Source organism: Meleagris gallopavo, chromosome 1 (assembly GCF_905368555.1).
Source record: "Meleagris gallopavo chromosome 1, MGAL_WU_HG_1.1, whole genome shotgun sequence".
Lineage (NCBI taxonomy): Eukaryota > Metazoa > Chordata > Aves > Galliformes > Phasianidae > Meleagris > Meleagris gallopavo.
Window position 1 is genome coordinate 175,994,198 of NC_139404.1, and position 243,194 is coordinate 176,237,391.

The 243,194-nt window shown below is 41.0% G+C and overlaps 2 protein-coding genes and 3 long non-coding RNA genes across 12 annotated transcripts; 2 read left to right on the forward strand and 3 right to left on the reverse strand.

Moving 5' to 3' along the window:
- Window positions 1-54,445: 54,445 nt before the first annotated feature.
- On the reverse strand, window positions 54,446-87,415 carry FGF9 (fibroblast growth factor 9). 3 transcript variants are annotated; one of them, XM_085216171.1, is made up of 4 exons: window positions 87,101-87,415; window positions 86,092-86,355; window positions 80,477-80,580; window positions 54,446-57,467 (listed from the first exon to the last, which is right to left on the reverse strand). In XM_085216171.1, exons 1-4 carry the CDS (start codon window positions 87,240-87,242, stop codon window positions 57,222-57,224), a joined length of 756 nt encoding a protein of 251 aa, XP_085072297.1. In that variant the 5' UTR covers window positions 87,243-87,415; the 3' UTR covers window positions 54,446-57,221. The 3 variants fall into 3 exon arrangements, with proteins under 3 accessions (XP_085072297.1, XP_085072296.1, XP_085072295.1); XM_085216170.1 differs by lacking the exons at window positions 86,092-86,355; window positions 87,101-87,415 and adding an exon at window positions 82,868-84,912; XM_085216169.1 differs by lacking the exons at window positions 86,092-86,355; window positions 87,101-87,415 and adding an exon at window positions 81,143-82,837.
- A 22,332-nt stretch (window positions 87,416-109,747) lies between these two features.
- Window positions 109,748-239,677, forward strand: MICU2 (mitochondrial calcium uptake 2). 3 transcript variants are annotated; one of them, XM_085216179.1, is made up of 12 exons: window positions 109,748-110,003; window positions 177,530-177,677; window positions 202,178-202,209; window positions 202,317-202,392; window positions 207,309-207,356; window positions 211,852-211,934; window positions 216,663-216,725; window positions 225,779-225,876; window positions 234,640-234,811; window positions 235,091-235,199; window positions 236,254-236,411; window positions 236,793-239,677. In XM_085216179.1, exons 1-12 carry the CDS (start codon window positions 109,764-109,766, stop codon window positions 236,895-236,897), a joined length of 1,332 nt encoding a protein of 443 aa, XP_085072305.1. In that variant the 5' UTR covers window positions 109,748-109,763; the 3' UTR covers window positions 236,898-239,677. The 3 variants fall into 3 exon arrangements, with proteins under 3 accessions (XP_085072305.1, XP_085072307.1, XP_085072306.1); XM_085216180.1 differs by lacking the exon at window positions 109,748-110,003 and adding an exon at window positions 169,781-170,787; XM_085216181.1 differs by lacking the exon at window positions 177,530-177,677 and having other exon boundaries at window positions 109,887-110,003.
- On the forward strand, window positions 127,394-155,780 carry LOC146545795 (uncharacterized). Its single transcript, XR_014881097.1, has 2 exons — window positions 127,394-145,595; window positions 145,948-155,780. It is a non-coding gene; the product is annotated as an uncharacterized LOC146545795 (long non-coding RNA).
- LOC146545796 (uncharacterized) lies at window positions 147,835-155,050 on the reverse strand. The gene is made up of 3 exons (XR_014881096.1): window positions 155,003-155,050; window positions 152,411-152,519; window positions 147,835-148,210 (listed from the first exon to the last, which is right to left on the reverse strand). It is a non-coding gene; the product is annotated as an uncharacterized LOC146545796 (long non-coding RNA).
- LOC104917606 (uncharacterized) lies at window positions 171,561-219,911 on the reverse strand. 4 transcript variants are annotated; one of them, XR_014881094.1, is made up of 4 exons: window positions 219,778-219,911; window positions 218,754-218,811; window positions 217,958-218,053; window positions 171,561-171,722 (listed from the first exon to the last, which is right to left on the reverse strand). It is a non-coding gene; the product is annotated as an uncharacterized LOC104917606 (long non-coding RNA). The 4 variants fall into 4 exon arrangements; XR_014881093.1 differs by lacking the exon at window positions 171,561-171,722 and adding an exon at window positions 184,357-184,492; XR_014881095.1 differs by lacking the exon at window positions 171,561-171,722 and adding an exon at window positions 214,869-215,006.
- Window positions 239,678-243,194: the final 3,517 nt, after the last annotated feature.

The window sequence follows — 243,194 nt, forward strand, 5'->3', positions numbered from 1 at the left end:
CATTAAATCTACTGGTTAAATGCCAGTTTAATTCTTCTATGCTGTAGGCCACAAGAAATGCGTTCAAAGGACAGCCCCTCATATACACACTACAGTATAAACATTTTAATGAAAGAGAATTTTTTGTAGGAGGAAAATAGTTTCTTTGAAAATAATGAATAAGCTCTCATTGAAATGAACCCTTTATGTATATCTTTATGTTTCTGATCTGGCAGCTTTGAAGAGCTGATATCATCAGTTTTAGATCCTGGAATCTGGCCACTATTTTCTGAAAAATGCTTTACAATGGAAAAGACCATTTGAAAGCAAGTAAAACAATACAGAGCAAAAAATGCAGGTACTTTTCAAAGCTTGCAAACTTTTTATTACTCTTCAACTTTTTCCCTAACTTCTGAAGCACTCCATCTCATTTATTCACACTGCTGCCCTGCTGCTCTGCTGCTGCATTTGAGATGCTAGAGCTACCAACGGCAGTTTAAGCACAATATTACTTTTCCATTGGAAACTTATTGTGTAATTCCCATTGCATGATGCTGTGCTGATGTTCTTGCCAGAGTGTACAATGGATTGGCCAAAGCGAGTAAACACTGCTTTCAGTTCCCCTCATTTGTAAGCACAAAGGCATACTTGTGTAAGCCCAATTGCACTGAAATCAGAAGCAAACTCTCTTGTGAGCTTCCGCAGAGGTGGGAAACTTGCTCTAATAGCACTCATCAGTTACACAGCACATCCCACAGGAGTCACCAGAGTTAAATTTAACTCTCTTTTGTGGACAGAGAAACTGAGGCAGGGGCCATAAGGATCAGCAAGCCTTAAAGTCTGACCCCTGAATTCAGCAAGAGCAAGGGTGGTGCTTTTGGATCCCTTCCTCCCCTGATCCCCACAATTTACTCACCCAGAGCTGCAGCAAGAATCAGAAGTGGAGCCTTTCTGCAAGAAGGCCCAAGTGGTGACCTACTAAATGCCTCTGAAGGGCAGCTTTGCAGACTTTCATCCCACCGCCTGTGCTGATATTCCTGGCAGGTCCTTGTGCTGCAGTGTTCCTACTCCACAGGAGCTCCCCATCATACTGCTAAAGGGCTCCCTGGCGTCCCTCATTCCAAAACTGCCCCAGAAGAAACTGAGGGCTCAAACTGTAAGAGTATTTTTAAATCATTCAAAAATGCACCAAAAGCTGAGGTGCCACAGTGTTTTAAACCATTCAAGTATTATCAGGCTTTCAGCTTATAATGAAAAAAATCAAAAACAATTTCCTTCTCCTTTTATAATCATTTCACGGTGTCCCAAAAGGACAGAATCCGTATCAAAATGTGCTCTGGATGCTCTTGCAACAAGAATTTGTCCTGAGCATCTCAAGTCCTGGAGGCACAGCTCCTTTTCTGTACATTCTGGTCAGATACATGTCAGAAGACAGAGAGAAGATTTCAATAGAAGCCTTCAAATATTCTGTGGAGCCAACAGGAGACAGCAGTTGGATAGAATGTCTGAAAACAAAATCACGAGATATCGAAGAAAGACTTCTGGAGTAATCCAAGGAGAAAACACCAACTCCAGCAACCAATGTTCTCCAGCGAACCTCGATGTTCCACACATGGACTGTCCACCTCTGCTTGAGAACTACTTTGTCACAGCGGAAGTCAAAAGTATTGGAGGGCTTCTGTATATCCCAAAATTAGCCGTATCCTATTGGAGCTTGTGCTGGTGGAGGGTCAGGCAGTGTGGAGCGCAGCTCTTATGAGCTCACTTGCTAATTATCCTGCTATCAGCATATCCCTTCCTCCCACTTGCACCAAGAGGGAGGGAGCAGCAGGCAGAGAAGGTGGCTCCATAAATTCAGTAAATCAGAATATCAGTCCCCATGAACTCTCTGGATTTACATTTATGACCAGCATCTAGCCTTGGAACCATCAGAATTAGTCTGGGCTCTGCAGTTCCCAAGTTATAAAAGTTTGTCACGTTCATGTAAAAGTTTAGCATAAGGAAAACAAGATTATACCACTCACAGGCAAACTGAATAACAACAATCCAGTGCTGAGATCTGATGAGGATGGCACTCATAGCACATTTCAATATATAGCACTACTCTCCTGCATGAGCTGTTGTGGATGGGTAACCAAGCTCAGCTCTGAGGCCCAGGACTTTGTTCTTGCCTGGGATGACCCAAAGCTTCTCATATTCCTTCTGATGTGTGTAATAGACCGGATGCGGTTGGGCCAGTCCCATGGCCACAGCCCTGGCCGAATCATAGAATCTTTTGAGTTGGGAGGGTTCTTTAAAGATCATCTAGTCCAAATCTCCAGCAATGAGCAGGGACACCTACAGCTCAGTCAGGTTGCGCAAGGTGCCATCCACCCTGACCTTGAAAGTCTCCAGGGACAGGGCCTCTACCACCTCCCTGGGCAACCTGTTCCAGTGCCTCACCACCCTTACTGAAAATAACGTCTTCCTTACACCAATCTACATCTCCTATATTTGAAACCATTTCCCTTATTCTATCATAACAGACCCTGCTAAATAGTCTGCCTCCCCTTCAGACACTGAAAGGCCACTGTCATATCTGCATGGAATATTCTACAGGCTGAACAGCTCCAGCTCTCTCAGCCTATCTTCAAAGGAGAGCTGTTCCATTTCTTGGGTCATTTTTGTGGCCCTAAAGCACAGGCACTGCCTGAAAGCTAATACTCTTACCCAGGAAATATCTGAAAGTCATTACATACGTTTCTCTTGCCTAGAAAGAGCATCAAAGCTCACATGTAGACAACAGCATTTGATCATTTGAACCCCATACACTCTCTCACTGTCCTGACTCCCTCAAAGTCCCCGTTTTTCCTCCTCCTTTCTTCTTCCTCTTCAACCTATGGAAGAATCAGCATGGAAAATGCAAACAAACAGGCAGCCTCCTTTGCTTGCAACTATATGGTGTTGTTCTCTTCTACTTCCATGGCTAATTCATGGCAGAGTGACTTTGTACTTTGTTCAGCTCATACATACAGTTTTTTGCAGGAGGGTTTGTGGCCAATGCCTGTAGCTCATTTCCTATATATGTCTTTGCATAGGGTGACTGAAGAAGATGGCCTGTAGTACATCAAGGGCTGCTGGGCACCCGCCAGTTTTTTGCTTCAGCCACATTTAAGATTGAATATTAAGAAGAACTTCTCAGAAAGCATGGTGAGGCACTGGCAAAGATTGCCCAGGGAGATGGGAAAGTCACTGTCTTTGGGGGTGTTCAAGAAATGTGGAGATGTGGTACTGAGGGACATGGTTGGGTGTGGTGTGGTGGGGATGGGTTGGTGGTTGGACTGGATGATCTTGGAGGACTTTTCCAACCTTAAAGATTCTATAATTAAAAGTTCACTTATCTGAAGATCCATTCAACATAATCAAGTAAGATCTAATTGACCTCTCAGTTTTAGTAGTGGAAATCATGACAGCAATGGATCTGCACAGAAGAAGATGATCAGTTCTGTAGTTCCTGCTGAACAATCATTTTGCTGGCCACACTCAGACTCCCTGCAAACAGGCAGACCCCAGAGGTGGCACCCGACAGCAGGCACAAGCTGGCACAGTCCTTCTCTCAGAAGTCTACTAAACACATATGGACAGCCACTCAAGCAGGTAGGGCATCTCTGAGAAACTGGAAGGATCTGCACAAAAATATGTGACATGCTGAATTGTCACAAAGCATTTTCTGTGATTTTCCAAAGTGAGAAATGAAAAAAAGTACATTATGTTTCTGGTCAGTTATTGGTTTTTATTTCCATTGTTCCATTGGCCTCACTCAAACACTTTCCTCTCCCAGATCTCAACTAAAACAGCTCAACTGTGTTTTACCTTTAATAATACTTACCTCTTTCTTCATTTCTTCTTTTTTCAGAGCAAAAGTCTGCTCTTTTTACACTTGCTATATAAGGCAAATTTCACATAGAGTTCAATTGCGTATCCTAATGTAAGCTTATTGAAGGCAGGTGCACACTTTAATATATATAGGCAAAGAGACCCCCTTCTAGACTATAAAAGAATACTGGGCATGTCCTCATGTGGAATATCTCTGGAGTTCTTTTTATCATAAACCTAAAAATATGAGCTGTTCTTTTGCCTGTACGCGTTACAAGCGAGTGTGAACAGGGAGGCACTATATTTCTACATTACACAGGGACTGTATTAAAATGGCCAAGTGAGCTGTTTTCTGGCATGTTGTCTTTATGTGACAGTAATGAGAAAAGGAAATGTTACTGCAATATTGGACATTGCTTCTCTCTAACAAGAGAGAAGCACACAAGAAAACATAACAGGGTAAAGTAGCTTCAGCTAGCCTACCTGCCATCATTTTATTTAGTCTGGAAGGAGGTGATATGGTGTGCTGTCAAACCAAAATCCTTCACTTGCAAGCTAGCAATCCAATTGGATTAATAATGCACAATAGGTACTATGGGAGGAAAACAGTTATTCTGTCTGCAATGAAGGAACATGGCCCACATGATGCTATCCTCCTAGATTGAGATTGTTACAATGTGGTGCCTGTTTTATTTTGATAGATATCTGCATAAAGTGATGATGTTAAAAGAACATAGTTTCCCTTTCTGAAAGCCAAAGAGAATAAGAGAGGTTTCATAACTCATTTATTTTATACCCATTTCATTGTCCCTGTTCACTCAAACCTACGTAAAGCCAAATCTATACAACCTGCAACTCCACCCAGGTGGCATTATGGGCTGTGACACATGCCAGGCCATCTCCTATTCACACAGACCAGTGACATATTGGAAAAGGCAGCTCTTCCTCCCTAAAGCAGTTATTTATGTTTCTCCTGTCCTTAGAAAAAAATAAAATAAAATAAAGGAGACATAAGGAAAACAGAAGGAGATGGTGGAGCTGTGTGCACAGGGTTTCCCTCAGCATGGAGTCAGGGTGCATTGCCCAGTGTGCTCAGATATGGCTGAAGTATTTGGCAAGAGATTTCCAGGGTATCTAAATACTTTTGTGAGCCTGAAAGTGCTTCTACACCAGTAACTGAAGCAGGTCCCTGGGCACGACAATTCTGTTGTCCAATGTGATAATTTCTTAGCTCAGCCTCTGCTATGAATTGAGCACACACTACCTAGATGTCCCCAAACATACCTGAAGCTGGGAGTAAATGTGAGTAAGGAACTATCCCCAAAAGGGAACAGGGAAGCAGCTCCCCAGGTGTGGGGGAGAAAAGAGCATAACCACATCTGCACTTGCCCTTCTGTGCCAGGCACAATTAGAGACAGAAGGATTTAGGAAAACATTTCCGAAGTTTCCAAACCTTTCCAAAGGCTTTGTTACTCAACATTCATACTTATTTTTTTCTAAGGATTTGTTTGGGATCTAGGGAGACTGTGCTTTTTCCCTCCACGCAACAAAATGTTGCAGCGTCTGTGATGCTTCCCCTTCTGAATTTGGGTTTGTCATATCAGCTGCCAAGATGCTTCTGCTGCTTAATTCTTAGATCATGCTAAATAGGGAATCATGCTTCTAAGTCACCTGTGAGTAAATAAAAATTGTATCTTTGATTCAGTCAATCAGTTTGCTTATGACAACATCAGCACCCTCCTGTGTTCTGGTTCAGATGGCCATTGCCTTTAACTACATTTAGGAGATTACTTTCACTCCTTCTGAAATCCAGACCTACAAGACGTTTCTCTAAAATCATGGGTTGCAACGGCAGCCCATCATAGTCACATACTTCAGAAAGCAGACTTGCCTCGAGTCTGTGCCAAGGAGCAGCAGGGCCCTGATCTGGCCTAAAATTTGCACTCAAGCACAGACATACACCCACGCAGCAATGACAGGAGATGAACTTGGGCTCTGGCCAGAGCTCAGGCCCCAGCCGACTCCTCAGTTATACATTCTGTTTCTCTGTTAGTTTCTGGATAGAGACTCCCTGCATTGCCTCTTCACCCTCTGAAGTCCGTGCTGTGAGGAGAGGAAATTTCCTTTGACTTGCAACCAAAATATACCATATTCTTTTGTGCTGATGTGTACGTGCATGCATAATCACATAAGCAAATGCTCACTGGTCACCCAACACATGCATGCACATTCAAATTATTTTCTGACTATTTTCCCCATTACATTAGATCAAAAACAATAAACTTCAGCAGCAGAAGAATTCCATTCCATCCATAAAAGGGGCTGAAAATGGAGAAAAAAATTCTCCTATGCAATCTTCTCATCTCAAAAACAAACTAGAATTGTTGCTGTACCATTTTGAAACGTTGGGTGTGCAGCTGTGATGCTCTAGCTCACATCCCCACCGCATCCCTTCTGTGCTCCAACCTTGCTTACAACTCACTAGAACAATACTAGACTTCTGATAAAGTTTTGACAATATCAGCTGCCAAAGAATGGGCTTTCTCAAAGACCTGTGTAATTCAATATTTGTTCCTCCACTGAGAGCTGCAGCATTCCTGTGTACGTAGCCAATACAGGCAGTGAACTCCACAAAATGTTATCTACTGCTTCATTACTATTACCTCCCACCAGTTTGCTGTGAATGTCTTACTCAAAGAGCTCCTTTATACCTGTGTTTATATTTTGTTTTCTTTTCTCGCATCTATTTTTTCCCTGGTAACAGAGTTGGCATGTGTAAACAATATTAGCTCCTTTGGTGCTGGAAGTGGTATCATTTCCAGATCTATCAGTGTAACTAAAGGAATAACAATGGCACAGGAATTAAAACCACTTCTTTTTAACTACCTGAGACTGACAGAATCAAGATTTAAAAACCTGTTATCATGTACATGCATAAATCACGAGCCAGAAAAGAATTCATCTTTGATGTCTCACCACTAAAACAAAAGGGAAAATATTTTGCAGGCAAGGCTTCTTTGGTGGTATCTGTGCTCCTAGCTGTGTTAGAAAATTGTGAAATCCTCAGTGAATTCTCTACTTTAAACCTTGTACTAGGAGATAAAACACATTAAAGCACAATTCTCCAAGAAATGACTGGAACATCAGCACCTTTTCACTCTGTTTATCTTCCCCCATGCATGTATTCAGAGACATCTCTTCTTCCGTTAGTGATAATGGGAGGCTTTTTCTACATTTTATTCCTTTTATCACTGCAGAGGTCGTCCTGGTAAGATAGCTCTACATCATTAACAGCATTATGAAGCCAAGCACCAGCTCCCACATAGAACAGAGAGATAGAAGCAAAATTGAAGACGATGAGATGACACAACTCAAGTATCCAAGAGTTTTGCTGAGCAGTATTTGTCCCAGGACAGAGGAGGTCCAAGACAACAGAACCAGTTTAGTTTTCTCTTCCCTCATAGCATTTACAAATCTGACAGTTAGAAACAGCATCTTTTCTCTTCACAAACTGAGAGTTTGAATTAGAAATATCTGAGATGCAGTAATACAGAGTGTCTTTAAGTACCTTTCATCAGTTTTCTGATCAAAGCTGAACACTCATAAGTTAGAACCTAGGCTGTCATCACCAAAACACCCTCTGCAGCCCTGCACAGAGCAAGGAATGCTTCCAGACATTGCCCCATTTCTGAACCATTCATGACATTCTGAAAAAATGTCATATGAAAACTTCATGGGTAGCTGACAACATCTCATTTCCACTAAAAAGAGGGCATCTGGAACACAGGCCATATGAGGAGAGGCTGAAGGAGCTGGGAATGTTCAGCCTGGAGAAGAGGAGGCTCAAGGGAGACCTCATTGCTGTCTATAACTTCCTGAAGGGAGCTGGGGGTCGGCCTCTTCTCTCGTGTCATTAGCGATAGGACCAGAGGGAATGGTTTCAAGCTACGGCAGGGGAGATTCAAGCTGGACATTAGGAAGTATTACTTTTCAGAAAGGGTGGTCAGGCACTGGAATGGACTGCCCAGGGAGGTGGTGGAGTCACCGACCCTGGGGGTGTTCAAGGAAAGACTGGATGTTGTGCTGAGGGACATGTTTAGTGGGAGCTATTGGTAATAGGTGAACGGTTGGACTGGATGATCTTTTAGGTCTTTTCCAACCTTGCTGATTCTATGACACTATGATCTTGCTCTCGCCCTCTGTTCACTGCTCTTCTTTCCCTCACTTTGCCCAAATGATTTTCTACCAAGCTGGGTGGTTAAATTACTTCACAGAAAGGCCTAATGAGCCAGCACATAATAAACAGAAAGTAGATCATATAATCCTAGAATCCTAAGAGTTGGAAGAGACCTTCAAAGGTCATGTCGTCCAACTCCCCTGCTATGAACAGGGAGATGTACAGCTTGATCATGTTGCCCAGGGCCTGATCCAGCCTTCCCTTAAGGTGTCCTTAAGGTGGATGGGGCATCCACTACATCTCCGGGCAACCTGTTCCAGTGCCTCACCACCCTCACTGTAAAAGATCTTTTCCTTATATCTAACCTAACTCTCCCCCTTTTTAGCTTGAAACCATTTCCCCTTCTTCTGTCACAACAGGTCCTGCTAAAGAGTCTGCCCCCTCTTTCCTATAGCTCCTCTTTAGATATGGAAAGGCAGCTATCAGGTCATCTAGGATTTTGGATGATCAAGAGTGATAGGGCAAGAGGTAATGGCTGCTAAGTTGCTCCAAGGGAGGTTCAGATCGGATATTAGGAATAATTTTTTTCTCTGAAAGAGTGGTGAGGTGTTGGAACAGGCTGCCTAGGGAGGTGGTGGAGTCACCATCCTTGGAAGTGTTTAAGAAATGTGAAGATGTGGCATTGAGTGATATAGGGTGAGGATGAGTTGATGGTTTGACTAGATGATCTTAGAAGTCTCTTCCTACCTTAATGACTGTGTGATTCTATGATTCTATTCTAGGAGCAGTATTCAAGAGTGGAAGAATGAGGGACCTTATCCTTTCAGCAACAGTAAGCTGTTAAAACAATCATTACATCTCAGGGAACCACAGCCTAAATTAGGTGTGAGGAACTGGGCAGTGCCTGCCTTTTTCCATTGACTCTAGGAAGACTCCAGAGCTCAGACATCTAGCCTCTAGACAGCTGCACTTAGATGAAATCAATCCCCACAGGAGCACTTTAACTGCCAAGGCTTGCTTCATTTTTATCACATTTCCATCCAGGACAAATCTTTAGATCCTTTTCAATCTGTGCTCAGAACAACTGCAGTGATAAAGAAGGGAGTAAAATGTATTTAAGTATTTATAGAGAACCTTGGAATTATAGCCTAATTGTGGAGCCTTCTCAATGCAGCACGGACATTCTCAGTAGAACACTCAGGAACCTGACAGTGAACTCACAGCTATTTTAACTTCTATTTTCACATATTTTTCCAGGAAAAAGTAAGTCCCTCCATCCAGAGTTGAACAAGATAAGAGAAACAAATCCACTGTTTTAAAGGAGGAAAAGGTTAGTGCCAGGAATGAAGGTGTGCTGACTGGCATAGTGTGTGGTAGTTGTACAACAATATTTATGCACCAAAAGTAGATGAGATAATAAGGAAAAGATGAAAATTTGCCCTTTTGACTACTCCCTTCAAAAACACTGGTCTCTGTTTACTAATCTGATTCAAGTGAGATTTCTAGGAAAGTACTGATGGAAAATAGGAGAATTAAATATAACTTCCTTTGTAAGCATAAGCACACATTTACATTAAAGACTTGGATTCCCTAAAGACAGAAGAGAGAACTGCATACCAAACCTGCACTCTTAGGGTGTCTCAACATAACTTTCCCAACTTACCGAGCATATTGTGAACTTGGATATATAAGAAGACACTCAAGGCATTTTTATGCCAATGTAACAGGACGTTTACGGAAGAGACCAAGGTATCATACATGAGAAGGAAAGCACCAAGTTTAATGTGAAGGCAATGGAGTTCAAGTGAATGGAACCAGAAAAAAAAGGCTCCGAAAATGCAACAAGCAGATCATGGAGAAATCAGTCTTTTCTCCAGTGTCCAAGCAGAGTTAGAGAGCCATTTGGGGGAGGAAGCCAGATACTATGAGATGAAGTGAATTGTCCTGGAAAGCCTTTGGTGGCATTTTCTGTGACTCTGGCACAAGGACTATTTGTAGGACACCAACTGAAAATCTCCTGCGGTTTGGAAGATAGTCCCGAGATTACACAATTCAGACTGTGTACAAAAAAATACTTGTGATTAACTGGGCCATTCTCTATTGTAAACTGATTCATTTGATGCTGGTAAACCCCTGATCCTTTTATTATCAGATATTGCTAACATCTTTTCCTTTTAAGCACATTCTGTTCACAACATGCCTTGGTAAGAGACATATTCTTTGGGTTTTTTTCAGCCATTCTTGTTAATGTGCTAAGTTCTTCCATCCATTACCTTAGAAATAGGCAGCAAGCTTTAATCTAGAAGGTGGTTTCCTGTCCCTTGATGATCTGGTTCTTTAGCAAATCCTTCTGTGTTAAGCTTTGTTTTTATTACTAACTGACAACATTAGGACTTAGAAAATTTGTACAGCTAAAGTAGGTGTGGTACTATTTATAAATCAAGGGCAAGTTATGCAGTTTTCATAAGGTGGTTTATATTGCATATTTGAAATCTGGATGTGTTTCAGGAATGTATCATAAAAACCACCTTCTATAAACTGTCTCTCAGGAAACAGTAATGATAACAGAGGCAGACAGATCTCACTTTAAAGAAGTTACCTTGTACCCTCGATTTACAAAATTTCTGGCATTTCTTAACAAGATTGAAAATCTTGCCAATTTTTTGAAGTCTTATCAACTGAGTTTTCAGATTCACTTCACTGCTAGCATTTCCAAACACTCAATAATATGAGTCTATATGTCAATATAAATCTAGCTCCATATTTTCTACAGAATTATGAAAATCTTCACTGCATATAAAGTATGGGATAAAAAGTAAAAATAATTCCAGATACAAAATGATAAAAGGACACACATTAATTAAGCTACCAGACCCAAAAGTGTGTATTATGACAAAAAAATCTGATATCCATACGATGTAGTGAACACGAACTGTAACCTAAGGATTTTGTCTCTCTTATTTCACAGAAAAATATATGCAAATCTTCATGGCTGACAATGTGGGTGTCAGAAGCCTGAAAAGAGTGAAACAAATTGGAAAAGCAGAATAAAAATATATAAAAACCTGTAAAATTGCTATGTTCCCTGACTGTAGGCAAGAATTATATTTAGACATGGTAACCATAATTCGACACTGGTCAGAAGATGAAGCACAAATTTCAATACATGTTCATTACTTTAAAGAAATTACACCTTGGAGTAAAAGCCTTTTATATTGAAAAAAAGTACAGCAATGGAAAAACAAAAGCTTTCAGACGGAGTCTATATTCTTTTGTGTTCATTCTGCTTTTATTGAATATATCTGTGTAAATAAGAAGTGTATTTCACAGCTCAGGTTCTCCATTTGCTCACTCAATCAGTGAAGTCTGCTCATAGCATCACAGCCCATTATGTGTGACAAAGCACTGGGAAAGTTTTAATTTATTTTTCCCAAAATACTTTTCTTGCTCATTTATTATTGAAGTTCTAATAAAACCTGCCTATCATCTGACATTTATCTCATTTGTTGTTGTTTTGTTGTTTCTCTTTGTGAAAGACCTTGAAGACCCAGAGGAATGGTTAGGATATCACAGATAAAACACAGATAATGAGTTTTCACAAAGGACCGTTTCTTCTAACTGCTTCTTAAGCATTTGAGCTTAATGTGCATAAATTGAAATGCACAAATAAAGTACTAAATGATTTCATTCCTTTAAGCAACTCTAAATAATTCTGTTTTTACACAGTGATGTTATAATCACACTGACTACACCAATACCTACTGAAAATAGTCTGGATTTGTTACATTAAATACAAACACTCATAAACCAGAAAAGCAGCAGTAATAAAAATAAACCTTTCCAGATTCTCTTCCAACAGTCAGGAATTACTTAATTAAAAGGAGTAGAAATACTCCTTTGAGGAACACTTTTTGTGTAATTGTTTAGAGAAGTTAAACAAGTCTGAGCTTTGAATATTGTATATTGTACAATATTCTGTATATACACACAATTATACATGCGGAGTAAAATTAATATTTTATAAAAGATAGCATGTAGTAGTAGCTTAAAGCTAATAATAAAAAGATAGAAAAATAACAAAGCAAAAAAGCTTCACTGGAACTCAATCTGATTCAAGAGATTCTGATTCCAACATGATGCACTTGATATGGAGACATGACAGTGAAATGTCCAAAAGGAGGTGGCTTCTGCCCCCATCCCACTTCCTCCTCTCAGCCTGCTTCCTCTGGGACAGATGTGAGAGTTGGTCATTCACCAGTCCTGATGCTTCAGAGCTGAATTCCAAAGTGAAGTCACAAGGCTTCCAGATGCATAATTTAATGACATTAAAATCCACTTCAGTCTCACTGTGCATTAGTGAGAATACGATAACCTTCCAACTCCTTACAGATGGGAAAAATAAGGCATGAATAGGTCATTACTATAGAGCAGTGGCCAGAACCCATGTTACCTGGAAGCTAGTCACCTGGCACAGGCTGCCCAGAGATCTATGGATGTCCCAATCCTAGAGGAGTTCAAGACCAGATTGGATGGGGCCCTGGACAGTCTCTGCTGGTGGGTGACAGCCCTGCCTATGGCAAGAATTTGGAGCACAGTGATCTTTAAGGTCCCTTCTAACCTAAGCCATTCATTGATTCTACTTTTATCCTCTGGCAACCAGGACACATTGCCATATTTCAACTAAGTTTATTATCGTAGTGAGCGCTAAAGCACCTAACACAGATAGCTAATCTTGCTGCGTTCTATTGAGCCCAGAAATGTCCAGGACAGGACCGGAGCTGGTAGAGTCTGGTTCTTGTATTGTGACCTGAAGTTAGATATGGCTTTTGCCTACAGCTGATCTTACGTGCATCTTGTATCTTTATGCAAGGAAGCATCAAAGGAAACTACAGAGCAGCTAAAGGGATGAACAAGAACAAGTCACCTAAAACCTAGAAATCCTTTCCCAAAGTTTGGCCAAAAAAAGCAGTGAAAATTTTCTTCCTAGCTTTCACATGCCAGTTTGAAATCTCTCTGGGGACCTCTGGGTGGAGGAGGCAGAAAACACAGCTGTGCGTCCCATTGGATCAGCAGTGCCACCCTAACATGCAGCTGACAGGCCTATGACCACAGTCTTCTTCCTCATCTCATGGATGCCTGGAGGACAGGTACATAGCAAGCACAACCTGCCTTGGATACTGCTTGCCTGACATGTACCCAACCTTTGGGCCCCAAGGAGTGACAGTCCCAGACTGGCTAAAATGGGGCTTGAGGACATGGACAGGGTTAGAGAAGACATGGAGTGGGAAATTTTAAAAACCTATGTATTTTCCCTTCTGGACACTGGACATCAGTTCACACTACTTTGCATGCTCTGTGTTGCTTGTCATCTGCAGATGGGATGTTCCCCCACAGCAGACTCAAAAGAGCTCTACTCAAAACAAGATCCACCCAAGGACAGAGAAAAATGTTAAAAGAGAAGATACGGCTGTTTGATATGTTGTGGATACAAAAGCTGGATAAATGCTGAGCATATCTCCTATGAAGACAAGCTGAGGAAGCTGGGCTTGTTTAGCACGGAGACGAAAAGGCTCCAGGGAGATCTCAATGCAGCATTCTAATACTTAAAGAGAGCTTATAAGCAAGATGGAAATCAATTTTTTACACAGGTAGACAGCAATAGGACAAGGAAAAATGGTTTTAAACTAAAAAAAGGGCATTTTTAGCTTTGATGTTAGGGAGAAGATTTTCACTCAGAGGGTGCTTAGACACTGGCACAGGTTGCCCAGAGAGGCCACGTTGGATAGGGCCCTGGACAACTTGATCTGGTAACTGATCTGGTTGGCAACCATACATGCAGCATGTATGGTTCATGAACTTTGAGATCCCTTCCTACCCAAGCCACTCTATGATTCAAGATAATCTGTATATTGCCCAGAATAAGACTATCCTGCTGCCTTTTCAGTGCAACTGATGGCATAGGTCTGCTCTGTGATCAGACATGAAGATGCATGTGATCATCAAAATAGTGCCTTCAGCAAAGAAAAAATCCCAAGAACTGAAAAAACTTCTTGTTATTCACTTGGGAGTGGGTAGATGGACAACCTTACAATCTGTCTTCTGCTGACGTTTTCACTGTGCTGTGATAACTGCAATGTAAAAATGCACATCAAAAAGTCCAAAAGAGTAGACAACATAGTCTTTAACTTGGAGGGAAAATAAATGATCTTGAGATCTAGAGCCTGATAGTTAAACTCAACACTATGCATAACTTGAAAACAAAATACTTGAAGGGAATAATTAAAGACAAGGTGATAAATAGAATATGAGATAAAAGGTTTACCAAAAGCATCACACTAGATTCAAAAGAGCTCTTGTTCTGAAAGATTAAATTAAAAAAAATAAATTTATATGGGAGATATAATCTTTCTTTGGAAAATTAATCAGCATATGGGATTAATGCAAGAATTGCAAGGTGCATAAGGAACTGGCTGAGGGCAACCAGCAAACAGGGAAGTACCTTGCCACAAAAATGTTGGCATGCTAATGAAATTCTCTGATAAGGAAAATTTGGAAGGCACTCTTATGAGGGAGGAGAATCTGAATAAACAGGAAGAACTGAATGACCTTAAGGAGTGAAGCAATGGAAACGATATAACATGCAATAGTATCAAATGGCATGCTCTGTACCTAAGGATTTATAAAACAGATTTATGCAATAAACTGGGAGTGCACCAGTTCAAAAGCTGAGAATGGGCTAACTGTCCATGGGATCTGTTGCAAACGTAGTGCAAAACTAAAATGTTTCTAGGGAATTTCTAATACAGTTCAACAAGTATTGGCGCTATTGTTAAAACCCTGGGAAATCATGTCTGGACTGCTTTATATAGTCACAAGGAAAGATTTGTCTCCTTTAGGTTAGGCATTTAAAGGTTAAATATTTCAGCATGAACTAGTCACCCAAGATTCCTTTAAAAATCCACAAGACCACAAACTCCAGTATATAACCGTGTCTAATACAAGTCTAATGCAATGGCTTCTGAAGATTTCTTTTTTCTTGTCTTTGATTATAAGGATGGTCAAAGCTGCACACCTCACACATGTGAAAATAGGTAAGGTGAATCTAGGTCAGGAAAAGAGGATGAACACTATATGAACACTACAAGAGGATGAATTTACTAGGAACAAAAAGATAAAATTGACAAGGAATTAATTGAGTCTGAAAATAGATGTGTCTATCACAGCAGTGAGGGTTTACAGCCATAGTGGAAAAAGATAAAACAGGTTTTAAGATGAAGACCAGTGCTGAAGAATGGCAGCAGAGAAGGACACTGGATTGAATGACTCCACTCAGTCCCATGGTCCTATCTTGCTGGTTATCCATTCTTTAATCAACTTCTTGTTTTGCCAGCTATTTAAGGATAGACATTCAGTAGTATAGACAACTTTATGACTTTCTAGTACTTGCAGTGTATTTATAGCAGACTTCATCCTAAAGTAAAACACTGTGTAAACAAAGATGTTCTAGGCTAGCCTGCTCCTATTTGTCAGTGGCTGGCAAACCACAGTGTTTGTCTGTTTGCTAAAGTCATCTTTGTTTTACCATTACCTTTCTTTGTTTTTTCGCTATTCACAAATTGGCAGAGATACTGACTGAAGAGGAGTATCAGTACTAGAACTTTGTGAAAAATACCACTTAACACACTCCAACCATGTGTATCATCCACATCAATAAATGCAAAATCTTTTCAAATAAACAATATAAATCCTTGAAAACATCTTGTAGAGAAAATGATGGAACTTAAAATAAAGCTGTCTTATCTTCTCAGTATAAAGCTTTTCCATTGCTATGAATTGTGTTAGCACACATCAAATATTCTGTTTCTGCATGAATGTTTCTTAGATAGTATGTTTCTGGATTATTTTGTTAACTTGCAACTTAGCCTGGCATTAAATCATGAAAAGTTCGGCAGCTGAGTTTTATCCTTGCCTGTAGAATAAACAAACTGTTATTGCCTCCATAAATGCCATAAGTCATTTAAACCTGCACAATATATCCATACAAATATCTACATTGTCTCTTTTTTACACATAACATAAAGAATCATCAAATTAGCGCATTCTTTCAATGTCTCATGATTGTCACAAAGAAGACACTGGAAGGTTTGCTTATGACCACACACCTCTCAGCTCTAACCACAGAACAGTCCTTTCGCTGAACACCTATAATCGAACCTTTTATTTCCTGTACCTCTTTCTTGCTAATGCAACCTGAGCTATAAAACCAAGGATAAAGCCTTTTTTCTGGGCAGGCATCAGATCCCTTATGTAGATCTCAGTCAAGTGGAAAATTCGCAGCAAACATGGCATGTATTGGCTGTGATACCTTCAATATCCTGCCTGAAGGTGTCTGTGCTCTTCATGCCTCTCTGCAATGGCTGACCCATAGAAAGTCTGTCAACCAGTTACAGCTGCTGGATAGTGGAGTTATTGACTTCTGTGGGGTATTTATTCTGTGGTATTATTTTGTTTTGGAAAAAAAAAAAAAAAAAGGAAGGAAGGAAGGAAGGAAGGAAGGAAGGAAGGAAGGAAGGAAGGAAGAAAGAAAGAAAGAAAGAAAGAAAGAAAGAAAGAAAGAAAGAAAGAAAGAAAGAAAGAAAGAAAGAGAGAGAAAAAGAGAGAGAGAAAGAGAAGAAAGAAAGAAAGAAAGAAAGAAAGAAAGAAAGAAAGAAAGAAAGAAAGAAAGAAAGAAAGAAAGAAAGAAAGAAAAGAAAAAGAAAAAGAAAGAAAGAAAGAAAGAGAAAGAGAGAGAGAGAAAGAGAGAGAGAAAGAGAGAGAGAGAAAAGAAAGAAAGAAAGAAAGAAAGAAAGAAAGAAAGAAAGAAAGAAAGAAAGAAAGAAAGAAAGAAAGAAAGAAAGAAAGAAAGAAAGAAAGAAAGAAAGAAAGAAAGAAAGAAAGAAAGAAAGGAAGGAAGGAAGAAAGGAAGGAAGAAAGGAAGGAAGGAAGAAAGGAAGAAAGGAAGGAAGAAAGGAAGGAAGAAAGGAAGGAAGAAAGAAAGAGAAAGAAAGAAAGAAAGACAAGCTTATGTAACTGCACTGTCAGGCAGTGGAACCACTGGCCAAATACAGCTGAATCTGGAAGAGCTTCAAAAACAAATTAACTTCCTGGAATTCTGTGGGGAAGTCAGTAAGGTAGAGAAGGTAAAGCCACAAGAGAAGGGCAGAAGGGCAGTGCAGGGCAGACTGAGTGCTTTGTACCATATGCTGGGAAGCAGTGGCCTCCAGGTAAGTATCCTGGGGAGGCTGGACAGTTGACACATTTTCTGACAGGCAAAATCCAGCACAAGCTTTTTCTCTTGGAAGTCAAATCCAGATTTGACCACAAAGACAAGAGAGCCAGTGGAAAGACTTGTTTGGCTAAAATTTTCCCCCTTAGGGAAAGCTCTAGCCCAGGCAGAGCAGCACCCACCCCTCCACTGTGGGCCAGTGACTGCCCATCTTATCATCGCTCCTTCCTATGGCCATGCAACTGAATCACAGCATGGTAAATAATAATATCACAACAGTTTTACCCTTTTGCTTGCTTTACAAGAAGTAAAATTTATGTCCTGCTGATGTATCCCCACAAGAATATAATCCTCATTACGCTATGAAGCTTGTAACTTCTTCCAAAATTTACTCCAAATGCCACAGCTCACACTAGTGATTCTGTTTGGAAATGGCTATCATGGCACAGAACTGAGGACCTCTGTAATGAAAATAGATTGTACCATCATAAGTCAACAAGGTCTGCATTTCAGTGTAAATCTGCACCATAAAAGTAGACAGTGAACCATTCTGTCATTCATTTCTTAAAGAATAATCACTGATTTTTCCTCTTTTGTGAAATACTGAGGTGACTGAAATTGGAAAAGAATTGGTAAGAGTCTTCAGAGAAAGGAGTACAAGATTTTTGCTTGTCCAAAACACACTGAAGCAGAACTGTTCTACAGGGAATTAACAGACACCAAGGAATATTTGAAAGAAGGATCCTTAAGTCATTCACCAGTTTAATATGATGGGCTCTTGGATGCTTACGGGCATGTTTAAATTAAGCAGAGCTCTCCAGATCTGCTGAAAAGGGAATGCTGTTGTGTCAGTTGAATTCCCATATGATCATACTCTCCAGGGAAGGAAGGAAAATTTTTATTACTGCATGCAAATATTTCTTTCTGTGGAAACTAAACTTATATGGTTTAGCAGCTTGAAATCGTTGTGAATACTTCCAGCTCCATTCCCCAGGACAGGATCAGAGCAGACTCCCGAAATTTATTACAAATAGAAGGGGGATGAGCTGCACCTTGGAGGAAAGAATCTCCCAAGAACAAGCCACAGTCAACATGTCATCCAGACAAATTAATAACCCTACTCCCAGACAGAGAATTTTTTTTTGAAAGGGAGGGAGAAGGTGTGCTATTTAGATTTATAGGGATACTTCAGAATTCAAGGCTCAGTTGTACTTCAGCCACATGAGCTTTCTGAAGGTACTGCTTCTTTCAAGCAGTTCTCTCTTTGTTCCCTTCTTGAAACTCTCATTCTCAAAATAACCTCTAGCAATACTTCCTCGAGCATGTAACACACTGAGATGGAAGTCCAGACTGCAAACAGCAAACTGCAAACAGATTAAAATCATTAACATGAAGGAAAACACAAAGCTTGTTCTATTCCTAAACAAAATGTTTATCCTTTTTATTTCCTGATTCACCTATCAAAGATAACTATATTTGTTAAAAGGACCTTCTGAGTCCAGCAACAATGAAAGTTCACAGTGTTACCAGGGAGCTCCTTGCGTGTCACAGCTTCGCACTCTGATAAATTAGTGCCTAATCCCAAAGATGGCCCATTGGTTTTCAGTATTAGGCTCTTAATCTCCTTCTCTAGCTCAGGAATCTTCTCTCCCTACACCGAGAGTCCATCTGTCATTTCTTGCCCAGAGTTACCAAACAACATTCAGGTTTTTAGTGAAGATGTCAAAGTGTCTGTCTAAACATCTTTGGGTTTTGGCCTGAAACTGATATGGGTTGAAAGTCTCCCGCTTTTCACTAAATCCTGACAGTTGGCTAACAACAAATAAAAAACAGTCCAGTGATTTACTGTTTCGATCCCACATGGTTGTGCTCTGTGTTTCTTTAAGAAAGGTGTGAGTATATGTGTAAGAGTCTTGAAATACAGTGGTTACCATGGGAATTATCTGTGTTTAGAGAGCGGAGGAGAGTAAAGTTCCATGTAAGTGGCCAGAGTAGAGTGCAAGTTAAACATGCCTCTTTGCAGGTCTAAATTATGCACTTTTCTCCCCCCCACTGAAAATATTTGTGAAAATATGCATAGATTGTCTGATGAGCTCCAAACTATTTTGCAACAAGGCCAATATTTACTCCATATTCCCTTCACCTGTAATTCCTGGAAGAATAAGGCACAAGCAGGGAAAGGAGAAGTTTTTTTCTGAACATAAGCTTTCCTGAATTGCCTGACTGCACTCTCGTCCTGGACTTTGCTTATCTGGTTCACTTCTCCTTAATGGTACTGAGTGCATTACTCTTACTGAACTAACAGATCAAAAATATAGGTACAGCTAAATGGATGTTAATTTAATTGGAAGATAATGTTAGATTTGTATAAATCAACAGGACAAATAACCCTTAGCATTTATATTGTGCTTTACATTTTCTAACTACTCTGTGGATTTGTTATTTTTTAACAAATGTGCATTGTGTTTGGACTGGAAAGGCCATACTCCGTAAATCTTTGCCCTCTCATTCTCTCTTATTTTCATTTATCAACTTAGATTTTTCCCCCTTTCCTCACCCTCGTGATAAGAGTATGATTCGCAGCCTCCACATGCATGCATGCAGTTTGGGTCCTTTATTTGCCATGTGTCCAGTTCTTAAAGCTGGCTCTAAAGCTCGTTGCAGGGTTCTTTTGCTTTTGCCTACGAAAATTCTCATGCTTACACACAGAGATCATCAACAAAAATTGAGCAGTCTGATGACTGCTTTCTCTGGTTCCACAGGGAAGGTGTTCATCTTGGATTCCAAGAAAAAAATAGTGATTTTTTAAATATCCACAGATTACCAAAATACAATCACAGTCAATTAAGGTGTATGATCAGGATCACATCTGCACAGCAGATTGGTTTAGGGAGTAAGTATACTCCCTTCTTGTAGGCAATGGGGGAAGAAGGGCAGCAATTTAGGAGGGATCTAGGTAAGACAATACTGATGAATAGATGGAGAATAGATGTGGGAGAAGTCTTTTATGATTAGAGATGTACTACCATCAACAGAGTAAGAGTGCCATAAAAGTAACTGTGCCTTTTTCCACTACAATACAGTTCCTGTATTCCAAACCCTGTGTTTCCAAACCCTGAAGAATGGCAGATTTTGGGGATCCCACTACCTCCTCAATTGCAAAGGAAGCACTGCATGAATATGAACTTCTGACTGAACTAAACTGAACTCATAATATCCAACAGAAAAAGTCTCCCAAATCCACCATCACAGAAAAATTACATTTTACGTCTATACCATGTACTCACTTCCCCAACATTTGATTTATCCCTGTTACTGCTATTCAGTTTGTTCTCTTGGCTAACCATGCTGATTCAATGAGTATGGGAGCATGTTGCTGACTCCCCAGATAATCCTAATAGTGTTACTTAGTGTGTCTCAAAGCAGGCTGGATGCTTCTCAGGGTCGATAAAGAGCCTTCCGTGTAGATCCTGCTACCTAAATATTCAATAAATATGGTAACTTCTAGAAATACTTAGCAGTAAATAGCATTTTCCATTAAGCTAGTTCTGTTTCAAAATGTAATCACTTTCATATGCATAGTATTACTGTTCTCTCCATAAGCAAATATCACATCATCTCCTTCATTCTGTTCCTGTGGCAGCATGCAATAAGCAGCAAGCAGTCCTCATACTAGTCTGTGGTTTAACCCACTGTCTGAGGACATGGGCTAAATTTGTATTGTTCTTCTCATGTATATGCACACTGTCTGAAAATATTCAAAGAGGAAAGTCCAGGAGCATAAGATTCAAAGAAAAAGGCAACATAGCAGAGTAAAAATTTCCTGGTAATCAAGCAGTCCCTTGATTGCCTTGGTCACTTTTAAGGAGACAGGTTAGAAATGCAGGAGTCTGGAGAGAGAAAACAGCCATCTTGTCACAATGGTGTCCTGCAAGTCCACGCTACTCAGTGAAAATTAGTATAGACAACTGCCCTGTTATACTCAAGAAAGTAGGTTTATAAAACTCCAAATGACAGTGTTACGGTGGGACTATTTGTGATCTGTTCCTCTTCCCCATGTGCCATCCTAACAATCCCAACCTTCCCTCCTAGATCGTGGGTCAGTTTTAGCCTCAGTTCACTCTCACACCTCCACAGCACACCCAAGTCATGATTAGCCCCCTGTGAGTGTCATGGTGATGGAACAACTCTGTCAGATGGACATGGCTGTACCATTGCTCCTGGGGAGTCTGTGGTACATAGGACAAGACACTCAGCTCAGCTCATCCAGTCCATCCAGACATGGAGTGGTGTACAGCCCAGGTGTTTTCTAGATCTTACATAGTCATTCAAGTTGGGAGGCACTCTTAAAGGTCATCTGGTCCGACTCCTTGCAATGAACAGTGACACCTACAGCTAGATCATGTTGCTCAGAGCCCCATCCAGCCTGTCCTTGAATGTCTCTAGGGATGGGGCATCCACCGCCTCTCTGGGCAATGTGTCCCAGTGCCTCAACATTTTAAAAAATGTTTTCCCTTATATTCAACCTAAATCTCCCCTCTTTTTGTTTGAACTCATTTCCCCTTGTCCTATCACAACAGATAAAGAATCTGTCTTTGATTCTTTCTTACAGCCTTTCAGAGAATGAAAGGCCCCTCTCAGATCTCCCTGGAGCCTTCTCCTCTTCAGGCTAAACAGGAAGGTGTTCCGCCCCTTGGATGATTTTTGTGGCTCTCCTCTGGACACATTTCAACAGGTCCATGTCTCTTAACATTATTTTAGCTTTATGGAAAGTATTAGATACTACAAAATAATTTGTAGATAGGGCACCTACAGTGTGTTGCACAAAACACTTGCAGTCTTGCATGATAATTCCAGATATTTTCAGGACTTTTTTGATGCTTTGCTGGATTGGTCCTCAAACACCCAGGTACTTTTTAGTTCATTCATGTACCACAATGAGATAGTTTATACTAGATTTTCAATTTACTGTAGTGCTTGGTCCATTTCAGGAGTCATTCTTCATGGCATATGTACTAAAAATCTACAAGCATTACTGTACAGTGGAACTGTGGAGGGCTGACTACCTGCAATTCAATTTGCCTCTGAAAAGAAGTAGCATGTCTCATTTGTAAATTTTAAAACAAACCGAGCAGCGTGGGAAAGGTATTAAATAGAGACGCCTTAAAAACAAGTATGGAAACTCAGTCTTTCTCATTATGTTTAGAGAGTGTGACAGCATATGGTATATAGTGGGTGGCTGTTCTAAACATAACATGTATGTGTTCGACCTAAAATGTTTTATTGGTTCTTACTTTATGAGAGCAGCAGCTAAAAATGAATGATGACTGTTCTTTCTATATCAGCAGCGTGTAAAGACCCTAGGAGAAAAAGTCTTTATATTCATAAACACATTTTAAGCAGCCATAAGACTGTTTAACATAATGCTTTTTCAAAGCACCCCAAGTTTAATGTTTCCTCTTCATGAAACCATAGCAGTATGGCATTATTAATTACTGCCATGATTTGTAGGTAATTCTAAATACGTCCGAAAGAGGAAACAATTTTCTGTTCCTTCACAGTTATGGATGGGAACAATAGCCTTTGAGAGTATAGGTCTATGGCACTACACTAAGCACCCAGGTTAGCTTAATACAAGGGAAAATGCAAGTCATGACCACGTGTATCCTAGATCTACAGGAGAAAACAGTTTTCTCCCCATCATCTCTGTGACCAAGTACCTTATAAATATGAAGGTTGTACAGAGAGAGAAATCTCACAACTGTCCCCTCCTTTCTCCGCTCTGAGAGATGCTATCACAAAAGGAACTGAGGCCAAACATGGGAGATCTTGTGGCATGCCCCACATAAGGCCAACTTGGTATTAACATGTCCTCCTGTGGTAGCAGTTCCCATTTGGAGGCCAGCTGCCAAGCACGCTGCTTCTGCCTCCCACATGAGTTTCATCCCTGTGGTCAGCTGTTTCTTGGAAGCTAAGGAGCATAATTGATATTGCAAACTGCATGCAGAATGAGCTTACACAACATTGTGAACATGCTTTTCTTGCCCTCTCCACCCATCTTTCTGTAGAGCTATGTGTTTGGTGGGAATAATAGGATTCAAGTGTCAGTTCTGTGGGTGGAGCTCAAGTGCCACTGGCAGATCACCATACTAATCCCCTTCCATGGATCAGATCATACCCAGGTGAGTGAGCTCAACCCAACAGCACAAGGGGACCGTTCCACACCCCCTGCATGTCAGCAATGCCAGCATTACTGGCTGGTGAAAGACCTCTGGGTGTAGTGGGAGGCTCAGTGGGTAGTTTGTGTACTGGGATTGGAGAGATATTGCACATGTGCCTTCTGAACCAGTCCCATGTAGCTCTCTCAGTATCTATTGAGTCTCTTTGACCTCTAGGTGTTCAGAAAGCCATGTCTGGCCTGGTGGGTGTGAGATAATTCCCTAACCACTGGCTGCAAGAGGGATGAAGCACACTGTGTGCATTTGTCCCAAAGCAGAACAGCAAATTGAAGAAGTTTTGAAACAAATTCAAAATTGCCTGTGGGCTCTATGGCTGTTTTTGTGGGGTGTTTTTTGGGTTGGGTGGGTGTTTTTTTGCTTTTAATTCTTCACTCATACAACACAACTGCATGCCTTTCCAAGAAAAGAACTACAAAGCTGCTTAGCAGCCACTGCCATGACTTCAGGAGTAATGACACCCATGGGCTGCACTAAAGGGTTCTGGGAGCAGAAGTCTACTTTGTATTTGCACAGGGTTTTCTCCCTGAAAAATGAAAAAAGTCATCCACCCAAGTTGCTGTAGTAAGCTTTTGTCAGAATTAGAGCACAAGAAGATCATTCTTGTCTATTCTTCTGTGATTTGTCCAAGTCTGGAAAAGGAGACACCACTGAGATATTATGTCCTTTAATTGTTATTGTCATAAGAACTTCCTATCTCCTTTTTCATTAAAAAAAAAAAAAGTACATCTAGCCCCATATGTGGAGTCTGTATTAAAATCATTATTGCTTTTATTGAATGTTGATCTGAGAAAGCATTCAGATAGCCTAGGATGAAATCTGTGCACCCTAATTTCACTGTTTATTATGACATAGCCTCAAACACCTGAGTATGCTCTTAAAATGCCTGAGAGATTCTTGTCCCAGAAGATTCTAATCTATATACTGTACAAATCACTGAGTGAAGATATGCAAATTACTGTGGGGGAAAAGGAAAAGAAAAACAATCACAACAAAGACAAGTGTGGGAATTTGGTTGCAATAACATTATATGATCTCTGGTAATACGCACGTCATATTATGTACTTTTCCCAGATGAATTAGATTACTTTAGATTTATATATCATCTCTCATTTATTTTACTAATGCCAAATGTGTTTACATTGGAGGTTTCTACAGAGCTACTTGGGAAACTTCACATAGCGTTGCAGTAGAAGAGACAGTTAAATCCTGAGCACACAGGACCAGCACTACCCTTGCCTATTGCAGCACTGTGAAGTCAAGTGCCATGTAGAAGGAAGTGTCAGGTGACAGAACACCTCAAAAGACTGAAACAAGAAAAATTGCCAAAGAGTAGCCACCACCTCCTTCGAAACTACTCTTCCAGCTGTATAATATTCCATGATGGTAGAAAGAACCTCGTTTATTAAACACGGAAACAGAAATTCACTATATTTGGGTCCTTGGTAGTATGATTATGAAAACTGACAGAATGTGAACTTTGATATAACTCAGAATGGTTAATATCAAAATTTCCAGTGGGGTTTTAAATTTGTTGTTTGAGACTATCTGTATTTCTGGCAAGGAGTTTGCTACAGTGCTTCTCTTTAGTGGTATTAAAGGTGTTCTCCTATATTAAAAGTTTTATATTTTGATGGGTATTAAAATTAAAGGAAAACTTTATTAAATCACTGTAAAATATAGTAAATGTAATGAAGCACATTTCAAATTAAATGGATTGGAAGGAAAATCTGTGTAACCGTTGTCAAGCAGGGTTCTCTTCAGAAGTAAAATTGCAGTTTTAATATACAATTCTTTCTGACTCTATATGAATTGTCCAGTTCTTCTGTATTAAAAGACTGAAGAAAGCATAGAAAATTTTCATGTGGAAAGCATTCACTTCCTTAAATTTAAAACACTTTTGTCTAACTAGTTCAAATACTGATTTGAAGTGCATAAAGCTGAGAGAGAACTCACTGAACATCTGCAAACAGGGAAGAAACCAATAGGTGAGATTTATTTGCATGTCTTCAATTAACCACAATAATCTTTTTCAATGGAAAAGATTATGGAGCAGCTCAGTTGCACAACTGAGTGAGGGCAGAAGCTTCTCTCGAGCCAGTAGCACCATCATGACGGATGAAGCCTGCTGTAAGTATTTGTTTTATTTTAATAGTTTTCTATAGGACCTAAACATGGTTTATTTGAAGTGGAAGTACTGATAGCAGCTAAAATGAGAGAAGTCATTTCAAAGTTTTATTGAGTGATTCTATCAGTAGCATTGAGAGAAAAAAAATTACCTTGATATTACAGATATTTAAAAGCTAGTGAAAGCAAATAATGCACCAAATCACAACTTTAATGCATTATTTCATAATGCGCTACACAGACGAATAAAATCCATTGTCATTCTTCTAGTTTCTCCAGAAGCACTTGCTGTAGGGCCACAATGGACACACTAAGTACAGCAACATGGGTGAGAATGGACACAAAACCCTTGATATGGTTGAAGAAGCAGCTCATGGAAGTGACAGTGGGTTATGCAGTAAGGGAAGCTGCCAAGCCAAGGCACATGAGGATTGGAGCATTGTAAGAACATCTTTGGATGCATATCTCTGTGCAGCAGTTCTAAGGATACCTTCCACACGGAAAGGAAATTGACAGTTGAGATGATCATGGAATCACAGAATCACAGAATGACCCGGGTTGGAAGGGACCTCAAGGATCATGAAGCTCCAATCCCCCTGTCGGAGGGAGGGCCACCAACCTCCATATCTAATACCAGACCAGGCTGCCCAGGGCTCCATCCAACCTGGCCTTGAACATCTCCAGCACCAGCACATCCAGAACGTGTCTGGGCAGCCTGTTCCAGCACCTCACCATTCTCTTGGTCATGATGTTGGGAGCCATGTCACATGCATAGATTGGACTTCCTCCTAAAAGGGGTTAGCATGGCTCCAAAAGTCATCTCCAGTTGTGAGAAACACGGGCACAGCTGCTCATAGAGGTCCCTGGATCTGAGCCAACACAGGTAACGAAGCTGCCCCAGGGATGTTTCCTCCTTGTGCTTCCTCCTTCAGCACCTGCTGTGATAGACTCTGGTCTATCACACCAGATCTTCCTATTATCTTTGCAACCCATTCACTCAAAGAGCTCTCAGACATAACTGACTGGTACTTAGAGGAGTGTTTGTGTCAGTGCTTGCCAAGCCCTCTCTTTTATTAGGTACTCAGAGTTAAGCATATGCTTAAATATTTTGCTGGATCCAGGCCCATTCTCACACACAGAAACCAGAAAAGGACAGCTAGAAATGCTCAAAGAATGATGGGACAGTGCTCTCTAGGATAACGCGTGAAATGTCATTAAATGGCATGAATTGAAAAAAAAATTAAATATTGATACCATTATCCAGTTGTTGAGTGACCAGATATCCAGCGTGCACACACTTCTGAGAAAAATTAAATTATGGGCCTAAGAGGAGCTGTTGCCTGGCAGACTGCTGAGTGTATGGGATTTATGTTGGAGTCGTTAGTTTTAAATTACACTCACAATGTAGTATCCAAATATCAGCAGCTGTGTCTTGTATCCATTATTTCTCGTCTCCCCCACATATAAACCTTCCTTACCTTTTTAATTAGAAAAGCTGTTTATTGACTATGACATGGAAACATCTTAGATGTTGTTGTCCAAAAATGCCGTAATTAAATAAGCACTAAAATATGTTCAGTGCAAAATAGGGATGACCTTTAAAACAATGTCAGGCCCACACGCTCCATGACTTTTGTGTAGGTATGTGTTACTCTAAGAAGAGAAGTTGCTGTATATTACCAGTTACGTGACATGGAAAGCTGCTATGGAAAGTATCTTTGGTTAAAGAAGTGTAGGGCAAATAACTAATTAAAAGCTAAAGTGCATAACTACGAACAAGCAACTTAGGCAGAAAACCACCAAACTGAAAGCTGATCATGGGAGATCTGTTTTTATATTCATGGTAACTTGGATAAAAATTAATCTGTTTTTTATGTTGAAAAACAACTTACAGAAGTTAACTGAGGTCAGCACATCTACTTTTCGGCTGACTCATCTATCATTTGTATGACAGCCTTCTCATGCATAACAGAGAAGCACTAGAATTGTGCAAGGAGAGAAGTGGCATCGAGAAATCCATGAAAGACTGAATTGACTTGTGTAAAAGGATGCCATTTTTCAGAAATCGTCTACAGAAAAATAATGACAAGAATTAATCCTCTCCACTCCCCATAACCTTCCAGTGAAATGGGAAGGTTGTGGCACTTCAGCCTGGTGATTCCAGCAGATATTTGCATCTTATTATTGTTTCAGTTTGGTTTGTGTTTAGAGGAGAGAGAAGGGAGAACAAGAAAAGCTTTTTATACGACAACAGGGCAAAACTGGTAAATTATTGCTAAAGTATTGTGAACTTATACCAAGAAGACCCAGTAAACTGCTTTAATGAGGATGCAAATGTAAGTGGGTAAGAGACTATATGTATAACATCTCTTGTTTGTGACAATCCTGTGTCTGTAAGAGTTTTTCAGGAGTCACTATGAGAATATCCAACTTCAAAGTCTGCACTGCTAAGCACCCCTGCCTTTGTGTATCCCTATCATCACTGAGAACCATCACACAAATGATGGTGTCTACTCTATTTGTTCTCTGTTACTTCTTTTTAAAAGCTATGGATGGATGTAAGAGGCAAGGTAACTCGTTGCCTTGGATGTTATGTGGGGCTTACGTGAAGGAGGGGACCCTGTGTTTGAAAAATCACTGGGTGTGGCAGCCGGGAAAGCCAAGGACCAGTGCTCCCCATGTAATGGTGTTCTGTAAAACACCATTTCGGAATCTACTGCAAGCAGTACAGAGCAGGCATCTACCAGAGACAGAGGATGGATGGATGGATGGATGGATGGATGGATGGATGGATGGATGGATGGAGCTTGTTCTCATGACACAGATTGGCTGTGTGGTGTCACTGGACCTCCAAAACTTACCAAGCTGGCAGTGTGCAGCCATGCCTAGAGGAGAAAGCCTACCTGCAGAAACTTGGGATGCAGAGGAAGATGACTCTGTAAATCTCTTCCTATTTTTTGAGCTCCATTAAATATACATATATATATATATACAATTTACAGAATATGTTCAGACCACTCTGAATTTTAATGGCCCTTTCCATAGCTTTGGTGTCCTCTCCCTAGAGGTAGGCTTCCAGGCAGCCCTACCCAAATGCCCTGCCAGAGGTAAGGTGCCACCACTTTTCCCCCTGCGGCAGAGCTCAAGCTGGTCAGGTGAAGCTGTGGGAAAGAGGATCAGATTGAGATCCAGCATGCCCAGGAGTTAACCAGACCCTTGAGTAAGGAAAGGAGTGACAGATAGACTTTGAGCTCAGTGCAATCCTGATGCAAGAGCTGAATACTTTACAGGATTCTCGTTCCCAAACATACCATGGGAACCACACATGGAGGGCAAGGGTTGATAGAAGGAGGGAGCAAGATGCAAATAAATAAATGTTTTTCTTTAGTAAAAATGAGAAGTCTGTGGAGAGAAGAGTGGCAGGCTTATTTCACAAGGACAGACAAGAGGATGGTGAGTGTATGTGAAGGCAGTCCCACTAAGGTGCTTTCCTAGAAGTTTGGTGAAGAGTTTAATTGAACAAATCTCTGAAAAAAAATGCTGATTTGGTAATATCACCAGTTTTCATTGAAGCCTACCTGTTCTAATTAAAGTTTATTGAGAAAGGGGCCCAGAAGCACTGTATAAAACATGGAGACAAAGAAAGGAAAAAAGCCATTGCAACATGTTGGTGTTCAAAGCATCCAGTTAGCAGAGAAAAAATTGTTTTGTGTCAATCTAGAGCAGAAGTTGGAACATAAATCTTCCTTCCCATGAGTGAGTTCAGTAACAAATATGAGATAAGAAAATAAGCAAAACAATATGTCTTAAATTTCTTTTCTGCTCTCATTCTTCCTGGGCATGTAGTTCTTTGTCATGTGTGTTTTCTCAGTCATCCCAATGATCCTGAATAATTTGACAAAGTTCTACCACTTGCATTGTCTTTGCTCAGGACTCTTCCATTTGCCTCACCTTAGTTTCTTCTCCATTGCTGAATTTTTCACCAGTTTTCCTCTGCCTATGCTAAGTGAATAAGGCCTCCTTTTACTTGCTTTGTAAAATATCCATACGCATGGATGGAACTGTATAAATAATTAATATACACCTTAATTTGAAGATTATGAAGAAGAAGGTGGCGATTGCTGCAGGAAGATTAATGTGCACTGAAATAACTCAACCAGTCTATAATTTTCTCTGGCGACCCATGAAAGAATTAACCCAAAGGAGGCCCCTTTAAGTACTTTTGCAGATAGCCCAATAAATTCCAGGTATGGCTTCACTTTTCATTCTTCATTTTCCTCTTTCTTCCAAGACATATCTGCATATCTTATATGCAAGCATATATGTATCCTTGCCTGTCCTTTAGTTTCTTCAAGTCATTTTAAGCTGTGGATTCTGCTATGTAGTGTAAATCTTTTAATGATGCAGGCAGGGTAGCTGAAGAGCAGAGGAGAGGCAATTACCCACATACCTTCTTGCAGAGTCCTCTAGTCGTGCAGCTCACAGCTCTCAAAACAAGAACTCATCGCCCCATGAAAGATGGTTACAGATTTGCTGGTTCTGAGCCTCTTATCTTCTAAACACATCCTCAATCCTTGAGCTCAGTGCCTGCTGAGAGGTAGGACAGACAGAGAAAAACAGGCAGGCATCCATCAGAAAGCTGCACAAACCTCCGCAGGATAATTTTGTCAGCCCAATTCTTTGGTCAAGTTACTGAATCTTTCACAGGGATCTATTAACAAGGAGTAGCCTGTTAGCCTGTTAGTTATAGCCAAGGTATACTGCTACTCAGATCCCAAACTCAGTACCTGTGTACCTACTACCTGATCTCACTTCAGCTTGGATCTGCCTTGTTCTTAGGGGACTTGAAACAGCTCAGCTGGGTGGGAGCTGGATATCACCATGCAGAGGTGTTTTTCCACCCAACATGATAGCTCAGTGACCTTCAGTGGCAGCAGAAGTCCAAGACTGTTTTTTTTAAAAACCTTCTATTTTCTTGGTCTTTTCCTCCACGATGCTGTAAGAATGGATGAATCTGGATGGATTGTGAGGATTGTAAAGAGGGAGGGGGACAAAGAAAGGAAACACCTGTGACTGGAGCAGCTAGAATGAATGCAGCTACAATAGGGGAAAGGTCTTTTTTCACCCATCTGTCTTTATAGCTGTGCCTTAGAGGAGAAAGTAATTTTATAATGGCTAGAGTTTTCTGATGCCAAAGGGGAACGAAGGAAAGTTACTTAAAAGCCAAGAGCAGGCTTGTACCAGACACCATGGTAGTAGCAGCCGAGTGCAGGACTGATAGTTTCCACCCATGGAAAAGCCTTCACAGAGAGCAGGACAGACGTGGCTTGGGCTCTCAGGGCTGGCAAAGGAAGCAGAGCACATATAAACCTGAGGTTTTATGACTAGAGTGGGAACTGTGTCCTGTTAGGCGCTGCAGGGTGGGAGCTTCAGGAGAGCATACACAGCTGGGCTTGATGTCTCAGTGAGACACAGCTGTGTATCATCTGATCATGACAAAATGGCAGGGGAATCTTTAAATTGTAAGTGCAATAAATCATCAGAACAAGCTGATTCAGCTCTGTGCAGAAGATATTCAACTTCCACTGATTTGAGTGGGAGCCAAGGTTACTCAGCATTTTGCTAGATCAGACCTTAAAAGCAAACTTAATGGTAGCCCCTGAAGCTCAGCTTTCTCTTTTAATTTACATCAAGTGATGATTACAATTTGTTCTCCTCTATAAATTTGCAAGTCTTTACCAAAAACACTGATATTCATGCTGGTGTAACCTACTACATTCCATTTATCAACCTATTAAAAAGAATGGGTACAGTAATTTCTTATATGGATTAGGTGTCTCGGATAATTCCCAGATACCGCTTTTCATCTTTTGCAGATTTCTGTGCTCACCTGCAAGTTCTGCCTTGATCCCTTTCTCTGCTTGGCTCCCACACATAAAAAGGGAGCCTCAAGTGCCCAAACACACATTCTTCACCAACAGTTTACATTAATGTCTCTCTGCTTATCCTGTAATTGCAGTGTATGTACTCTAATTCTTTGCATTCATGTTTGTAGAAGTGGATGTAACTCATGTGTACCTGCTTTATCTATCATAGCACCAAGAAAACAGAGACATTTTGAAATACACAATTGGAAAGTATGTGGCCAAACTGTTCATAAATAAGCTGGCTGGCCTCTTCACCCAACAGTGAAAAAGGCTGCCTCAGTCTTAAGAAATGTTGGGAGTGTGGGGCATTATGTGTGTTCAATTGCCTTACATTCCAAGATTAAACTGTGAAAATTGTTCTTACATGTAGCTTTAGGCCTTTCATTTTACAGTCAATGCTAGTGTTTGGAGTAAAAAAAAGGATGACTATCAGTTTTTTATCACACAATCAAGATGTCATAACCATGCAAAAACTACACCACGTTGTGGTTGCTATTAACATAGTGGTCTCTGTCTCTAGTCCAAAAATCTTGTCTAAATAGTAGTGCTTTGAGAACACATTAAATAAATAGATAATGGCATTAAGTAACTGCTGAGGGTGAATAAAATGGCTTTAACATGAAATTTTCATGGGCAGATAGTGATAGGACAATGGGGAATGGGTTTAAACCAGAAATGGGGAGATTCAGATTAGATGTTAGGAAAAAATTCTTTAGTCAGAGGGCAGTGAGGTACTGGCACAACTGCCCAGCAAAGCTGTGGGTGCCCCATCCCTGGAGGTGTTCAAGGCCAGGCTGGATCGGACTTTAGGCAGCCAGATCTGAAGACTGTCAACCTTGCCCATGGCAGGGGATTGGAACTGCATGATCCCACCCAAACTAATTCATTCTATGATTACGATCTATGATTCTATGAAATTAGGGGATAAGTGCTCCCTTATATGCCTGGCTATATCATGCACTGCAGGATGTCTATGAAACAGTTTAGGATGGAAAGGTTCAATCCTGCGGCATGCTATATGCTCTGGCCACTCTCCCTAAGTACAGTCTAAATTTCAACCAAATTTCAACCAAATTAAATCTGGGGAGTGTAGAGGAGGTAGGGACTGGTCCCCATGCACAGGCTCTAGCTGGAGTTGGTGGTCGGGGATCAGATCAAAAAGGAGTTAAGCTATAGCTGAAAAACAGATGGGAAGTTGGTGAGGTGGAAGGAGAGCGTAAGCAATTACTGCAGACAGCTGGCAGGGCTGCAAGGCAGCTCTGACCACCAGTGGTGGAAGGGAGCAGAGAGCCAAGGGATGGCTGGTAACGGGGTTTGCACCAGTTTGCAGGGAACAGGCATAAAAGGCTTGAGTTTTAGAGCAGAAAATGAGATTGTTGAAGCTGCTGGTGGTCTGATAATCTGCACCTCATCGTGCTGGCAGCAGGAACCTCAAAAGTCAGTGATGCCCCTCAGTAATGTGATATCCTGCTTGGGTAAGTGGAGAGGGACCCAGCAACACCAACAGCAGCCTGGCTTCTGTGGGGCTCTGGAAAAATGCCCAGTAAGGAACAGGAGCTGTAGGAGCATGATGTGTCCAACATGCAAATGAGTAATCAGCAGAGCATGCTTTAAGTAAGGGAATCAAATTTGCAGAAAGGCTATTTACCTTGTAGAAAACAAGATGCCAGGCAGAGCATCCTCCTGTGGCCTGCATACTGAACTTTACAAGTGCCACCTTCAGGGCTGACGTGAAGGACTGTGCAAGAACTTCCCACAAGGAGCTGCCTGTGGTACCAGGAGTCTGCAGGCTTTCCTGGACTTCTTGGGATGATCTTTACATCCTGATACCTGGTGTTGTTTTTGTATAAGTGGAGTTTCAGCATTCGCTTTCCTGAAGAAGACAATCTGGGATCTTGTTACAGAGGAAATCTTGAAATGTTTGAAAGGCCAAATAAAAAGCTTCAAAATCTGCTCAAAAAATCACAATATTTACTTGTGTTTGATGGCATCATGGGGCTTGTGGTGGTTTCAGACAACTTGGTATGGGTGGGAGTTGAGCATCACCCCCTTTCTGCAGTGCCCCCAGGGTCAGTGCCTGGTCACCTGTAGAGAGCAGTTCTGCAAAGCAGCTTTTGTCTTAGGCCATCCTGGGCAAGACAGCAAGCTCTGATTTTGAGTAGGTGGAAAAATGGTTTCCACTGTTTAAAAAATATTAACTTCAGCTAGCATTAACTTGTATTTCTTTCGGTTTTCTCCCTCTTTTTTTAATCAGAACTGTACATGCTGTACAGTTAGGCTGCATTCACTATCAAAGGCCCTACAGAGCAGAGAACGCTATCTGAAGACTGATGAATCCCTACGGAAGGAGACCCTGTGATGTGGCTGCCCACTGAAGCAGAGCAGATTCAATAACCATAGAGGTCCCCTCCAGCCCTGCCCACACCTTCCTCCCATGGTATAGCTTCGTACTGGGGTGTTTTATGTTTAAATAGAACTTATAAAAGCTGCTGAAAAACCTGTGAAACCACAGATGGAAATCTGATTTGTGAAGCAGACTTCAGAAAATCCACGCATCTCATCATCTGATCCACTAAATCAACTCTCCTAATTCTGGTTGTGCAGCAGGAGTGGCAGATAAGCATGAAGAGGTGTCCGATTGTGCCACAATTAGGGAGAATTGGTAGCTAGAGAGCTACCTATTGCAGCTATGGTATAATAAATGTTAACTCAAAAACTTCAGCAAAACCAAGCTGAACTCTTCAAGCTTCTGGTTTCATATGGTTAATAAAGCTGTGCACAACTGCAGGGTCCAAGCGCAGCTATCTCCATTCTAACTATATTTTTTACTGGCTGAAGCTCACCATGTAAATCTAGATGTTTGGTTACATGTTATTTTAGTATTCTGCTGTAAAAATAATTTTTTGGAAACAAATTAAACAAAACCAACTACACAAGTTTTTGCCAGCACAATTGCTGAAAGCAGTACAATTAATGCAATTATCACCAGTTGTACGGTATAAAGTAAAACATGTATTCTACATTGTAAAATCCTTTTCAGTGTTATAAAAATTAAACTTAAGCAAATTTTCTTTTGTGCCACCTTGAAGTAGAAATGTTTATTTTACATTAAAACAGCTGAACTCAACATTGGTTTTTTTTTAAACATAGCTTGATTTTTTAAAATTCTAATGGCTGTTAGTTTTCATATGCAGCATGTGGAACTTGTTAATTAAAAGCTACTTCCTTGTGTTAGGTCTTGATCATGTTCCAGAGCCTCATACCTAATGTGCTATTAAAATCACTCTTTGACAGCCCGAACCTGGGAGGTGCTGAATATCATCAACTCCCCGTGAACTTTCCAGGTCGCTTTGCACTTTGGAGGTTTTCTGTGGGTTAAGAATCAGGCCGGACTGTTGTTTCTTCCAGCTGGCCAAACATCCATACCCCAGCAATGCATACTCCCCAGAGCCTCAAGTCTGGTGCTGTGCCCACATCAAAATTAAATTCTGAGCAGCTAAGAGAAGGCATTAGCCATTCTTATCTGATGGCTCATTGCTTTTGCTCATGGGCTTCTAAAGGAAGAGAAGCAGATGCAGAACTCAGAGCTCGCAGGTTTCTCAAATAAAAATATTGCTTGTTCTGGATGCCATCTCCAAGCAATTGGAAGAAAAGAAGATTATCAAGTATAGTCAATATGGATTCACCAAGGAGAAATCATGCTCAGTCAACCTGGTAGCTTTCTATGATGTCATTACTAGCTGGGTAGATGGAAGGAGTAGTGGATGTTGTGTACTTTGACTTCAGCCAGGCGTTTGAAACCATCTCCCACAGCATACTTGTTATGAAACTCAGAGCAGAATAGATGACTGGACAGCGATGTGAATTGAGAATGAGATCTGGAGAACTGAGCAGGGAGGAACCTGATGAGGTTTAACAAGAGCAAGTGTTAAGTCTTGCATCTGGGGAGGAATAACTGCATGCATCAGTACAAGTTAGGAGATGACCTGCTGGAGAGGAGCTCTGTCAAGAAGGACCTAGATGTCCTGGTGAACAGTAGATTAGCCATGAGCCAGCAGTGTGCCCTGGTTGCCAAGAAAGCCAATGGTATTCTGGGGTGTATTAAAAAGAGCATGGCCAGCAGGTCAAGGGAGGTGATCTCCTCTTCTACTCTGTCTTGGTGAGGCCACATTTAGAATACTGCGTCCAGTTCTGGGATCCCCAGTTGGAAAGACAGAGATCTCCTAGAAGGAGTCCAACAGAGGGCCGTAAAGATGATGAAGAGTCTGGAGCATCTCCTGTATAAGGAAAGGCTGAGTAACCTGGGTCTGTTCAGCCTGAGGAAAAGGAGACTGAGGAGAGCATGAGACAAACAGCTCAGAGAATGGCATTCACAGACATTGCCAGAGCAGTTTTAGTGCACTGAACATCTAGCTGAATCTTTGCATAAAGCTCATAATGGAATTCATCCCAGTGATTCCTCCATCAAGATCAATATCTTGCTACAGAGAGCAAAGACAGTGCTTTAAGGTTTCTAATTTTGATTTAAAGCCTTCAACTGATGCAGTCTACTATATCCCCTTCATGAACCTTTCCAATGGTTAACTGTCCATGCCATTAAAATGCCCACCATCCAAAAGTGCTCTCCTAGCACCTTTCATCCTCTTGTTCTGTTACTTCTGATTTTGGGTGGTCCTGTGTGGAGCCAGAGGTTGGACTTAATGATCTTTGTGGGTCCCTTCCAACTCAGCATATACTATGACTCTGTGATAAAAATAAGAAACAGTGAAACAGAAAGTCAGGTCTGGATCTCACATCTCTCCCCACACAGGTAAATAACTTCCTCTCTAAAAAAATAAATCTTCAGTGATTAACTCTGACTTTCAGGCAGTCTCCATGCATACTGAGGACTGAATTAAAGACTGTGCAATTTGAGGAGAGAGAGCTGTTAACAAGTGTCTGAAATACACCACTTTCCTTCCTGTCTTGTCTCTGTCTCCTGGCTTCTGAGCTGCTCAGCTGGGCCTATCTGGGGACCCACAAAGCTGGAGGGCTGAGACTGACGTGCAGATGATGGGAAGGTGACTCTGCACATGCTGGTCCTCAGCAGCCATCCCTGGGACCTGGAGGGATGGTGGCCACTGGTTTCCACTTAGCATGGTGTAGAGACTCAGCAGAAATTAACATTTTGAGGCAAATCTATGGGTGAGTGCTAAAGGTCAGGATGCTGGCAAGGAAAATCTACAGTGGAGCATAAAGGATCTTTTCTGCGGAAGTGCTCTTGGATAAATATACTTAGTTGTGAGGAAATGCCAGAGTAGGCAGCGAGGGGATTGAAAGCCATCCAGCTCACCGGGGAGGAGGCAGCAGCACCCGCACAGGGCACCTCACTGTATGCCCTCCTGCATAAATGCAATGAGCAGGGCTAGGAAATGCTGACTGAAATCCCGGGACCATGGGGGACATGTTAATGGTGAGCTCCAAGCACATGCTCACTTCCTGCCAGCTGCTGAGCACGTGCCATCAGATACCAGTGCTATTTGCTTGCTACTGAACTGTGCCTCCAACCCTGCTTCCAACACCTGGTAGACCTCGCTGCCACCCAAAATATTATTTTTTTTAAAGAGAAAATAGTTACCAAGGTGTATTACACATGGCAGGTTAAGATTAATGCTATTGTTTTCACCTAATAGCCATGCACTGCTAAAGCTCTATGAACTGGCAAAGGAAAAAGTACACCTATTCATAAAGAAGCTCTTCTGTGAAAGTGTTCTTGCATAAACAGGAGTTCTTGTAAACACTGTGTACTCTCCAGATGTAAATATTCAGAAGGGGTGTTCAAAACACCTGAGATGGTTCCAGCTCAGCATTTTATTGATAGGAGATGGTGAATTTTTCGTCAGCTATGAAGTACTGCTTAATAAGAAAAAGCGTTTGTTTGCCTATCAAGACTGGCTGCTTACACCGACATACCTGCAAGGTATGATAACAGATACTTTATATACTCTTGATAACAGATACTTTAAATGCTAGCAAATACCTTGTGCAATACAGGGAGACTAGGAAGGGAGCACGTTGTCGAATGCAGGCTAAAATGTAGACCAGAGGGTTTATAGAGTTCAAATGGGTAAAACAGGTTTGATTTGGGAATTCTGGGGGTGTCAAGAAGAAATTTTTTACAGTAAGGGCAGTGTGGCACTGGCACAGGTTGTCCAGGTGGTGGATGCCACGTCCTTGGAGACGATCAAGGTCAGGCTGGATGGGGCTCTGAGCACCTGATTTACTGTAGGTGTCTCTGTTCACTGCAGTGAGTTGCACCAGATGGCCTTTAAGGGTCCACTCCAACTCGATTCTGTGATTCTATGGTTCTAATATATTGTTTTGCATTATTATGAAATTAAAGACTAGCAGCTAAGGGTTTATTTATTTACTTATTTATTTATTTTACTTCGATCTTTGCTCACATCTGAGCTGTCTGAACCCAGATTCTACATCTTCTGTGCTAAAGTGAAGGATGCATCATTTGTTCCCTAGATTTGGTGATGATGTAATGTGATGTCCCAGCTGAGGAACACACCTAGGGCAAAGGTTCAGGAACACTGCTCTGCTCTGTGGGTGTGGGTACAAGAGAGCAGTTGTCCAAGGGCTGGCATCCTCATCATGACCCTGCAGGGACTTTTAGGAGGGGACGCTGCACTGTGTTCAGCCAGGCAGTCCCAGCTGACCAAACTCAGCACTATTTTTCCTAGCTTGTCCTCAGTCTTAATTAGTGTTGCTGGAATCACACTGCCATCCTCCTTCTGTGCAAGTTGGACAGAAAGCACCTGCTGGGGTCAGGCAGTTCACTTCCCTCCTGCTTTGGGAGTATTCCTACTGTACTCTATTTATTTTTACCCCAGAATAACTCTGAACCTCCAAGAAGCAAGGCTGCTGCCCACTGCTTCATCAGACTGGAAGAGCTCAGCACCAGGCCTTTCTGTGCTGAGTTTGTCTATCCTGTATGCTCTCAGCACAAAAAATGGAACTTTTTGGAGTGAAATTAGGATGGAGATTGTGCCAAAATAATGGGATATGATGCCATCCCAGCTGTGAGCAAAGCCCTTTGAGGGACATGTGCCTTCCCACAGCACATTGCAATTCCATGACATGGTGCCAGTGGTGGGAGAAAACAGACAGTGTTACCAGCAATGAGACATAAGAGGACACAGAGGTTTGTCCTCCTCCCTGCAGTGATGTGGTGCTGTGAGGTGTCTGAGCCGACCCTTCTGAAATGGGACAGGATGGCACCTCCCACCTCCGCTATTGTGGCTGTGCCAGAGGTTACTGCTGCTTGGTATCACCACAGTATACATAGCAGCAGATCCTTGATCCCTCAATAAGGTTGTGAGAGGAGACCCATAAACCACACATCAGAGGTGCATTGAGCACAACTGAGGTCTTCTGTGCCCATCCTGTAGGGATGGGTGGCCCTGGGCCGCAAGAGGCTGATGCAAAGAGCACATATATGCGGGGGAAGGCCTAGCAGCATCTCCTGATACATGACAATTGTGTCACATTCCATTGCTAGGACAATCTGCCTTCCTCCATCTCCCTGCAGGTAGGTACCACTGGGGATATCAGCCTGGTCTCTCCTTGCTTCCTCCTCCTCAGAAAGCTGGCAGAGACTGCAGCCTCCAAGCTTTAATCCTAAATAGGACTGTTCTCCAAAGACCATCTCCTCTCATATGGGACGTGCCCCGGAGGTACCTGCCTGAAGTAAACCGAATTGCACCTCAGCCTGAAGCCTGACACAACCTAAAGCAGACAGCCTGAGCCACCTCCCTCCTATTTTTTCCCCTGGATCACATACTGGTGAATGCCAGACATCCCTCATTACACTGCTTTAAATCATAGCATGCAAGACTTTTTAGTGTATTGACTGCTGCCACAAAATCCTTTATATACTGTGGCACTGGAGGCAGTTTTTGGCTCATTCTTCACTTCTTTATGTTTAGAGCAGGGAAACAAAAGAAGAGGAGGGTGGAGTAATCTTTACACTGTCTATTTAAAGGCAGAGATGGCTGCGTGGAAACCAAAGCACACAGCAATGGGAATTACATGGCTGGAGAAAACAGCTGGATAGGTGTCTGTCTTCTGTGACAATTTTTTTCCTAATGTTTAGAGAAGTAGAAGAGGTGCAGAATTTGCACATCATGCAAACTACAAAAATTGTTGAGAATGTACTAATGAGAATTGAATTCTGGTAGTTACTTTCAGATGTCATCTGAGAAACTGAAGCGGTGAGTCCCAGAAATAGGTTGCCAGCTGTCTCTGGTCATATTCTTCGTACAAGAATGCTAACAGTTCCCCCTCCTATCCACCCAGGGACAAACCCTGCTGTCATGTAAATCCATGCGAGCCTCCAGCTTCTCCAGAACTGCACAGCTGTAAAAGGAATCTCACAGTTTTATTAAAGGCTGAGAAAAAACACTTGGCACTGCTGCCTGCTGCCAGCCACCTTTCTGGGAAGCACTGGCGGTCCAGCCCAGCTTGCAGTTTCTTGCCTCTGCAACAGGCTCCATGTGGGCACACTGTTGGGTGCTCAAGAGGTTGGGTGCCAAGAGGTTGGATGTAAGTCCCCCCATTACTTGCAGCTGTGTTATTCCCTGTGCTTCTCACTCCCTGGGTGGTGAAGCCTTTCCCTGCAGCTCCGCAGCTCTCTGCTCAGCTTCGGGGACAGTCAGGGCTGTCCTGAGGCACGCACTGTGAATCTCACACACCTACAAGTGAGAGGCGTACTTCCAAAAGCCCTCTCCTGCCCAATGATAGCATTGGCTCAGTTCTCACTGTGATAAGCCACATATTTAGTTTTTGAAGTGAATGTGCCAAACTGATTGCCTTATGAACAGCATTTGTTCTTAGGGGCTTACACATGTTGCCATAATAATTGTACCTATGGTTTGAAAACTGCCTAACTGGAATACCCTCTGATGTCTTGATTCTAGCCCTTTTTTGTGGACAAATGATACATGAATAATTTTCAATTTTACTTTATGCTTAACAGATACTGGAAAAAGTCCACCTTTCTCTCCTGGAGCTTTATCAGTTGTTTCTATTTCACACCTTATTTCTGAAGAATTTGCTCTCTCTGAATATCCACGTGCCCTCTGCTTTTCTCTGGTACTGACTCTTTGTGACTTGAGCAAGTAGCAGCCAGACTTCAGTGTCCTACACGTTGTTTCCACTGGAAGAGAATGACGCAGACAAGGATTTATGTTATTTTCTGCTGTAATCTTGTTTATTTAAAGGCCACATATAAAGCCCTGCTTTGGATGGACTCAAACCCCAGAATGGCTTCCTTGCTTATTTATCCAGTGATTGCTCTATTCCCCAAATTGCCCCACAGCATGTGTTGCCCAGGTCCCTCTGTGTCTTCCCCACTCACCCACAGCCCTTACCTGCTTCCCAACTCACTCCCTTCTAAGTTCCATTCCTTTTTCTGCCTACATATATGTAGCTGCCATCTCACAGGTTTGCCTGAGGTCAGCAGCCTGAGAGCAGCCCCTTCCACCAATACAGCACCAAGCCCTGGTGGTTCTCCTGATGTTTCAGCTGGCTCTAAGGTGAAAGCTGCTTCATTCTCATGTTAAGCTTGAATCATACCTTGTCACATCCACTAGAAGGAATGAGGCTTCTCCCAAGTTATCAATAAGAAAACCATTATCTCTACTGTACTGTTCACCTCTGTTTTGTTGATGGCTGTTGTCTGCATTTGTCAGAGCATTCCTAGAGCCCTAATGAAGTCTTCAACACTTCAGTATTTATGGCAACAGGGACAGCCCGACATGGTGGCTGCTGTGTCAGCTCTCCTGGAGTCAAGCTGACATTTTTAGAGGCAATGAAGCAGGTGTGCACTGAGCAAGCTGTGCACAACTAGCAGAAAACATTTCTTTGATAAAATCCTTTAACAAATGAGAACTGGAGGAAATGTTGCCTGGATTTTCTTTTGAAAGTGGAAATTGACTGCCTCCTAAAATTAAATTACAGAAAGCTGGGCAAAGAAAGATAGCAAACCACACACCAGACACATTGCGACTCAGCTAATATATTGCTTTCTAAATATAAAAACAACCTGCTGACAGTTCAGTGCATAAGCAAGAAGGGAATGATGTACAATACCATTCTGAGCAGAGGCTGCAGAAGTACTGATGAGTTTTAGTTTCCTTTCCATGATAATTTATGGAAGAATGCTGGGGAGACAGGGTAAGGCACATCCAAAGTGGAGCAGCAGCACAGAAGTCGCTCAGCTGAGCCCCTGTAGTAGCAGCAGCTGTCCAAACCCACAGCAACAGCCAAAGGACTTCTACTCTATTTCCCACAAGATGTCTTTCCTTGTCCTTTCATCTAACTATTTATTAACACTTACGGAAGAAATGCCTATAGGCCATGGCAGTAGCTTCTGACTTGCTTGGCCACAAAGACAGCGTAGAGCTCTCCCTAAAGTTACCCTGAATCTCATTCCTGGAGAAAAGCAGAATGTAAAATGTTCAGTTGTTCATATCCTTTCCTGTTTTGCTCTGCTCATTCAGCACTGCAGATTACAAATAACCTTCCATCTCATAAATGTCAAGTATAGGACACCACACAGACTGACAGGCTTATTATTTTATTCCAATTCCCTGGTCTGATTCAGCCAGAGAGTAAAACAGTGAGGAGAAGAAAGGAGCAGATAATTTTCTTGTTCTTAATTCTCTAACCTCAATTTTTCCTCTGGCCAACCCCACCAGAATGCCTACAGTGGGCTTCTCATTGCTTTTCAAATTGTAATAAAATCAATTCACTTGTGAACGAAGTTATTTTTAGATCTCATTTAATAAAATTAAAAATTCATCTGTCACACTTCTCTGTAGTTGAATTATCTAAAAAACAGCATTCTTGGAGACCATGATTCATAATACTGAATCTCACGTATAAAATCCAATTGATAATGTAAAAACTTACACAATTACATCTTTTTGTTTGTTTGTTTGAAATTCAAAGCAAGATTTCAGATCTATTAGACTGGATATAAGGAAGGAGTTTTTTATGATAAGGGTGGTGAGGCACTGGCACAGGCAACCAGTAAGGTGGTAGATGCCCCATCCCTGGAGATACTCAGGGTCAGGCTGACTGAGGCTCTGAGCACCTGATGGAGCTGCAAGTGTCCCTGTTCATTGCAGGAGAGTTGGACGAGGTGGCCAAATCACAAATCACAATCACAAATGGTTCTGTGGTTCTATGATCCTAGGAGACCCAGAAGATCTTTGATTAGGTATAGGTATGTCAATGCAAAATGAAGTTCCTTCTCCTTGAAGAAGAAAAAGGAACCACAACATTCTACCTTCATGCTTCTCCAGCACTCTAAACATCAGTTCTCAACAGATTTTCAATGCTGCACTCTCAGACTCTGAGAACCAGAAGCATTCTCATTAATCATCAGCTCCAGCAGCTAGTCAGGTTAGACTTGAAGGTGGGAACTGAAAGCATTAAGGGAGCTGGGAGCAGCTTTGCTCTAAAATATACAGTCTTAAAGAAGCAGGGTAATAAAATAGATCTTTACATGGTGCTGAATTTTAACATTATAAAAATCACTAGTTCACAAAACCTAAGCTAGGGAGGGTCCTTTGGCACACTTCTATGTCAACAAAGTATGAAAACACAGATTACTGTGAGGATGGTGAATGCTGAAGATGAAATCTCTTCGCACATCTGCGCTTCGGTGGCCATTTGCTCACAGAGAGATTCTGTTGTGGCAGGGTCTCTGTGAGGGCCAGCTTGGATTTGGGGAGAGAGGAAACACAGCAGCCTCCTGGATATTCATTTCTCAAAATTCCAGGAATTGTTGATACCTGACACAATTTAATGGTGCAAAAATGTTGAGAAATGATTTTGATTAATTAGATAGCTCCTGCATTTTGAGGCTGAGCATTGCATAACATGCCTGGGCTAGGAGTACTTTGGAAGACCATGCAGAGGAATTTTCAGCATCAGTTTCAACAGAGCAGAATTGACAAACCTGCAGCACAGGCTTTCTAGAACCTTTTTTAAGTAATCAACCTGAAAAGGATGAGTTTGGTTTCATGGCTACTTTCAGCAGCTGGACTCCCAGCCAGTAGGAGTGCTTTGTATTAATTTCAAACGCCTCAATCATGATTCAAACATGTTCCTATGCCAAGTGGTTTCCACTGAGTTAACAAACAGAAGTATTCATCCTTGTGCTGGAAATCTATTCGCATTCCAGAGGACTTGAGTCGATGGGCACTGGCTTGTCATTCACATACTCTGTCTAGCAAAACAACGTTCCCCGCTTACTTACACCTTACTTACACAGAGCAAAAGTGTTCTAGGAATTTGCAAGTGTGGTGTTCTTAGAAACAGTGACTTGCAGCCACTTCTTAAAGCATTAACTTTTGTGGTGTGATGGGGGTAGAGCCTCTGTGAGGAACATTTGCATTGAAAAGGTTGAACAAGTAATGGGTGAACAACTTGATGAAAATCACAGTGCTACTGTTCCTCTCGGGGATACTCCACAGTGTTGTAAGCACAGGACGCAGGAAAGACTTCCTGACTCTTATCAGGATGAGGTAGGGGAACTCTCCCCCCAGATGTCCATCTTTCTGTCAATTTAGTGGAAGGTTGTGCCTGAAAGAAGGTAAAACCTGATGGTCCCATATAGGAAATACCCTATCTATGCAATCAGTAATCTAAAAATAGGAAGGAAGCATCAAGTAGAGAAATATAAGAGAAATCAAGTTCAGTGTGGAGCTAGAAGGAATAAACTGCTCCCAGCACTGAGACATTTGTGTAAGAGACTACAGACACTTGGGTATCCTCACAGCATTTCCTATTTTGCAGCTGAAATTACATCAATAGGACACACCAGGCAGACCCACCGGTGCAACGTTCAGGTGGTTTTCAAATCAGCATCACCATCCATCCTGTGAGGGAATTGCCACCTCCCACTTTTTCCAGTTTTAAACAGCATCACTCATCAGCACAGAGAGTCATTGGCCAGGAGCTCACAGATTCTCTCAGTCTGCCATAATAAGAATGACCAAACAACTCAACATTTCATGACTCCTTGTGCATTGTGGGAGCTCCCAAAATCCCTCTTTGGATTGCTCTGCCTTGGTTTGTCTCAAATACAGAAGAAAAAAGTGTTCAAGATTTGAGGATCATGTGTGGCCTTGCACAGACTGTCAGACTGAACTCCAGTCTGACAGAAAATGGCCAACTTAAATATTGCTCCAATGTTGCATATCCAAAGTATATTTTCCACACAGGTCTCTTCTCTTGAACTGTCTAGCTCAGCTGAAGTTTTCTCCCTGAAGGCTTTGGTTGCTGTTGTTTTTCCAGCTCTAGCAAATAAAGCATCCAGTGCCTCTGAAATGGAAGCTTTCCACTTTGGAGAATTTAAAATATAAAAAAAAATCCAGTAAGAAATAATTCTGGTTCTTGCATGAAGCCCTAAGAAGTTTTTTCATGTCTGTGATCCAAATTTTCAGATAGAGTATATCGTGTTCAAATTTTATGTGCCGGTTCTAAATAACATATTGATCTTTGCATATGTTTATAATGAAATGATTTGGTAGAGCAACTTGAATAGCTTCCCTCTGATTAGGTAAAAAGAAAAAAACTCAAACCTTGTCGAATTCAGCAGCAAAACTGGTGACTGATATTCAGAGCAACAGGCACTCGCCCATAATCTATATCATAAAACCATAACTGGCTCTCTCCAGTAGGACCAAAGTGACAGGAATGTTACAGGTTGGGACAAAGGTGTATTTGCAGCCTGCATACTTTCTGCACACGTTAATAGTCCTTCATGAGTATTATGCTCACATTTTTCAGAATGTATTTATGGTATTTTATTTGCTAAAGCCTGGCTGGGTGGTCACTGCTGTCTGAGACATAAAATTATGAAAGCCCCTGGCCTAATCTGCAAAACCAAACAGTCAGAGCTCACTCAGGCTGCTCAACAAGCCGTGCCTGGCCGGGAGCAGTGCCATCCACTGAGTATCCTTCTTGTTCTGCCTTGGCTGGAACATCAGCAATCAGAGAGGAGAGAAGCCTCCTTGGGAAGGATGTGAGAAATGCTGAAAATGCACAGTACGCACAGCAGCAGAACTGTACCGTTTGCTTAATTTACCTTTTTTTTTTTTTTTTTTTTTTTTTTTTTTTTTTTTTTTTTTTTTTGTCCCAGCATGAGAGGAAGCTGAGTTTACAAAATAGCAACTACCTAACAGCAGGGAACGTGCTTACCGAGCCCTGACTCACGCTGCTGGTCTTTCCAGGGTCAGGAACTCCTCTTTTGCTTACTCACTGCTGCAGCAGTCAAAGAAAATCAAACCTGGTGCATGAAACAGGATCAGTGTCTGCCAGTGTTCTGCCTGGCAGCTGCATAATGTTTGACTTTCAGGACTGGTTCATCAGCTTTGACAGGAATTTTTGGGTGGCCAAAAGAAAGGCAAGCAAAGGGTGCCCTAAGCACAAGATGAGCCCCTTCCTGGTGCCCCAACTGTGTCCCCACCACAGGAGCTGCCACCTCATTCCTTGGGCTGGCCATGGGCTGGACATTGAGGACCAGCATGCGTGGGCCTCCAACATCTCCATGGACTGATAAGCCCCTTGGACAACAATGCTGTGAGCCCACAGCTTCCTCCCCACCAGTAGCAGTGTGCAGCAAGCAAGTTTCTGATGCTCTACAGCAGTAAAACGTCCCTTGCAGAGAAATAATGTTTTCATCTCTCTCTCTCAACCCTTTATTTCTCAGCTACATTTTCATGCAACTCAGACAGGTCAGTCCAAAAGCTGGTAGCTTAAAAACTCCAGTAAAAGCAACCCATGTGAACCGAAATGGTAAAAACTCCCCTAAATGCCACTGGTCCAGATTCCACAGTCAGTACTGATACTTTTTCAACAGCTTCTCCTCAAATATGTGTTGTCATTAGCACAAATTAAAACCAAGCCTGATAGCCTGCTAACTGCAGATTAATTAACATTCCAGATGAATGTTTTTTGTTTTCAGAAAAAGGACCAAGCTGCTGAAGGTCACTGTGCTCTGAAGGAGCTGGGAAGAACGCAGTCTGCTGCACCACACTCTGCAGAGCCCAGAGATTTAGTCTTGTGAACCAAATGCTTCTAGCAGATCTCCACATTTTGATATACAGAAATAACTGGACATGACACTGTAACACAATGCTTCAAAGCAGGGACAAGAAATAGGATTAGGGTTTAGTAACTGCATCCCATGGTATGAAAGGGTCTTGGCTCATTGGAGTCCCTGGAGATTATTTTTTATGAAGGAGATGATAGGACATCTCTGCAGTACATAGTATTGGGATGTTCAGGAGTGCTGTGCCCAGTTTTGCACAACACATGCAAGTTAAGAGGGACAGTGAAAAACCAGAGAGAGTCTAAACTGCAGAGTTACTGACATGGTGACAGCAAATGACCTACAAGGACAGGTGAGCATCTTGTACCTACCTGAAGGATAGGGATAGCGAGACTCAAGCCAAGATCGGAGCAGACAACAAAGCAGGGAAAAGCACAGGGAAGACAGGCGGCTTCTAAATATCTGTCGATGAAATACCCATTTGAGCCCTTCTACTTTACCTCACTAAGTAACGTAGCTATCCATTTGTCAAAGACAGTTTTCCAATTTGGAGATTTCAGGAGCTAGAGATCTTTCTTTTTACAGATCTCACAAGAGTTCTGGTGCTGAATGTTCAGCCTCAAAAAGATTAGGAAAAATATTCAGGCCAAAACTTCAGTCAGAAAGGGCAATCGTTCTTCCCAGTGTTTCATTATATCAATGTTGCTTTTTTTTATCTGATATTCTCTAGATTTATTTTATTTCAGTTCAGAAATCCAACATTCTCCTATATTTTCTGTTACCATACTCTCAAATATGGACTGCTTGGCTGCAGTTAGAATCAGCTTCCTCCCAGAACTACAAAACGTGTTCAGATATTGATTCATCAATTCCTGTTCCAATACGCATACAGTTTGGAGGCCAAGATGTCAATGAGCATGATCACAGCCAGACAAACACCCCTGCACGAAACATCGAGTCATGTATTCGAGGAGTAATATTACGGAACAAAGGAAAACTTCAGAGTTTTCCCACCTTCTCTCACCATTAAGCCTAATTCATTAGTTACATTGGTTATACTGCTCATAGTTTTAGCTATCTCCAAGCCAGAGTCTAGCTGTTAATCCATTTACACGAAGATGAATTAAGAGCAAGTTTTTCACACCTTCAATAAGCCCTGGTGTCCTGGGGATGTTGCAAAGAAGGGACATGGGCATCTCCTTCACATTGGACTCTCTCACATCACAGCCACCTTCCTCTTCGCCAGTTGCTCATGTCAATTTCTACACTGGTTGCTCCAAAAGTAATGCCTCCAATTTATTTCCATTGAAACCGCTACTGATACAAACAGCACAATTACATTGTTTGTTAGAGCAAATTCTCAGCTACAAAACTCTATTTTTCAATTTAGTTGCTACCATTAGCTAGGCATTTTCGTCAGCAATGAATAAGAGCCTGCGTGTCACGCTTCTAAAAATCTGCATGACAGTCTGTAAAGTGGCTTTTTTTCACATAGCTGCCACACACTTCCATGTCAGACACCATTCTGTCAGACTGCCCCTCTGCTGCCATCTGTCACACGGCAACAACATGTAACAGGATATTGGTGGGAAGGTTCGGCCTCTACTGCCATACCACCATCAACTCCCTCTGAATGTCATGGGCCAACATAATAGAACAGGAGGCATTACTTTCAGAGCAGCCCCCATAGATCTTTACAGACCTTAGCACATGCAGAAAGGGCCCTAGTCCCAGCAGGCTGCAAACCAAACTCCCCTCTTTGGACTGAATGCTTTTAGTGCCATGTGAATTGTGAAATAACCCTAGAGGACAGAGATCACTCATTAAGGATGCACAGTGAATGATCTAGAGCTGCTAAAAAGAAAAAAATATATTTCCACAATCTATATGTGTTCATACTCTGCTAGTACTCCCCAGGTAAACCCAAGACCTTTGTTGCATATCTTTTGAGATGAACCTGATTTCCTCCACTTCTCTCTTTGCCACCTCACTCCTCTTTACAGGGCTGTGGCTTCACCTGCTTGGGAACAACTTTCCCTGCAGAGTCTCAGCCTGGGAAAGCCCTTTGCTCTGGTGGAAGCTCAGCCTCACAGCTGGCAACAAGCAGCTGAAGGGAAGGTTTAATGAGCATCTGTGGCAGGTGGGCAGTAAGCACTTTTACTGGGCATTAAAGTCTCAGCGTAGTCACGTAACAGCTGAACACAGTCTCCAAGACTACATTTCTGTGAACAAATCACATTTTCCATCAAGAAAACAAGCAATGTTCTGCTGCACATTGCTTCATAGGCTGTGGAGAAGTTCACTGTTATCATCTCTGCAACTATAAGTAACAAGGCATTTAATGTACAATTTCAGCTTAGGATTATCTTGACCAATTTTTAAATTGTTATTTAAGTAATGTGAGAACAAAATTGGAAAGGTACCTATTCACATATACCCTCAAGCTTGTTGTCCATCTAGAGCACGTTTTTAACAAGTCACAACCACTACTTTTATGTACCAAATGGTATCCTGGGCTCCATCAGAGGAGGGATAGCCAGCAGGGCTAGAGAGGTGATTGTCTCTCTCTACTCTGCCCTCATGAGGCCCCCTCATCTGGAGTACTGTGTCCAGGTCTGGGACATCTCGCAGAAAGACCATTAAGAAACTTCTTCATATATATCTTAACAAAGGAAAGTTCACATTAGCTCTCCTTCAAACTCACTTGAAACAAATGGTAGCATTGTATAAACTTCTTTTCCATCACTGTTTTTAGCCTTTTTTTTTTTTTTTTCCTTCAGTGAATACAGGCTGGCTTGATTAGAAATGAGATTGCATTGGATCTGACTGCAACTGTTACAAAAAACAGATTTCCTAGACGGTATCTGCCTCAACATCCAAATATTACAAAATAGCATGAAGAAGATTAAAACAAATGGTTGGAAGAGAACGAAAAGAAAAAGAGCTAATACTGAAGAGCAGGTGACACAGCAGGTCATTCAGTACGGATTTCCATGCCCACTGAGAAAGCCAAAAGAACCACTTCCCTCTAAAGGACAATGGGATGGACTGGTACCATTTCCAGTGAGGAAAACTTTCTTACTGAAATTGAGAATGTGTATGTGACTTTCATTCTCCAGAATATACCTCAAGTCTTATGAGAAATGTGACTGACAAGTGAACTTTACAACTTTAACAAGTGTGTTGAGTCATTACCGTTAAATGAGTTGCAAATGAGAAGCCATATAATCACAGAATCACAGAATGACCAGGGTTGGAAGGTACCTCAAAGATCATGAAGCTTCAACCCCCCTGCCACAGGCAGGGCCACCAACCTCCCCATTTAGTACTAGACCAGGCTGCCCAGGGCCCCATCCAATCTGGCCTTGAACACCTCCAGGGACGGGGCATCCACAACCTCTCTAGGCATTCTGCTCCAGCACCTCACCACTGTCTCTGTGAAGATCTTTCCCCTGGTATCCAACCTAAATCTTCCCTCCTTCAACTTAAAACCATTTCCCCTTAAAAAGGGATCTGGGGGTTCTGGTAGATGAAAAACTTAACATGAGCCAGCAGCTCGGAAAGCAAATGGTATCCTGGGCTCCATCAGAAGACGGGTGGCCAACAGGGACAGGGAGATGATTGTCCCTCTCTACTCTGCTTTTGTGAGGCCCCATCTGGAGTACTGTGTCCGTGCATGGGGACCCCATTACAAGAAAGAAGTAATACAGTGAAGCTGAGAAGGAGAAAATTCAAGTTAACCAGGTCAACAGTATATCTACGCTTGATTTTTAGAAATTAACTGTTCTTAACAAATGATAAACATGGACAGATAGAACAGAGAAAGACAGAACAGAGAAAACACTTTGTGGAAGGAGAAATGGAAATGTGTCCACCACAAATGAATAAACTGATAGAATATGTGGGGGAGGCTTCTAAAGAGTCTGTTCGGAGGCAAGGGGTGAGATAGACCCAAATCATCCTGAAGAAGAAAATATGAGCATTGATTTCATCTGAAGTCAAACCAAACAATGTTTCAAGGGAGAAAATGCACTTACAATCACAGCCAGCAAGTCTTTTGCTTCCTTGGAATGAAGATGAGGCTGGACATGGATCTCAGCTCATGGCTTCTTTATGAAGAACTATGAAATTAATTACAGTCTCCACATGAAAAATACTGGTTTTATCAGAAAGAGAAAGAAAAAGAAAAAAAAAAAAGAAGCTAGCTGAGAAATGTTATGTAATATTACTGTCTTGTCTGCCAAAACATGGGAGAACTAGAAAATGAGGTTATCTGAAGAAGGTAGTCGTACATAATTTAGCTGTAACAAAGTCAATGTGTGTAGGATATTTATACCAACACAAAGGTTTCTAAAAAGCAGCAGAAATTTCATTACATAAGAGGTGTAAAATAAAGAAATAGACACTCAAGCACAGCTGTGAGAGAATATTTCAAGACATTGTTTCAGTGTTTACATCTACCCTTTCAGAAAAGGTAGGAATAATAATAGTTTTATTTAAAGCTACACTCAGGGAGACAGTTTCAATAAAATAAATGTATTACAGCATTTCAGAAATGCTCCTTTCACCTAGATTCATTGCCTCAAGTAGCACGATATACATACATATTCAGGCCCTTTGGAAATGAAATATGTACAGGACATAGCTTGCGTATCACCATAGTTTTATTGTCTGTGATTTCTCAAGAAAACAGGAATGGGAGAAATATGTTGACAGTTCAGTCTAATTGCAGAATTCTTTTGACTGTGCCATAGTTGCTACGTGTGAATATTGCATATAAAAATAACTTTCTCTGACCTAAAAATAAATAAATAAATAAGGTTGGGTTTTTTGTTTTGGTTTGTTTTGTTTTGCTATGAGATGAAAACTCTCCGCATCACTAAGCAATACACAGCTAAACTGTAATTTATACACTGCTCTCCATGATAGGACAGCTGTGAGTGTCTGTTTGAGAGACTGGCTTAATAAAGTCTGTGTGACTTGAGGACTATTTTAGAAGATCTCTCCCAGGAAAACATCAAGATATAATGCTTTATGCAATCAATAATGTTGTGGCCCTCTGTTGATAGCTACCACAGGACACGGTCATCCTATAGACTACACCATCCAGTCTGAGCATCACTGCAGCGTCTTTGTAATGCACGTAGTTGTCTGTCCTAACCAAGCATCTCACGCTGACTTTCCTGCCGCAGGGCACAGACCAGAATAGCTCTATATGTAGAAAACCAGACTTCAGAAATACTGAATGAAAAATTAAAGAATCTTTTCTATAGAATCAGGTAGGGGAAAACGTACAAAAGCTACTGAAGTTATATAATCATCGGGGAAAAAAAAAGGCAACAGAACTGTTTTATAAACTCCTTAAAAGGTCAAACTTGATTATTATTCCCATTCCAAATTTCCTGACCATTAAAAAATATTTTTTTATTTCAATTTTCAGGTCAAGCACAACACACAACAGAACCATTGAGACACCTTGCACAATAACATCTCCTTTGTTTTAATCACTAATTATTGTGGGTGTTCTTGTCCTTGATGGATAAATTTTATAAATCCTAAATTTCAAGCACAAATTAGTCATGCCCTTCTCACTTCACAATGCCAAATGTTCAGCTGCAAGGTCCTGGGGCAGGCCTCTCCCAATTCCTGACAACAGGAGTTCAGCTTATGTCCCTGGTACTGAGTCAGCGGACAGATGCAAAACTCTCTTGTAATGCTCTCTGAAGGTGAAAACTGATTCTAAGGCAGGGCAGGATTGCACTGTGAACATCCCATGGAGACCTCTAGAGCTTTAAGAGCAAAGAAAAAAGTCTGGAAAACAGAAGTCTTTTGGTTTTTGTTCTTAGATCAGTAAATGATGTGCCACAAGAAAAAATGTTGAGGAGGATGTTGGCTACTTCTTCACTGAGGTCTCTGCTTCCAAATATGGCTGCCTACACCTATCTAGCTACACAAGCAGAGGCCGAATCTCCAAGATTTCAGCAAAATTTCTAAAAAAACAGAACCTTGCACATCTGCAATAGAAGCTGCAATTTTAAGGAGCCAAATCTCCACATCTGCAAAGCAAGGACAATTTGTGATAAGCTTCACAGGTACCGTGTGTGATGTCATGAGTTAGGACAGCAGCTTGAACAAAGAGGTACCCAGTATGGGAGGCCACCCATTTATTTCTGCTTCCATAACCATGGGTAACAGAGCTGGAACTTGTATTTGCTTCTTTGCTTCATACAAGAGAGAGACTGAGAAAGCTGGGGCTGTTCAGCCTGAAGAAGAGAAGGCTCCGGGGAAAACTGAAAATGGCCTTTCAGTATTTAAGGGGGGCTGCAAGAAAGAATGGGACAGACTCTTTAGCGGGGTCTGTTGTGATAGGACAAGGGGAAAAGGGTTCAGTCTAAAAGAGGGGAGATTGAAATTGAATATAAAGAAAAAAATATTCATAATAAGGATGGTGAGGCACTGGTACAAGTTGCCCAAAGAGATGGTGGATGTCCCGTCCCTGGAGACATTCAAAGTCAGGCTGGACGGGCCTCTGAGCACCTGATTGAGCTGTAGGTGTCCCTGTTCATTGCAGGGAGTTGTACTAGGTGGCCTTTAAGAGTCCCTTCCAACTCAAACGATTCTGTGATGCTATAAGATTATGCAGAGCAGAGCATAGACTAAGCAGCAGATGGAAGTGACTCTGATACACGCAGTGAAGACATGGAAGCTCCAGGTGCATCTTCTCCTACCTCCTGCCATTTTCCATTTCCAGAGAAACCTGAGTCTGCCCTGGAAGCAGTCTGATCAATTCCCTGTGATCAGTGTGTATTAAAAATGTTTCTCTTCTTCCATGAGTACAGCAGTAGTGAGCGACTTTTTCAGAGACCGGAGAGTCCCATCTCCAGCCTTCCAATGTTACACCAGTCATTCAAATAGGTTTGTTTTTTTCCTTCCAGTTGGCAGCAGGCAGTTCAAGTTCTGCACAAATTAGTGGTAGTCTAAAACAATTTTCCTCTGATTTTTCTCTTTCTGCTCCCTGCACTGCCAAAGTTTCACCCACCCCACTTGGCTTGGGAGCTCAGCCTGACATGGTGGGCTTGTAGCCCCAAACCAGTCAATGCCATAAAGCTTCTTTGGATCTCCATTGCCTTTTTTGCCCATGCTGCTCACCCAGTAGCTGACAGATCCATTTGGGGTGAAATACTTCTTCCATTTTTTGCTCTTTCTTCCAACTTAGCAAAAAAGAAAGAAAATCCTCCTGGTCTTGGTCCTCCTGGAATTTTCTCACATCCTTTCTAGGCATAAAAAGATGATGTCTTTTTGCAATCCCATTGTTACAGATATGCACAGTTATTAAGAAAATGCTGTGAAGGCACATCAAGCAAATAATACCAATTTTCAAAATTCTATAGCAATGTATTTATACAATTTACAGAATTCTGTATGTATTTTACACACCATTACAGAATGTCAAGTAAGTAACACCAATTGCTCTGTTTTTTCCCCCTCAGATTTCTCTTCAAGTGAACTTTAATGCTAAAAAGGGATGTCAGATCGGCAGCATTAGGAAATGAAGAGTTCTGCTTGTGCACAGCTGTGGGGAAGCAGCAGCAGCACATGCGTGCCCATGTCAGCTCAGCTGCCTCCAGCCCTACACTGGGATCAAACCAGGGAGGAGTGAGGAGCTGAAGTGCATCCCTGCCCCTGGCACGGAAGTGAAGCAGCACCCAGGGGACTAAGGCTTTGTCCACCCCCGCCAGAAAACAGAAATAACTCGTTTTGCACAAGTGACTGAACAAAATCTGTTGTTCGGTTCTTGAGCCAGGCTGGATTAGGCCCAGTCAACATGCAATGAGTGGTAAATTGCCAGCTCCTGGACCATCCAGTCTCACAGTAACGCCTGTGTTAAATTACATGTTTCCATATTTACAGAAAGTCAGTATTTACACACCATTATGGGTTATTAGAGTAAATTGGATACAGTTTATTTATATGGACTGCCATAAACTTATAACATTTTTCTTGGTTTTAATCCTTTCTTTAGAAAAATACAAAAAAAAAAAAAAATTAGAACATGTTAACGAGTAGTAATGATTTGTCTACGACTAAAAATCCAAATCAATTGAACATTAAGACTCAGTCCATGGCCTAGCACCGTGGCCTTGACTCGTCAGGGTTTTAACCTTTGCAGTTCACTTTGTGGCACACACAAGATTTTCTGCCAAAACACAGAGTCACAGCCGTCCTTCTTTCAGTACCATTGGTCTTTTTGACAAGTGGTGAACCCAGCACTTCCCAGGAGCTCGCTTACTTGTTTGAGCTCTAGCAAGGCTTTGTGCTCCTGGCCCAACCATTCAGCAGCTGGATAACCTGCAGCCACATTTACATGCAGGTTTGAAAGGATTGGAAACCAACCGCTGTGCTGAAGGTTGGGCTTAGGCCCCTTAGCAATAGCAGTCCCCAGGCAAGTGCGTGTGTCTGACTGCATCTTACAAATCAACAATCTGCTTCTATGTGTCTTTATCACTCAAAACCATTACAACAGAATGCCATCGTTTAGTGAAGGTTGCTGGTATCTCCCAGTTGAGGCATGGCTCCTCCTACCCACAGAGAGCTCCCTCTCACTCAGGGCACCGAGCCATGAGCTATTCCAGAACAGATTTATGCTTCGAATACCTGTTTATATTGCACAGACAGGTGTGCATCAGAAAAAACAAATCAGGATTATATAATTGTGAATAGGGTACAGTTACAGCTACGCCAAAGCATGTTTTGGCTCAGCTCTAGTGCTGCCAAGGGCAGCCAGGGTATCACGCTCCCTGCAGACCCCACAGCAAAAGCTGTGCTCACATTAATGGCACCAGTTTTGAACCCTAAAGGATGCAACAGCTCCAAAATGCATTTGTCATGTGGACCTTATGTGACTTTCCTCTCTTTTTTTTTTAACCTTCAGAGTACTGGGGAAAAAAAATGTTTCTACAGATTAATTCCCAAATGGTAACAGCTCATCAATGTGTTTGTGTGCTTAACATACAATGCTACAGATCCTTAAATATTACACACTGTTATTTCACAGTTCATGAATATCTGAACATACTTTAAGAAAAAAGTCTAATACTTTCCCCCCATTGTCATTATTGATAGAGATTTATTAGTTTCATTTTGCAAGTTTTACTTTAAGAAGGGTGCTAATATCATGTATTATGACAGTTCACACTGAAAGCAATTTTCCATAAAAGATGTTACAATGACCCCTATGGAACTTGTATAATTTCATAGTAGATAGTCAAGTGCACAAATAAAACACATTTACAAGAGTGATCCTGTTAGCCTGGTTCTTGCCCTCTGAAACCCTTATGTGCTATTTGAGGAATCTTAAAATTAGTACAACTGTTGATATTACTTATGCTGTTTCTGGAATTCTGCTTTAGGAAAAAAAAAAAAAAAAGCGTACTTATCATTTAGCTTTGGTATGATCTGGAATAGGTTTTAACAAGTAGAATATATTCCAACCCCTATATTTTCCGCAGCTGCGAAGTTTACAATGATGTAATAAGTCACTTTATCAGAGAGGAAATATTACAGACACAGAAAAATAGTTGGAGACCCAGTTTTCTTTTTAATCCTCTGGGGGTAAGCTATGGAACAAGCAGTCAGAAGAGTGAGTACTCAGTGTCATGAGTGGTATGCATACTTTTACAATAATACGGGCACAAAAGAGATTGTCGCCTTTCGTACATGAGGGTCACTAGAATTTATTATTATTACTTTTTTATTGTTATTCTTTTTATCCATGCACCTTTATATTTACTTGCATGAATTTACCACAGGTTCATAGTGGCCTTTGCCATTTTAATGCTTACAGAGCCTAAAGCTTCCAAAATGCCTATCTGGCCTGTACATATTTCATTAAAAATAAACTCTATATAATAAATAAATATATAAAATAAATAAAATGTTGCCTTTGGAATTTCTATAAATAAATTTAACTTTTTATTTTTATTTGTTTTTACTAAGAGGTCTTTGCTTTAAACTCAGCGGGGTGAGACCCAGCGAGCGATTAACTGAAAAGTCTCTTGTCTACGTAAGACTGCACCCTCCATGCCTTTGTAAATGCAGCGTACACTTGAGCAGGCCACCAGCCAAAAATCCCGATGAATCAAAGTATGGCAGCTATGCTGATATATGACGAAGTACAACTGATCAAAAATTTAAAAGCGTGTCCATTCCCCAGCATGCATCAGGCCGTTTCTCCTCCTCCCTCTGGCTCCCCTCTCTCACTCCCATTCACGCTCTCGCTTCCTCTCGCTCTCACTCACTCTCTCTCGCTCTCCCTCTCGTACAAATCAAGCGAGTGGGCATAGGCTCTCCTCCAGGAGGACAAACCTTTAAGTGCAGAACAAAATCAGCATGTTCCATCCAAGCCTCCATCATACATTATGCATGCGACAAAGTTTGGCAACAGTGGAGCTGATGTGATGACACAGCTAATCAATAAGAACCCACCGCATGAAACCTTTATAGTGGTTACTTTTTAAGGGCTCAAGTGAAGGAAATGTCTTTGTCAACTTTGGCTTAAAATATCCTTATATAGTTCAGGTACTTTCTCAGGGTCCACTGGTCTAGGTAAAAAATGTGTAAATTTTTGATGCCGTTTAGTCCTAGTCCCTTCTCTTGGAGTCCCATCTTTATTTAACGCAACGTAGTATCGTCTTCCAGTGTCCACGTGTTTATATAGATTTGATGAATATGTGTTATACCAGTTTTCTTCAAACTGCTCTCTGAATACACACTCCTGGGTTAATTTCTCCTATGAAAAGAAAAGAAAAATTGGTAAGGAACTAGCCATAAAAAAAATCTATTTTGTAAAGAATTACGAATTTCACCGCTCAAAATCAGTACCTCCTTCTTCAATTTACAGAATGAATCCTTGCAATGAATAATCTCACTTTTAACTAAAAAAAGCAATATTGCTGAGTGTTTCATAAAGCAGTCACATGGGTAGAACACAGTGTGTGAAGCAAAAATGATTCTCCAGAAGCATTGTTGTCAAAATCAAAGCAGCGCCAATGAAAATGGAAACAAGAATTTTAATTTATGATCATCCCAAAGCAGCTCACAAAATATTACTGGGCTTGTATAAGTAATTGCTTGATCATGAGTGCAAGTGCTTGAACAGACATTATGAAAGGTTTGTAGAGTGGTGATATCATTCAAGATCTTAAAATCTCTACATCCTTTTATCACAAGGAGTACTCAGTGCATCTCATTAATTACAAAGGATAAAATTCAATACCCATCATTTGGTTTGTTATCACAGAACCACAACTCAGAAAAGCCTCAAACAAGAGCAGTAACTCTAAGTGCTGAGATGAATTTAGGTGAAGAAAGGCCTCCAGACTATATAAGTATTGTTTTTGTGTTCCATCCTATGGAAGACATCCACTAAAGGCATCAGACATTCACCATCTCCCCTATCAGGGAGTCCCACTCCTTCCAGTTCACCTTCTCATTGAGTCAGTACATATCACCTACACTCTTTTGCTCTAAATGGATGAGGTTGGCTTAAAAAACAGCTGCTTATAACCTGATTTATTTTGAATGAGTTAGGAAGTGCTCACACAGATGACTAAGAAAGAAGACTGGAAAAAAAGTATTAGCCTCTAATATGGGAAAGCTGATGGAAAGTTGGGAAGAACAAACTTGGGAATAGTCTTATCAGCTGGTACAAAACACTGTAATAATAATTTAATATTTTTACAAGAGTTTTCAATCAAATAGCACTCACATCTACCAAATTCAACTTCTACTTGAGGATCACCTTCTCTTTGTTACAAAACTTCATACAACACCGGATTCTGTAAACATGTAAATATGTAAAGCATGTGTGCATATGCCTTATAGAAATTAAAACTTTAAATAACCCTTTTACATAGATACACAGAGATGGAAAAAACAGAGATCAAGGCCCAGGTGCAGCAAAGCCTTTATGGCACATAGATCTACAACCTGAGCACAACCAAGGAGCCATATCTCAAACTCCAGTTCCTTCCAATAAACCACCATCCACAGCTTAACCCAGGAGCTTCACAACATGTACCACCACTATGTTGCAACTTGGCCTGGGGCTGAAGGTGACTTTGGAGGTCACTTCTGTGTCTCAGGACTCACAAGCTTTTTTCCTACAGCAACATGCTTCAGTCCAGAGGTTTTGCTGCTGTTTCAGGATATACCCAGAAATGCCTTCTCCTTGACAGAGCCAAGATGGCTTAGCATGCACCTTGAGACCAAAGGGTTTGACTGGGAGTGGAGTGGTCCCAGAAATCCATGAGAGGCCCTGGCACCAAAGCACTATGTTCTCAGGGTGACACTCCATCTTGCTGACTGTATGGCAAGCACCTGCTTCCCATGAGGAGTCTGCACCCCACTGGGGCTGGAGACCAGGGTCCCGTTTGGGTCCAGGGAGCTCTATATACTTCCCAGGAGTCACCCAGGAACCAACCCACATGGGAAAGCAACCAGTTAGCACCCCACCTACTACCTGGAGACAGGGCTGCAAATCCAAGGTCCTCTTCAATGCTAAAAAGGTTAGGATTTAGAGGGTTTTTTTTGTGGGCTTTTTTTTCCCTATAATTAACCTGTGATTATTCTGTTAGTCTAGAAAGGCAGCAAGCAAGCAGTTCCTGACTCTATCTGGTGGGTGTTGGGAACCTCATCACTTCTCAGGAAGGAGAAATCCCCTCCAGGGCCAGGTAGAGGGACATTAAACACTTGGAAATTCACTATGGCAGAGGCAATGGCCCTGCATAGAGTCAGTTGGCTGTAGCAGAAGAGAAGACCGCAGTCCCATTCCTCACAGCATCTCCGACCGTTCCACCACCAGATGTCCCTCCCTGCAGGCTCAGCTGAGCAGAGTGCATAAAAATGTGAGCAGGTCCGCAGAGCTGCTGCATATAATCGTTTATGTCATTTTCTTACTACGACACTTTTACTGTGTGAAGTAGAGAGACTTTGGAGTCCCCCTCCCAGGAGATCCTCCAAAGGTGCCTGGACATGGCCCTGGGCATCCCGCTCTGGTGTCCCTGCTGGAGCAGGGGTGAAGCAGGTGACCTCCAGAAGTCCCTGCCCACCTCAGGCATCCTGCTGTGCTGTGAAGTAGCTCAAACACAGCAACACCCATGCTGTTTAGAGAAGGAAAAGAAACACATACCTGTTTACATTAAATCTTTGTATATGAGCCAAATCCTGCAATCAGCTATTGATAATTTCCTCCTATGTAGTCTGACAGCTAGAAATTGCAGTAGCAATGTGTACCACCAGACATATGCAGCAGCCAAATGTTAGGCACATTGCAGTAGCCCCTTGTACAGCCTCTAAGTACTACAAAAAAATATTCAGTTTCTATAAAGATCATCTTTAAGCACAGCTGTCATTAGTGTTTTATTTTGCATGATGTTTAAAATCACTTTCTATGCTTTAATGCAAAAGCAGATGCTAAGAAATACTATATGCTGAATCTGTCAGACCATCAGGGAAAGAGAAACTAATGCAAATTGTTTTCCTGCTCTCAGAAGGCAATAGAATCACATGACAAGCACTGCAGAAGTGCTCCCTACTAAAAATAGCAACAATTTAGGAGGATATTTCAGTCCTGTCTTGAATTCATTAATTATTCACTTCATCTGCATCTTTTTTAGCATCATCATAAATTTCTATCTTTGTGTGAGCAGTACTTTCCCGTGCCCTGAAGGAGAAATTTTAAAATAGCCTCTCTTTATCTGGCAGGTTTGATCGATTATGACAGTGCTGTGGTGCGCCGAGCTGGCAGACCTTGGATAAGGTCTGCATGCTGGGTGAGCTCAATGGTTTTCAGGCTTACAAACTGAATCTTCATTTTACAAGTTCAGCCTGCTTTTATTTTTCATTCTCTCACAATACAGCTAGTTCTCTCCTACCTTTTATATAATTCTAAGAAATCCATACACAAACTGTAGGGAAATATTTCGATAAAAGCCTCACAGAGCGATCAGGACGCAAGGTCAGATCTGTAATTATACTAATAACCACACATTCAGAAAAGTTAAATAGTCACACTTTCAGTGAAGTTCAATATTTTCATTTGAAATTCTTTAAACAGTTCCCTAGAAATTCTGGTTGTAGCAAAAGACCACTGAAGCAAATCATGTTGCCCAAAGCAGCTGCGGATGCCCATCCATGGAGGTGCTCATGGCCAGCTGGGATGGGGCTCTGGGCAGCCTCAGCTGGCGGATGGCAGCCCTGCCCATGGCAGGGAATGGGGCTGAGTGGGCTTTAAGAACGTAAGCCAGTCTATAATTCTATTAAACAAATGCCACTGACTTTGAATTATAAATATATACGAGGAATGTGAGGAATAAAATCCCAGTATATCCTTCTTTCCTTCTTTCACGTTCTGGAAGATCCTTACGAGAATGGTTCATCTTGTACCAAGACAGGCAAAAACTGATAGTCAACAGCACATTCACCTGTACTACACTTCTTAGCACTAATTCACACTCACGCTTTGAGCATGTGTTTTCTTCTGCCAGCATGAACATAATGCAGGGGTAAGGCCAGTCCATTCTGCCAACACACATCTTGTTGCCTCACCAGGTTTGGATGGGAAACGTGCTGGAAGCCACCACTGCCAGCACAGGGAGGCAATCATATCTGCTGATTGCAGGTGGCTGCATTTTATAGAATGACAGAATCATTGGAGCTAGAAGGAACCCTTAAGGCCACCTAGTCCAACCCTTGCAATGAATAGGGACACCTACAGTTTGATCAGGTGCTCAGAGCCTGGCCCAGCCTGACCTTGAGTGTATCCAGGGATGGGGCATCCACCACTTCTCAGGGCAAGTGCCTCACTACTCATCATAAAAAACTTTTTTCCTTATATCCAGTTACAATCTCCCTTCTTTTAGATTGAACTCGTTTTCTCTTGTCCTATCACAACAGACTCTGCAAAGAGTCTGTCCCCTTCTTTCTTACAGCCACTTTAGATACTGAAATGTTGTTCTTGGGTCTCCCCAGAGCCTTCCCTTCTCCAAGGTGAACAGCCCCAGCTCTCAGTCTGTCTTCATAGGCTACATATTCCATTCCTTGGATCATTTTTCTAGTCCTCCTCTGGACGTGCTCTTACAGTCCCTTCCCTTCTTCTGGCTGTGACCTTTACAAAGCCCCTAAGTAGAGCTGAAAATATTTGGACCTTAGATTCAGAACTTCTAGAATCAACTGACTTCTCTATTATTTTCCAGCACCAATATTTTATTGCACTACACTGATGTCTCCAGACATCTCTGTCGAAGGCTAACACAAATACCAAACATACCCAGCTGGAGCAGTAGTGGAAAGCAACCTGCTTTCCTGCAGAAGGGGAGGCTGCCTGCCTTGAGCAAATCATCCAATTCAGGGACCAAATAAGGAGGTGACCTCAAAATCGTATAAATGATGTGTTTCACCGCATAGCACATGTTTTCAATGAAGGCTGTTCATACAGTATTCCACTATGAAGTGATCGATCTCCACTTTACTACATTCCTGCTCTCTATCTGTTTTTTTAAGCTTTTATTTAACTCAAATGTTCAAGTAATTCAAGTGTTCAAAGATGCACCTATCACAAAAGCAAATAAACCAGTGGATTTAATTCAGAAGCCTGACAACATCTGGTTAGCAGCTAAATATGGAGCAAAACAATTATATTGTTCTATTTCCAGGTAGACCCATTAAGAGTGAGAGTGTAAATTAGTATAGCAGAGAGTTACAGCAACCACAAGGAAAGCTTTGGCAACTTATTTAAAATAGATATCCCTGTGAAGCAGCTAACTGGAAATAAGTGGAAATAGGAAAAATCCTGCCCAGAGGATGGTTTCGTGATTTAAGGAATGGTTAGACATTAGTGTTGTTTCACAAATGAAAGCACAGGACAGGGTAACCCTCATCAATATTCTTTCTTTTTTCTTTTCTTTTTTTTTTTTTTAATAAACTGCAGAGCTAAAGCACAAATTTATTTTGTAATCTGATAAAAGGAAATAGCTCAGAAGGACAAAAGGAATGGCTCTTCTGATCACCAGACCTATTACCACAGCAAACAGCTTTCATGTTTAGCAAATGACTCCACACTACATACAGTTCTGCCTTAGGTAAACTACTACACTGAATCAATACAGGAACTTCACAAGAAAATGCCTATCCAGGAGTCCAAACAACCTTTAAAAAGAAGTACATAGGATGCAGTCAGCACTTCCTACATATCTGCTGTGTATTATCATTGTGTTAATCCATGCTGTGTTAATAAAATTATGTTTAAATAGATTGTCTTCTAAATAAGTTCACACAAATCCCTTTCATGCCTGTATAACATTAATAAAAACGGCCTATGTGGTGAAGAGAAGCAAGCAAAAAATTCCCTGACCTCCTCTGAAGTGGTTTTCTTTGCTCCTCTGCCTACAAACACATGCATGTTACATATGGTTGGCCCTTCCCTTGCCATAAGGCAAACAGCCTCTAGAACACACTATCTTCAGCTAATAATTAACACTCATCCAGAGTGGTCATAAATAAAGGTGCAGTTTAGCATGCTATGTTGGGAAGTCTCTGGCTGCATGGACAACATCTAGCCACAAACAGAAGCCAAATCCCAGAGTCCAGCCACTGCCACTTTCCTCCTAAGTTAGCGGAGAGCCGTGTGAGGCAAGCACTGCATACTGAATGCCTGATCCAGTGAGTGTCAGTTTTATCCCAAACCATTTCATTCAGCAGTGTTTTTCAGAACACCATTTAATAATCTCATAGAATATTAAAAGAGAGAATGAAAGCAGGCCTGTCAAAAGGACTAGTTGTCTTTTTTAGCATGTTTGCACCACTGCTTCTCCGTGAGCACTACACGGAGATGGCAGGAAACCCTGCAGGGCCAAAAGACAGACCTAGCAAATACCTAGGCCTCCGCGCTGCCATTCTCATGCACTGCATATTCCACAGCAGAAGATAAGGGAAGTGAAGCAAGTGCCATGGCAAAACCACCATTGGGCAATTGCATTTTCCCTACCTGAGGACACCCGATACTTGAATGGAGTGTTCATCAGCTTCTAATTCATTTCATACAGGTCTTATAGGCCTTTATTATGCATACACCCTCACTTAAACATAATAAATAAATAAATATTTTTTTAAAAAAAGTTTGAATGTATTGTACTGTGCAAAGCAGTTATGAGAGTGCCTGAAGATGAACGCTTTCACGCAAAAAGTTAGTAAGAGCTGGCAGAGCCCACTCTCCTTGGGAGCATTACCATAAAAAACAGCTACACTGGCACAGAAACAGCGGTATCTCCACATCCTGATGAAGGCAGCAGAAAACCAGCATTTCATGAGCAAAGTCAGCAGGCTACAGCATCAACAATGAAATACCAAGGGGACCTTCATGGTTTCTCCCTTGTGCCCCATTGCCCCTCTTTTCCTATTCCCATGTCCTCCGCAACACCCAGACCTCCCCTGGCAGGAGCAGATGGGGATCCAGCATTATGCTATCCCAGCACGCCAGGGTTGTTTACAGAGCTCTCCAACATGAGAGATGTCAATTAGGCCCCCACCCATTTCTGCCACTGTCAAATCTGCAGCTCGTGGTTTTAGTGATATCTGCTCCTTGGAGGTTTCAAGTTTGCAGCAGCTGTCACACTTCACGCATGCAATCCCCAAACACAAAGCCATTACAGGAGAACAGCCTCTTGGTGCTAGAGCTTACATCTGCCAGCATAGGCCGCCTACCAGCAGCCATCTTCTGTCCCCCAGGATTTACTCTAACCCTGCCCAGCCAAGCAAGCAGGAGGAAGGCCCACTGCCACCTCAGCACCTGGGCTCTGCTCACACTTCATAGAATCACAGAATCTCAGAATGGCTTAGGTGCACGGCAACCTTAGAGATCATCTGGTTCCAATCTCCTGTTGTGTTCAGGGTTGCTCCCCACTAGCGCCCCATCTAGCCTGGCCTTGAGCACCTTCAGGGATGAGGCACACAGCTCTCTGGAATGCGAGCGCTCAGTGGGCCACTTTTGGTAAGCAGAACTGGCACTGCGGGATGAACCACAGTGCCTCTTTGCCCCCTGAGTAAAAAATTTCTTCATCACATCTAATCTAAATCTCACCTCTTTTCATTTAAAGCCATTCCCCCTTGTCCTATCACTGTCAGACTGTGTAAAAAGTTGGTCTTCCTCCTGCTCGTAAACTCCTTTCACGTTCTGGAAGGCTGCAATGAGGTCTTCCCAGAGCCTTCTCTGCTCCAAGCTGAACAAGACCAACTCCTTCAACCTTTCTTCACAGGAGAGGTGCTCCAGTCCTCTGATCATCCTCATGCCCTCCTCTGGACTCACTCCAGCAGCTCCACACCCTTGCTGAACTGGGGGTCCCAGACCTGGATGCAGTACTTCAGACAGGACCTCACAAAGACAGAACAGAGGGGAACAATCCCCCCCCCTCCCTGCTGGCCACCACTCTTTTGATGCAGCCCAGGATACAGTTGGTCTTTTGGGCCGCAAGCGCACACTGCTGGCTCATATAAAGCTTTTCATCCACCAGGACCCCCAAGTGCTTCTCCACAGAGATGCTCTCAATGAGTTCTCCCAGTCTGTACTCATATCTGGGATTGCTTCAACCAAAGTGCAATATCTTCAGTTAGAAGTCAAGCTGACATTCCAGGGAGAGGCCATGCGCCTTGCACAGTGCCACAGTGCCATTCCCCTGAGAGCTAGGAGCTCCCTCCTCCATGCTGGCAACAACATGCATGGCATGGGGAAGAAGTAAACTTTTCAAAACCGCGTGAACAAGCAGGTGTATTCCCCTCTGTCCCTGCCAGCAGGACCAGACCCATACCATGCCAGTTACTATTCACACTTCTGACCTCTATTTTATTTTTGGTTTCCTTGGCATAATAAAGAGCTGTAGGCATCAATGTTATCTAAGCATCTAATTCATCACGCTTGGCTGAATCCTTCCAAGAATCAGAAAACAAGGTGGTATGCAATCTGATACAGGGCCTGAGCCAATTTTTAAAGAAGACAGCAGAAAAGTTACCATCAGTTTAAATGGAACTTGAATCAGGCTTGCAATGATAAAAAGGCAGCAAATATTTTGAGACACTAAAAGAGCCATTTCAGTCATGCTCAGATTTACTGAAAGCTGTAACCTGAACCATCCTCGCTTCCCGCTCCACAAATTCTCTTCTATCAAAAGACAACGTGTATATCAACCCAGGTCTGCTCTCCTGCAGCTATACACATACTCTTCAGGCTGTTCAACTGAAATGCTAGTCAAGCTTTTCACTGACTAGAGATTATAAATAAATTGTGTTTTGTTTAAATACAGCTAAGATTGAGCACAGCATCAAAGGGTATCACTGGTATTTTTTATTTTGCTTTGCAGTTTTTTAAGTACAGAACATCAGATTAAAGGAGATAGCTCTCTTTGAGCAGAAAGCGCATGACTTCTGCAGGATCAGCTAAACTCACATTCTGCAAGACCTTGCAGTACTTGATCTACACGAGTGTTTACACTCAGCAGGTACCCCCCAAACTTGAGTTACCCATAATTAGAGAAGGACTTGATCCCTCCACAGCGTCATCACAAAAGCTGCAGAACACTCAAGACTCTTCATAAAACACATTGCTATGGAGATCAAATAATTATAATAGATACGCAGTGATAAAAATTCATCCCATTCAAGTACTTTATGTTTTACTGTTTCAGCAAGATGATTTGGCCAAGGACTGACAACAAAAACCTGACTCCAGATAGCTTTATATAAAGCCAATAACAAAATCTGCTAGGTGCTAGCTCAGAGGACAGAGACATCACTGACAACAGTCATTCTGGAAAGGGATTGATCTGGATGCACTTTAAGTATCATCAAGCAAAGCATCCCAGGCTATTGCATTTTTGAAAGATCCAGTCTTTTTCACTAAACTGCCAAGTACCATCCTGGAAAACAGCAAATTTGCTAGACAGGCTTTAAAACCTGTAGTGCTCCAGTATCTGCTGCTCTGAGATTTTCACACAGTGGACAAAAAAAAAAAAAAAAAAAAAATTCCCAAAGATTTCCACATATCTTTGGTGCTGCTGTGCCCTCACTTAGATTGCCAGTGACACAGCTGACCCATCAAATTCTTAAGCAAGTCAGGTAGCTCTGCTGTCCCCCTGCTCCTCACACTCGCACAACACTGGAAGCTGTCTTTTAATGGGTCAGACTTGAGCCGTCCAATTAATTTTGGCTTTGATGAAAGAAGTTGTCAATCTGACTGGAAAAAAAAAGAAAAAACCTAGATATATAGTAGCAACTTCAACAGAAGGGGTGAGTGAAGGGGTCAGAGATGAGGTAGTTAGACTACCAGAAACAAACAGTACGTGGACCTTTCAAAGAACTTCTAAAATGCAAAAAAAATCATGAGGGTTTTTTTTTTTTTTTCCAACTTTACATATTTGTATATTCTAAAGTGACCTGAAGGATTTTCCTCAAATCTTCCCAACTAAGTTTCCTGTACTGAGTTCAGATTATGCATTAGTTGCTTTCCTAATGAAGGCATCAGCAGGCCAAATATCTGCCTAGGTATTCAAAAGCAATAAACGTTGATATGCTAAAAGACTATCTTTGTATTGCAGACTCTTACAGGAAGAAACTCTGTCTAGATTTAGGTTTTTAAAATAATGAATACAGTAGTGCTCTTATCTTGATCAGGGTCTGCTGACACAACCGTAAAATTAATAGGTGGTTTACAGGAGCAGGTCCAATCCTGCTTCCATTAAAGTTGGTGTCATGTCAACCGTAATAGAATCAAGTCAAAATTTCTCCTGAGTCACAACTGCAGTGCCTCCATAATTGTGTTGAAGCCAAAGAACGAAGCTGAGCAGATGAGAGATGCCCGGCCTGGGCCAGGCTCAGGAGCTTGCGGCATTTGCAGCAGAAGCCAAGTTATTTCCCAGCAGTGGTCATGGAGCACAAATTTAAAACCTCAGCTTCAGGTCAAAAGAAACGGCAGAAGCCTGACATCACAAAAGGAATGAAGAAGAAGCCAAAGGGCCTCAGAAAAGGGAAAAAATGGATTTACACTGTAACAAGCTTTGTTTCTTAAGCTTTCTGAATGCAACACAAATGAACTGCACTACTGAACATCACCAGATCAGCCCAAGCACATTCAAACTGCAAAGCCAATCCCAACCTAGACAAAATCCCTAATGAAGTCCCTGTGGGGCAGACTTTTTCTGCTCTGCCTTTGGAAATGATGAATGGTGAAGTGGAAAAGAGAGCTACATTCACATCCCACTGGCTCCTGAGTCAGAAACAGAGCACATCAGATCTTTATCTGATACAGCGAATAATCCCCAAGCATATCTCGGTGTGTCACTGCTGATGATGCTCTTTTAGCGTGTCATTTCAACATGCTATTCTCAGATCAACTCAGTACGCAGAAGCTTTTCACACTCCTGTACTGCTAACAAGGCTGGCTCCAAAAATGTTCAGGGCAACAGAAACTGGGGAGCTGTACAACCACAGAGAAGCAAATCAGAAGAAATTCAAGCTGAACAAGCCCAGTACTTTCTGGGTGAGTAGGATCTAGGTTTACAGTACAGTTCTGCCTCTTTAAGACTGGCTGGTATCACCAGGCCAGTACCCAAGGTTCAAGATCTTGCTTAATCAGAGCTTAGCTAAATTCATAGACACTGTCCAACAAATTCTATTTGTCACTATATAAGCACACAGGAGATATTCTAAAACTCTTCTGTTCCATGAATGTAGCAATAATCCATGTTCAGCACAGAATCATAGAGATCAAGGCAAGGAGATCACTGAGGGTTTTCTCTCTTATAAAACTAACGTCTGATCTAGCAAGCACCTGCAGTAAGTCCTCTGAGGAAAATCAAAGACCTGAGGAAAAGTGCAGTACCTATCCCACAGGGCACTGTTAGCAGCCTGTGGTGACAGGTGTTAGCATCTGTAAAAGTCTGATCTGAAAAACAGGCTGAAATCTTAGTTTAGCAAGGACCACAGTAGCTGCAGTTTCACACACAGCTTTCCCAGACTCCCTGGGTTAAGTGGATTCACCTATCAGTTTTTCCTACTCCTATTTCAAAAGACCTTTCTCCCTGCAGGATCCTTCATGCCTTGCTACCATCCTGCTGGCTGGCTTGCATTCACTCCCAACACTGGTTCATCCAAAAGTCACATACAACAGTACAGTTTTCAGCAAGGCTGCCCATGCAAACACAGAGAGGGGCTTTCTGCAAAGGTACAGGAGATGAGATTGTGGGCAAATCTAGCAAAGTAACTCAAGTTTCAGGGCTCTTCTGAAACTGCACCTTCAGTGAAGAAACTGTCCACAGTAATAGATCTGTTGCCTACCATTTAGTGTATGGAGGAAGCGGTTTCAGCTTCATCTCCCAACTCCCTGCAGAAGTTCTTCACGCTAGCTCAAAATCTCACTTTCTTCTGACCCAAAATTTCCTAGCTATCCAACCTCAGCTTCCTTATGATCCATTAAAACTGATTTTCTTGTCCTTTATTTCAAGGACTTTTTTCTCTTCTTGGCACTAAACATCAGTGTATTTACAGAGACCAACAGTGTATCCTCTCAGTTTTAATTCTGCAGGCTAAATAAATCAAGATCTTTAAACTCTGCCATTTAATAGCTTTTTCATTCCTCTGATCATCCCATTCTGCACATATGCCAGTTTCAATTCATCTTCTTTATCACAAAAGACCAGAAGTGCACTTTGCCTTTGGACCAGATCTTACCAGCTGCACTGACAGCTTCTTCCTGAGCCCAAGCCTATGAATTCACATTTTTTGCACTGTAGGTCACAGAGTCCCTTACATGAGGCAGACTTCTGTGCTGAAAATAGTGCCCAACTTTGCAACATCTGCAAATTTCAATAACACATAACTACTTTTTTATTTTATGACAAGATGTTTAATGTCCCTAATAAAAGCAGAGCGTAAAACCAGCCCAAGGACCAACTCATAAAAACTCCAGCAATATCTTCACTGCAGGCTAATACCTCTCAACACTCCTCGTTGCCGTCTTCTCTTCAGTTTTTTCATCATCTATCATACAAGTTTTCCACTGACTCCCATTTTAAATACTTTTTCTGCTGAGCCACAACCTAACACAGCCCTGCAGCTTAGAATCATAGAATGGTTTGAGTTGGAAGAGACTATTAAAGGCCATCTGGTCCAATTCCCTTGCAGTGAACAGGGACATCTACCCCTCGATCAGGTTGCTCAGAGCCTGGTCCATAGAGCAACCCTATTTCTCACTTCTAAAAGAAGGAATTCCCACATAAAGTAAAACAAGCAAGATTTCCTCACACTATCTATCCAACTTTAGTAAGCTCACCTCACAGGCCCTCCTCTCTTCTTCCATGCAACAACATCCTGCCATACCATGAGCACAGCCCAGGTCAGACCAGGAGCTCTGCAGCTTCCCAGGTCCTGTCCCAAAACACAAGCCATGCAGCCAGAGGTTCACTGACACTTGAAGCAGGCAAGCACCTGCATGCATTGCCCCCAACAGAAGCAACATCTCCCTCAATCAGGTTTGTTCCCCTCTTTGTACATCATAAGTGAACTTTGCACTACACAGTGAACTTAACAGGGATCCACCATTGCTGAACATAGCCCTTCGGCATGGCCAGGCTGACTTCCAGCTTCCCTGGTTCAATTTGCCATGCAGCAGCAGAAAGGTTCATGCCACAGTGTTCAGGGAACACTTATCTTAGTGGCCCCTTCTCTGCCCACACTTGTCCTCTCATGAAGTGAATCAAGTGACAACCCAAGGTGCCTATAAGGCACTCACTAGCCCAGACAGCGTGTTGTGCAGCCACGGGCAGATTAGCGTGCATCTGTACAGTTTATATTGTATAATATATGCTATAAATTATATATTTATTATGTATTACATTCATATTATATAGTTTGTAAAGATCATAGAATCATAGAGTTTGTAAAGATCATAGAATCATAGAATCATAGAATGGCCTGGGTTGAAAAGCACCACAATGATCATTGAGTTTCAACCGCCCTGCTATGTGCAGGATCTCCAACCACCAGACCAGGCTGCTCAGAGCCACATCCAGCCTGGCCTCGAATGCCTCCAGGGATGGGGCATCCACAACCTCCTTGGGCAACCTGTTCCAGTGCGTCACCACCCTCTGTGTGTAGAACTTCCTCCTAATAGCTAACCTAAACCTCCCCTGTCTTAAATTCCTGTACACCTTCCATTTCTATAGCTTAAATTTTTTTGCCTATCCTTTTTTGCGCCTGACTCAGCTTCACTGCAGCAATTGCTGTTCCGTCCCTGTGCTTCTCTCTAAGACTCTTTTGCTTTTGCTTTTCTGCAATCTGTCCTTCTTCCTCACAGACCTTCTGCCAAGCATTCAGAGCCTGTTAGATTCAGATCTCTCCCTGCACTTAATCCTTGCTGAGATATTGTTCTTCAGAATTTCTAACAAGTTTTGAGTTTCCTTCACATCCAGGCCCATTAGTCATAAAATCATAGAATCATAGAATCATTTGAGCTGGAAGGGATCTTTAAAGGTCCAACCCCCATGCACCGAACAGGGACACCTACAGCTCCATCAGGCTGCTCAGAGCCCCATCCATCCTGACCATGCCAGTGCCTCACCGCCCTTAGCATAAAAAATATTTTCCTTATATCCCTGCTGGCCTCACTTCTTTTGATGCAGCCCCTGATATGTTTGGTTTTCTGTGCTGACCCTAGAATCATAGAAGGCTTAGGTTGGATGGCACCTCAGAGAATACATAGTTCCAACCTCCCTGCCATGGGCAGGGTTGCCACACACCATATCAGGCTGCCCAGGATCCCACCCAACCAGGCCCTGAATGCCTCCAAAGATGGGATATCTGTAACCTCTCTGTGCAGCCTGTGCTAGCACCTCAGTGCTCTCTTAGCAAAAAATTTCTTCAAAATGCCCAACCTGAACATCACCTCTTTTATTTAAAGCCATTCCCCCTTGTCCTATCACTGTCAGACCATATAAAAAGTCAGCCTCCCTCCTGCTTGTAAACTCCCTCCAAGTACTGGAAGGCTGCAATGACGTCTTCCCAGAACCTTCTCTTCTCCAGGCTGAACAAGCCCAACTCCCTCAACATTTCTTCACAGGAGAGGTGCTCCAGTCCTCTGATCATCCTCATGCCCTCCTCTGGATCCACTCCAACAGCTCCACATCCTTGCTGTGCTAGGGGTCCCGACCTGGCGAAGTACTCCAGGTGGGATCTCACAAGGGCAGAGCAGAGGGGAATAATGCCCTCCCTCTCTCTGCTGGCCAACACTCTTTTGATGCAGCCCAAGATACCGTTGGCCTTCTGAGATACAAGAGCACACTGCTGGTTCATGTCCAGTTTTTTATTCACCAGGACTTCAAGTCTTCTTCCATAGGGCTGCTCTCAATGAGTTCTTCTCATAGTACTTGTATCTGGGATTGCCTCAACCAAAGTGCAACACATCTTGCACTGGGCCTTGTTGAACCTCATTAGATTTTCCTGTGGCTACTTTTTGAGTATGTCTTTGTCCCTCTGAACAGCATCCCTCCCTTCTATTGTGTTAACTGTACCACTCAGTTTGGTGTCATCAGGAAGCTTGCTGAGGGTACACTCAATCCCATTGTCACACCAGTCCCAAGATGGACCCCTGGGGGACAACACACATGATCAGCCTCCTCCTGAACACAGAGCTGTTTGACAACAACCCTCTGGATATGACCATCCAACCAAATTTTATCCACCTAATAGTCCAGCTTTCAAATCCACCTTTCTACAATTCAGAGATGAGGATGTGGTGGAGGACTATGTCAAAGGCCTTGCACAAGTCCAGTCAAACAATGTCAGTTGCCCTTTCTTTGTCCACAAATTCCATCACTCCATCACAGAAGAGCACCATATTGGTGCGGCATAATCTGCTCTTGGTGAAGCTATGCTGGCTGTCTCAGATCACCACACTGTCTCACATGTGCCTTAACATGATCTTCCCAGGCACAGACATGAAGCTCAACAGTCTGTAGCTCCCCAGGTCTTCCTTTCTCCTTTTCTTGAATATGAGACTTACGTTTCCCTATTTCCAGTCATATGTCCATTTCACCTGACAGTCACAATTTTTCAAACATGACGGAGAGCAGTTTGTCACAACAACCAGTTCCCTCAAAACCCTGAGATGCAAGTCATCTGGACATATAGACTTGTACACATTCAGTCTCACAAGGTGGTATCAGACTTGCTTCGATCTAACATTGGGAGACATTTTGCTCCCCCAACCCCCACTTAGATACGCAGGGACAGGAGAGGCATGAGAAGCCTGACTGGCCATGAATACTGAGGCGAATAACTCGTTAAGTACCTCAGCCTTCTCCATGTCTGAGGAAGTCAGCTCTCCCTTTTCAGTTATCAGAAGGGGTACACTCTCCTTTGCTTCTGTGTTCTGCCTGATACATCTAAAGAATCCCTTCTTATTGTTTTTCACATCTCTCGCCGAGTTTGATTCCATCTGCACTTTGGCATTCCTGACTCCAACCCTGCACATTCAGACAGCATTCCTATATTTTTCCCAGGCCACCCATCTCTGCTTCCATTGCTGACACTTTTTTCCCTCAGCCTGGCCAGCAGGTCCTTGCTCAGTCATGCTGATTTCCAGCCTCCTCTCCCTGCTTTCTTATTCAGAGGGATGAAGAGCTCTTGTGCTCTCAGAAAGGTATCCTTAAAGTGCTGCCAGCTCTGTTCTATTCCTTTGTCCCTAAGGACAGTTTCCCAGGGGAGCTCATCCAACAATTTCTTGAACAGTCTGAAGTTCACTCTCCTGAAGTTCAAGGTCCTGACTCCAATCTTTGTCAGGCTCACGTTCCTTCAGATCATGAACTTGATAGGACATGATCACTGCAGCCCATGCTGTCTCCAATATTAACCTCTTTTACGATCTCTTTCACATTGGTAAGCACCAGGTCCAGCAACACTTCACCTCTGGGAGGTCATCGTAAAAGGGCTCCACGAGTCTCCTGGACTGCTTGCAGCCTAGAATATTCATCATAAGATGCGGCAGATTGAGGGCCCCCATTAGCACCTTGTGTTTCTAACTTAGCTGTGCAGTCCCACACTTAGTTGTGGGCAGGCTCGCTATCACTCCCTACCCCCTTATCATACCCCTACCCCATAGTATCATAGCTAGTTTAAAGCCCTGTCATTGAGCCCAGACAGCTCTTGGGCCAGAACTCTTTCCCCTCCTATGACCCAGGTGGACCCTATCAGCAGCCATCAGTCCGGGTGCTGAGTAAATCACCCCATGGTTGAAAAAGCCAAAATTCCTGCAGTGGCACCAGCCATGTATTTATCAGATAGGTTTTCCTTGTCTTCTCAGTATCCCTCGCTGCCACTGAAGAGATAGAGGAAAACACCACCTGTACCCTGACTCTGTCCACTAACTGCCCAGTCCCCTGAAGTCCCTTTTGATAGCTCTCAGGCTTCTCTCAGCAACATTATCATTGCCAGCTTGAGCTATCAGTAAGGGATAATAATCAGATCTGATAATAATCTGATAAGAAGGAATAATAATAATCTGATACAGTCAGCTTTCTGGACTGAGAGTACCTTTATGAAGTTTTTAAGAACCTTTATGACCCCTTCAAATCTCAAAGCCTGCACTTTCAAACCACTTGCAAGCCTGCTTCTTGCAACTGTCAGGAAAGCATGAGTCACTGCTGCTAACCACCACTACTGGGTGGTTCATCACAGGGTGTCGCATCCTCCTGCACAATATGCTTGAGTTGAAAGCCAGAGCACTCTGCCCCCCACAGCTCCACTGTCCCAGGGGCTGCCCTCTGCCTCCCACATCTCACCATTCAGCAAAAGGCTCTTTATTTTGCACACAAGCAGAAGAGTGTTTCAGGCACTATCAGAGCCACTGTCCCTGCTGGACTTTGACCACTCTCAGCCTGGAAGTCTTCGCCTTCATCACTCTGCCCTGTTCCCAGGCTCACTCCAGGCACAGGTGCCTGCTTGCACACTGAGGGATAGATAACCTGGGTTATAAAAAGAATAAATAAATAAATTTGAAGACTATAGAACCCTTCAGATGAAAGGTGTTTAACATTAACAGGAAAGTGTCAACAACTCTGCGGGTTAATTTTATTATCTGTCCTATTCTTGGATACCTGCACCGACCATGCACTTGGTTCCAGCGCTGTTCCCAACATGCATCTGCACTGTTTTTTTCTTCACATTGTTTTCATGCACCTTGCCCTGTCATTGGAAAGCTGAGCAATTCCCTTCTTTTATTTGCATGGGAACATGAAAAGTATTTCTAGAGTGCAGCAACACCTACACCAACTCATTTCCAGTGAACTACAGAAATGCGTCCCTTTTTACACAAAAGCTTCTGTTTGCCTCTCTCTGTACTGCAGTCCTCCCCAGACTGTGAGACCCAAACAAGCACACAACGCCTGCAGGTGCAGCTGCTGGGACAATAAAGAGGCGTATCGTCACCTCCCTGCACACTTACTGGGAAAATATGTTTCCTCAAGGACAGCACCCTCTCTCCCTTCCTCCACTGTTTCCCCAGGAATTACAGAAGCAAAAGGCAGGTCCAGTGTCCCAAAAACATTGGGACAAACAACATTCCAGTTAATGTTTCACAGGACAGCAATGTATTATATATAAGCAGTGCTAAGTCTCACTGTGCCATGTGTACCTGTCAGTCTGAACTACAGAGGTGAGGAGCTTCATTCCCCAGCTCCAAATCTAGTCTCCTTCGCTCTGTCCCAGCTGTTCCGTGGGCACCTGAAGTCTGTCTCTACTCTCTACTCTCTACTTTCACATGCTCCCAGCCCTCTCCCCTTCCCCAGCAAGCCCACTGGCTTCCTTCTGCCTTCCTCTTCTTCCCAGCATAGCAGCCTTTGTAGCTGCTCCACATCTTCCCATTATCATTTTTCCTCCCAATCATCCAAGCTGCGCTGCCTCTTGCCACGTGCCAATAACACAAGGGGCAATAGGGACACCAGTTCTTGTAGAGGAGTGGGGCAGCTCTGTGACTCTGGGAAACAAATAGGGCAGGGATACCAGCAGAGAGATGGAGCATAGCTCTCTATGGAAGGAGAGCCCAGGACACAGAGCATTTAGGCTGAAGGTGTCAAAAGAAGGACAACAAAACTGGTGAAGAGTCTGGAACTCAAGTCTTATGGGGAGTGGCTGAGGGAACTGGGGTTGTTCAGTCTGGAGGAGGCTTCATGGAGACCTTATCGCTCTCTACAACTGCCTGAAAGTAGGTTGTGGCTATGTGGAGTTGGCTTTTTCTCCCACATAACAGTGATAGGACAAGAGGGAATGGCCTTGGGTCGTACCAGGGAGGATTCAGGTTGGATATTAGGAGAAGTTTCTTCTGAGAAGGAGTGGTGAGGCATTGGAATGGGCTTCCCAGGAAGGTGGTGGAGTCACCATCCCCGGAGGTGCTCAAGAAACATGGAGATGTGACAGTGAGGGATATGGTTAATGGGCATGGTGGGGATGAGCTGACGGACTAGGCAATTTTCATGGACATCTTTTCCAGCCTTACTACTGCTATAATTTTATGTCCCATGCTCCTGCCATGTTCAAGGAAACACAAGTACTGCCTGAGAGGACAGCCCAAGATGGGAACCCCGTGTACCATGTGAGTGCCAACTGTGGATACTCACAAGGCAGAGGTGTGGGGCAGTGTGAGCTTGGGGACAACACAAAGGCATGAGGGTCATGGGAGTCAGCATGAAGATCTTCACTGCATAGCACCAAGGAGCACAGCTACAAAAACATTTGTTGACACTCTTGCCAGAGGTGTTAGAGAGTCTCAGCTGGCACTCCAGGAGGGAAAAGGAGTTCACGTCTCATCTTAACACCCTTTGGATCCTATCTGGAGTTTTGATTTTTCCTCCTCCCCAGTGACAAGCACAGGAGCTGCTGTGAAATGATGAGTCATAGCTGCAGGCTGCAAGGGGAAGGCAAGGTAAAAGGAGAGCAGGAAAAGAGCCAGACAGAGCAAGAAAGGCTGCTGTCACCACTTAGTTCCAAGTCTGCGCTATGCAGCCACCTCTGGCTTCCTTGCTGAGCCACACACATATACTACCTTCAGCTTTGCCTAGCTAAATCCACAGGGTGAGAAGGAACATGGGAACAGCCACCCTGTGATATGCAGTCCTAAGAACAGCATGAGCTTTTTGAACCAGAAGATGTGAACTACCCCCTGTAAAGGTGACAAGTTGGGAAGTGCATTTGTTGAGCAGCTAATTTAGATTTAAGAGGAAAGCAGCACTTTCAGAAGGCCAAGAGGAACACGTCTGGATCAAGATATGCTAAAATTGCCTCTCCTGTTGCCTTTCAAGAAAATTGGCAGCAATTTCCCATCCTGGCTGATCTGCCTCACCATATGTCCCATCCCAAGTGGCATCACAAATACACTGGGAAAAATCCTCCTGTACCAAATATTTTACACACATACGTAGAAAGACGTGTCTTTCAGGGAGCTGATTTGATTGCATCTCATATACTTTTCATACAGAAATCTAAATATGGATCTGACACTGCCACAGACATGGGGCACCTCCTCCAGCAACACAAAGTGTGGCAGAAACACACCTGGATAGATCTTCAACACTGATGTAGAGCAGGACAGGGATTTCACAGGTTGCTGCTCAGTTATGAGTGGGAAGCAGTTTTCCCAGTTTACAAAGTATGTTCACAGTTTCACAACCATACCTGCTCCATGACAAAGCCAATGCTGTTGTTCATGGCCTTTTGTCAAAGACTCATGACAAAGACAGCCAGCTCCCAGCAGTGTGGAGACCTTGCTGGTGCTGCAGCACAGTACAGCTTTCCTGCTTCATCCAAGTGATAACTTTAAACCCCAGCCAGTCATACAGCAGACACTAATTTCAGTTAAACTGATCTCCTCTATCCTTGCCTGGATTGTAACTTGTTTCTGGTTCAAATTGTGGCACTTATTCCCACCAGAGAACTTCACTTTCAATTAATCATCCTTTTTTTTTTTTTACCAAAACCAAAAGCAAAATGCTGTCACTTAAAAATGCTCAGCCATTTCTACATGAAAACATGCTGAGGATTGCTTATCTCAGAGTTTCTACCAGAGCTGACAGTTGCTGAAATATAGGCACTAGGATTGCTAGTGTTGACAAGGCTTTAAAGCATCATCACACTGAGTAGCCATTAGAGGTTATATTTCAATGGAAGTAATGTAATTCAATTACCATCACTCTTCAGCATGTGCCATCTCTGGAGGCTGACAATAAGCCATATCATCCATCAGATTTTAACCTGAACTTTGCATTCTGGCCCTATAGATTGCCACTTCTCCATTATGAATGGATTCATATTTTTAGCCTCATTTATTAGGGAAAAGAGGTTATCCAATTACACTGTCCATCCGTCTGCCTGCCTGCCTGCCAGCCCTCCTCAGCTTTTCAACCAGTTTCAATCAAGAGGCAAAGGTCTTCAAGAAAATTAAGTCCCTATCAGTTTTGCAACTAATCAGAGGCAGAGTAAAGTAAAGAAATCATTTGAACATCCCACCTGGGAGCTCCATGCAAACCAACAATCCAGCAAGCATGGACATCTAACACTGCCTCTCTACGTGCTAGGCACACAAAAGCCCAGGGAAATTGTGTTACTGCAGGGAGAGAAGGTAAGGGAGGTCCATGCCTGGGAATGAGACACAAGTCCTTAGGAAAGTGGGGCTTTGTGAGCACTGCTCTTCATGGAACAACTGTTTTATCAATACAGTAGTAATTTACAAAGAATTTCTTATGCATATTAGCCAAAAAAAAAAAAAAATCACTCTCACAAAACACAAATTACACAAAAAAAAAAACAATGTAACATTGGCTTTCCAAGCCTATGCATTTAAGCTCTACCAATACCAGCCACATCCACAATTCTTTTTCTGAATATCTGAAACATAGAACAACTTTACTGTTTCACTGACTACGTGTATTCTTCTAAATGATTCCTCCTACTGATAGTTTTCAACCTTACTGATTCACAGTACTATTGCTCTTCTGCCTTTGTACTGCCATAGAAGTACTCCTAACTTGGCTACTTTATGCCATGGATCAGCTGCACAATTACTCAAGATTTATGAAAACTTATTCACTTTTCACAGGCTATTTGTGTGCATCTGTCATTGCATCTATTCCTTTTCTCTCTTCCCCTCCATCCTTGCAACCTTTTCCTCCTCCTCCTCCCTCATACTGCCATTTATTCTAAAGCCCTTTCTTTTTGCTATTCCCACTCACTGATTCCTGTCATCTCAGTATCTCCCCTTTTCCTCCTTCTCCACACATTCTCCATCCCTTGCCCCTCATTTGCCACTTCTTCTTCTGCCTCCCACATACACTTTCACGCTGTGCGCCTTCTGGCTTCTTCCTCTAACTTACTGTTTGCTCAGAAGATGGGCTGTAGATGCCCCATCCCTGGAGACACTCTAGCTAAGGCTGGACAGGCTCTGGACAACCTGACTGAGCAGAAGTTGTACCTGTTCATTGCAGGGAAGTTGGAATACATCATCTTTAAAGTTCCTTTCCTCTCAAATGATTCTATGATTCTGTGGTTGATTCTAAGGTTGATTCTGTGTCTCTAAGATAGTCAATTTCCATTCCTCCAAGAAAGAGATCAGTCAAACTGGACATCTTGTGACACTTCTAGTCTTGTTTCCTCTCACCACTCTATAGATCATGCATTGGGAAGCTGGACTCTCACTCCTGCTCTCATCTGCCCATCATCATTTTCTCACATCCCTCCCACTCTCACACTTGTCCCACTTTTCCCAGTCATCATTTCCAGTTATTTCCCAGTTACCCCCCTGTGATACAAGAGACTTCAGTCACATCCAAGACCATATTGTCAATTCAGCTCTTTACTGAATATTTTTCCCTGCAATGTTCATGCCCTGCCTCTGGTTGACCACTTTCCCTCTGTGCCTCTGAAGAGCCCCAGTGCACAAAGCCTCCCTTCACTTCAAACATTTGCCTTCCCTCCAGATCTCTTCCTCTAATTCTTGTCATTGTTGGAAGCTGGCACTTGTTCTAGAAGTGGTTGCCTTCTATTGTCTGAAAAGTTATCTACTCCATGTCAGACACCCACTGCCCACAATGTATCCCACTGGGAACACCAGTGCACAGCAGATGTCCAAAGGAAGGGACATACAGCACACACACACACAGCTGGGTGGCCATCCTACTCCCACTGCAGAAGCACCAAGCCTTACTCCTGCCCCAAGCCCACCACCAGCTCCTGCTGAGAGCCCACAGGAAGCACCAGCTGAACTTTCAGGACATGACCACGCAATCTTTTGCCTTCTTTTACAATTTATAACTTTTATCTACTCTTCATTTTCTCATCCACCCTTCACCTCCCCCTCGACTTGCTTTTGTCAATTCCTGGCAAGTTCTCTGCCCACACACAAAACACAGTGACTTTGTCTCATTTCAGTCTCTACAGAAAGGACACTTTTGCAAACCCTGCAGTACATCCTTCAGTCTTCAGTGGCCAGCAGTCTCCACTCTTTATACCCATATTTCCATCAGTCCACATTATCATTCATTCTTGTTTTTGTCACCAATTTCTCTCCCTTCCATGAAACTTGTTTCTTATTAGACATTAAGATTTCTCAAGCAGAAGCAGTGCTCACACAGCAACAAGGCCTTGCAGGAGCTCCCAGGTATTCTTACCACAGAACAGAGGGATTAGAACCTCCTAGGACAGGTAGGGACTTACCGAGCCGTAGAGCTCCCCTTTCTCATTCATTCCAAGGTAGAGTCCGCTGTCTACTCCTCGGATGCTGACCAGGCCCACTGCTATACTGATGAACTCCAGTATACCTAGAACATACAGGAAAAAGCACACAATGTACACGTTGTACACACTGGAAGGTTTTTTCCCAGATGTGACTGATCCCTCAGTGACAATCAGCTGGTGCCAAGGGCCTGCTTTCCCTTTTCAGAACTGGTTGAACGAAGATGAGGAACAAATGGATGCACCTTAAAATATGATGCTCGAATGGTGAAGTCCTTTAATCTCTGCTCAAAGGATGCACTGCAGACAGTATTAATGTGCCAAATTAAACAACTATTCTCACACTTTCTTGTCATTTCTGAACACAAAACTAAAGCTCAGCCCTACTGTAGACTTGTTAGCATTGTGATTTGCGCAACACATAAAGCATTCTGTGAAAAAAACTGAGTTTTGGGACAGACAGAATTACCACTATTAAAGCACCTATGAAATCTGTCTTGCCACGTAAATTTTAAAGAAAAAGAGAAAAAGAAAAAAATAAAACAACATTTGAGTCAGCATTGTGAGATGAAAATAACTTTATACATGGAGCCAGAACTCTACTTCCAGGCATCAATGAATCAGGAATACGTGGAAAGGTTTACTCACAGTGTCATCTTCAGAGGCTTGAGAAATGAGATCTGTAGCACAGTCCAGAGGCTCACCCTATTCCTCTAGATATTAGGTATTCTCACTGGTATGGTATTTTTTTACTCATCTCAGACTTGAAAATCGAAATACTCTAAACCCAAAGGATAGTGTATGAACAGTTACATCCTCTTGTACAGGCAGCAGTGAGCTCACACAGACGTTTGTGCCCCGCAGACAGGGCATTCTGCAGACAAGCTCTCCCTCCTGCAGATCTCCCAGGTTCAGCATCCATGTGCCCAGTACTGAGAGAATCAACTCAGGTACCACCTCCTCTGCGTCTGAGCTCTGGGTTTCTGGCAGCCTTTCCATCTCGGTGAGGATGCTACCAGCCAGACCTCACTCACAGCCAGAACTGTGTGGAACCAATGGGGATCATTCCCTATTCCAGACTGTTCATGAGGACCACAGAGTGACCCAGCCCCACTCAGAAGCACCACACGGCCGCACTACGCTGCGTTCCAAGCCACAAAGTAAAAGCCCAGCGCAGCATTTCCAATAGAGTTTGTGAATTCTCATGTCTAAGCCCACCACATAACTATTTTAAAAGCTCGTTGGGAATTATATTTGCATGAAACAATAAAATAACAGCATAGTATGTGTTGAGCCTCACGTGGCCAATAAAAAAGCACTTTCATGGATTTTTGGAACAATTAATTTGGCATCTCCCACAAAATAGTTGCGCACTAATCAATAGCAGGCATGAATCACATAAATTTAACAAAGCACGAGCTGAAGCCAACAGGGAGAATTTACAGCCAAGCTAATGTAAAGATGAAATGTATTCCCTGCAAGGGACTATTGATCATTGCCTTATATATTATTCAGCACTACAAACGCCACAGTCTATTGTTTTGATAACCCTGCTTTAAGGGTTCATCTTAAATTATTCTCTACTTATGCACAAATCTTAAAACACTGGGAGGAAATTTTTAGAAATTACAGAGTTTTTTGAAGCCATAAAAAGTGGCTGTTTATCTGGTGTGCTCAGTATCACAGATACAAGCGATCCATTGAAACAATCCAAACATTCCCGCTCTCTCCGGCAGTGCAATACAGCCAGACTTCTTACCAAAGCTTTTTCCCTAAAGCTTTTACCAAACGATCACATTACTCGATATGTATTACCAAGCAACTTGAACTGAAGTTAGATGTTATGTGAAGCATTATCCCATGCTGCAAGTTAGTGAGTCTGGCATCTTTCACGTCGATACGAATGTAGACTCTAATTGCTGTCCTCATTGCAAACATTTGGGCGCATGCTGCTTAGTGTGTCAAGGGAACAAAAAGCACTGTCACGTCCCATTGCAAGAGTACCAAGAGAATTTAAGGTACTTGGCAAAGAGCATCCACATATTTGGGATCAGAATAGAGATTTGCTCATCTGATGCTCATTGCATCAGAAGCCTCTTAGCAGCATTATTCAGGAGACTATCTGGGGCCAATCGTGCAGTCATAAGCAAGTTGGAGTGTTGCATGGTTTGGCCCAAACTTCCATGTTTTTTTTCACTTTATCATTTCTGTAACATACACACAGAGCGCAGCACCTGAACCAGATATTAAAATAGACATCCCTCAAAATGAGGCTGGGCCAAAGGAAAATCAGGACAGCTCCAAATTTTATAAGCTACGGCCCTATTAATAGCTGACAGTGGGGAAGAGAAGAAAAGGAGAGAGGAAATGCACCTCAGTACACGGAGTCCTGAGCGTCCTCTTGTCAGACAACAGACATTTACTATAGTGAAACCGCTCCAAGGGAAGGCTCAGCTCAGGCATGGAACAGCACACCAAGCACGTGGGGCCTGTCTTACCGCCATCCCATCACAGGTCCCCCACAAAAGGTGACATTGTGACTTCCACAGGACACGCTTCCCCCAGCTTTAAGCAATGAGCATCTTTGCAACTTCCTTGGTTCGTTCTGCCCTTTGGACATTTTGGTCATTGGCTATATATAGACTCTTTTCCTGTTGTTGGATCAAAGCAGCACAGCTTCAACTGGGCATTCTAAACAGCAGCTACAGGAGGAGGCCGGAGGGGATCTGCGGGCAGTACGTGGGGTGCTGCAGTGCGGTTGGCATCTGCGGAGGGGGGAACCGAGAGGAGAAGGGAGCGGAACTGGGGCTTTCCCCCCGCCCCCAGCTCTCAGCAGCCCCGCTCGGGCTCTCAGTGACAGAGATCTCAGCCCGGACGCACCCGCGTGTCCCAGCTGTCACCGCTCCTCCCACTCCCCCGCCCTGTTCCAATTAAGGGACCGAAGCGCAGACAGCCCCCCCCCAGGAGCCAGCGGGGCCTCGCTTCACTTCTAGGCTGTCTCAGCGTTCATCGTCCCCGCACCCTCTTATGGGAGCACTTAGGGAGAGCCGCGCAGACCCTCCCCAGGGGATGGACCGGCGGGTGGGTGAGGGCCGCTCCTCTCCCCTGTAAACCCACCCCCTTCGAACTCACCTCCGTAAACCCACTCCCCACAAACCCGCCTCCATTTCCCCAGCCCCAGAGGACTCAGCCCCCTGTACTCATCCCTGCCCTGCACCCAAAGCTCGGGGAAGGCTGCAGCCCCGATCCGCGCCCCCGCCCCCAGCTGCACCCTAAGGCGGAGATGCACCCCCCGGCCACAGCCGCGCCCGCAGCCGCTGAGCGCCTCGGTTCCCTGCGGCAGCAGCACGGCAGCACGGCACAGCAGGTACCAGGGAGCGGATTTCACCTGCTGACAGCTTTTTTTCCCCCCTTTTCCTGCACGCTCCTATTTTTTTTTAATGCTGTGCATGCAGTCCTTGTGCTGACGCACAGGGGCACGCCTCTCCGCTCTTACAGAGTTCCTGAATTTACAATGACTCCACTGTGTGGCAAATGCTCTAGACGAAAGGAGACTGCATCAAAAAAAAAAAAAAAAAAAAATCCTTTTGTCACCCAGATGAGATAATACGGCTTTGATCATCCATAACTGCATTCCGGGGGGAACTGGGCCGTGCCCTCCCGGGGAGCTTTTCCCTCCGAGATGGACATCTCCGACTGCTGCTGCCGCTGCTGCTGCGGGCATTGCGAAACGCCGGGCTGCCGGAGCCGGGCGAGTAGAGACACACAACATGGCTCGGCTTATTGTATGCCACAGGCACGCATCCAACATCGCATCACAAAAGAATTGCTCTTATCTGATGTCTCTCCAGAGGGGTGTGTGTGTGTGCGCGCGCGAGCGGGGAGGGGGATTCCCACCGCACAGAGCCCCGAGAAGAGTTTGCGCGCAGCCCCCGGGGTTCTCTTTGTCCTTATTCTTGAAGGAAAACTTCCTCCCCCCACCAGAACCCCCCGTTCACGCAGGTTTCTCTCACACGCTCCGAGGTTCCGAGTTCGCCGCTCCCCCTGGGCAGCCCCCGGACATCACCACCCCAAAACCCGAATAGCGACCGCCGCTCGGGTCACCTCCGGGCGGACACAGAGGCAGCGCCGCGGCACCGGTACGGCGCCGGTACGACACCGCCGCTCCCTTCCCCGCACGCAGAGCAGCGCGGAGCCCCAGCGCATCCCGCGGCTCCGGCTGCGCGCTGGGGGGGCACCGAGAGGGGAGAACCGAGAGTCGTAGCCTGAGGAACCACATAGATGAGGACAAATAATGTTAAAAAAAAAAAAATTCTACGTAATGCCTGGGGTGCAATAGAGCTGCCCCCGGAGCCCCCCAGCAGCGGCCGCCAAGCCATTTTTAAAGGCAGGGTTCCGCAGGCAGCAGCCGGCGGCTCCCGCCCTCCCCCCCCCCTCCCCGCTAACACCAAGGTGCCCCGCGGTGCCGCCGCGCTGCCCTCCACCTGCCGGGCCCGGCCCCGCGCTGCGCTGCGCGGTGTGCGCGCAGGGAAACCCGCGGGGGTGTGCGTGTACTGTGCGGCTGAGTCTCCGTGTGTCAGGAAAAAAAAGCACCGTGGGTGAGAAATTCCTCCATTCCCCGCGCCGCGCGGTCACTTTGCGCACTTTCTCTCCGCTCCGCTCCCCCCCAGTGCGCGGGGCGACGGAGATGGGCGCAGAGCCCCTCCGCGCCCTGCGGGGATTCCCTCCCGCAACACCGCGATCGCCTACACGGCTCACAAAGCCGTAAAACGCAGTTTAGATACCGCTCAACATCTGGCATTAAAACACGAGAGGAGGAAAGAAAAAAAAAAAAAAAAAACAGCAGGAAAAAAAAAAAAGCCTTCACCACGGGACTTTGTTTTTACGACCGAGTGCGCGCTGTCAGGTTGGGTCGCTCCCGAGTTAACTCCTTCCCGCAGCGCGGAGCGCCGCGCCTTACAGCCTGGCGCATTCCCCTCACCCCTCCGTAACACACAGCCCCGGCTCCCCCGGGCGCTCCGAGGCGCTTGGGTGCGTTCTGTCCCCGGCCCCAAGGCAGCTCAGTTCCCCCCTCCCCCCCTCTCCGGGCTCCGGGGTGCGGGCAGAGTGCGGAGCCCTCCGCCGAAGCCACAGAGAGACCGAGAGCCGCGGAGCGCTGCGGGATCGCCGCGGGAGGGGCGCACGCTTCGCCGGGAGAGCCCCGCACCGAGCGGGGGGGGCCGAGGCCCGGGCAGGTAACCGGGAGGGAACCGAAAGAGGAAAACCCTCGTGCATTTGCGTACGGGACGGCGGCCACTCCCTTCGGGAAAGTCGGTGCGTTTTAAATCGGAGCGGTTAATGATTAAAGCCCCTTTAAACTCGCGAAATCGCGGCGCTCCGGTGAGACGTCCCGAGCGAAATTTCCTCCCCGCGTGGATCGGAGCGGAGCTCGGCCCCCACCTCGGTCCGGCCCCGCATCCGCCGCACCCCGCAGCGCTCCGTTCGCCCCCGGGCAGCGCCGCGGCCCCTCTGCCCGCCGCCCACCCCCCCCCCCCCGCCCGCGGTCCCAGCGCGTTATTCCATCACATGACCCCTCAAGGGTTAAGGAGAGTACCTACCGAATCGGCTGTGGTCTTGCCTGGTGCCCTGGATAGTACCATTGGGGAAGATTTCTAAATGAAATCCAGTCCTGCAGTAGAGCTGCCTCCGCCTGAGGATCCCCTTTAAATGGTCCAAGTCCGTGACCGCGGGGCCCCTGGGCAGCCCACCTGCCTCAGCCTGGCCCAGGTGGTCACTGAGCAAAACCGGGCTGTCCGCCGGCAGCGCGGGCACGTTCCCAAAGGGCACCGCGTCCTGCACACCGAAATAGTTCCCAACTTCACCTAAGGGAGCCATCAGAAGATTCTGCTTTTAGAGAATAAGAATAAACAGTAATGATGGTGCCAAACCCAGGAGATATAAGATAGGTATATTCCACTCCTCTCCCCTCCCTAGCGCGGTTACAGAGAGAATGTTCTTTCTTCAATCCATTAAACGCATAAATAAAAGTAATATTCTGCTTTGACTGGTACAGGTTCAAGGTCAAACCAGTTAGTCTAAGAAACCACCACTTTATACTCACACACTGACATATTTATAAACATATAGATGTGTATATCTATAGAAACGCATATATCCCCAGCTCTTAGCAAGCAATAAGGTCTTCAGCCCATCCAACCGTAATAAAGAAAAAAATCCGTAGTTTCTCCATTTGGTTTAAGAATAGAATGACCATAGCAACTTAAATACCTAGGCGGTAGAGGGGTTTTTTTAAGATGCACAGGCTACGTCAGGATTTATGGATTCTGACTCCAGAAAGGCATGCGCTGTTTTTACTCTATAACAGACTGCATACATCAGCATGAATCCCGCAAAGGGGGAGGGGGGGATCTCACGGTGTTGGCTGAGATAAATCCAAAAAAAGAAAAAAAAAAAAGAAAAAAAAAAAAGAAAAAAAAGAAAAATGCGGAAAAAAAAAAAAAAAAAAACTTTTGACGTCCAATTCTATTATCCAGAATTCTCAGGAGGCTCAGCAGATGTCCACTGGTTTGGGGGTATTGCCGATCCACAAGCAAAGCAGCACCATACAAGTGCTGATGTCTCTCTTGGCTGGCTCGGAACAGGTGTTGCTCCTGCAGGGCTCCCTGGGCAATGTTGTACTCCAGCACTGAGCTGCGGCTCTTGACTGTGGATCTCCATCCAGCACGCAGAGTGGCGCAGGAAGAGGCATTGGGCTGGGTTTAAGGTAGTCCTGAGTGCTGCTGGAAGGATTCTGCGAGGTCCTAGCGCTCAGCCCTACCTGCTGCAATACAGAACCGCTTCCAGCGCCGGGCACAGCGCTTACTGCTCTGCGGCAGCGCGGGCGGGGGGGCACCGACCACAAAGAAACCACCGCGAGAATTATTTTTCTTTTCCCGTGGGCTGTGCTTCGGGACCCACTCAGCATCCCCCACGACCCCTCCCCATATTTACACCCAAGTGGGCGCAAACTCAAATTGGCACTGCCAATGGGAAGTTTGGATAAATTTTATATCTTTTTTTTTTTTTTTTTGGGGGGGGGGGGGAGGCGTGGTTCAGTGCCACTCCACATGGTTTCCCCTCCCCCCACGATCCCGAAGCCCTCCCCGCAGTGCCCCGCGCTGATTTTCGGGGATGCTCCGTGTCGCCACAAGGTGCCCCGAAGCTTCAGGCCCCCGCCGCCCGCAGCGCTCGGGGCACCCTGCGGCGCCAACAGTGTTCTCCTCCCGCATGCAGAAGTTATTTAAAACCGCCAGGAGAGAGCCACTGGAAGCGGGGTGAGGGGAGGAGGGAGAGGGGGAGAGGATTTATGTTTCTTCTGTGATGTCGATGATGGATGTTATTGTTGTTTCGCCGCGCTCCGATATAGCTGCATTAATTAGCAAAGGGACAGAAGGGTCTCTCTCCTTCTGGAAGAGCTCGAGGACCGGGCTCAGTGCAGAGGCTCTTTGGGATTAAATGCAAAACCTGAAGACAGGCTCTTTTATTTATTTATTTATCTATCTATCTATTTTATTTTATTTTTGCAAGGGAGAGAGAGGGAGGGAAAAAAAAAAAAAAAAAAAAAAAAGAAATGCAGTATCATGGGAGTGACTGTACGATGATGATGCGCACCCCAGAGGTGGCAGGGCACAGGAAGGTCCCTTGGTGGAGAATGGAAACAGAGCCCTGGGAAAGGAGAATTTCACAAAGGGAATATTTAAAAAATGCTCGACTCTGTGCATATCTCCCTGCTGGGGTGGAACAGTTCTCCCAGGCTTCCCCACCACCGAGCCAGCAGCCTCACTGCATCATCCCTTGTCACCCCAACTTAACGCTTGGGAGGAAGGAAGCGGACTCCCATTATCCATGTCTATGGGGAAGGCTGGGTCCTAAACCCCCAAGGATGTGCAGGGAGCGGAGGTTCTCCAACCCTTTCAGTCACTTGCATTGGTCCATATTTCCATCTGAAAGATGGGATTCAGAAGCTTCAGAGCAGGGTCCCATCCTGCCCATCCTGCACAAGCCTACCAGGAGCAGCAGTTCCGTGTCAGCTCGTGCAAGAGCCAAGCAGCACCCCCACCCCAAAGCAGGGACGTCTCCGGTCATGTTCCATGGCATTTGCCATATATATCAGGTTTAAGGACACTCCTCGCACACACAATGGGTGTATCAGTGTGAACAACTGCAGAATGACTTGGGAAAAACTGCAGAACTCGCCATGTCAAAAATCATTACTCTTTATCAACTTGATCACGGCAGCACCCGGAGGCCCCGCTCGGGGATCACAGTCCCATTGTGCTGGATACTGTAGACACATGTAATCAGAGAGATGGTCTATGCCCAAAGAGCTTATGATCTTAACCCATGATGAAAGACAACAGGTGTATACCACAGACACATGGGGGAAGGATAAGGGAAAAGCAGCGTTGAGAATAAAAAGCAACAGGCTTGGCCAATGGCAAGAGTTGTGCGGCAGAAGGAAGTTTTAAGGAGATTTGAAGGAGAACAATAAAGCAGCTTTATGGTTATTAATGGGAAGCTTTTTCTATGCATAATGTGTAACTTGGAAGAGAACATAAAATTGCTTGTTAGGAAATTGGGCTGCTGAGGAGTGAAGGCTTGTGCCACTGGCAGAGAAAAAGGGAGTATCTCAGAGCGGCCAAAGGGCCTGGGATCTGCAGTGCTGCTCCTTCTGGGAACAGCTGAGCTCCTTCCAGTGCCTTAAAATTTACAGTCATAGCCCCAGAGAAGAGAGGGAATTTTATTTTTTTCTCTAGACCAGGTTTCATTATTTTCTATCTTGTACTTTAGGCCAGCATACCTCATGAAAAATATCTGAAGGTAAGAAGGAGGTATTGGCATCGTTATTTTTTATTTTTTTTAGGGAACTTAAAAGAAAGCCCACATATTATTGGCTCTAGGAAGTTTAATGTTATAAAAGTGTTATCTAAGTTGAGGCTTTGATGTCTGAATTACTCATAAGTATCAAAGCCACACATGAATTATGCAGGACATCCCCAAAATTATACCCATCTGTGAGTAGGTGGTGTTCCAACCCTGCTTCACATAAAATCTATGTGTGATGTGTAATGTCAAACTTTCCCCTTACAGAAGTACGGCTTCGCTGATAGCTCAGGCTGTATTAAAAACCTACACTTTTATCCCCAAGACTCAGAGGCATCCCCAGCTCCCCTCAACTAGAGATTCACACCCACTTCCTTTATACCCTCCTGGAATTAAAGACTGCATCCGCCACAGTGACTCATCTTGAGCTTCCTCATCAGCTTTGTGCAGGATTTTAGCTCCAGCTAGTAGAGCTGGTCAGAAGGATCCTGCATTTCTTAAGTAGTTCCTGGCACATGTTCTCCTCACACACACTGTGCTGATGTGACACCTCTGGCAAGCTTCAGGCATCATGACTTCTTTTTTCTTAACTATTTCACCTGTACTCTGCGAAACCATTGAGATTAATAAGAAATCGTGACATAACAAATAGTGAATGTCATTAAAAAAAAAAAAAAATCAGACTGCCATAAGAATTTGTTTTGTTTTGTTTTCCATACAGTGCATGGCATCCTATTCTGAACCTACAATACAACCAACCTGCTTATTTCCCAGTCCTGCAGATGAAGGATTGGAAGATTTGTACAAGTAAATGAGAGGTTCTACAACTTTCCAGTGAGACAGATGGCATTTGCCAATGTTACTAAAATGCCTTGAGTCAGCAAACTGTAAAAAGCTGCCTTTGCATAAATAGAAAATAGTACAGAAATTAATGTTCATTTCAGATTTGTTTACAAACTGGAATTCTTAAGGTATTTTGGAAGCGTGGTATAAACATGAATGTGATAAGAGCATAATTCATCTTACATCACTTCAATCTGCAAAAATGGAGACATCTAGATAACTTGTTCTTTAATGCAGAGAAATGGGAGCAATTTTAGGGCACAAATCATCTGGCCTATTTGAGGCGTCCACTTTAGGATGACATGACTCATGCACTAAAGATGCTTAATTCTTTCCTGTGTATGAAGGAAGCCTATATTAGATATAGACTTCTCCATGACAGAGGTCTAGATAGGGCTGGATGGGTCCCACCTGCTGTGCCATACATGTGATTCAGCATTTCCCCAGAACGGATGGTGAGAGCATTCAACTATTAATACAGCCGCACAAATTAATCCTCCACATAAAACTCATGTCGTCTCAGCAAGGAAAATCCACTGAAACGCATGATTGCGAAACGTGAGGTTACCTGGCAGTAAATATTTGTGAAAACCTATTACCCGTGAGACTTAAGTTGATTGGATTAACTTAAAAAGTGCCTATGGATTTAGGAAAATTGATGTAGAGGAATGTCTTTGCTTTCTTACTTCAGAATTGGTAGGAAAAAAAAAAAAATAACAGGAGAAAACATGACCCTCTACCCCCCCCCAAAAAAAATCTTGTAGGAATCTATAGGCCTATTTCACAAGAGGTGCGCCCCATTCCCACATTTTCAGATGAGGGGATTATAAAACATAACACAGCTGAGATGTAATACTGCAATAAAACATGGGCACCAGAGTCAGCACACACGCACGGCTGCAGCGCGCTGTCTGAGGAGGATTTCTTACGCTGTTACGGTGCTCTGCTGTGTACAGAAATAGGTGAGCAGTCGTTAAGCACGGCAGGCTGCGACCTCTGAGACTGTCCCTGGGAGGAAGCTATCACGTTACATCTGTTAAGACAGCTGAAGTACGAAAGTAATAATGTCATTATTGGTCAAATACAGCGCAGCGCTTTGGCACAGGTATGGATAAAGCCTCTTGGAACGCTGTATGCCTTGGTGACACGTGAAGGCACGCAAGATGCTGTTAATGCGAACACCGACAGACCCGTTTCTCTGAGGCACGCCCCGTGCAGGGCGCACAGCGGGTTCCCCACGTTGCTGGGCACCCCTCCAGCCGCGATGCCGGGGCAGACGTGAGGCGCAGCCGTGCGCAGGCCGCGGTGCCCGGCAGGGATGAGGAGGGCTCAGCCCTCAGCCGCCGGCGCTTCTCCTTCGGGCGCTTCGCCTTTACAGAGAAGGTGCGGCCTCCCTACGCCGGAGCACCTCGGCAGCCCCGGGCCGGGCGCAGGCCCCGCTCCCCGCCCCAGAGCCGGCTGGGACGTGCCGCCCCTGAGCCGCCGCGGCCCTCCGCTTCGGAGCCTCCGGGCCGAGCCGTGCCCGCCCGCGGGCCTCCGCGGCACCCGGAGCGGCCGTAACGCGGTCGGCCGCGACGTATCCCGCTGCCCGGCCCGGGGCCCGCCCTCGCCCTCCCCCAGCGCACATCCATCCCCGCGAGGCCGCGGCCCCTCCTCGCCGCGCTCTCCCCGCCGCTCGCCCCGAGAGGCCGCCGCGCCGCGCTCCCTCGTTCCCCCGGGCCGGGCGGGAGACGGACTGCGGGCGGGGGGCGGCCGGACAGGGCCGGGGGCACGGCCCCGCCGCGCTTGTGCGGGGCTCTCTTGCCCTCTAGCGGGCAAAGGCAGCGGGGCGGCCCCGCGGTGCTCCCGGCGGCCTGCCGCTCTCCTCGGCCCTCCCGCCTCCGTCCCCGCCCGCGCCAGAGACCCCGGGCCAGGGGACGCCGCCGGTGACCCGTCCGTGGCGGGCTGTGCCGGTGGGTGGGGAGGGGTCCCAGAAGAGCTCCCCGCCGAGGCAAGGCGCTGAGCAGGCGGCCCCAGCGCCCAGCGCCATGCTGTGCCGCGGGAGCGTCCTGTCCCTTTCCAGATTCACGTCAGTGAAAACTTTGGCTTTTCCCACGTTATTTCAAATGTGCTTTCTCCATCTAACAAAACGTTTTCCACCATCCTCAGGAATTCTCGTGTTACAAGTATGGTTTAGAAAATGTATATCTTTTTAAGGCTGTCTGTGGCTGATGTTCCTCTTCCAGTCTATCTCTTAAACATTCCTATTTTGTCAACCAGTTTCTGTTCTCTCACCATTTTGAAATTATTACTATTATATATTGCATTTTTGATCTGACTGTTGTAATCACTGAACTGTAGGTTCAATAATAGAATATTAGAAAAATATTGCCCTTTTTCTTGTTTTTCTTTTTCTTCTCTTTTTCTTCTTAATCTTTTTCTATTTTGTTTTCATCTTTTCCTTTTTCTTTTCCTTCTTCCTTTTCCTAAAGTACATAATTTGTCTCCTCTCAGTTTTATTTGTAATTTTCCATTCTTTGGGAAGCCCTAATATCTGTAGGGTGCTTGTCTTCCCTGGTTGTGGCTCCATGAAGCTGAGCCATGACAAGAAATCCCTCCATTTGCTGGTAGCAAATGTAGTCAGGTCACTTGGAATGTAATCCCTTGGAAACCTCCACTCTGCTACAGTATTATAATCCTCTGTAATATTTTGCATGCCTGTGTCTCTTTCATTTGCTTAAACACTGTCCAATTCCTTTCTTGATAACTAACATATTTTACATGTTTTTGATTGTTGATTTCTTTAATCATCCTGCCACTATTTCACAATAACACACCAGCATAGCGTGTAACTGCACTCTGATTCAGTGATGTAAAGAGAGAGAAAATAATATAACCATTTTATTCAAATAATTACTCTAGATATGTACTAATGTTTTCCTTTTAGCTGGCCAAGACAAAAGCATCTCTGACTAGAATCCAGACTCAGTGTTACCTCAGTTTGTTTCCCCTGAATTTTTTGCTTTTGCCAAGACTAGAGACTCCTCCCTCTAGGACATGGAGTGAAAGGGATGCTCAAGCAAAGACCATATTTGTGGGGAGCAGAAGGACTGTATGATTCCTAAGCCATTCCCCATGGAGGACAGCAATGTTCTGTTTTATTTCTGTTTTATTTCTGTTTGCCCAGTCTGAAGAAGTTTATAATGAAACTGGACAAAAGTATGAGAAGGAATGCTTTACATTTTGGAGAGTGGAAGGTCATGGAAAATGCATTCCATCTTTTGGGTTCGAGGAACTGTGTTTGACATGTTTGATTCTCTAATTAAAGTAAGAACATAAGTAAGTTGTTCTAAGAGATTTGGGTACGGCTATGCCACCGCCTTCTCTGAGACAACAGCAGTGGAAACACCATTTGGGGAGTACATGTGTTCCAGGCCACTTAGCACAATCTGTTCGTCTGGTTGTCCCCTAAGAACCACAGCCTCTGGATTAGGGATGTCAGAAGGTACCTTGCTCTATACTCCCACTACTATCTGTCTACAGTCTGACAGTTCCTGAACTCACCTAACCCCACAATGATCCTGACTCTACACTTTGTCTTCTATGACAACAAATTCTGGAAATTCACTGTTCTCTGGAAAAAAAAAAAAAAAAAATTGACTTTCTTCTGTCAGTTTCAAACCAATCTCTTATTAGTTTCGTTGACCGACTCCTAATCCTTGTGTTATAGCAACAGAATAACAGTTATGCATCTATTCTCCCTATTCCCTTCCTGTTTTTGTAAACCTTACTCTTTGTCCTTTACCTTCTTTCCAAACTGACGGGTTCCAGCCTGTGGAGTTTTATATCAGGCACTCAGGAGATGTGAGGGTCTTAGCTTCCCTTGAGAAGACAATAAACACTATAAAAATTACTGAAAACTCAGGTAATAGCAAGCTTAGGTAATATAAAATGAACTTAGTGAGCAGGCTTGTATGAGGTGTTATGTGCAGCCCACAAGGCAGGCTATCACAGTCATTTCAACCAAAAGAATCCCAGGGACATGGTTTTGTTTGCTCACTGTTAGGAACTGGTCATGTGTATAGTGTGTCAAATATTTAGTGGAACCAATCAACTGCTTAACAAATACTTTCAGTGTGACCATCATCATAGATACAGAGAGTAGTGGACCTTTCATATGATGGATGTACTAGTGCACCAAAGAAGTATCCAAGTGTTGGCCATTATATAGCTCTGGTGAACACAGAACACAGTTTTAACCATATCAAAAATGTACCTCAAGTCTTGATTGACTGATCAACTGTGCTAATGCTGTGTGCAACCAAAAATATTTCTGTTTGATCCTAGTAGAAAATTCAGTGGTGGTCAAGACAATAGCATGGTGGAGTGCTGATCCTCAGCAGCAACATCACAGGCAATTTAATGACATTGGGTAGACTTTTTGTGTTTGGTAGTATTCACTGTCTTACACTGATTGCATACACTGACAAGGTGAAGGGAGAGAAGATGGATTGCATTATATAAATTGCTATCTGTGTCATCTTTTCATGTGTCATTGTGTGCCTCCAGAAGTATTTTCAGTGTCATCCCAGGTGTTGGTGAAGAGTTGGAAATACTGGTGAGTTTGAGTTGTTCTCCTCTAGACCTTCAGCATGCGCAGCTACAGTCCACGTTTGGTGTCACACGAGGAGTTAACTATCTTAACAGTGGTCTCTTCAGGTTTTTTACTGTGTGAAAAACAAACTTTAGGGAAAAGAACAGAACAGTGGTTCTAAGCTGCTGCACATCCCCAGATCTGACTCTCCCTCCCGCTCTAGCTGCCAATGTGCTGTTCTCACAAGGGTCACCTACGCAATTCTGAATGTCAGACTGTTTCTCCTCAGAGAATATACTTCCCCATGGACAAGTTGAAGAGGAAAATGTCCCTGTGTCTCTGCCTCCAGCCCTCAAAATTCAGAGTGTGATTCCACATCCTGTCCTTCATTTCTCAGAAAAAAAAATCTCTCTGCTTTCATAGCTGCCCTTGATAAAGCAAAGCTTTCCCACTCCATTTTTCAGAGATTTTGTCAATGTCTGCGAACCTGAAATCCACCATGGAGATTCCATTTCCCCCCCAGCAGCTGTTATTCCAAGAGAGCTTAGAAATTTGTCAGAGGATCTGAAAAACATAGCAGCCGTAGGAATTCACACCAGAAATAGATGCTGTCTGAACAGCTTTGCTTTCTCTAGACATTGCAGTGAAAACACTGACAGGCAATTGGGGAAGAATTCATTCAGGAGGTTCCTCTGCTTCCCCCACTTTAAACATTGCTCTAGGTTTGAGGAAGAGAACTGCAATTAACCATTCTCAGGGAGTGGATTTATAGCACAGCCACGCACTGAGAACTCACTTCTTCTGCAGATATTGACAAATTGGCTCTGACTCCTGCCCTTACTGCAGTAGCACTGCAGCCAACAGAACTATGCGTGTAAATGTTGAGACATCGGGCAGACCTCGTGTATTAGGTATTCTGCTTTTTTTAGTGGGGGCCAGGCTTCTAAGGAAACACATGGCAAAACTGAAGGAAAATTTATCTTGCCAAGCCTCCAGTTATGCTATTTGTAAAAATCTTGATATGAACAAGCAAAAGGAATTTGCTTGAACTCCCTGGAATTCATACCTCTTATTCCTGTAATCGTTGGATTGCTCCAGCTCTGTATCTGGGAACCTGGTTCTGCTGAAGGTTCAGATACAGAGCCTGTAAGCTTGCTCCCTTGCTTAGGGAACATCTTTTCTGGTTGTGTCTTCCAGCAGCCACATTTCAAACCCCATTCCTCCAAAATACTCTGGATTAGATTATTTGCTTAGGTAACTTGGCAGAGCACCATGCCATTGCTGGATATTTGATGTGAACAGAGGGTAAGCACATCTGGGTCCTTTATTTCCCCAGGTTAAAAAAGAAAAAAATCCTCTTAACAGTTCATCGCTGTAAAACCTCAGAGTCTGTGGGCCATTTTTTGGCTGCAGCTTCCATAATGATGGAAAACTGTACTCAGCTGCAGAACTGTGAGAACTGAGTCCTTCATAAATATTCTTGAATATTTCTTTCTGTAGATTTGACCATCGGTAATTTTTTCCCTCATGCAGATTTTGGTCCAGTAGTCCCCATATTTCAGTTATAATTTGAGTCATATGCTGCTTTCCTAATTTTTTGTCTAGTCATTTTAAATATTTTTGTATGGAAATTCAGACAACAACAGCAAATCTTGTAGCTATTATTATCTTTGCAATTTCCCCTGAGTGTTAGCAAAGTCTACATAATGCAGAGCCCATCCACTACTTCAAAGTTATTGCATTCCAAAGCTATTAAAATGAGAAGCTTTTATTTGGGATGTCTTTTAATTTAACAGTACGGATGAAGCTTATTTCTCAGCATTTTTGAAAGGTAAAAATAAATCTAGAAGACACACACAGATGTCATGCTTGAAAAATAGCAGCATTCTGGTAGTATGCTTGGGTAGAGTTGATCATTTATAGGGGTATTTTACATGCAGCGTCTCCGTTCTGGAAAGAGAGTCAAGCAATTTCCATGACTGAAATTATTTGAAATCTTGTGTTCTGTAAGGCCAAGGACAAATATTAAAAAACAAGGACTAAATTAAGATTGAAAAGCTAAGGTTCTCAAAATGGCTCTTCGGTGTCTCATTTTGGGCAATTAAGTTAAAAAATTCTGAAGATGCCTCACGTGAGTGCTAAGTAAGTGAATTTCAGAAAGTGCATATAGAAAACTAGACCCATTAAGATCTCCTCAGTATCTTTAATTATTTACTTACTTCACTTTGGATGAGGATTTCAGTGCCTGACTTCAAGCTATCACCGTCTTAAATTCCTGCCCTCACCCTTCTGCAGTGATAGTACGTTTCATTAATCTATGGCATTTTTGTCAGGTGAAAATCTCAAATACTTGCTTAACTTCACTCCATACCTTCTTAGCACTTCTGAAAAGTCTGCCAACCAAGTCTAAATCACTGAAGGCTTCCTATTACATAGGATACACAGCTATGATGCATGCATCAGGATATTTGGGTAGTCACTGAGGTAGTCCCACCAGGTTACAGAGAAGCAGATAAGCACTGTACCTTTTTATTCATGACACATTTTTATTCACATAATTATTATTAAGTAAACTGAGGAGGAAACCTGGTGCAGGCAACAAGACAACACCAAGACTGTATGCAATATATATTACAAGACAAAGAACATTTATTTCCTACCAAATTCTGCCTGTATTCAGTCTTCCAGCTTGATCTTGTTAGCAGCCTCTTTCAAGATTGGTCCTTAGAAAAGGAAGCTCTGAAGTAGGAAGCTCTAAAATGGCTTTTTTTTTTTTTTCTATCATTTAAGCAAACGGAGATCACAGACTTTACTGCTTTCCCTTTCAGATGCAGAGCAGCCTACTTTCCTTCTCCAATATTCATGTTATTGACAAAAAAGAAGGGAAAAACTCAGAATTCCTATCTAATGAGAGATACTTGTCCCAGTCCAATAAACATACCACCAATATAAAGGGGCAGGACAGGATTCTCCCCACATTGCAGAATGCTGATGCCTTCTGAAGACTTCTGCTTCCAGTCACTGCTCCAGTTTTGGTTCCTACCACTTCCAGTATTGCACACAGTGCTAGCTGCTGCCGCATGGCCATTCCTGCTGAGTCTGCAAAAAACTCACAATATTTTTGGTGGCAGCATAACCCATAGGACTGCAGCGTGATGCAAGCAGTTTCTCAGGTTCTTTTGGGATTTTGTTTCGACTTTTTTTGCTCTGTTTTCTTAGAATCATTGAAAAGTTCTTACTCTTCTCTGCTTCTTTACATTTTACAGAAGGTGCAGTCAACTGAATTCATTCATCTATTTCACCTTCTCAGCATGCGGCTATCTCATCAGCTCCACATTCCACAGCAGCCTTGCCTTTCATCTTACTCATTCTTTGGTGTGGCTGTTTGATGACTGGAGCAAGAACTACTTGTTTATGTATGGAGTCCTTAATCACCAAGCGTCTAGAGCAGAAATTCTAGTGTTTTGCCTTTAATAATACCCGGTGACCTTACACTGGGTATTACAGCATTTTATCTTGTTCCTACTCATCTACTAAAAGCTTATTAGTTCTTCTTGTGTAACAACCTCTTCCATTTTGCTTCTCAAATTTGTCATCCTCAAACTGTTAGATTCCTCCATGTGTGTAAAAGGGAGACTAAAATAATACAACATTTTAGGGTGAGATCATGTGTCTTCCTACCAGCTGTGGTTCCTGTGCCATAAACTCATCACAGCTGCCGCCAGCACCCAGGGCTTTGCATTTTAGCATGCACCTTCATCTTCTGAAATATCAGGAGTTTGTGTATCCTCCTCTCCTTCCTGATGTGAAATTCCCAGCAGTGCATAGCTAGAGCAGAGCCAGGTGAGTGGCTGACTTACTCTGTCCGACAGATGATATGCCACATGCACACAGTGCCAGCCCACTTTTTGTAAGGAGCTCAGTAGGAATTGGCAGACCTCTAGGTCTTTCCTCAACTAAGTCTTTCAAAATCAAGTACATTTCATAGATCTCCAGCACTCTTTTTTCTCTTTGTGTGATCAGTATTCTCGGTGTTATTCTTGGTGGCAACATACCTTCAGGGAACAAATACCATGCCATATCCCGGTTCTCTGTAATAATGTTTTTTTCATCCTCCTTAACCCTTCTGCCAGCTTTTGCATAGCCAACATTCTTTAACAGAAGATGAATCAAGGAGATTCACAACTTCAGATTCTAAATATATGAAAGTCAGCAGAGGTCACTGTGAAGTGCAGAAACTTCTTAAATATAAATTGAGTACACAAAAGCTGGCAGTACCTTTTGGAATTAAAAATCTCCACAGCACAAATGCAATTAATGTGATCATGAAGTAAAAGCTACATTAACATCTGAAAACAAAATATGATCTGTGTCACAGACCTAGGTAACTAATAGGAGAGAGGTTTGGGGAACTGAGACTCAGAGAAGATTGTCAGCAATAAGGAAAGATTGCTTGTCTGTTTGCTTGTGAACAAGCTTTGATTGAGATTCTTCTGATGTGAGAACCTTGACATGGAAGCCTTCCAAGCACAGACATCGCTCAGAATTCTGCAGAAATTCTGTGGATGTAGAATTAGCAGGATTACATCAGGTACGCAACACACATGCACATAAACAACTGCATCTGCTTCTCTAGCAGTGATTTGGAGATCTGTAGGCAGACCTGCAGGCTAAGTCATAGAAAAACCTAAAAAGATGACACTTTCCTCTTGACTGAAGTTCTGAGCTCAGGTTCTAGCCTTCATTTCAGCTTAAATGCACTCTTACATGTAGAAGATGTAAAGACAACGATATCCTCTTTATCCTATAGCTGTGACACTCTTGACCACAGAGCGTCACAAAATCATCAGACATTTTTCAGGCTGCCCATTGGCAGTTCTGCTCTTTACTCTTCAAATACACTTTGTAGGCATCTTCTCTGAAATTCACATTGGGCAAATATAAAAAAAATGGATTGTAACTTAGATTACTGGGGTTTGTTTTCTGTGGGTTTTTGTTTTTTTCAGCAAGAGTGCAGAATCTAAAGGAGAAAAAGCTGCAAATTACAGCTGACAGTTCCAATGCTCTTATAACTATTTTAATAAAAGATGTTGTGATTTTGCGTAGATAACAGTCTTGTAAAAACAGCTTAGGTGAACTGAGAAAATAATGGTAACAGCTTTGCAAAACTTTACTTGCAATTTAAAATAATTTGGGCGATGGGGAAAATGTGTCCGACTCCGAAGACTACAAAGTGTTCCAAACTACATTAAATTCACAATTGCAGAATCTCTGCTTTTGTGCAATACAGTGGCAGTAATTTCTACTTTAATAGCTGGCAAGGGAAGATTAACATCAAGTATGGAGAAACTAGGCAAAACACATTTTGCAAGTAAACATCCTGCAATTTTTCTCATTTGCCAGAACAAAATATGTAGTTTACAATATATACTTAGTTTGCATTCACAGGCTTAACACATAATATTATTACCAGTATGATAACAGGGTAGTATATTTTACAGTATCGATGTTTTAGCTCCGAGGCTCTTTGGAGAAGGCAGGCAGAGGACTTTAATGACATATTAAAGGACTCAGGAAAGAAACTAGTAGCAATCTACAGCACAAAGAGTGGCACTCTTGTCCTTTGACCCAAGACTTAATCATCTGAAACAAGCTGCGTCACTTCTGCTTGTACACAACCTAGAATTACAGCACTTTTTATTTATGCCATTTAGATAGAAAGCTTGGCATAAAAAAAAAAAAAAATCATCTTGTCACATTAAATAGTCACCAAATTCCTAAAGCCTACCTGAAATGCCATCTCAAATTGACTGTCAGCAACCCACAGCTACTTCTCAAAAGTAGTATTGCTCATCATTTGTCCTCCTCTATCCTCACCTTCTAGTGATTTTATCTAGGATGTACTTGCTTAGTTGATTACAAGTATCAACAGAGAATGGAGTAATATTTACTGCTTCATCTGTATCTAGTAGGCAATATGTAGAAGAAGGGCATTGGTTTGGTATCACATGTTGTTGACAGAGCATGTCAGCAAGTTTTTATCGCCTTTCATTTAGGAACTAGTTATTTTTTTCTGAAATCCAGGAAGTTAGTTAGGCTACTTAATTAAAATTACTTGGGTACTCTTCCATCTGTTTTTCTAAGAGTTATTTATTCAGTCTTCTGCTGTCTCTTCTATCCTCCATGAGTTTTCAAAGCCATGTAAATTTCCTGGAAACAGTTCAGAGTTTACTTAGGCTAGTTCCTGAATCACTTCAGTAGTCTCTTCAAAATATAAGTTACAATAAATTAGAGTCAGTAGATTTACAGCTGAGAAAATTAAAAAATTAAATGTAAGTTGAATATCAGCAGATAGATGAGCAGTAGCAGAATACAGACATAGACATCCTCGGATGCTAAATGTAGACCCCAAAAGATCAACAGAGCAGAAATTTTGTCTTTAAAAAAGTAATAAATGATCAACTGAAAACCATCCAAATAACGCAATAATATTTGCAGAAAATATTTTATAAATAGCTTTTGTCTTCAAGAATTATTTGCAGCTCTGTCATAAACCCTTCACAGATGATATAATACTTGGTTCTTGTTGAGGTACCTCAATCCTTTCAAGCAGTCTCCTGTTTCTGAAGAAAATAGATTGCGCAGGTGTTAAAAAATTTCAATCCCACTTAATATGTAATAATTGCTAACCTACAGTTTATTCAATATAATAATTCAATACTTATCCTTCGAACTTGCTTTCCACTTCCTCTATTCAGGTTTGATACAAGTACTTGGCTCTTTTGCATCACCCACCACCTCACTGTGCTCACATTTACTGTTTGGTCTCCATAAATGTTCAGCAAGTGCCAATGAATGTCAATTAGTGCAATTTTTTCTACCTTAAGGAATTTAATTCCACACTTTTGCTTCATATACACTTCCATGTCAGATGTCGTTCTGTCAGACTGCCACTCTGCTGCCATCTGTCACACAGCAACAAAATACAATGGAATATTGGTGGAAGGCTCAACCTCTGCTGCTATACCATCAACATCTGCTTCTGACGTCACAGGCTAACATAATAAGATAGAAGGCATTACTTTTGGGGCAGCTCTTGTACTTTTAGCCACCACAGGCAAGCAGCCTCTGTCACACCAGCCAACCTGCCTTTGTGTTACAGCAGATTTGCTATGGATCCTGACTAACGTTCTATGGGTACATCTTTTGTGTTACGCAGAGGCACAGACAGGACTCTCAGACCAGAACCAGCATCACACAGGTGCCCTGGCTGCGCTACGGACTGCTCCAACTAAATCTCTCCATTCCAGATCAGATAGATAGAAGCTATACTCAAGCCACATAAACAGGAGACCATAAACACTATGAATGGTATATGAATATGAGATCACCCCAAGCATTATGAACATGAGCCAATCTGTGTATCTCAGCATCCTGCTGCCGGTACGATTTGCCTCCTTGCACACAAGCAATTCAGCTGCTTTCCAGGCAGGATCTGGTAGCAGACTAGAAGTCCATGCTGAGTGCACTCAGGTGTTCTGACAACGGCTAACTCCTGTCTGAATGGAGCCAGGTGGGGGCCATTCTCCAAATAGCAGCTTCATGCACAGCTCCTGCAGGATTTTTATTACTATATTAATAATATAGTATTATACTATATTATTATTATATTAGATATAATATATAATATAATATATAATATAATATATAATATAATATATTAATATTATACTATTATGCCTTTGTGAGTGGCCGTGCAGACCCTTTTGAGGTAGTGGCAGATTAAGGACCCCTTTACTAGCAAATATACAAAGATTGCTCATAATATTTATACAAATAGTGTAGATGCTTTTCTACTCCATAATAGCCGAAGGCAAATATCAATGGAAACAGAACAACACTGCCAACTACACTGAACTTTGGATTAGGACTTCCACATTTTTATGAAAGGATCTCAGAACCTTTTATAGTGAAGGTCTGTGTCTAACACACACGTACCAGTGCTCCTAGCTTAGATACGATTCTATAATTTTAGCTACAATACCAAAGACAAATATTTAGAAAATAATCTTTCTTTCCCTTATACAAAAACATTTGCAATCAAACATCATAAATGGTATTCTGAGGCAAGGGAAGTAAACGCTACTTGAAGTAATGGCAATGCGTTACAGAAAACAGTAATTTAACATTTTATAATTCCTTTCTTTTTCAAAGAATTAATTATATACTTCACCATCTTCAGCAGTATTAAAGATGTTATAATTTAAGATAACTTTAATTAATAGATCATAGTGGTAGTACAAAGTGTTGCTAATATTAGCCTTAGGCAGTGGTCTGGGAAAAACAAAAAGGTATATGATGCTTCTTCAACATTTTTGGAAAACATGTATTTTTAAAATATTTTACAGGTTAAAATACTGATAATTCTCTATTTGTTTCTTTAGTAACACTGTGAAGTAATGTCTTTGCCATTCTTTTGAACTACATAACAATAATTATTTAAAATTATATCAGTCAAATTGCACTTAAAAATACGAGACTGAGTCCCTAATAAATCTTTCTGGTTTTTGAAGTAAGCCAGATAAAATTAACTTTGCTAATCTTGACTTGTTTTATTGTACCCTCTCCCTCTCTTCTTATGTACAGAATCTATACAACAGAAAGTGTTAGGCAACCTTAACTGTAGTTATTGCTACAACTCTTCCCATAAAACTTAAGATGAAATATGGGTATAATTAAACTGAAGGGAATGCTCACTCTGATTTCAGAGAATGAAAGAGAAAATAAGTGTTTCCTGAAATATAGTAATGTCTGCACAATAAAAATTTGTATTTACATGGAAAACAGTGGTAATAATATTTCAGGAAATCCAATAATTAAAGTATTATGTGCAAAAAGCATGGATAAATGTCTCTAAAAATGTGGCTATGAATATAAAGATACATGTAAAGAGTCTATATTTGATTATTGCAATTAGATGTGGGTTTATCTTTTTTAATCCATGCTAGGAACACTATCAAAGTCGTTTGAAAGGAAAGAAAAATGAAGTACAATTCACTCATCTGGAACCACAAGGAAAATACTAACCACTAAAGCACACAGTGTAATTCCATTACTTTGAGTGTTTTCAAGGGACTGTGACACTTCTGTTGCAACAGTACCGTGGAATCTTATCACTGAAAGATACAAGAGCAGCCGAACCACAGATCTCACCTAATAGTGAGCAAGTCCCTACTCTTCAGTGACTCATGTACACAATCTATTTTATGCAAAAGCAATCTTGCTTCAGACCACAAAACTACAAAATGTGCAAAGTTAGGCACATATCTTTTCACCAGCCTAAGCTGCAGTCACAGTACTTGCACTAAGATATGCACATTGCTTTATAAAGAGAATTTGTTTTGACCTACTCTGGTTTTATCCACATAAAAGCATTATTTCAGCAGTCTACATACCATTTCTTTCATGAATCAAATCTTTATCATGAAAAGGTAACTACCAACTTAGAAACTATATTTTTAACATCTTTCCGGTTTTGTCTCTAATGTCTTCACATATCAGAATACTTTTTTCAACACTTAAGAAATCACAGAATCAGAGAATCGCAAGTGTTGGAAGGGACCTCAAGAGATCATCAAGTCCAACCCCCTGCTAAAGCAAATTCCCTACAGTAGGACACAGGTAGGTGTCCAGATAGGTCTTGAATAGCTCCAAAGGAGGAGACTCCACAACCAGGGCCTGTTCCAGTGCTCCATCACCCTTACCATAAGGAAGTTCTGCATGTTAGTACGGAACTTCCTACATACAAGTTTTAGGCCCTGACTCCTTGTCCTGTCCCTACATACCACTGAGAAGAGCCTGGACTCATACATTTGCCTCTCACCTCCATTCAGATATTCATAAACATTTCTCAGATCCCCCTTCAGTCTTTTTTTTCCCAGGCTAAACAGACCCGAGTTACTCAGCCTTTCCTCATATGAGGGATGCTCCAGGCCCTTTACCATCTTTGTGGCCTTCTGCTGGGCTCCTTCTAGGACATACCTGTTTTTATAACTGGGGAGCCCAGCACTGGACACAGTAGTCTAAACGTGGCCTCACCAGGGCGGAGTAAAGGGGGAGGATCATCTCCCTCGACCTGCAGGCCGCACTCTTTTTCAACTTGTTTTTCTTCTGATTTTCAATTAGACTTAAAAAATAGTTCTGAAGTCCAAGGGAACTCGTTACATACAGCAGCATTATGAGAGGTATTTGGGGACATATCAAACTAGTGCATCTTCAGAATTTCACATAAATTTTAATTCTTTTCATTTCAAATAGACTCTATCATGATAAGCTTTTTAGTATCTTTAGTGAGTTGAAAATATTTGAAGACTCACAATATTTATATCCTAGCTCCTAAATGCAATGATGCTGTAAACTCTTTTTTATGAGCTGAATGGTATTATCTAGCCACAAAATTGCATTTGTTCTCATCCTTACTGGTACATGAATGTTGACTGTCTGGTAGTGAGGTCAATTTCCATCATACCCAAATCCTATAAAATAACTGGACTTTCTGTTAACAAACAGCATAATGTCATCCTTGGGCTTCTTCACCACAGGAGGATATTTCAGCTTCCTTGAAAATGATATCAACTTATTCTTTATTTGCTTTGGAAGGCAGTGGTTAGGCATGATTGAGTCTCTCTAGTGTACAAAGTACTACTGGAAATCCCTTAAATCTCCTCCCAGCCTTCAGAATAAACAACTTTGGTATAGAACCTTAGAGACTCCGGGTAGAGATGAAGACATCAGCTGGCCAACTTTTAAGATGGTCTAGTTTTATCAAATCACCTTCCAGTTTTCAAGGTGTGAAAGGACTATTTTATTGCTTTCAACAAAATGTATCTTCATTGTCCTTATCCCTATCTGATTTTGAGTGTTTTCCTTGTCATCAATGAGAGACAAATTGCTCTCACTTCAGTTAAAATGAAATAGAACTGATATTCTTAAGTGGACTAATGCTATTTTGAAGGCCTGGAATTGTGAGACCTTTTGTTTCAAGGCTTCTGTCTGACTTTGGGCAGAATTTAATTCATGCTCCAGTTCTTCACTCACAAAATAAAGCTGTGATATTTCCCATCTTTCAGTCTTGCCTGTTCAATTCCTCCAGGAAAGAAGTACCCCAAATATCATTAGCACAGTGCCTAGCCTACTAAAATCTTACTTTTGTTTGGCACTTGCTGTCAAACAGCACACAGTAAATAAATCAGAGCATCCCCATGCCTTTTCTCCTCCACTATAAACACCATTCACAAGTGTCTGGTCATCCCTCCACCCTGAACCCTTCTACAGACCATTTTAAGTCTCCAAAGACAGACTGGCAAGATGGGTGGCCCTCAGAATGGATGATTGAATCCATCTCTCAACTCTTATTCTATCTAAAATAGTAAGAAAGGGCTTGAATTAACAGGAGTTAATTTAAGCCGTTATAAGAGGAAATGAATGCTGACATTAAGCCTAATGGTCTTGAGGGGATTGGAGTTCTAACAGAGACTGAATCCATGCTGGAACCTGGCCTAACACTCTTAAAAGACACTGAGACATGGAGTTGGATGTTAAGGGATGCAAAGCTGCAGGTTTACTTCCTATTTGAACACTTCACTTTGTTATAAAATCACGGAAGAAAATGAAGTTTATGTCAGAAATGATTTCCTAAGTATCAGAGGAGTCCCACGGGCTTTGTTTCATGGTAGTATGTGTTGATTTTTTGATGTGATTATACATTATTCTCATTATGCCTAATAAGCAATAACTGCATTTTAGTACTGCTCTACTACAATTCAGTGGAGCATTGAATCTTACAGGAAAATTACATCCTTAAGCATTTAAGAAAATCTTTAATTAGGCTTTTCATTTGCTTTTGAAATTTTCATCAGTGCAAATATCTCTAGAAGAAAGTCTGAAGCCAACATGTAGAAAGCACTTGTTAAAAAAACAGGTAAAGCTTGCTAAACATCATGATTGCTGCTTGCGAAGGTCAAGGAAGAGAAAACTGTGCAAGGTGGGAAAGACAGCCTCTGAAATAAAATTTAAGTGCTTCAGATCATAGCAGTTGATGACATTTGTCATCTCTGTTATGTTTACCAGATTGTCAGTGTCATTTTTACCCATCTTTGCTTTCTGACACAAACCATCCTGTACTGATACTGCACCAGGTGAAATAGGACTACCTCTTCATAGCCTTTCTGACTACTTAGGCATACATTCTAGCACCCAGAATATAGGAGCCTGGTTACTGCAACATGAATGTGGGCCTTGTGAGCACAGCAGTAGCTGAGCACTCCTCTGAGACGCTACACACAGGGTGGCTAAGGACATCTCACCTCCCCACCAGCATTGCGTGCTTACAGCCATAGGGGAGTAGCTCTCCTTTCTCTCGGCAGCTGTGTCTGTTCCAGTCAAGAATGTCATCCAAGGAAAGGCAAATGACCTACTTAGTTGTTCTTACTCAAAGAAAAACTGAAGATGCCTGGCAGGGTGCTGAATTCACCCTGCTTACCTATGCTGCAGTCATACGTTCAACATAATGGGATTTGGCATTCTGAATTCAAATCCCTCAGCTATCCTTTACAATGCTTCTGGGATGTTGCCAGCATCCATGAGGTGCATATTACTGCTTGACACAGAAAGGGAAGTACTCATAATGTGTTTGTGCAAATACTCTGTCAAGTAATAAGGCTGGGACAGAAAATATTTTGTCTGGAGGGAAGTAAAAACAGGGAACAGGAATTTGCTGTAAGTTTTACTTCTCTGCAGCAGAAGTGGGATTTTTCAGTGTGTGTTTTACGCATGACAGAGGGATTTTGCTGCTATGTTTTACAGTATCTGGGGATTATAGAGGATTTTCTTGTATGAGTTACTTTCTGTGTCTCTGAGGATAAAAAAAAGATTTTGCAATGTATATTACGGTCCATGGGAACGGAAACCATTCACCCTGCATGTTGCACTCTTGGGTGATTTTGCAATGAGCAGTCATTTATATTCCCCAGAGAAGGTGTTTTTGAAGAGTTTGTGTGCTGCTAAGGATTCAGGTGGCACATTACTGAAGATGTCCCAGACATGTTGCTGAATGACATTCAATGGACAACACATACTAATGGAAGTCTGGATAAATTCTGAGAAGCCACTATTTAGATGTCTGAAATTACCACATACAAAACTGAATTCATGTCTCTGAGTTCAGATTGGTGAAGGACAAACTAAAAGTCCTTTGCTCGCACAGAGTAATCACCATTTGTCAGTAGATAGAAGGCAAAAAGGCGTTTTCATGTCTGTAATGCTGGCAATATACTTGCTGTCATATCAGAAAGAGGTGAATGGCACAGCTTACTACAGCAGACAGAATGCTTTTTTTTTTAACCAAAGTAATGGGAAACTGCCAAATGCCTTAAATTTAGAATGACCCTGAGCAGTTCTCTCTCCAGCTTTTTCCACTCTCACATTTGCCAGGTAAATACTCCAAAAACTTGAATCATAGCATTACAAACCTACAAATGATGTCTGGTTTCCCATGTGACCATATCACCAGTTCCCAGATGGCCCAATCATGGAATATGAATCATAGAATCACAGAACCTTTGGAGTTGGGAAAGACCACTAAGATCATCTAATCCAACCATTAACCCATTACCACCATGACCACTAACCATGTCCTTAAGAGCCACATTTCCAGAATCTCCACAAATGGTGACTCCACCACCTCACCCAGCAGTCTGTCCCAGTGCCTCATCACTCATTCTGAAAATAAATTTTTGATTGATAAAAATTTATCAAAATACATATGGCAACCATTTGTATTGAAAAATGTGTTTTGCTATTGGGAAAAAGGGATTAAAGCAGTATTTAGGACTAAGTAGAAAAGGACAGGCTTCTGCTGGGAAAAAAAAAAAAAAAGTAATACAAAATGTTTAGAATCACTACGGTTGGAAAAGATTTCCCAGAACATCTAGTCCAGCCATCCACCTACCACCAATATTTCCCCAGTAACTACGTCCCTCAGAGCCACATCTCCACATTCCTTCAACAGCTGCAGGGATGGTGACTCCACCACCTCCCCGGAGAGCCCTTTCCAGTGCCTGACAGTTCTTTCAGAGAAGAAATTTTTCCTAACATCCAATTGGAACCTCCCCTCAACTTCAGGCTGACCCCCATCTCGCCACACTCTCCTTTCAGGCAGTTGCAGAGAGCAGTAAGGTCACCTCCGACTCTCCTCTTCTCCTGACTGAACAATTGCAGTTCCCTCAGCCGCTCCTCGTAAGACTGACAACTCACTAATAGCAAATACCAAGCTCAATCCAGCCAAGGCTTAGAGCATTTCAGTAGAACAGAAGTGGCAGTGGACCAAAGCACATGTTGAAAAACCCAGGGTGAGGAGTTGTCTCTGACATAAGTGATGGCACGGGTCAGCTCCACCCGTCACACTCTTCAGCAGCCACATCTGCCATGACACTTTGTATAAGCAACATCTGTCATCTGTCATCTCATGAGAAACTCTACTCCACGAGGATGTTTTAGACCCACTCACGTTCCAGCTGCCATTCGCTTGGCACACGTGCAGTGCAAAGTATGCCTACACGACATTCCCAACACTCAGAAAACCCCACAGCACCGAGTCAATGCTGCAGCACCGACACAGCCCCGACTTAACCAGCTCTGCCCGCTGAGCTTCCCACAGTGTCACAGAATCATGGAATCGCCGAGGTTGGACAAGACCTCTAAGACCATTAAGTCCACCCACAGTCCAACTCCTGCCCCCACCATCCCCTTCACTGCCGGGAAACCGCCGAGCGGGCAAGTCCCAGCTCCCGTTTTCAGCGAACCGCCTCCGATGTCCTGCGCACCTCCTCCTCCGTTACCATTCCGCCCGCACCGCGGGCAGCTCCCCTCCCGCCAGACGCACCGGGGCCGCAGATCCCCGCTCGCCCCGCCGCCCCGGCCCGGCTGCCGCGCATGCGCCTCATGTCGGCGGTTTCCGGGAAGATGGCGGCGTGGAGGGCTGCGCTGGCGGCGAGCGCCCGAGCTCCGCTGAGGGGACGGCTGCTCGGGCCGCGGCCCGTCCGGAGTCAACGGCGCCCGCCCGGCTGGAGGATGGCCGCTGCCGCCGCCCTGCTTGGGGGAGGCTCGGTGGCGGCGTGCTACGGCGGCTGGGGACGGCCGGGAGCGGGCGCGTTCCTCACCGTCCTGGCTCAGGTGAGCGGCCGCTCCGAGAGGCGGCGGGGTGCCGGGCTTCGCGCATCGCGGACGCCTCGGGAGGGCGGCGGGGCTCGGGGGGGCCGTGCTGCGCGCGGGGGGCGGGGCGGGGCGGCGGCCCTGGGGGCTGCGGCTGTTGGCTCGGGCAGGGGATGCGGGCACCGGGCGGCGGGGCGGGTCGGTGGTATTTCGCTTGCAGTTCCCGGCCCCTCTTCGTTAATGAGCGCTTGGCCCTTTTTTCTGCAGTGGATTTTCGTCTAAGTGCTGCTCGGGTGCCTGGCCTCCCCGGCGGCAGCGAGCTAGGTGTGAGTTCTCGTAGTGTGTGCGAGGTGTGTGCTGTGCTGAGCTGTCCTGTGTGCTGGAAGCGGCTCCTTTCGCCGCGCCTGGCCTCGCTTCGGGCGCTGTGAGACATCTCTTCCCTTTAACAAAGAATAATTCCATCTTTTATGTTTCATCTGAAATGCATGACGTGCAGCGGGTAGGATGGCACCTGGATGGTTTGCTCAATACCTGGCGGTGAATGTTGAGATGAACCTTGCCTTGGAGTATCAGTACCATTCAGGTTGGGCTCCTGAACTATTTGCACCATTTCCAAAGTAATCACCCCAAGTTCCAGAACACAGTGATGCTTTTTTCCACTGTTGCTCTTTTTGTGTAGGTAGTGAACTTTTACTCCATCCTTTCTCCAGAGAGGAAATCTGGTTTTAGGTGGAGTGAGGGAGGTTAGTATGCACGTGTGTTGCCATTTGTCTGCTTCTGTCTGAGGAAGCATTCAGTTGTTTCTATGCTCGGAGGTTGTGTTTCAGCCACTGAGCAGGCTGAACTGCAGACAAGTGAATTGCAACTTGAAGTATTCTTAAGTCAAAAACAAGAAGCAATTTGCTTTTTGATATTGAAGTCTTAATTGTGGAGATATTCTAAGCTGTTTCTTTATAGAAAACTCATGTGTGTGTGTGTGTGTGTGTGTGTGTGCCTATTTCTGAAATAGATTGTGTTAGTCCTGAGTCCTTGAACAGCACATGTTAAAAAGTTGGTTTTCTGGATGCAGCTCCCCATGAGAAAGGCATCCACTGTTCCTCTATAAACCTTATTAGAAATCCATCTCCATACTGTATAGAACCAGAAGTATATTTAGCTCAGTGGCTGAGCAACTTTATATTATGTTTAAAAAATCCTATTGTAGAGGCCTATTTCATATATATATATATATGGAACTTTTGCTTAAGCAGATCTGTAGGTAGGTACGTACAAAATGTGTTAATGCAATGCATAATCATAGGCTCACAGCATGACTGGGATTGGAAGGGACCCTGCACTCCATGCAGTTCCAACACCTCATGCCACCCTCCAGGTGAGGCTGCCCCATCCAATCTGGTGTTGAACATCTCCAGAGATGAAGACCGTTAAGTTGAAATGATAAAGCTTTGGTGCTCTTGTGTTCTTGGTCTGACTTCCACATAATGCAGTGACAAACTTAGAAGTACACTTTCTAATGTTCTGAGGGAACTCTGAAGATCTGCAGCTTCTTGGATTGATTCATTTTTGGAGACAGAAAATTGCTGGGCTCTGCAAATGTTAAGCAGTTTATTCAATGTGAACTTTCTAGTTTTCTGATAAAAAGATTGTTGGATGTCCATTGTAGTAGCAGACATGTCTTGTATTCTGTGTTGCTACAATTAATGCAGTGACCTATTTCAATGTACTTAGTGTCACACTGTACGTGATCAGTTCCTAAGGGCAGTGAGCTGAAGGCAGAACAGGCTTGTGAAAGTGGTGAGGACAGCATGACAGAACCAAAGCAGCATGCTGCATTTGTTTGAAGCAGTTCAGATGCTGCTGGTGGCTTCTTGTTATTCATTTAGTTTATGTAGCTGAAATTTGTAGGTGTTTATATTTGCCATTAGTGTCCAACTAGTCTCCATCAAACTAGTTAGGACATTTTCAGCTTTATAAGTGATTTATGAAGTTATTTTCATTCTCTGTTTGCTGACTGAATGTTTAAAAAGGCGTAAGGTGTCTGTTGGCATGTGCCCTTACTTATGATGGGAACTCTCTACTGTACAAAAACGTTATAGCAAAAGCAATGTAATCTTATTTTTTTCCCTTCAATCTGTGTAGATAACAGGGTCTAAGTTTATCTACATTTCCTATTTATCAGTGAAGCTGGTAGAGCCTGTACTGGGGAAATCTGGATCTGTTTTTCTAGCTGAAAGGAACTATCAGTTTTTATAAGGGATCAGGTGGCAGTGATGGGAGCCTTTGTTCTGCCAGTGTGACTTCAAATGCTGATTTTACCTTAGGTGGGTAAAAAGTGTTCATGTTGCACTGCGCACTGCAGTGATGATTCCTAAGTCATTGACAGAATGGTGTGTGATTGAGCAGCTTGATCAGACATGCAATATTGTGTTATCACTTGCCACTTCAGTATCACAAATTGTATGGCCTACAGCTGTTGGAATCCTTGGGTTAAAACAGGCTGTTATCACCAGTCAGCTTTGCAGTCTCTACTACCTGAGTAGTCTTTATCATGGTCAAGCATAGAGTACAGAGCACAGAGCATGCAAGGGAATTTGGGATGGCTCACATCAGGAAACTGCCATCTATGTTGGGAACTTGCCAAGGGACTGCAGCTTTGCTCTCATGCTCACACATGCTACAAATGGCAAGGCAGCTCTGAGCAGCACCAAGCTGCCAGAGGCAGCATCTCCTGCCCCTGCTGAGGGTTTTATGGGCGTGTTTAATTTCTGGTTTGGGAAAGAACAATGCAATTTGATTCACCCTGAAGTAATTGCCATCTCTGTAGCATTTTGTGCTACAGTCTGTCACTGTTTCCAAATGAGAATGAAGTTGTTACCAGTACTTGTTTGAAATTCTAAGGTGTGCAGAGTCTTGTCTGTTTCGTGCCCATAGAAGTGATAGTGTTACAGCATCCTTTTCCTAGGACTCTAGGAGCATCAACTGGTAGTTAAATATTTGGTACTCCTTTCCAGAGCTAAAGTGGAAAGCACAACTTGACCTCCAAAGATCATTTCCAGGCTCAACCGTTCTGTGAACTTAACCAACAGCATTCTTCTGTTTTTGTTACTGGTTTCTGTTAGGTGATTGTAGCCATTGTTCCTCTTCCTTCTTTTGGTGGAGCTGTATCAGCAAGATGCTATGGTTCTTCCAGATGAGAAGAGACTCAATTCCCAGCCTGGTGGTCTTAAACAACACATTAATTGTTTTTGATCATACTGAAAATGTTAAGAGAATTCTATTCTCTGAACAATGGAATATAAACAACTTGTGCCTTTTTTAGTGGCTGATATTTATGAAATTCTCATTTTATTTAAAATGTGTTTATTGAACCAGAAAATAGATTTTATATTTGAAGGAGGGGAGGGAGAAAGGTCCCCTAATCTTTTTTTGAACTGTGTTAAGCTGTATGGAGTGTTTCACCCTTCTCTAGTTTTCTAATGTTAGTAATTGCTGGGAGAAGACATGCATGGCAGTGGTAATTCAGTGTTCTAGAGGAGCTCTTAATCTGAACAATTGTAAAATATTTCTGTTGATCAAAACTTCACCTTCAATTCATTCTTGGCCTGTCTGTGTAACCACCACAAAACTTTGTTTTGGAACTATTGCCTGACACTTTTAAAAATGTAGAATAATGTAAAGGATTCTCTGAACAGCAGTTTTGTTCTGGGATGATGCTCTTGGTTCTGACTGCAATAAAATGGGCCTCTCCACCAATCCAGGAGCTGTAGAGGGTGCCACAGTTCATAGCATAAACTATGGGGACTGCTTAAACCAAATATAGCTTGCTTTGTCAGGGTTGTGGTAGAAATCCTTTGGGCCTTGGAAGTTGACAAATGGGTTTGAAAGCTCTAAGATTCTCTCTGTGTTTCTTGGTCCCGCTTTGAGTCTGCAAACAGCTCAGTGCTGAGATGGATCCATTTCAGACAGGTTCTGGTACCTCACGTTTGGTTTTCACTTGGGTAAATTTCCCAGTCCAAATCAAGAGGTGATTTACTAACTGATGTTACCTTTTTAGCTTATTTTTGCTCGATGAGTTAATTCAGACACAGACACAAATACAGCGTGGCAGTATTGCCACTGCCCCACTCATGCTTCCAAAAGACATCGTTGCAGGCATGCCAAAGCTTTTTGTTTAAATTATTTGATGAGGTTTTGTTAGAGCAGTGGAAGGAAGAAGTACATTGCTTTCAGCTTTTCATGATTTTTATGTATCCTGTGGACCACTTTGGTGTAAGCTTCATTTACACAACTTTTAGTCCACAGTTCTTCACTCGCTGTATTTCTATTTTTTTAAAATAATTTGTATCTAGGAAGGTACAGTGTGCATAAAAGCTGCATGGAGAAGGTTGTCAGTATTAGCAAATATTATGTGTATGTGCACATTTGACTTCAATCACCAAATAGAAGAGAAAAAAAAAGAAGAAAAATAGCATATTTCCTTGAAACTGTTTGGTCGTAATTCACATGTCAGTGCTTTAAATTGAGAGACTTGCTGGCACAGCTTGCTGGAATGGGAGTTTCAGTGGGGTTTCTTTGCAGTCTGCTTTAAAAGATTGGTTTATGCAAAGGAAGAACTTTGTTGTTAAGATGAGGTATCTTGATAAATATATAACTCTGGATACAGTTGCATAAGGATTTGTAGTGATGTATGGAATTGCCAGGAGGAATCTGGTTCTAAAATAAAACCAGAGTGAATATGTACAGCCTAATCTGAGAAATAGACAAGAAGGCTCTTGTGTTTTGACATAAAATAAAAAAAAAACAAATTGTTTGCCTTTGTTTGATCAAGAATCCTAGCATAGGTTTTGTGTCCTAAGAACTAATTTGTGTTTTTGAATCTTTATTCTATTAGAAATTAAAAATGCAAGTGCAATAGCACATATGACAGCTGACTGGTACGCACAGAAAATAAAACCAAGCATGTATTAAATAAAAGTATGCAGCATAATATCTTGATAGAATATTCATGCAAAAGTTTTTGATCCATATCAAATATGCTTCTCTCTGATTTTATACAGACCTCAGTGAAGCCTCCTGCTTCAATTCAGCTGGTGGAAGCCTGACCACACAGTCAGATTGTCAGTGCTTAATAACATCTATCTAATAAAACAAGACTATGTTAAAAATGATGGAAATTACCATTACTGTAGTGACTTGGAGCCTCTTTAAGTAAAGATCACAATTACAATCCAGCCCTAAGGTTATACCTGGACATCTTCTCACTGAAGCATCAGCAAAGTTGGCAGCCTTCAGGTGGGTTCCAGGATTTCTGCCAGCACTTCTGAAGCACCCGTGTTTCTTTACAGCTGGGCCCAGGGCTGAGATGGCCTTTTGTGGATGTGCAGTGGGTGCAGTCAGTGTTCTTGTCAGCACAGGTAGCATCCCTCTACCAGCTTCATGTAGTACTTGCCGCTGTATCTTTACTTCTGTATTTACTATCATGATAAATATTGCATGCCATATTGTCTCAGATCACGATGAGACTTTAACTCATCATGAAATCTTTCTATTTTTGAAAGGAAATGAGCAGTCAGTCTGTGATTACTTATCTGGGATATCAATAGACCATGCCTAATAAGATGTTTGAACACAGTTCGTGTGTGTCTTCTCACTCTGGTGTATCGTGTGACTGTATGAAGGTTTTTTCTCTCCTGGGCACCTAGGCTTGGTTTGGTTTTGTGCCTGTGAATAACATCGTTACCTCCTATCCATCTAGAATGAATAAATTTCAGTTAATAGTGTATTCTAAAATGCATTTTAAGACAACATTGCTCTAATAATTAAGTATTAATAAGTATGACTCTCACCTAAAAGGAGAAATACTTGGAACTGTATTAACAGCTCAGCCATCCCTGTTTTTTGTTGTTTTTTTGTTTGTTTTTTCCTCTGGAAGATACTTCAGTCTTTCTGAACTGTTTCACTTGTGCAGCCAAACAGAGTAACCCTAGCTACCTCTTGTTTAATTCTGTATTTCTCTGTGTTATGGAAATACTGTATGTATCAGGTGTCTAAATCAATAACTGAGCTATTAAATATATCACAAACATCATTCTCCACATTAGCGGCATACAGGCATTGTCATGTTGTGTGCCCAAAATAGAATGTGATATAGGGAGTATGGAATCTGTAGGGCCATGATGTTATAATTAATTATAGACTTAGATATTACTTATGGATGTACATTTGTTTCACAACTTTAAATATATGGTATCCATTTCAGCCTTTTGAATGTGAGATATTTATATCCTGGAGTTTTTGGCTTTGAAATTATTTACATTTATTCCCTTCTCGGTACGCGCAGAGATTCTTTGTACAGGTGCTTTCACTGATACTGAAACAACACGTCAAATGTAATCTTAGGGGTCAAGGTTAAAATTTAACTCTCTTTCATCAGCTGCCACCAGAGAAATTTGGAGAAAGGTGCTGTAACAATAGCACTGAGGCTGTTCATGCAATGGACTTCTCCTTATTTCCTGTGCCGGGTACTTCCAGGTCACTCATTTTCATACTTTGTAATGTCGTCTGATTTTTCTGTTACTGTGGTTCCTATCATGATTCTTGACTTAACATAGTAGGCTTCATTTTGTTTGAATAATAGTCCAGAAAAGCACTTCTTAAAATAAACTATAATAGCGTAGAAAATGAACATGAATCATATACATACAGCTGGCTGTATCTCTTTCCTGTTGCTCATGACGGTTGTCAGTGCTCTGTGAGCTGGAAGACAAGAGAAGGGAATGTTGCCAGGCTGAAACACCAAGGCAGCATTTAAATTTGTTCCTTAAGGTTTGTGTCCCATTCAGCGTAGGAGAAATTTCAAGAGTGACTGTCCTGCAGTGATGAAGTCTATATAAAGCAGTTGTAGCAGATGTAGCTAATAAATACTGTCTTCTCTGCACTGATCCCTTCCTTGCTTCTTTGCCAAATCAGCTGAGAAAGTCCTTAGTCAACCTCCACAAACTGCAGACTTTCTCTAGCACAGACAAAAAATTGATATGTACTGAAGTCAGTATTTCCAGAAGACATTTTTTCTTAGTCTTACCTCTTATATATATATTTATATGATATTTTCTTTGATGAAGTCTACTGTTGGAGAAACTGCCATATTATATTAATGATATATTAAATTGTGGCGTGATGTTAAAATACGCTGAGCTGCATATAAAGCTATATACGTATATATGCTTATAAGGTAAGTTATATTTTATGCATATATTTGTAAGGATATCAATTTTGCATACGTATAATGCATATTTAAAATACTATGCAAATACAGTGTTAAAAATAAATATAGTAGTATGATAGTAATGAAGTTAAGCTCTCTTTTATTTAAGCAACTTTACTTTAAAAGTGCTAAAGATCTAAAAGTATTTAGACCATGAGTTACAGAGAAGACTCAACACAAAGAACAAAAACTGCAAAATTTAAAGCAATTGGAGTGTGTGCAGAGAAGGGCAGTAAGCTGTGAAGGGTCTGGAGCACAAATTCTATGGGGAGCTGCTGAGGGAACTGTGATTGTTCAGTGTGGAGAAGAGGAGGCTCAGGGGAGACCTTATCACTCTCTGCAACTGCCTGAAGGGAGGTTGTGGTGAGGTGGGAGTTGGCCTCACCCCTGTGCTCCTGCTGGCTGCACTACTGCTGATACAAGGCAGGATGCCATTGGCCTTCTTGGCCTCCTGGGCTCATGTTTAGCCAAGCATTGACCAGCACCCCCAGATGTGTAGAAACTTCTACTTAGTGTAAGGCATTATTATATAACCTAGATTTTTCAATAGGGAATGAGTGAGAAGAATTGATATGTGCTTTAGTTGTTCACATTAGATTGCTTTCTCATTCTTAATGCTTAGCTGTTCTTTCTGAGATCCCTCTCCACTTATGCACAGCTTTTCTGTTATTTTGCAGTATGTTGCATCCACGTTTAAATCACCCTGGGAAGTTAATAAATTAATTCATTTTAAGTGCTAATGTGCATATGGCAGAGAACATAAACATTTGTTTCAGTGCTTGAAGATAAGTGCAAGATCTGGTTTCTCTGAAATGCCTGTGTCACTAATGTAATGTAGAGGGAGACTTTAAAACAAATGAATTGCTGCAGTTACATGTGGCTGTGTTTTAGTATAAAGTTAGCAGTGGGAGAAACGTATTCTTTCATGTTCTGTGGCTGGGCCTGGGAGCTTTATAAGCACGTGAGAAACAACTGAGTAATGGAAATAGAGCTGCTTAGACAACGTGCAGATTCCATTGGTGCTTAGCTGCATGAGCCCTACAATGTGCAGATGCTTTTCTTGTGCTGTGACTTAGTTTGTCTGAAATTAGTTCTTTGTAGCCTTCTCCCAAATTATCTGACAGTGCAAGCTGCTATTTTTTCCTTATTTGACTGACAATTTCTTAAGCTCTGCAAACTCTTTTCATTTAAACTTGGTATAGCCAGACATCTCCATATGCAAAACTTAAGCAACTACTATGTGTCTGGATTTTTAAAAAATTACATTTTCAGCTCAGGTAAAGAGTCATCATTGACAATAAGCAGCGTAAAATGTATAAAATGACTTTTTCCTTTATTCTGAACATGCTTCCAGTATGGAATGTTCCTACTCAACCTCCCAGAAAGACATTGTAGGAAATTGCTGACATACTTTTTTCTCAGCTGCAGTTAAATTTGGAAAATTGATGAGGTCTTACTGCCAAATGGTTTTGCATTGTTCTTCTTTAATTTTGAGATTGGTGTTCTTACTTCTCTTCAACTTTGAGTACAAAATACGACGGAAAGTATGGAAACTTCCGTGCACCAGAAATGTCGTGTGTGCTAGTTGAGCTCAAATTTGGATAGCAATAAATAGTGGATTCTTTCTGTGAACACCTCTATATAAAGTTAATGTATTTTCATCTGCTAATATGCCATCTGTTTGCTATATGTTGATCATCAGTGCTTCATCTTTTTGGATGTGGTGAAGAGGTTCCTGGGCAGTTCTTCTTGAAATGACAGTGATGCGTTCAAGATGCATTGTCAGTGACAGTGAGTCATAGTTGGGCTCTCTGCTGTGAAACACGTGAAGCAGCTGGTAATGTTTCCTTCACTCTGTACTCTCTTTCCCAGAGACAGGGAGGTAGGAGGCAGCGCTTCCAGTGTATCTGAATGCTGGTTCAAGCATAGCAATTATAGTGAATGCCATGGCACAGCCAACTCTTTTTGGGCAAGTATTTGTGAGACTGTAGCTGTGGACCTAATGAGGCATCTCTCTCACTTCTTCATCCCTTCATTAACGGTCAATTTGATCTTTTCGAGGGGGGTCTGCGTGCTTTCCCCGCAGGACTTGTTGCTCATAGCAGGCTCTACAGGATGGGATTGCTCAGAGGGCCCTGGGTGCTCTCTCTTTTCCACAGCCCCTGGGTCAGGGAGCTCGCCCAGCATTGCTGCCAGCACACAGTGTGATGATTGTTTTGTTGCTGAAGCAGAGAGTCTGAGTTGGGCTCTGGATACCGTGTCAGAAGGTGAAGGGTAATGGGAGGTGGATACAGAGTGACTCTGGGCCGGGCTGTGTAGTCTTACATTCTGGATGTTGTGTTAATATGATGGAATCAGATTCTGATATAGTTTAGTAGAGTTTGCAATTGCATATCATCTCTTCAAATCAATATTATGCACATCTGTTTCTAGCCATTGGAAATATCCAATTGATCTAACTGCTGGACCAGCACAAGTGGATTCAAAAGTTGCTCGCAGTTCTTTGGAGTGTATTTACTTCATACAAGGTGTGTTGCCATCCTGGAGGTTGCACCAAAGCTGTTACTTACCACCCCAGGCCTGCAGATGGTCAGGTTTCCCACGCTTCATGCTTGAGGGATGCTCACAGCCATTTAGTATCCCTATGAATGTGTTTTGCAAAAGTACAGTGATAGAGGTGATATCCTCTATCAGACAAGATGCTAGGACTGGGAAGATTCCGTAAGCTTTTGATTACCACGCAAGCCCTTATATCTGAAGTAAAAGCAAATTTAAAAGCGAGGTTTCTGAAGAAAAAATGCTCTGCTGGTACTACAGAAACTGTGAAATGTGCCTTCTCTGTCAGAAAACCTTGAATAGACAGATAAGAGGGTACCAGTGGTGATCAGCTTGTGTTCAAGTAGTCATGAGATGGGCATCTATAAACGAATAGGAGACCATACTATGCAAGGAGCAGAGTCCACAAATAGTTTCATAAGAAAATGAAAATAACATATTTGCAACACTCATGCCTGTATATTAGCTGAGTAATTTTTCATATTCAGATTTTTTTGCTGAATGTGAGAAACTTCAACTACAGACAGCCCATAAAAGCCTTTTCTAGTTTTGCAGAGAACATATACTTTATTCCATTTTGATCCTGGAATCCTTCCATTTGATGTAATACTTCATAGTAAGGGAAGGAAGGGAGGAGAAGTGAATCTGCTACCCTCCAGAGTTTGTTCTGCTGGTTTTGAAACTGATGAATGCATAGGCACTAAGTATTCTGTGATATCACAGTCATCTTATAAATGTTATTATATGCAACAAGTTCAATAAATAGTATAATTCATTTGCATTTTCCAAAGTAAGTGTTCATGAAGTGATTAAAAAAAAAAAAATTGTTTTCATATATATTTATAGACAATTTACCTATCAGATAACCAACCTATTAATGCTAAAAACATGCTTTGGCTACGGTCAAAGTTGAGCTTCACTGAGTGGTGGTGTAGCCAGAAAGACTGTCCTCTGAGACTTAAGAATCAAAATAATTATTTTTATGGAGCATCTGAAGGGTTCACATGCAGATAACTTACATGAAAGTACAGTTAGTTCACCACAACTCATGTAAGCATCTGTGTGAACTATATCATTAATTTGCCTGATTTTCAGTATGGTATTAGATTAGAGGTGGAGAGATAACACAATAATTTACAAAGTGCTAAACTGGGTTTAAAATCCTCCTTAATGGTATAGCCTGAAGTATGCATCTCAATTGTGTTAAAGATACTCAAGTTAAAAATACAGGGGAGGAGGAAAGGCATATCTGCGGTGTCACCAAGGCATGCGGTGAGTTGATGTATAAAGGGAACGTAATGGATCTGCTTGGATTCCAGCCAATGTTGCTGGACACAGGCATTCAGTGAGGCACATTCCGGGGCATTAAGTGCAATCCCTTCCCAAAGCATAGTGAGCCTCTGTGTAATTCATCTTCCTGCAGCCTGCTCAGCCAGGGGCTGGACATGTGGCTTAGCCGATACCATTACCACTGCAGCTCCTGAGTAGTTGCTTTTTTAAATCAAGGCAGCATTTGACTTATACACAGGTAGCTGTGTTTAAATATACTATGAAGGCATTTTCGACTTGCTCTTGTATTTGAACATTGTTTCTTAATTATAAACAAATCATTGTAAGAAGATGATTTTTTCATCTGCAGTTTTAATTTATAAAAGTTAGTGTGCAAAATCTAGTGGTAGTGGGATTTCTTTTTAAATTCTCTATCATGTTAGCAACTTACTCTGATACTGCAAATGTTTGCTACCTTATAGGAAAATAATTGGGTGAGCCATTTTAGTGAGTGCAAAGAGAATGAAAGTGGAATTCATCTGTGGAAGTCATCTGTGTTTGGCAACAAGGATAAGCGAGGTGCTACAGTAGAACTCACTTTCTAAAAGTGTCCAAAATGAAGTTTATCTCCTCCAGACTTGGAGAAGCATGACTCCCATTTTCCTCACAAGCCTAATTTTCTATATATTTTCCATTTCCTTGGTCATTTAAAGTCAATGTGAATTAAACGTACAGCTCTCTTTTATCTCTCCTTGAATAAAAACTTTACAGACATTCGGAAATATTTAAGTTTCTTCTGTGGATCACTTGCAGACAGAGTGAGGTGCCATGTCATGCCAAGCGGTTCAAGTGGCCTCAGATCATGGGAGGCTGGAGTGGAAGCAAAGCTGTTCTGACACCAGAAGCGTTGGCCTCCTACTTCCAGTGCTCAGGGGGATGAGTTACTTCCAATTGCTTTTTAGAAACAAATACTGTTTTGCAAAATGAATTCCTCTGAAGTCATCTTTGACTACCAGGATTATTTGGCCACTTGTTAGATGGGATGGCCAGAGCAGGTGTGAATGTATAGGCTGTAGCTTTGTGTGGTTGGTTGTGTGCAACTTATTTATAGAACAAAAATGTTATGAAAGTATTTAACAAAACCATAAATGTTTATAATATTATAGCATGTAGTATCAATCTGTCGTGCTAGTAGCTGTGATTACTTTTCATTGTTAATTAAAGGCTGTTTTGTAACAAGAAGCTTTTTATAAATATTTAATGTCAAGCAGGGCTGAAATTAATCTTAGAGCTACTAATATGCCCGAGGTAACTGCAACCTGCACTTCGTGGAGATGTTATGCCTTCAAAATATAAAGTGACCTGCATTTTTAATGTATGAGTTAGAAACACGATTTTTAAGAGTCTAATTGGCCAAAATTAGATTTGAAAATAACTTGTTTTTCTGATGTGTACCCAGCAATTAATTCTTATTCAAAGATATACTGCTGCTAGCTGAGCTTGTTAAATTAAACTGTTTGATTTACCTTTCATTTTTCCTGCCTCCTTAGAAAATCTTAGTTCAGTGCTATGTGATACTGTCTCTAGTTGTGCATGTGAAGAACTATAGTCACTGGACATTAGAAAGTGTATAGGAAAGGGATGATTTTTTTCTTGCCTAGCATTAAGAACATCGTGCACTGAAGTCTGTCCTCCATCATTCCCAATACCTTGCTGTAATAGAAGCAGAGTTCAAAAAATCTTGTTTGAGGTTGTCATTTCACGTTCTCCATACTTGTGGAACAAAGCTATTTAAGCCTAGGACCTAAATAGCTGTTCACAGCTGCTGCCACCTCCAGTGATGGTTAGAGCTGCTTACCATAACAGTGGAGAGACTTTTTTTAAATATAGTATTTTGACAAAATTTAAACACTGTGTTCCTTGACTAAAGCCCTTGACTAACCCTCCTTGTATTTCACACATTTAGGAGAAATGACATTAAGCTCATCTGTTAAATTTGGAGAGCCATACTCAGCTTATGGAGAACAAACAGATACATGAAATGTACTGTGCAGTAGACAGTCTGTTGTCCAAACAATAGAGTCACATTCCGTTTTGGCAAGATCTTCTGCTTCTGATGGTACCATTCTGTAGTTTGAGTGGAACTCCTCTGTACCAGTCCTTTAACTATACTTTTCCAGTGTCTTCTCAAGCACTTTCATTCATGAGTCTCTAAGGAGAAATTAATATAAATCTAAACCTAGGGCAGTTGTGTTTATATTGTAAAATGTATAAGCAGAGAAATAGCTTTTCATCATCTCTTTCTCAGTTCTGTTATCTCTTCATTTCATAATTCTATCAAAGTAAAGATAAGAAAGTATCTGAGTTTTTAGCTTAAAGTGGAAAGAATGGCCCACTGCAACTTCTGACCTACTGGTCTCACTTCCCAGATAAGAATTTTCTAATTTCCCATTTGCTCCTAGCCTGCCTTCTTCTTTCCTGTAAGAAGCATCCATAGCCATGTTGGTTTCCTGCTTTGGATTTCCAGTTTCTTTTTTTTTTTTTCAGTGCATTTCAGTTTTAAATAAGCATTTGTTTGAGGAAGGGTAAAGAGAAGTATCTTCTTCTGAAACAAGAACAGAAAAAGCTACAAGAAATAGGTTAGAAATGATGATTTTTTTCTCTTTCTAGTAGCATAGTTTAGGAGTATTTTAAAGAACCAAAATATGTTGGATGTGTCGTAACCAAAGAATTAACATTTTTTTAAATAGTGTAACTAATTTGCACAGCTAGTATTGTGCCATCCAAATTGTAGCATTATGAGATTTGCCACTCTGAAAGTATGCAGAATCACTGGCTTCAAACTTATTTTTATAATAGACTGAAAAGCAAGCATTGGAGTCTCTAATTAGTATGTAGGTGCAAAATATTCAATATACATATAGTAAAACATATACACAAAAATATTACTGGAGTGGAATGACCATTGTTAAGAGTTAGTTTAATTGTGTTGACATGGAAAGGAATTACACACATCCTGTTTAGTGTCCTTCTGTAACTTATTAGGATTTTTTACTTGCTATATTAAAGATGGCTCAGGCTTCCCTCAGTGGAAGATTTAATGACTAGCTTGAAGTCATTTTCTTTTCAGGGATTAATATTTAGACATAACATTAGCTATGGAGGTAATTAGAATAATTAATGAATAAAATTGCAAGGACTATAATTTGCATTGCCTAATGCCAAATTTTATAGCTTTCTTTAAAGATTTTTGCTAATTAAAATGTTAAATTGGTTTAATTTCAAGAACAGGATATGGAAAAACTGATGCGTTGGTTTCTCTGTGGGCTGCGTTGATGCTTAATTGAAATCAAGCCTGCATTAATAATTTACTCTTTTATCTATGCGTATACGCTGGTTGTTCAAAAGAATTCACATGCAAATTTCTTATTTTAAAAACTTCTGGTATTTCATTTTATTTTGTGATCAGATTTGCTTACAAATGTTTTTACCTTATAGTGAGTGTTAATGGAGAGAATGGGAGGGAAAGAGAGAAGAGCTTCTAGATGGGATTTCAAGTTCAGTTTTGTGCCAAAACCAGATCTTTCCAAGGGCGAAAAAAGCTCTTTAGCAAGGACTTGCATCATGATCAGCATGCTCCACTGCTGTTTGAATTGAATGAAACTAATAACGTTTATATGTGAGGAAAGGCTAGAAGCAAACGTATTTTAAGTATGGACGTTGTATCTAACTTTCTGTAGTTTGATATTCATCCGAATTCAGAGTTGTACTTGGGACGTTCCTGTCTGATGTTTGAAATCACTGTAAAAAATGGACATTGCTAGCTGACGTGGGAGTGGCATCCCTAAGCTTCTGATCTCTGGTGTTAAACCGTTTGAAGTAGAAAAAATAATAGCTTAGAAAACCCTGGTTAAAAATTACTTCAAGAAAAATGGATCTAATAAGTGGTTTCTTAATTGAAGTGTGACCCTCAAGGTTAGAGATGCCAAACAGCAAAAATACAATGAAAGAGTTGAGCTAAATTTTATTTAAATAATGCTTTCAAATGCTATTATACATACCGATTGTAATCAAAATGACTATTTTATCCAACATAGTGACCGTAAGAATGGATACTTTATAATTAGCAGTAAATTGCTCAGGTTATTGCTCACCCCAGCTAATTGCCTTCTTTTTAATGCTTTCTTTAATCAAGGAGAAAACAGAAGTGTGACCCAGCTTAGCAATGGCCAGCACTGTGCAGCAGCAGCTATCATGCTTGCTGGTGTTGTGCTGGTGAAGTGAGTTTTGGGCTGCCTGTCGGGACAAGGTGCTCTCAGTTCTCAGGTAATTTCACTCCTTTGGTACTGCTAGGTATGGCAGTATTTATCTGAGGATACTCTGTTCCCACGCTTAACTGTGTATTCAGCATCTAGAGGTTCTTTGTCTCTAGTATGTTTCTAATTTTTTCAGATAATAGAAATAAATTACCATTTTTTCCATCTTTTAAGTATGTCACGCTTCTAAAAACAGGTGAGTTCTTATAATGTTGTGTATGTTTTCATTTCAGTGATAAAGTTCTTAGTTTTCTTGATTTAATCAGTCTGTTTGTGTCTGTACTTGATACCTGCGTCTGAAAAGGGATGAGGTCTGATGATTACTGACATTTATTAGCATTGTTGTTTGGTGTGTTGGCATGTAGCAGTTGTGAGAGAAGGTACCATTGTCTGACTTACTAACCCTGACTTAGCTGGGCCACTTGCAGACCATTCGCATAGTCTTCATGACTTATCATTAATTTTTTGTGTCATGCTTTCTTCAAATCTTTCACTTGTGATCATTCCATACTTGGAATCCATCTTGAAATCTATGGTACATGAAGTAATGTGCTGCCTGGGGAAGATTAACAGAGTGCTGGCTCTTCTTGAGCCGGGTTTTTATCTGCATTATTTTGAATGGGATTTTGGTCTAGAAATCTATTTCCTAGTTTTTGATTTAAGGTCACAAATAATTCCAGGCTTTGCTGATACTAACTGTAAAATTATTTTTGAAAACACAGTGATTATTATTAGATTTGTACATTGGTGGTTTGATTTTTATTTTTTTTTTTAAGAAAAAAAAATCTACATTTTTTCCAATCAGTTCTGCTTAGCAGATAATGTATTAAATTGACCCTTATGAAGTGGTTTGTTATTTATCCAAGCCTGTTCCTCACCCATGTGAAATCATTAAGAGATGGGAAATTTAATATGGAAGAATTAATGTGTGTGATATCAATATCAGTACTGTATTAATACTTTGATTCTCTGATGTTTCTTGATCAAATACCTCTTAGTGTGTCTGAAGAGATTGTTTTTTGTTTTTATGAAAAGGCTGGTTTTTAATGTAGCACAGGTTAGAATTTTTCAAGTAATTGTTTTTTTAAAACTATTTAGCAGCTCAAATAATTTAAATAAAGGTATATCTAGGTGGTTGCAGTTTAATTACAAGAAAAATTACAAGGCTTTAAACTGGTATAGTGGAAACATGGCCAAACTTGGTGCAGCTTGTCACTGCAAAAGGCAAGGAGCAGCAGTAATGTGTTGGATTGGGTTGGGTTGAGTTGGCAGAGAAGAAAGACCTTCCTTACGCAGAGCATCAGATGTGAAATTGGGGTTGTACTTTGTTTGTGTGGTTTGTTGGCTGGAGTTTTGGTCTGTTTATTTTAATGCAAGAACTTTTACTCTTAGCAAACAGTTTGTCAGTCGTACTTTTTCGCAATGACAAAATAAAAAAGACCTGCAGTTGGTGAATAACTGCAAAAATCGGATGCAAAGATTTCATAGGACTTAACCTGTGTTGCTTGCCAGTGAATGTGTGTTTATTTGTGCTAGTAACATTGTTGGCTATTTTTTGCACGACTGTAATAAAATGCATAGATCATTTCAATATTAAATCATTTTGTTGTCTATGAACATGTAGAAACATGTTACTGGTGGAGTACCAATTGTAGGCGCCATTGATTAGTAAGTTCAAACAAAGCTGTGAAGCAGACCAAAAAGTGAATGGCATGGATAATAAAATAATAGCAGTCTTGAGGTCTGTAATTCTTTCCTGGATTAGATACATGATATTTTGCTGGCATTGAGTTCAAAAACCTGTTGCTTTAGTATTTGTAATTTGACTTCAGTCATGCATAGACTTGCTGACAGCTATTTACTGAAAGTCTACCTTTTCAAGACACTAGTAGCCTGCTGCGTGGTAATAAAGGTATCAGCATACTAGCTGCAAGAACAATTCTTCACTTTTATTTATTTGTAAGTATTAGAAAATAGAAAGCACTTGCACTTTCAGCAGAGGCATGCAAATAAACTTAGTTTGCCAGATAAAACGTTTGGCTGCTTGATGATGCTATTTTCATTAGTATTGTGCTTCATCTTACTCCTTTAATAAATATTAATATTCAAATGACTTTTGAAGTTACAGTTTCCTGTGGAAAAAGTGGTCCTTCCTAACAAGTCAACAGGCTGCATTTTCTGGATTTGTCACTGTATTTGCTCAGCCTGGTTTGCTGTATCTCTGATCTGGAGGACATGTCCAATCTAATAATTTCTTTATTCCTGTTTCCATTTGAGCTCATTTTGGTAATTAGTATAAATTAACATTGTCATTTTGAGTCTGCATCTTTTGAAACAGGTACAAGTGTTGAAAAACAGGTACAAGTGTTGAAAAAATGTGCAGTGTCACTTGTCAGTGTGGACTGCGCCATTTTCATGCTGAAATTGCCTTGTCTTACTTGTTGTCTTCTATCTGCTGAGTTATTAGTATGTTTGTTATAGCCTCTTATAGAATTCTGTCTTCTGATTTACCCAATAAGTTGTTTAGACTTTGGGTATTCCTACGGCAATTCATGCATTTCATCTTGATCTGAATGGCTCTCTTTATTCACTTTTGAATCTGTTCTTTGTTCTTTTTTTTCTGAATGTTATCATTTTCTGTCCTATCCACCTATAGGGAACACTTTTTACCAAGGGTAAATAATTCCTAATGTGGTTGCTTTCTATGGTAAAGTGACTGGAGTTGTGGACAAGGGTCCATAAGTAGTGGGTGTCATGTACCTGCATTTAAGCAAGACCTTTCAACACTGTCACTCAAAATATTCTTTCATCCAAGTTAGGTTGCTGAATGTGTGGTCAAAACAATTAATAAATCATCTTCTTGAAAGATCATCCTCAGAAGGTAATGGCTAATGAGCCATGCTTGATGTGGGGGCCAGTGAAAGTGGAGTACTACAGAGGTCTGTTCTGGGACCCATCCTGCTTAGTATCTCTATCAGTGAACCAGAGGAGGTGGCAGAGTTCACTTTCTGTGAAGCTGGCGGGTAACACCAAATTAAGGGAACCAATATACTTTGAAGGACGGAGGCCTACATTAGGCTGGAGCAGTGGGCCAGGAACCTTATGAAATTCAGAAAAGAAATGCAAAGTCCTATACCTTGGAATGAAGAATTTCTTGCAGTAATGCATCCTGAGGAGTAACTTTGTAGTAAGGATCTGAGGCTTTTGTTGGACAGCAGACTGAACAGGCTGCTTGCAGGCAGTAGCAAAAAGGGCTAGCAGTATCCTGGATTGTATTAACAAGAGTAAAGCCACTAGACTTGGAAAAGAAAAGATTTATCGCCCTTAACTTAGCATCCTTTAGGTCCTATGTAGAACACCACTTCCAGTTTTGGACCCTCCAGTATATGAGAGGCATCAACTAGCTTGAATGAGTTCAGTGGAGAGCCACCAAGATGTCTAGGGACTGGAACACCAGCTCTGTGAGGAGGGGCAGAGGGAGCTGGGCCTTTTCAACCGTAGTGAGGTTTAAGAAGCAGTTTCAAGGAGGCCTGATAGCAACCTTCCAGTACCTAGGAGGTAACTGTTGGCTTTTCAGTCACCAGTCAAACAAGGGAAGATGCTCTTCCAGACTTCATACTTGCAAACAAAGAAGGAAGAACTGGTTGACGATGTGAAGGTTGGAAGCAGTTTTGACTGTGTAGACCATGAAGTGGTGGAGCTCAGGATCCTGAGAGGAGGGCACAAGGCAAAGAGCAGGATCACAGCTCTGGATTCAAGGAGAACAGACTGCGGCCTGCTCAGAGATCTGCTTGGAAAATATCTTATAGTCCTAGAGCAAAATGGAATCCAGGAGAGCTCACCAATTTTCAAGGTTCACTTCGTTCAGCCTTCGAGAATGGCCCACACCCACACGTAGGAATTCGAACAGAGGCAGCAGGAGCCTTTGTGGAGCTCCTCACTGAACTTGAACATAAGATGCAAGTGTGCAAGAGACATAAGAGATGAGCGGCCTGGAAAGAATATAGAGGCACTTTCTGAATGTGCAGGTTTGGGGTTAGGAAAAGTAAAGCCCAGCTGGAGTTGAATCTAGAGAGAGATGATATGAAGGGCAACCAGAAGGGCATATAAAGGCCTCTGAAAGATGTCTAATGAATGAAAGGGATGCTAGCAAGTTCAGAAGGACAGTGGTATCAATAGTGCTTCATTGACAGTCTTGGAAGTTAGATTCTCTCCCTTCCTTTGCTTGATGGTGGAAAAATAGTAAAATTTCTTGCACGAAGCTGCTGATCAATCATCATCTGAATTTCAAGGAGAAATATCTGGCCCATAGCTTGCCTAAGAGCTGAAGATTTAACTTACAATTGAGATGAAACACAATTGTTTTCCCGATATGGAAAGAATAGTAAAATACCAGCTTCTCTGAAGAATGGATGTCTGAAATGGAGCTCCCAAAATGTGCATGATAGAAGTTAAAAATTCAACATTAATTTAAGAGCCGTAAAATCCCACTGTGCACCTCCACTGTACTCATAGCATTTATTATTCCCTATAGAACAGAGAAAATTTTCATTGAATCAGAATGTTTCATCCTTATTGTGCAAAGTCTTTAAATCAATTTTGAACATGTAATTATAATTTCCTTGCGATCTTTTATTTGGCATGCATTCTCTGCTTTACTAAGAATGTTTCAAAACTTTAATTTGTACATTGAAAACGCTGTGGGTAAGATGGCACTGCCATTATTTCTAAAGTTAATGGGAGGCAACAATGTTATGAATACATGCTCTTTTAATGCATTTGCTGTAAGGAAAGCAGCACATACTGATAAGAGATGGGCATCCTTTGAGCTGCTGTTGTTGTCATTAGCTGATGTAGAATCATGGAATCACTTGAGTTGGAAGGGACTTTTAAAGGTTCCCATTTCACAGTACTTATGTTAGAATGCTATTTAGCTTTCAGAACTTGACATTCAGCATTGATGGACCATGTCTAGTCCTGTGGGGCTTGGGTCAGGTTTTTGCAGCTTAATTGTCTTGATATGGAATGATAACATTTAGAATTATAGAATCAACAGGTAGTCATTATTTCAGCACTTATGTTCCGGCTATTCAGAAAACAGACTTAAAAAGAATTGCGTTAGGAATACAGACATGAAAACAAAACCTTAACAGAAAATATGTATAGGCAAAAACAATTCATCTCAGGCAATTCCAGACTTGCAGAAGCGCAAATGGAGAGATGAAAAATATCATTAGATCTTAGTAAATAACCTGGAGATGTCAAATGCACAGGAGCGCTGCCTTTCTTTGTTGTGGAAAATTATGTTATACTTAATCTTTCATTTAATATAGAAATTTTATCCAAACTATTAGAGAAAACTTGCTATTGTCTGAATTGTTCTTAATTTGTACAGGCAATATTACTTCCTCCATTATCTCCTTAAACTCAGTTTTCAATTGGATTTTGGTACTATATAATAGATCCTCCAGAGGAAGGTCTGTTAATTTCTCGTTATAGATGTATTAGATTGTAGACTTCTTTTTCTGGAACTTGGAATAAAATAGTAAGATGAGTTCCACTGTTATTCTTGGTTGCACAAATAAAAGTGTAGCACTTGAAATTCTCTTTCAATTTGCCTTGTTATTATTGTTACATTCTGGTGTGGAACATATTTTTGCCAAAATGATGTGTAGAACCTAGCTATAGTCACATTGCTGTTAAGTGTTATGAGAAATTTCAGTCATTTGTGTCTTTAACCCCATTCTTTAAACCTAAATACCATCCGCTACCTGGAGATTCTCCTCTTTTGGTGTCCCTCTTGTGCCACACAATATTTTGTGTGGCCATGTTTCATTTTTGTATACCATATAAAACTTTCTTTTTAAGTTTTATGGTGTACCAATGTTCATGTATTTCTCTGTTGTCATAATTTGGCTTATTTTGTTCTTCAATGACTTCTTTTTTTTCCACTTGACTTTGCTTTCTTTATGGCTTTCAGAATTACCATAGTTAACGTTGTGCACCAGCAGTTCTCTCTCACCAATGAGAATGATTCAATCAAATTAAAGTGGATGATGTTACTAGGTGCACACCCATTGTTAAAAATAAAGAAAAGAAATTAGAATTTAGCATCTTCATTTAACATTTTATCTTTCGTATGTACATTGTCCAGGCAGCCAGGAAGGCCAGTTGTATTCTGGGGTGCATCAAATATGGCATTGCTTGCAGATCAAGGGAAGTAGTTTTCCCTCTGTGCTCTGTGGCCTCTCCTCGAGTTCCGCGTGCAGTTTGAGTGCTGCAGTATAAAAAGGACATAGAGCTTTTAGAGAGTGTCCAAACGAGGGCTATGGAGACAGAGAAAGTTCTAGAGCGGAAGACGTATGAGTTGGTGTTGTGCTCAGCCCAGAGCAGAGCAGGCTGAGGGGAGGCCTGATGGCGGCTGCAGCTCCTCACAGGGAGCGGAGGGGCAGCGCTGAGCTCTGCTTTGTGTGACAGCGACAGGGCCCGAGGGAACGGCATGGAGCTGCGTCAGGGGAGGGCAGCTGGGGGTGAGGGAAAGGGTCTGCACCAGAGGGCGGTGGGCATGAAACAGTTTGCCCAGGGCTGTGGGCACGGCCCCAGTGCAGGAGCTTAGGGAGCATTTGGACAGCACTCTCAAACACAGGGATTGGATATTGGGTGGTCCTGTTTGGAGCCAGGGGTTGAACTCCATTATCCTTGTGGGTCCCTTCCAACTCGGGATATACTCTGTTGTCATTGCTGTGGCTGTTCTCCAGAATCTCAGCCATTGTGTACAGATGACTCAACAAAAGTTATGTTTCAAGTACATTTTCTTGCACGTACACTATTTTCAATGTACGTACTTTTGGAAAAAGTTCTAAGTCTATGGTTTTACATGTTTGGAATGGCAGATTGTAGCAGTTTTGTAGCAGGTTAAAATACACAAGTTGCCTGGTCATACAGTGGAGAGGACACTACAGACCACTGTGCAGGGAGATCTCTGTGGAATGGTCTTTTTGGTGATGCTCGGAGCTATGTTTCTGTCCTAAGCTTGAAATATGCTGAAGTACAAATTTTGTGGGAGTTATGTTCTGATTCCCTTGAGCAAAAGAGTGTAAAAATTAATCAGTTTGTTTATTTATGTGTATCAAATCAGAACACATACAGTCCATCTAAAATTCAAGTGATGTTTTTGCCAAATGTCAGTTATAAAGAAGTAATAGCACTATAACCTCTCATTTTCTGCACTTCATCACACAATTTTTATTTCTTGTCAAATTTACTGCTCTGTTTCAAGGGGTAGGTTGAAAGCAGGCAAATATTTTAAAATAGCATTTTTTTTTTTAATTTCCTATCATACTGAAAAGTAAACAGAAACTACTTGACCCTGTGTACTTCATAAAGTGACTGTTTATACTGGTGCCATTATTCTCCAATTATCAGAATGTTGTGTATAACTGCTTATATGTAGTTCTTTGCATGTATATGTGTGCACATATTCATACATATGTGTATGTAGACACACATACACACAAACGGCTGGGTTTAAATCCTTCAAAGCAACTGTGGTTTTTGTCATAAAGAAAGGAAATCATTACATATTTCTTTACAAAGAACGTGTTTGTAATAGGCTGTTTGTGACATAACACATCTAAAATCCACTTCAGTGTAGGGATCAACTAATGTGCAGGAAGCTTGATGTTTCAGGTTCCTGGTTTTGGGCAGCTAGCATGCTTGAAGCTTCTGAGTTTCTAACAATTTTACCACTTCAAGGAGCTACAATGATGATCTTTTTCAATATTACCCATCTCAAATTATTTCTGCAAGGCATAGGAGAGCAGAACAAATTGTATATTGCCATCTTAAACCCCTTGTGGATTTTTGTTTGCTTATTGGAGAGACTGTGAAAGCCATCATCATTGTTCTTACAGCATCAATTCGCCTGTTATTGTCATAGGTGCCAGTCTGGCACCTTTTTGAATCTTCTAATTTTTTCTTGCTATGCCTGTAGATCGCACCTCGAAATAAAGAAGCTTTAGTAATTTTCTAGGAAATAACTATCCTAAAATAAATTACTCTGTAATCTTTTCAGAGGGGAGAAATAGATTGAACTCTAGATATGTTTCACAAGATGTAATCGACCTTGTAGCTCATCTTTGAACTTTACCTGCTGGGTTGTTTGGTGGCTTTTGTTTTTGTTTTTTTTTTGGTGTTTTTTGAGTGAGTTCCAGAATTAACCTCAAGTATTTGTGGTTTCAATTGCTCATGTATGAACACAGTCAGATATCTATACTCTTAGTCAGGATATCTGCTGTTTAATTCCTGTTGGCACGAAATCTTGAATTTCTAATGTTCTGCAAAGTATCTGTAATAAATTCTGAATAAATATGCTAAGTGCTGGCCAGGAAGCATTTCAGAAAGTTGGATGAATCTGAAGAACAGAATCCAGCAGGTACCATCTTTGTCTGGAATGCTAGTAGCATATATAGGTACAAAATGGAAAAAAGCATTGTCTCCTGTGCTGGGGGAAAACAGATAACTTTCACCATTAAAAATGACGCTGCCAAATTTCTGTCAACGTGCTGAAGTGAGGCTAGTGCAGATCGTGGAAGGTGGTTAGAGATAAATATTCTGGTGACCTTCTAATTTTCTGCATTTCAGAAAAGGCAGGTAGAGATGTAACAGAATCACCAAGTCATTGGTGTCAATAATGAGGGTTTGGACCTCTTCAGTTATTGGAAAACTGTCATGAAAGTGACTTGATGGATGTGTACCAACTAAATGCCAAGGTAAATGACTTCTGGATTCCAGGACAGCAGATCCAGTACAAACTAAGAACAGGAAATAAGTTGAAAGTTTGGGAAAAATACATAAAAATGTATTTTCCTTGTCTTCCCTGATGGAAGAAGTCATAAGGAAGTAGGTGAATGGTACATAAATGGCAGAAAGAAGGGACAACGTAGAACCAATAGGTAAGTGGGCAAGCTTTGTCTTCTGTACTAAGTCTGTAGAAAATGTTACCACTCTTAATCATTTTTTACTATTCATCAGCTGCCAATTGCTCCCCACAGCCAAGCCATGTGATGTTTCTAGTCCTGCTTCAGGCAAAACTGACCGCATTAGCATGCATCACTGGTGATAAAGCAGTAATGAACAATGAAAAGGAGGGAAGGGAAACTGCCTCCTTCAGCTCGAACATCTGTTTGCAGAGTGGATGTCTGTGATCTTAATGAAAGGGCACTGTATCGGTTTCAAAAGAGACCTGCCGTATTTGTAGGCCAAAGCACAGAGCCAAGAAAAAATGACTAGAACTACTAGATCAGGTGAAGAAAGCCAATGATACACGGTAAGTTTATTGTTTGGGCATGTCACACAAACTGGGGAGAGGTAATGGTAGGAAGTGTAAAACGATTCAGAAAGAGCAGTAGATATTTAGGAACCTGTAGGCTAGCTAGAGTACTTTGGGACCTCAAATCTAAAACCCTTCCGTAGCAGGTAAATGTGTAGTGCCTAGTTCAAGTCACAAATGGCTGTCCATTTTAACCTATTGTGTTTTTTGTTTTTGTAATCTCTTAATTGGAAGACTGTTCCAGAATTTCATGTCGTTTGGGACATCTTATTTTAAACTTCATTTTTTAACATTTTTAAAGCTACTATCATTCTTCTTAATAAAAGAAATGTGTAAGAATTTTGGTTTCATTTTTGATTCAAATCCAGTTTCAGTAATGAAAAAGCCATAATTTATGAGGACAGGAACTGGGTTATGGAGGAAGCATAGAAAATAATTGGAATTTTAACACCAAACCAGAAAGGGAAGCTATTGGGAAAAGACTACAGACACGAGAAAATGTAAGCACTTAAAAAAAGCCAGAAGACTAAAACAGCTACTTGTGAGCTCAAAGGGTATAGCAAGGCATCCTCCAAGTGAAGCAGATGAAGCTTCGTGAAGGCAAAGAAAAAGCTGGTGTTACGTATCTAAAATTCTGAAGTGAAACATTTTCTGGCTAAAACAAAATGAAAAAAATTGTCTTCAATTTTTAGATTAGAAACACAAAATATTATGCAATGTGTAAATATTACACAAAAGGCAGAATGTCTTTAGGTGTATGAGCACCTTTGAAGTGAAAGCAAGGTTCAGATCTGGATATACTTGTATCAGAATGCCGTTGTTACCTGACCTCTAGTGCTGAAACTTCAGTGGAAAAAGCGTTGCAGGTGGCTATGATCCTACTTCATTGAACTTACCCCCTTATGATTTTCACAACAAACTTTAGTGGAAAAAGTCATTAGAAATGAAGGTAAGAGATGTGAAAAAACCACACAGAATTTACCTCTTTGAGATGGTGTCAGACGAATGTAGTGTTGTTCTAGTGATTTTATTGAGGATACAGAGACAAATATACTCTTCTTTGCGTAAGTTCTAGCTTATAATCATCCCTGTCTTGAGATTTTTTCCAGTTGGTTGCTAAGTAGGAATTATGGAAAGGATAAAGCCATATTAACTCATCTGAAGCAGTGCTGCCAACATTTACTGCTTGTGTTATCCAAATCGCCTTCTAAGTCATCTAATAGCAACCTGATCTTTGAGGAGTGGTGCAGGATGGACTGAATAAATGTACCAGTTGTCGAGGAGGAGAGAGGAATCGGGAACAGTGGATGCAGTCGTCTGAATACTGAGAAAAATGGTTTGTCAAACTGTTTTTATGTATCTACAAGATATCGAACAGATGAATAATTGCCAGCGTGGGCTTGTCAAGAGTAAGTAATCACAAACAGTTTAATTTCTCTATATTAAAGTAGTAGAACATGCAAATAGAACCAGAAGAGTAGCTGCCATTTGCTCTGACTTTACTTAAAGGCTTTAATTAGTCTTCTGTGATATTTTCACAAGTAATGCAGAGAAATGTGGTCTAGGAGAAACTTACGTACAGTAAGTGCAAAAATGGTTGGATTAGTTTTGCTATTAATTGTTAATGACTTTCTCTCAAAATGAAAAGATACATTTAGTAGAGTTTCTTTGGAAACCTGCCTGGAGTCTTGTTCTTTCTGTTTTTTGCCTAATGATCTTGATGACAGAGAATAGCTGGGATCATTGTGCAGATAGCACAGAATACGGAAGGGGCTGTACAGGAGAACAAGGTCACATTTCAAAATGATCCTGAAAAGCTGGAAGAATAATCTGCAAACCAATAGATGAATCTCAGTGGAGATAAGGAAACATTTACTTCTGGTAAACCATAGCAGTCCTCCAGAAAAAGATTTGCATTATTTTGATTTGATAGCAGTTTACTGATTGAGGGGTGATTCTTCCACTGCAATCTGTGGATAAGAGTGTAGCCAGTAAAATGAGCGGAGTCAGCCTTATCTTCAGTCAGTATTATGGGGGACTCTGCTGGAGCAGTGAACTCCATGTGAGCAGTCCCCTTTCGGGGAAGGCTGGGACTTCTCAGAGTCTGGACAAAGGCTGTGTGGGTGATCAGAATATAGAGAACATCCCTTGGAGAAAGAGTAAATTGTTTTCAGTTCTTCAGCCTACAGAGAAGACAGCATAGGCATTCTAATATGTAAAAGGTTTTGCAGGAAAAATAAAGACATAGTCTGTTGTGCCAGCAGTGACCATGATATAAGGGTTCAAACTGCTAGCAATTACTCAAAGGAAATCTTAGAACTTTCTAAATGTCAGATTCATGGAGTAGTGAAACATTTGATGAGGTTTTGAATTTTTATCATCGCAGGGCTTTGATGAGCTGATTAAACAAATTTGTAGCTATAGTTTTTCCCATACTTGGGAGTATTGTGGAAATGTATTAAAAATTATACTTGTTTCCTTAACCTCTATTTTTCTAAAGCTTTGTTGGATAGATGGCTGTACAGAATGGGCGTATTCAATCTGAGGCCAGATAACTTCAGCAGTTATTTGTATGTACTACTCTGCTTTAACTGATCTTTCTTGAGAAGGAACAGTAAGGGAACTTCTTCTTCATGATAACCAAAAAAAAAAAAAAGTTTGTCCATTCTGTAAAATCTTTTTTCTTTCAGGAAGATTCTTACCCATATTGGATTTGAATGGATTCAGATGTACTATATGTGATTCAAGAGACATTTTATTTTGAAATACCTTTTTATTTAATGCTCAGCTAGGAAGTTACATTTTAGCAGTTGATGACTTCAGATTAATTTTAGACTGTCTGTTAGTGCTTGTTAGCTTTCAAGCAGAAGTCTGTCACTCACCTTTCTCCGATTTCAACTTTAAGAGGAAATCTTCAACATGGCTGTCAAGATTATTTTATTCTTCTAGCACTACTTTCTCCATTCCACTGGGGGTGGTCATCTGTGTTTTTGCTGTAATCCATATATACAGAAAAAAGCTCAATATAGCTTAATTAAAAAATTCATTGCCATTTTGTTTGACAAAAAGCTAAACAATGCATTAAGCTAAATTGTCCATTACATTTCTATTTGAGGCATTGTAATTACATGAAAGATAGCATTACCAGTAAGAACAAAATTTATCATAGGAGAGTGTTAATGCATTTAGATGCAATGAGAGTAGGTTTAATTATAGTACATTTAGGATCAATATGCCCAGGGCAATAAACTTTAAAACAACATACAAAAGTTTAATAAGCATGAAGCATAAGAACAATGTAGACTAAACCTTCCTTGCATCTGAAAAGCTGAAATGCAAAGAAGTTTTTATTTATTGCCTCGGGTAAAAAAGTCTGCAGAAACAGATAAGTGATGACAAAGCTTTGATGTTAATAAACCCAAATGGAAGTCAAAAATCAAAGTGTGTAAACGGCTAGGTTATAGAAAGAAAGATGACAGAGTTATACCCTGTAATTAGCTGTAATTTGTGCTTTTGGCACAGCTATTTGTCCTGCATGAATAAGAGGTTGTCTTATGTTTTCTTGTCTCTGTATAATAGAATTGCATTACAGGCACATCCCAGTTCAAACCTCCCTTGATTTTTTTTTTTTTTTCCCCAAGAACTATTTGAAAGGAGCGTGCACGTTGCTTCCTTCTTATGTGAGTGTTGCAGTCAGTTTGCCATTTCTGGTACTTGAAAATAATCATGAGCTCAGTGCTTATAAAACACTTGTAGTGAGAAACAGAGTAATAATTCTAGCCAAATGCAACCAACTCACAAAATGAGTTTCTGCCCTGAGTATAAATCAGAGATGCTTGCAAGTTGTACAAGTAAATTACATCAAAACTAGAAAATTAATAATCCAGTTTTAATTATTTAATGAGTTGTTCTGTTCAACAGCTGCATAATTGGTAGTCTCATCCATATTTTAAACTGCTGTGGAACAAATTGCTGTTAATTTTATTTAGTTGATTCCTGTCTTCATTTTATGATGTCTCTGCATGAGACATCAATTTTTCAGTGCTGAAACCTATTTTACAACCATCTTTCTGTCACACACTGTGAATATTTAAAAAGAAATAATTCATTGTACTTTCTGTGTTACAAAGAAGCTGAAAAGATCTGTTGAGTCAGAGAAAAATGCTGATTTCTGTATGACTGTATATCTATGCAGGTATCACTTCTTAAACTTCCCTCTTTAGGGATAATTACTATATTTTTAGGCATGCTAAATTGTCTGTGCCTTTAATGGAACTACCACATGGTTGGCTACTGAGACTTGGGTTTAATCTCTGCTGTGAAGTTCACAGTTGTCATTTGATGAGATGTGAAATCCCCTGCCAGAGCACCTTTTGCTTGGCCGCATTACACATTTGAGGTTGTAAATCCATTATGTGCAGTGTGAGAATTGACTGCTCCAGCAGTGCAAAGCCACTTGCCCAAGCTCATTTTCCTCACATACATGAAAACGCATGAAACAAAATTAAAATTTGAAAAAAAAAAAACCTTATTTTTATCTTTACCTGAATATAATTTTCCTCATTTTGAAGTGTCTGCTGCTTTTTACTCGAAACTTGAGCCTGCCACGTTCATGAAATTCTCAAATGTGACCATGCCTGTGAACACTGTGATGTGGTTACATGTCAGTGATCCCTGGTGGCACGAGGTAGCTTTCTGCCTCCTGGATGTGTCCTGTCTTCTATTAGATCCTTACAAGGATGTATGCTTATATTATGGTGCTTAAATCTGTCTATTTCTTTTCACTTGTCTTTTCAGTTGAAGCTTTTTTTCATGAATTCAACCTTGGAGGACAAACTCCCTGGTGGGAAAGGTTGCCCTCTCTTGTTTCAGGCATTTCCTTTCTGTTTGGATTGAATGGGCTGCAGTTTCCCTTCTGATGATGTCTGTTCATTCAGAAGTGAGGCATTCCTTCCTCCCAGCCCAGCACCATCCCTACATTCTTACATGCCTCTCTTTCTCCCACTGTCATACCCAGTCCAGGAACTGCCTTGGGCTACACTGGGGAAGAGGATTTGCCAAGTCTGTAAGTATTTCTGCTGTTGAAGGAATAATCTTCTTGTTACAAAACCAGTTATGTAAGTATTTAATTTCAAAGGTCACATTTGGTAAGCTAAAGTGGTTGGCTAAAATTTCTGGAAGCCTACATGAGGTATTAAATTGAAAAGAAGAAAAAAAAAAAAAAAAGGCAAATCCCCAAACTGTGTTTAAACTTTTGCCCATGCTGTCAGAACTTTAAATTAGCTTCAGAAGATTTAAGTGAAAAGTGATACTTTTTGATATGATTCTACTGAAGTAATTTCACATCTTATTTTTGAGTCTGAGTGGGATTCAGTAGGATTCCAACAAGCACAGAGAATGAATGTTACAGGAGTACAACTTCCAGGAGAAATTCAGTTAACAGTGCAGTGACCTGGTGGTTACAACTCTAGGTGCTTGTAGACAGATTGTCCACTTCACTACAGGATTTCTGCAGCCTTAAAATTTGAAGAATTCAGAGAACATTATATGCTGTGTATATTCAACAGGTGCCAAAAGGGTACATTTTTTTTCTACCTCATCTGCAAAACCACTCTGTCCTTTAAATGCATTCTGATCATTTTTGATAGTATTTTGTTAGTGACACAGAGATGAGTATTTGCCATACAGTCTCAGAAGTCAGAAAATGCTGATCTCCAGGAGAACCCTAAGTGTAATACGTGCCAATCAGTTACTTAAAGGCTTTTTGTTTTCGTCTTTTTTTCCCACTGAGACCCACTTTTTGATTTGATCTGTAGCCTTTAAGCTCTGTTTTCTATCTGCAGTGGAATGAAAAGTTTTGATCTGTACTTCTCTGCTAAGTCAAGTGGTAGATCTGTGCTCCAATTGGTTTAGCTCATTGTCTTTTTTCCTCCTAACATTGTGAGCTAGGCATTCCCAGACAGACTTGTTTAAATCTGTTTCTTGGGCTCAGATATATGGTAACAATTGTCGCTACTCTTGATGTGCCAGTGCTTGTTAAGAATTAACACAATTTTGGAGTTACTGGCACTACTCTTTCCTAGCAAGTTGACAAGTCGTGCAGCTATCAAAATCAGGGCTAAATTTTCTGAAGCCTGCAGTCTATAATCATGGAAACATGCTCTAGCTTAGTGTTGGTATTTCCCTCTCAATGTTCCTGATCATTATTTGTTATCCTCTTTCACTTCTACATTATAATAATTTAAAACCTTTCTAGATCTGTCTCAGCAGAAGTTCTTGCTCAGGTTCAGTTTTCACCTGACATACAGAAACAGGGACATGGAGTACATCTCCAGGCACCATTCCTCTGCAGCTCTGTCGGTCAAATTCAAATCCAGGTGTCTGGTGCATTTGTTGTATGACTATTGATTTTCCAGTTGATTGCCTGAATTCCTCATATTGTGAGGGGAAAAAAAAAAAAGAGAGAGAGAGAAAAGAAAAATAAACTTCTTCTTAATTTTTCTTTCTCTTTTAAGTAAATGAGTTTGTAGGATTTCTGTCTAGCTGTGATACAGAGAAATGGAACTTCTGTGCTTGATTTTGAGTGGAATTATTCTTTGTTTTCTGAGTGGAAGATTTTCTGTTTTGCTTTGTTATCTAAAATGTGCTGCAGAAAGTAGAAGCATACCTTGGGATTACTTCTGCTGTTTGGGGAAAAAAAAAAAAAAAAAAAAACCTGATCATATATGTATCTACATATACAGCTGTCAAATTTTCTAATGTTTTTTTTCCTAAATTTTGTGGGCAGTACAGTTGATTCACATTCTGAATCTCTGGCTTTCCTGTTGAGAATGTTAATGAAAAGGCTATGTTTTCTTTGTTTAAATCAAAATTACTCTTTTAAGATGGAAAAAAAAAAAAAAATCCTCCCCTTGTTTTAAAAGTAGATTTTTTTGTACAAAAATTGTACCACATTTTATTCAGCAGAATATAACTTCACTTTCTCGTACTTTGATAATAACATTTTCTGCTTCTAGATTGTGACCCAGAATATAGTAAGAGTTTACCCATAACATTCCTTTCAGGGACCTTTTATTTGTTTTGGTTTTGAGATAACTTTTTTCATCATTGCAAAAGCAAGCATCTCTGTTCACCTCTGTCATTTCACCTATGTCTGTAATTCTGTGGTTTATATTCTTCTGTGTCTTTAGATAGGAGCTCAGTAAGTTCTCTTAAGAGTTTTTGCATCTGAGGTTATGATGTTTAGGTCTTTTCTAGATCAGCTTTCCAAATAAGCCTTTTATTCAGATACTAATATTTATCTGTGTTAAGTATGCCATAAAATTCTATTCTGCTTTTTAAAGCAGCAACTATTTTTGTCCCTTTAAATGGAGTGAGAGTAGCATTATGTAAATGCTGTAGTTTTTAGCTCAAATTTCTGGGGTGCACCACGAAAAATTCTGTTTTCTGTGGCCATTGAAAGTGTCCAAGCAAATGTAACGACCTTGATGATTTCTGACTAACAAATGAGGCAACTACTTACGGCAAGCCAGCACTGTTGAATTAAAAGCTATATTTCCAAGCCTGCTTGTAAGTCTTCACAAATCCTATCACAATGGAAGCCATGGAGTAACAAAAATATTGTGAGACAGATGCCTCCTGGGTGGCTAATTATTGGCATTCTTTCCTTTTTACTCAAAGGGAAGCTCTGTATTTTCCTTGTAAAATGCTGTCTGACTCGAGAGCAAGAATGCTGTGGGGTGGGGAGTTGGAATCTCTTCAGCGGTTCATTTGTGAAGGATTTCTTATTTATACTTGTATTTTATTGGGGGAGGGGGAAGTTCTTATAAAGAAGTGTATTAAATCCTTACTGTCACAAAAGACTGTTTAATACCTTGGCGTTCCCTATTAAAATATCATGTAAACAATTATTGCATTATTTGTGCTGGTTCATGGATGTTCCAGTTTGAAATAAATGTTGAATTCAGAAGAACAGTTAATACACAATCTTAATTTAACATACTTTGTTTAGATGAACTAATGGAGAGGGCTTCTCCATTTGTTATATTTTCAAGTGAACGCCCAAGCTTTTCTGCTGATTCAAAATACGAACTTATCACATTACTGTTTATTGTGCACTGTAGAGGTTGCAATTATTTCCTGTATCAGCTCAATTATTAAATTTTTCAGATGCCATAATATTAATTAGAAAATGGCGGTGGTGTAATTACATACTGATCTTCATGGAAAGTGGCAGGTTCACAGAAGGAAAGAACAGAAGGCGGTCTGTGCCTTCCTGGGGCTGCCAGGAGGTGGCTGATTTTGTGGAAGCTTTTCCATGAGTGTGGAAAATGAGATTCTCAAAGCTGAGACAGATTTAGAGACGGAATAGAAAAGAAACTGCCTATAAGAAGTCAAAATTTGAGGGGAAAACAACAAGTTGCTCCAAATTATGCCTTGTTTATATTGAACATACAGGTCACTAAACCCTTTCTCTCTGTGTATTTCAGTGTAGCCAGCCAGAGCTGGCTAGCTTGTGACCTGGTAGCTTCATTGCTCCACAGAATCTGGGGAAAGATTGCTGGAGATGTGGACAGTGACTGTCTCTGGTACTACCTTGGTAGCCTTACTTTCTATTTTTGGCGTTTTGCAATTGGGCTTCCTAGGAGATTAGAAATTCATTATTGTGCATCTGTTGTTCCTTCTTTGTGAGAGCTGTCAGTCTGATGTTTTGACAGGGTAATGATTTGGGGGAAGAGAGTGGATTGATTGTTCAGGAAGGAAGGATCTGTTGGTTTCTGGCCATGCTGCAAAAAGGTTTCGATACATCATTTTCGCATCAAGTTTTCTCCCCTCTCTGGATCTGACATTAGAGATGTGAAGTCTGTGTGTGTTTCTCATGGTTTTGCTATATATTTGCAGTTTCCAGGGAGCTTTTTGTTGTTACTTTTCCTAACTGGGAAGGGAAGAAGAGGGTTTGTTTTTGTTGTTTTGTTTTTTTTTTTTTTTTTTTTACTGCTTTATCACAAAATCCTAATGACACAAATCTGATCACAGCACTGGCTCATTCAGAACTGAAGTGAGAGCTGTAACTCCTGGAGAGAAGCAGCTCATCTCACCAACAGAAAGCTGTTACTACAACCAAAACCTACTGCAGGCAGCTATTAGAAGTCTTTTAATTCCTTATTTCCATATTTTTGCAATTAATGAATAAAAGGTTTATAATGCAAAAGTTATTGAGTAGTTTAGTCATGGAGTGTAAAAGCAAAATTTCCTTAAGCCCATTAGTGGCTCACAGTGTTTAACAATTCATAATTAATTTCTTAGTTCATTTTTAAGACTATTAGGATTACTTTTTTCTCCTCCCTTAACAGTATGTATCTATGTGTGTGTCTATACACCTGTATAATATATGTATATAAACAGAATTGCTTTTGTAAATGATTTCAGAACATGTTTTAAGGCTGATTCTTATTAATCTCAGAGCACTATTTCAAAATCAGTCAGGCTTGTAATTTTTTATACATTAATAAAAATGAAATAGATTCTCTCATGTGTACTTAGTATAAATCCACTGGCTTCCCTTGAGCTTTCTGATTTACACAAGCATCACATTGTTCACGAAGGGAAAAACTGAGCAGAAGATAGCAAAAACTGGAGAAGATAGGCGGGATGCAGTGAAAATGTCCTACAGTCACCTTGAAAATGAAATATAAGAAAGCAAAAAGTTGAGAAAATCAGGCTCCCTAGTCTTGGAATGCAGAATGTGGGGAAAGTACAAAGATGGCCTTGGAATTGACCCAGGCTATTTCATTTCTAGAGAGACCATTATGTGTGTGTATGTAGTATCATCTTTATACTTGGTTTTCAAATGTGGTAAAACAACTCAGCTAAAAAAGCACCCTAAAATACTTTCTTTGGAAATAAGATTTTCAAATTATGCTTAATTTCTGTTTGCTTAAATTCTGGTTAAACTAACAGCGCATAAATATATCCTTAAAGCTGAGCACAGTTCTCAGTGTTTTGTCAAATGCAAAGAGACCTAAGCAAGTTTTGCATGTGTTTAAATGTTCTGATCTGCTGTGGTCTGAGTGCTTTTACTGGGATTCTTCAGTCTAATAAAAACACAAGTGTGTGTGTTAGGTAGAAAATGTAGGGTCAGAAATGTTTGGCTTTCACGTCCTGTGTTCTTGTCGCAGTTTGCAGCAGTAGGCTACCTTTGTAGATTTAAAAAGCAGAATTGGAAACCTGGCAAAGTACGTGGTATTTCTACAAGCTGCCTTCGGCACTTCTCAGCTATGTTATCATCATCAAACATTAGCGTTTACAGAGCTAACTACAAAATAAGTTACAGAGTGACAAAAAATCAATATCTACTTTTCAGCCTCTTTGGCTCTTAAATCCCTCCCTCTAGAAAGAAAATGTAAGGAGTTGGGGTTGCACGTGAGCATTGAATTTTAGATGAAGGCTGACATGGGCAAATGGTGTCGGCATGTAGTTGGAAACATGAAAACATGAAGTTCAGGTGAATCGTACTGTTCCTTTGGATATTATGCAAATAAAATGACACTATTGAGTGTTCTCTCTCTCATAAGTGTATCTGTTGTAGTGTTGTGTTTGTGTACATATGTATTTATGTGAAATCATTAACTGAAAATGTATTTTTTCTTCCAACATTTAAAATTATTGTATGAGTTTCTTCTCCTCCTCTCCCTTCCCAATTATGAATGCTGCTCCAAAAGCAATGCCTCCTATTTTATTATGTTGGCCTATGATGTCAGACGTGCCTCTGCGTGGTGTTTTTTAGCAATGGGGACAGCAATGAGAAGGACAAGCCACGTTCCAGATGACAATGCAGATTTCTGTGAGGATGGCATGCAGGCTTTTGTTCATCAGTGGTGAGTGAAAATGCATAGCTAATGGTGGTGACTGTGCAGAAAAGTAGCATTTTGTAGCTGAGAATATGCTTTTTGAAATAGTGTTATTGTGCTCTTTGTATAAGTTGTCGTTTCCATGGAAATAAACAGGAGGCATTAGTTCTGGAGCAATCTATTAATGCTCTGTTATCACAAAATGTAACTAGCTCAAGACAGGGCAAGTACTGAAATCATGATGGTTGCTTTTCAAATTTAGCATATGTCTAAGTATTGGTAATTTATGCTATAGTTTCAGTATTATATCTTCTTTGAATCTGGAAGTAAGAAATGGTGATTACTCTGAAGACACACATCTTATTATTTTTAATGGCAGTGTTTTCCAGATATGAGCAAAATCTCAGGAGGAAAACAAAATACTTTCAGTACAAGGAGCCAATTCAAGTGGATCCATATGGTGAAATACCGTAATTTCTCTGCCTCCTGGTCCTGCCAGTAGCTGCTATTGATCCTGAAAATTTGTAACAAATTTCACAGCTGCTGATGTTGATGAGTTTAGCTGAGGTAATAGCTTGTGTTAAGCTGTAATTGGACTCTCCCTGTCATCTCCACTTGCAGCATTTTGAAGTCTAGTTAAACATTATTAAACTTGTGACACCCTGTGGCAGAGCGGAGCCATTGCATATTATGGATTGCATCAGATCTATCTGGGACATCATCTGTGGGGCAGAGCCTTTACTTTTCAAAACCAGAGTGACTGCAAACTACATATGGCCTCCAAAAATAGGCATTCTCCTTACTGACAAGGATAGAAGTTGCCGGACCAAGCAAACGCATTGTATTTTGCCCATCTTTCTTTGAAACTGCTCATTATCACTGATGTTTCTGAAACACCCTTATGTGTATACAATGTCTGTCCAAGAAACAGCGATATTTCTCAAAGACTGGGTGTCCATTAGCATTTCTGTCTTTGTTTTCTTAGGAACCCTTGAAATGCTTTTGTAAAACAGTTCTCATAACATGTATTGCATTATCAACCAAGTGAGCAGGGAGCTAAAAAGGCCTGAGGAAGACAGACTAGAGGTGTTTCATGGGTTTTAAATCATTACACTTGCAGTGCTCTTCAGGGATTCCTTGAAGGAGATCAGAACCACTCCTGTCATGTGCTGGTAGATGGCAGAAGATGGGACAGTATGGACAACTCTCACCACATCTTGAAATGTTAACCATAACATATGCACCTTTCCACTATAAAGAAGCATTTCCTACACAGTGTCGTGTTTTGATGAAGCAGTAAATTAGCTTGTCTAAACATTGTATCCCCATCTGCTGATGACTGCTCTCTTTACTGGCAATTTACTAATTTTGCTTTGTATCAAATTCAGCAGAGAAGCAAGTTGGATGTACCTCCAGTGCTTCTGCTGTTAAATTGTGGTGCTGTGATACAACTTGATGAAATACCTGTTGTTTGGCAGTAAGTACATACCTTGGACAGAAGACAGATAAATTGTGAAATTTTACTTCTGAACCAACAGCATAAATACCAGCATATCTGTGTGCTTCTAGGAGCTGGGGCAGCAGTTGTGCTCTCAGGACTTGCTCATGAAAGTTAAAGGGTGTCCGAAGTTGGTTTCCAGGTAGCTCCTACACTTTGCTGACAGATAATGTTACTCAACATTGTTCTTTATAAACCTATTTCCAGTTGTTCCCATGTGTCAGAATGTAACTACTCACTCTGAAATTCTCTGAGCCAAGAGCCAGTCTAAGGCTGAAGTTATTCAAAACTGTTCAATGAAGATGAGATGGAGAACATAGGACTGTTAGGGGAGCCCCTGCAATGCAGAGTAGAGGAATGGGGCAGGAAGTCCTTGTGGACTCTGCGTGCTGGAAAGTCTGGTCTGTAAAATGGCAGTTCTGGGATTCTGTTCTCCTCGATTAACCAGGGTAAGATCCTACCAAATCCACCAATTATTCCCTTAGCTCAAATGGCGGAGGGCCGTGCTATTGCAAGAACTAACTTAAAGCAGTTATGGAGTGAAGGTGGTGCAATGCTGCAGAGCTGCGGGAGTTGAAGTGTATTTTAGAATACTAAAATAACTGAAAAAACTTTCACAATCATGTAACTACTGTATGTGTAGAAGAGGGAAGGCAAGTTTTCACTGAACTATGAGTGGTAATTGAGGAAGTTTCTTGAATCCTTCCTTTTGTGACTTTGATGTTCTGCAAAGTGGACTATTCAGAAATACAGACACTGAAAAGCTTAAAAAAAAAAAAAAAAAAAAAAAAAAAAAGGTACTGTATGAAATGCAGTAGAATAGTGGAATAGCCCCAGTGCTAACAATTGATGGCAAAGCTTGAATTGTTTTTGTATTTAAAAAAAGAGAAAAGAGAGAGATGGAGGGTAATGACGTTAAGTTGTACCATGGGATGTTCTAGTTGGATGTTGTGAAAAATTTCTTCTCAGTAAGAGTGTTGAGGCACTGGAACGGGCTGTCCAAGAGGTGGTGGAGTTACTGTCCCTGGAGGTATTCAAGAAATGCGTAGATCTGGCAGTTAGGTGCATGGTTTAGTGGGCATGATTCTGATGAGTGGAGAGTTGGACTAGGTGATCTTGGGTGTCTTTTCCAATATTTATGATTCTGTGCAAAAAAAAAAAAAAAGCGGAGAATGGATGAGAAGATGACGCTAAACAAAACACTGAACGTAATTCATAACCTTAGCTGTTATTTTCCTGCAGTGAAATTGTTATGTACTGAATGTTAAAGGATAAATTCCTCCCTAACCTTTTTCTATGTAGAAACAAAAATATTTGCAGCAATGGCAGTTGCGTGACATGCAAGGCAGGACCAGAGGATGAATTCTTGTTTGAAAAGCTGAACGGCGGATTGGAAACAACAGTGCAAGGAATGGGGTAGGCAGTAGAATTTCTGTGATGAGGGAAGGGGGTGATTGTGAGTCAGTGTGCTCCTGGGAAGAGGGGAAAGCATCACAGAGTGGGTATCAGGTTGGAACTGAGCTGTGAATTGAACTAGTCAAGAAAAGGTTAGTGGCAGAAAGGTAATATATGCATTATCAGCATACCGTGATGTCTGGAGGGCTTTGCTTACAGAACAGCCATGATACACCTCGCTTTTTATGGCTTTGTACTTTGCCCACCTATCCTTCTCTCTTTGTCAAAAATGTTAATGCATCATTGATATGAAAATAGGTGTATGATAAAAAGAGTGTTTAGGAACAAAGGGCATTTTGCATTAAGATATAATTAAGAATGCTGTTTAGTTGACTGTGTGTCTTGCAGTCTTTTAGGATATGATTTATACCTCCAAAGAGTAAGCATTCTATTAAAGCTTACATTTTTCTTCAAAAATACTTTGTTATGATAATTACGTTCTGTTTCTGGTTTTGGTGATTTAATGGTGTTTTTTTTTTAATGAGTATCACACCACTGCATTTCATGTGTTAGTATGCTGTTGAACACAAAAGGCAAATTTGGACCATGATCAGATCCTTCACTGAGAGTTCAGTGTTAAAATCAAATGAAAAGAAAGGCTGCAGTTGTTAAGTACTATAGCTTAAAAATCCATTCTTCTGTTGCTAGCTGCGTTTGGTCCATACACAACCATTTTTCCAGTTTTTCCAGTCGAAGATTGGCAATCGGTTCCATCAAAAGTTGGTTCTTGCGCAAGTGAGAAAAGCAGAGTTGCTAAGGTGAAGGGTGTAGGTTAGGCCGCTGCGCTGATGGAAAACTTACAGGAGCCTAATTTGCTGCTTTTCAGTTTTGAATGTAGTTTGATTGTCTTTAGGATTACATTTTCTAATGAGCAAAGGAGTGTATCCTGTGGCAGAGAGATAAGGATTTTACATCGTAATTACACTTTTGTCTAACTTAGTTAACACAGTTTACAATCATTTTTTCTGTTGACAAGTATGGTAAGATTAGAAGATTTTATCCTTTTTCTATTTGCCTATCATAGTAGGTGCTCATAGGTGGTGTAACTGTGATATCTGCATTTTATGTGACACCTTAATCATTTAAGACATTCCTCAGATGTGCTGTAAACAAAATGACTGAAGAGCAGTGATTCTGAATATAATGTAAAAATGTCAGTTAGACACATTAAGAGAAAAGGCTGATTGGTACCTGCAGAGCAGGAAGATGTGTTGTCAGGGAGTGTTCCTGGCCAGTAGAGAACAGGGAAGCAAAGTGAGCTACAACCTGTGCTTAACACAAAGTGATATGTGGAGGACTGTGTGGGTCATAAGATCAGTGTTGGTATTAACATTGTTCTATGTAGAGCACTGTAAAATTATAAATTTTTGTTTGCTAGCTTATTTTCTGGAAATACATTGTAAGTCTCCTTTGTAAGTCAAGATTGAAAGGGCAGAGACAGAGGAGCTCTAGTTTGCTTTTTGTTTGTTATGAGTAGTAGTCTGCTGGTAGTTGGCAGCTTCTGTTTTCAGCTGTGTGAGTTTGTCTTGCTCTGCATTGGTTAGTGACTCCATTTTATGGTCTCCATGAAATCATTTGTTTCCTTTGGTGTGTACTCATGAAGGAAATGTGAACTATGTTTCTGTACTGGGAGTTGTTTATAGTGGTTATTGTGGAAACAGCAAGGTGTTTTGTCCATTCTTGCAGTCTTGTTCTCTTCTACGTAACACTCCTACAGATAAGGAGTTAGGTAAGGCTAAAGAAGTCTTAAGTGGAAGGAACCCTAAGGATCATGGAGTCCAGCTCCTGGCTTCACACAGCATCACCCAACATCCAATCCCTGTGTCTGAGAGTGCTGTCCAAACACCCCCTGAGCTCCAGCCTCGGGGCCGTGCCCACTGCCCTGGGCAGACTGTTCCATGCCCACCGCCCTCTGGTGCAGACTCTATTCCCGATATCCCACCTGAGGTGGTCCATTAGGAAATGGCACATTGCAGATTTATTCTGGAGTCTCTGGCATGAAGAAGAAGACAGCTATTAATCTTTGATTGAACTAACGATTTCTATGCCTTAGGGTGTGTGAAAAATGGCTTTGCCAGAAGTGATAAGAGGGGACTGCTTGGCAGTAAGTCTTGGATGCCAAGAAGGTGACTCCCACCCATGAGTCACATTTGTGCACAGGTTTATATCAGCTAACTCTGCTTTTCGGAGCCCTGCTAGAGATACAGTGATCCATTTGGTTAAAATCTGAAATTAGAGGGAAAAAAAAAAATTACAAAATGCAGTATAATTCCAGTGAGGTTCATAGTATTTTCTCTTTGGAAATATCTATAGCATGATTGCTTTCTTACTGAATCTTGAGACCTACCTTCTTTTATTTCTGTCTCTTTTGAGAAGGTTACATTAAGTTGCAGGGCTTGAGTGTCTTCCCCCCCATCCCCCCACACACACACACGTTTAGCATTCAGTCCCAGTGAATTGGTATCAAACAAGATGAGGGACATTAATTCTGCTGTTATGTAGGCTGTACCCTGTAACCTTTAACAAAGATTTAAATACTGATTGCAGTGTGAAGCTCAAAACAAGTGAATATTATTAACTGGTATTTTACATTTTTCAGCTATCAAATTGGATTTGTGCTTATGCTTTCAATGAAGTACTGAAAGATTTTGTTCAAATTGCTTTTTAAGTATCTGAATAGCTGTAGAGTTGGGCTTTTCTGAGGCCTTTTGTGGGTGTCTAAAAGTTAATAATCACAGAAATTTTTAAAATAGCTGGCTGCTTTATTTCTAGCGTGCTTTCTTTTGCAGATGGTTTTTGAAAGCATTCTGCTTTGAAAACCCTCATACGGATTTAGAATGGCTTTGAAAAAGTTTTCAAGGTGGCAGAATAGAAAACGTGTGACATGACTACTTAATCTCTGGCTGGGGCCAATGGTTCTTTTTACATAATCCGATCATTCTTAAAATTTGTTAATGCAATCTACCTACAGACTGATCAGCAACTGCAAAATAATAATAATAATAAAAGAAAAAACAGTTAACCAATGCCCTATAATTTAGGACAGTAGTATACAGTAAGTTCAGTGGGTTTTTTCAGAATATCTTTTCCCACCTTAATGATGCAATAGAATCATTATTACAGCTTTGCTATTTGTAAATGTAAATGTATTCTTCATTTTTTCATTTGTTTTAGTTGTTGTTACAGATACAGCATTCATGTTCCTTCTGCTAACTTTTCCCTACTGGTAGGATAAACAGAATCATCAAAGGACTACAAAATCAGAATATATATTTCTTTAAAGAGGGTGTTGTTTCTGCTATTTCATCAGAACAAAATGAAAAATTATTTTCTAATAGAATTATGGCCATAAGCCGAAATGTAGAATGCCTCATTTTACTGATTTGTACATCTGAGTTCCCCATACTTGTGTTTAATAAATGTTTGTTTTGGTACCAAAGTGCACATTGCAGTTTTCACCACCCTTCGTTCCTGTCTGACTTTAATAAAAGTTTGTTTTGCCTTTTTGTTTTTCCTGTAAATCTCACGCAAACATTTTGAAAATTGTCAAAAGAAATCCACCGTAGCCTTAAAAATCAATTCTGCAAAGGTGATTGAGTTTGTGCTTTTCTTTTAAAGATCAAACTTCCTGTAATACTTCCCATATAATCCCTGTGTAGTTAAATAGCCCAGCAGTCATAACATGCTTGAAATGTATGCAAAGCATCAGCCCAAAGTTTAACTCTTAATAACAGAAGGATCAAAGGACATGATTCCTTTTAAATAAAACATGATACAGACATAAATGTTAGTCTGAGCGAAAGGCTTTTAAAGCATGCATTTTGGATATTTTATATGTAGATTAAAATCAGTTTTCCTTGTCTCGGACAGAGAAAGAAATCTCACACACCTTCGTCATTCTGAAACCATTGCTGTCGTCTCAGTTTGTTCTCTGATTTATGGCTCTGATGGAGAATGATGGCTCTCAGGGAGGCAATCTGTGGTATGCTTCTTGCTTCCTTGTGTACAAAAATAAAGTGTGCATGTTCAGAAATGTGCTTTGATGTCTTAAAAGAAAAAAAAAAGAACTGGTAACAGAATAATCTTGTACATTTGTAACTTGCCATGTAACTTGGAATTATTAAATAAACATTCTTTGAAAGTAACTGTGTTGCTGTAGGGTACTGAAAATAATGGTAACTGCAATATCCCAGTCATAATTTGAGTGAATTATAAAGACAAGTCAGTGGCTTTTTTTCTGTCCTGAAATTTGTCTTCTAAAAGCCAGTTGTGTGGGCTTACACAGCTGACTTGTGCTCTTCAGAGCCTCCCACTGGGATGAACCAAATCACAGAAGTGTTTGAAGAAGCTGCCTGGCACCAGTGTCCTTTTGTGGTTCAATTTAAAAGGGGGATGCTATGTTTATAGCAAATTTATGTCCGCTTTTCCCAAGCTATTGTTCTGAAATGTCAAATTATAAAATAACCTCTGCTGTGGTGAAGTGTATTTTGTCTCAATTCTTAAAGATTTTGCATCTTGAAAGTTTTCCCTGTCATTAAATATAATATCCTTACTTTCTCGTGCTAATGCACTGCACAATTTATGCTTTAGTGTTTCAATTAAATACTTGCTATCCAGCATTTAAAAAGGAAACTTTAATTGTTGAGGACAGGAACCAATTAACACAGTGTGTATGTTAACCGTAGTGCTGAATCATAGAATGGCCTGGGTTGAAAAGGCCCTTAAAGATCATCTAGTTTCAACCCCCCTGCTGTGTGCAGGGTAACTACCACCAGACCAGGCTGCCCAGAGCCACATCCAGCCTGGCCTTGAATGCCTCCAGGGATGGGGCATCCACAACCTCCTTGGGCAACCTGTTCCAGAGTGTCACCACCCTCTGTGTTGATGACATGTAAAATATGTATTTCTCTATTTTACAGAAGAATACATTGTACATGCAGTGTGTTTGATCGCTAGGTTTTGTAGCTCTTGTTCCACTAGAGCACACACTAATTAGCCTTATAGATAGGGATGGTATGGGAAGAGGTCTAACAATGCCCACGTGCAAAATATTTGCAAGGAGGGGAGAAGAGGATGTGAATTGTTGGAGTTCTTCATGTGAAGTGATGCTCTGTTTTTATATATTTGCAAGGAAGCAGTCTTGTCTGTCAGGCAAATTTCTCTGATTCTAATTTTATTTTTTAATTTTTCAAGCTGAAACTTTGATGCTCAGTCTCCCTTTTGTAGTGTGTTTGAAAAGTCACTATTATACTTCACTGCTGTAACTTAGCTTCCTATATTCTTCAGGGCCAAGGACACTACTTATGTGATTTTTAATTTTCTCCCCAGTTGCATAACAACACCGCATCACCATCATCTGTTGGCGTGCTTGCAGCACGGAGGTGCCTTGGCTGCTCCAGCCCTGCCCCATTGCTGGAGCTGGCAGCCACCCAGTGTGCAGACAATCTCCTCTGTAACTGGGATCCAGGGCTTAGAAAGCCCTCAGAGATATGTGCATGAGGAGGGCCTTGTTACTTCTTACTGGATCTCTTATGATCAGATGAAAGCTTGGCTCAGCAGCCCCTGGGAGGCTTTTTCCACTGCTTTATAACCAGAATTTTCTCTCTTAGAGCTGTTACAGAAATAGATTTTATATTCCTGTTCATAAATTTGGAGAAACTGAAAATGGCAAGAGGCCTTCAGACATAGATGAAGAAGCATATTGTGCAACTAATTGCTTGAGAAATTGAATTAATAAAATGGCAAACACATTGCAGTGTTTCTGATATGCAGGATTTGCCTGCATCTTCTGTGTGCTGCTGGTAGGCCGAGTTCAGCTCCCTTTCATGGGACAAGGGCAATGATCAAAGCAGGGCCTGCAGGGCCTGTCAAGTCTGTTATCCTGCAGCAATTGAAACCACGAGCATGGGAACATTGTAGTTAGGTCTCACTCATCAGCTGCACGAGCAAATTTTCCCATGTTCTTCATGCAACAGTTGCAGAAGAGTTCCTGAAGAATCATAGGATAAAATCATTTGAGTTGGAAGGGACCTTTAAAGGTGATGTAGTCCAACTGCCCTGCATCAACTGCGGTGAATATCTGCAAACGTGGAACCCATGAGGTACAAAACCCACAGAGTTGTACAGCTCCAAATCATTGCTTACAAGGAGTATGTTCATTATATTACTGTTTGTGAAGTTCAGTCTTGTTCGGATTCTAAAAATATGAATCTTTCAAACAGGATATTGCACTCATTTGATGGTTGTTTTTTTTTTTAATCATGCAATTACCAATTAGCTATACTAATTGAATAATGGGAGACTAATTCATTGTTCGTTCTTAGGTCTTTTGAAGCTGTTAAAACACTCTGGGTTTCTTAATATTACTTTTAGTAATGGAAACTAAATTAGTCCCAGAAACACCCACCAATTTAACATGTTGTAGGTAAAACATACAAAAAAGAGATTCTGTGTTTAGTATAACAGATAAATATAAATTTACCTTCTTTTAGCCTTGGTGAAGGGCATACTCCTTAGCATCTTGGCACAGTATGTTCCAGTTTTCCAGCAGGGAAAAAAAGGTGAAGCAACTTTTCTCCAGCTACCTATGACTGCCCACTTGGAGCAGGATGAAATTTCACGTCACTCCAGGTAAATGACTGTGAACCAACATCAGCTGGGTTTAACTTCACATTCCTCACGAAGTGGAGCAGAGTAATGCTTCAGAATGAGGCCACTAAAACTTGGGTTATTCTAACAACACCTACATCATTCCCATATCAAAATGAATTACTATATCACAAATTATTTTAATCTGAGATATAATCAGCCCATCCTGTTATATTTGGAATATCCATAGAATAAGCTTTTCTGGTGCTGATTAGGCTGTGCTGTTATTTGACATACGCTGTTTTCTTTTCCCATTGCCTTTTCAGGGTGTTTTCTTCCCCAAAATACTTCTCACTACCTGTTTTTGGACTAATAAGTTAAATACCTGATTCACTTTGAACATAGCTAGTGTCTTAAAATAATGTTACCTGGGAATTGAATTTATTCTTTCTTTTATTTAAAAAAAAAAAGATTGTAAGTAGTGACTCGAGATACAGTTCTATGAATTTGAGGCTTGTTTTCCTCACCAGCAGAGGAAGGCTGGAGGAGTAGCTGTTGAGTCTCTGTAGTTTTCAGCATCTGCAATTGAAAATGGAAGTGAAGGCACTTCTATGAGTTCTGTTTGAAAACACACACATGAAAAAAAAAAAAAAAAAAAAAAAAAAGTTGAATTCACAAGATTACAAAATACTATGCAGATACAGTGTTTTGTACAGAAAGTTGAGGTAAAGCTTTAGGAAATGTTAGACTAGATCCCTTAGTTTCCTGAGCAGGAAGATGTGTAAAGAATGAGCATAGCAGAGGGCCTGGTTGCTCTGAAGGGTTGTTCAGATAATGCTAATTTGAAACTATTGCATTTGTATTCTCAGAGAAATCCAGAGGTAATCGAAACTGCTAATACAGTGAGTTTTGTTGTATGTATTAGAGAAAAGGAGTAAGAGCCCGTAAAAGTGCTTTGAAGTTTTGCTTGCACGCAGCATAGCACCATAACAGCCATCAGGTGTAATCTGGACAAAAGAGACTTTGATCTTCTTGTCTTGCTGTAGTGGGCCACGTTTTGAGGCAAGATCTCCGCTCTTCCAGCAAACAAACGCACAGATTGGGGATTAGCTTCGAATTTACCTCCAGTTCGAGCTTTCTTATTTCAAGGTTTGTGCCTTGTAATCATGTTGCTAGTTTTGTTACTGAAGATTTACCTCTTTGCTAAAATAACATTCATGCTTTTCTGCCTTTTTTTGCACAGCAATTTAGTAACAAAATTGTTCTTAGAGAAGCATAATACGTCAGTGATGATGTAGCAGAGTCTCTTCAGAGTAGAAATGTTACTGTAGCTGCCTGACACACTGTTTATCTGCTAAGTGCTGTATTTAGAACTCAGGAAACTGATATTCACATTTTCAGAAGTCATGCTTGTGATTGGATCTGTCACAAACTGGCTGTTGTTATTCTTCTGCAGAGTGAATTTTCCTTTTCCAGTGTGTGAGAAACATTTGCTTTCCTTTTTTTCTGCCTTAAAATATTTGAGTAATGAGCTGCCAGCTGTCGTACATTATGTACTCTCCTACATCCAGAGTTCCCAGAATTCATACCAAGAGAAATTCAGATGTTGGTGGCCTCAGGAGGAGTTTCTGGTTTTGTCCTGCTTTTCAAACCCAGAGCTACAAACTCAAGTGCCGTGCTTACCTGGATCAGCTGATGGGTGGTAGCTGCCCACATGCAGAAGGCTCAATCTGTGCACTTCACATTGCCCCGCAGCCGCTTGTGCTGCTCAGGTTGGGCCCTTCAGTGCCTTCAGATAAAGTTATTTGAAATAAAATATGAAAGCTGTATTATTGTGGCTTGTTTAATGTGTTAAAATAGTTGAGCATTCACTGCATTTTAAATAGGGAAAGATGGGATACAGCACTGTTGTTTTGTGTTCTACTCAGGAGTAAAAGCACCTACTTATCATACAGAAACACTGACACATTCATGTCTATTTCCTATGACCATGAAGAAAGTCTCTAAATATAAGCATAAGTACCTTATCTTTCATTTTCTAGGTTTTCTGAAACCATAAATCCGAAGGAATGGTTGCTCTCTTTTAGCCATTTAAATGAAGTGCTGGATGCTAAAAACATGAGTGTGGGTGATAACTATGTGGCTGCTGATCAAAGCAGCTACAGGGGGAGCGAGCCCTCTAATGACCCAGGTGATTTTTATTAAAAAGTCCTCAGGAGCCCTAGGCTTAATCATACAAGATAATTGTACTTTGAACACATGTAAACTCACCCCGTGTTGTCCATTCCGACTTCTAAATATGCCTCGTGGCTTGTGAAAGAGGTAACCAGAGGACCCAACTTGATGATCCAGGAGGTCCTCTCCAGTCCTACTTTTTTTCTGTTTCTGTCTCATATTAAATTTTTCTCATTTTTTCTCCATTTGGTAGAAATGCTCCAAAGGTAAGATTTTTTTTTTTCTCTAACTGTGCTCCTTTGGTTCCTTGTGAGTTTTTGTTTTTTTAAGGCAGAGTTGTACTTGCTACTCATTATGTAAAGGAGTTTCTCTCCATTATAACATTTTAGTGGTCTGTGGAAAGGAAGTCAAATACGTCAAGCATGTCAACCTGAGTTCTCTCCCTTTGGAGAAAGGCACAAACTTCTGCATTACGTATATTTCATCAGGTTTTAAAATTTGAAAACACTTTGTCATTATCAAAGATGAGCTGAAAAGGAAATAGGCTGTTTTGTGGTAACCATTGTGATGCATTGTAGTGCATGTTTGGCAATGAAAACACACTTCTGTACCTTGATGAAATTGTGTAGGAGGGTTGGTAGAGACCAATGTGTTGCCAGATGAGACATTTCAAAGCCAGTAGTTCTGCTTTCAACACCATCCTGGCTGAAGCAGCTTATTCCTTACCAAATAAGCTGGAATTGCATCTGTTGTGGTGATAGGATAGATGTAACAGCAGAATGTTGTCGCTGCTTTTACAGATACCACTGGAGCACTCACTAACTAGACCAGAAGCATCCCTGAACTCAACCGTACGTGAAGCTCAGAACCCATACAGCTCATCCATACTTCAGAAACAACAGTGTGGGACAGCTGGTGTCCTCCCAGCTCCCATGGCTTCTGCCAGTGCTGAGACAAGGCTTTGACCTACTGAATGTCCGGTAGCTGTCTGTCTGTCTGTAGGCCCAATTCCATCCATTGCCCAGATTCCTGGGCTGGTAATACTACCGTGTGCAGTGGTTCTGTGTGCAGGGCCAGCTGCAGTCGTGTCAGCCTGCTCATGCCTTCAAGCTGGTGGGGCAGTCGTCTTTATAGTCTACTAGAGAGCATTTTTACAAAGCTGCAATGGCTCGCATTAACTCTTCCAGTTATGAAGTCAGAAATGAAACGCGTTCATCCAGCACATTGCTTGGAGCTACGGCTGATGGCAGTGGCAGAGCTTGATTTCCTCTGCGCTCCAGGAAAATAGTGTAAAATAATGAAAATTAAGACCACTTTTTAGCCTGCCCCAGTATTTCTATCAACTCCTTTTTTGAAATTCTTGCACATAAGTCACTTTAGAAGTGATGCTAATGTAACACTTCAGTGCTCAATAAGGGAAATGTCTTTTCAATTTTTAATCTGAATGAATGAAAAGGAGACATTGGCCAAGAGATGTTACAGAAGGTGGCTGGACTTCATTATCTGAGTGTAACATATGCTAAATGGTTTGTAATAAAATGCTGAACTGTTGATTCATGTTTTACTTTATTAAATAAAATAAAATACCTTGAAATTAAAAAAAAAAAAGTAGGAGAAAACTGCTTCATCAAAAACTAAATTGGCAAGAATCGTGGTTGAGTGACTCAGAGTCTGTAGCCTTAATGAATTTCTGGCAGCAGCTGTAAGTATAATTAAAGAAAAACATCCTAAAAACATTTTTGTCAGGATGTATCAGCACAGATTGCTATTTCAAATTTCTAGAAAAAAAATGCAGAGTTTGTTTAATTTGAGATTAATATTCCAGACTGATAGCTGAAGAGTGGCTGATGCTTCAGCTTTGAAGAAAAGGGACATTATAAAGCAACAGTGGAGGTTTTAAGCTACTCGTTGGCAGACTTGCCTGATGAGTCAGAAGGTGACAGAGCTCTGGTTAACTGTGTGTTTTAGCTCCATGCACTTTGAAATGGAAGTGCTGATATTGCTTTGTTCTAATGCAGAGCAGAGTCCTGCATTAAGCTTCCAGAGTTTAGAAAAGGATGAGGAAGGCAGTTCAGGGCTTTCCTTTAGGAAGAAGCACATGCACTGACAGACCAGGCTGTATGGTCACTGGTAATTTATCTGTCCCTGTATGCAGGCACTAAGGCAGTCAGCGTTTGTTGCTGGGGTGGGATGAGCAGACTCTTATGACATTACATCAATAGTGTAACTAGGAAGGAAAGCTGAAATTGTATAAATGTTATTAAAAATTGTTTTACACAACACAATGTTGCTATTTAAAATTGATAAATTAGTAGTTTTCTAGCAATTAGGATTTGGAAGCAAATGTTTTGTGTATGTTAAATAGGTAGAGTTTGTGGATGTTTGATGAACCTGGTTCACAACTCATCCTTAAGGGTTCATAAAAAAAAGGCACGAACATGTCACAGATCCCAGACAGAGCAGTGCTGACTGTTTGAGGCTGGATATTAAGCTCCAGGTAAGTGTGATTTGAAGTGGCAGGATTACTTTGGGGAAAATAAGCAGGGTTTTGTGGCAGGTTTTCTCATGGCAGCTGTATGAAGCTGCTCAGAAGTGTGGAGTGCTAGAACTAGTCCCAGCAGAGATGGATTATTGGAAAAATGCGAGTGAGGTGGGCAAAGCTGCCTGATAGATTGCAAAACCATATGATAAATTATACTGATCACATGCATATGGCTCCCATATAAGTAATATACATGTATATTTGTGCACAGAGCTTTATTCCTCTCCCCAACCCCCCCACTTTTTTTTTTTTTTTTTTTTTTTTTTTTTTTTTTTTTTTGTAGTAAAATTCAGAGCAGTGAATTAGGAACGATACAATCAGATATAAAAGGATTTAGAGCTGTTTAGGTGACTTGGCCAACAGCTGGCAAATGTGGTTCACTGTGGAAAAATGTGAAATAATTAGTCTGGGAGCAAGAAACCAAGGAAACACAGTGTGTGCAGAAATGGAACAATCATTCAGCACACTGACTAGGAGAAGGATTTGAAGGTTATTGTGGAAAAATCATTGAAACCATGAGGCTTATGCACAGCTGCAAGAAGTGAGTTACTAGGTTGTATCAGAGGGATAAAACACAAAATAGGAGGCTATACAGTTACAGGAGCGTTAGGCTCCATCTGGCTCAGTGTGCGTAGTGTTGGTCGCCATGCTGTACAAGGCAGATTGTCTGGGAAAGAGGGCAAAACTTGGAACAAAGATAAATATTTTGCGTGTTAAGGTTATGGAAGGTGATATAGGGAAGGTGATATTGTCCTTTCTCTGTATGAGATCAAAAATGGGCATAATCTTAAAAGTGGAGCAACAGAGTAGAAATGAACAGCTTAGAACTTCACAGAGTGGTGAGCGTCTGGAGTAGATTATTTCAGGAAGACTGTTGGTATACAGAATGTATATATGTTCTGTGGACTTGGTATAGAGAATTAAAAAGAGTGACAGTGATAAGACTGCTGTTCAGACAGGCATGTCTTTCTGTCCTCTCTTACAATGACTTCGGATGACCAGGGTTTTCAGAGTGATTGTAGCTTTTAAAGGGGATACACGGATGTGCAACTACTTCTATCTATGAATTATGCTTCTACATCTGCCAGAACTGTATTTAAATGCATTGGGGAGCACCTGAATTCTTCGTGCTACGTATTAGGAATAACGTACTCATTCGCCCAAGCATTTTTATGTTTCAAAGCGCTGCAACCAGAAGCTAAGGCTGACTGCTTAGTGCCTCTGTGATGCCACGTTGAGATAATGATGCACAGTGTGCCAGAGGTCTGGAGATTTGTTCTAGACTCTAGAATTCAGCGCATCTGCTGCTTTGTCAAGTTGGGCTCTTCCATTAAAAAATCCAGGAGGGAAAAACCCATGGATATTAAAGAATATGGCATACACAGTATATGTAAGTGGCAAAACCCTAGCTAGGATGAGAAAATATTCTAAAGCAATTGAACTATTTCATGTAAGAAAACTTTTTTAAAGATTCACCACTTGGTTTAGTGAAGACTTAGCTCTCTCTTTTCTTCATGCTTACATGCAGCAGTAAAGCAGCGTGTGAATAATTCAAGGGATAACTCTACACTTTAGTTCTGTAGAAGAAATTACTCTGAGTTTAACTTAGCTGTCTGTATCACTGGATCTACAACAAACCCAAAGGGTGATTGGGCTGCCGTTGGAAAAAGGAGTTTGTCCAATGTGGTGTAAATCATTAGCTCCTCCTGGGAACCTACCCCATTTAATACCCAGCTGTATGAATTTTGGAGCTGTTGCCCTGTTTTCACCTGTCTGTAGTGGCGAGGAATATTCTCCCACAATCTCTGTGTTCCATATGCTGGGTTATTTCTCTTGGAAAACTTTTGTGGAGGTACACAACAGAACTCCACACTGAATGTCTGATGTTGCAGTTCTTCTCTTCAGGCAGTTAGTCTTGAAACCAAAATATAGAGCCTCCAAAGCTAATGTCAAAATTTCATATACATTATATATAGACTATCAGGGGAGTGGAAGAGCTTAGAAGGGGAATTACTGAACCCAGGAGCTCTGTAAACAGCAAAATGTGTGCATGGCTATTGTGCTTCCTCTTAAGCAGTGAAGTAATGGCACAGGTTGCCCAGAGAGGTTGTGGATGCCCCCTGCCTGTAAGCATTCAAGGCCAGGCTGGATGAGACTTTGAGTAACCTGGTCTAGAGGGAGGTGTGAGGTGGAAATAGATGATCTTAAAGGTCCCTTCCAACCCAAACCATTCTATGATTCTGTGATTAATTCCTGCATGATAATATAGTGCAAGTGTCAGCTGGCATTCAGCCAGCCATGTGTATGCCTTCAAAAATATTTCATGAAGCCAGGAGCTGCTACATCTGTGAGTAAAGCTGTGCTATGCTGTGCCACTCACACAGGATGGAGAGCACAGGCATTGCAAGGTGGCTCATTGTTTTCTTCGGAAATAACCCAAAGATATTGCTTTTCTGCACTTAATGCTGACAAAGATTTCGTATGTGTCATGCAAAAAGTTCTTTGTGCGGTTGTCATCTGTATCATAAGGAGTTGATCTTGCAGGAAAAACCTCAATTTGACAGTTAGGTACAGTGTTTTGTTTTCCAGTGCTCATCCTCCGTAATGTCAAAAATCTACTTCTAGTCATCTGCCCAGGAACTGCTAGCAGATGGATTTGTTGGTAGGGAAAACTTTGTGCTGCATATTGTGGCAACCAGATCGTGTTTACAGAAGCTTCATTCTGGAATTTAGGATAAGGTTAATAAAAACTAAATTCCAATTGTGTTGTTTCCACTCATCCTTTAAACTATCAGCTTTTTGTAAAGGATCTCTAAATGCAGGTGTAATCCATTTAAAGCAGGTCATTACAGGCTCTGTGACTTGCCAGAAACCGTGTAAAAGCAGTGCTACTTTTTCTTAATCATTCAGTGTCTGCAGCGGCGTGTGTGATGGGAGGCACACGGAAGATGGGCTGGGAGTGAACCATCTGTAAGTGCTTCTGCAGGAGGCTCCACAAAGAGAAAACTGACTTAATGGAGCTAAAAGCTGGAAACTTAAACAGTAAATTCAAGCAATAAGGGAGATGGAGCAAAGAGACCCATGCACAGATCTGCGCTGCCTCCCTTGTCCTCCCAAATGAGCCCTTGTTTTCAGCCAGATGTTTTTCAGAGCCTTGCAATGCATTAGTGCTATGGTAGAGATACATGATTCTCTATTCATCTATATTTAATGCCCTTAGATACCTTGCTGAGCAACCTGGTCCTTACATCACCTTGGAGTCAGTGAAAAGAAGTAATCTGCTGTGGATCTCTACCATTTGGATACCAAAATGGATTCTGTTATTGCTGTGACTGTAGAACCACCAGCCCCCAATTACTGTATCACTTCAGGAATGATTCTAAACCAAAGATGCCTTTTAACATGTTAATCTTTAATATTTAAATACAAGAAAACCTGCTTTTCAACTGCATTGCTTTTGACCCACTTCTGAAAATAAGGTCACTTCACGTTGTTTCCAAGAGCTCAAGAAGAGTAGCACATACAGTTATTAGATACAGATCTGAAAAGCTTCAGATGTTACTTTAAGAACAGTTCTGCAATCATTAAAATGCTTGAGCTGGATCTATGAGATCAACAAAGTGTGAGAAAGTAGATCAGTTTTGAGTACAAGCATGTATCGTTTAGTTGGAAATGTGCAGCTGCAGTTTTGAAGAAAACAAAATATATAGCAAGCACAATGCTTTTATTCAGCTCAAAGTTAAAGCATTTTTTTCCAGCTATCAATTTACAGCTTAAGATAATGGATTTTGGCAGTGTGCAGAGCTGTTAAGTAATGTTTATTAAAATGGATAAGAAAGGACTTAAGAGGTGGTCTGTAAAAGGGAATTTTTAAAGGACTGGTTAGTGGGATAAAGAAATGGCATTTTCTCCTAGAATTGAAGTTTTATATCCCTGGACAGATCATTAATGAAAAAGATTGTGGTGATATCATCTTATTATTTAGTAGTTCGTGAAATGATATGGAAACTGTACCTACAGAGGCTTTTTTTTTTTTACCTCTACTATGAGGCTGAAAAACTTGTGCATGTTAAATGTCTATCCTGGAGAGAGAAATAATCAGCTGCATTTAAGTTTCCCTTAGTCACAACACTAGCTTATAATTTGAATTAAAGTGAACATTCCCAGGGTCTATTATTCATTGTGCAGCTCTACACAATAGGCAATAGTTGTGTGAAACTCTGTGCCAAAAGTCATTAAAGTCACTAGAAGTTTGCATGGACTCAAGGAGATGTTGGGTATGTGCCAGAAGGTGATATAACTGAGGGCCGTGAAATGAAAAGAAACCACATCCAGCTCAGGATGTCCCAGAGCTCAAAATAGATTTAATACTGAAGGAATATTTTTATTCCTTTCTAAGTTTTTGCTTATGGCCGCTGCTCGAATGAATGCAGACATGCTGTTGGGGCTGAAGCACAGCATCATGCTCATTCAGATGCTCTGACCCTGTAGCGCCAACACACAGGAATGAAATGGACCTCAGCTCTGAGCTTGTGCTGTCAGTCCTCCTTCCTTCTGGTATCATCTCTGCCCATGTTCAGGCATATATCTAAATGTTTTTAAAATACTTCTGAGACAGAGCTAGAGGCATGAGCTAAGTCTTACTGGGTAGGTGTGCATTTATTTGCTTTTTTTAATAGAAGTGCTTTTCAAACCCATGCATCTGCTGGCAGGTCACAAAGCTGAAATATCCGATCTGGCAAGTCAGGGCTCTGCAGGGCTGGGACAAAGGTGTGCCAGGGCACTTCTCCTGCAGTGAGAAGGACACCAGTATAACTACTTCAGATGAGTATTTTTTAATAAGCTTTAATGTCATATGTATCCTCCAAACATTTCCCCATTAAGAAAAAATTAAATATTACTGAGTTTACAAACTGACTTTTATTTGCGCTGGCTGTTTTCACTGTTTTTCACGACCAATAAAAATGCTAAAGCATAATGACAGTGTTGTGTTGATGTGGCACTGTGTCTGTTTGCAGTAAGGAGCACCCTGAGGCTCCTGCAGATGTTCCCCGAAGGTCCCCAGCCCAAAAGCAGATGGTAGCAAGGAGAGCTGGAGCTTGGCTGAGCACATGCACAATGCAATGGAGACCTCAGCAATCTGCATTTCTCTTTCACTGCCATTCAAATTGAACAAGGTTTTTTGCTGAGCTCATTAATGCCAACCTTGTAATTGGTTTCTCCTCATCTCACTACTGATGTCAGAGCTCTTTTATTAATTTTTTGTTCCCCAGAACCTTTTTCAAGTTTGGCAGTTGCAGGGGAAATAGCATCTCTCTATTCATGGCAAAAATGGGCACTTCCACAGTTAATAAGCAGGAGTCAGATGGGTGGGAGTGGGGTGGGCAGGACACAACTAAATACATTTGTCTCTTTTTCCTTGTGTTGCAAGTTACATACTGTTGCATTTTTGTGTTTTATGAAAGGAATGGCTTTAATACTTCAGGTGCTATAGATAAATAGATAATATCCGTTTAATAAACGTAATAAACGTAATAAACATAATAAACGTTTTTATGATTATGTTCTTTATGGTGGGTCCAACCAGCCCATTCATTGCTCTTAACCTGTTCTCAGTCCTTTCTCTGTGTGTCATCCTGAAATGTTATGGCAAATAGTGAATTAGCACAAGAACTTTCCCATAGAGATGGTGAATGCCCCATCGCTGGAGACACTCAAGGTCAGGCTGGATGGGGCTCTGAGCACCTGATGGAGCTGGAGGTGTCCCTGTTCATGGCAGGGGAGCTGGACCAGATGGTCTTTAATGATCCCTTCCAGCTCAAATGATTCTAAGATGATTCTGTGATGATGGAATTGATTCTCACAGAAAAATTATTCTGGAGAATTTCAGCAGTGCCTTAAATTAGCAAATGTGTTTAGCGTGGTGAAGTCTTCATTGTTTGTGTGAGTTATTTCTAAAGCCAATTTTATAAGGCTTGAACAGATCAGTGAAAGATGAAATCTGTTCTCTTGATGTATGCTGAAATAAGTATCAGTACAGCTCCAGGATGAGTCTATTTTCCATGCCTGATCATCAGCTAGAAATCCGTCATGAATTTGTGCTTTAAAATTGTAATGCTGGATGGTGAATATTCTCAAGCGGAGGAGGGAAAGACTAACTTGCATTATTTTTAGTCAGCACTGTAAACATTTACAAACAGGCCGTCTGTCTTCAAAGAATGTGAGCATGCTGGAGGTCTCAGAATTTCTGAGATGTTGTTTGAAAAAAGGTTGGATAAATACAGCATTAATTTGACTTAATCTCTGCAATCTGGTTTTTATGCAGTTTTTCCTTCTTGAATTAAATGATGTGTTCAAACTATTTCACAAACGAAGCCTGAGATAGCGATAACCTTAACAATTCTGAAGAGGAGGAGAAGGGAGAATTGCATCAGATTGAGTTCTGGACCTCCCAAAGACAAGAAGTGTTTGTAAAAACAGCCCAGGTTGCTTCCAAGAAGGTGCCAGCTGTGATAAATGAACCAAAGAGGTCTTGAAAAAGAAAACCAGCAGATGCTGGTTGACCTGCTGCAGTGCACTACTGTTGCAGAAAGTACTTCAAGATACAGCCAGGATGGCTGAAAACAACTTTACCTCTGCTACAGGGAATGTCACACAGAAGCAGATGACTCAGTGGCTACAGAGCTTGGGGTTTTTGGGGTGGTTTTTTTTTTGGTGTTTGGGGATTTGTTTGGTTTTTTTGGTAGATTGGGGTGCTGTAGAGGAGAAAGTAACACTTTGTTGTGACCTCGCTGATGCGCTAATGGTGCAGCAGTGATGGGCTTTGGAAGGAGGATTAAGTAATGCACACCCGAGCTTTCGTTATGGAAGGGAAGTTCAAATCAGAGGTTGGAATTTATAAACAGTAGTAAAAAATGGTGGGTTCACAGCTCTGTGGTAATCAGGAATGCAGCAGGTTTGCACTGCGTAATGGCGTCGTTAGAAATAGGTATTTGTTACGTTACAGTATTTCATCCTGAATTTATTTCAACTTTCAGGATAACTGTGATTGAAACTACTCAGTGGAAGATGGATCTCACATTTCTCTAATGTAAATCTAATATCATGAGCAGCCATGTCCTTGATGCCCAGTTCTGAGACAGTGAGACATCCTGTCTTTGCAAATGAAATGTATCTATAAATGTAAAGAATTCAGTGAATGCAGGATTTTGTTACCTCCTTTCGGTGCTCTTAACGTCGTCACCTGTTCTGTTTTTTTTATGCAGGATTTTTTTCACTAGGAGCTGCCAGAATCTGATGGTAAAAGTTCTGACCTACGCAGCAATCTGCTGAGTTCCTTCTTATCAGCTTGGAGTATGGTGCATTCTGTATTCTGCTCAGGACTTGAAATACTGCACAAATTTTTGGAAATCCTTTGAGACAGTAATGCTTCTTAATTGATAATGAATATGTCAACTTGAATGAAAAGAATTAGAGAGTTCTGAGTAACGTCACTTTTTTGAGTCTTTTGACTTAGAACACTGAGAAAATAGAAGACAGTGTTGATGAAAGTTGCTAATTAAAGAGAGGCGGTGGCAGAACTGTGGGTTTCTCCAGTGCCTCTCTGTAGCCATTCTTTCTATGTGTTATCTCTGTGTCAGATAAAATGTTTTAGAAGAAAAATTCTGCATAGGTAGAAAGTTTAAAAAAATAAGCAAGACTAGAAAAAATAAGTGCAGTCATTGGAAAATACAGTGTGTTTTGAGCCATGCGAGTTTTACACATGGCATTGTCACGAGTTCATTCACTCCTCCAGAAAACAAATGATTTGTTTAGAAGTGAAGTCAGCAACTTTATGGAGAAATAAATATAACTTTACAACTTAATTACAGTATAAACATTTCTTGTGGCCAAAGTGCCTTTGTTGTTATGGCTGTATTAATCTTGGAGGACACGCGGATGTTGGTTTTGGGTCCCTCCTGGGACCTGCTGGGTCCCCCAAGCACAAGGCTGACCCATGTAGTGTGGTGATGGCCATTTGTCATGGATGTGGCCAAACCTCTACTAAAAAGTGGAAAGAAAGGGAGAAAGAAAGGAAGGAAAGCTTTGAAGGAATTCTCTTTTCTTTCTCTGCACATTGTTATTCTCTAATTAATTTACCACAATGGAAGTTTTATCTAATAGTGTTAGTTTGCTGTATGCAAAAGGGAAGAGTTTCACACTTCACAGATGCTGCTTAATGCTTCAAGAGATTTGGTAAGTCTTTTCTATGGCAACCTAATCCGTTAGCTCCTCATCAGTTATGCCACCTTTTTAAGTACCAGACTCTCTGAGAACTGAGGAATCACCTTCATACAACATAGGTAAAAATGAGGTTTAAAAAATGCAAGACTTTTTTTTATAGAGTGCATAGTGACAGATTCCGTTAAGTATTTATTCAGTTTTCATTTTGATAGCTTATGCAGAAGAACCCAGAGCATACCTTGCTTTGTGTGTTTTCTTAATTCAAATACTTCTTTTTGCCATTTGCACATCTGTCTTGGAAAATGTCATTATAAAATGGCTGGAGAAAAGCCTGGATTCCCCCTTTCCTCGAGGAAATTTTCAAGCTTTTGAGGGAGCATTAATGTGATTAGCATTGTAATGGTCACATTATCACAGAAGGAAATTCTGACTCGTTCCCAGCACTGTATTCCTGTGTTTCCAGCAATCTGTCACATGTAGGATTCCCAAATATGCATTCTTAGGGGAATCGTGTTTTTGGAGTATTGACAATTAGTTGGGCTTTTCTTTATTTTAGACAGTGCTTTATGCATTTCTTTTTTATCTCACAGTATGTATAGTAAGAGTTGCTGCAGTTGCATGCCCTTCCCTATTTTGTTTTTCATTAAAACAAAACAAAACAAAACCTACTGCAAAAAATTTTAATTCCTTGACTGCTAGATGTTTTTTAAGCCTCTTTACTGTGCCCAGACATCATAGCAATGCATGAGTGGTATCCATGTTGGCATGATGTACAGGAACTTGTGGTACTGTTAGTGCACATGTGGAATAACAGGAGCCTTCAAGCTCCAACCTGCAAATCCTGTGGCTGTGGAGCTCTGTCTCTCTATGAGGAACAAACAAACCTATTGCTTCTGTCTCAGAGTAGAGCTTTCTTCCAGGACTCACTGTGTTTTTGAACTGAATTTTCTTTAGATCTAAACCATCAAAAAGGGATATCCTGAAATTTGAATAGATTCATAATACAGGACACAAGAAGTCCTATAAAAGTATTTGCAGGTTTACTAAATAGAAATGCTCATTTACAGAGATCAAAAAATCGCTAGCTTAAATGATGCTTGCTTAACATTGTCATCTTTTTGTTGTTGTTGTTGTTATTATTTTTATTGAGAGCATGATGTGAGCCATGTGAGCTTTTCTAAGCCTTATGTAAGCATCCTGGTTTGAGATGCATTGAATCCTTTATGTGGAAACCTGTCTCTTAGTCCACGAAGGTGCTTTGTGTGACCAGTGCTGGGATGGACATCCCCTGGCAGAGTGAATTCAGAGCACTCAGGTTAAAAATTGGCTGGTTCCAGTCTCTGTCTTTCAGTGAGTAATGACATCTGGCAGGCAGCATGCTGTGGTGAGACTGTTCTCCATGTGGTTTTCTGGAAGGCACTGCTTTTTCAGCCACTGTTTAAAACATTTGTGAGGTGCAAACATGTGAACAATAGTGCTTACAAAAACATTAATATTCTGGAAAGTGTTTTGGAAATAAGCAAACTGCAGTCGTTTCTGATGACAGGGAGGCAGTCTGTGCCCAGTGTTTCTTCAGAAGTGCACACACTGGCCTCAACACACCATGGCAGCATGCTGCCTTTATGCATACACAGACATGTACATATTTAATTATGAACATATTTAACATATATATTTAACAGCCATTAAATGTTAACACAATACATCCATTTAGTTACAATATTATTATGAGATATACTATTTTATTAATTTAACCTTTTTTTTTTTCTTTTAACTGAAATTCTGGACTATCTGCTTGCATACTACTGTGTCAGATCTAATTCCCTTATCCTCAGCTTTTCATCCCCTTAGTTGTCTTGTGAACCTGTACTGCTTATTTCTTCTATTGGAAAGTCTCCTCTTTTTCTCATCTTCTCCCAGTCTTGCTTTTGGGGATGCACTCTCTTCCATCAGTCTACCATTCATTCCATGAGCAGTTTGTTTTCTCTTGTAAGTTCCTACTTATTTGCAGTGTTTCCAGGATTCATAAGTTTCCCAGTTCAGAACAAAAAAATTTGTCTATCCGTGATCTACTCTTAAAGCCATTAACCATTTTCTCCTGTATGTACAGTTGTTACAGAATCAAGCAATATGACAGCAAAAAGCTCTAAAAGCTATAAAGTATTATGTAAAAATTTGTCACCTTGCAGTTGTCATAGATTGGACCACAACTGTACCCACAATTTGGGAATAGTAGTTCAGATCAGAATTACATAGTCCCAAAGTGCAGTTAAGCTGATGTTAAACTGTGATGTAATAAATGGATTCTCTCTTAACATAGTTCAGAACAGATCAGATAGAGCTACTTTCTGCCTTTCCAAACAAAGAGAAAAGCAATCCAAAAGGGGCATGTGTTTTCTTCATATGTGTGCAAACACACATATAAGGCAAACTTCTGTCGAATTGAGAAGCCTTAAAAATCTGTATGCCCAGCTTAAGCAGACAGTTCTGCATGTCCCCTGGTACTCTGTGCAAGCAGGCTGCTCAGGGAGGTGGTGCAGTCACCATCCCTCAAGGTGTTCAGGAAATGTGGAGATGTGGCACTGAGGGATGTGGTTAGTGGGCATGGTGGGGGTGGGTTGATGGTTGCACTAAATGGTCTTAGTGGTCTTTTCCGACCTTTCTGATTCTGTGATTCTACAGTTCTGTGATTAAGTCCTTGCATGCTCAGCGGCATCCCAGCCACAGAGGTGGAATTGGTAAGTAGTGCAGTGTGATAACTTGCAAGTTGAGGTGTAAATATATGATTTGTTAAATGTGTTGGCTCTCTGTCTTTTTAAAGCTTGTGGACCTTGTCTGCCTTTGTTATGTTCTGATGGTGGAAATGTGTTAGTTTCTGAATTCTTTTGAAGTTTACTTAAAAAACAAGCTCTGCTAGGAATGAGAGTTCTAGAACTGAATTGTGAAATTTAAAAACCTTTCAAACTGAGGCTGTTTTCTGTATTATCCTTATATCCAATTTTATTCTGCATTTAGAACAGTTCTAGTAACAGAAGAATACCTGCTGTGTGTACACCAGCTTGGTCTAAACATAAAGAGTGGGAGAGAGCACATCCAGAGGAGGGCCACAAAAATGATGCGTGGAATGGAACACCTCTCCTACAAGTGCAGGATGAGAGAGCTGGGGCTTTTCTGCCTGGAGAAGAGAAGGCTGTGAGGTAACCTGACAGCGGCCTTGAGTATCTAAAGGGGAGCTACAGGAAAGAAGGGGACAGACTTCAGCAGGGTCTGTGGTGAAAGAACTAGGAGAAATGGTTTTAAGCTCCTCTTCAAGAAGGTATATTTCGTTTGGATATAAGCAAAAAGTCTTTTACAGTGAGGGTGATGAGGCATTGGAACAGGTTGCCCCAAAATGTGGTTGAAGCCCTGTCCCTGGAGACTTTTAAGGTGAGGCTGGATCAGGCCCTGGGCAACCTGATCGAGCTGCGGATGTCCCTGTTGATTGCAGGGGAGACAGACTAGATGACCTTAAAGGTCCCTTTCAGCTCAGGATTCTAGGATTCTATGAACTTGGATGTCATTGTGATCGTTCTTCTGGGCTATGATCAGACCATCCTTCTCCAAAGCATAGATTCTGCATGTTCCAAGTAAGTGCTTGTTTTCTCTTCTTCCCTGGTTTATGTCCAGATTTCTTCTAACAGGTAAAAAAAAATAAAATAAAAAATTGAATGTTGAAAAAACTGATATAGATTAAATCATTTCATAAGACCTTTTTGCTTTTCTTTCATCTTTACCTCAGTGTTGTTTTTGGTAACTCGTGCATTTTGTTGAGATTCTGCATAAGTGGCTCACATTCTATACTGTGAAAGCACAGGTTTGTTTTTTTTCAAATATACATACAAGCTTTCTTCAATATTCAAGTCCTCAGCTTTCTGTAAGTCACGTATTTGCATCAAATGAATGTCTTGTCAAGACCCTTTTTTTCTCTAAATCATTGCATCATATGAAACTTTTAAACTTCGAGCTCCAAGCTTTATCCTCCATGCATTCATCATGCATGCTAGGTATGCTAACATGTGCAGCAGGGTCTGAGGTTAAGTTACGTTTTCTGTTATTTTGATCATTTCAAATTGGATTGAGTTGAAATCGATATACAGTAATGACTCAAGTTAACTGCAAAGTTACAGAAATTTGATATTGAGTTGCTAAATCCATTTGTAGATCTATTTTGAATTAATGGAAACAAACCTAAGGCTGCCAGAGAGCCTGCTGGCACCAACTGGATTTTAATTACATCCTACACATTGGTTTGGTTATCCCTACAGCAGACAAAATGAGTGATGAGTGGCACAAATTATCTCTTCCAGATTGATCCTCTTTTCAGATGAGAAGAAAAAATGTTTTGTAACTTCTGTTTCCCTCTATGGGAAAGGAAATGTGGGAGAGGTTGTGCAGGTGGCAGAGGAGAGAAGGTAAAAGGATACAGAGGCAAAATGAAAAAAATTATGTGGAAGGGAGTATGGAAAGGAGTTCAGAAAGGAAAGGAACTGGATAATGTAGTGTATTATATATACAGAAAAAAATTAAAATGAGAAAAAATATACTTGCAAATTGTTTTAAATTTTAAGAAGGGTTATGTATATAAGCTTATTTTAAGTCATTTCTAGTCATACTCAGCTGCAAATATTTGAGGTTATACACATTTTGGAAGGATGCAGAATTTGCTTAGCAGCATTACCAAAATCACGTTGGTAAAAGTAATCAAGGTTTTATTTATGTAACCTTTAATGTTTATTAAATGTATTATTTAGAAAGAAAAAAATTGAACAATGATTTAACTTTATATAAGGTTTTCACTCAACTGGAGCATGCTATGTTTCATACCAAGAAAGATCAAAGCCAAAAACTGAACACTATGCATTCTTTATCAGCCTGCTAATTTAAGAGACCGATGCTCAAATTCATTACACAAATTTGAAAATTATTTTTAAGAAATAACGGTACTGCTCTTAGGCATTACTCAGCACAGGAAGCCAAGGAGGCCATAGTGTTCAATAATGCTCACAGACACCAGCAGCTGACCACCATGCCTACTGCAGAGGAAAACGCTTGCATTCTTATAGAGTCCTTTTCAGGTCATTCAATTCTAATTTAGCATCCGCTATCCTAGCTTTGCCATTTACATTCTCAAATTAATGCTGGGGGTTTGACATAAAACCACAAAGGAGACTGAATTCCAAGTTAAAGCTGAAACTTCAATCCTAATGCTTTTGGCTGTGCTTCGGTGCTGCGGAGCATGTGGTGCATGGGAACACCCACGGCTGGGTGCCCTTGCTGTATCTGCACACAATAGACCAAGTTAAGGATGGAATTTCAGCCTGAGCCTTAACATTAATGCAGCATAGTTTTTCTGTTGGTTAATTTCTTCTTACACAGCACTGTTAAAGACAAAAATAAGCCTAAGTCAATCACAAACTCATTTTCAATTATGCTTACAAGAGTCTTTTGCAAATAACGGCAACAGATTATTCTCACCCATTGCATCGGAGAAAATGTGCATTTTGGTATCCTCACTGCCTTGAGTTTGCCCTGTTGTAAACCACCGAGGTGCTTGATTACAGATACTTTAGTATCTGAAGTCCAATTTTAAATGCATAATTGATTCCCACTGTATGCCTATCTTTGCTTGAAACTCTGTTTGTAGACTGGAATTAAAGAGAAGAGCACCGCCTTTTGCCACGTACATGCATTTTTTATTAGCAAAATGAATGCTTTGTCAGTGTTTTAGAAATGTCAGCAATGTCAAATCGTTTTTGTCTGAAGGACTCATTGAATGACTCAGGAAAAAGTACCTGGAAATTTTTCAGGACTTAATTGAAGTGGGAAGGATACAGAATTGTTGAGAGAGAACTCACTCCCCTCTGCATGTTTTAAGTGGGTGCTTCAAAAGAACATCAATCTTAAAATTAAGTGATTGAGTCAGCCTTTTCTTAAAAACATAATTTAAATTCAGTCTTTGATCAGATATTTGGAATATTGATTAGAATAGCAACACAGCCATTTATCCCCTTGTGAGAAGAGAGGGATGCTTCTAATCTTTTTATTAAAAAAACTCAAAACTTTCTACTTCTTCCCACATACTTTCATCTTTTGCATCTTGCACATCAGGCATCTTCGCTTGCAAATATGGAAGAGACACATAGTGGTGAAGAGAAAAACATTGATGGAGGGGTATTTACAGCTTTACAAGAGCGTGTAAACTGCTATTTCAAACTTGACTATATTTTGCATTTAGCCACATGACGTGTCTTCTATCTGCTTTGCAAAACCTGTGCTGCCTACTTTCTGACAGTTCACTTTTGCAAGGAACTAGGGGCTGTCCGAAGCCACAGTTTAAGGAATAACTTGATGGCTGGTAGTCTAGAAACAGCTAACACTGTGTGGTGGAAAGAAGCTGTGTAGTTAAAGCAGAGTTTCGTCATTATGTTCCTGAACACCTTCTGAGATGACATAGTAAACAGCTAGTTGTGCTCATACAGTTCATTTAGGTTATGAGAGTTTTGTACTTCTGCACTGCACTCCATGGCCTGCAGTTGGAAGTACTTCTGCCTCAACTGCAGTGCCAGGTGTGGGCTGGCTGCAGTGTTCCATCTTGCTGGGTGGGTTCACAGAATCATAGAACATCCCGAGTTGGAAGGGACCTACAGGAGTCATTAAGTCCAACCCCGGCTCTACACAGGACCACCCAAATCAAACCCTGTGTCTGAGAGCGTTGTCCAGACACTCCCTGAGCTCCAGCCTCTGCCGAGCTCTGCTGAGTGGTAACCAACAAACCGGTACACGGGAGGTTCCCTCTGAACACCGGAAGCACTTTTGTGTTGTGCAGGTGATGGAGCACTGGCGCAGGCTGCCCAGAGGCTGTGCAGTCTCCTCCTTCTGGTTCTTCCAAAGCTGCCTGAATGTGGCCCTGGGCACCCTGCTGTGGGGGTCCCTTCTGGAGCCAATGGACCCAGAGGTCCCTGCCAGCCTCAGCCATTCTGTGGTTCTGCAGGGAGCAGTAGCATGTGAGCAGCTTAACTCTGCTTTAGCTCTAGCTCAGATCTTGATGCTAATCCCAGAGGGGTTAGGATGTTTTTAACAAATGCTGAGATCCTCATATAGAGACAGGACTTCAAAAGAATTGCAAAAGGTTTTTAAAAAATAGTCGGAGTTGATAGAGCTGTTACTCTATCAACCTGTAAGGTTTGCTTACGTCAGTTATCCTGGTATTTGAAGATGACTTTAATAGGAAGTAGCCCTTGTTCCCAAGGCTGGCTTGCAGATCAGGGATGCTAACTTCTTGAATGGAGCTTGGTGAATTTGTCGTCATGCATTACCATTCTCATGCAATACATATTTTTCTAGATACAAGGCAGTGTTCGTTTGTTAATATGTAAACTTGTACCGATCTATTTCGGATAAAATATTCAGTTGCTGAAATTCAGTGCTTTGACATCAGTTATGAAGTTCAGCTTTAGACAGGATTCAGACAAATACTGCAAGACTTCAGGTACTTGAGAGTCCAGAAGGTTTGAAAGTATTGCAGGATTTGGCATTTGCATCGTCTGAACTTTTTTATTTTGTGTTTGTGCAGAAAAATTGTTCCTCATTCCATCTTTTCAGGTAAATGACAGCTGTGAAGCAATTTTCCATTTTTAAAATTCCCACCGGGCAAAAATTACTGATTTTATTTGAAAAGATGATGATTTTTGTAAGAATGCTGCGTGTTAATAGCCTACAACTATGAACTATTCATTTGATATCTGCAACATGTATTGGATCTTGTTAACAAAGTGATTATGGAATCATTTGTCTCCCAAAGTTTCAAAAAGAATAACGCAAAAGTAGTCAGTACATTAGATACACTTTTTAAACATTTTTCCTGGATGTGGAGATCTGAACCACAGAGTAGCAACAATGCAACATGTGTTGTAGACCATCACAAGGTAATACATGAAGCAGTGATATCAATACAAAATACTCATATTGAAAGCAAACAAAACTTTGGCTTAAGATAGGTAGAAGCATCCCTCATTCAGTTTGCATATCAGATTTTGACTGGATTTTGTGAACTTTTTTGTTTGTTTGTTTTACTTTTTTTTTTTTTCTAATTGTTCCCTCCCCACATCTTTGTGAAAAGTCTGGGCTGTAGGGGAGCTACCACACTAAAACTGACTGTAAGAGGTGATTGCGTTGTTCTGTGAAACATTAGAAATATGTGCTTGATGCTAATACAAAGGTGAAAGAGGTAGGGTTAAATGACAGGTTGCAGCATTATATTTAGAACTGTAACTAAGTATGAATGTGGTAACAATTGCATCTAGGATCTGGCTGTAGTTTTACCACTAGTACCCATTGCCTTGAGATCCCCAGATCACATGGTGCAGTTAGGGAGCACAGTGGGTAAAGGAAAAGGGAGCCTGATAACGTGGAGTTGAAATGCCCCATTCTCTTCTCTGAAGGTTCATTGTCCACAGAACCATTTCTTCACACGTCCTTCAGCGGAATGGGCACTGGCCACAGCTTGAGGTCCTCACTTGTGCTCTAGGTTTGCTCCCCATCTAAGGGTTCAGTTGTTTCTCCCAGACCATCCTGAATCTTGTTATTTGCAGTCCTAACATATAAATATCTTTGTTTCACTATGTCTACATCCTCTCTTTCTGCCCATGAGTGCTGTTACTACTCTTCAGAAGTACTGCCTGCTTGTATGATTTCCATCGTGAGTTTCTCAATAGTTTGTTCTTGGCTTTTGTCTGGTGTTTATTTGTTGTTTTTTTTTTTTTGAGGAGGGGTTGAAAGTTTTTTATTTGCTTTGCTATTTGAGTCTTTGGGTTTGGTGACACCATCTCTGACTTCATGGTTAATACTTTCATTGCTTTTCCCTTTCTTCTAATTTCTCAATAAGATATGCCCATTTTGCATATGCACATGCATATTCCATTCTCATGCCCCATAACACCTTTGTTCCCTCATCTTAGGAGCTGTTCCACAGCTTAATACTCAACTTCGGGACTGAGTCCTGAACAGATGTGGTACACATTTAAACCTTTGGTGAGCTGGTCATTATCTGGCAAAATACCATTCACAGTCTGGTTGGTTTAGTTTTTTGCTGAGTTAGTGAGCTGAATTTGGCCCCAGCAAGTAGCAGGGCTGGCCAACATAGAAGTGCAGGACTATATGGCCAAAAGCAGGGGAGTGGGAAGCAAGAGCAGCCTTTGGTGACAGCAAGCCATTAATTTGGCTCAGCTGTGTTGTTAAAGCATGCTCTCAGCAAGGCCAAAAATACTGCGAATGTCATACAAGAATGTCATACGTAGAACTGTGCTTTAAAAGCTTTAATCTCTTCTTGTGGATACCCACACAATACTGAGGTTAATCAAGATGAGGTATAAGATTCTTTCTAATTAAAGAGTTGATCTACAAATGCAGCTGTCTTTCTGCATGGATTTTTTTCTGTTTCAGAAGGAAGATGTTGCAAATGCAGAAATGGCTGAAAGACTGTCACTTCGGAAGAATCGCTTTATGCATTTTGCATCACTGGAGTATGAAGGAGAATATTACATGACACCACGAGATTTCTTGTTTTCAGTAATGTTTGATCAAGTGGAACGTAAGTTGTTTTCTCATCACTGTATTTGTGAGGGAAAAGGAACTTGGAAGTCTCCTTAAAAATGTAATGTACAAATCACTGGCACAGGATCCCTTATCTGACATCAGTCATCAGAATCCAATTTATAAACCTTGGGCGTTTGGATTCTCACAGGCACCACCCTGTATGCTTGTGACACGCTGATCATTTCACAATCTGGTGACTGAAGAATGGCATTACGTCTCTGCATAATTTGCATGTCTGATCAGTATGCAGTTCCTCAATTACTTAGTAAGACTGTCCCTGTTATCTGTCTGCCCGCTTTACCAGAAAGTACTCTGTGATCTTTTTTCTCCCAGTGATGGGAGTGATGTGAATATGTGTAATGAAGCATGGAGCTCAGCTCTACGTTTCTGACTTCAAATCTCTTCTGATTTATAGAAGACTTGAATAAGAACAAATCGAAATTGTTTGCAAATTTAAAAAAAAAAAAAAAAAGCTTTTAAAAGTGTGTTTTCTGAGGAGGAGCTTGGAGCACCATACAAATATAAAGTGCATATTGTCCTCGTGGTTTTCTGATCTCATTAATCTTTCCTGTTCCTTAAGCTTCTTTATGCTGACATTTCCATGTTTGCATGTATTTTTAAACAATATATGTTTTCACCAAAAAAATTGGCTTTTATTGCTTCCCTAAGAGAATTTTACTTAACAGAGGTTCAGAAATGTTAAATTCCCTAAGTGTCAGGGTCACTCAGAAGACCAATGCCTGTTAGCACACTTGCAGAGGGAAAGAGGGGAAAAACCAAGCTCTATTTGTTTGCTAGCTGGTCTGCACATCCTAACTGACCCAGGGAGCATGTTGTATAGCAAAAGCTATTCACAGCCTGTGGTGCTCACTGCCCATCCAGCAGGGAGATCAGCATCACTTGAGGATACCGAGAAGGAAATACAGAAGAGAATTCAGAGCTCTGTGGAAAGACACAGAGAAAGAAGGAGGTTTGGATACGCTGTTATTCGAGCCCACGGGAAACCTGGAGCAGAACAGAGTTTACAGAGCTGCAAGTGGTCCAAGAGTAGGACACAAGAACCTGTAATAAAAAAGAGTTATCTTGTGTCTGCAAAAATCTATAGTTGATAAGGGTACCTGGCTTCCCTGCTGACATACAATTTCTAATATTATACAAGGCTGAATATAAATCCTTAGAAGGACTATATGAGCTTGAGAGACATGAAGATTCTCAAAATAGCATATTTTTATAATATATGACAAATGGAAGGAGTATTTTTCCCTTCAAATTTTATATCAGTAAGTTAAAAACCTAGAATGGATTTTCTTTGGAGTTTCCCAGCCCGAAATAGTGAAAGACAGTGGATACTGAATTTTTCAGTGTTGAAGATGTGGCTTTCAAACAGTAGTCTGTGAAAGCAAGGTTAAAGAAAGAATTGTTTTTCAGTCTTAGCACTTCATACATATTAATTGGCTATTCCAGCTAAAACGATATACGTGCAGATTTTTAATGAAATGCTATGTGGATAAGATTGATTTGCAATGCAGCCGAGTTAATTTCTGTTACTTTGCTAATGTAAAAGTGGAAACAACTTCAAATAGAACAGAAAAATGACAAGAAAAATAGTGAACAAAAAAATCTTTGCACCAACATATACGGCATTTCGGTTAATGTTAAGGTTTACAACAATGGCATTGTACATTATTGATAGAAAAATGTTAATATGTGAATCTAATGTTCCATACAGTATTTTGAATATTTTAAAGTCACTGGCTTGTTCGTTTTCTTGCAGAGAATTTCCTGAGAGAAAAATAGACATAGCTCAAGCCTCTCTCCAGGTATATTAAAGGTAGACCAGGTTCATAGAGTCATGGAATCATTAAAGTTGGAAAATACCTCTAAATCCATCTAGTCCAACAATCAACCCATCACACCATGCCCACTAAATGGTGAACTTTGTACCAAAGCAGCAATTACTTCTGGAAACTTTTGGTTTATATTATAAAATTAATTCCTTTTTAAATCTTTAACAATGTTTTTAGAAAGGGCGTGCCAACACTAATCCTAGAAATTTCTTCACTTACGGACAATGAGATGCAAATTGAAAATGTGGCCCTGCACACAAATGTTGAACTTAAAGCTCTAATAATTTTACTGTTTTCCACTTGCTTTCTATTAATCACTAATTTTAAAAAATCTTATAAATTTTGATGCCCTCAAGCATTCATCCTCATAAATGTTTGCTTACAAATTACTTGAGTTTGCCAATTGGTTGTGATATGTAATACGGAAGGCTTAGCTCCATCCAAGGTCTGTTCTCAAGTTTTGTTTCTGCTGTCTTTCTTGCAGACTGTAGCCCAGAACATACGATCAGACCCATAAAAAAGAAAAAGTGTTATCTCAAATACAGTCTTCACAACAGATTTGGAAAGTTGTTTAATTCTAGCTATGCTGGTCTGGTGCAGCAAGCAGCTTCCAAAATGGCGGGTTCCTTACTCAAAGCAGCCTGCTGGCTGTTCTGTCACTTCCCAAGGTCCAACCGAGGCTGCTGGCTACAGGAGGGAAGACAGCATCTCAGCAGGACTTCTGTACATCACGAACAGTATCTTACACGTGATCCAGAAGCACCCAGTGATGATTCTGAAACTGATGTCAGTGCTCTTGCTGAAATGTAGTAAACAATGAGCATCGATTTATTTGGGGAATGTAAGAATAATAGTGCATGTTAAATCCTGGGTTAGAGGTCAGCATCGGTGAAGTATCTGCTAAAGGCTGCAGACTAAAAATAAATTGCTGAGATGCTTGAGAGCTATTTTTACTTTTTTCTGTGATGCTTATGAAGATGGTATCAAAGGTGCTGCGATGCCGCATAGGAAAGAAACAGCTGTGTTCTCTGAAGTCTATTATGTGCTTACTGTCTTCTCCTCCTACATTTTATGGAAAAACAAGCTTCTGACTTCTATTACTCTTCTCTTTGCATACTCTAGCCGGTTATCCCTCTTCACAGAGCACTTTCTCAGTTTCTTACAGAGCCATGATCTTTTTTCTTTTAGAAATATTTATTTTTCTTGCTTTTTCCCCCCTAACATTTTTATTCTTTCTTTTCTTTTGTCTGCCCTTTTGCAAACTAATGGAGTCCATTCTCACTTTTATTTCTCCCTTGTTTCTTTTGTTGCTGTTGTTTTTTAACTAAACCCCTAAAGAAGTGGGTGGGGAATGTATGTATGTATGTGTCTGTCTCCTGTAGGTGTACACAAGATTGACCTGTGGGCAATGCTGGAAGGGTGGTGGTTGCAGCTTTCTGCTGTATTTTCAGACAGGATAATGGGGAGGAACCTGAGGCTTTTGGTTTGTTCTGTGAATCAACCATAACACAAGGCTGGACAGCTGCTGCCAGCCTTAGAAGAGCTGGGGGTCTTGGAGCATGGGGAGGTACTTGTCCCCCACCATCAAAACATGTCCCGGACATGGCTACAAGGGAAGCCATTTTCTTCTCATCAAAGATTATTCAAAACTCATGTAGTAACTTTAACATTATGCAAATATGCAAGTTTTTCTTTGATATTGAAGGAGAGATGTCTGCTCTGTGCTCACAAGCAATTTCTAACCAGTGGTCTAAATGCTCTTTTGGTACGATTTCTCACATTTGCATCAAAGCTGTAATTGCATTTTGTCCTCTCAGCTGTTGATTAAGTGTCTTAAAGCTAGAAATTAAGTTCACTGGTACAGACAGCCCAGAGAGCTGTGGGTGCCCCATCCCTGGAAGTGTTCAAAATCAAGTTGGATGGGGCTCTGGGCAGCCTGACCTGGTGGGTGGCAGCCCTGACCAAGGCAGGGGGTTGGATCTGGGTGGACATTAAGGTCCCTTCAACTCAAACCATTTGGTGATTCTAAGACGTAAGAGTTTGGAAAAACCATAATCCTGTTTTTATTTGCTCTGTGTAAGTTACACTGGATGCTGGAGGATTCCAGGCTGAAACTGTTTGCAGTTACAATTAATCCTATGAACTTTCATTTAATTTACTGAAGATTGAAAACCCACTTTCAACTTTGGTTCTGCCATCATTTCCAAATGAGAAGAACTGGGAAATGAAAGGAGAACTTTCAGCACAGCGAGAAGCTTCTCTTCTTATCTCAGTTGCCGATCCTTTATTTTGCCAGCAATTGCATTTATCCTATAACATTTAGCCTGCTGCTTTTGTCGGTTCCTAAAGAGAACATCAGCTTTAGGCCAAGGTTTTGGAAATAGAACTTGAGTTTGGATATAGACAAAAATGCTACAGAAATGAAACAGTGATGTTTTTCATAAGGGATTTTTTTTTTTAATTTACAATATTAATAGTCAAATTTTAGTTCATTCCCTGCTTTTCTGAACAGAATTGAGTTCTAGCAGTGTCTAGCCAAGGATATGACAGTAGGAAACAGACAAGCAGAACCTGAGTGGTCTGAGAATGGGCCAAACAGGAAGCTCAGTTCCTTACACAATGGGTCTGATTTCACCAATAAATTAATTTTGTTACCAGACTTTCTTCTTACTTCCCCCAGGTAAGGCAGAAGTGGAGAGGACCATACTGAAGAAAGCATTAAGACTCAGGCCAGGATTTAAGTATTTAATTTACTGAAGTCCTCCAAAATCATTGTGATACAGTGCTGTCTAGGTGAAACAGAACCATTTAGCCTTATTTTGTGTGACCGGTGCTTAAAATGATTTTATATGTCTGGTAATGTGTGCGTGAGTGGAAGACGTGGCCAGTGAACTCTACTCTTTCTCTGATTACTGTTTAGCTTAATGATTGTTTCCAGAGAGAATGTGAGCTGTCAACCGTCCATCTCAGCTAGCTGGCGTTGCAGCCTCCCATAGATGGCAAACAGACATAGGTCAGCTGTGTTGCCTGAGAAGTGTGGAAGGAGCCCCTCCAGCCCTGCCTGGCTGCTTTGCTTTCACCTCGTGCTGCCTCCCTCCCCACTGCCAGCACAAAGCATTGCACAGCTACGTGCTGAACCCAGCTAAGGAACTCATTTTGGGTAAAAGGAGTCATTTCTTCCTGCTGGCTTTCTGAAGTAAAGTGTTTCTCCAGTTTGCTGTGTTTGCAGTTCTCCAGTTGCTCCTGGGGGTGCTGGAAATGGAAAGGCACAGAGGCAGGTCCATTGCTTTCCCAGATTGAAGCCCCTGAGACAAGATCTCCGTGAGTTCCTGAGCAAGCAGCAGCTTCTCAGTTCTGCCCCTGCACCTCAGGGTATCTTGCACTGAAGCACTTAACTCAGGGATAGCTAAACTTCAGAACACCTTTAAAAAATGAGAACACTGAGCAGTATAACTGTGCACCAAGAAATATAGAAATATTGCCGAGTTTGATCACAGCGTTGTGTTGTTTTATTCCTATTTTGACAAAAACTCTCACATGGGAGAAAAAATAAAAATAAAAGCCTGCACAAAAAAACAGAATGAGAAGCAGTCTTGCTTTAAGTTGGGAATAGTGGTCTTTGCCCTACAGCCCTGAGGTTTTTTGCTCCCTGGTGATTTTCACTGGAGAATTGCTGTGTAATCTCCTCTTGGTTCTTAAGCATGATTCAATGTAAAAGAAAGTAGACATCGTGGTTTGTAAACCAGATAAATAGTTGGATTGTCAGTGCTGCATCAGGAGTGCTGGGGGTGGAAAATACCAAAATGTTTTTGCTGTGTCCAGATTGTCAAGTGAACTCCTGAATGATGAATTCCTGTACACAGTTGGGTGGTATTTATTACTGAAGAAAAAATCTTAGGTGTGTTCTTTGACAGAGTTGCACAACGTGCAATAAATCATGATTTATTAGAGAACAACTTTGCAGGTAAGGAAACAGATGAACTGTAGTGCAAAGATACCAGCTGTCATAAAATCTAACCCAGCAGATCTTGAACCCTGCTTAAGAGACCTTGGTTCACAAATTCTGCTCATTTGCTTTCTGCTGCATAGATTTCTCTATTACTCACTTTCTTTTATACAGGCCAAAAATTGTGAAATCTTGTCATTCCTATTGATAAAATCACACCTGCAAATTTATTTACTGTCAGGGTGATAATGAAGAAAAAATATTTCCGATCTTACCATTTAAGGAGAATGGGCTGATAACAAATGCAGAGTTTTGTGACAGGTTTGTTTTGTTTTGCATATTGACATAGCAAAGATCTTTACAAAGAACGGTTTCACACCAAACTGCTTTTGTAAATATTTGCTTAATTTTTTACCGTTAGTGGTTTTACAGCAGGAAGCTGACACCTTTTTGTCAACAAAGGCATCAGTGAATAAAATCTGATATTCTGACACAATGCTTGTGCTGGTTTAAGGCACCTATGGCAGTGTTATGTGTGGTTAACTTGTCACATCCTGAATGCGTCTTTGCCTTCAGTATTTTGCATTTGGGATTTGGGGGTTCCCAGTTATAGGCCATGTAATCTCATGTGAAAACACTGTTACTAAAGGATGCATCAAAACATTGCAAAACCAGCAACCTCTTCTGAATAATCTATTGGAGGCTAATCTAAGTTGCAATATTTGATGCACTGATAATATAGTGAAAAAGTGGTGAATTTATGAATTCAAATATGAATTTACATTAGAAAGTTGTTTTTTTAAGATGTCAAGTGTAAGGAGGATAAGTCTCAGCTGACTTACACTGAATTTTTATTGAAATACGGGAGTATTTTTAAAAGACCCTTCCAGTTTCATGTAACCTTGTGTTTTATACAATTATGTGTCCTTAGCCTCATATTCCAGATTTTCCAGCTATTATTTTGTTAGAGCTTCTTCTAATTTCTTCTAATTTCTTCTAATTTCTGGTATGCTGTTACTGTAGAACAAATAAGAAAATCTGTATTAAATTTTTGATAGAACTACAATAGAACTACAGATACAAGAATGTTTCAGAAAATGATTTTTCAGTACATTATGTCTGGACTGTGTTTACGTTAATTTTTTTGGATAACATTATACTATTAGCTTGGAGAACCAAAGACTATGGTGAGATTTCATTGCTGCCTTCCAGTACATGAAGGGAGCTTACAAGCAGGAGGTAGACCGCCTTTTTACACAATCTGATAGTGATAGGACATGAGGGAATGGCTTTAAACTGAAAGATGAGAGGTTTAGGTTGGATGTTAGGAAGATATTCTTTACTCAGAGGGTGGTGAGGCACTGGCACAGCTGCCCAGAGAGCGGCAGATGCCCCATCCCTGGAGACGCTCAAGGTCAGGTCGGATGGGGCCCTGAGCAGCCTGAGCTGGCGGATGGCAGCTTTGCCCATGGCAGGAGTGGTTGGATCTGAGTGGGTTTTAAGGTCCCTTCAACCCATACATTCTACGATTCCAGAAATACCTTTCTCTTTCAAGTAGAAAACAAAAATTCAGATTAGTTTCATAATAATTGACATCTGATTGATAAAGATCTTGATCCTGGAAGTCCCTCTTCGTATATTCAGTCCAGATTTAATATATCCCAACTTCTTCACTTCCTGAACCAGTCTTTATCTGCAGCCCTTTTCAGAAGTTGAACAGATTTTCCTGTGCTTGGTAACACCTGAACACCTGAGGTGGTATTAACGTGATTAAATCCTACACAGTACATGGCAATGGCTGTTACTAGAGTTTAAGTTTGCTAGGAGAAGTTGTTTGACTTGGGTAGGTTTTCCATGAAAACACAATGGGCACAAGGTAGTCTTGTGTTTGAGAGTTGGATGTGATACGTGCTTCCATGCTCCCACAGCATCAGCGTGGTCAGGAATGTGAGTGAACCTGAGGAAAGGGTGTGACGCAAGACTGAAATTGCTGGAAAACAGTTGTGTCTCCGTTGTGCTTAGTGAAACTTACTTATTTGCTCTTTTTTCCAGGAAATAAAAGTTTTAGGTTCATAGTGCTAGAAAGAGAGAGAAGAAGTGCTGGCATGGGAGCAGAGGTAACAATCAGCAGCAAGGGAGCCAGCACAGTCAGAGCAGGGAGCAAGAGGAAGGACTGAACAGCAGTGGTCAGAGAAAAGGGAAGCATGCAGCAAAATCACTTCCAGAGAAGTAGGTTTTGCCATGTCATTGTACAATAGGCAGGTGCCTTTGAACTGCATCACAAGACAACAAGGGAGGTGCCTAGGGTACATTGCTTGGAAGGTCAAACAGGAAAATATATTTTTGGTCCTCAAAGCTTTCCTAAGATTTGTATTTTAGCATTTATGTCCGCATGATACAACAGCAGGGTTATAAGAAGCTCCTGGCTTTGTTTTGATATTTCTTGTTTTTCCTTTTGTGACAGTGCTGACTAGTTGGAGGATGACGCAGAATCAGAGTTCCTATTTGTATTGACTGCAATGCTTACTGATTAGGAAAAGACTTGGCAAGACACTACAATCTGGAAGTACTTTGCTAGCTATTTAGCTTTCTGAAGAACAACTGTTAATGATAAGGTATATTGCAACTTCTCAATGAATGAAAGCAGTTATTAAAACTCAGCACAAATATAGTGTCAATACTAAAACTGCTCAGACTCCAGTAGAGCTGTAAGCAAGAGGCAAGTGGTCCCCACACATCTTGAAGGATTTAGTTATTTTAAGTGTGAAAGTTATTAGTTGTTTAATGGCACCTGAATGGAAAACAGATTCCCTGAAACGAATGAAACTATATCGTGTACATACGGAATCCTTGTAGTACAAGTAATGGAAAGATCTGGTTATTAATAACAGGAGCCTGCTTGTTGTATAAACATCGGCTGCCTTCGAATTTCAGAAGACTTGCAATGCTTTCTGCTTCAGTTAACTATTCCAGTTTTGTGACACGCTACTGTATTATTTAAAATACTTAGAAGAGAAATCACATTCCTTTCTTTTAATACGTGTGAGCAAGTTTCAAGAACTCACGCAATCCTTCATGGTCTCTGAATACTTCTTCCTATTAATAAAGGCTTCTTATTTTTATAAAACACCACACACTGTTTGGGCGACGTTTATAACATAAGACTGATGTAACCACAGAAAATATCTCTGGGATTTTTCTGTAATGCTTTTTGAAAGATTACTTCAGTATTATTTCTTTAATAAATTCAGTGGGGCTTAATCAGTTCAGAAACATCCTGCTTAGCTGACAATTAAATCTTAACAGATGTAGTGTGAAAATCAGATTCCGTGAATTTTCATCACTCTTAAATGTAATTTCTTGCAGTATACGTCCCTAGCACAGACAGGTATTGTTTTGTACCTAAGAAGTACAATCTGTTTTTAAAATTCCTTGCATTGCATTACAGTGTTTAGAAATGATGGTGATGTGGTGAATGCTGGCAGGTGCCAGAAGTGCCTGGTAGATTCCTGCCAAAATCTAGTTGCGTTCTAGCCCCATATTTTCAGCTGTCTGTAACTCTTCTGGTGCTCATGGGTCAGTGCTTTCACTTAGGCCAGAACAGAATTTTTGTTGTATTAGTCACACAGTTGATTCTTTTTTGAGTAATACTGATATAAGTTGATTTTTTTTTCCATAAGAAATATTGCACTGTGATTATTTTTTTAAAATATCTCAGGTGGAGCCATCAAGTACCGCTTTTCTTCAAGGCAGTTGTGACAGACGAGGTAAGCAGCAAGCTGTGGGAAGTGAAAGGAGCCATCGCTGCTTGCCGAGCGGATGGCTGGGTCTGCAGAGAGACCTTTGAGTAAATGCACTGCCCGAGCCTTGAGAACACCGGCATCCAACTCCTAAGGGCAGAAATTGCCCACCTTACGTGCTTGGTTTTTGCTGCCCAGCCTTCAGGCACCTGCAGTGGTTATAGCACAGATTGCAGTCTGCAGCCTGTCATCGGCTGTGAAACAAAAGCAAATACCAAGCTCAGAGGTTGTTTCCATGCATAAAACACCCAGGTTTCTCTCATTAGAGAAGACATGTTGCAGAGCCGTGTCTCAGCAGCCGCACTGACCAGAGGGCCCAGGCCCTCACCCTGCCATCCCTGGGGCTGCACCACACCTGGTCCTTCTGCTGCCTAAGCCCTTGTTAAATTTTTCCCCTCAGACCTCGGAAAAGCTTGCGTACCTGACAGCCTAAAAATTGTTCAGCTGTACCTTACAACAGCTACCACTTTCCCAACAAGTTCTGCCTTGGTTCTTACCAGATGGAATTGTGTAAACCATGGCCAAGCCAGCTACCATTTCTCTTTGTTCAGATTATTTCAGCAGCTGACACATGAAGTCTTCTGTCTGATACAGCTTGCTTTCCCAGGTATTAAAAATACTAATTGATTACTAATTAGTACTAATTAAATACAAAAATTGGTCATTTTGTCTCATGTGGATGGGCGTCTGCTTCTCCACTGGACCTTTTGTATTGAATTGCTCTCTCTGAGAACTTTCAAAGAGCCGCCGTGCCCTGACACAGCGAGTGATTCTTCTCCGTGTGATTTTGGTGATGGGAAATGTGACGACTCACTTGTGTTACATTGTCCCTTTCTTAGGAAAAATATAAACCTTAATGACCAGAAATTTCATCAGCATCTCTAGCTTTGGTATAACAGCAAAAGAGTCTGACTATTTAGCAAAAGAGAGCAATGTTTTCTGCAGAGTATTTGATGGTAAATGTGGACTCCATTATTGAATGAATAACAAGGGGCTTTGCTATGAAATATTTAGGACAGTATGCTGTATTTACAGTGGGCAACATAAAATGACTTCATCTTCTCAGTAGGAGAAAGCTGTCTGTTGTTTACTTTTCATTTCATAGAATTGTAGAATGGCCTGGGTTGAAAAGGCCCTCAAAGATCATCTGGTTTCAATCCTTCTGACGTGGGCAGGGCCATCAACCATTAGACCAGGCTGCATTCGTTTTGAGAATTGTGATGAGCCTATTTTAAGTTTGATTCCCATTTCAGTTTAATCTTTTTCCACAGCAGCTAAAGTAAATACTCATTCCAGAACAGTCCCTCTCCAGAACTGCTGTGCGGAGGATACACGGTATCTGTGTGATCACTGTATGAATGCTTGTATCTATTACCTATATTAACAAGTAATGTCTTGTAGTGGTTTTTATAAGCTTTTGTATCGTCTGTTAAGGTGATACTTAGTGGCTTAGCACTTCTTTCTAGTATTCTGTGTCTAAGTGTATCAACATTCATCACGTAAGTTCTAAAAGTCAGCTTGCATTTTAGCAGTTTCAAACTTAAAATATAGGCTTTTCATAAATATTTTCATGCTGGATTTAAAATCAGTTGTCACTACAGCTTACACTGGAAAATGGTGACACAGCATTTTCTCTGCTGCTTGAAAACTCTTCTGATATCCAAGCTAAAATTAATCATTCTCTGTTTAAACCCATTTGCTTTTGTGCCAGCATTTCCCATTTCCTAAAATAAGTGTTTTTCTTTTAAATCTTAACCCCATGATGCGTAATAGATAATTATATTACTATTCAGCACTGCTCGTGTTAGGTTAAGGAAATCCAAGTTTATTTTTATCTCATCTGGATGGGGGAGAGACCATCTGTTCCATGGTTTCATGTAGGTAGCTTTGTTCCATGGTTTTTGAATTTGATTTCTTTTTATAAAGCTAACTGCATTCCTTGGCTCAGAGCACAGCCCACTAGCAATCATTATGGCCTAGGGAATGGAAAAAAGATTGAATTCAGGAACTTCTTAAGTTAATGCTGTTCCTGAAACATCTGACTTGTCAAAAGGCAGCATCAGTTACAGAGAAAAGTGATACAAAGCAATGCTTAGTAGATAAAAAAACACTCGTATAGTATACACTTCACTCCCAGTCACTACATGTAGAACAGCATCCAGCACTGCAGGTGTTTTGGTCTCCATTTGTAGCTCCATGCATCTGCCCAGCTGAGCATAGTGGAGTATGACAGCAAGGAGACAATGCAAGGGTAACTAGAGGCAGCGGACACAAAATCCCAGTGTATTGAACTCTGCTATAAGTAAATGAGGTGCTGTTAATAGAAATTCTGATGTAGAGGCTAGTTGTGCTTTTATGTTTGTCTCCTTCATTATCTTTACTGAATAAATATTTCTGTTCTCTTTTGACAGGCCTAATACAGTGTTTCCTCTGCTGCTTAATGGAATCAGAAATATTTAGAAATCTGAATGTATAATTAAAGCCAAGATAAAGACAAATGTCTTTTTGTGGTTTGCTCCTTCAGATGACTTGAGTTGGGATAGAGAAGTGATGCTAGGTAAATAGACAATTCTAGAAAAGACACAATTCCATTTCTTAAAGAGAGTACCGATCTTCAACTAGATTTTTTTCTTTTTGGCAGGCTTTTTCAGTAGAATCTGAGAAGTTTGAAGTGACAGGGTCAAGAGAACGGACTTATCTTCACTTCTCTTGTTCAGTTTGAAAGTTCACCCCTTACAGAAGAAGAGGTGCTCTGGTTAATGCTTAAGATTTTTTCTTCCACTAGTAGGGAATGCTGATGGGCAGCGTGTCAGTAATTAATTACTAAACTTTCTATTAAAAACATTTATTTTTTTCTAGGTTGCAAACTAGCAAAACTGTTTTGGCCACCATGCAATGTCACAAGTAGCATCCATTGTTAAGCTCTTTGATTTCTCATCGCTTTAGTTGCATCTTACCTTTTAGGGAAATTCTCAGGCTTTTCATGATCCTGCTCCACTTTGCATTACCCCCTTCCCTTCTGAATAAAGGCAGTGTTTCACATTAGTTTTAGGTAACGGTTTTCATTCTGATACTCTGAGAAACTAGCAAAAACTGGATCTTTCCAGCAGTCTTTTCATGTAACAAAAATCAGGTAAACCTTTCTTACTTAGCTTAAAGTGTGGAAGCCTCCTATTACCCGTTGAGTATCCTTGGAGCCCCTGCTGTACGAAAACTTCCCAAACATCTGTTAATTGCTATGTGACAGCTGTTAATGATGTATAAACAAGTCAGACTCAGCAGGGGCTGTTACTTCGTTTTCTCAAAGCTTCTGTATTTGCTAATAACACAATGAGCTCATCTTAGAAGTTAGAAAGAAACTCCTGGTGAATTTAAAGGTAAAAGCTGTTGGCACTGGCCAACAGCTAGAGGAAAGCAAGTCAGCCACTGAAAGGAACACATGAGAAGGAGGAAGAATGCAGCTAGAAACTGAAACTGCAATAATGTCAAAACTTTGGCACCTTGTGAAATAGTGAAGTAGGTCTGCATAGGGCCTGTAAGAAGCCCAAAACAGTAGGCAGCATCTTCTGTAGGAAAGTTCCCAACTTGGTAATTAGCATGTCCTTCTCATGGTGACAAAGTGGTGGAAAAAGTAATGTTATCACTGGTGTCATCTGCATTAGGCTGGCCTAAAATTTTCATGTGAGGTTGCACTTCAGAATCTTACAAAGGGAAAAGGTTCCTTCTGGAAATTCTGGCATGACAGATCTGACTTCATCAATGAGTAACTATTGCATTTAGCACTAGTCATCTTTGTGATTTCTAGGAATCTAAAATGTCTGAAGTTAAGTGCTGTACTTAGGCCAAAAATCTCTTCCCCTCAAGTAGCACTTTTTTCACTTACGCCAATTGTGAGAGATCTGAAGCCAGGCCAGGCTGGATGTGGCTCTGGGTAGCCTGGCCTAATGGTTGGTGACCCTGCACAAAGCAGGGGTTTGAAACTGGGTGATCATTGTGGTCCTTTTCAACCCAAGCCATTCTATGATTCTATGATTCAATTCGCTAAGTGCTAATGGGTGTTGGTTGTAATCATTATGATTCTGCTGAAAAAGAAAGTGCTGTGTTATGTTATGCTAGAAAAGACATCCAATACTTCAGTTTCTTCTTTCAGTAGAACAAATTGCAAGGTGGGTATGTTTCTTCTGTGTGTATTTGTTCACTCCTTTAAATGGCTAGTGTTAGGAGAGTTTGGGAGGATAAGGAACAGATGAATAATACCACCAATTGCAAAAATACAGTTATCTGGAGTACAATCATAGAATGGATCTGAAGTGGATCTGAAAGACCCTTGTGAATTTCCTTTTGTTTTCATTCACCACGTTTTAGAAGCTGCACGTACCTACACTGAACAAAGGTAGTAATTAATTTACTAAACCCTTTCCAAATCTCTATTGAGAAGTGTCATTTGTCCCCTTTTCTCCTCTTATACAAATGCATTTTTAGTTTCTTTGAGAAAAGCCTGCTGCAAGGCGAAGGTAAAGAGACCTACCTATACATACAGCTAGCCCAGGTCACCCTACACAGTAAGTGAACACCATCAGTGCATGTACAGTTAATCCTTTCATTACTAAGGATTTATATTGGTTATAATTTAAAATCTAACTATTCTGTGAGCTCAGTAGCAGTGTGCTGAGACATCTAGTCACTGTAAATTGCCTATTCATAAAGGAGATGTATGTTCTAAAAGACAATAGGATTTTGCATATTTTTGGTGTCTGCACAGCAAGACAAAATGTCCTTGATCTTAAACACAGAGCTCTCATTAATGAAATTGTCTATGTAGGACTGTTTCCTTTCCAAAATGTCCAAATTCAGTGATCTCATGTCAGAAGAATTACAGCAAAACTAGCTTTTGCTCTCTTTGTCAGCTGTCAGTGAGATATAAAGCCAGGATACAGTCTTAAGCGCATACTAAAGAATGTTATTGTCTTTGGTGTAAGCAAGGGGGATAAATCTTAAACCTCCACATGAGACCTGCCAGCTGAACGGCAGCAGAACCACCTGGTCTGTCAACCACTCCTACCAAATTTTTATTCTTCCTCCTGTACAGATGGGTGTGCAGTTTCCCTTAACCACATGGAGTTCACTGTGGTTCATGGGTCCCCCCACAAACTTCTCTGAACCTTTTGCAGTCACCAAAAAGGTGGTATGTCTGCTGTGTTCCATGGAGTTTCTTACCACTGTCAAACAGAAAAAAAAACTGTAAGATGCTGGGAGGAACGCATTTAATCTGTGAAGGATGTAGGCAGCCGTAAGGGAGTCAAATTCTTTACATTGATTGAAGGACAAGGCAGCAGCAGAATGAAACAGGAGTGAAGATCGACAGCATCATTGCAATAGTGCAGCAATAGAAATCTTGTATCTTGATGAGTTTTCCAAATCGGACGCTACCTTTATTTTTTCCCCCAAACATCTGGCTAAGAATTGCTGGGGTGTAATAACAAGAAGTTTTCCAAACTGATACTTCTGACAAAATTTTATTGTACTTTCAAATTAGCCATCACCTCTTGGAACATTTTTTGCAATAGTTCTGAGAAATCTCAGTGCATGTTGCTGTAGTAGAAGGAAATGAATCTTCAAAAAAAAATATTGTTTTAGCAAAAAAGAAAGCATTAATGATGGTATAAATAATTTGATATGTCGTAGGGTGAAATGGAAAAAAAAGTGAGCTACTATGTAAACTGTATCTACATAGCATTTTGTATTTACAGGACTCTTGAGAACCCACTCGATTTATGTGAAATGTCAGTGCTCCCAGTTACTTACCCACTGCAGTAATTTAAATTGGCTTGATGCACTCATATGTCAGCTATTTACTGCTTGGACACAGGCACTATAAATGCCCTCCATCTGAACAGAATTACGGTAACAGCACTACATTTTTCATGCTGATACCACAAACGACTTCAATTTTTTCACAAAATGCTTTCGTTTAAATTTTTAAATTATATTAAGTTATTCCCTTTTTCCATTCCTCTAGAAGAAATAATTAATGAAGTTTGTACTTAGATAAGTAAGTCTAAGAAAAAACAGTAGTGGTTGAATTAGTGTCACTATTGCCTTTTGAAACCCAAACTACAGTTCAGTGTTTCAAATGTGTGACCAAATACCAGTGTGTACATAAACTGATGAGGTAATGCATGAGCAGCAGTCTGATGGGAGCCATAGGACAAAGTAGGTGAGCCACATGGTCTTTTGTGGCCTCCTTATCTGTCATTCTTGCATGTTGGAGTGTTTGTTACATATCAGAGTGCAATAAATAAATGGTAGTTATTTCATGTAATTTGGCACAATTTGATATAATTTGCATTTCCTGCTTAGAGTATGAATTATATCTAAGCTAGAAGGTGAAAAAGAAAAAAGTCCTGTAAGAAAAGGATTATTGCCATAGTAAAGAACTGCAGTTTGATTTCCTACTGCAGTTGAACCACTTAACTTTCACTGGCACATGCCCTCTAGCATAGACAGTGGTAAGAGAAGGGGGAATGGTTTTAGCTCAAGGACGGAAGGTTTAGATTGGATGTCAGGGGTAAGTTTTTCACAGAGAGAGTGGGGAGGTGCTGGAACCAGTCGGAGAGGCTATGGATGCCCCATCCCTGGAGGTGTTCAAGGCCAGATTGGATTTGGCCTTGGACAGCCTGGTCTAGTACAAGGTTCTGGAGGTTGGTGACCTTGCCTATGGCAGGGGGGTTGGAACTTGATGATCCTTGGTCTCTTTCAACCCAAGTCATTCTATGATTCTATGATTCTGTTATCCTCTTTGCCCTTATTCCGGGATTAATTAGTAAGGTAGCTTTATGTTAGTGATAAATTCCCGCACAAAGGATGAATTCCTCACTTGGCACCTCAGTTATGTTTGCCAGCATATGAACCCAACTTCTGATAATTACATTTTTACAATTCTTATATTATCACTGCATTCTTTATATTCTTGTCTTTAACTGTACTTTCATTTTCTTGCATTTTGCAAGACGTGGTAGCAGTGACAGTAGGTAAGACCTTTAGACAACGAATGGAAGAGTACAAATTGCAGAGGAATAAGTTGAATAAGATACAACAGGGATAGTTGCTGTAGTAGTAATGGCAGCTAATCATTGAGCACATAAGCTTAAATCAAGGCTTACATAGGGAGATTAGAGTAAACTTCTGGTGCTGTTAAGGCGCTGACCTTTTTTCATTCATTTTGATTGTGGGATGATGGATGTGCATGCATTTTCATTCTGAATCCAAATTAATCTCTGTTTATAACTGAGAGGCAATTTTTTCAAGTTGTGCATGGAGTTACATTTTTAGTTGTGTCGTTTCATAAGTGCTCTTATTACTGTACTTTACTTACCTCTTCATTCATTTTTGTTACACTTACTTCTCTAGCCTTCAAAGAGACTTCAGAGCCCTTAGGCCAGGAATCCTGTCTTCTAGAGGAACAGAATTAAAACTCCAGTGCTTCTAAGCTGTCTTAATAGTTTATCTTCATTTGTTGTTAGTACCTTAACCTAACATGTGCTCCAGCACTATTCTACTTCAAAAAGTGGTGGTTTTTAGCAGTAGGGGATGATGACAAGATAATGCTCCATGGTGCAGGCTTGTGCCAGTTCAAGAGATGCCATCCCAATAGTCTGAATGTATAATATTCTCTGTAGGTTGGCAAGAGCCATTCTCCACTCTCGTCTCTGAAACGCACATCATGGATACAGCTTCTTTCAGGAATTGTTCTCTATAATAATTTATTTCTCTAATTATGCAACTCACTCTGCATCCTCTACCATAATCCACATTACCCTTTGCATTTGATAGAGTTGTTAATAAAACAGAATTCCTGCCTTTAGTACTCCTGACATCAAGCTGGAGACTGGAAACAATACATCACAGATAATAACAAGTACAAAAAGCAATCATGGTTTGAATTTTCTGGTTGCTTGCAGAAGGATTCATCTATTCAGTTTAGATATATAAAAGTGAATGTCAGGTTAGAGCAAGTGGCTGTTGGATCTCCTAAAAGTTAATGGAAGGAAACAGGTAGGATCAAGGCCTGTGGTAGGCACCTATCTCAATGTGGAATAGTTAGCTCTTTTGTTATGTCTGTTCTCTCTTGACTATAAAGGGATCCTGGAGTCAGGATGAGGTTTGTATCTCTGTTTGTAGGCAGAGATAATATCTTTTATTAGGCCAGCTGCTCTAAGTTGGAAAAATTAGACAAGCTTTTGAGCATATGAGCTCTTTTTCAGCTCTGAAATAGGAGCAGCACATTTTGAAGCTAATTATAAACCCTTTCCTACATATGCCATCATATACAGCAAAGCACCATAGATTTAGGCATCTAATTTTTAGCTCTCTAAATGAAGCCTGAGCAACCAAGCATGGGAGGCTCATTTGGGAGTTTGGAGACTTGCACGTCACACCGCGTATTTTTCTTCTGGATGCTGCCTCCAGTCCTGGCCTCACTACCACCCAGTGGGCAACCCCAGGTAGCTGCTCAGCAGCCGCTGCTGCTCTTCTTTGCTTTGTGCTCTTCACCCAATGCCATCCATGGGTTAGTTCGGAATTCCTAATAACACTGGGAACTGTGTGCCACTGTCTCTTTAACAGGTTTTGAAAACTCACCTATCCAATATTTTCACTCTGTTTCTATTTCCTAAAAGACTGTGTTATCCTTTGAAGTTCCCTCCCCGTGGCATTTCCCACCCCTGCTACCCCAGGCTGCCTTACTCATGGAGAAGCCTTCCGACATCGGCTGGTTCTGTTACAAGCACTGGTCTGAAATGAAGACCTGCCAGCACTGGCCTGCACCCAGCACTGTGTATTCCTCACTTCCTTGGAAGAACAATTGCTCTAAATAAAGGACAGATGCAAAGCCTGTTTCCAAAAGGTGAAGAGCTTGTTTTGTAAAGCATATCAGAAGCTTCTAGTATTGTAAATTTACTTTTCCACTGAGCATACTTTGATTTTAATTCAGGTGGTTTGATTCACTAATTCATGTGATTGAAATGACTTTTATCAATTATAGTTCAATGGAGCAATGCAGTAATTCAGTAAAAGCTTTCTAGCTGAAGTGGTTTCTTAATTCATTTAAATAGCACTCTCATTTATTATTCAGATATTGGTTTGCCAGTAGTTATCATGGGAATCTGACCGCTTGGTCATGTGCCTTCAAAAGGCTTCCATTTTTTCAGCTTCCCATGATTTCTCTCTGTCACCACTGTTTCACAAGGAGGCTTTAAAGTAGCAATTACTTGTTTCAGTTGTGCCCCTTAAATTCATAGTTTTAACATTAAGCTCTTTCCTTTAAAGAACTGAGAATGTAAGGAAACAGGGCACCAAAAGAGAACTTGATGATATAAGATACCTGTCCACTATCGTATTCAAAAATCATATCATATCATAGAATCATAGAATGGCCTGGATTAGAAAGGACCACAATGATCATCTAGTTTCAATCCCCCTGCTATATGCAGGATCACCAACTGCCAGACCAGGCTGCCCAGAGCCACATCCGGCCTTGAGTGCCTAAAGGGATGGGGCATCCACAACCTCCTTGGGCAAGGATATGAGAGAGAGAGCTGGCAAATTAATAGAAACTACTGCATTTCAATGACCTTGTATCTTGGGCTAATTTAAACAAAAATTTTAACCTGGTCTCCCAAAGTAAATCAGCATCCATGATTCTTATCTAACGCAGCTCACTGGGTCAAGGGGCAGCAGTTGCAGGGTTTGGCTTGTGAGGAAGTTGGTAGTGGTCTCAGAGGAGGAAGAACAAACTCGTGTTCCCATTACAGACATGGCTGCAGCAGGGACTCCTCTGTATAGGCCCCAGTATGAGCTGCCCATGGCATTTTTGATTTTAGAAAGACTGCGGACCTCACAGCCCACAGACTACAAGTGTGCTGCCCATCCTGCCTAAGATCCTTCCAAACCCATCATTTCGCAGAATTTGAGTTGGGTTGAATTGTCTTCACGTTTTCTCCAGGAAAAAAAAACAGATAACTTCCTCATTCCCCAGCATGACTTTGAACTCAGCAAGCTCCCACAAAGCTAGCGTTGGTTCCTGCCTAAATTTAAAAAAAAAAAAAAAAAAAAAAAAAAAAAAAACTTTAAGGACATTTTTTTTTACTTGGTTTTCACTGTGGCTATCTGAGGTAGAGCTGAAGAGACATCCTGGACAAACATTCTCACTAACTTTGCTGATGAAAGGGACAGGAATCTGTTGTTCCCCTATGGAAAGATCCCTATTTTATACTGTTCTAATTTGAAGTTAAGTCTGTGGAGAAATACTTCTTTTAAAATTAATTTTAATTTCCATATTAGAACAATAGTGCTGTCTTGCAAAGATGTACAATTCTGCTTTCTCTATCATCAGGCTATAGTAATTTTTCTACTTTACTTTGGTATTTGCTTGTTGTTATAATGATGGATCTTGGTGCTTTCTTTCATTCTTTGGCTCTGAGCATCCTTTGTCAGATCTGAGCTTTTCCTTGGCTGCATGGGTTGGGTGTAAATGGCTGTTAGGGAATGCAAGTGGGTACTTGTTCAATTCAGCCCTTTCCTCATGTTAATCCTAACATCGATGTCGGGTTCCTTTTGCATCACGGTGTGAAAAATTGAGAGTTGACGGAAACTCTTCTATAGTAAGGAATGTATGTGACAAAATACGCAGGCTTGCCGAGGGCAAATTGAAGCTGAAGTAGCTGCTCTTGGCAGTGTTTTCTTAATTACAGTTGTCAGCTAACTTTCTTGGCTAACATCACAGCATTTGTCTGCTTGCAAGTAGACTCAGTATTCGTTCAATTTAAAAAGCTAGAATGGCTTTTATTCTGTGAAAGATGTATCTGTACCTTGTGATTGTTTCATGGATCCACTACCAATAGTGAAAATGAGACAATGGCATCTGTAAGATAGATACAGAGCCATGAAAATGCTTGTTGGACTTCAAGCCAGAATTCCATCACGGTCTTGGCAGACCAAGTGCATCGTACAGATCTTCTACATATTATGTGAATTAGTTCCTAATAATTAGATCCTTGTGTATATTCCTCAGAGAGGGACTGAGGGCCTGGTATGTTTGTGATTACGGGTCAGGAATGGCAGCACCAAGATCTAACCTAAAGACGAAGAGGCATTTTTTCAACTGGCTAAGAAAACCAGTCCTACTTTCACAGTGCATTCCTTGCAAAGAAGAATTAACCACCTTCTCCTAATTACTGTAGACAAGGCCTTAAAGGATGTTGTTCCTCAGAGGGCTGCACATTTGATATGTGAGAGAGCAATATTAACAGAGCTTTCCTTGTTGATCTTCTAAAGGGACTTCATTGTTAGGAAAGGAATAAATGGAAAGGGTAGGCACCACGAGCTAAATCAGTATTCAAGGAATATTACGGGTGCTACAATTAAAGTAGGTAATGTTTCCAAGTGAAAGCTGAGATGTGAACCTTCTCAGATGATTTTATATGGTGACAATACCAACACAGGGTATAACTGGATGGAATTCTCAGAAAATATGCAGGTAATTATTAGAGGAAACCCATTCTTTAGTTTAAATTATACAATTATTGTAAGATTGCATTCTAATACTTTACACAAACGTCAATATGAAAAATACCACCAGTGCCCTAAATGTCAGCTGCGGGTTTTTTTTTCCCAGAGAATTACTGGTGTGCTAGCACACATGCTTGCAGACATCTGCATGCCATTTTCATTCGCCTAGGTTATAAGAAATTTTGATTTGCAATACCATTTGAGAAGAGCAGTGCTTAACAAAAAAAAGGCTCCACTTTTCCTAATCTGCTGTATCAGCTACTTAGCAAAGAAGAAAAATGTCTTAATTTATCTTTCAGTCTGTCCCATTTCCTCCTGCCCTTCCACCTCTTGTGTTGGAGTAGCTGCCCCTCACTACACGCCGGAATGTTGTGGCTGTCCTCCTCTTCCACCTTCTCCTTCTCTATAACCTTTTCCTCCTTCTCCTCTTCTGCCACTCAGTCAAGGCTGCATCTCCTCTGTCAGTCCTCTCCCCCAGGCCAAGTTTGCCCAGACAGTGCTAGCATGAGCATCTCTGTGTCATTGCTGCTACTGTCTTTTCAGCTCCAAAACAGGTCGGCTGACATGTCAACTTCTTAACCTTCTTCTGGAGGGATGTCATAGCTGAATGCAGGAGAGGAGGCATTGACAGCTGCTACAGGTCTTCGTGTGAGTTCTAAACAATTGCATTTGTGACTGCAGGATGATGAAAAGAGGGTCCATACGTCTATAAGATATTTTCCTCCTCTTTCCTAATTTTTATCAAGGTGGAGTTATCTTCACTGAGGATATATTCCCTAAAACTGAGTAGCTGAAGTGTTTCAGTTATTGTGCTGAATGCAGCATAGAGGAAAAGCACAGATGTAACCAAGCCTCACAGAACTGACCAAATAGTGTCTCAGTTGCAGCTTTCAGTACTCTCTCCACTCCTCGCATCAATTACCCAATCCAGCTTGCAGAGTTCAGCTTGTCTCCTTCCCCATCCTCCTAGAAGCTGACAGTAAGTACTGCCTGCCTCCTAGAGTGATGCTTTGTCATCCACCAGGAGAGTGGAATGAGCAGAATTGCAGCAAACCAGATAAGGCTTTGTGGTTGACTTCAAAACAGTAACAACGAGAAGGAGCATTTTCAGCAAAAATGATGGCAGGGTGATTTTTCTCTTTGTTCCTTCATGGTCCTACAGCCTGACTCATTCTCTCTTACAGGGCTTTTTGCCATGTGGGGCTCCCAGGGACAAAAGAGCTGCCGTGGTGCAATTTAATTCCATGCTGAAATTTGCTGTTCGGAGGAGATGACATTTCAAAGCTGAGCTCTGAATCACAGCCTTTGCTAACCAGCCTTTCATTAAAGGGCTCTGTGGCATTTTTACATAGCCCTGCTCAGCACTCAGCCCTGCTGGGCACAGGGGTTTTACTTGCTCACCCAAACTGTTTGTAGCCTGACTTCTTTTATCTCAAATGAGGCAAAGTAGAGGATTTCATGCTTCCTTTGAGCTAGGAGATATCTATCCTTGTGGCTTTATATATGTGTGCATGTAAATATATTTACACACGCTGTACAAAAATGTATTCATGTGCAGTGACAGGTGGTGCTGGCAACACCTGTTGCTGGGGTCACTCAACACTCCAGTTATAAAACTCTAATTTTAGTTGCTTATAACTTTTGTCAAACTTAAACATTTGGGCTGAAATGTTATGTGCCAGGTGTCTGCCTTGGGCTAATTTGGGGGCTGGAGAGAGGAATTTTTCAGCAAAAAAAAAACATTACTGCCAGTTTAGGGAGCAGAGACGAAGGCACTGGTTTGCCGATACTGAAAGCAAACTGTTGCTAATTGAGATGCTCCAGCAGCTTCCCTGGTTTGATGCCAAAAGTTGCTAGTGGGTTCCCCTGCTGCTGGACATATCTTTTCCCACTGTTACAGAACTTTGCAGTTTGGGTGACAATGCACCCCATTTTGTCTGGGTTACAGGCCTATGAACATGCTTGCTGGAAGGTTGTGGGCTGCTGCCCTTCAGGCTGCCTCTATCGTGTCCCATTCCCAAAGGCAGCACTGTGCTGGGGGCCATGTGAAAGAGGCCCATGGAGCAGCCCAGAGCCTGAGCACAAAGCAGGGAAAATGTGTTAGGAAAGATTTCTTGTCAGGAAGAGTGGTGAGGCAGTGGCACAGGTTGCCCAGGGAGGTGATGCAGACACGGTCCCTGGAGGTGTTCAGAAAGGATAGAGATTTGGCACTGAAGAACGTGGTTAGTGGGCACAGTGAGGATGGGAAGACAGTTGGACAAGATAATCTTAGAGGTCAGCCTTAATGATTTTGTGATTCAGTAATTCAGGCTGCATCTGGTGGCATCAGTCCCGAGAGCAAACAAAGCAGCTCTGCTTGTGCTTACCCAGCATCAGAAAGCTGGGTAAGGAATGGCTGGCCGAAGTCCAAAGGAGTGGTGATGATGGAAGGGAGCAGTGAGAGCAGTAGGAGTGAAGGACACAAGATTTTAGAATCTTTATGAGGAGAAATGCTGAGGAAACAGAGGGGACCCGAGGAAAACAGGAGCAGAGGCTCCTGTGGCTTTATGTGGCTGCTGTCGCAGCAGCTGAAACGTGCCTCCGGTAACACATCGCAGCTCTGCAGCCAGGTGATTGCACAGGAGGATGACCACCAGTGCTCTCTCTGCATGAGTGTGTAGGCTTGAACCTACTGTTAGGCACTTGTCATAAACCGTGGAATGGTTTGGGTTGGAAGGGCCTTTGCAGCACACCCAGTCCCACTCTCCTGCCCCAGGCCCATCCAACCTGGCCTTGAGCTCCTCCAGGGATGGTGCACCCACAGCTCTCTGGGAAAACTGAACTTAAGAGCCTGTATGGTTTCATCCTTACGCTGTTTCAGGAGGAAGAGTTGTTCAATTTACTTCTGCTTGGCAACATCAACTTTTTCTTGATTTTTTTCTGGTATTTCTTAGCATTTGAATACACAGCCTGCACTGGAAGGCTTCTTATGCGTGTATACACATCCTTTTGTAAATAATACAACTATTTCTTACCATATAATCTTACTTTGGAATCTGCACTGCATTGGTAGTCCACAGAATGCAAAATCACACCCATAAATTAGTCATAGATACCGAGGTGGTTTGTGATTTCACTGAGGTTGAAGAGCATTTGGACAGATTGCTTGTATTATTTTGAAGTTGTCCTTTCTGGATCATTGTGGAAATTAGAAACAAACTGCCTGCTGCAAAATATTCTGTTTCGTATTACTCTTACCACCTTCCCATAAAAATCTGAAGAAACGCCACAGAACCTGATCAAAGTTTAAAGTCAGACTTTGTTATTGAATTATGATGATTTTTTTTTATTGTAGGTAAAAGCTCGGCCAAGAAACTGACAAAAAAGGTAAGCAAAATGTTCCCTTCGTTCTTCAAAAGAACTTGTATTCTTTCTGTTTCTTAACCAAAAAGGGTTCTTTTTCTAAACTGGTTTTCTTGTTTGTGTCTCTAAAGGAGGTGGATGCTGCACTGCTGTGTGTTACAAAAGCTAAACCAGGACCGACCTTTTTTAGAGAGCTTGGTGATAAAGGTAACGAGATACTTTTGATACCGAGAAACACATCTTGTTTTTTATCTCATCAGACAGTATGAATTGAATCTCGTTTTAAAGACAGTTGCATGGATTTGACTTCATCCCCATCTCACCAGCTGCTGCCACCTTGACATGTCTCGGTTACACGAGGAGGAGGCAGGAGGCAGGGCTGGGAGCTGAGAGCCTCCTGGAGAAGTTAGAAAGCTGACTTAGAGAAGAAGAGGCTAAAAGGGTACAAAGTGGACTTTTAAGGCTTGTTAATAAACTGCTGTTTCGTTATATAACTTAAATGCGTGGAAGCAAAGAAAAAAAGAAAATTTGTATCTGATTATGTAAAGTGTCCTCCCTGGTTCCAGGGGCAGTGACAGTTGTTTCTGCTTCATTGGGAGCTCAGTGCTGCCCCACAAGAGCAGTGTGCTTGGGTTTCTTTTCACCCAGCAGTTCCACCTTACAGCTGGCGACACAGGAAGAGAAAACGCTGAGGGCTGGGGTATTGTTTGTGAAACAACGGGGAATTAAAAACACCAAATAAACACCTCATTAACATAAATTAATTGAAGGGAGGGAAAACAAACAAGAGGATCAAGGAAAACAAATAAATGAGTAATTAACTATTTCATCAGTAACAAAGACTGAACTCCCCAGACTAATGAGAAGGACTGGCAGTGTCTATTCACAAAGTGCATGGTAGAGGTCAGCCCACATCCCTTGGTGCATGGTCGTTGCTCTTTCTGTCTGTGTAATGCAGAGGCTGTGAGCATCCCCTGCCTGCAGCCCTGTCACCTCTCTGAACAAGTTCAACTTTTCTTTCCAATCCTGGGAAGTCTGTTTCATGCTGAATATTTACCTCCTCTTTTCAAATTACTATCTGTTATCTTCTTTCCCAGGACAGGATTTGAAGGATTCCCAGCATTTGATTCTTGGTTATATGTTTCCCTATCACTGCCTTCTTAAGGCTTTTCTTTTTTTAGTGGTTGACAGCACAAATCCCTAACACGTTCTGCCTGGGCAAATCAGGAATTCATCAAGAGAAAGCGAGAACATAGCAAAGCAGCAGAGCCCCCTGGCACTGTACCACACCGGCTGGCTGCTTGGGACTGCTGGGATGTCTTTTCTGTCCTGGGACCACCAACCTCTTCTCATTTAGCTCTGTAGGTCCTCATACTTTGCCCTTCAAGGATCTGGTAGGAATTGGAGATGATGCAGAAGCACACAATGCTGTCATCTCTATGACTTTACAGCACGTGCAGTTTTTGGTCATGATCTCTCTGTACTGACATTGACACTTTTGTCTTCAGATCCGGCTATAAATATTTATGTATTAAATACCACTTTTACACGTACCAAAATAATGAATCTACACCTGTTCCATGGTTTAGCTGAGATTATTTTAACTACCATCAAATTCTTTCTTAAACATCGAGTGGAGGGAGCGCTCTCAGTCCAGTTCGTAAAGTGTAAAGCTGGGGAACTCTGCCTCCTAGTGGCTGTTCTAAAATGTGCACCATCTTTTGTGGTATATTAATGGTTTGTTCGGTGGTGAGTATATTGTCCTGTCAGCATTTGCTATAAAGTCTGAGGGTAGATATTTCCAAGGAGGTACAGGAAAGCTTCATATAGTCTTAGAAAATTATAATGTTTTGCCAATGCTAAATGAAAATACTTGGCTGCAAGTCTGCTGAGTCATTCAACAGCAGGTGAAGCTTTAACTTGGACGTGAATGCAATTTGCTTTGCTATTTTTTAATGTTCCATTGCATCTTTTAAATGTAAAATTTGAGTAACTTTGTAATGATTACTGCGCAATGAAAATTACTGTACTGACTAATTTACTTTATGGTTAAAGTAAGCTGGCAATTCACTGCAGACAGTGATAGAACAAAAAGATCAAATGAATTTTTATGGAAATCAAACCATGGGTCAAAAGAAATTATATCTCAAGTGATTTTTTGATATAATCAGCCTGCCAAAAATTATTGAACGTGCTATGGATTGACTTTAAGATACTGAGGGTTTAAAGAACAATCAAGACAGTTTTCACGTATTTTCATTTCTTGTACCTTTTTGCCTGTTTCCCTCTCGTGACTTCCCACTCAGGTTAAGGTAATGGAATGAAAACTGCCCTTCTACTTCTTGCAGGGCCCTCTCCTTGCAGCCCTCTGCAGTCAGTGATTGGTGCCACTGCACTCCTCCTTTTAAGCCATGGGCAGGGTTGTCTTTATCAAAACATTTTGAAATTGCTTTAAAATCGGAGAGGGTAGATTTAGACTAGACATTAGGAAGAAATGCTTTACTCTGAGGGTGGTGAGACACTGGTACAGGTTCCCAGAAAGGTTGTGGATGCCCCCTCCCTGGAAGCATTCAAGGCCGGGCTGGACGAGGCTTTGAGCAACCTGGCCTAGAGGGAGGTGTCCCTGCCTATAGCAGGGGGTTGGAACTAGATGATCTTAAAGGTCCCTTCAAACCCAAACCATTCTATGATTCTATGATTTTGTATTTCAATTATTATAGTTATTTTTATTACTTTATCTGCCATGTCCATGTCCTTTCTAATGCTTTGCTAAAAATGCTTTTACTTGATCATCTACTAAGTACATTATCTCCTATTGCATTTTTCAGCAATACAGGGCCTCCTTTTGCTCTGCTGAGCAGAAGCACTATGTTTCCACCTTCCAGGTCTGCCATGAGCAGTAGCTGTGCAGAACAGCTGAGAGGCAGACACCCCATCCACTTGGCCAGCGATCGTCATTGACAGTTGGACTACATGATCTTTGTCGTCTTTTCCAACCATAATGGTTCTGTGATTCAATGATCCCTTGCTCGTAAAATCTTCAGACAGAGATCTCTGTGCCAAGTCCACAGTTGTCCAAGCCTAGGAGGTGTTTTTTCTATCCACTTGAAAAGTTACCTCCTTGTATTCCCTTATCTTCTTCTTTTTAACTGCATTTGCTGTGACACATATAAAACAAAACTAGGGAGCAGTGTGTCGCTGCTTGATTTTTTTCCTCTCCTATTTATTTCTGTCCATTTTCTATCTCATCTTAAGTGTGTAGCATAAAAAATGGGGTAAGATCTCTGTTTCCGATAGTTTTATTTTGAATTTGTAGCAGTCTTGGACACTGTCTAGGAACAAGATAGCAAGTTTTACAGCAATGCAAATAATTTATATCTTCGCAATGGCCATATTAAGTCTATTCGCAACACATGAGAATCATAGAATCACAGAATTGTTCAGGTTGGGAAGGACCTCAAAGATTATCGTCCAATCGCAACCTGACCATACTACCCTAACTCTATCAACCCTCCACTAAATCGTGTCCCTGAGCACCACATCCAAATGATTTTTAAACATATCCAGGGATGGTGACTCAACCACCTCCCTGGGGAGCCTATTCCAGTGCTTCACAACCCTTTCTGTAAAGTTTTTCCTGATGTCCAACCTAAACTTACCCTGGCGCAACTTGAGGCCATTTCCCCTCATCCTGTCACCTGTCACCAGTGAGAAGAGACCAGCCCCGCTCTCGCTGTATGTTTCAGGTATTGGAAAAGAGCAATAAGGTCTCCCCTCACCTCCTCTTCCCTTGACTAAACAACCCTACAACTTGTAAGCAAAACTAAAGATTTGAGATGACAATGACTCTGTGATTCTCTGCAAAGTATTTTTTATTTGCACAGTGCATTGTGTGACTGCAGTACTGTGCTGAGTTACACATGGCGCGTGCTGGAAAGTAGAGTGAATGAATAGCCCTATTTTGATGGAGAGGAAAGCTGGAGCTCAGACACAGGGTGAGTCAGTAGAGGGATCAGCATCAGGCCTGGCTTTGGAATCTGCTCTCAGATTTTCAGACCATTGCTTCCAGCAGCCCAATATTCCTAAACTCCGTAAGTTAAAACTTAAAGTCACTGAGGCCAAATACAAATGTTGCCAGCTCAGAACAGCGATTTATCAGAAGTTAATCGTCTATCGCTGAAGCTTAAGTGGATTCTTTATCTATCAATTAACTCTATATAAATTATTATAAATAGTTTATCTTTACACAGACGGGCACGTTTGAACTTCATTATTTTAAGCAGCTTCAGCATTACACAATGTTTAGCTCAGGCGTTAAAAGTAGCTTAGTTATTTTGAACAGTGATTTATAGAAAAGCCCTTTACATTTTTTCTGCCAACGTTATTGCAGTGCAGATGGTTCAGATTGTGCTACTCAGCCACCCTCGTTGCACGCTCTATCTTTAGCTTCTACGCTCTATTTTGACGCTATCGCATCTCTGTGTTTGTTCAGGCTTTTTGCTTAAGGCGGTATTTCAAAGGAAAACACTGGAATTTTCCTTCAAAAGGGGGGAAAATACTTTCACCTTGTAGAAAGGACGTGTTCCTATTTAAAAAAAAAAAAAAAAAAAGAAGGCTCCCTTGGCAGGCAGCCTGGCCGCACTATCGGCGCAATCTCTTAGCTTGGCAGCTCTGCACGCTGCCATGTTCCCCATGGGAAGCTGCTCCCCTCCTGGCCTGGCTGCCAGGGGATGGAGCACTTTGATCCATCCAGGCAGCGCTGAGTGCTTCTCCTCCCGGGTACTAAATGTGACAAAGCACTCCGAATTTATTTGCCTTTTCTATAAACACTGAATGTTTGCAGTGCGAATGCAGAGATTTAGTGCAGGCCTGTTGTTAATACCAAATAAACCTGACTCTCCTGATGAGATGGGGACATTGATGAGTCTCCGGATAGGGAATTTTACCTTCAGAGCACTAAAAAAAGAAGTAAAAACTTTATTAAATAATTATGAGGCTTACTTCAGTGACCTATTTTAAATGATGTTGAACTGCAGTTTTCATGTTTATGAGATCTGATCTTTCGATTCTCGTTATAGGGATATATATTTTATGTGAGTCATTTTTTAACTGTTTCATTTCAGGGCTGATATCTTATGCAGAGTACCTATTCTTGCTGACAATCCTTACAAGTAAGTGTTACATATTTAAAATACGTATGCATCGCTACTCAGCTTTTGACATCTTTCCAGAAATTTTTTCTGATACTTTTTAACTAAATTTCTGAGCTGTAGTTTAAGAAACTTGGATATAGAGTGAAAAGGCAGTAACGTGAATGGCTATAACTTTGGTTGATTGCTACTTGGCTCCATAGTGTCATCGCTGTTCCATAGCAGCATGTCAGAAATCTGGTCAAGCCCCACGCCACAGGGCCAGGAAGGTCCTTCTAGAGTAATTGCAAAATGGGAAGAGTTGGACATAAGACCACATAAGGAAAGGAAGAACACAGTGAGGGGAAGTAAATAATTTCTCACCTGCACAGTGGTTTCAGTCATTTTGCACAGTGACGTGTTAGCTTTAAAGTTCATGCATCAGTGTGAAGAACTATTGTCTGAAAGGTTTTTGTCTGAAAGTCTATTGTCTGAAAGTGTCTGAAAGGTTTTTGCTTTTTATGTATATGCTCAGATATGTAATGGATGATGTGCAGAAGCAGCACATCAGCATATGTTTTTTTGTCTGACTTCTTTCTCCTCTCTTTGTCCAGTTGACAAATTCCCCATGTATTTTGCATGTATTTTCTCCTCCTCCTTTACCTCCTCCCCCCCTTTCTCAGACACTTTTTAAAGAACATGTTGTTTGGTAACCTCGATAGCCACAGTCTCCATCCACTTGAGCTAAGAGATGTCACTCTCATGTTTGGTCGTGGAAGTGGAGAGGAGAGGTTTGGGCAACTTCAGTACGGCTCAGAGCTGAACCCATGGCCTGTGCTTGCAGACAGTGTCACCCGGCTGCATAACATAGCATGAAATAAAATGCTTTATCTGCAAAGAGCAAGCATTTTTTGCTTGTGGGTGGAACTGATCTTGGATTTTCTAGGTTTTCTCACTCATAATTACTCTCTGCTGTTCCTGCCACCTCCCCATGCTATTCTCATGAAGTACAAGAGAAGCTGGAAAATACCAAAATTTGAGATAAAATGTGTACGACAAAAGTTGTGCAGAAAGACCATGGTGGTAAAATAGCATACATGTCTGTGTATCCAAGTCCATCTGACTTACACAGGTCTGACATCTTAAGCAAGTGACAAAACCAAGCATACAGAGTCTTGTGGTATCAAGGGATGAAGAGAGGAGAGAAGGAATTAGCCACTCTTCTCCCAACGGGCTCATTACTTCCTTGGCCACAGGGTTCACTGCATGAAATTGAACAACATGGCAAATGTTTCTTGCTCTAGAAATGCACTGTCTCAAGGTCCAGCACCAACCACTGGCAGTATGAACAGTCTCTAGAGAGCAGAGAAGTTACGTGAAGTTTTAACAGACACTGACTGCTGGTGTACAGCACTTGGGCCATTCAGCCCTTTTACAGCATATATCATTTCTCAGCAGGAAAGCATCCCTGCCTACAACACAGCAAGAAGGGTGATTAGGTTGGACATGAGGAAAAACTTCTTCTCTGAAAGAGTGGTCAGACGCAGGAACGGGATGTCCCGGGAGGCTGTGGAGTTACCAGCCCTGGAGGTGTTCAAGAAATGTTTAGATGAGGGGGGTGATTTAATGGGAAATATTGATGGTAAGTGGACAGCTGGACTGGATGATCTTGGAGGTCTTTTCCAACCTTGGTGATTCTATGATTCTGTGATCTCCTAGGGAACCTCAACCAATACGTGATATTACACAGTATATATACATTGGCATAGTCCATTTGCCATACAAATGTACTGTTTCACCTTATTGGATGAAACAATTTGAAAATTGAAGCAGTACCAGAGCAAATTGTTTCACTACTCTAAGCAATCAAATGTTATTTTTCACAGGATTTATATAGCAGTGAACTGAACTGTAAGAACAGAGGCACATTTTGGTGCAGGATGTCCAGTTACGCAGAGGCCTATAGAATCACAGAATCGTTAAGGTTGGAAAAAAAACAGTAAGATCATCCAGTCCAACTGTCAGCCCATCCCCACCATGCCCACTAACCATGGCCCTCAGTGCCACATCTCTCTGGTTCTTGAACACCTCCAGGGACAGTGACTGCCCCAGCTCCCCACCTCGCTGAGCAGCCTATGCCACTGTCTCACCACTATTTCAGAGAAGAAATTTTTCCTAATATCCCACCTATCGTACAGGGCTGTTTGAAAGTGAATGTCAGCAATTGTTGGTGCCTCATTGCCTAACAAGTATGCCATGTCAATCAGACCTCAGCCAAATGACCTGCCTCTCTCGTAGTGAGTATTAAAGCAATATTTCTTAAAACAGACAAATTAATACTGAAATGACTTCTTCTGAATCACCAATAGAATTGGGAAACCAGAAAAGTGACTCCTGGTTTCAGAATGCTGCTGGCCAGCCCATGCTGTCCATCATATAAAAGCAGCATCTGTAGCACTAAACCTCCAAATGTAAATTTGTGGGAGACAAAGGCTTTATTTTGCCCACTGCGATCCCCTTTCTCTTTTCTGCATTCCATGTATCATCATCGCCTTTTTTCTTTCAGTGATGTATTGGATTTCGTTTTCAGCAATTGGTTAATGGAGCTTTCGGTAAAGCCTTGCCTGCTGAACAGGCCCAGGAACTGAAATTGTCACCATGACTAAAAGCATTGCTCCAATTAGCCAGTCACCAAAGTTGACAGTTTGGTCAAAGCAGGAGTGATTTCAGGGGAAGCACCTATGTGTAACCTGCGCTCACAGCTAAGATGAAGCTCTTGGGCTCAGATTTTGGAATTTTGCCTGATTCTAATTAAATACAAATATATCTGAAGTAGTCTTTGAACTATGCTTATTTTACGAACGCATACCTTTGAGGTTACATCATATCAGATAAGTATGTCATCTGAACAGTATAAGCAGCTTTAGGTCCTATATTTTCAGTAACAGCTTTCTTATCTGAAAACTGCAACACAGATGGTATGAATTACTGTTAAATACATCAATTGCTTTTATTCTCTGAATATGTTATAGGATAGACTCTTCTTGCTTTAGTAGTAGTAACACAAATTTAGAGTGTGGCATTTCTACGGAAAAGAAGCCCGTTTTGATTATTATGGCCCAGTTGCCAGGGAAAGGCTCTGCTATGCAGATTGCAACGGTATTTATAAACTATCCTTACATCACAAGGTTGCTTCACAGAGGACGTTAATTGGCAGCTGAAGATAAAGTTATTTCTCAAATGTAAAAATAGTTCTTTGTTTAACCATCTTGCTATCACTTAAAAAAGAAGAGGCTATTTCTGTGACTTCTTGCCTTTTCAGGAAGACTATCTAAACAGAAGCAAGACTTAAAGCTTTACAGGGTGGAACTGGAAGAATGTGCTTCCAAAATAAAACAAAATCTCTGGAGGCATTAGTAATTGTAGAGATACTGCTTCACTGCCCTCATGAGTCCAACATTGCTCTTGGAAACATGAATGTATGCTGGAGAAGATTCTCTGTGGCTTTCACATTAATGCCTGACATGACTATGCTGTGGAATTAATTCACCTGCTCCAGAAATGACTGGGCTAAATGCTGGCTACTGCAGTGAGCCAGTGAGTAAATATATTTCAGCAGCACGCTACTCCTGTGTGGGCTGCTAATGAGCGAGGTCACCTCGTGTAAGCAAAGTCAGAGCAGGAAACTGTGGGAAGGAGCTCAAAACACAGAGTGTTTTTACAGCGCCTGCAAAACTCAGAACTCATTAAATGTTCATGTTGAAAAGAAACGTCCACTGAGTGAAGGAAATGCAGGGTAAAGTTGTATAAAATTCCCAAAAGATCAGCTAAATGGGAGGTGTACAAACATGCTTTAGCAAAGAAAAGAAGGCCAGAAGGAGGAGTTTATTATGTCTCAGTAACACTGGACGTGGTTGTTTAGGGAGGTTGGAGAAGAGAATGGACCAACATCATGGGAATAGGAACTGGGAGAACTGGAGCTGTTACAAGACCAGTCTGTCTTCTGGACTAGTGAAGACTGGAAATAGTGGCGTGCAGCAACATGTGGAAGAAGTGCTGGAGAAAGACTCTATCTCTTTCACCCAGTTTGGGGGGTAATTAATGGTCTCTCAAGGCACTTTCCAGTACTCTCAGCTAAAAGTAGCTCCAAAAAGGGGGTAAAGCTAGATTTCAGAGGTGAGCAAGGATTACAGAGAAATCTGTAGACGCTACCTATGAAAGACCAGGACAGTAGGACAACATTTTCACAGTCATTGGGAGCAGGAGGACATCTGTGGCTGTATTTAGACACTGCCAGCATTTGCTGCTTTGCTATTGCTTTAATAATAGCAAAAAGGTCTTTGTCTTATTTAAAAGTTTGTTTATATTGGAGGGGGTACACATTGCTTACTGGAAATACGATGTATGTGCACAGCGATGTCAAACAGAATCTGTAGGCAGTATTTCCTTTAGATTAAATATTTCTGTACTAGTATAACTGTGTGTGCATGGGTGTGTGTGTGTGTATACCATAACATTTTTTTACACTTTGTTGCAGAACCTCAGACTGGATTTCAGATTGCTTTTAAAATGTTAGATACGGATGGCAATGAGCAAGTTGAAAAGAAAGAATTTTTTAAGGTATGTGTCTTCTCATGCTTATTGATTTTAAAACTCATAAGCAGTGGCATAGGTTCTGTTTGTTGAATGAAGATCCATTAGAATCTTCAAGCCCATTTTTCCATCCGATCTATGATCATGTTTGCTAGAATATGTTGTATGAAAGGAGTACATAGCAAAGCATTGCTTTGTATTACTTAAAACTACCTTGAACAGAGAGAAAAATGGTGTGGTTTCAATCTTTTAAAATGCTTGTATAAGAACAGCTGAGATAGACTGCACGGAGAGTTTATTAGACAAACTGTAACAGGGTACAATTAGTATCTGCTTTTCATGTCTTGGTGGTAAAATTCTGTCTTCATTGAACTTAAAACTCTTTTTGATAGCCTAGTGGTTGTTAAGCTGCCTTCCCCTTTGAGGAATCCTGGAGTAGCTGCAGGGAAACACTGAGTAAATGTACTTTAATTGGTTTTCCCATCACTTCAAATAATGCTGTTACACTGATGAAGAGTGCAATAAATAACGGCAAGTGGTGGATGAATTACAAACTTCTGTGCTTTGTTACTGTATTTTCAGGCAATGAAACATGGTATCAGGTTCCTGCGAACCCTTAAAAGTGCAGGTACTTGAAAATAATTCCTTCCATGCTTCATACTCTTAGGGAAAAAAAAATGTCCAGAAAATCTGCTTAGTAAAAACAAAGGGAAAAAGGAAAAGAGGAGAACATTCAGCACAGAGAAAGTTAGCAGAGCAGTGGCAGTGATAACAGCAGTGATTTCCACAGAATATTTGGCAAAAGTACTAGGAAAGTTACGTAAGGTGAAGGTACTGGAAAAGAGTAGTGAAAAAACCGTAATTAGGGGCAGTCACTGTAAACAGAATGAATTGGGAAAACGAATTTCATTGCTGCTGCATTTTCTTGCTTTTCTACCTCTCCTTCTCTCTACCTCTTGTCCATTTTTTACTCATCAGTGTATAGCTACATTACCTAGTGATTATGGACTATAAATTCTTTTGCGTAAGAACTTTGCCATTCTGTTTGCAAGGCATCCATCATTCTGTGAATTGTGCATACCTCAACTCTGATGTGTTAATGGATAACCAGGCACAAGACATGTCGTGAATCATTCAGGAAAGGGAGAAGGTAACAAGCAAACTCAAAAGTCATGCAGCATATGATGGTGCTGTTTGGAGTTATGTGGATCAGCCACTGAAGGAGTGAGAGGTGCAGGATTTCCCAATAGATTCACTGCTCTTTCCCAACAGATTTACTGCTCTTTCCTAATATCGAATAATATTCAGAAAAAGAGATACTGAATGCAATTCTGTGCTTTCAAGGAGAGAGTTTCTCGTGTCCCCCATAACCTTTCCACTTCTGTGCACATTTTCCTCTTTCCAAGGAGCAGAGCTTTTTTCTCTCCTCTCTACATTTGTGATCTCAAGCCAGTCTATTTATAATTTCTTCTTCATTCTGTGGTAAAATTCAAATGCAGGAGAGACTGCACCTTATCCCAGTACCAGGGCCCAAAATCACTACAATTCGTGTTTTGAGGTGAGCATCTGCAAGGATGCATTGCTTTGCACTGCAATTCCAGGATGAGGCAGATGGCAGAAATGGTATGTTCATAAACCTTAGATGCCATCCTCTTAATTAGCCCCTGCCTGAGTGCAGAAAGTTATTTCTCAGTGCCTTATTATCCGTATCTTTGCAAGGGCAGTAAGATACTGCCCAACACATTCACATGAGACTTGACAAGGGGGATTTCCAGATGTGCATCTCTTGATTAGGAATTTGATACTGGTGCACATAATAACCCAGGCACAGTCATTGAGACCTCCCATCAAGGATAAGGCTACCAAAGGTCCACAAATCAACATCAAGTGAGGAATTTCCCTGACTGCCCTGGTGGGTGATTTCTAAATAAAATTAATAACAGCTTCATTGGGAGTGGAAGTATGATAACTTCTCTGGCACATGCAAGAGCTATGCAATTCAGATTTAATAGGCATCTTTACACAGTTGTTCAGGACTGAGCAAACAAGCACCCTGCATTGTCAGCTGTTGTCAAGTTTGGTATTGACCACCAATATTGTACAGTCGGATAGCATCCATAAGCACCAAACTCTCTCCAACAAATTACAAAAGGCAAAATCCCTTCTTGTTTTTTCTTGAAAATGGATGTATCTTTTCAGCCACCTCATCTTTAGAAAATGTTGCTTCTTTGTATGCCTTTAGTAGAGAGGCATGCATTATGCATAATAGGCATCACTCTCTTTGAATTAGCCATTAGTATCATATGGCAGTGAACAGATATAAATATTAAATGCAGATAAATGTTACATGGAGAAATTGAGTACTGGAATACTAGAGTCCATTGCTCAAAGGCAGAATTCATATCTTGTGAGTAGGTGCTACATTGTGCTGTAAAAAATGTGCAAGCTACTGGAAATTATCATCATTCTTTTCCAAATAATAATTTCAAAAGCAATATGGATTTAAGTGTCATCTAAGAAAACAATAAAACCTGCCAGAACACTTGTAAGAAAATACTGCAAGTCTGTGTTCCTTAGAATTCTTTACAAATTTTCTAAGAGTCCTTTAAAAATAAAACACGACAGAAAAAAAGAACAGCACATTTTCTGTCATTTGGAGAATATTTCCCACTGTATCTCTTGTGGGTGAGCTGGATTTTTCAAGTAAGTAAAAATGCAGTTTTTCAGAAAGAAAATGGGCGAGCAGTTGTTTTTGTATCCAGAGGTCAATACTGCTGTTTTGCCATCAGGAAATTCGTAGTGTTTTTGCTGTATTAGCCAATCGTTTTGTAGTGATCAAAAGTAAAAATCAGAAGGAGGTGAATGTCCCTCTCCATTCTGCCCTCTTGAGGCCCCATCTGGAGTACTGTGTCCAGGTCTGGAGCCCCAGTACATGAAAGATGGGGAGCTGTTGGAGCAGGTCTAGAGGCAGGCACAAAGATGATCAGGGCTGGAGCACCTCTTCTATGAAGAAAGGCTGAGGGAGCTGGGCTTGTTCATTTTGAAGAAGAGAAGGCTGCGGGGTGACCTCATTGCAGCCTTTCAGTACCTAAAGGGAGCCTACAAACAGGAGGAGAGTCAACTCTTTGAAAGGGTAGATAATGACAGGACAAGAGGAAATGGTTTTAAGTTGAGGGAAGGAGGATTTAGGTTGGATGTCAAGAGGAAGTTCTTTACAGAGGGAGCGGTGAGGTGCTGGAACAGGCTGCCCAGAGAGGTTGTGGATGCCCCGTCCCTGGAGGTGTTCAAGGCCAGATTGGATGGGGCCCTTGGCAGCCTGGTCTGGTATTAAATGGGGAGGTTGGTGGCCCTGTGTGTGGCAAGGGATTGGAGCTTGATGATCCTTGAGGTCTCTTCCAACCCAAGCCATTCTATGATTCTATGATTCTGTGAAAAAGAAGTTAGAGAAACTTGGAGGAACTCGTATGTTGAATTGTCTTGTCTTTGGACTGTCAAGTCGAGCTGTTCAAAAAATACTAGTAGAAATTAACTATCCTGAGGAACTCAAAAACTATGATTAAAAAAAATAGGAACAGGTAAATTAGTTAAAAGTTTAAGGTCATGAGAAGATCTGTGGCAAAACTAATAGCTTGCAGGTTTTTCCTACTCTCTGCTTACAAACCTATGTTGCTTCTCTGAACTACGTACCAAAAATAAAAAAAAAAAGGGGGGGGAAATATAAGGCCCTGAGAAGAGATTTGAAAAACCTACAAAATAATGGCCATGCAGATTTGGTCCTGGGTGAGGAATTGCTCAGAAGTGCTTGATAAACAAGCAGCAGCCTAAACTTTAGAACCGTCTTTCCTAAAAACCCCATATCCAGAATGCTCAGTGTAACTCCACGTTTATGCCTTAGATTTGATAAGTCCTTTCTTCTTTCATTTTTGCTGTCGCTTCAAGGATTCATTCTAATGTCTATGAAAGGTAGGTGTACATTGTGCTTTGTTAAATCTCTCATTCTTTGGCACTGTTGACTTCCCAGGCTAAAATACAATCATAAAGAAAGCTTGCAGACAAGGAACACTTAGGGTGATTTTAATAATCAGCAAATTAATGCATTTTTTATATTACCTTAAACTTCTACTTCAGACAGTTTTTACGTGTGAGTCATTTCAGTACTTCTAAAGATCACATTAGCTAATTCATTTGGTATTCATTTCATTTGTGGGATGGAGGGAAAACTCAAAACGCATTGTGCTTCATGCCAGTTCTGAAAATATGGTTGCTTATTTAATTGAATTACTTTTTTTTTTGTTAATTGTACAGTATACCTCATTCGAACAAACATGTCTTTCATGTCTAGAAGATCTTGTCTGTAGCAATAAAGATGTCTAGGAAGACAGCATGAGAATCACAGGATAATTTCTCTTCTCCAAATGACCCTTGATGTTCTGTCTCTGAGTTCCAAGATTTTATGGAGTGAATGCTAAGCTTGTGGTGCAAGACCATCTCTTCTAAAAGTGTCTACTGGATTGCAAAAGACAGATTCAGGTGCTCTGCTAGGCGATATTAACAGCAATAGATCAGGCTTTCCTCAGAAAAAGTGTATCTCAATAGCAAAATATCCTTAATATGCAAATACTTTGTCATAAAAAGAGAACCAGGCAAAAACCTAAATGAGTTTCCAGTTATTGTGAAATTAGTGCAAGTTTCTGAAAGACTCTTTTAATACCAATTTTGTAATTTTCCTGTTTTGTTATGTCTAAATGAATGCAGATGCAGAGAATCATTGGAAAGGAAGATGATTTGAAAACAGCTGGAGATGAAACCATATTTCAGGTATGAAATAGAGATGCATTTTTCTTAACAAAGGTACTGTCGTATTTCCTGTGGACTTTGTTATTTTTTAGATGTGCATATAAGCATCAATGAGTGTTATAATTAATATAGGCGCATTGGATGTCAACTTAATTTTCTAACTTGGGAAGAAAAATTATTTTCATTTCTGCATGTCCTGATGAAGTTTATGCAATTAATTTATTCTACTTCTGTGTAACATATATATATATTTAATAACTGTGTAGCCATTATTTAGTTTCTGCAAGGTTCTGTTTTAAAGTAACTTTATTATACTTACAAAAAATCCAGAAAACTCTCTTTATTGACACATGAGAAAAAATGGCTGCAAACATGAATTGATACCCTAAACTTAAAGTAAGTGCTGCTGTTGCAGTAATATCAGCTTATTTTGAGTTGGTTTGTGTCTTAGTTTCAGTCAGGATGGAATTACTTTTTTCAGAGTGTTTGTTATGGCTGTATGTTTTTGGTCTAGGAGAAAAACAATGTTGATAATACAGCAATGCTAATAGCTGCTGCTAAGCAGTGTTGTACAGAGCCAAGGCCTTTCACAGTGAAGGGCCTAGGGAGCTGGGAGGGAACAGAATTAGGACAGCTGACTTAAACTGGCCAAAGTGTTATTCCATGCCATATGGCATCGTGCAGGAGTTTTGAAGGGGATGGGAGTTATCTGGCTCTCTTCTGCCACTTAGGGCAAGCTGGGCATCGGCTGGAGAGTGGTGAGCAATTGCTTGTGTGTCACTTGTTCTTTACATTCATATATATATATATATATATATACACACACACGCATAGTCATAACTATTTTTCTTTCCATTTTCTCTCTCTTATTAAATAGTTTTACCTCAACCCACGAGTGCTACTTTGTTGTTGTTTTTTTTATTCTCTCCCCCTTCACGCTGAGAAGGAGGGGAGTGAGCATGCAGTGCTGAGCCATCTGCTGGAGCAGATCACAACAGTTTGAAATATATTTGCTGTGGTTCAGGTGACAAAGGCAAGCATCGCCTTTGTTAGTTCCACTTCCAAAAAGGAATAGCTTAATTGCGGACCATAAGAGGAAACAATCTTAGAATACTGTCTTCAGACTGGGTTAGAAGTTTCTTGGGACTGCAGACCTTTAGGAAATGGCAAATGCACATCATCAGGGAAAGGAGAAGGTAAATTCCTGCTCAGTTCTGGCTGTTTTTCCCTAAATCTTTAAAAGTGTAACCTACCTTCTTTCCTGAGATGAGTGTTTGGCAGCTGTCATCTCTTCTTCAGTCTCTGTTCAGCACAGTGACATTCCGTTGCCTGAATGAGATTGAATGAGACTGAAAACAGAGGGGGAACATCTCAGTGTACTGAGAACACCTCAGCAGAAGTGAATGAACTGAGGCAGAGAGGAGAGTGCAGATGAGCTACCTCCATCTGAAGTGTTTCCTGCATCCTCAGCACTATCTCTGTTGCATGCTTATTCTCTCCACAGACTTGCTTTCAGTCTTAAACTGAAAATGGATAGTTGGGAGTGGGACATCAACTGCTGATGTTATAAGCTAAGCAAATGCTAATGTTGTTTCAATAAGAAATTTATACAGGGATCTGCTTTATAAACCCATTGTGCATCCGCAGTTTGTACAAAGAGTAAGGTTGGCTTGTGTTATTTGCTTTTTCACCAATCTCAGAAAAAACTGAAGTGACAGTACGGGTAACACCTTTAGTATTGACTAGGCATAAACATAATTGCCTTCTGTTGCATGCAGGTATTTGGTCCCTGACTATGTGTACAGAGTTCAGCTGAAAATTATTTGGCTGAGCAACAACCAACTCCTCTTGAATCGTTTCTTCAGTCACCAGATTAAAATAGCTACAAGTAATGGGGTTGTCTGCTCCTTCAAACCAATTTCAACTGAGACTTCACTCTAAGAGTGAAAGAAAAATGATCTTCATTCTATCAGATTTCCAGAGGAACTTTGATACAGTTGGACAGATTTGTCTAAAAACACATAAGTGTAGTAGGAGCCAATTAGTTACCTGTGCCAGAATGTCTCCATTTTGTTGTGCCTCTTCAGAATGCTCCATTGCAAAATATCTGAAATGATTGTAACAACAAAAAAATTCTTAGCAAATTATGAATGGATTATAGCCTACTCAAAAGATGAAATAAATACATTTATAGAGTACAGATATCTTGAAATTGTTCTGTTTTCTGTATTTTTACTTGGGAAAATCCAATTTGTCGTTTTTATTTTTATTTTTATTTCCTGTGTCTGTCTCTCAAAGCACAAGTTGATTATAAGCAGTGAATCTAACAGTACAATGTGGTATCAATGTATCTTTACTCCCTATTTCTAACAACTGTGGCACTTACAATATTACTTTCGATCAAAGCAGGTAAAGCATAAGAATATTTACATTTACAGTGTTCTTCAAAAGCTGGGATGTTGCAACAGAAGTTTGCTGTTTGGGACTGTTCTTTGTTCCCATACCTCCGTAATTTGCATTCATGTTTACTGCTCTTTCAAAGTAATCCCAGTTTGTTTTGTGATACCAGATGAAAAAAGTGTCACTGCCTTATGACAATAAGATTTAAATGGCAGTCTGCAACTTCATTTCACCTCCAGACATATCCAGGTGTGTTCCCTGCCCAGCAGGCAGGCAGAAGCCCAAGTCAGTCATTTAATGATTGGATATACCCCTCAATACTCATTGAGATACCGTGCTAGGAAAAGAAATAGCGTTTTTTTGCTTTGCACCATCTTTGGTCCATGTATCTCTGTTTCTTGTATTGAGAGTCTGAATATGCCACTAACGTTCAGAATGTTACCAGTTATGAGTGGCCTTTGACAGGGATTGCAGTGAGCTTGGTTCTCCAAATAAACACATTTCAATTGAGAGATTTTTCTTTTTCCAGTGTTGTTATCAATGCGGGAAGGACATCAGAAAAAACTGCCTAGCCTTAACCAGCCCAGTCATTTAGGAGGCTCCTTGCTGACTTTTTCCCATGTGATTTACTTACAGCACAGGCACGCACACGGATAGATGCAGCCACACTTACAGAACCATCAAGCTGTTTGGTGTATTTTGAAAAAGTTGTGGTCCAGTTAAATGCAGTAGTTGCTTCTTGGTATTAGTTCTCTGAGTTCCTTTAAAAGGTTGCTGTAACAGTTGTGTGCATCAGCATTACTGTAGTGAAACCAGGGCGAATGTTTGCTTATATCTGCCCTACAGCTAGAGCAGGGACTTTGCTCCTGGGTCCTTCTGTTTAGATTAATGAGTTATCAAGCAGTTTCAATACCTCCAATTTAATATGCTTTGTGTAATGGATAAACTTAGAAAATAAGTTTAGCTATTGTTCGGATGTTCGGGAAAGAATGACAATGCAGAATCTTCTGTAATTGTTCTTAAAATTGAATAAATGTGGGGAAATATTACCTGCATTGTTAAGTTCCAAACAGTTAAACATACGCTCCTGAATTCCATAATGAACACATTTTCATACAAAGAATCTAATTTCCATGTGTTTTTTTAGACATTTAACTAGTACTTGGGGACATAGCTATTAATCTTTCTTAAATGGTCTACTTTTATGGTAGCACATGGGTATTTTCCTATTGTTGTGTAGCAATTGTTTTAGCCTGTTTATTTCTCTCTTTTTTTTCTCTTTATTTTCTCCTAAGAGAGCTGAATGACATTAGTTGTCCTCATGTTTGTCACCACTTACGACCTTCAGACATTGCAGCACTGCAGTGCATCTCAGCCCCAGAGACTAGCAGGCCATCTCATAACTTGTCCATCTGTTTATTAGAATTCCTAAGTAATTTAAAATTTTCTGTCCATAACTTCGAAGTCTGCAAAGCCCTGGGCTCAGGATAACTGAGGACTGCCTAAATTGAATGGGCGATGGTGGTGGTTAACAGCTATGCTTTTATACTGCAGTAACATTCTGTAACAGGGCTACAGCGTATCTATGCAACACATCAAATTTTCAAAGGATACAGCCCAAGACTAAAATTGATGTCCCTCACAAAATGGTGTGTCGTAAATATTGTCACCTTTTACTTCATATATAGTGCACATTTCTTCTTGAACCATCTTATGCTGTGTATATGTTTTGTATTAGCCAAATAACATTGAATTCTGTTGAACAGCTTTGGGATACGTTAAACCCTCATTGTTTAAAGGAATCCCTCCAGGCAGGTAACCCCCTGAAGACCCAAGCAGCACTGCATCAAAATACCAAGCTATTAAAAAACTGCTGGGTCACTGCTTATCTCACAGACAAGGAAAATATTTTATTTTTCCACATGATCTGATGCCATTACGTCCTCAAGAGAGATGGAGACACGTCCTTTCTGGCACTGGCAGTGTTCCACTAGTCCCATCTTCAGGTGAATGACCTTTAAAGATCCCTTCCAATTCCCTCAAATGATTCTGTGATTCTGTAATTTTTCTAGATACCTTGGGCTTGGATAGTGAAAGTCTCTCCCACAAGGAATTCATCTGGAAGCCTGCTGTGGTCACAGCAGCATTGCTTTCTGTTTTACAGACATGAGGCAAGGTTACCCCTTTCATCCCTGCTGTGTAACCTCACTGAGCTCTGCTCTGTGTGACAGCGACAGGGCCCGAGGGAACGGCATGGAGCTGCGTCAGGGGAGGGGCAGCTGGGGGTGAGGGAAAGGGTCTGCACCAGAGGGCGGTGGGCATGGAACAGCCTGCCCAGGGCTGTGGGCACGGCCCCAGTGCCGGAGCTCAGGGAGCGTTTGGACAGCACTCTCAGACACTGGGATTGGATTTGGGTGGTGCTGTGCAGAGCTGGGGTTGGACTCCATGATCCTTGAGCTGCATGTATGCAGGTCCAGTCGGCATACACACGCTGCCTGTCAGAGAGGCAGTGGGATGGTGGGCTGGAGATGCATGCTTTGCCTCAGAGGCCACATTAATGTTAATCAGAAGAATGAGCTTCACAGAGCTTAATACCTCCTGAGGGGGTTCCTTGTGACAAATTCTCTGCTTTTTATGGAAATTAATATTTCTAAAGTATGATGTGGCAGGGAGGCAGGGCCTGTACCTCTGTGAGGGCTGAGCCCAGCCACACAGAGGCTGCTTCCCCAGCACACCAGGCAGGCCCCATACAGCGACTGGGTCCCCTTTGCTGGCGGCAAAGCGAGTCAGAACCCGCTCTGATTTCTGTCATCAAGCATCTCCCGCAAGATCGGCTTCCAGATTAGCATAATCCTATTTGGCTGGCAACCATTTTTATTCAGTACCTCCTAGGGAACAGCAGCAGGCTTTGGGGTGAGGTGCTGCAAGCTGAAGACATTCATGAAGTTAGGTTTTCCTCCTTGCTAAGGCATTCATGCTATGGCATAGCCACTCCATGGCATCAGCTGTCATTAACAAACAGCCCAACCACAGATAATAGGAGTGTTCACTCCCAAGTGCTGAATGTAAGTTTTCTTATAAGTTAATGTCTGTTATATCTTCTGTAGAAAAAATGAAGTGCACAGCTTCACCTGCCTGTACCAGACCTGGTGTATTCTTGAATCTTGCCTAGTGAGAATCTGAGAAAGCAACCTTTTCAAAACTGCAGTATGGATTTACGTGATTAAAGCTGACTCATCCTAAAATGACGTATTCATTCTGGAGCCCTCTTCAGGCTGCCTGGGCTTTGCCAAAAAAAAGGCTGCTTTTGGAGACCTGGATCTCCTAGTCTCACTCATTTGCCTGCTTTTAGTTGTTCTGGCTGGCTGTACCTGGTAGGATTCATATCATAATGGCTGTGTCTTTAAAAACTGCTTCCTGAAGCTGAGTTGCAGGATATATTCCAACATCTTGGAGCTCTCTGAGTGACAGAAACCACCGTACTCTTGAGCCATGTTTGAGGCAAAGCTGCTTAGATTGAAGGCTAGATGGCTTTCAGGGAGAGAATCATGGCCTGAGGAAGTTACTAACTTAGCAACTGGAAAGCAAGTAATAGTTCAGAGGAATGGACTGAGAAAAAACAAATTGCAAGGTTTTGGTCTTAGTTTTAGGAAGATTTTGATCTTCACTAGCAGATAGAAATTAGTATATTGTTCTCCTTGACTCTCATTTCTTTACCACTTCTTCAACCATTCTCTCACCTTTTATCTTAACAAAAAATAAAAAATAATTATTTTTTTTTAAATCCAAAATGTATATTATTTTTACATTTTCTATGAAAACAAGATATTACACAGCAAATACCATCTCCCGGGATGTAAGTAAGATTAGGAACATACTACAGATTTTAATCGTGATGAATGTTTTCATGCCTCAAGCAAATTCTACAATGAAAAGTGGTAGGAATCCAGAGACAGCAAGTCTATTAACATTTCAGATGAGTTTGAAAATCAGTTAGGTACATTATTCTGAAAATCTTGTCTTGCCACGTGATAAGTTTTTCCAGTGCCACTTGTTGCTACTTGCTGCAATGTCAGGTCCTAAATGTGAAAAGCTCAGTGGGAAGCTACAAGATTATGTAGGTCTGTGACTGTGGTTCAGTGTTGGCAGCATCAAGCTTCTATGTTAACAGTCTCTGTAACATAAAAAGGAAATATCTGATTGTGTTATCTGATTTCATTTTAAAATGATTACTTGAATAATCAGTTGATGACATTTTTGAAGGTTTATAAGGTGTTAAAATTACTCCAGGAACATGAGTTTAATGTTTCCAGTGTGTACACACGTGTTCCTTAGTTCATATAGACTTGAGCAACATCAGAGATTGGTCTTTGGGATCCTCTGTTTGAGGCAATGGAGACAGAGAATGTCTGAGCTCCCCAAATGAGACACATGTCCATGTCCCATCAACATGCATACATCAAGGTGAGAACATCAACATCCATTCTTCTTTCTGTGACTCATCTTTCTCTAAGGCATGAACCCAGAAAGGTGCTGAAGTGCAACCTGCAAACGCTGAAGCCACCACACACACCTGAGTACAGACAGTTTAGATAGTGGCTCTGAAAGCTACCACTCTGATCCTTTTTACAGCTACAAGGTTAGGTTACCATTTCATTCTCATTGCCAAAAGACATTCCAAACCTAAGTTGTTCTACCTGAGCTCGGGAGGGTGAGGTGTTGGAAATATTAATAGAGCTCTCATTATCATCTAACAAACAGTTGTCATGTTGGTACTAATTTATGCAGTTCAGCAGCAAAAGCTCCTAATGATTCTGTGGAAAAAAAATGAATTATGTACTAACATGTACTTTCAAGCATTAACTTTAGTAAAAGCTTTTTTTTTTTTTTTTTTTTTTTTTTGTAATTTTACCCTTAAGCTGTAGTTTCTCTGGTCTCCTATTGCATATTCTCTTTTAAAGAAATGTGCTGCTTTGTAGTTTTAAAATACATTTAACTCTCACTAACGCAATGTTTGGACATCTGCCAATTCCACTTTGGAATTTCAGCTGATAAAGAGGGTAGCCAATGAGTAGGTCCATATTTGTTATAAATCCAGGGATAGGCTTTGTCATATTAGATAAGATGAGATGGGTATTGTTTGTATGTCTTCATCTGGCTTGTAGCTAGAGGACCCTGAATAGAAGACAATTATTTTTCTGTTGCAGATTTAGTTTCTAAGAGGTTGTTTTAAACTTTGTTTTTCAGATCGCTTTCAGTACAACAGTGGTTTTAATACAGAGTTGTTAAATTGGAAGTATTAAATTCCATAATCACGAGCTTAGTTTTAAAAATTACATCAGAAATTTATTCCTTGTATTTTTCAAGTGCTCTTTGAACAAGCAAACAAAAAGCAGATTAGAATCTCACTGCAGTGGGAAATGCATTGATTCTTTTCTGTTTCTTCTTAGAAAACTTTGCATTCCAACGTTAATAGTCAGGGGTTGACTTTCAAACAAGCATACACAAGCATTTGACTTTTGACTTTCAAAAAAGCCCATACGAATGTTTATGCATCAGTCTTCACAGCAATCTGAAGTGTTTAAACTTTAGAAGGATGGACCTCGTGGGTATTTAAATATTCTTTGCCTGCAGTTAAATGATAAAGTTAAATAAGTACAGTTTGCTTGTGTCTTGAAAACTTTTTTTTCTAGATTCACTCATTCATGACTTGCATCACTGACATTTAGTGCACTGTGGTTTGCAGTAGAAATGAGGAATGTTACATTTTAACTGTAACATAACTGCGTGGCATATGCAGTAAGCATGAAACACAGTGGACTAATGGGACTTGTTATTGATGATGCTGAAAGCTAAATAACCATTAGTATTAAATCTTATGAATAGACTCTTGTCTTTCATCTTACCTCTTCAACCAGATAAAAGACACAGAGGCTATTTAGATGTCATAAGAATAGTTTGTTGAAATCCCTCTGGACTTAAAAAAAAAATCTCTCTTCATGTTTCCCAGTGTTTTGTTGCGTTCAAAGAAGTGCCAGTACACTGGTGCTGAAAGAAGAAAAGGACAGAAACCCAGCATTATGTGTGGGTTTAGGCTTGTTAAAGATGCTGTTGAGTTGAAATAACGTGCATCATTTTTCTGCAGAAATCTCTTTATCAGATTTTTAAAAACAGAACATTGAATAGCACTGAAGATTGGCAAGAAGCCTTCTGAGACCAAACTATAATAGAACACTGTGAATGTTTTTGTTTTTCTAGTTCCACTTTGTAAAGTCTCATAAATGTTTTTAAATGACTGTAACAAACTAGAAATGCCTGACTAAGAACTTTCTTTTACAGAGATGTTACATTTATGTAAAGCCTCTGTTCACCTAAACGTAAAGCCTTACAACAATTTAACTAGCAACATTTTCCATTCTAATAATAAAGTGCAACAGGGGTGGTTGTAAATTGTACTCAACATTCATACAGAATATTTAGGAGCAAGATGTACATACACAGTTACCAGTTGATGTGGAAGAAATATTCAGCTTGGAGATTCTTGTGTGATAGCTCTGGGAACAGTAATTTAATTACAAGCATCTCTTGTGAAATTGTACTTCACATGAATACTTCCAGATTTGCAGTGAGTAGATAGCAATAATCATCAGGGATTTTTTTTGTTTGTTTTATAGGAAGCAGAATTGGAAAGCTGTGATGTTAATACCATGCTGCTGGTGCATTTCTTTGGAAAAGAAGGAAAGGAAAAACTTCGCTATTCTGAGTTTTTCAGGTATTTTTTCAGCCAGTCCTGTTTGTAACACCTCTACTCTGCATTAACACTGGTATTAGCCTGACCCAATGCTGAGTTGGTTCAGAAAGTTAAATGGATAACCAGGTAGAAGACTATTTCTGGTTTTACATGATTGAAGTTCTGGTGTAGCTCCTTGGACTACTGTCTGCAGGAGAAATTGTGCTCAATTTTCTGCATCCTACCGTGATGAACTCAAAAGCAGCAAAAGGGCTGGAGGTCATGAGGGTTGAGATTACCATTCTTGGCAGCTGCGTGCTGCCAAGACACAGCATACTGTAAGACAGTATGATTCATGAGTATTTTTTTAGAACAGTGCTAATCAATTAAACTTTACTGAATTGAGATGTTCCCAATTACAACTGTCATGTTAGGATACAGGACACATTTCTGTTTGCTTCAAATTCCAATTTCTGTTGAAACTTCAGTGGTGCCTTTTTTCACCCTTTGAACTATTGCACTAGGGCAGTGCAGATACTTTATGGCACTTGTGCTGGTACTTAAAATTGAGCCAGATGGTAAACAGGATGAGACTGAAGCTGCAGTGCTGGACCAAGTAGCCACTACTGCTGGAAAAGCATTGCTCACAAGTCTGTTTCACTGTAAGCCTGAAAAATCAGAAGCTCAAATAAAGTTCTAAGCCTGGAGTCATTCAGTTCACACGTTACACGTGTCAGAAAAATGCTCTGATGTGGTTGATTTTCAACTTGAAAATCCAACTGGTATCAGGTGTTTGTGTTTTCAGTGAAGGGTTCTTTCTTCCAGTGTTTCTTTAAATCAGTAATGATGACCATCAGTGACACAGCATCAACATTTAACTGGTTAACTCTCTGTTACTTGGGAGATCAATTTCTACTTTTAGTATGAAGTCAGGACACATCTTGTTACGTGAATATTGGGCTGGAATCCAAATACACACTTTGAAATAAATGGAAGTTAAATGCCTGTACATCTCTATGATTCTTGATTTGCATTTTGAACACAACGTCAAGAGAAGTTTGTCTATATTAGTATTACTTCTTCTACAAAAATAATTGGACATTCACAGACTGTGGAAACAAATTGTGATAATTGTTTACTTGATTTTTTGTTCAGAAGCAGGAATCTGTGCCAGCCCTCTTAAAAAATGGATGTTGTTTCAGTCAGTAAAGGTTTGAGGAAAGCCAGAGTGAAAAAGGAAGACAATTTTCTTAGCTCTAAAGAACGTTCCACTCTACTGGCTCAAGTACATACCAGTCTTCAAATAAACAGCCTTTCTCTTTTGAAGACCTCCACTCAATAGGAATCTGAGTGAAATAAGTTTAAGATGCCTGCAGCTCCCTTCTGTATAAATAGCATAGATTCTCTCAATGAAACAAAAGGCAGAGAGCACCAGTAAAAGGTTGTGTTTGCATATACAATGTAAACTGAAATGCCTTGGCTTTTAGATAAAATCCCACGCTGACCCAATGAGGTATGACATTGATAAAACTATGTACCTAGTACGATCAGAACGTATGGGTTAAAGACCTTTGCCTACCACACAGATAGAAGCCTGTAATCAAAATCAAACTCCCACATCTTGCTCTTAAAATCTGTGGGATAAGTGTAAGGTTTAATGCAGGTAATTTTTCAACAGTGGCAGTTATTTTTCGTAGAGTTGGAATGTGCCTCTTTATCACTGTGTAGACACTCCATCTCAGTTGCAACATGACAGTGAAGTTTGTTTAACACACAGAAAGGTGAATAAAAGAATCAGTGTCTTTTTAACCTGTGTGAAGATATCACTTTTCACATGATTTTATTTGCAAGTAAATCAAGCACACCATTTCTAGGTTCCTATTGTTCAGAGAGAATGTGATTTCTATCTGATGGCCTCTCATAAACATTTTACCTTACGCGGGAAGCTATTGTTGGCTGTTTGATCAAAGTGCCACGCTGTTTTTACAAGAGATGACTGATGAGCTGTACAGACATAGATCATTGTCAAAAGAAGAAAATAATGGTAGTAGATGCTTTTATCATTTTCCAAGTTGATGCCTAGAAAGCTTTTCCATTGATCAGTGTAGTACCTAGCGGAACGTAGAAGTGATTAGATTTGATTAGGACACACTAAAACTTGTCACATTAGTTAAATACACAGATATTACTGCATTACAGAGCCGCCACACAGGCTTGAAACTTAAAAAAAAAAAAAAGGAATGCCTTCTTTGTGAAATTTCACTTTACTTGTATGGGAATTCAGAAATCTGAGACTGGTGTTCTCACCTCATTACTTACATATATTTTCCTCATGCTTCTACTTTGCAGTTTGGCTGACTTAAAAATCTTTTTGGAAGTGTGCAGCCATCTGTATCTGCACCAATGATGTCCGACCCTTTTAGTTTGCAGTCCAAACATTTAAAAAATGTCAGACAGACACAGTATCAGGGCACTTCATTTGCCTTGTTCTCCTTCTTTGCATTCAGATGACACAAAGAAAATGGAAACTGTCTATGTCTTTTCAGTCAGTGTGAAGCTGAAGTAAGCCAGTTCTTGTGCCTCCCTTCCTACAGCCCCAAACACAGGAGGCATATGGATTATAGAGAGGGAACGTGGTTAATCATTCTGTTCTCCATCTCCCTCCAGCTGGTGCATGGTTCTTTGGAAATCATAGGTAGGGAATACATGCAAGGAGACCCTCAGACTGCTTTTTACTGGACAAAAATGAGACCATGAAACAATATCAGATAATTTCTCAGCTTATTCTTGTTCTGTTGTGAAAGTAGGAGAAAAGAAGTAATCCAAAAAATAGTAAGAATCCATATAGAAGCAATTCCATATATACTCTATGACACCAGTTAAGCTCTTTCTCACTATTGTACAGAACATAGTCAAAACAGCAACCAAAGCTGCTCCTTTCCATCCTCCATTGAACAGTAGTAGTGGGATTTCCACTTCTGCAGCTTCTGCTGGAAGCACATACAAGTTGAGGAGGCTATCAAGGAAGCACATCCTCTTGTGCCATTCATGTAGTAACAAGGTGGTCTCAGAGCTCTTAAGGCATGACTCAAGGAACACCTGTGCAGCCCCAGACTGCTGCACGATTTCTTGCCAGTTGTATTGTCCTTAACATCACCATTCACGTCTTCAAAACAGTTTTTTTCACTGGCAAAAGGTAGGAAACATTAATCAAATTTATTTTGTAGAGTCCTTATGTAAATCACTAGTAGAAGTGGTGCCTCAAAGCCAGGTGCAATTGGAATGTTTATTGTCCTGTGTCAGTTTAAGAAGATATAAAACAACACACTGCAAGCTCATTGTATGTGTGTATATATATAGATAGATATAACAAAGAAAGGTAAATTAAATACAAGAAGCTGTAACCAGGTAAGACTTTCTTCTCAGAAATGTGAACAAATTTCTGTCTCAGATGACCAGCGCTCTGTTTTTACACCAACATCATCTTCTAATACCTGGCCTCATCTTAGAGATTGTCACACTTCAAACATAAAGCCAGAAATCCACTGGAATTCCAGGCTTTTTTTTTTTATTCTCATGCGTGGCAGTTTCCCTGGAATTTTTGAGAATTTTTGAGAAACTAATTTTTGTATTTTTCTTCCAAAGCTTTTTCACTTGTGCTTTAAATTCAGCTATGTAGTATGTGTTGGTTTTTTTTGTTTTGGTTTTTTGTTGTTTTTTTTTTCTTATTATGAGTAGAAAGCTATTTAGTTTTCTGGGTTTAGCACATATTTCTTCTTGACAGCCACTGTGGTGTTTTGTTCTGGTTTTTTTTTTTTCTGAAAGTCCCTTGCTGATCTTGTTTAAGTATGTCTAATCCCAAATAAAAGAGGAGACAGTAATTCACTCCCTAGACAGTTTATGACTGCTATGACTTTTTTCCTGTAATCTGTCCCCAAGCAAGCTTAAATCTCTCACAATCTTCAAGGGTGAAAAAAAAAAGGAATAAGTGAGAGACTATGGAAAAAATATTAAAAATGCTTCTAATTGATTCTGGGAGGAGAAATGAAAAATTACTTTCCAGTATGGTTAAACAATGATCATAATTTAATCATATAAGAAAAAATAAATCCTGTTAATTTTCTGTCCTGATTTGTTCCCTTCAAACTTCTCATCAATAAATTGAAGTTTGCACCTCTTTATTCATTTTTTTCTTCTCTAGCTCCAGTTGTACAACCGTGCACAAAACACTGCCTTTCATTTCCTTGTCCTGTTTCTCTTTCTTTTGGTATTTTCAAACTCCTTGGTACATTTCATTTGAAAGCATTCATTTAAGAAACCAAAATATATAGACTGAACCACACTGATAGGACTGAAATTTGTTTGGTGCTCTTTCTGTGTTCGTGCCAAGGCACACAGGCAGGATCTCAAGTAGTATCATCAACTAGTGATGTTTTTGCACATTTCCAGTGATTTTCATCTAGAGATTTGGAAGTGCAATTATGATTGCCTTTTTATGTGTCCCTATACCTACACTTCTATCTGTCTATAGACCCCAAATTCACTTAGAGATTACATACAAGCAGGGTCAGACTGAGAAAAGAAAAGGGATGAGAACAAAATCTGGCTTCTGGTTCTATATTCCTATCGTAAGTGAATCTGAGCATTTCCCAAATATTTAGTAGTGAGGCTGAGAAGAATCCCCATTTCTTCCTTTCCTGTATACTTATGAGACAAATAGCTTGATTAGTTTCCACAAAGTGCTTATAGATGAACGTGATTAGTTTGATTATGTTTGCTTTGGAAACAATGAGGACACTAAATCAAAGAGAGTTTTGCCTGTAATTCTGACAACGCTGAGATTGATTAACTGCTTTAGCACTTGCTAAGCTGAGTTTGTAAGCATGTATGTAAATAATCTTGTGAAGGTTAGTGGTTCACGTCCTTATTAGGTTTTCCATATTCTCTTCTGGAAAGTCATATTTGCCAAAAGGCAGCCTTGCAATTCTTGGTAGCAGTCATTTGCTGCAGAGATGATTATCGAGTCTCCAGCAGGACTGCAGTGTCTGAAGAGGAGCCAAAGCAGAGTAGAAATGCTGGAGTAATATATTCACCTCTGTCTTAGCTGTCAAGTTTCCTTCCTACAAACCTATATACCACAAGCACTGGTTGGTTTTGTATTAGAGTACTGAAGCTCTGTACAGTCTTTGAATTCAGATCAAAAAGTATAGGAAGGAAACCATTCCCTAACCTTTCATTTTGTGTTTTTCATTCTACTTCATGTGCCATAAGGAAGCTAGCACTTCATTGCAACATCTCAGGTTGGAGAGAGAATAGCTGCATTCCTGAGGTTCCCCACTTTTATTACATTTTCACTTCTATTAAAGCTGAGTTGCCAAAAAATCCTAACAGACTCCCTCTTTCTGTAGGTTTGTAAAGCATGTTACAAAATGTGGGCTAACTTCTGATAAGGCTTCTGGATGCTGTTGTAACATGATAACAAAGTTGGCCATTGGCCTTCAACATGGGTGTTTTGGAGTAAGGATAAAACAGGCTGTCATAAAGAAAGTACTGTCTGCTCCCAGCCTTTTTTCCATCTTACAAATTTATGATTGATCTTTTCTTTTTGTTATTTGGAAACTCAGGAGTTGCTTTTATCCTTAAGCTGCAATGCAAGAGCATTTCCAGTGCAGTTATTCTTGAATTGTAGAGCACATCTAATATGCGATTCCCATTCCCATAGCTCAATTTTGTCTTTCTTTAAAGTCCACAGCCATTGACTTTAAGAGAGCAGGAATTCCATTAGTATGCTTGTTTTTCCTAATATATGAAGAAATTGTGAAGGAATTTCTAACTGAAAATTGTCACACTGTGATCCAGAAGATAGAAAATGAAGTATCCCTAGTGGTGTTACGGCATATAAGTATCAGGTTTTACTTCCTAACCAGAAAGCTATTTTTAATAACTTTTATTAACTTTCTTTTTAAAAAACTCATTAGGATTTTTAACTCTCACATCTGGGAATAACAGTGACCTAGAATGCTGATGTGATGATTCATGGTATTTTAAATTTTTGTAATATGGGAGTCTATCAGATATAAATTTTACATTACATATTTCAGCTGCTGAATTTGGTATGACAGGAAATCTTCCCACTCTAGCTTGCCAGGAGCAAGCCTACGTGTTGAAATGCAGGATCCGTTAATTTTTTTCATACGTAAAGAAGTAATTCCTGCTCTCCTCCCCACTCTGAGTAAGATGTGTGGCTGATGTGCAACCATCGATGTGCAGTGACATTGCCTGGAAGCAACTGGAGAGGACAAGATTCCAGGCTTGAGAAGAGGCAGCAGAAACCATGGAAAGGTTCAGTGCCTCATTCCCTATCAGACAGAAGCAGGTGCAGAATCAAGCGTATGTCAGAAATGCTAGACCAAATGCTTCCTTTTCCTCTTTGGTTTCCTTGCACCATTCAGCTGGCTGATGTATGTGGCTACGCAGACCACTGGCTCCTTCCTTGGCATATAGAAATGCTTGGTCACCCAGTCCTGCCCTGTCTGGGTACAGCCCTGGGTGGGTCACTGAGACTTTTGTGCTTCAGTGGAACCTGCAAATGCAATATTTAGAAATGAGGGAGGAACACGTCGTTTGTCATCACCTGGCTACTGACCAGCTAATGACAGAGAGGTGGCTCTCCAAAATGAAGAACTTATCCTATCAAAGACAGACCTTACACCTATCACAAGACGTATTTTATTCCACAGAGTAAAAGCCAAGAAAATAAAACACCAAATTACACCCTATCTTGTTTCCCTACATCCGTGGCTATCTTGTTTCCCTACATCCATATTTCTGAAAGCAACCTCATTTTCAGCAGCTTCTCCTCCCCCAGACCAGGTGTTCCATCAACTGCAATCGAAGATGTGGTTACTGCTCTGCATGACCTGTGCTGTCTTCCAGCCATGCATGAGCCACACATCCCAGATACTCCACTCTCACTTCTGCTGGGCACTCCCAAAACGCAGCAAAGCTCTGTCAGTTTGCCTGCATGGCTTTGGTCTGCAAGGCGTGTTACGCCCAACTGCTCAGCACAGGCAGAGAATCACAGCCTTCAAAACAGTGCAGCCAGCTTTTGGAAGGCTGTTAAGGCAATGGTGTTCTGAGTACCCCAGCCAAGAAAACCTTCTGCCTGTTGTAATGCTGTCCCTGGGGGGGCACCTCTGCCGTGCAGGCGCCTTGAAGCTACCTTCACTGGGCCACAGAAATGCTCATATAAAATGTGGGAACATAGCATAGACGTACTCAGTATTACAGTAATAGAACTCCAGCCTGAATCTTAAATTTCCTCTCAGTGTCAGGCTTTCGGTCACCTGTGTGTCCTGAGCAGTGAAGCATTTGTTGGCTCTTTATTTGCATGTGCGGCTCTAATTATTAGAGAAGAAAATACAAGAGAGAGCTTATGCTGCAGCAGCAGCTTTCAGCTAACCCCTTATAGACTTCACAGAGCTTCAAGCTACTAATTGTCAGAGTGATCTCATTAAAGAACTAAAGATAGCTGTGCAGGCTAAAATGCTTTAATTTCAGGGAAAATAATTCAAATCCAGTGAGGCCATGCAAACACTGATGAGCAAATGAGTCTCTGCTGCTCTTTGCTGCCTGGACCCTTAGCTGTCTTCTCCAACTAATTGCTTTGTCCCAATATAGAAGTATTTCATTCCCTCCTGTCAGTAAATTTTGCAACTCAATTAAGCAGGGTTCTTTTGATGTAATGAAAAGATTCTGGCAAGCCTGGTTGTGTTTTTAACCTTTATATTCACAGGGAAAAAAAATTATACACAGCCCATCTCTAAATAGCTCATACACCATTGTTTTTCTCTATCTTGAAATTCATATCCAGCTCCCCCCCCAGAAAATGAGAAATGGTTACGTGGGCCAAAATTCAAAGCTACTGCTCTGCTTGTGGTTCCAGCTTCTGAAGGATAGTGGAGTGAAGGGTGGTGAGGCCCTGGCACGGGTTGCCCAGAGAGGTGGTGAATGCCCCAACCCTGGGTCAGGCTGGACGGGGCTCTGAGCACCTCTGATGGAGCTGCAAGTGTCCCTGTTCATGACGGGGGGTTGTATCAGATGGCCTCTAAGGGTCGCTTCCAACTCAAACTGTTCTGTGATTCTGTACCCACACATTAGTACTTGATTCTCGTACTGCTTTAGTTTTTCTTCCGAAAGAATGAGTGTCTTCTAAAACTGCTGATGTTCACAGCATCCTTTTTCAGACAGCTCTCTCCTGAAATACCTGCGACATCATTTTCTGTGCTCTTCCAAATCGTCTGCATGCCATCTGTAGTCCCAGCGAACCCATTCTCTCAGTATTAAAGAACCAATTTGCCAAGCTTCTCTTTGCTGTCTGAGCTTTGCAGTCTTTGAGGCTTTTAGTTGTCCTTTCATGTAGCGATGATTTCAAGGTTCCTCTTTTCTTTCACCTTTGTAATAGTTGGGGCCTCTTCTTTGGAGGTGCTTTCCAACCTTAAATTCCTCTTTTATAAATGTGAAGTTTCCTAAATAACATGTTAGGCCTTTAGCTGCCGTGTCCTTTTCCACTCATTCATTACAACACTGCCTCATCGATCATTTTAATTCATTATCTGCACCTTTTCAAACATTTCTTCCTCACGTGAAAACTATAGACGATCTGCATGCTGTCTTAGCGTGGGCTTAGGGAACACCCTGCTGGTGTCCCTGCTGAAATGCAGCTCTGGGAACAAGTCAGCTCCCAGGCTGGTATCTGCGGCCAGCTGGTGGTGTCTAATGCATATCCACTATTTGTTCTCACAGGTTCATGGAAAATTTGCAAACAGAAGTGCAAGAAATGGAATTCATACAGTTTTCCAAGGGATTGAATGTCATGAGAAAGGAGGACTTTGCAGAATGGCTACTGTATTTCACTGATGAGGAAAATAATGAAATCTACTGGCAAAACGTGAAAGACAGATTTGAAGCAGGAGAGGTTGGTACCTGGAGTGTGCTTTGTTTTGCTTCCTTATTTCTGCATACAGGTTTTCATGTGAATGCAAGTATCTAAAAATAAAACCAGTTTCCAAATCAATTATGGCAGCCCTTGAGTTTTATGCAAATAAGAACAATGACAATTTACTGACTGAGAAATATAAGTACTGACAACAAGCATTCACATCCAAATGTTAAGTCCATTGGATTTAACAAAATAGATTTACTGTCATTTGAAAGTACTATCCAGTATATATCATGTAATTCTTTGATACTCTAGAATATCAGTTTGGAAGAATTTAAGACTTTCTGCAAGTTTACAAACAACCTAGAAGACTTTTCTATTGCCATGCAGATGTTCACCGTAGCCAATCGTCCTGTTAAACGAGGTGAGTGCTCCACAGCTTCACATCTGTATTTTTTAAAAAGAAAATATGCACTTTTCTTACAGAATTTTGTGCAGTGCTGCACAATCATGGCTATGAAAAGTAAGTAAAGTATTTTTTAAACCAAAGAATTGAGGGCGAGTGTCTTTCACATATAACAGACATTTAGGAACAATGCAGCAAAATTTTTGTGGAAATACAAGTGTCTTTTGTTGTGATTCTGAAGTTGTTACATACTTGTGATACTTGAAAGACAGATCTCCTGAGTTACCTGCAAACAGTAACAAAAGTTCCTGAGAAAGGTTGTTGAGACATTAACATTCCTTAAGTTGAATAATTGGTTGGCTCACTTGAAAATGAACAGTGTGTCATGATAAGATCCTTCTCTAGACTTATACTTAACATAAAGAGCTGAAACAGTTAACCTCTTTTTAAGACAAAATTAGGACTGTATATAATGTATTTTAGGACCTTTTTAAATTGTGGTATATCCTTTTCCAGGAAGGTTTTCTACTTAATCATATTTAAATGAAATGAAGAAGAGTCAACTGTATTTACAGAGAAATTATTGAAAGAGGCAAAGATGAGAGATGGCATGCTCTTTTTTCTAGTAAGCTTCAGAACTAAGCATATTTATATAATTAGTTATAAACATCATTTGCCTATGAAATCAGAAGCACAATATTGCTATATTTATCACTTAGTGGGACAACTTGCTGTAATAAATCTACAGTGCTACTCTAATGTAGTAACTTCCATTTCCTCCTTGAAACTCAAACATCTGGGATGCCTTCAAAAATGCAACCCATTCATGTGGCAGAATGTGCTTGCGGTGATAATCTACAACCATTTCCCTCTTGCTATCTTCTGTTTTATGACAATCCCACACATTTTCTTATTTTACTTGAGGCAAAACTCCAAATTCTTTACACCACAAAATACTCTAGCTAGGATATCCACAGGACATTGTAAATTCTACAGAATGCTGCAATTTATATGCTTTGCAATGCCTTTACAAGTTCAGTAATGTAATGATGTCATATTCTGTCTTCACTAGCTGAGTTCAAGAGAGCAGTGAAGGTGGCAACAGGACAGGAGCTCTCAGATAATATTCTGGATACCATCTTCAAGATTTTTGATCTAGATGGAGATGACTGCCTCAGCCACGGCGAGTTCCTTGGTGTCCTGAAGAAGCGAATTCATCGAGGTTTGAGGGTAAACAGCTGATGACATCTATCATTCTCATTAATATACTTGTTTTTAAATACCACAGATTATTCTTACAACTATCTTATTAATATTAATAATATTATTATTAAATAATAATATATAATAATAATAATAATAATATATAATGTTATTATAATAAATTAAATCTTAAAATACACAAGTAGAGATAGGGAATGGAAAGAAATTATATTTTAAAATGAAGACTCCTTACTGTTTATGAATGTGGGAGGAGTGCTGCCATCATTGCTAATATACATGTGAACTATGGGAGCAGCAGCATCGCTCTACATAGTAGATTTATAACACAGACTGCAAGTAAGAGTCTTTTTTGTGTAAATACTAAACATACTCTAATTTTATTAACAGGTACCACAACAGCAAGGCATTCAAGGGTACTGGAAGTGCGTGAAAAGAGAAAGCATTAAAGGAGCAAAAGAATTGTGGAAGCAAAGTGGGAAAAGTCCTTTTTAAAAGTGTCCATTATTGCTGGTTTGCTGTAAATGTTATGTAGGGTTTTTTTGTCTGTCCTGTTTACATAACAGCTGAATCAAAAATACTTTTTTTTACTACAGCTGAACTAAATTAACCCAATATCTAATGCAAAAAAAAAAGAAAAATTATATCGTTCTAGTATAATCAGTTGGGTTTGCAGAATTGTTATCAGGTTTGACCTCCCTACAGAAATACTCTTGTTCTAGGGAGTAATGCTATTTATTTTTCTGTGGAGTCTGACCCTGCTCTGTGACGTCTGGGATGCATAGGATTTAATAGTGGCCACTGGCTGGAACATCCCAACAGTATCATCTCCTGTTGGAAGAGTGGTCATCATCTCATCCGGCCACTAACACAGCAGTTCTCTTTCCCTGGCAAAGACAGAGGTCTGAAAAGGGAAACCATTTGCACAGTCCATGCAAGTCAAGGTACCTGCATCAAAAACAAAATCTCACATGGCTTGTGCCCCCATTACTGTGAGCTGCTTGTTGCTAGTTCCTGGCAGATGGTTCCACCAGGTCCAGGGTAGATGTCTGATTTGTCTGCCTTTGTTGATAATAGCTTTAAACTGGAAATATAAGGCTGCTGATACTGGCTTTAAAAGTTACATGTTGATCTATGAATGTGTATCGAGCCTCTCAGACCTCTTCAACAAACAGTATAAACAAGAAGGAAAAATCCTCATCCTTATTCTATCATAAGCAGTGATTACACCTTGATTTGTAACTATTTTGCTTAATTGTAATGCAGAAGATAAATGTGTAACAAATATTTACTTTGTGTTAGTAACAATTATGACAGGGAATGCTGCAGTATCTCAGGAACTCAAGGTTATAACAAGCATTGGCAGGAATAATAGACCCAACAAAAAGTAAACAAATTGTTTATGACTCCGAATTGCAAAGCTAGACATAAGATGTCAATCAATAAAACAAAAAGAAGGTAAAAATTAACGTGAATGTTTTTCAGCCATATCACAGTGTGCTTCTCTGTATACACACATATGCATGGTGCATGAGTTTTTTTCTCACAGACTCAAGAGCCTGTAGTCACAGCTCCAGATCAGTTGGTTCCTGGTTGGTCACTGCATATAGGAGACAGACTTTAACACACAGAGCTGTCAGCGTTGTCTGTTTTGTCCAGGCTGGGGTAAAGGCCTGACTTCAAGGCCTTGTTATAACAGACTCAAAAAACAAACTGGGTAAGACAACCAAGAAATCTCACCAGATTCCCACCTAAGGAGGGTTACAGGTAAGATATTTGGTATGTCAGTGGCCATCAGGCAAGCTCGTGCTAAGGAAGAGTCCTCCCAGGTCTCAGCACTCTAGAGGGAAGCAAGCAAAGCAGCAGCATGCAACCACCTGCTACTCTTCCCTATGCAGCATTCTCTTGGAGCTTTAATTTAAATTGTGTGAAAGAGAAAATGCTTTTCTTTGTGTGATCTGTAAGTATGCACCCAGTCTCGTCCACATGAACAGGAATGTTACTGTGGGTGCCCCAGGACCTGTCTAGAAAATCAGGTACCAGTGACTGCCAAGGATCCCTCTGCTTCCGCCAGGAACCTCTCAAAAATGAAATAAAATGCAGTAAATGCCACTGCCTCTCCCCCTTATGCTGAAATGGCACTGCTCTGTGAGCAATGAGAAATCAGGCAGCTGTTTTCACTCTGTGCTTTTGGAAGCTGTTTATGGTGATGGGAACTATGAGTAAGAGCTGTTGGGAGCAGAGGTGGGGCAGCAGGGCTGGCTTCAGATCACTAAACATTTTTTTTAAAGGACAAAATCAAGCAAGACACTTCGGTATCACAGAAGTGTGTGTGTGTTCCCCTGCAGTGGGCGTTGTTCCAGCTCTGCTATAATACAAGGCAGCCTTTTACTTGTTGCTGTTCATATTTTGGCAAATTGACTTTACTTTGGAATGGAGGTAATTGTTTAACAATTTATTCTGTGAATTCTTAATAGGTTTTTGATGTTCTACATTGCTTTTGTGGTTGTTTTTTGTTTTGTTTTGTTTACCAATGACACATATCCTGCAAACTGTTTGGTTTTCTGTTGGAAAAATCAATTCATCTAGCTTTAGTGTATCTAGGAGTTTAATGCCTCATTGCTCATTCGTATCTGGGTTTGTGCAATCAGCAATATCTGCTTTTGGCAGCAAGTTACTAAAAATGGATTTCAAGTCTTATTTCTTAGCTAAAGATCTGGTGTCCAGTTCAGAGGAAAAAGAAAACAGATACGCTTATTTTAAAACAAACGCCATGTCTATAGTAAAATAAGAAATGGAATGATTACATAGGAATTAAAGTGCAATCAGCATTTTCAGAAGAAACTATCCTGAAAGTACAGCCAGGAAGGAATTCCTCCGAATGCCAGGGAAGATTTGTCTGTTGAAAGATCAGGCTCTGTGTTTAATCTATAGCTTATTTTTGTTTGTTTTCACCAAAAAGATTTGTGAAACAGTCTTAAAATCATTTCTCAGATAAAATATCTTAGACTGAAAGAGCTGTTTACATAAGTGTTTAGACTGACCTTGTCTTATGAGGAATCCATTGTAGTTTTGATTTTTTTAAGTTCCTTTTAGTAACTGTATGGTATTTGCAAGCTGTCTGTCAGCATTACTCAACATAATTTATTTAAAGGTCTTGCCTACTGCCAATGTACCAATTAAGTGTATCAATTACAACTTTTTTAATCCTAGGAATCCTTCCTCTGAACAGAAATATACTAAAAATGAAATAAAATTAAATGCTAAAAAACAAATCCAACTTTGTTTTTGAGTGTTATTTGGAATTAAAAAAATAATATATTACATACTGTGAAGGTCTCATAAACTGATTTAATGTATTTTAAAAGAATACAGAAGATGAGAACTGCCAGATAAAGGGCCGAAATGGGAACAAATCCAGAGAGTTAGAGGAAATATTTCAAAATTCGTATCTATCATCCATACTTTGACTTAAGCATAAAGATGGATTAATAAATGTACATTGGAGTTTCAAGTACAATTCTTCTTCTCATGGAAGAGTGCCAACATGTCTTGTGTCTTCAACCTTTCCTATTAAACAGTCACAGCAGGTCAGGAAACTATTCCAGTGAAGAAAGAAACCTTCATTCCTTTTGAACAGACAGTATTTATCCCAGTGATGTGGTTGTTATTACTGAGATCCACACTGACCAAGCAACAGCCCCTCTAATGCCACTGGGCACAGAGGAAGCATGAAGGCAAAACCTGTGGACATAGACACATACTGTTAGCACCAGGCAGCCACAGAAATTCCTCCTAGAGAAATTGAAGATGTTGCCCAACAAGAGGTGGAAAGGAAACCTGAGAGACTTGAGCATGTACAAAATTAATCCACAAACAAGCTTGCAGCTCCTCGCTCATTTACTTTCTGAAGGTTTCCTGCTGTCTTTGTTGATTAAACAATTCCTAGTTGGTTCAATAATGTAGAAATTATGCAGCATATGTGGAGACAGATTTCCCATTAGGCTGGTGTTGGCTCAGTTAATAAAGTTTTTGCTTCATTAACCAGAAGGCCGTGGTGCAGAGCTCTCCTCATGGACCCCAGGAACGGCTCTGCGGCTCATGCACACCATCTTCCCAACACTGCCCAACTGTGCACCCACCTGTGTTGTGCCAGAAAGTACACCTCATTCCTTGGAGAGCAAAAAGCTTGCTTTTTCATACCCACATGCCCAATTGGAAGCTTCTTCTTTTGTTTCCTGCTCCAGCTGATGGTGGCCTGCCTTTCCCCACCAACTGATGTGGAAATCAAATCATAGAATGATTAAGGTTGGAAAAAAACACTAGGATCATCCAGTCCAACCATCAGCATGTCCCTACCATGCCCATTAACTGTGTCCCTCAGTGCCACATCTCCACATTTCTTGAATCCCTCCAGGGACAGTGACTCCAGAGACTGGGCAGCCTGTGCCACTGCTTCACTACTCCTTCCGAGAAGAAATTTTTCATGATATGCAACCTGAACTTTCCCTGGTGCAACTTAAAGGGAGGAAGGCTCTGGGACACTCTGGCAAACTTAAAGATTGAAGGCTCTGGGAGAACACACTCTGCATTTGGCAAAATGTGAGATTCACTTTGGCCTCATATCAAATGCTCCCAGTCAGGAAAATTGGGGAGAAAGGAGACTCTGTAGTCACAGCAGAGAAATGTGTGGGATTTCAGACACCAGCAAGTGCCAAAACATCCTCTGAAGAGTCTGTCCTTGTCATAGAAACATAGAATACCCTGAGTTGGAAGGGACCCATAAAGATCATCAAATCCAGCTTCTGGCTCTACACAGGACCACCCACAAATCAGACCATATGTCTGAAGAGCGTTGCCCAGACACCTCTTGTCAGTGCCATGACTATTGGGCCCTGTTCCAGGGCCTGACCACCCTCTGGTGAAGAACCTTTTCCTGATTTACAACCTGACCTTCCCCTAATGCAGCCCCAGGCCGTTCCCTTGGGTCCTTCTCCATGAACTGCAGGGGGAGCACAGAAGATGAGCCTGTCGCCAGACTTGTACTTTGGCAATGCCTTCTTTGTTCATAAGCTTTAATGGATCCTACATAAGAGTACTTGCATTTGGGCTTTTTTTCTATAAATTGAAGTGCTGTTTTCTTGGAAGAGTGAAAACTCTCAGGAACAGTTTTAAAGACTTGTCAATACAGTGTTTTGGTGTGCTTTTTTTTTTTCTTTTCAGAGTAGTTTTTTAATTATGTGGCATCTTACTGTGTTTTAATCTACTTTGAAATTGATACTATTAGAAGGAGCAAACATTACTAAAAAGTGTGTGTCTCTTAAATAAACCACACAAGGTGGTTCCTAAAGCAATGGGAGCTGAGTCACAGTACAGCTGATTGTATTCCCTGCTGAATGGGAAGGATAGCAAAATGCTCTGCAGCTGGTCTTTAGAAAAGAGAATTCAAACTATAATTTAGGAGACATGAACATGACCGAACACAAGGATGCTAGGAAAGCAAGGAATAAATCAACACAGCTGAAATTAAATGTTTCAAATGTTGTTTGAACAAAACAAGTTCTTTGCAATTTAGGATTTGACCCAATGCAAACAAGGACAACTAATCACTCACAGTTAATGTATACAAGATTACATGAGCTGCACTGGAATGCAGAGAGCAAGTACTTGAGCCATCTCCTTTGGTTTTATGCATATATCAGAATTTAAGCCTACAGAAATTGATTTGTCTGTTTATTACCTAGAACAAATAGAAAAGATTCCTAATGAGCCACATTATTATTTTGCATCAACCTCCACCTAAGAGGATGCTGGGTTGCTTCTTGTCAGGTCATGGCTTGTTCATAGCCCTCAGAGGAAAGAAACACTGGAGCAAAATTGAAATGAAATTATGAAGATGAAGGCTAAAGAGAACAATGAGAACATCTGAAGGAGAGTTTGCTGTGTTTTGCTGTAAGGCAGCTTTCCAAAAGGACAGCAGATGTATAACTATATATTTTTTTCAATTAAAAAAAAAAAAATGTTGTAAGAGGTGATGCAGTAATTTACAGTGCAGTAAATTTTTCCACTTTTTCCCTGCTAAGTTGTGTGAACTGTTTATTGTAAACAGACCAACAAACTTCTGGAAGACTGTGGAGGAGACCCCTGCCAGAGCAGGGGCTGCAAAGGTACATTTCACTGCTCTCACAGAGATCTTCATGTAGGTAAAGCAGGTGGGCAGCCAGACAGGGGCATGTGAAATGGACCAGAGACACCTGGGTTTTGCTTCTTGACAATTATGGGATGACCTCATATGAGCTGTAGTGCAGTGCTTCAAAGCCAAGCAGACACACAGTCACTTCTAGCAGAGCTTGCTTCCATTCTGCCCAGCATCCATTTAAGGAGTTCTTTTCTGCTCAGTAGATACATCCCAGATGGCTCTGAGAAGTGGAAGATGTTACTCCCTGAGCCAAGTGGTCCTTATGCAGTGCAATTCCTCGGGTGGAAGCACACATCTAGGACAAGCAGCCCTCCCAGTGCCTCCCAGACTTGTCAGCATCTTTCTTTGATTCATTTCTACTTCAGTTCCCCTTAGGATGGAAACACTGACAGAAATGTTGCTGGCAATAGCTGGTCAAAAATCATCTCTCCTAGGCTTATACAGCTGTCACTGGCTTTGTAATTCATATTCACTACTTCTTATAAAGAGTTACGATATTATTACGAAAGTCGAGGAGAAGGATGAAAGCAGTGTTAGAGGGCAGTAACAGCAGCCACAGGCACCACAGGCTCAGCACAAGCTGGTTGTAGTTG

Excerpts from the sequence above, each read along its gene's own strand:
- FGF9 (XM_085216171.1), bottom strand. The coding sequence starts at position 87,242 with ATGCCTCTTCCTGCGCCACTCTGCGTGCTGGATGGAGATCCACAGTCA. Across the intron at positions 80,581-86,091 it reads GCAAGACCACAGCCGATTCG|GTATACTGGAGTTCATCAGT; the intron begins GTAGGTACTCTC and ends TGTATGTTCTAG. Across the intron at positions 57,468-80,476 it reads AAGGGGAGCTCTACGGCTCG|GAGAAATTAACCCAGGAGTG; the intron begins GTAAGTCCCTAC and ends TTCTTTTCATAG.
- MICU2 (XM_085216179.1), top strand. The coding sequence starts at position 109,764 with ATGCGCCTCATGTCGGCGGTTTCCGGGAAGATGGCGGCGTGGAGGGCT. Across the intron at positions 110,004-177,529 it reads TCCTCACCGTCCTGGCTCAG|AAGGAAGATGTTGCAAATGC; the intron begins GTGAGCGGCCGC and ends TTTCTGTTTCAG. Across the intron at positions 236,412-236,792 it reads GAATTCATCGAGGTTTGAGG|GTACCACAACAGCAAGGCAT; the intron begins GTAAACAGCTGA and ends TTTTATTAACAG.